Source organism: Hevea brasiliensis, chromosome 5 (assembly GCF_030052815.1).
Source record: "Hevea brasiliensis isolate MT/VB/25A 57/8 chromosome 5, ASM3005281v1, whole genome shotgun sequence".
Lineage (NCBI taxonomy): Eukaryota > Viridiplantae > Streptophyta > Magnoliopsida > Malpighiales > Euphorbiaceae > Hevea > Hevea brasiliensis.
Window position 1 is genome coordinate 27,488,372 of NC_079497.1, and position 288,358 is coordinate 27,776,729.

The following is a 288,358-nucleotide window of genomic DNA, read 5'->3' on the forward strand; positions in this document are numbered from 1 at the left end:
TATGTATGTGCGGAAGTTATGGTTACAATTTGGTGATTGTTCAACGGTTGGATTTGGAGAAATATATTGTTGAACACAGGCTGTCTGTAGGTTGAATTCTGAATTTTGACTACTGAAATTTGAGAAAAATAAATAGTTACGATGCTTATAAAATTATGAAATTTGGTACAAATGATATTTGGGGTGTTGAGGCTTCTGGGTTAAAATTTGGTGAATTTTAGACTTGTGGTTTATGAGATATAAATGGTTTTGCATGAGCTGTCTGAGTAAGACTGATTTCTGCAAAAATTCAGATTTTGAAGGGTTGAATGAATGTTTTGATATCTCATGATATAGAGATTATTTGATGCTAAAATTTTTACTGATACTGTATAGGGATGTCTTGAATATATGGTTAAAATTTGGGATTTATCTAACGGTTAGATCATTATATATAAATTTGAATGCACAAGCTGCCAGATTGGGTATTAATGGGTGGTTGTGGATTTAAGATTTATGATAGGAGTTTAGTCCAATTTAAGGGGAAATGCTGTTGAATTTTTATTGGATATTTAATTTAGGAAAGTGAAGTTATAATTGATTATGATTATTATGGTTCTAGGAGAAATCTTGAAGAATAACAAGCTCAAGGTTGGTTTCAAAAAGGTTAGTGCTAATTCATCCTTAAAACTTTGTATATATATATATATATTATGTGGAGTATGAAATGAGGGTGAAATTAAGAGAATTGAAACAAGTTTGCATGAATAAATTCCACCAATTTTGGCAGCCTTAGGATACATTAGGGTTTCATTGATTAGATTGAGTTATAGTTGTACATGGCTGCCATTGAACATAAATTAGATACTTTGATTCATTGATTGCGTGTATATAGAAAATTGAAATGGTAGAGCTAGGGTTTGGGAGTGAAATTTAGACTTGGCTTATGAAGTGGTAAGTGAACATTATAATGGTCAATTAGTGACCATTTGAGGTAAGTTGACCATAATTTGAAGAGATTTAGAGTAATACAAACTGAATTGGTGGGCTGCCTAATGAGTGCAGCAGGGAGGCTGTGAGTCCAGCCTGTTTGGACTGCCATATCTTTGGCTGTGTAGGTTCAATTGGTGTTTGGCCAATTGGACATGAAACTAGGCTTATAATGGCACATTTTTTCTGAAGAAACCATGCCCAAAAGACCAATGCAAGAGGACCAAAAGTTGGCCCCAATCCGGATACCCTGCAACAGCACCTGCAGAAATGACCAAATGAATAGTAACTGTTCATTTGGCCATAACTCACTGTAGATATGGTCAATTGACCTGAAATTTTTACAGCAACAAGATAGGATATAGACAAACAACTTTCATGAAGAACATCACCCCAAATTATGCCACTAAACCATTCAAATTATTGAGCAAAGTTAAGTTATCAAACCTGCAACTCTGCAGATTTTTATTTGAGTAGTAATGTTTGGATGACTATAACTCCCTCTAGAAATCTCAGATTTAGGCGATTCTCGAACCGATAGAAACCTAAGGCATGGTAGAACATTTCATATGAAGAAATTTAGACCAAATTATGAACTTAACTTGGTCAAATTACTGACCAAAGTTGGACCAAAATCTGCCAAAACTCAAAATTTCAGTATGAGCGATTACGTGAGCAGTAAACTTATTTTGGCCATAACTTGAGCTAAAAACTCCAAATGGAGTGATTCAAAAAGAAATTCAACTAGACAAAATAAGGAACAACTTTCATGTTTACCATTTCCTCAAATTCCCAACATGTGATGCTTAATAGAACAGTAAAGTTAAGCTTTAAAAACTGAAAATTTTGTTTCCCTTGGTTTAAGCCTAGAAATGGTAATGGTGATCACTTCCAATAAGTTTTAAATGAAAAATGTGGTATGTTTGAAGTGCCAAAGTCAAGGTACCTACTTTCTATGCAAAAGTCAACTTTCTTGTTGACCAATGAAATGAATAGTGACACCAAAAGTTAAAATTCAAAGATTGAAGAATTTTAAAGTATCAAATGCCCTAGTGTACCTAACAAGATTGGTTTGGATAGTTTGGCATGCCAATAGGGTATTGTTTTAGCAGTATTGCGAAAGGCTTTATGCCTGTATTCATGGCTTTATGCCCGTATTCATGGCTTTTATGCCCGTATTCATGGCTTTTATGCCCGATTATGTGATATCGTGGCTTTTTAGCCATACTGATTGCATACGTGGTAGACGTTCTGTGTCCCATGGTATGACTGCCCGAGGCACCGCGGTGTCCAGTGCCAATGACCCGTTATCCAGTCCAGTCGTCCAGTATAGGTTACTTGGGCATGGAAAAGTATAACTGTGGTTGCACTGATTATTAAAGAAAATACGAAAATTAAGTATCAGGAATGATTACAAAAATACAAAGAAGCTCAAGATCATGAAGAAAATAATTAACGAAATGCATGAAGAAGTTAATATCATAAAATAGGATTAGCCCTCGACTAAACAATAAGTTAGTAATTAGTCAATTCTTATGAACACAATAGCAAGGAAATTATTATTTTTATTTGCATATATTATATTTTCTTGTATTATTGGCACCACTAAGCTTTATGCTTAGCGCGTCGCTTTTGCAACGCGTGAGTCGAAAGATTTGGACAGAGGGCCCAGAGACCACAGTTGAGTAAGGCCATTCATAGTTACGCATAGTGTCATGTCACCTCACCGTCTGCAGTGCATTGGTAGGACACTAGGTGTCATTTTGGTATTTTGTAATTGATTTTATTTTCTCATGTGTAAATGAACTTATGAAATGTAATTTGATGTTCATGTAAATAATGAGAATTGTGTTTGTAAATGGAAAAGTGAATGTTTATCTGTAATTTATATATGATTATCACATGTGATGAATGATTGAGAAATGAATGGTTGAAAAATGTTGAGATTTGATAAATGGAATTGAGATGATTGAATATGAATATAGGAAGTGTTTTTCTTAGGTTCCGAAGAACGGTTTTCTCCATTTTTAGCCGGTATTCTGCCAGATTTTCTTTAAAATTTTCGGAACCTCAAATGAATAAAAATTTCGATAAATGGCTTAAAATGAATTATATTTCACAAGTTATATTCAAAATTATGATAAAAATTAATTAAGATAAAATAGAGTGCTCCGGCACACTGAGTGGCATTGCTTGCTTGGCTACACTGTAGTCGGGTAAGGGGTGTCACAGTTAGACTATATGGAATTCCACTTTCCATCATATCTGATCGAGACCCAAGGTTTACATCGAGATTTTGGAAGAAGTTGCATGAGTCCTTGGGTACACAACTCCACTTCAGCACAGCTTTCCATCCTCAGACGGATGGGTAATCAGAAAGAGTAATCCAGGTAAACAATTGAAACCAATGAAATTGATACAAATATTGAATTAAAATGATAATAATAACATGAAATATATGTCAGGTCCTTGAGGATATGCTGAGGAGTTGTGTCATTGAATTTGAGGGAAGTTGGGATAGATACCTCCCACTGGCAGAATTTGCATACAACAATAGCTACCAAGCTAGTATCCAAATGGCCCCATATGAAGCACTGTATGGGAGAAAATGTAGAACTCAGGTGTCTTTGGACTGAATTGGCGAAGACAAGCGGTAGGGCTGGACACAGTGAAACAGTCGAGGAGAAAGTGAAACTAATCAAAGCCAATCTGAAGGTTGCCTCGCATGCAGTAAATCTTATCTTGACCAAGAGAAAAGAAATAGAATATGTGGTTGGTGACAAAGTGTTCCTCAAGGTGTCACCATGGAAGAAGGTATTGAGGTTTGGAAGAAAAGGTAAGTTGAGCCCTAGGTTTATTGGCCCATATGAAGTCATTGAATGTGTGGGTCCAGTGGCCTATAGGCTAGCTTTACCACCAGAGCTGGACAAGATCCACAATGTGTTCCACGTGTCCATGCTTAGAAGATACCGCTCAGATCCTTCACATGTCATCTCCAGGGAAGAAATTGAAATACAACCGGATTTGACATATGAAGAAGAACCTCTACGGATCCTGGCTCGGGAAGTGAAAGAGTTAAGAAATAAGCAGATTCCACTGGTGAAAGTGCTTTAGAGGCACCACAACACCGAGGAGGCAACTTGGGAGAGTGAAGAGACGATGAGGCAACAGTTCCCTCAACTGTTTGCATCAGGTAAATTTCGAGGATGAAATTTAAATTAGAGGGGAAGAGTTGTAACACCCTCCCGGTAGCAACTCCGTACATTCTACTGTTCCGGTGACCAGTGTCGGTCCGGACAGCTAGAATGTCCGGAAAAATATTTAAACTAAAGTGAGGAACCAAAATTAACTCAAATATTAATAAGAAAAATTTAGTAAAAATTTTAGAAATAAATACAACCAAGTTAAACGAGCCGGTGCCCTAGCAAGGGGTAACCCAGAGGGAAGTTGCGGTTCTCGCAACTAGGAGCCCTAGACCCAGGGGAAAAATTATAAAATAATTTTTGGGACTCCAGAGAAGGGTTACTGAGGTTCCTATGGCATTAGAATGCCAAGAAAATACCTAGAAAAATTTTTCAATCGGTACAGACAATTTTGACCCGTTAAGCCAAACAGAGGGCATTTTGGTCATTTCGCCTTCAGAGGTGATTTTTGGCCGACTTTTCCAGTTGAGTAAATAATTAATATAACATAAAATATGAATAAACATTACTAGAAAATTAAATTGAAAATGAGTAGTGATGAAAAGAAAAGAAAAATGAAATAAAAAGCAAATTATGACATAATGTGATGTCATTTAAAAGCTATAACCAATCACAATTAAACAACCAATTAACTAACAAATAAAAGAGATAAATGAAGACCAAAACAATTAAAAAAACCATCTGCCATCTTCATCCTCCCAATCCAGCCAAAATTTTGCCCTAGCCAAACCTCCATTGATTTTGCAACCAAAGCTCCCTTTCTCCCTTTTTTACACCACTAAACCCTAAACCCCTTTCATTAAAACTTGACCATATCTCTTGGGGAAGTGTTTGGCAGCCTAGAAAAGGAAGGAAAGTGAAGTTAAGCTTGGGGAAAATTCTGCCTACAAGAGGTTAGTGCACCTATTTACTTAGAACTCTTTAATTTCATGATTAGGGACTTGAATTTAGTAAGGAATTGTAATTTAAATGGACAAAAACTCATGTGTATGTGTACATGAAATTCGGCAGCCCTATTGAAGGAACAATAATAGAGTGTTTTGATGGACTTAAAGAGGATTAGAGATCATGTTTAAACCATGTATGCATGTGGTTAGTGAATGAGTTAGTAATTAAGGTGTGTTGTGAAAACTTATAATGGGAACTAGGGTTTTAAGAGTGAAAATTGGACTTGGCATTTGAATTGATTAATGTACATTCTAATGGTCAATTAGTGACCATTTAAGGCAAGTTAATCATAATTTGAAGTGAGTTAATGCATGGCAAAACTGAAATGGAAGGCTGCCTAAAGACAGCAGAAATGAGGCTGAGATTTCAGTCCACTTGGACTGCCATACCTTTGGCTGTGTTGGTCCAATTGATGTTTGGCCAATTGGACATGAAACTAGGCTTATAATGACACATTTTTGCTGAAGAAACCATGCCCAAAAGACCAAAGCAAGAGGACCAAAAGTTGGCCCCAATCCGGATACCCTGCAACAGCACCTGCAGAAATGACCAAATGAACAGTAACTGTTCATTTGGCCATAACTCACTGTAGATATGGTCAATTGACATGAAATTTTTACGGCAACAAGTTAAGACATAGGAAAAAAACTTTCATGAAGAAACCTACCCCAAATTATGGCCAGAACCTATTCAAAAATGCAATCACAGTCACTGTTCATGGTACTGTAGATTTGGTAATTCTGCAGTTTTGGCAATCCGGCCAGCTTTGGTTTTTGGACCATATCTGGAGCTACAAAACTCCAAATGGAGTGATTCAAAAACGGAAATTCAACTAGACAAAATAAGGAACAACTTTCATGTTTACCATTTCCTCAAATTCCCACTGCAAGAGGGCCCAATGGAACAGTAAAATTGGGTTACAAAAACTGAAAATTCTGCTCTCTAGGTTTTAGGTTTGGAAATGGATTTAGGGGTTAATTCCAACAAGTTTTAAAGGAAAAATGTGGTATGTTGGGAGTGTAAAAACCAATATACCTATTTTCTATCCAAAAGTCAACATTTTTGTTGACCCATGGGGTGAATAGTGACACCAAAACTTGAAATTCACAAATTGAAGAATTTAAAAGTTTCAAATGCCCTAGTATACCTAGCAAGATTGGTTTGGATAGTTTGGCATGCCAATAGGGTTCAGTTAGCAGTACTGCACATGGCATTATGCCATTCTGTGATTTTATGGCTTTTAGCCATACTGACTTTGTATTGAGATTTGGCCTTGTGCTCGCGTTATTACTAATAAGGTACATTACATTGCCTGCCGGAGATGCATATGTGACCGATGGTGTGACGGCCCGAGGTACTAGATACCCAGTGCCAGTTTACCTGTTTATCCAGTCCAATCGTCTAGTATAGGTTACTTGGGCAACCAAATGAATGAAAATGGACAAAGTTAAAGAAATAAATGAATATAACAGATATCAAACAAATAAGACATATACATATTTATTTTCTGCTATTTTCTTTTATTTTATTATTGCACCACTAAGCATTATTGCTTAGCGCGTTGCTTTTGCCACGCATAGGTTCTGGAGATACAGATCGTGAGCCCAGTAGACTGCAGACCGGGTGAGTCCATCCTGCAGTTCTGCACAGTGTCCGTGTCACCTCAACTTCTGCAGTGCATTGGTAGGACACTAGGTGTCATTTTGGTATTTTGTAATTGATTTTATTTTCTCATGTGTAAATGAACTTATGAAATGTAATTTGTTGTTCATGTAAATAATGAGAATTGTGTTTGTAAATGGAAAAGTGAATGTTTATTTGTGAATTATACTTGATTATCACATGTGATGGATGATTGAGAACTGAAATTGAGAAATGTTGATGAGATTTTGATATTGGAGTTTGAGATGATGAGACATGAATATAGGAAGTGTTTTTCATAGGTTCCGAAGAACTGTTTTCTCCATTTTTAGCCGGTACTCTGCCGGATTTTCTATAAAATTTTCAGAACCTCAAATAAATAATAATTTCGATAAATGGCTTAAATGAATTATATTTCACAAATTGTATTCAAAACCATGATAAAAATTAATTAAGGTAAAATAGAGTGTACCGGTACACCGTGTGACATTGCTTACTCGGATATACTGTACACGGATAAGGGGTGTCATATGCTCACTTTTTGCCAGTTCGGATGGATTATAGCCTGGAAAGATTGGCCAGATTGTACGTATATGAGATTGTAAAATTGCATGGAGTGCCAGTATCAATTGTGTCTGACAGAGATCCTAGGTTCACTTCTAGATTCTGGGGTAGTCTTTAGAGAGCCCTAGGAACTAGATTGAACTTCAGCACAGCATTCCACCCACAGACAGATGGCCAGTCTGAGAGGGTTATTCAGACATTGGAGGATATGCTATGGGCTTGTGTGATTGAATTTGAAGGTAGTTGGGATACACACTTGCCTTTGATTGAGTTTGCTTATAACAACAGCTACCAATCAAGCATTGGGATGCCTCCATATGAAGCTTTGTATGGCAGAAAGTGCAGAACTCCTTTATGTTGGGATGAAGTAGGTGAAAGGAAGATGATTGGGCCAGAAATTGTCCAGCAGACAGAGGAAAAGATTAAATTGATTAGAGATAGACTCAAGGCTGCATCAGACCGTCAGAAGTCCTATGTTGATCTGAAAAGAAGAGATATTGAGTATGTAGTGGGTGATAAGATATTTCTCAAAGTTTCTCCTTGGAAGAGGATTATGAGATTTGGCAGAAAGGGGAAACTGAGTCCTCGTTTCATCGGACCATATGAGATTCTGGAAAGAGTGGGTCCTTTGGCATAGGTTGGCATTACCTCGAGCTAGCAAGGATACACAGTGTCTTCCATGTGTCCATGTTAAGGAGGTACAGATCTGACCCATCTCATGTACTATCAGTTGAAGAGATTGAGGTAAATCCAGACCTCTCATATGAGAAAGAACCCATAAAAATTCTGGCTTATGAGGTGAAGCAGCTGAGGAACAAACAGATACACCTGGTTAAAGTGCTGTGGAACCATCATTCAGGCCAGGAAGCTACTTGGGAACGTGAAGAGGATATGAGGAGACAGCACCCACACTGTTCGAGAGACTAATGCGAGTAAAATTTGAGACTAAATTTAGTTAAGGGGGAGAATTGTAACACCCTAAGTTCGATGAGTGCGTTCTCTTTATTAGGTGACAGATGTTGTCCGGACAGCTAGGATGCCTAGAACCACACTTCAATATGAGTGAGGAGACATAAAATAATGGAATACAAGAAAATAAAATACAAGAAAAACAAAGAAAAAATCATAGCAAAGAAATGTAACCAAGTTAAGCGAGTCGAGAACCCTAGCGATGAGTGACCGCACTTGGAAGTCACGGCGTGGACCGTCGACTAGCCCTGGACTGTGGGGAACCCTGGAAAACATTTTTAGGACTTAAATAGACCCTTATTGAAGAATAAATATCATTAGAAAGATTAAAGAAAAATTAAATAATTAGTACAAAGAAAAGTGAGAAATCGAGAAACAGACAAAACCCGGTATTACCGAAAAATCAGGAATGCAACCCGAACAGGGGCATTATGGTCATTTGACATCCCAAATTGTCTTTTGACCTAAATGTCCATTAAAAATAAATAATATTACACTTAGAAAATAAAATGAAAAATTAATTTGGTGGTACCTAAAGTAAATAGCAAAAATTAAGGGTTTAATGTGGAATAAGTGAGAATTAAGCTTATTATATGAATTATTTGTGTGAGTGGGCCACTAATGATTAAACTAAACATAAAATGGACTGATGTAAGTCCACTATAGCAGCTGAAATGGTCATCTTCTTCACTCCCTTAACCTAGCCGAATTGAAGAACCAAGAAAACCTCCATTGTCGTTTTCATGCAAGCTTCATCTAACCCCTCATTTCAACTCCAATCACTTAGATAGCTTCATCAAAAATTGTCTACACATCATAAGGAAGAGGTTAATACCAAAATCAAGAAGTTTAATCAAGGTTTGGCAAGTTCCAACCATAAGGTAAGTTTGTATTTTTGAAGATTGCTTTGTTAAACTTTGTGTTCATGTTATGGGTGTTGGTTTTGTGAAGAAAAATTTCAAGTTTGAGAAGCTATTGATATGTTCATTTTGGACAGCCATGGAGTTATGTATTTGATGAAATATTTGTACATATATTTGATGAGAAATGATGTTGGTTAGGGTGATTTAATATCCTAGTAAATTATTCCATATGTATATGGTGATTTTGCACTTGGAATGGAAAATTGATGAATTGTAGGACACTTTGGTGTTGAGGAAGCTTTTCGGCAGCCTTGGGGTTCTTGGATAAATGTATGTGTTCATGAAGGTGTTGGCAGAAATATTGACATTAAGGTTGATGGATATGTATATAGATTGATTGTGTAAAGTGTATGTAAGAACTAGTAAGGTTTAGGTGTATATGTGATTGTACTTAGACCTTGTAAATGTGAGTTTTAATTGGTGTATTAAGGATGTTTGTAATCTGCCCAAAGTGATGTTAATGTAAAGTGGAATATGGTTTTGGTAATGAACCAAAACAGAAATGGTAAGGGAAGTGGACATATAGTAATGTAAGTGTGTAATTGATGTATGTTTAAGTAAGGTAGTTAAGGGCAGTATGCATTTTAGTCAATAACTTTAAATGTGTAATCTCAATTGGTATGAGACCAATTGGAGGTGGGACTAGGCACAAAATGTGCCAACTTTCATTGAGAAAGCATACCAAAATTTTGCTTGCAAGGTGACATAAGAAAATGACCAATTCGGATTAGGTACAATTGAGACCTGAAAATTGACCAATTGGGCAGCAGTGAGTGTTTAGACCATAACTCACTCAAAACAGGTCCAATTGACTTGAAATTTTAACCATGAATAGTTAAGACCCATACTTGCAAGTCTTATGAAGACACCAAAGCCCAGAAATGACGAGAAGCAAGTCAAAAAGCTTGCACAAGTTCGGGTCCAAAAACTGGCCGAACCAAAGTTGACCAAATTGACCTAAAATTGACCTAATTTGATGCCATTTGACCAGCAATAGTATAATGACCATAACTTGGTCTACTTAACTCGGAATGACCTAAAATTTTGCCCCGCGTTCCATAAGACATAGATCTACAAGTTTGTAGTTTTGACCGAAACCCGAAAATCGAAGAAACTAGGTCGTCCGGCTAGGTCAAACTAGTATCCCGGAATCCAGCAAGTTGCATTAAAATGCACTAAACAAGGAAATGAGTTTGGTAAAACGTACCAACCCTAAAATACTATCGAATATGACATATTAATAACGTTAAGACCTAATTTACCTAGAAAACATCGAGGGTCGATATATGGGTTGATTAAGCAAATAAAGGTATTCAGTGAATTGTTTATTGAACATTATCAATAGAGACAGTTTAATTTAGCACTGAAACACTTCAAATTGTGTTTCTCAGTTAGTAAAGACTCAGGAAAAGGGAAGGAAACACTGAGTCCAAACCAGGAGACAGTCATCAGAGGTTTGTGCACAACAACTATTTCTTTTGAATTTTTCAATTGAAATGAATTATGACTATTTGTACATTATTGTTTTAAATTGTAGAAATGTGTTTGAATGGATATTTATTGCTTGAAAAGCATTGTAAATGATTTGAAACTGTGAGAAATTGTTTGAATGATATTGATGGATACTTATTGATTGAAAAGCATTAGAAATGGTTTGAAACCACAGCTATCATGTGTATTGATTGTATTCCTCGCTAGCTTGTCTAGTGGGATGAATTGAATTCCCTCTCTGGCTGAAGTGTTGAGGTGTGTGCCTGTTGAGGACGAATAGAATGAGTACTCATATTATTGCTAGCTAGCTGTGTTATTCCTCATTAGTCATTGACTTTTGGGATGAATTGAATACCTCATTAGCCATCGGCTGTTGGGATGAATTGAACTTGAGAACATGATTAAAGCTGTGTGTGATTTATTGATGCATATTGTAAGATTGTGAAATGAGTTTAAATTCTTATTGACATTCACTGTCTTTTGAATTTAACTATGTTTTGATTACTGAGATTTATTGTAATATTGTGTTAAATTCCTTATGACATTATTGTCTTGAATTTAACTATGATTTTAAGTATCCACTATTTACATGATTTATGAATTGTGATTTAAATTTGTATTTGGTTAATGTTGTACACCACTGAGACATTGTCTCAGCGATAGCTTTTTATTGCTGTCGCAGGTAGACAGACAGACAGGGCAGCAGACTAGCTACTAATACCTCCAGCGAGAGACTGCCGGGTATATTGAGTATACCAACATTTTGCATTTTGTACTGTAATGTATGACGACTGTATGTACGTATTGTTTTTGGTTTGAGCAGTTGTAAATTCAAATTGTACACTGAAGTTGTAAAATAATTATGAGTTGTTTTGGCTTGTAAAAATTATAATATATTTCTTATATCTCGGTCTTTGAAAAATCACTGCAGATTTGAGTTGAGAAATGTGTTGTGTTGAGAAAAATGTTGGAGTTGAGATTTGGAAATATATTGAAGTGCTTTTTACAGGTTTTCTGAAGAACTGTTTTATCCAAAATACAGATGGCACTCTGCCAAAATTTTTACAGAAATTCCAAATAATACAAATGAGTTAGTTCTATCACTTCAGTTCACAGAAGTTTTTAACACCTGTAAATAGTGCTCACCACTGTAAAAGATGTAAGAAAAGTTTTTAAAATCCCTTGTAGTGTATTTAATGGGTTATCAGTAGACGGAGTTAGTAATTCATTAGATATACTACGGGATCATGTTATGCCTTACAGAGGGGTAGGGTGTGACAATATTTGCCATTTAGATTGTTGATTATATGATTTAATTGTGTGTTTTGATCATGATATGATTTATCCATTACTGGTTGCAATGGATGTGTGGCAGCATGCAAGAGAACACCTAATGGTGCGCAAGGTTTGTGGCTTCATGGGCAGCTCAAAGTTTGGCTTTTTAATTTGCAATTGTTGTATGATCTAAAAGCTCATCCTATGTCTAATTAAATTGTTTAATTAGAATTTCAATCACACAATTAAATTTTGACTCAAATCAGAATTTTAAAAATTGTTTGAATTTGATTCAAATCTGAATTTTTAAAGTTGTTTGAATCATATTTAAGTCTGATTTTTTAAAGTTGTTTGAATAATATTCAGATCTGAATTTTTAAAATTGTTTGAATGTGATTCAAATCTGATTTTTTAAAAATTGTTTGAATGTGATTCAAATCTGAATTTTTAAATTTGTTTGAATGAGATTCAAATCTGAATTTTTAAATTTATTTGAATCATATTCAAATCTGGATTTTTAAGTTGAATATGAGATATTCAATTTAATTTAAGTATGTATGTTTTATTTAATTGTTAAATAGTGGTATGCATGATGGATGATCATGGACTATAAAAGACCAATGTGATTGGATTTATTTTTTTTTATGTTTCTTTGGGATTGTAAATTAATTAATTTATTTTAATTTATTTTGGGCATGTATTATTAAGTTTGTAATAATTTTTGGTTTGTAATTTCATTTATTTAAGTTCTTGTAAATTCGCCTTGGCATGCCAAGGATTACTATGTAATATTGGATTGTAAGAAGTTCAAGGAGGTCAAGAGCATTGGTGGGACCAGTGGGAGGAATTCAAGATCAAGTGTTGATTATGTACTCCTTGTTAGTAGTATACCCTAGAGCATATCATTTAGTACGTATCTTGTACATATTTTTATTAATAAAAGGCAGTTCCACTTTTCGGTTTACATAATATTTTATGTGTAATAGAAAAGGTCCATTGATATTTTGTTAGAAATATTATTCTTAAGTTGTTAAGAATACGAGTGACAATATTTCTAGCACAAAGTATCATAAATAGGTTCGCAATCGAGGATATTTCATAATAAGGACATGACTTATCCATAAAGATTGTATTCATGTTTGTTACCAAGTTATTTATATGAGATATAAATAAGATGGAATGGTGAGTCTCATGCCATATGACAAACATGATAGGCACTTATAAATGAAAAGTAGGCCGAACCAGTGACACTTATGACAAGCACATGGAGTTTACTCTTATCAATGTTTTTTCATAAATCATATCAGTGCATATAATCTTTAGACCTGAGATAGCACAGTTATCTTGTATATAGGTAGTTTGAGTTTGATACTGCTTTCATACTTGTACTGTGTATGGGTATACGGGCATGTGTTGACTCCTACTAGTTATATATGGAGGTAGGTGTTGATCAAGATAGAATCTGTTCCTCTAAGTAAATAGAGATAAAATCCTATGTTCATTTAATTGTTCTTGATGTTTCAAGTTCCTGGCCAGGACAGATAGATTTATTCAAAAAAGAGTTTCTGATGAGAAAATCTTTTTAATCAAGAACTGGAATTAAAAGAACATAATATTTAGAGCAAATGGAGTTTGACATAAAACATGACTCCAGCTTGAGTTGGGATTTTGTAACAGAGAGATTCTAGTGCATGGTAACATATGATTATAGGTTCATTTAACGTAAACCTTATTACTAATTGGGTGGCCATGGCATGCTATGATAGGTGTTAACCATGGTCTATGAGGTTCATAAAATGATTTAGAGAAATCATTTATGGTAAGAAAGAGTTCTGATGATATTAAGAGTTGATATCATGTCTCATTGCTAATTAGTGATGAGCCTAGTAAGTCACACACATACACAAGTTATCACCTATTTAAATATGATTTAATTAATTAATTAAAGAGTTTAATTGATTAATTAAATAGGTTTGGTTTGCAATTAATTTACAAAGTCCCTAGCATGACTTGAAACCAAATCTAGATTATTGGATGTATAGTATAAGTTAAATTTATATTTAAAGTGTTTAAATATGAATTTAATTAATGAGAAATTAATTAATAGAGATTAATTAATTAATTTATATTTGATATAAATTAGAAGAAGAAAAATAATTATTGTGGGTTAAGAACTCAAAATTAAGACACAAGGGCATTTTGGTCATTTCACAGTGTGACACGTAGCACCATGAGATGGTGACACATGGGATTACACATAAGTTTGCCAAATGTTTTTTAATTATGTAAGATGATTAAAATTAAGATTAAATATAGGTTTGACACTTGGCACAATGTGATTGGGTCACTTAAACTTAGAGCTAATCAAAGGATGACATGTGGCAAGGGTTTAAAGTGTTAACCTAGCTATATAAGTATTGTTATGAAAAAGAAAAACAACCAGCAGCCACTCCTCTCCTTTGTCACGCCATTTTGAGGCTCTTCATCTATTCTTCTTCATCTCTCATCAATTCAAAGAGATTAGCCATCAATCTCTTGAATTAAGAACACTAGAAATTGTTTCTAGTGTCCTGTTTACATCTCTAATCTCTTAAAAGGCAGAACTTGAATTTCTAATTAATAGAAAAAGATTTAGAGGCTGTTCAAGGGCTGCCATAGGTGTTCTTAGTGTGGACAAGCTAGAGGGACAATATTTGGTGTCCTGAAGACAAATCTCAAAGGCGCAGACACGCTGCAGTGCATCAAGAGGTTAGTGTAATCGTTCTTGATTTAATCTAGGGTTCTAAAATTAATCTGATTAATTTTAGAACCCTAGATGGCAAATACAGATCCAAAAACATATTAAAAGAGTTTTAATATGTTGTTTATCATTGAAATCAAATAGATAAAAATAAATCTTGCATGACGCATGTGACCCTATGTGAAAATTTTTGAATTCAATGGTATAAACTTGTGCTTTTCACGCTTCCGTTCCTTCAATTGGTATCAGAGCTACTATATTTGCCATTTAGATTGATGTTTATATGATTTAATTGTGTGTTTGATCATGAGATGAAAAGTTCATTGCTGGTTGCAAAGCAAAAGTGGCGGCACAAATGATGAACACCATGGTGCGCATGGTTGATGCACCACAATGGTGTGCAAAGGTAAATGGATGGTGAATGTGCAATTGTTGTATGATCTAAGATCCATTTTATGTCTAATTAAATTGTTTAATTAGAATTTTTATTGTAACATCCCCACTATACGTATTCTGTACGTTCTATTGCTCTAGTGGCCAAATAACAGTCCAGGCAAGTTAGGATGTTTGGAACTATACTTCGGTGATAGTGAACAGACATATAATGATGAAATAAATAAAAAGAAAATACAAGAAAAATCAAAGAAAAATAAAAGAGAGAAAATGAAGCTAAGTTAAACGAGCCGGCACCACAGCGATGGGTGACCGCACTGGGAAGGCCGTTGCCAACCCCAGGACTGTGGGGAACCTTCGGAATTTAATTTTGAGGCATAAATAAAGGTTTATTGAAATGTAATTGATACTAGAAATATCAAAGAAAAATTAATAAATTAGTACAAAGAAAAACGAAAAATCGAGAAACAGACAAAAAATCGATGTTACCGAAAAATCGAGAATATAACCCGAAGTGGGGTATTTTGGTCATTTGACACCAAGAGTTGCCTTTTGACCTCAATTTCCATTAAAAATAAATGATATTATACTTAGAAAATGTCATGAAAAATTAAATTGTAATACATTATAAGAATAGTGAAAGAAATGGGGGATAAAATCCAATTTATGAAACTTTGAATAATTAACATTAAAATCCAAGTTAGTGCTCCACTAACTCTTAATTGGGGATACTTAAATATTCCTTTGGGATAGCAGAACCATCATCTTCCACCTTGAGAAATAACCAGCCAAGAGAAATGAAGTTCACCATGGAAATCACCATGGACGCCCCACATGCAACCTCCATGGGTGCATGATCAAGCCACCATTTCTACTTAGTTCCTTCATTAAAGCTTGCCTATTCACCTTGGGGAAGATATTGGCAACAAGAAAAACAAGATTTGGTGAAGTTTTGATAAGCTCCAAAAGTGGTAAGTGTCCAAAACCTCTCCCTTGCTTTAGTAAACCTTGTGTTTAGGTTGAGGTGAGTATTTTGGTTAAGAGAAATGAAGAAAATCTTGGGAAATGAAATGGTCCGTTTTTGGTAGCCATGAATATATGTTATAGTTGAATTTTTCTTACCTCTAATGGATGGAAACTAAGGTTGAATAACTTAAATAGAGGAAGTAGTAAGTTAAAATTTAAGTATGTGCATGTAGTGCTTGAATTAAGGGTGTGTAATGGAACCTTAATGCTTTGGGCAAACTGCCATGTTTGGCAGCCTATTAAACCATTAATTTGTGTGTGAACATGTAGTTATTAATGAAATATGCTAATGTTAAATTGTGGGTAGCAAGTGTAAGTGATATTGAAGTATGATTATGTTGAAGTGTATGTGTAATATTGACATTGAGATATGTTGAATTTTGGTGGAAGTGAATGTTGAACATAATAGTGAATTGTGTGCATTGAGCACTTGAATATTCTGCCCAAAATTGTTGCTGGAATTGTTTACAAAATATATATGGAAGTGTTATTGATTGAATATTGAAGTAATGACGAGGAAAAGGAATATCAAATTGGAAGTGTATGTGCTTTGTGCAGGTTGTGTATTGAAGGCAGTACCTAAATTAGGCCATAAGTGCCAAACTATGAACCCAATTGGTATAAGGCCAGTGGAGGGTGAAACTAGACACCAAATAAGCCAACTTTCATGTAGAAATGTTGCCAAAATTTTGCCTAGAAACTGACCTTAAAAATGACCAAATCCAGATTAGCAACCTTGCAACCTAGATTTTTGACCATATGAACAGTAGTCATTGGGATGACCATAACTCACTCAAAAAAGGTCCAATTGACCTGAAATTTTTACCATGGTTAGTTTAGACATAGATCTACAATTCTTATGAAGACACCTAAGCCCAGAAATGGCCAGAACCAAGTCAAATTGCTTGCACAAGTTTAGGAACAAAAATTGCTGAACCAAAAGTGACCTAAAATGGACCAAATTTTGCACAAAAGGTGCAATCTGTCCAGCTTTAGTAAATTGACCATAACTTGGTCTATACAACTCGGAATGACCTGAAATTTTGCCCCACGTGCAATAAGACATAGAGCTACAATTTTTCTTCTTTGACCAGAAGCTAAAAACCAAGAGAAATAAGACTTTAAGTTAGACCAATCTAGCACACAAAAATTAAGAATTTGACATTTTACATTCAACGATACTTGAAGCATTTTGGCAATGAATGCCAACTTGTAAAAATGGTAAATTGCACTATATTGGCAGCATATTGAGATATAAATTGTGACATATTGATGCTAGAAACAACTTATCCATATTACCTAAAAAGGTCAACATATGCATTGACTTGTGAATTGTATAATAGTTAGTAAACTCCAAAAAATGAAGAATTAAACAGTTAATTTATAATGTGCCCTGGTTTGCCTAGTTGACTAGTATGGATAGGTTGGCATGCCAATAGGATTCTGATAGCTGTTCTGTAAATGGCTTGATGCCATACTGTGTTTTTACGGCTTATTATGCCGCACTGTGACTTTAATAGCTTACGGCTATACATATTATTTATTTATTCATGGCTTATCGCCAGATTGACTATATGGCTTTTTAGCCACGCTATTTGCACACCGGGAGACACTTTGTGACCAATGGTGTGACGGCCCGAGATACTAAGTACCCAGTGCCATTATATCCGTTTATCCAGTCTGGTCAGTATATAGGCTACACGGGCAGTAATTTAAGTACTATTAAATTCAAATACCTAAATCCAGTCTACTAATATACAGCACCACCAAAAATTCGTAAATACTTTATTTACTATATTTTAGTGTATATTTCTTTATATTTGGCACCACTAAGCAAAATTGCTTAACGCGTTGCTTTTGTAATGCGTAGGTATTGGAAACACAGTTGCGGAGCCAGCAGACCTATGACCGGGTGAGACATCAGATCTGCACAGGAGTTCAGAGTCATCTGCACTGCATTGCATACATGGTAGGACTTAGGATATCTTGTATTTTGTACTTTTGTTGTATCTTTGAAATTTGGCCTTGTATTTTGTAATATTATGAAAGCTTTAAAGTTTGTAATATCTTGTACATATTAAATAACATGGAAATTTTCTGGATATATTTGAATTATTATGGACTGTATTATGGAACTGTTTAATGACTGTAAAAGTCTATTGACTTTACTAAGAAATAGAGACTCTGAAATATTTGAGATTTTGATATTATCATATTAAACTGTTTTCAACAGGTTTGGAAGGACAGTTTGTCCGAAATACAGATGGCACCTTGCCAAATTTTTATTACCATTTTTAAAACACTGATTTTATTAAAGTGTGAAAATAGAACCAGTATGCTATGAATAGCACATAAAGACTTCTTAAAATCAAATTGAGTTTAGAAAATGTGATAATCACAGACTAAGTGCTCCGGCACGCCGTGTAGCACGCCTTGCTCGCCTACTCTATAGACGGGTGAGGGGTGTTACATTTAGTGGTATCAGAGCACGGTTTAGGCGTTTCTGGACCTAGATAAATTGTATATCATGCATTGCATTGTAAGTGTTAAGATGACTCTAATGCAGATCTTTTGATTTATTTTGTTATTTTGATCAGAATATGGACTCCACATCGCAGAGAGCGGTAGATGAGGAAGTGGAAAGCCATGCTCCATCTATGACTGAATCAGGAGATAGGAGGGAACCTGCTCCACCAGTACCAGGCGCACCAACCACATTTCAGCAAATGGCTGAGTTCTTTAGACAGATGGCAGGAGTTATGCCACCACCACCACCACCTCCACATCAAAAATCTCATATGGAGAGACTCAGGAAGTTTGGAGCAGTGGACTTTCTGGGCAAAAGGGAAGATGATTCTGTCACAACTGAAAACTTGTTGGACAGAACTGAAAGAGTCTTGAAACAACTTCATTGTACTCCAGAGCAGAATTTGGAAGCTACTGTATCACTACTGCAAGATGATGCATACCAGTGGTGGGATACAGTAACTAGTGAGGTGCAACCAGAACAGATAACTTGGGATTTCTTTCTCACTGAGTTCAGAAAGAAGTATGTGGGCAGTGTATACCTAAAAGAGAAGAGAAGGGAGTTTATTACCCTATGCCAGAGACAGCTGACAGTGGCTGAATATGAAAGAGAATTTGTCAGACTGAGCCGCTATAGGCGGGAAATAGTCCCTAATGAGGCAGAGAGATGCAAGAGATTTGAGGAAGGACTCAATGATAACATTAAAGTAATGATTACAGCCTTGGGGATTATAGAGTTTTCCAAATTAGTGGAAGCTGCACTGAAGGTTGAAAAAGTTAGAATGAATGAGCAGAACAGAAGGGACAGACAGTAGAAAAGAGGTCAGGGTCAGACCGGTACATCTTCTGCCCCTAGTAAGAAATTCAGAGGTTCGCCTACTCAGAGTTTCAGTAGAGCACCAAGTCAGGGTCAGTCACAGAGGCCCAAATCTCAGTTTGCACCAAGGAGAGGCCAGTCCACCCCTTCAATGGCTAGCTCTCCAGCGACAGGGTACAGGGGACCAGCCCCAACAATATCTGTTGCTTGCCCACATTGCCAAAAATGGCATAAGGGTGAATGTTGGAGGATGATAGGTGCTTATTTACGGTGTGGATCTACAGACCACCTAGTCCGAGATTGTCCTCGCAGAACTGCTACATCCACTCCAGTATCAATTGATAGGCCTGCCCCTCCAGCTCCAACGGGTAGAAGGCCAGGTAAGGCTGAGGCAGCTGGTGCTTCACATAAACCTATATCAGAATCTGTGGAGAGAGCAGAAGGCAGAAAACCAGCCAGAGCCTATGCTATACGGGCACAGGAGGAATAAGATGCTCCAGATGTCATCAAGGGTACGTTCCTCCTTTATAATACTTCTGTACAAGCATTGGTAGATCCTGGATCCATTCATATATTTGTATCAAGCTGCCCATAGAAAAGGGAATACCAGTAGAGGAAAGTGACCAAGATATCTTGGTCACAAATCCGCTAGGCCACAGTGTGGTAGTAAACAAAGTGTATAAGGGCTGTCCATTGAAGATTCAAGGGAAAGAGTTCTCAGTAGACTTAATTGAACTACCTTTCCATGAGTTTGCTCCTACTAGTTATATATGGAGGTAGGTGTTGATCAAGATGGAATCTGTTCCTCTAAGTAAATAGAGATAAAATCCTATGTTCACTTAATTGTTCTTAATGTTTCAAGTTCCTGGCCAGGACAGATAGATTTATTCAGAAAAGAGTTTCTGATGAGAAAATCTTTTTAATCAAGAACTGGAATTAAAAGAGAACATAATATTTATAGTAAATGGAGTTTGACATAAACCATGACTCTAGCTTAAGTTGGGATTTTGTAACAGAGAGATTCTAGTGCATGGTAACATATGATTATAGGTTCATTTAAGGTAAACCTTATTACTAATTGGGTGGCCATGGCATGCTATGATAGGTGTTAACCATGGTCTATGAGGTTCATAAAATGATTTAGAGAAATCATTTATGGTAAGAAAGAGTTCTGATGATATTAAGAGTTGATATCATGTCTCATTGCCAATTAGTGATGAGCCTAGTAAGTCACACACATACACAAGTTATCACCTATTTAAATATGATTTAATTAATTAATTAAAGAGTTTAATTGATTAATTAAATAGGTTTGGTTTGCAATTAATTTATAAAGTCCCTAGCATGACTTGAAACCAAATCTAGATTATTGGATGTATAGTATAAGTTAAATTTATATTTAAAGTGTTTAAATATGAATTTAATTAATGAGAAATTAATTAATAGAGATTAATTAATTAATTTATATTTGATATAAATTAGAAGAAGAAAAATAATTATTTTGGGTTAAGAACTCAAAATTAAGACACAGGGGTATTTTGGTCATTTCACAGTGTGACACGTGGCACCATGAGATGGTGACACATGGGATTACACATAAGCTTGCCAAATGTTTTTTTAATAATGTAAGATGATTAAAATCAAGATTAAATATAGGTTTGACACTTGGCACAATGTGATTGGGTCACCTAAACCTAGAGCTAATCAAAGGGTGACATGTGGCAAGGGTTTAATGTGTTAACCTAGCCATATAAGTATTGTTATGAAAAAGAAAAACAACCAGCAGCCACTCCTCTCCTTTGTCACACCATTTTGAGGCTTTCAATCTATTCTTCTTCATATCTCATCAATTTAAAGAGATTAGCCATCAATCTCTTGAATTAAGAACACTATAAATTGTTTCTAGTGTCCTGTTTACATCTCTAATCTCTTAAAAGGCAAAACTTGAATTTCTAATTAATAGAAAAAGCTTTAGAAGCTGTTCAAGGGCTGCCATAGGTGTTCTTGGTGTGGACAAGCTAGAGGGACAACATTTGGTGTCCTGAAGACAAATCTCAAAGGCGCAGACACGCTGTAGTGCATCAAGAGGTTAGTGTAATCGTTCTTGATTTAATCTAGGGTTCTAAAATTAATTTGATTAATTTTAGAACCCTAGATTAAATCAAGAACGATTACACTTTTAAAATCTTAAATGGCAAATACAGATTCAAAAACATATTAAAAGAGTTTTAATATGTTGTTTATCATTGAAATCAAATAGATAAAAATAAATCTTGCATGATGCATGTGACCCTAGGTGAAAATTTTTGAATTCAATGGTATAAACTTGTGTTTTTCACCCTTCCGTTCCTTCACTCCTTCAGCAACTCTTGTAAAATGAATGAATGAAATGCACCTAGGAATGCCCTGATTCAATTCTTGGTGGCTCAGAATTGAATCCCTTAGAAAGTCCATAATCATACCATATTTACTACTTATCCATGAATGCATTAGATATATGGGAATGTATGCAATTATATGATATATGCATGCTAAATGGATAATGTACAAAGTGAGACCTTAATAGTAATTACGATGACCATAAAATCTTCCAAACAAATGATTAAGTTGAAAATGCTATAATTAAAGTAATTGTAACATGGGCCCTCCATTGGGGCAATTATTTTAAGAAATTTTAAATAGTTGCATAAGATGCAATTAATTTAAGAGATTTTCTTATGAATAATTGTTAAGCATGAGATGTTGTAAATATGTAAATGGTTTGGTGGCCAATATTGGATGTACCTGAGGACATTAAAATTATTTGCCTAATTACTGGCTCAATAGGATCAATTTAACTAATGCAAGATAAGTCATAATGGATGTACCTGAGATTTTGAGCATTAGGGGCTAGGTAAAGGATTGAACCTCACATGATATGTGATGGGCAAGGAGTTGCTCACTTATAGTTTATTGTAATTCCAATAACGGATGTATTTGAGGATGATCAATAGAATTATAAGAATTCAATCACCCACTAGAAATCTATCTAACTAGATTTCCGTTTTCTACTTTGGAAGTGTAGGATTCGTTAAGTTAGTGGGAGGACCAAATTGATTAAAAGACCATAATCATTTTGGTTAATTACTTGATACATTTACTAATTAATCTGGTTATTTTCTGTAGTTAATTTTCTGATAATAATGAGCACAGAACAACCACCGCCATCTAATATCCTTGCAAGCATACTTGATCGTAATAGGTTGACAGGACCTAATCTCTCTGATTGGCTAAGAAATTTATAACTTGTCCTGAACCTTGAACATATAGGATATGTTATAGATTCAAACGTTATTGGTCCCTTACCTCCTGAGGCCACTCAAGAGGAACATGAAACTTTGGACAAGTGGAAAGAGCATGATATGAGAGCTAAGTGTTACATGCTTGCTTCCATGTGTAATGAGTTACAGAAGCAGCATGAGAACATGCAGAGTGCGAGTGAGATCCTCCTTCACTACAAGAGTTGTATGGTGAGCACAGTAGGAATGCTAGGTATGAGATATCTAGGCAGCTGTTCCGCATAAGGATGTCTGAGGGACAGAATGTTGGAGATCATGTCCACAAGATGATTCGGCTGGTTGAGCAATTAGAACATCTTGACTTCAACATGGATTTCCAACTACAGACAGATTTGATCCTTCAGTCCCTTCTTGAGGCTTTTGGGAATTTTGTGACAAATTTCCATATGACTAAACAGGAATGCACCTTAGCTGGTTTACTCAACATGCTGGTTATTGCCCAAAAGAATATACCGGACAATAAAGGAAAAGAGGTAGCTTTGATTGCATATTCTTCTGCTGGAAAGCCCAACAAGAAGAAGGGCAATAAGAAAAAGAAACCTCAGATTCCTGGTCCTTCCAAGAAAATAGCTAAACAGAAAGGGAATACTAAAGCTGATGGAGGCAAAGGAAAGTGTTTCCACTACTAGAAGGAAGGGCACTGGAAAAGGAACTGCCCAGAGTATCTTGCTTCTCTGAAGGACAAGAATGATAAACCTTCGGAAGGTATGTCCATATCTTGTTATTTAGATTCTGATGATACTTATAGTTCATCTACAGCTTGGATTTTAGATACTGGTGCCAGTTCTCACATTTCTAATGATATGCAGGAACTAGCAAATAGTAGCAGCTTGAGTTCTCAAGATGTTAGAGTCCGGATTGGCAATGGTTCAACTATTGAAGCTTTTGCCATAGGATCTAAATCTTTTTACATGTTTGGACATGTTTTGTGTTTGGATAATATTTTATATGTACCTGATGCTTTTAAGAAAATCATTTCTATATCTAGTTTAACAAGAAATGGCTATGAATTTCAATTCACAGATGATGTTTGCAATATTTATTTTGGAAATAAATATGTTGGTTCAAGTTATATGAATAAAGGTCTTTATTATTTAGATAATAATGACAAACACAAAATGAATGCAAGTGATCTAAATGAATGCAATGCCATGGTGAAAACCAACTCAAGTTCAAAACATATTTGGCACTTAAGGTTATGTCATGCTGCAAAAGATAGGATTGCAAAACTGGAAAAAATGGGGATTCTATCCTTATTGGGCTCTGAGCCTACTCCAACTTGTGAATCTTGCCTTTAAGGCAAAATGACTAGATCACCCTTTGTTGGACAAGGGCTAAGGGTTAAAAATATTTTAGAGCTAATATATAGTGATGTATGTGGTCCATTTAAGCAAATGGCTAAAGGCGGTTTTCATTACTTTATTACCTTTACTAATGATAAATCAAGGTTTGGGTATTTGTATTTGATGAAATACAAACATGAATCTTTTGAAAAGTTCAAAGAATTTAAATCTGAAGTAGAAAATAAAACAAGAAAGAGTATTAAAGCTCTTTGATCAGATCGTGGAGGTGAATATTTGAGTACTGAATTTGATGAATACTTGAGAGAGCATGGCATTATTTCTCAGCTGACTCCTCCAAGAACGCCACAGCTGAATGGTGTAACACCACTATTTGTATAACCTGGTATATTTCACTATTCAGGTGACCAGTGTCAGTCCGAAAAATTAAGGGGATTAGAACCACACTTAAGACAACTAAATAAGTTATAAACACAAATAATTAGTAATTGCCAATTAGTTAAGTATAAATAAGAAAAACAGAACATAAGAAGTTAAACGAGCCGAGAGTCACAGCGATGGGTGACCTCCTTGGGAAGGATTGCGAAGTCGATTTAAACTCAAAATTTGAACCGTAAAATGTGACACCGCGATCCTTAAGACCATTACGAACACAGTGGAAAAGAGAAAATCACGAAAAAGAATTGTTAAGTCAGTCAAATAATTAGGTCAGGGAGCCGAAAGAAATATTGAATTATTTATAAACCGGGTTGAACCGACAATGGGCAATTTGGTCAATTGACCCCGAGAGCTGACTCCTGACCTAACTGTCAAATAAAATCAGAGAAAAGAAAATTTTGGAGTAGAGAATTAAATTAAAGAACTACTAGCAAAAAAAAAGGAGAAAATGAAAAAGTGAAGGAAGATGAAATCATGCATGACATCATGCATGATGCCATAAATAGTATAATTAATAAATTCAATTAATTAGATATTTTGGTCTTCCTAAGACATAAAAAAAAAAAGAAAGGAAAGGAAAAAAAAAATTCATTGTCTTCTTCCCTTCCAAGCCGGCCTCTCCCTCTCCCCAAAGCTCTCTCTCTCAAAACTCCATTGGAGCTCCAAATTTAAGCTTCATACACCCCAAATTAACCATAAATTCCCCTAAAGTCCTTAAGTAAATCTTAACCTAGACCTTTGATTTAGCTATTGTCTACAAAAAAAAGAAGAAAGGAGGAGAAATAAGAAGAGGAAAAAGACACCTACAAAGGTTAGTATGCAAACTTGACAATTTTAGTTTGATTCTTACCTTTCTAACTTATTGAACTTATAAATAAACTTTAAATAAAAGAAAAATTTGTTGAGGGACCATGAGTGATTTTGGGCCAGTAGGTGTATGGGGGTGTTAATGCATGGTTTGATTAATTTGGACGGGAATATGAACCTTAAGTAGTTGAGTTATTATGGTTTAAGGCTTTGAAAGTAGCTAAATGCAAGAATTTGTGAATTAGGGTTTTGGACATTAGGGTTTAGAGACAAAAATATGAGAAACTTGTAAATGATGTCTTGGGCCTAGTTTAAGGAGAGAAATGGTCAACTGTGACCTAATGAGGTGTGTTAGGAGTGTTTGAATCAAAAGCAAATTTGGATTGAGTATGGTCTTGCTACTGCCAGCATGACCAAGTTAAACTTAAGGGACCAAAAATGAAATTTTACAAGTCCAATTGGTATGAAACTAATTGGGAATGAAAATAGACACTAAATGACACAATTTTCATTTAGGAAGCATGCCCAAAAAGTGACCAAAACCTAGTGAACAAATTGACCAAACTTGGAAAATCTCAGTCTGCCGTGTACAAACTGACCAAATGAACAGTGGCCATAACTTGAGCTAGGTAGGTCTAAATGACCTAAAATTTTACCAGTGGACAGTTTAGATATAGACCTAAAACTTTCATGAAGAAAACAAACCCAAATTATGCCATTAACCAAGTCATTTGGCCACCCAAAGTTGGTGACCTAAAACTGCCAGAACCAAAAATTGCCCAGAAACCTGGGTTGAATCCAATCCGATAGCCATGGTTCAAATGGCTATAACTTGAGCTACAAAACTCCAATTAGAGTGATTCAAAAAGGAGAATAAAAGTAGGACAATAGGGAACATTTTCTATGAAGAAAGTTTTGCCAAATTCCAACAGTAAGATGACCAATGGAATAGTGCAATCTTAGACTCCAAAACTGAAAATTATCAAATTTACCTAAAAGACTTAGAATTTGAATAAACTACCAAAACCAACAAATTTAGTGACCAAAATGTAGTATGTGGGTGAAGTTGGAATTTCCATACCTATTAAGCCTTAGAAAGTCAACAATTTGACTTGAATAGTGTAGTAAATAGTAACCCGAAACACAAAAATTTAAAGAACGCCAAGTTTAGCACATTAGAGCTAGGTAAAAGTGAAGTTAAATTTATTTTTGGATTTATGCTAAGTTATGGTACTGAAACACTGTGAAATTGTGTGTTTCAGTTAAAAAGAACACCAGGAAAGAACCCAAAGAATCGATTCAAGGCCAAGAGGCGACTCGCTTGAGGTTTGTGCACAACATCACTATGCTTTAAAATTCATTGATAAAGTGAATGAAATATGTATTTTACTTTTGCTTTGAATTGTTGAAAGTTTATTTGTGACATTATTTATGATGTTTTGATTTAAACTGTGAAAGTTATTGTGTATATTTGAAATAGCAATATTTAGCAAATTGTTAGGATAAATTTTGAAACAACAGTGTCATGACTATATATTTGAACACCTCACTAGTATGACTAGTGGGGCTAATTAGTTTTGAATTTTGATTCCTTCTCTGGAGAAGTGTTGAGGTGTGCCAGTAGAAGAGGATTTGAATGGATATCCATATATTTGAGCTAGCTAGCCTTGTGATGTGACTTCTCCTTAGCCTCTGGCTATTGAGATTATATTTGTTTCGAATGGCATGATCTAACTGTGGGTTTTGTGAAATGTGTTTTGATTCTTGAAATGAAATTGTTTATATCAAAATCTCATAGTTCATGTTTTATACTTAATTCTCATATTCAGTCCAATTTTTGAATAAATGTGATTTAAATTCTGCATAAATATTATTTTTGTATGTTGTGCACCACTGAGTCCTAGTACTCAGCGATAGCTGTTATTGCTGTCGTAGATATAGAGACTAGAGGAGCAGCAGACTGAGCTGCTGAGGATTGAGGATCTATCAGCTTGAAGTTATATCGGGTATAATTTATACCGTTAATGTAAATATTTATTTTGCTGTATGTATTACACATAATTGTATGGACATATAATTGGTCTTGAGCAGTCTGTACAAAGTTTATATTAAGTTGTAATAAAATTTAGTTTGAATTTCCTAATGTAGATTTTAGTATGATGTATATATAGATTGTTGTCTTTAATGAATGGAAATGTTTTATTTTAATTTGAATGAGATTGATAGATATTATTTTAATGATTATTGAATTTTGGAAATTGAGAAATGTTGACTGTTGAATTTTGAGACTTGAGAAATTAGTTGAAATTGATTGTGAAATTGAAGTAGTGGTAGAGAAAATTTATTAGAAATGCTTTTTACAGGTATTTGAAGAACTGTTTGTCACACCCTACCCCTTTGTAAGGCATAACATGATCCCGTAGTATACCTAATGAATTACCAACTCCGTCTACTGATAACCCATTAAATACACTATAAGGGATTTTAAAAACTTTTCTTACTTCTTTTACAGTGGTGAGCACTATTTACAGGTGTTAAAAACCTTTTTGAACTGAAGTGATAGAACTAACACATTTAAATTATTTGGAATTTCTGTAAAAATTTTGGCAGAGTGCCATCTGTATTTTGGATAAAATAGTTCTTCAGAAAACATGTAAAAAGTACTTCAATATGTATTTGCAAATCTCAACTCCAACATATTTCTCAACACGACATATTTCTCAACTCAAATCCGCAGTGATTTTTCAAAGACTGAGATACAAGAAATATAATACAGAACTATTCAAGTAAATGAAATCTCAAATTTACATTTACAATAATTTACATTTAATTACATACCAAAATATTTTACAAGAGTTTCTATATAACTGCTCAAATAATTTACATACATATTATTACATGCATACATCAAAACCTATGTACATGGGTATACCTATGATATACCTGGAGCTGATCTGAATATATCTTCAAGGAAATTTACTTACTGCTCTATGCTCTTCTTACTGCGACGACATACAAAGCTATCGCTGAGTGGTGAACTCAGTGGTGCACAACTATAATTTAAAACATAATACAATATACATTGACAAAATTTACAGTAAATAATTTGGAAATCTGAATACTCATCAAATTCCACAACTCAAACTATTCATTGCCAATAATGTAAATCATTTGTCTAAATGACTTTGATCACAAAATTCAATTTATCAAATCATGACTATCCATTTAAGTAATTCTAACAAAATCAATTATACATAAACCATAATTGAAATCACAGTTCCTTACCATTCAAAAGCCATTCTGTATCTCAAAAATCATTATGTATCTCAAAAATCAATCTTTATCTCACTAACTATGCAAGACTAATCCGAAAGGGCCATATTCGATGTGATTCTAACTCCCTATGGTCGGGGAAGTCGAATCAGATTCTAACTCCCTATGGTCGGGGAGGTCGAATCATCGTGCACAGTACCATCACAATAATGAATCTTCCGCAAGGGCCATAATGATAAAATAAACTTAGATCTAACATTATATCAGAGGAAAATCTAAGCATGTGCACGTACCATGGTAATCAAAACACAACTAATTCCATTGTCTTCTCAACAAATGAGAGAGACGGGTAATAACCTAGTCAAGCATCTATAGTGAGATATAAAAAAATATCACAATCCTTTTAGTGAGCATAAATCATAATATAATTCGATTCAAATTCAATTCCAATATCCAATAATTTTTATGCTCATCACAATTTAAATCATAAATTTACATTTTCCATGAAAATTACTATCACAATTTTCCAAAACATAATTTACTCAATCCATAACAATGCTTAATACTTATGGAAATACCATTTCACAAAGCTAAATTCATACATACTATAACAATTTTAATAATCATTGAATTAAATCCAATGCTTGCTGAACATAATACATAAGAAAATATGTCATTTAATCATATGAAATATTAAAAAAAAAATCAGTTAAAAACTAGTTGTGCACAAACCTCAGATAACTGTCTCTTGGTCTTGACTCAGTGTTTCCTTCCCTTTCCCTGAGTCTTTGCTAACTGAGAAACACAATTTGAAGTGTTTCAGTACCAAATTAAATTGTCTCTAATGATAATATTTGATAATTAATTTACTGAATACCTTTATTTGCTTAATCAACCAATATATCGACCCTCGATGCGTTTGAGGTAAATTAGGTCTTAACGTTATTAATATGTCATATTCGATAGTATTTTAGGGTTGGTACGTTTTACCAAACTCATTTCTATGTATACTGCGTTTTCTTCCATTTTACTGGATTTCGGAATACTAGTTTGACCTAGCCGGACGACCTAGTTCCCTCGATTTTTGGGTTTCGGTCAAAACTACAAACTTGTAGATCTATGTCTTATGGAACGTGGGGCAAAATTTTAGGTCATTCTGAGTTAAGTAGACCAAGTTATGGTCATTTTACTATTGCTGGTCAAATGGCATCAAATTAGGTCATTTTAGGTCAATTTGGTCAACTTTGGTTGGGCCAGTTTTTGGACCCGAACTTGTGCACGCTGTTTGACTTGCTTATGGTCATTTCTGGGCTTTGGTGTCTTCATAAGACTTGTAGACATGGGTCTTAACTATTCATGGTTAAAATTTCAGGTCAATTGGACCTGGTTTGAGTGAGTTATGGCCTAAACACTAACTGCTGCCTAATTGGTCAATTTTCAGGCCTCAATTGCACCTAATCCGAATTGGTCATTTTTCATGTCACCTTGCAAGCAGAATTTTGGTATGCTTTCTTAATGAAAGTTGGCACATTTTGTGCCTAGTTTCACCTCCAATTGATCTCATACCAATTGAAGTTACAAATTTAAAGTTATAGGCTAAAATGCACACTGCCCTTAGCTACATTGCTTATACATCTATCCATTACACATTTACTTACTATATGTCCACTTCCCTTACCAATTCTGTTTTGGTACATTACCAAAACCACATGCCACTTCATTTTAAAGTCACTTTGGGCAGATTACAAACATCCTTAACACACCAAATAAAACTCTAATTCATAAAGTCCAAATACAACCATAAATACACATAAACACTTCTAGTTTTTACATACACTTTACACAACTAATTTATATACATATCCATCAATTCCTCAATGTCATAATTCTACCAATATCTTCATGAACTCATATATTTATCAAAGAGTTCCAAGGCTGCCGAATTGTTCCACAATGCCAAAGTGTCCTACAATTCATCAATTTCCATTCCAAGTGCACAATTACCATATACATGTGGAATTAATTTACTTGGACATTAAATCACCCTAATCAATATAATTTCTCATCAAATATATGTATAAACATTTCATTAAACATATAACTCCATGGCTGTCCAAAATGGACATATCAATAACTCCTCAAACTTGAAAATTTTCTTCACAATTCAAACACCCATAACAAGTATACAAAGTTTAACAAAGAAATGTTAAAAAATACAAACTTACCTTTGGTTGGGACTTGTTAAACCTTCACTAAACTTCTTGATTTTGGTATCAAGCTCTTCCTTGTGATGTGAGGACAATTTTTAATGAAGCTACCTAGGTGATTGGAGGTAAATTGAAGGAGTGCATGAAGCTTAAAGAAAAATGGCCATGGAGGTTTTGGGAGCTTTTCATTTATGGCATGGATGATTCTCAAGCTTGAAGATGAAGTTTTTAGTGGAGAAATCTGTCCACTAACACATATTATAATCCTTAGTTTATTCCTTAGTGGTCCACTCACTTTAGTTTAATCATTTTATATGTTAAATGTGTTATTTACACAATTTTCACTCCACTTTTGGCTATTTACATTAGGTACCACCAAATTAATTTTTCATTTTATTTTCTAAGTGTAATATTATTTATTTTTAATGGACATTTAGGTCAAAAGACAATTCGGGGTGTCAAATGACCACAATGCCCCTGTTCGGGTTGCATTCCCGATTTTTCGGTAACACCGGGTTTTGTCTATTTTTCGATTTCTCACTTTTCTTTGTACTAATTATTTAATTTTTCTTTGATATTTCTAATGATATTTATACTTCAATTATTGTCTCTTTAAGTCCTAAAAATATTTTCCAGGGTTCCCCGCAGTCCAGGGTTAGTCAACGGTCCACGCCGTGACTTCCCTGTGCGGTCACCCATCGCTAGGGTTCTCGGCTCGCTTAACTTGGTTACATTTCTTTGCTATTATTGTTCCTTTGTTTTTCTTGTATTTTCTTTTCTTGTATTTCATTATTTTATGTCTCCTCACTCATTTTGAAGTATAGATCTAGGCATCCTAGCTGTCTGGACAACACTGGTCACTGGAACAGTAGAACGCACTACTGAACATAGGGGTGTTACAATTCTCCCCCCCCCCCCCCCCTTAGATAAATTTTGTCTCGAAATTTTACCTGGTATTAGTCTCTGAATAGTTGTGGTTGTTGTCTCCTCATATCCTCTTCACGTTCCCAAGTAGCTTCCTGGCCTGAATGATGGTTCCACAGCACTTTAACCAGGTGTATCTGTTTGTTTCTTAGCTGCTTCACCTCATATGCCAGAATTTTTATGGGTTCTTCCTCATATGAGAGGTCTGGATTTACCTCAATCTCTTCAACTGATAGTACATGAGATGGGTCAGATCTGTACCTCCTTAACATGGACACATGGAAGACACTGTGTATCCTTGCTAGCTCTGGAGGTAATGCCAATCGATATGTCAAAGGACCCACTCTTTCCAGAACCTCATATGGTCCGATGAAATGAGGACTCAGTTTCCCCTTTCTGCCAAATCTCATAATCCTCTTCCAAGGAGAACCTTTGAGGAATACCTTATCACCCACTGCATATTCAATATCTCTTCTTTTCAGATCAACATAGGACTTCTGACGATCTGATGCAGCCTTGAGTCTATCTCTAATCAATCTAATCTTTTCCTTTGTCTGCTGAACAATTTCTGGCCCAATCATTTTCCTTTCACCTACTTCATCCCAATATAGGGGAGTTCTGGACTTTCTGCCATACAAAGCTTCATATGGAGGCATCCCAATGCTTGATTGGTAGCTGTTGTTATAAGCAAACTCAATCAAAGGCAAGTGTGTATCCCAACTACCTTCAAACTCAATCACACAAGCCTGTAGTATATCCTCCAATATTAGAATAACTCTTTCAGGTTGGCCATCTATCTGTGGGTGGAATGCTGTGCTGAAGTTCAATATAGTTCCTAGGGCTCTCTGAAGACTACCCCAGAATCTAGAAGTGAACCTAGGATCTCTGTCAAACACAATTGATACTGGCACTCCATGCAATTTTACAATTTCATATATGTACAATCTGGCCAATCTTTCCAGGCTATAGTCCATCCGAACTGGCAAAAAGTGAGCAGACTTGGTTAGTCTGATAACTATGACCTATACTACATCATGACTATTCTGTGTCCTCGAAAATCTCATCACAAAATCCATAGTTATCCGTTCTCTTACTCTGTTTCATAGGGTGCTATTTGTATGCTAGCTCGACACTTATTATTATATACAAATTCTGTTAGTGGGATGTATCTGTCCCATCTCCCCTCAGATTCAAGGACAGAAGTTCTCAGTATATTCTCGAGGGTTTATTACATTTTACAGGTTATTATTATCATTTCATTTCATTATTTATAGAAACTCAACGAGTTTTAAAATTTACCTGCATCACTTGTTTCGACTGTCCATCCGTCTGAGATGATAAGTCGTACTGATATCTCTAAGCTTATAGCAATTACTGTGGTACAGGTAATTCACATTAATATAACTGAGTCACTGACTCTAGCTACCTTACAAGTGTAGTCGTTTGATAGGCTAGTTCTGAAGTTTTAAATTTCTTACTAAAATTTTCACATTTATTTCCAGTAATAGTACTCTATTCGTGTGCAACTGTATCAATTTATAGATTACTTACAATTATTCTTAATTTATTACACCACAAGGAAGCACGTAGCTCTACACAATAATCCATGCCTGCATCAGAATCGCACTTACAATACAAACATTGAGAACATTATATAGTCACTACGTTATAACCTCATGGGCTAGGTTTTCTAACATCTTATCTTTCTCGAATCCACTAATATCCTAAATCGATTCTGATTACAATATCCATTAATAATTACTAACAGTAACATCTTTGCCCTCATCTAGAGCAATTCTATTACTGTAACTTACTTTTAGGTCCTCTTGCCTTACATTAAGTAGGCTTGCCAATTAGCTTTATAATTTATGGTATGTTAGAAAATACTTTTAGCTAACAATTCTTCCAAAATTAATGTCAATCATACTTGTTATTATAATTATTATCCTAAAGGACCAGTCACTAATACATCAAAATTCATTCCCATGTAAAGGAATAACAACAGAACATATAGTTCTGACACTAACACACAACTAAGTAGTGCTGGGATCAAATAATAACTAATTGTTTCTTTCAAAAATTAAGAACTTACCAGCAGCTACATCTGAAGTTTCTGCTCTTTCTCCTTGGCGCATAGTGGACACTCTGACTGGTGCGCTAATATATTCGGGTTGATTCACTGTGTTATAGTGGTGAGGAATACCAACTCTATTTCTATCTTGACTCTGACTGACGGTCTGTGAAATCCGGAGAGTAGATCGAGGTGGTTTAGTACAATCTTTAGCAAAGTGTCCAAGTTTTCCACAATTGTAGCAGGCTCCAGAGGCCTTATAGCATATCCCACCATGATATCTTCCACAAGTTTCACATTGGCGGGAAGGGTAGGAACTTCTAGTTGTTCGACGACTGGACCTTGGTGGTCTCTGTCTTAATGATCCACCTCTATCGTATCCCTGAGCTCGGGGTTCCTCAAATTCTTTTCTCTTTCTCAAATTCTCGCTCGAGCTCGACCCATAGGTTTCTCCTCTTTTCCATTTCACACCGCTTGGGGGTTGGAGTGCAGATTGGGCTTGACCGATGATTATCACCATTTGTTGGAAGAATGTGGCCATTTGTCGGGCCATTTGTGCAGTAATTTGTACTTGGTAAAATCGTACATGCCTTCGACACTTTGTGGAGTTGGGGCCTCAACTTGTACTTCTGCTATCACGGACTGTTCTATTGTCTCATTCTTCTCTTCCATATCTTTTCACAAGATTTTCTATTCCTGTACAACCAACATAAGGAGATTCCTCTCCATTAGTTCATATTTATGATGTAAATGTACTATATGTATCAAACATTTGAGCAGTTGTAGTTACCGACAAAAAGATTTCAAATTCATAGTTCGAAATTTACTTTAAAACCATTGCTCTGATACCACTAAAACATGTCACACCCTACCCCTCTGTAAGGCATAACATGATCCCGTAGTATACCTAATGAATTACCAACTCCGTCTACTGATAACCCATTAAATACACTACAAGGGATTTTAAAAACTTTTCTTACTTCTCTTACAGTGGTGAGCACTATTTACAGGTGTTAAAAACCTTTTTGAACTGAAGTGATAGAACTAACACATTTAAATTATTTGGAATTTCTGTAAAAATTTTGGCAGAGTGCCATCTGTATTTTGGATAAAACAGTTCTTCAGAAAACCTGTAAAAAGCACTTCAATATGTATTTGCAAATCTCAACTCCAACATATTTCTCAACACGACATATTTCTCAACTCAAATCCGCAGTGATTTTTCAAAGACTGAGATACAAGAAATATAATACAGAACTATTCAAGTAAATGAAATCTCAAATTTACATTTACAATAATTTACATTTAATTACATACCAAAATATTTTACAAGAGTTTCTATACAACTGCTCAAATAATTTACATACATATTATTACATGCATACATCAAAACCTATGTATATGGGTATACCTATGATATACCTGGAGCTGATCTGAATATATCTTCAAGGAAATTTACTTACTGCTCTATGCTCTTCTTACTCATGACAAAGATACAAAGCTATCGCTGAGTGGTGAACTCAGTGGTGCACAACTATAATTTAAAACATAATACAATATACATTGACAAAATTTACAGTAAATAATTTGGAAATCTGAATACTCATCAAATTCCACAACTCAAAATATTCATTGCCAATAATGTAAATCATTTGTCTAAATGACTTTGATCACAAAATTCAATTTATCAAATCATGACTATCCATTTAAGTAATTCCAACAAAATCAATTATACATAAACCATAATTGAAATCACAGTTCCTTACCATTCAAAAGCCATTCTGTATCTCAAAAATCATTATGTATCTCAAAAATCAATCTTTATCTCACTAACTATGCAAGACTAATCCGAAAGGGCCATATTCGATGTGATTCTAACTCCCTATGGTCAGGGAAGTCGAATCAGATTCTAACTCCCTATGGTCGGGGAGGTCGAAGCATCGTGCACAGTACCATCACAATAATGAATCTTCCGCAAGGGCCATAACGATAAAATAAACTTAGATCTAACCTCAAATCAGAGGAAAATCTAAGCCTGTGCACGTACCATGGTAATCAAAACACAACTAACTCCATTGTCTTCTCAACAAATGAGAGAGACGGGTAAAAACCTAGTCAAGCATCTATAGTGAGATATAAAACAATATCACAATCCTTTTAGTGAGCATAAATCATAATATAATTCGATTCAAATTCAATTCCAATATCCAATAATTTTTATTCTCATCACAATTTAAATCATAAATTTGCATTTTCCATCAAAATTACCATCACAATTCAAAACATATTCTATCACAATTTTCCAAAACATAATTTACTCAATCCATAACAATGCTTAATACTTATGGAAATACCATTTCACAAAGCTAAATTCATACATACTATAACAATTTTAATAATCATTGAATTAAATCCAATGCTTGCTGAACATAATACATAAGAAAATATGTCATTTAATCATATGAAATATTCAAAACAAAATCAGTTAAAAACTAGTTGTGCACAAACCTCAGATAACTGTCTCTTGGTCTTGACTCAGTGTTTCCTTCCCTTTCCCTGAGTCTTTGCTAACTGAGAAACACAATTTGAAGTGTTTCAGTACTAAATTAAATTGTCTCTAGTGATAATGTTCGATAATTAATTTACTGAATACCTTTATTTGCTTAATCAACCCATATATCGACCCTCGATGCGTTTGAGGTAAATTAGGTCTTAACGTTATTAATATGTCATATTCGATAGTATTTTAGGGTTGGTACGTTTTACTAAACTCATTTCTATGTATACTGCGTTTTCTTCCATTTTACTGGATTTCAGAATACTAGTTTGACCTAGCCGGACGACCTAGTTCCCTTAATTTTCGGGTTTCGGTCAAAACTACAAACTTGTAGATCTATGTCTTATGGAACGTGGGGCAAAAGTTTAGGTCATTCTGAGTTAAGTAGACCAAGTTATGGTCATTTTACTATTGCTGGTCAAATGGCATCAAATTAGGTCATTTTAGGTCAATTTGGTCAACTTTGGTTGGGCCAGTTTTTGGACCCGAATTGTGCAAGCTGTTTGACTTGCTTATGGTCATTTATAGGCTTTGGTGTCTTCATAAGACTTGTAGATATGTGTCTTATTCATGGTTAAAATTTCAGGTCAATTAGACCTGGTTTGAGTGAGTTATGGCCTAAACACTAACTGCTGCCCAATTGGTCAATTTTCAGGCCTCAATTGCACCTAATCCGAATTGGTCATTTTTCATGTCACCTTGCAAGCAGAATTTTGGTATGCTTTCTTAATGAAAGTTGGCACATTTTGTGCCTAGTTTCACCTCCAATTGATCTCATACCAATTGAAGTTACACATTTAAAGTTATAGGCTAAAATGCACACTGCCCTTAGCTACATTGCTTATACATCTATCCATTACACATTTACTTGCTATATGTCCACTTCCCTTACCAATTCTGTTTTGGTACATTACCAAAACCACATGCCACTTCATTTTAAAGTCACTTTGGGCAGATTACAAACATCCTTAACTCACCAAATAAAACTCTAATTCATAAAGTCCAAATACAACCATAAATACACATAAACACTTCTAGTTTTTACATACACTTTACACAACTAATTTATATACATATCCATCAATTCCTCAATGTCATAATTCTGCCAATATCTTCATGAACTCATACATTTATCAAAGAGTTCCAAGGCTGCCGAATTGTTCCACAATGCCAAAGTGTCCTACAATTCATCAATTTCCACTCCAAGTGCACAATTACCATATACATGTGGAATTAATTTACTTGGACATTAAATCACCCTAATCAATATAATTTCTCATCAAATATATGTATAAACATTTCATTAAACATATAACTCCATGGCTGTCCAACATGGACATATCAATAACTCCTCAAACTTGAAAATTTTCTTCACAATTCAAACACCCATAACAAGTATACAAAGTTTAACAAAGAAATGTTAAAAAATACAAACTTACCTTTGGTTGGGACTTGTTAAACCTTCAATAAACTTCTTGATTTTGGTATCAAGCTCTTCCTTGTGATGTGAGGACAATTTTTAATGAAGCTACCTAGGTGATTGGAGGTAAATTGAAGGAGTGCATGAAGCTTAAAGAAAAATGGCCATAGAGGTTTTGGGAGCTTTTCATTTACGGCATGGATGATTCTCAAGCTTGAAGATGAAGTGTTTAGTGGAGAAATCTGCCCGCTAACACATATTATAATCCTTAGTTTATTCCTTAGTGGTCCACTCACTTTAGTTTAATCATTTTATATGTTAAATGTGTTATTTACACAATTTTCACTCCACTTTTGGCTATTTACATTAGGTACCACCAAATTAATTTTTCATTTTATTTTCTAAGTGTAATATTATTTATTTTTAATGGACATTTAGGTCAAAAGACAATTCAGGGTGTCAAATGACCACAATGCCCCTGTTCGGGTTGCATTCCCAATTTTTCGGTAACACCGGGTTTTGTCTGTTTTTCGATTTCTCACTTTTCTTTGTACTAATTATTTAATTTTTCTTTGATATTTCTAATGATATTTATACTTCAATTATTGTCTCTTTAAGTCCTAAAAATATTTTCCAGGGTTCCCCGCAGTCCAGGGTTAGTCAACGGTCCACGCCGTGACTTCCCGGTGCGGTCACCCATCGCTAGGGTTCTCGGCTCGCTTAACTTGGTTACATTTCTTTGCTATTATTTTTCCTTTGTTTTTCTTGTATTTTCTTTTCTTGTATTTCATTATTTTATGTCTCCTCACTCTTTTTGAAGTATAGATCTAGGCATCCTAGCTGTCCGGATAACACTGGTCATCGGAACAGTAGAACGCAGTACCGAACATAGGGGTGTTACACTGTTTTCTCAAAATATAAACAGAACTCTACCAAAATTTTTATAAAATTTGAAGAAAAATAAAATGTGCCAAAAATTTTAACTAGTTTTTAATTTTAATTAAATGTTTTAAATACCTATTAGAAAATGGTCACCACTTATCAAAAATAAGAAAATTGTTTTAAAATCCCTTGTAGGGTACTTAATGAGTTATCGGTAGGTGAAGTTCAGTAGTTCATTAGGTATTCTACGGGATCATGTTATGCCTTATAGAGGGGTAAGGTGTGACATGTTTTAGCGGTATCAGAGCAAAATTTTTGAAGTATGTTTTAACTTGTGAATTTGTGCTTTTCCTTGTTAAGTACAACTGCTCAATGTCCATATTTGTTACATACAGTGCATTACATCATAAATATAAACTAATGGAGGGAAATCTCCATGTGTTACTTGTATAGGAGATACCTTAATTTCAGACTGAAATGGAAGAAGGGGATCGCTCAGTCGAGCAATCTGTTGTAGCTGAGGCACAAGGGGAAGCCCCAGCTCTATAGAATGTTAGTTGTCACACCCTACCCCTCTGTAAGGCATAACATGATCCCGTAGTATACCTAATGAATTACCAACTCCGTCTACTGATAATCCATTAAATACACTACAAGGGATTTTAAAAACTTTTCTTACTTCTTTTACAGTGGTGAGCACTATTTATATGTTTTAAATAATTTTTTGAAATGAATTGAAACAACTAAATCATTTGATTTATTTGGAATATCAGAAAATTTTGGCAATGTGCCATTTGTATTTTGGACAAAGCAGTTCTTGTAAAACTGTAAAAGCACTTCAATATATTTTCAAATCTCAACTCCAACATTTTTATCAACACAACACATTTCTCAAGTCAAATCCACAGTGATTTTCAAAGACTAAGATACAAAGATATAACACAATTTTTACAAGCCAAATAACTCATAATTATTTTACAACTTTATCAGATAACTTAAATTTACAACTGCTCAAAACCAAGAACAAAATATACAAACAGTGAATATACAATAAAGTACAAAATTCCACAAGATGAATACTCACTATAACCAAAAAACTCTCACATGCGATACTAGCGACCTTAGCCTCACGCCTGTCTCTCTACTGCGACAGCAATAAAGCTATCACGAGACAATGTCTCGCAGTGCACAACATTTACCAAATGCAAATTTTAAATCCGATATCTTAAATCATATCATTAGTTGATACTTAATACCCTTGTTAAATTCAAGTTTTTAAATGTGATTAAGAATTTTAACTCCATTTTTTAATATCACAATTATTTTCAATAAGTCGATCATGGTTGAATTCAATAGACAGATATGTCAATAAGAGTTTAAATCAATTTCACAATCTCACAATACATAATAACACAATTCGATCAAATAATCAAGAATACAGTGTTGCCAATCTATAACACAATTTAGGCCATGACACAATTTTTTCCATATATGCCGTGTTGTACACCACGACAAGACATGCTCACCCCAATAATCGAAATCAATGAGGAGGAAGCTAGCTATATAATGAGAACTCATCCATACTCACCTCACTGGGAAGTCAAAGAGGAGGAACATAATCATACTCACCTCACTAATAAGTCAAAGAGGAGGAATAATCACACTCACCCCATTAATGGAGGAGGAACATATTATCGTGTCATGCCAATTGTGAGTCAAAACAATTCCAAACATTTTATTCAAATGATCTGTAAGAATCCAATAAATTTCCAAAGTTATAATTTCATTCACAAAATGGCAACACAAGTAATTCACTTCAATTTCCACAAAACCATTTATGTGCTTTTCAATCAATAAGTATCCATCAAATACCATTCAAACAATTTTTCTGCTTTCAAACCATTCACAATGTTTTTCAATCAATAAGTGTCCACCAAACACATTTCCACAATTTAAAACAATGATATGCAAATAGTCAATATTTATTTCCATTGAAAATAATTCAAAAGAAACAGTTGTTGTGCACAAACACAACTTAAAACAATAACATACAGTTAATCATATGAAATATTATTCAGAGCAAAATCAGTTGAAAACTAGTTGTGCACAAACCTCTGATATTTGTCACTTGGTCCTGACTCAGTATTTCTTTCCCATTTTGCTGAGTCCTTGTTAACTGAGAAACACAATTCGAAGTGTTTCAGCACCAATTTAAATTGTCTCTATCGATGGTGTTTGGTAAATAATGCAATCGAACTCAATTACTCGCTTAATCACCTAATATACCACCCTCATTGCGCTTTTAGGTAAATTAGGTTTTAGTGTCGTTAATATGTCACATTCGATAGGGTTTTAGGTTTGGTATGTTTTACCAAAGTCATTTCCTTGCTTAGTGCATTTTAATGCAAATTCTTTGGATTCCGACACCGGTTTGACCTAACCGACGATCTAGTTCCTCGGTTTTCGGGTCTCGGTCGAAACTACAAACTTGTAGATCTAGGTCTTATGGACTGCGGTGCAAAATTTCAGGTCAATCCGAGTTAAGTAGACCGAGTTATGGTCATTACACTCTTGTTGGTCAAATGGTACCATTTTAGGTCAATTTTAGGTCAAATTGGTCAATTCTGGTTCGGCCAGTTTTTGGACCCGAACTTGTGCAAGTTATTTGACTTGCTTATGGTCATTTCTGGGCTTTGGTGTCTTCATAAGACTTGTAGGTATGGGTCTTAACTATTCTTGGTCAAAATTTCAGGTCAATTGGACCTGGTTTGAGTGAGTTATGGCCTAAACACTCACTGCTGCCCAATTGGTCATTTTTCAGGTCCTAATTGCACCTAATCCGAATTGGTCATTTTTTTAGGTCACCTTGCAAGCAGAATTTTGGCATGGTTTCTCAATGAAAGTTGGCACATTTTGTGCCTAGTTTCACCTCAAATTGGTCTCATACCAATTGAGGTTACACATTTAAGGTTATAGGCTAAAATGTGTACTGCCCTCAATATGCTTTTCACACCCCATTCAAAACACATATTTACCTTGCAAAGTTTACTTCCATACCCTACCAAATCAGTTTTGGTACATTACCAAAAGCACTTTCTAATTTACATTAACATTATTTTGGGCAGATTCCAATCAGCCTCAACACACCAATATCATTCACAATTACAATTTCTAAGTACTATTACAAACACACCTAACCATTACAAATTTTACACACACTTTACAAGATCAATCTACATACATATCATCAATCCTTCTAGGTTAATATTCTGCATACATTTCCTTCAATATATACCATTACTCAAGTGTCCCCAAGCTGCCACAAACCATTCTTCAACATCAAAGTGCCGTCCATTTTACAATTTCCCATCCAAGTGCATAAATCACCACATAAACATGAAATAATTCACTAGGTTACTAATTCATCATGATCAACACCATTTCTCATCAATTATATGCACAAATATCTCATCAAAAACGTGACTCATGGCTGTCCAAAATGAAAACAACAATAACCCTTCAAACTCAAAATTTTCTTTCACCAAACTAACACCCATAACATGAACATAAACTTTAACAAAGAAATTCTCAAAAATGCAAACTTACCTTTAATTGTAACTTGCTAAACCTTCATCAAACTTCTCAAAATTAGTATCAATATCTTCCTTGTGATGTGTAGACAAAGTTTAATGAAGAACACTAAGAGGTTGGAGTTGAAAATGGAGAGTTAAGAAAGCTTGCATGAAAAATGGCTATGGAGTTTCCTTCACTCTTCAATTCGGCAATTTGAATGCAAATGAGGAAGATGACTTATTCAGCTGCATTTTAAGTGTACACATGTCCCACTATGTATTTAATTAATCCCTTAGTGGTCCACTTAGTCACTTAATCATATAATAAAGTAATTATTCATTTATTCCACATTTAACCCATAATTTCCACTATTTATTTTAGGTACCACCAATTTAATTTTTCATTTTATTTTCTAAGTGTAATACTATTTATTTTTAATGGACATTTAGGTCAAAAGACACTTCGGGATGTCAAATGACCATAATGCCCATGTTCGGGTGGCATTCCTGATTTTTCGGTATTACCGGGTTTTGTCTGTTTTTCGATTTCTCACTTTTCTTTGTACTAATTATTTAATTTTTCTTTGATATTTCTAATGATATTTATTCTTCAACAAGGGTCTATTTATGTCCCAAAAATGTTTTCCGGGGTTCCCGCAGTCCAGTACTACCAACGGTCCACGCCGTGACTTCCCAAAGGCATCACCCATCGTTAGGTTTCCTACTGCTTAACTTGATCACATTTCTTTGCAATCATTTTTTCTTTGTTTTTCTTGTACTTTCTTTTCTTTTATTTCATTATTTTATGTCTCCTCACTCTCATTGAAGTGTGGTTCTAGGCATCCTAGCTGTCCGGACAACACTGGTCACTGGAGCAGCAGAACGCACTACCGAACTTAGGGGTGTTACAATTCTCCCCCCCTTAAATAAATTTCGTCCACGAAATTTTACCCAGTAATCATCTTACAATAGTCATACGTTTATTTTCTCCTTTCTATATGATCGTAAGACTTTTAACAATCTAATACAATGTTTACTTTGTTTGGATAACACCAATATCCTCTTACTATTATGTTGTCTAATATTTCACTCACGTTCCTTCTTGAATGACCCTTGAGGTCATATTAGAATCATTCATCGTGCATTGGTCCTCGACCATTCTAGTCCATAGTCTTCCTCACATTCGAATATTTCTTTGTTACATATGAATCAACTGCTCAAGTCTCTACTTCCATAACTCTTTTATCTCACAATGTTCTATAACTTACTTCCTTTTATCTTGAACTATAACCTTCGATATTTTAACTTTTGAGTTTTAGATCCTAAGTAGGATTTTCAAACTTATTTCTAACAATTAAATTACGTCTGGCATAACTATGCCAAAACAGATGCCGTTGGCAACTATTCTCATCTAGGTGTACTATCGGTTAGTACGTAGCTCTACACAATAATCTCAAGTTAGTAATCAGAATCTGCACTACAAAGATAAACATCAAGAACATTGCATAGTTACTACGATACATCCCAATAGATCAAACTTTGTTATTTTTATTCTTTTTGAATTCACCGATATTCGAATCTTATTCGATTACAATATCCATTAGCAATTTCTAACAAGAACCTCCTTGCCCTTATCAAGAGCAATTCCATTATCGCATCTTACTTTACGCCCTCTTGCCTTACATTAAGTAGGCTCACTAATTAGCTTTATAATTTATGGTGTGTTAGAAAATACTTTTCACGATAAACTCTTTCAAAACTAATTTCACTTATTATCACAATCCTTATCTTAAGGGCTAATCACTAATGCGTCAAAATTTATTCCTCTCAGAACGAATAACAACAGAACATATAGTTCTAACACTAATGTAAAAATATGAAAATTCCAGTGTCAAACAATACATATATATATCTCGGTTGCTAATTGAGAAAGTACCAAAGAATGATGTCAAAAGTCTCATCTCTTTTCTCGTCAGATAGCGTATACTCGTTGAAGCATCACCTGCTTTGGTGATTCACGATGAGTCGACTTCTAGGTGTACTACCCTACCTCTACCTTTGCCTCTACTAAGCGATGGTGAACTCTTTGGGGTAGAAACTTGGGTTGATCCCTTTGGTGTAGTAAATGATCCGAACGACTGGATTTACACAATCCTTAGCAAAATGACCGTCTCTCCACAATTAAAGCATGCTCCTACGGCTCTATAACATACCCCACTATGTGGTTTACCACAAGTTTCACAAAGTCGATCCGACAGCGCATTTACGGGTTTCTGTTGAGTTGGTGATCGGATCGAGGTGGTTTCATTCCAAAAGATCTATCTCTACCGGACTTCTTACTATCTCTGTCAGATCCCCAAAGTTTTTCCTCTTCCAAGAGGGACCACTAGAACTCGCTCACTGACTTTCCTCTTTTTCTCTCGCTTCTCTCGATTTCTTTTCTCAAGAGCCGCTTGATTCAATTCTTTCTAATTCTAGTGCTTGAGAAATAAGTTCGAGAAGTTGTTATGTTTGAATCCGACCACTTGTAACTGATACTAGGCTTCAAGCCGGTTTCAAACCTCTTACATCTCTCCTATTTGGTAGAAAGTAGACTTCTTGCATAATGGCTTAGGCGGAGAATTCCCTTTCATACTACCACCGACCGCCCTGTTTCAGACTTAGGAATTCTTGCAGTTTCGGGTCTACAGAAGCATCAGGGACATATTTTTGCCCGAATTCTCGAGAAGTCATTCCATGTTAGCATCGCAGTTCTATCGATCGTGGGGAATGGTTTTCCACCACCATAAGCATCCCCAGAGCAACGAGCATCGAGTATTCAAATCTAAGCTCCTCTGTGCAATGCAGTTTCTTGAATACCCTATCCATCCTCTCTAACCATTGTTCTGCCTCTAGAGGATCTACTGTCCACTTGAACTCTGTAGCCCCGTATTTCATCAATTTGTCATATTGTCTAGCGTAAGACGTGGTTGTACCACCGAGTCTCAGATTGGGGCTTGAGTAGGCACATTACCATCCATTTGTTGGAACATTGCAGCCGTCACGAGCGAATCGAGCAGAGAATCGATGCAGGGCCGGTGTCTTTGAACCACTAACATTATGTAGGGTCAGCATCCCCTTGCACCTCACTCTATAGATTGATCGATCAACGATCACCCTCTTCCATAGTCAATGCGAGGATTTTAGATCTCTGAACAATTAATACAAGGAGATTTCCTCGTTAGTGCATATTTATAATGTAATGTCGTATGTATCAAACAATGATGTTGAGCTTTGTACTATGAAGAAAGAATATTCAAGTAACAAGTGAAAACAGAATTTAAAAACTTTGCTCTGATACCACTAAAACATGTCACACCCTACCCCTCTGTAAGGCATAACATGATCCCGTAGTATACCTAATGAATTACCAACTCCGCTTCATCGATAATCCATTAAATACACTACAAGGGATTTTAAAACTTTTCTTACTTCTTTTACAAAGGGTGAGCACTATTTACAGTGTGAAAGACTTTGGTGAATCAAGTGAAACAACTAACTCATTTGATTTATTTGGAATATCTCAGAAAATTTTGGCAATGTGCCATTTGTATTTTGGACAAAACAGTTCTTGTAAAACTCAGAAAAGCACTTCAATATATTTTCAAATCTCAACTCCAACATTTTTATCAACACAACACATTTCTCAAGTCAAATCCAGTGATTTTCAAAGACTAAGATACAAAGATATAACACAATTTTTACAAGCCAAATAACTCATAATTATTTTACAACTTTCTTGTACAACTTAAATTTACAAATCGCCAAAACCAAGAACAAAATATACATACAGTGAATATACATTACAAGACAAAATGCCACATGTGGTATACTCACTATACCCAAAATCTCTCATTGATACTAGCGAATTCTAGCTCGCCTGCTCTGTCTCTCTACTGCGATAAAGAATAAAGCTATCACGAGACAATGTCTCGATGGTGCACAACATTTACCAAATACAAATTTTAAATCACAATTCATAAATCATATCAATAGTGGATACTTAAAACCATAGTTAAATTCAAGACAATAAATGTCAACAAGAATTTAAACTCCATTTGTTAATATCACAATAATTTTCAATAAGTCAGATCATGGTTGAATTCAATAGATGTATATGTCAATAAGAGTTTAAATCAATTTCACAATCTCACAATACATAATAACACAATTCGATCAAATAATCAAGAATACAAAGGTTGCCAATCTATAACACAATTTAGGCCATGACACAATTTTTCCATATATGCCGTGTTGTACACCACGACAAGACATGCTCACCCCAATAATCGAAATCAATGAGGGAGGAAGCTAGCTATATAATGAGAACTCATCCATACTCACCTCAGACTGGGAAGTCAAAGAGGGAGGAACATAATCATACTCACCCTAGACTAATAAGTCAAAGAGGGAGGAATAATCACACTCACCCCATTAATGGAGGAGGAACATATTATCAGTGTCATGCCAATTGTGAGTCAAAACAATTCCAAACATTTTATTCAAATGATCTGTAAGAATCCAATAAATTTCCAAAGTTATAATTTCATTCACAAAATGGCAACACAATTCGTAATTCACTTCAATTTCCACAAAAACCATTTACAGTGCTTTTCAATCAATAAGTATCCATCAAATACCATTCAAACAATTTTTCACAGTTTCAAACCATTCACAATGTTTTTCAATCAATAAGTGTCCACCAAACACATTTCCACAATTTAAAACAATGATATGCAAATAGTCAATATTTATTTCCATTGAAAATAATTCAAAAGAAACAGTTGTTGTGCACAAACACAACTTAAAACAATAACATACAGTTAATCATATGAAATATTATTCAGAGCAAAATCAGTTGAAAACTAGTTGTGCACAAACCTCTGATATTTGTCTCCTGGTCCTGACTCAGTATTTCTTTCCCTTTTTGCTGAGTCCTTGTTAACTGAGAAACACAATTCGAAGTGTTTCAGTACCAATTTAAATTGTCTCTATCGATGGTGTTTGGTAAATAATGCACTGAACTCAATTACTCGCTTAATCACCTAATATACCGACCCTCATTGCGTTTTAGGTAAATTAGGTTTTAGTGTCGTTAATATGTCACATTCGATAGGGTTTTAGGTTTGGTATGTTTTACCAAAGTCATTTCCTTGCTTAGTGCATTTTAATGCAAATTGCTGGATTCCGGGACACTGGTTTGACCTAACCGGACGATCTAGTTCCCTCGGTTTTCGGGTCTCGGTCGAAACTACAAACTTGTAGATCTAGGTCTTATGGACCGCGGTGCAAAATTTCAGGTCAATCCGAGTTAAGTAGACCGAGTTATGGTCATTACACTCTTACTGGTCAAATGGTACCATTTTAGGTCAATTTTAGGTCAAATTGGTCAATTCTGGTTCGGCCAGTTTTTGGACCCGAACTTGTGCAAGTTGTTTGACTTGCTTATGGTCATTTCTGGGCTTTGGTGTCTTCATAAGACTTGTAGGTATGGGTCTTAACTATTCTTGGTCAAAATTTCAGGTCAATTGGACCTGGTTTGAGTGAGTTATGGCCTAAACACTCACTGCTGCCCAATTGGTCATTTTTCAGGTCCTAATTGCACCTAATCCGAATTGGTCATTTTTTTAGGTCACCTTGCAAGCAGAATTTTGGCATGGTTTCTCAATGAAAGTTGGCACATTTTGTGCCTAGTTTCACCTCAAATTGGTCTCATACCAATTGAGGTTACACATTTAAGGTTATAGGCTAAAATGTGTACTGCCCTCAATATGCTTTTCACACCCCATTCAAAACACATATTTACCTTGCAAAGTTTACTTCCATACCCTACCAAATCAGTTTTGGTACATTACCAAAAGCACTTTCTACTTTACATTAACATTATTTTGGGCAGATTCCAATCAGCCTCAACACACCAATATCATTCACAATTACAATTTCTAAGTACTATTACAAACACACCTAACCATTACAAATTTTACACACACTTTACAAGATCAATCTACATACATATCATCAATCCTTCTAGGTTAATATTCTGCATACATTTCCTTCAATATATACCATTACTCAAGTGTCCCCAAGCTGCCACAAACCATTCTTCAACATCAAAGTGCCGTCCATTTTACAATTTCCCATCCAAGTGCATAAATCACCACATAAACATGAAATAATTCACTAGGTTACTAATTCATCATGATCAACACCATTTCTCATCAATTATATGCACAAATATCTCATCAAAAACGTGACTCATGGCTGTCCAAAATGAAAACAACAATAACCCTTCAAACTCAAAATTTTCTTTCACCAAACTAACACCCATAACATGAACATAAACTTTAACAAAGAAATTCTCAAAAATGCAAACTTACCTTTAATTGTAACTTGCTAAACCTTCATCAAACTTCTCAAAATTAGTATCAATATCTTCCTTGTGATGTGTAGACAAAGTTTAATGAAGAACACTAAGAGGTTGGAGTTGAAAATGGAGAGTTAAGAAAGCTTGCATGAAAAATGGCTATGGAGTTTCCTTCACTCTTCAATTGGCAATTTGAATGCAAATGAGGAAGATGACTTATTCAGCTGCATTTTAAGTGTACACATGTCCCACTATGTATTTAATTAATCCCCTTAGTGGTCCACTTAGTCACTTAATCATATAATAAAGTAATTATTCATTTATTCCACATTTAACCCATAATTTCCACTATTTATTTTAGGTACCACCAATTTAATTTTTCATTTTATTTTCTAAGTGTAATACTATTTATTTTTAATGGACATTTAGGTCAAAAGACACTTCGGGATGTCAAATGACCATAATGCCCTGCTCGTGGCATTCCCGATTTTTCAGGTATTCTGGGTTTTGTCTGTTTTTCGATTTCTCACTTTTCTTTGTACTAATTATTTAATTTTTCTTTGATATTTCTAATGATATTTATTCTTCAACAAGGGTCTATTTATGTCCCAAAAATGTTTTCCAGTGTTCCCCGCAGTCCAGGGCCAGTCAACGGTCCACGCCGTGACTTCCCAGTGCGGTCACCCATCGTTAGGTTTCCATTGCTTAACTTGATCACATTTCTTTGCAATCATTTTTCCTTTGTTTTTCTTGTACTTTCTTTTCTTTTATTTCATTATTTTATGTCTCCTCACTCTCATTGAAGTGTGGTTCTAGGCATCCTAGCTGTCCGGACAACACTGGTCACTGGAGCAGCAGAACGCACTACCGAACTTAGGGGTGTTACATTAGTGCATCTATAGCACCAGCCCCACAAATGCCACAGTTTCCTGCACAGTTTGCACAGCAGATGGTTGTGATGTTTCAACAAATAGCTGGGGGTATGCCTACTTAAGCTCCACCCCAAACATCTGTGACACAACCACTGCCTCCAGCCAGACAGTATGATAAATTATTGAAGTATGGGGCTACAGAATTTAAGGGTATAATGGACCTTTTAGAGGCAGAATAATGGCTTGAAAGAATGAACAGAGTATTTAAGAAGCTGCACTGCCAAGATGAACTAAAGTTTGAATACTCCGTGTCTCTACTGCAAGGGGATGCATATAATTGGTGGAAGACCATCCCCCACAGCCTGGCTGAACCACCAGTACTGACCTGGGATGACTTCATCAGAGAGTTCAGACAGAAATACGTCCCAGACGCATATATGGATCAGAAGTTACAGGAGTTTCTGAGTCTAAAACAAGGCAACAGAATAATGGCAGAGTATGAGAGGAGTTCTCCCGCTTAAGTCACTATGCAGGGAGTCTCCTTACTACCAGTGAGGCAAGATGCAAGAGATTTGAGACTGGTTTGAAGCTTAGTTTGAGAATGGACGTAGTGGGATTCAGGCACAGCAATTTTTCAGAACTCATGTCTCAAGCGCTTGAGCTAGAAAGGATTGAATCAGAGGCGACCCCAATAAAAGAAAAATCAGAGAAAGCTGAGAAATCAGAGAAAGACAAGGGGGAAAAGTTAGTAGAGCCGAGTTCTGGTGGTACCTCTGGAAAAAAAGAAGAAATTTTGCAAACCCAGTAGGGGTCGAGGTGGAAGATTTGGCAGGGGCAGATTTTCTGGACAGAAACCCCCTAGGTCTTATCAGTAGTCGAGCAGGGGTTCACATTCTGCCCGCCCCTGTGAGACTTGTGGTAAGATTCATGGGGGGGAATGTTATTGGGCCATTGGAGCCTGCTTTAACTGTGGAGGCAAAGGCTATATAGCTAAAGACTGTACTAGTGCTCTGAGATATGGTCCAGCTCCTACTACTATCGAGGGATCTATTCAGAGTCCTGCTCCCAGAGGTTCACAATCAGTTGGTAGAGGAAGAGGCAGAGGTAGAGGCATTGCTTTAGGCAGTCAGGGTACGGTTGGTCAGTCAGCACAAGGAAGTGCTTCAGCCAGAGTCTATACGATGAGACAGCGAGAAGAGGCTGAGACTTCCGATGTGGTAGCTGGTACATTCTATATCTCTAATAAAAAAGTATTTGTATTATTTGATCCGGGTTCAACCCATTCATTTATTAGTGCTAGCATAGTCAGTTCACTTGCTGTTCCATGTGTGCAAATGAGTTTTAAAGTGCTAATAACTAGTCTGTTAGGACAAGAGGTCCGGGTCAACAGAATTTATAGGGACTATCCTTTGGTGATCCAATGACATGTTTTTCTATCAGATTTGATTGAAATGCCCTTCAGAGATTATGATATCATCTTGGGCATGGATTGGATAGCAAGGTATCACGCCATGATTGACTATAGATTGAAGACAGTCACTTTTGGTCTCCCTCTGTATGGTGATGTGGTAATACATGGGGAGAGGCATTTACTACCATCAAACATTATTTTGACTGCACTAGCCAGAAAAATGATCAGAAAGGGGTGTGAAGCATACTTGGCACATGTAATAGACAACCAAGTGGGGAGCCCAGCACTGAGGGACATCCCTACTGTATGTGATTTTCTGGATGTATTTCCTGATGAACTGCCAGGATTACCTCCAGAAAGAGAGGTGCAGTTTGAGATTGATGTTATGTCTGGTGTGGACCCAATCTCCATAACACCATATAGAATGGCACCTGCAGAGTTGAAAGAGTTGAAAGTGCAATTGCAAGAGCTGCTTGACAAGGGCTTTATCCGCTCTAGTGTGTCACCTTGGGGAGCACCAGTGTTATTTGTTAAAAAGAAGGATGGCACTCTCCGCTTGTGTATTGATTATCGGTAATTGAATAAGGTGACAATAAAGAATAGATATCCATTACCCTGCATTGATGACTTATTTGATCAGTTAAGGGGTGCAGCTGTGTTCTCCAAAATTGACCTGAGATTAGGTTATTATCAGCTGAAAGTACAATAGCAGAGTATTCCTAAAACTGCCTTCAGAACCCGCTATGGCCATTATGAGTTCTTGGTTATGCCATTCGGGTTAACTAATGCTTCGGCTACTTTTATGGATCTGGTGAACACTATCTTCAGACCATACCTCGACCAGTTTGTTGTGGTTTTCATAGATGATATATTGGTTTATTCGAGGAGTGCAGAAGAGCATGATAGACATTTGTGGATTGTACTGCAGACTTTGAGGGAGAAACAGCTATATGCCAAATTGTCGAAGTGTAAATTTTGGATGAAGGAAATATCTTTTCTTGGGGCATGTAGTATCAGAAGAGGGCATTAAGGTAGATCCAAGTAAGATAGAAGCTGTCCTTAATTGGAGGCCACCTAGAAATGTCATAGAGATCCACAGTTTTCTGGGTTTAGCTGGATACTACCATAGATTTGTGAGGGGATTCTCCATGTTGGCATCTCCATTAACTAAGTTGCTTAGAAAAAATGTGAAATTTCAGTGGACGGATAAATGCCAGCAGCGTTTTGATGAATTGAAAGAAATATGATTGGACCCGAAATTGTTTAGCAAACTGAGGAAAAGATCAGGGTGATCAGAGATCGACTTAAGACTGCATCAGAATGTCAAAAGTCCTACATTGATCTGAAGAGAAGAGATATTGCGTATGCAGTGGGTGAGAAAGTATTCCTCAAGGTTTCTCCTTGGAAGAGAATTATGAGATTCTGCAGAAAAGGGAAACTGAGTCCTCATTTTATTGGGCCATATGAGGTTCTAGAAAGAGTGGGTCCTTTGGCATATCATTTGGCACTACCTCCAGAGTTGGAGAAGATACATAATGTCTTCCATGTGTCTATGTTAAGGAGGTATCGATCAAACCCATCTCATGTACTACCAGTAGAGGAAATTGAAGTGAATCCAGACCTCACATATGAAGAAGAACCCATAGAGATTCTGGCTTATGAGGTGAAGCAGCTATGGACCAACCAGATACCGTTGGTAAAAGTGCTGTGGAACCATCATTTGGACTAGGAGGCTACTTGGGAACAAAAGGAGGACATGAGGAGACAGCACCCACAGCTGTTCAGAGATTGAAACTAGGTAAAAATTTCGAGATGAAATTTATTTAAGGGGGGGAGAATTGTAACACCCCTATTTGTATAGCCTGGTATATTTCACTGTTCCGGTGACCGGTGTCGGTCTGGACAATTAAGGGGATTAGAACCACACTTAAGACAACTAATGTCACACCCTATCCCTCTGTAAGGCATAACATGATCTCGTAGTATAGCTAATGAATTACCAACTCCGTCTACTGATAACCCATTAAATATACTACAAGGGATTTTAAAAAAACTTTTCTTACTTCTTTTACAGTGGTGAGCACTATTTACAGGTGTTAAAAACCTTTTTGATCTGAAGTGATAGAACTAACACATTTGAATTATTTGGAATTTCTGTAAAAATTTTGTGTAATGCCATCAGTATTTTGGATAAAACAGTTCTTCAGAAAACCTGTAAAAAGCACTTCAATTATTTTCTAAATCTCAACTCCAACATTTTTCTCAATACAACATATTTCTCAACTCAAATCCACAGTAATTTTTCAAAAGCTGAGATATAGGAAATATAATACAATTTTTACAAGTCAAAATAACTCATAATTATTTTACAACCTCAAGTTACAATTTGAATTTACAACTGCTCAAACCAAAACAATATGTACATACAGTGGTCATACATTACAGTACAAAATGCAAAAAGTGGTATACTCGTTATACCCGAAAAATCTCTCGCTGGAGGTACTAGCAGCCTAGTCTGCTGCCCTGTCTGTCTGTCTACCTGCGACAGCAATAAAAAGCTATCGCTGAGACAATGTCTCAGTGGTGCACAACATTAACCAAATACAACTTTAAATCACAATTCATAAACCATATAAATAGTGGATACATAAAACCATAGTTAAATTCAAGACAATGAATGTCATAAGGAATTTAAACTCCAATTCACAATTTATCAAAATTCATAATAACACAATTTAGTCAAATAATTTAAGAATACCGTATTGCCAATTCATACACAATTTGATCAAAATACTTAATAACACAGTGTTGCCGATCAATATCACAATTTAAGCCAGGACACAATTTTTCCACACATGCCGTGTTGTACACCACGACAAGACACACTCACCCCAATAATCGAAATCAATGAGGGAGGAAGCTAGCTGAATAATGAGTACTCATCCATACTCACCTCAGACTGGGAAGTCAAAGAGGGAGGAACATAATCATACTCACCCCAGACTGATAAGTCAAAGAGGGAGGAATAATCACACTCACCCCATTAATGTAGGAGGAACATAGTAACAGTGTCATGCCAATTGTGAATCAAAACAATTCCAAACATTTTATTCAAATGATCCGAAGAATCCAATAAATTTCCAATGTTATAATTTCATTCACAAAATGGCAACACAATTCGTAATTCACTTCAATTTCCACAAAAAACATTTACAGTGCTTTTCAATCAATAAGTATCCATCAAATACCATTCAAACAGTTTCTCACAGTTTCAAATCATTTATAATGCTTTTCAAGCAATAAATATCCATTCAAGTACATTTCCACAATTTAAAACAATAACATACAAGTAGTCATAATTTATTTCAATTGAAAATAATTCAAAAGAAATAAATATTGTGCACAAACATAATTTAAAACAATAACATACAATTTATCATATGAAATATTATTCAGAACAAAATCAGTTGAAAACTAGTTGTGCACAAACACAATTTAAAACAATAATGTACAATAGTCATAATTCATTTCAATTGAAAAATTCAAAAGAAATAGCCATTGTGCACAAACCTCTAATATTTGTCTCCTGGTCTGGACTCAGTGTTTCCTTCCCTTTTCCTGAGTCTTTGGTAACTGAGAAACACAATTTGAAGTGTTTTAGTGCTAAATTAATTTGTCTCTAACGATAATGTTCGATAAGTAATTCACTGAAAGCTATTATTTGCTTAATCACCTAATATACCGACCCTCGATGCGTTCTAGGTAAATTAGGTTTTAGTGTCATTAATATGTCACATTCGATAGGGTTTTAGGTTGGTACATTTTACTAAACTCATTTCCTCGTTTAGTGCATTTTAATGCAACTTGCTGGATTCCGGGATACTAGTTTGACCTAGCCGGACGACCTAGTTTCCTCGGTTTTCGGGTTTCGGTCAAAACTACAAACTTGTAGATCTATGTGTTATGGACCGCGGTGCAAAATTTCAGGTCATTCCGAGTTAAGTAGACCGAGTTATGGTCATTATACTATTGCTGGTCAAATGGTATCAAATTAGGTCAATTTTTGGTCAATTTGGTCAACTCTGGTTCGGCCAGTTTTTGGACCCGAACTTGTGCAAGTTGTTTGACTTGCTTATGGTCATTTCTGGGTTTTTGTGTCTTCATAAGACTTGTAGGTATGGGTCTTAACTATTCATGGTTAAAATTTCAGGTCAATTGGACCTGCGTTGAGTGAGTTATGGCCTAAACACTCACTGCTGCCCAATTGATCATTTTTCAGGTCCTAATTGTACCTAATCCGAATTGGTCATTTTCTTGGGTCACCTTGCAAGCAGAATTTTGGTATGCTTTCTCAATGAAAGTTGGCACATTTTGTGCCTAGTTCCACCTCCAATTGGTCTCATACCAATTGAGGTTACACATTTAAAGTTATAGGCTAAAATGTACACTGCCCTTAGTTACCTTGCTTAACACACATCAATTACACACTTACATTACTACATGTCCACTTCCCCTTACCATTTCTGTTTTGGTTCATTACCAAAACCATATTCCACTTCACTTAAATGTCACTTTGGGCAGATTGCAATTATCCTCAATACACCAATTAAAACTCACATTTACAAGTTCTAAGTACAATCACATATACACCTCAACATTACAAATTTTTACATATACTTACACAATCAATCTATACACATCTCCATCAATTCTCAAGGTCAATATTCTGCCAATACTTTCATGAACATATACATTTATTCAAGAATCTCAAGGCTGCCGCAAACTTCCTCAACACCAAAGTATTCCACAATTCATCAATTTCCATCCAAATGCAAAAATCACCATATATATATGGAATAATTTACTAGGATATTACATCACCATAACCAACATAATTCTCATCAAATATATGTACAAATACTTCATCAATACATGACTACATGGCTGCCCAAAAATGGATATCTCAATAACTCTTCAAACTTAAAAATTTCCTTCACAAAACCAACACCCATAACATGTACACAAAGTTTAACAAAGAAATCTTTAAAAATGTAAACTTACCTTATGGTTAGAACTTGCCAAACCTTGATTAAACTTCTTAAATTTGGTATCAAGCTCTTCCTTATGATGTGTAGACAAACTTTCATGAAGGAACCTAAGTGATTGAAGGTGAAATGGAAGGGTGGATCAAGCTTGAATGAAAAACGTTAATTGAGGTTTTCTTCTTCTTCAATTCGGCAATGTTGAGAGAATTGGAGAAGATGAAGAATTCAGCTGCATTATGGACTTACACCTGCCCCACTTCATGTTTAGTTTATTCATTAGTGGACCACTTACTTAAGAAAAATGATTTAATAAGATTTAAGTGCTAATTACACAATTTTCACTCCACTTTTGGCTATTTATATTAGGTACCCCCAAATTAATTTTTCATTTTATTTTCTAAGTGTAATATTATTTATTTTTAATGGACATTTAGGTCAAAAGACACTTCGGGATGTCAAATGACCATAATGTCCCTGTTCGGGTTGCATTCCCGATTTTTCGGTAACACCGGGTTTTGTCTGTTTTTCGATTTCTCACTTTTCTTTGTACTAATTATTTAATTTTTGTTTGATATTTCTAATGATATTTATACTTCAATAAATATTTATTAGAGTCCTAAAAATATTTTCCAAGGTTCCCCGCAGTCTAGGGCTAGTCAACGGTACACGCCGTGACTTCCCGGTGTGGTCACCCATCGCTAGGGTTTTCGGCTCGCTTAACTTGGTTATATTTCTTTGCTATTATTTTTTCTTTGTTTTTCTTATATTTTCTTTTCTTGTATTTCATTATTTTATGTCTCCTCACACATATCGAAGTGTAGTTCTAGGCATCCTAGATGTCCCGACAGCACTGGTAACCGGAACAGTAGAACGCACTACTGAACTTAGGGGTGTTACAACTAAATAAGTTATAAACACAAATAATTAGTAATTACCAATTAGTTAAGTATAAATAAGAAAAACTGTAACACCCCTAAGTTCGGTAGTGCGCTGCTTTGGTGACCGATCTTTGTCACTAGGATGCCTAGAACCACACCTTGATATGAGAGAGGAGACATAAATAATGAAATTTCAAAAAAAGAAAATACAAGAAAAACAAAGGAAAAATCATAGCAAAGAAATGTAACCGAATAAGTGAGCCGGGAAACCTAGCGATGGGTGACCGCACCGGGAAGTCACGGCGTGGACCGTTGATTGCCTGATCATGGGGAACCCTGAAAACATTTTTAGGACATAAATAGACCCTTATTGAAGTATAAATCTCATTAGAAAGATTAAAAAAATTAAATAATTAGTATAAAGAAAAGTGAGAAATCGAAAAAGCAGACAAAACCCTAATACTAAAAATCTGAAATGCCACCTGAACAGGGGCATTATGGTCATTTGACATCCCGAAGTGTCTTTTGACCTAAATGTCCATTAAAAATAAATAATATTACACTTAGAAAATGAAATGAAAAATTAATTTGGTGGTACATAAAGTAAATAGCCAAAAATGGAGTGAAAATGTGTAAATAACACATTTAAGCATTATTATATAATTAAATGAGTAAGTGGACCACTAAAGGATTAAATTAAACATAAAATGTGGCTGATGTAAGTCCACTAAACCCATCAGAATGTTCATCTTCCTCATTTCATAAACATTGCCGAATTGAAGAAAATGGGAACCACCATGGCCATTTTTCATGCAAGCTCATCTAACCACTCATTTCACTTCTAATCACTTGAGTTCCTTCATCAAAAATGGTCTACACATCACAAGGAAGATATTGATACCAAATTTGAGAAGTTTGGTGAAGGTTTAGCAAATTACAATCAAAGGTAAGTTTACATTTTTGAGAATTCCTTTGTTAAACTTTATGTTCATGTAATGGGTGTTAGTTTGGTGAAGGAAATTTTAAAGTTTAAATAGTTATTGAGATAGCCATTTTTGGACAACCATGGGGTCACGCATTTAATGATTTATTATGCATATAATTGATGAGAAATAATATTGATCTTGGTGATTTAATATCCTAGTGAATTATTTCACATATATATGGTGATTTATGCATTTGGATGGGAATTGGTAAATTGTAGGGCACTTTGATGTTGAAGGACAATTTTCGACAGCTTGAGAACACTTGAGTAAATGTATGTATTCATGGAAGTGTAGGCAGAATATTGACCTAGAAGGATTGATGGATATGTATGTAGATTGATATTGTAAAGTGTATGTAAGATTTGTAATGGTTAGGTGTGTATGTAATGGTACTTAGAATTTGTAAATGTGAATTATATTTGGTGTGTTGAGGGTAATTGTAATCTGCCCAAAGTAATGTTAATGTAAAGTAGAATATGCTTTTGGTAATGTACCAAAACAGATTGGTAGGGAAGTGAACAAATTGCAAGGTAAATGTGTGTGATTGATGTGTGTTAAGCAAAGTAACCAAGGGCAGTGTACATTTTAGCTAATAAGTTTAAATGTGTAACCTCAATTGGTATGAGACCAATTGGAGGTGGAACTAGGCACAAAATGTGCCAACTTTCATTGAGAAAACATACCAAAATTCTACTTGCAAGGTGACCTAAGAAAATGACCAATTCGGATTAGGTGCAATTAGGACCTAAAAAATGACCAATTGGGCAGCAGTGAGTGTTTAGGCCATAACTCACTCAAAACAGGTCCAATTGACCTGAAATTTTAACCATGAATAGTTAAGACCCATACCTACAAGTCTTATGAAGACACCAAAGCTCAGAAATGACCATAAGCAAGTCAAACAACTTGCACAAGTTCGGGTCCAAAAACTGGCCGAACCAGAGTTGACCAAATTGACCCAAAATTGACCTAATTTGATACCAATTGACCAGCAATAGTGTAATGACCATAACTTGGTCTACTTAACTCGGATTTATCTAAAATTTTGCACCGTTGTCCATAAGACCTAGATCTACAAGTTTGTAGTTTCGACCGAGACCCGAAAACCGAGAGAACTATATCGTCCAGCTAGGTCAAACCAGTGTCCTGGGATCCAGCAATTTGCATTAAAATGCACTAAACAAGAAAATGACATTGGTAAAACGTACCAAACCTAAAACCCTATCGAATGTGACATATTAACGACACTAAAACCTAATTTAACTAAAACGCAACGAGGGTCGGTATATTAGGTGATTAAGTGAATAATTGAGTTCAGTGCATTATTTACCAAACACCATCGATAGAGACAGTTTAATTTAGTACTGAAACACTTCAAATTGTGTTTCTCAGTTAACAAGGACTCAGCAAAAGGGAAGGAAACACTGAGTCCAGACCAGGGGGACAATCATCAGAGGTTTGTGCACAACGGCTATTTCTTTTGAATTTTTCAATTGAAATAAATTATGACTATTTGTATATTATTGTTTTAAATTGTGGAAATGTGTTTGGTGGACACTTATTGATTGAAAAACATTGTGAATGGTTTGAAATCAGAAAATTGTTTGAATGATATTGATTGATACTTTTTGATTGAAAAGCTCGGTAAATGGTTTTTGTGGAAATTGAAGTGAATTACGAATTGTGTTGCCATTTTGTGAATGAAATTATAACTTTGGAAATTTATTGGATTCTTACGGATCATTTGAATAAAATGTTTGGAATTGTTTTGACTCACAATTGGCATGACACGGATATTATGTTCCTCCTCCATTAATGGGGTGAGTGTGATTATTCCTCCTCTTTGACTTATCACCTGGGTGAGTATGATTATGTTCCTCCCTCTTTGACTTCCCAGTCTGAGGTGAGTATGGATGAGTACTCATTAGATAGCTAGCTTCCTCCCTCATTGATTTCAATTATTGGGGTGAGTATGTCTTGTCGTGGTGTACAACACGGCATATATGGAAAAATTTGTGTCATGACCTAAATTGTGTTATTGATTGGCAACATTGTATTGTTCAATTATTTGATCGAATGGTGTTATTGATTTGCAAAACGATATTATTCAGTTATTTGATCAATTGTGTTATTGATTTGCAAAACGATATTATTCAGTTATTTGATCAATTGTGTTATTGAATTGCAAAACGATATTATTCAGTTATTTGATCAATTGTGTTCTTGATTTGCAAAACGATATTATTCAGTTATTTGATCAATTGTGTTATTGATTTGCAAAACAATATTATTTAGTTATTTGATTGAATTGTGTTATTGATTTGCAAAACGATATTATTCAGTTATTTGATCGAATTGTGTTATTGATTTGCAAAAAGGTATTATTCAGTTATTTGATCAAATTGTGCATGAATTGGCAATACGGTATTCTTAAACTATTTGACTAAATTGTGTTATTATGAATTTTGATAATTTGTGAATTGGAGTTTAAATTCCTTATGACATTCATTGTCTTGAATTTAACTATGGTTTTAAGTATCCACTATTGATATGATTTATGAATTGTGAATTAAAATTGTATTTGGTTAATGTTGTACCATCGAGACATTGTCTCTGATAGCTTTTATTGCCGCCGCAGTAGAGAGAGCAGAGGCGCAGACTAGGCCGCTAATAAATCCAGTGAGGGATTAAATTGTATAAAGAGTATAACAATATTTTGCATTTTGTATCAGAATGTATGACACTGTATGTACATTTTTTTTTTGGTTTTGAGCAGTTGTAAATTCAAATTGTACCTTGAAGTTGTAAATTTATTATGAGTTATTTGACTTATAAAAATTGTATTATATTTCCTTATCTCAGACTTTGAAAAATTTCTATGGAATTGAGTTGAGAAATGTGTTGTATTGAGAAAAATGTTGGAGTTGAGATTTGGAAAATAATTGAAGTGCTTTTTACAGGTTTTCTGAAGAACTGTTTTATCCAAAATACAAATGGCACCTTGCCAAAATTTTTACAGATATTCCAAATAAATCAAATGAGTTAGTTGTTTCACTTCAGTTCACCAAAGTCTTTAACACCTGTAAATAGTGCTCACCACTGTAAAAGAAGTAAGAAAAGTTTTTAAAATCCCTTGTAGTGTATTTAATGGGTTATCAGTAGACGGAGTTGGTAATTCATCAGGTATACTACGGGATCATGTCATGCCTTACAGAGGGGTAGGGTGTGACAAAAACAGAACATAAGAAGTTAAACGAGCTGAGAGTCACAGTGATGTGTGACCTCCTCGGGAAGGGTTGCGAAGTCAATTTAAACTCAAATTTCGAACCGTAAAATGTGACACCACGGTCTTTAAGACCATTACGAACACAGTGGAAAAGAGAAAATCATGAAAAAGAATTGTTAAGTCAGTCAAATAATTAGGTCAAGGAGCCGGAAGAAATATTGAATTATTTGCAAATCGGGTTGAACCGGCGAGGGGCAATTTGGTCAATTGACCCCGAGAGCTAACTCCTGACCTAACTGTCAAATAAAATCAGAGAAAAGAAAATTTTGGAGTAGAGAATTAAATTAAAGAACTAATAGAAAAAAAAGGAGCAAATGAAAAAGTGAAGGAAGATGACATTATGCATGATGCCATAAATAGTATAATTAATAAATTCAATTAATTAGATATTTTGGTCTTCCTAAGACATAAAAAAAAAAATTCATTGTCTTCTTCCCTTCCAAGCCGGCCTCTCTCTCTCCCCAAAGCTCTCTCTCTCAAAACTCCATTGGAGCTCCAAATTTAAGCTTCATACACCCCAAATTAACCATAAATTCCCCTTAAGTCCTTAAGTAAATCTTAACCTAGACCTTTGATTTAGCTATTGTCTACAAAAAGAAGAAGAAAGGAGGAGAAATCAGAAGAGGAAAAAGACACCTAAAATGATTAGTAAGCAAACTTGACAATTTTAGTTTGATTCTTACATTTCTAACTTATTGAACTTACAAATAAACTTTAAATAAAAGAAAAATTTGTTGAGGGACCATGAGTGATTTTCAGCCAGCAGGTGTATGGGGGTGTTATTGCATGGTTTGATTAATTTGGATGGGAATATGAACCTTAAGTAGTTGAGTTATTATGGTTTTAGGCTTTGAAAGTAGCTAAATGCAAGAATTTGTGAATTAGGGTTTTGGACATTAGGGTTTAGAGACAAAAATGTGAGAAACTTGTAAATGATGTCTTGGACCTAGTTTAAGGAGAGAAATGGTCAATTGTGACCTAATGAGGTGTGTTAGGAGTGTTTGAATCAAAAGTAAATTGGGATTGAGTATGAAATTTTACAAGTCTATTGGTATGAGACCAATTGGGAATGAAAATAGACACTAAATGACACAGTTTTCATTTAGGAAGCATACCCAAAAAGTGACCAAAACCTAGTGAACAAATTGACCAAACTTGGAAAATCTCTGTCTGCCCTGTACAAACTGAGTAAATTAACAATGTTTGTTTATTTAGCCATAACTTGAGTTAGGCAGGTCTAAATGACCTGAAATTTTACTAGTGGACAGTTTAGATATAGATCTAAAACTTTCATGAAGAACACAAATCCAAATTATGCCACCAACCAAGTCATTTGGCCACCCAAATTTGGTGACCTAAAACTGCTAGAACCAAAAATTGCCCAGAAAACTCGGTTAAATCCAATCCGGCAGCCATGATTCAAATGGCTATAACTTGAGCTACAAAACTTCAATTGGAGTGATTCAAAAAGGAGAATAAACTTAAGACAATAGGGAACATTTTCTGTGAAGAAAGTTTTGCCAAATTTCAACAGTAAGATGACCAATGGAATAGTGCAATCTTAGACTCCAAAACTAAAAATTATCAAATTTACCTAAAAGACTTAGAATTTGAATAAACAACCAAAACCAACAAATTTACTGACCAAAATGTGGTATGTGAGTGAAGTTGGAATTCCCATATCTATTAAGCCTTAGAAAGTCAACAATTTGACTTGAATAGTGCAGTGAATAGTAACCCAAAACACAAAAATTTAAAGAACGCCAAGTTTAGCACATTAGAGCTAGGTAAAAGTGAAGGTAAATTTATTTTTGGATTTATGCTAAGTTATGGTACTGAAACACTGTGAAATTATGTGTTTTAGTTGAAAGAAAACCAGGAAAGAACCCGAAGAATCGAGTCAAGGCCAAGAGGCGACTCGCTTGAGGTTTGTGCACAACATCACTATGCTTTAAAATTCATTGATAAAGTGAATGAAATATATATTTTACTTTTGCTTTGAATTGTTGAAAGTTTATTTGTGATATTATTTATGATGTTTTGATTTAAACTGTGAAAGTTATTGTGTATATTTGAAATAGCAATGTTTAGCAAATTGTTAAGATAAATTTTGAAACCACAGTGTCATGACCATATATTTGAACACCTCACTAGCATGACTAGTGGGGGTAATTAGTTTCGAATTTTGATTCCTTCTCTGGAGAAGTGTTGAGGTGTGCCAATAGAAGAGGATTTGAATGGATATCCATATATTTGAGCTAGCTAGCCTTGTGATGTGACTTCTCCTTAGCCTCTGGCTATTGAGATTATATTTGTTTCGAATGGCATGATCTAACTGTGGGTTTTATGAAATGTGTTTTGATTCTTGAAATGAAATTGTTTAGATCAAAATCTCATAATTCATGTTTTATACTTAATTCTCATATTCAGTCCAATTTTTGAATAAATGTGATTTAAATTTTGCATAAAGATTATTTTTGTATGTTGTGCGCCACTGAGTCCTAGTACTCAGTGATAGTTGTTATTGTTGTCGCAGATATAGAGACTAGAGAAGCAGCAGACTGAGCTACTGAGGATTGAGGATCTATCAGGTTGAAGTTATATCGGGTATAATTTATACCCTTAATGTAAATATTTATTTTGCTGTATGTATTGCACATAATTGTATGGACATGTAATTGGTCTTGAGCAGTCTGTACAAAGTTTATATTAAGTTGTAATAAAATTTAGTTTGAATTTCCTAATGTGGATTTTAGTATGATGTATATATAGATTGTTGTCTTTAATGAATGAAAATGTTTTATTTTAATTTTAATGAGATTGATAGATATTATTTTAATGATTATTGAATTTTTGAAATTGAGAAATGTTGACTATTGAATTTTGAGACTTGAGAAATTAGTTGAAATTGATTGTGAAAAAGAAGTAGTGGTTGAGAAAATTTATTAAAAGTGCTTTTTACAGGTATTTGAAGAACTGTTTTCTCAAAATATAAACAGAACTCTGCCAAAATTTTTATAAAATTTGCAGAAAAATAAAATGGGCCAAAAATTTTAACTAGTTTTTAATTTTAATTAAATGTTTTAAATACCTATTAGAAAATGCTCACCACTTATCAAAAAGAAGAAAATTGTTTTAAAATCCCTTGTAGGGTACTTAATGAGTTATCGATAAGTGAAGTTTAATAGTTCATTAGGTATTCTACGGGATCATGTTATGCCTTACAGAGGGGTAAGGTGTGACAAATGGTGTATTTGGAATGAGAAGTCGTACCCTATTGGATATGGTTCGTAGTATGACGAGCTATACTGATATGCCAATCTCCTTTTAGGGATTTGTATTAGAATCAGCTTTGTATATTCTGAATAGGATTCCATCAAAATCAGTTTCTTCCACACCTTATGAGATATGGCATGGAAGAAAACCAAGTCTTAAGCATGTTAAGATTTGGGGTTGTCCAGCTATTATCAAAAAGCTGAACACTGATAAATTGGAAACCAGATCAGAAAAGGGTCGATTTGTTGGATATCCAAAAGATAGTTTTGAATATTATTTTTATTTGCCTACATCACAAAAGGTTATGGTGAGTAGAGATGCCACATTTCTTGAACAACAATTTGTTCAAGAAGGAGGCAAAGGAAGGCAAATAGAGTTGGAATTAGAGAATTCTGACCAACCAACAGATCAGATGGATATAGATCCATCTAGTCAACCTACACCCATTGATGAAACATCTACAGCTATTCTTCGTAGAACAACCAGGGTATCTCACCCACCAGTGAGATATGGTTTCCTTCATGAAGAAGAACAAGAGTTGTCTACTCATGAAGAAGTAGATCATGGAAATGATCCACTTACCTATGAAGAAGCTATATCAGATATAGATACTTCAAAATGGATTGATGCTATAAAATATGAAATTGATTCCATGTATAAGAATCAAGTTTAGGATCTTATTGACCCACCTGAAGGTATTATACCTATAGGGAACAAATGGGTTTTCAAGAAGAAAATTGGTTCTGATGGAAAGGTAGAGACTTATATGGCAAGGCTAGTAGCGAAAGGGTTTCGCCAAAGGCAAGAAATTGACTATGAGGAGACTTTCTTGCCTGTTGCCATGCTTAAATCAATTAGGATTATATTAGCAATAGCTGCATACTATGACTATGAGATTTGGCAAATGGATGTCAAAACAACTTTTCTCAATGGATACATTAAAGAAAACATTTTCATGGAACAACCTAGGGGTTTTAAATCCCAAGATGATTCCAAGGTATGCAAGCTAAAGCAATCCATTTATGGGTTGAAGCAAGCTTCGAGGAGTTGAAATATCCATTTTGATGAAGCCATTAAATCCTTTGGTTTTATCAAAAATGAGGATGAGCCATGTGTATATAAGAAGGTTAGTGACAGTGCTATCACTTTCCTTGTCTTATATGTGAATGACATACTGTTAATGGGTAATGACACAGGTATGTTAACAATTATAAAGGTATGGTTGTCAAATACATTCTCCATGAAAGACTTAGGGGAGGCAACCTATATTATTGGGATTCGCATCTATAGAGATAAAGCGAAAAGAATAATTGGTTTATCCCAAAGTCTATACTTGGAAAAGGTGTTAAAGAGGTTTAACTTGCTTGATTCCAAGAGAGGATTGTTACCAGTGAGACATGGTATCCACCTTTCTAAAGAGATGTCTCCAAAGAGACTTGAAGAAAGAGATAAGATGGCCAGGATTCCATATGCTTCAGTTATTGGAAGCTTAATGTATGCAATGTTGTGTACTAGGCCGGATATCGCATATGCTGTTAGTTTGACTAGCAAGAATCAATCCAATCTAGGTTTGGAACATTGGATAGCTGTCAAGAATATCCTTAAGTACTTGAGAAGAACTAAGGATTTATTCTTGATCTATGGAGGTGGAGACTTGCAATTGGATGGTTATACTGATTCTGATCTTCAATCAGATATCGATGATAGAAAGTCTACCTCTGGATATGTGTTCAGTTGTAATGGAGGTGCAGTCAGTTTGAAGAGTTCCAAACAGAGCACGACTGCAGATGTCACTACCGAGGCTGAGTATATTGCTGCATAAGATACTGCAAAGGAAGCTGTTTGGATAAAGAAGTTTGTGACAGAACTTACAATAGTTCCTTCCATTGAGTCAGCAGTTCCACTACACTGTGACAACAATGGAGCAGTCATACAGGCTAAGGAACCAAGGTCTCACCAGAAATCCAAACACATAGAAAGGCGCTACCACATTATCAGAGAAATAGTTGGACGAGGCGATGTAGCCATGCAGAAAATAGCTTGTGACACCCTTTACTCGTCTACAGTATATCCGAGTAAGCTATATCACATGGTGTACCGGAACACTCCATTTTATCTTAATTATTTTTATTCTTCCTTAATTAATTTTTATCATAGTTTTGAATATAACTTGTGAAATATAATTCATTTAAGTCATTTATTGAAATTATAATTTATTTGAGGTTCCGAAAATTTTATAGAAAATCCGGCAGAGTACCGGCTAAAAATGGAGAAAACAGTTCTTCGGAACCTGTGAAAAACACTTCCAATAATCATATTCAATCATTCTCAAACTCCAATATCAAAATCTCAATATAATTTTTATTTTCAACAACATCTCCATTTCTTAATCATTCATTTCTCATGGTACTCATATATAAGCAATAAGTAAATACTCAAATTTTTCCATTCATAATCACAATTTTCATTATTTACATGAACATCAAAATACATTACATAAGTTTCATTTACACAAAAGAAAATAAAAGTTAGTTACAAAATACCAAAATGAAACCTAGTGTCCTACCAATGCACTGAAGATGGTGAGGTGACACGGACACTATGAAGAGCTGCAGGAGGTCTCACCCAGTCTGTGGTCTACCGGGCTCTCGGTCAGGATCTCCAGAACCTACGCATGGCAAAAGCAATGCGCTAAGCAATAATGCTTAATGGTGCCAATAATATAATAAAAAGAAATAATAGAAAATAAATATGTAGTGAATGTATTAATGTCTCATTGTAAATAAATTTTCTTCGAGTATTTGTAGTCGTACTTATTTTGTACTGGTTATATTCGTTATTTCATTACATTTATCCACTTTCATTTTTTTTTGTTGCCCAAGTAACCTATATTGGACAACTGGACTGGATAAACAGGTAAACTGGCACTGTGTATCAAATACCTCGGGCCGTCACACCATCGGTCACATATGTATCTCCCGGTGTGCAGTAAGCGGCTAACAAGTCAGTAATAACATTAGGCACAAGGCCAAATCTCAACACAATGTCAGAATGGCTAAAAGCCATGAAATCACAGAATGGTATAATGCCATGTGCAGTACTGCTAACTGAACCCTATTGGCATGCCAAACTATCCAAACCAATCTTGTTAGGTATACTAGGGCATTTGATACTTTTGAATTTTACAATTTTGGAATTTCAAGTTTTGGTGTACTATTCCCTTCATTAGTCAACAAAAATGTTGACTTTTGCATAGAAAATAGGTACATGGGTTTTAACACTCCCAACATACCACATTTTGCATTCAAAATTTGTTGGTATTGGTTAACAATACCATTTCTAAGCTTAAAATTAATGGAGCAAAATTTTCAGTTTTCATACCCAATCTTTACTGTTCCATTAGTTGCTGTTGCAGTGGGAATTTGGGAAAATGATAAACATGAAAGTTGTTCCATATTTTGTCTAGTTGAATTTCGTTTTTTGAATCACTCCATTTGGAGTTTTGTAGCTCAAGTTATGGTCCAAAAACCACAACTGGCCGGATTGGAATTTTTCTAGACTGACCATATCTACAGTGTAGTGAACAGTGACTGCAACTGCCTTGTTGGATAGGTTCTGTTCATAATTTGGGGTGGGTTTCTTCATGAAAGTTGTTGGTCTATATCTTAGCTTGTTGCTGGTAAAATTTCAGGTCAATTGGGCCATTCTACACTGAGTTATGGCCAAATGATCACTGTTCATTTGGTCATTCTGCAGAAACTGGTTGCAGGACACCCGGATTGGGGCAAGTTTTTGGTACACTTGGTTTGGTCTTATGGGCATGATTTCTTCACCAAAGTTGTGCAATTATGTGTCTAGTTTCATGTCCAATTAGCCAAACACCAATTGAACCTACACAGCCCAAGTTATGGCTGTCCAAACAGGCTGGACTCGTATCCAAACCTGCTGGTTTCACTAGGCAGCATACCAAATCAATTTTCTAATGCTACAATTCACTCTAAGTTGTGGTCAATTTACCTCAAATGCTCACTAATTGACCATTAGAATGTTCATATACCATTTCATGAGCAAACCCTAATTTTGTTCAAGTCTCCAAGTTCTCAAAGTTCAATTTATACATTAAACTTGCAATTTCAACTTAAATCATGTCCTTAAACATGAATTGAGTGAGAGAGAGAATAAATTGGGCACTAACCTTGTTGTGTGCCAATCCAAGCTTGAAAAACTTCTTTATTTTCACTTCTTTTTGCTGCCTAAGTATTGCACAAATTGTGATGACCAATTTTTGTGAAGGGAAGATGGGGTTTTATGGTGGGATGAAGGGAGAAATCAAGCTTACAAAGAAGCTTTCATGGAGGTTGAAAGAGGTGAGGGAGAGGGCTGCCAAAATTTGAAGAAGAAGAGCAGAAAGTTTGTTAAATTTTTAACTCATTTCTTTCCTTTTTAATTGGTTTAAGAGTGCTTGTTAACATGTGATTGGCGGAGGCCTTTTTGATGACATCATTATGATGTCATAATTCAAGTTTTCATTCAATTTCTTTTCTTTTCTCTCCTACCCATTTTTAATTCAATTTTTAACAATATTTATTCATATTTTAGATCATAATAATTATTTACTTAACTGGACAAGTCGGCCAAAAATCATCTCTGAAGACGAAATGACCAAAATGCCCTCCGTTTGGCTTAACGGGTCAAAATTGTCTGTACCGATTGAAAAATTTTTCTAAATACTTTCTTGGAATTCTAATGCCATAGGAACCTCAATGACCCTTCTCTAGAGTCCCAATAATTATTTTATAATTTTTCTCCCGGGTCTAGGGCTCCTAGTTGCGAGAACCGCAACTTCTCACTAAGTTACCCATCGCTAGGGCACCGGCTCATTTAACTTGATTGTATTTTCTTTCTAAAATTTTTCCTAAATTTTTCTTATTAATATTTGAGTTAATTATGGTTTCTCACTTTAGTTTAAATATTTTTTCTGAACGTTCTAGCTGTCCAGTCCGACACTGGTCACCGGAACAGTAGAATGTACGGAGTTGCTACAGGGAGGGTGTTACAACTTTCCCCTCTAATTTAAATTTCATCCTCGAAATTTACCTGATGCAAACAGTTGAGGGAACTGTTGCCTCATCGTCTCTTCACTTTCCCAAGTTGCCTCTTCGGTGTTGTGGTGCCTCCAAAGCACTTTCACCAGTGGAATCTGCTTATTCCTCAACTCTTTCACTTCCCGAGCCAGGATCCGTATGGGTTCTTCTTCATATGTCAAATCCGGTTGTACTTCAATTTCTTCCATGGAGATGACATGTGAAGGATCTGAGCGATATCTTCTTAGCATAGATACGTGGAACACAGTGTGGATCTTGTCCAGCTCTGGTGGTAAAGCTAGCCTATAGGCCAGTGGACCCACACGTTTAATGATTTCATATGGGCCAATGAACCTAGGGCTTAACTTACCTTTTCTTCCAAACCTCAGTACCTTCTTACATGGTGACACCTTGAGGAACACTTTGTCACCAACCGCATATTCTATTTCTTTTCTCTTCAAGTCGGCATAGGATTTACATGCATGCGAGGCAACCTTCAGATTGGCTTTGATTAGTTTTACTTTCTCCTCAGTCTATTTCACCAGGTCTGGCCCTACCAGTTTGTCTTCGCCCAATTTAGTCCAGCACACTGGAGTTCTACATTTTCTCCCATACAGTGCTTCATACGGGGCCATTTGGATGCTAGCTTGGTAGCTATTGTTGTATGCAAATTCTGCCAGTGGGAGGTATCTATCCCAACTTCCCTCAAACTCAATGACACAACTTCTCAGCATATCCTCAAGGACCTGACATATATATCATGTTATTATTATCATTTTAGTTCAATATTTGTATTAATTCAATTGGTTCAATTGTTTACCTAGATTACTCTTTCTGATTGCCCATCCATTTGAGGATGAAAAGCTGTGCTGAAGTGGAGTTGTGTACCCAGGGACTCATGCAACTTCTTCCAAAATCTCGATGTAAACCTTGGGTCTCGATCAGATATGATGGAAAGTGGAATTCCATGCAGTCTAACTATCTCACTGATATATAATTTTGCTAACTTCTCCAGTAAGTAGTCAGTCCTAACTGGCAGAAAGTGTGCTGACTTTGTCAATCTATCTACTATCACCCATACTGCATCATGTTTCTTCTGGGTGAGAGGTAGACCACTTACAAAATCCATGGTGACCCGATCCCATTTCCATTCAGGTATACGTATAGGCTGTAGCAAACCTGATGGAACTTGATGTTCTGCCTTGACTTGCTGACATTTCAAGCATTTAGTCACATAGTCAGCTATGTCCTTCTTCATACCAGGCCACCAATACTGAAGTTTCAGATCATGATACATTTTTTTACTTCCTGGGTGCATAGCATAAACACTAGCATGTGCATGTTTCTTCTGGGTGAGAGGTAGACCACTTACAAAATCCATGGTGACCCGATCCCATTTCCATTCAGGTATACGTATAGGCTGTAGCAAACCTGATGGAACTTGATGTTCTGCCTTGACTTGCTGACATTTCAAGCATTTAGTCACATAGTCAGCTATGTCCTTCTTCATACCAGGCCACCAATACTGAAGTTTCAGATCATGATACATTTTTTTACTTCCTGGGTGCATAGCATAAACACTAGCATGTGCCTCTTTCAGAATATTGGCTTTTAATACCCCATTATCTGGTACACATACTCTTCCTTTATAGTATAGACACCCATCTGCTTTCACTTCATAGTCAGTTGCCTTCCCTTCTAGGATTTTGCTCATAATAGCCATTAACTTTTCATCTGCCTTTTGCCCATCTAAAATTTACTGTAGCAGGTTTGGCCTTACTTGCAACTCAGCTAAAATAGCTCCATCTCGAACCAAAGATAGACGGGCATTCAATGATCTCAAAGCTGTGATGGATTTTCTGCTCAAAGCATCAGCAACTACATTTGCCTTCCCAGGATGGTAGTCAATTACACAATCATAGTCCTTCAGGAACTCAATCCATCGTCTCTGTCTAAGGTTGAGCTCCTTCTGGGTTGGCAAGTATTTCAGGCTTTTGTGGTCCGTGTAAATGTAGCACTTTTCACCATATAAGTAATGCCTCCATATCTTCAGTGCGAAGATAATTGCTGCAAGCTCTAGATCATGGGTAGGGTAATTCTGTTCATGTGGCCTTAGCTGCCTGGAAGCATAAGCGATCACCTTCCCCTCTTGCATCAATACACACCCTAACCCATTATGAGAGGCATCACTGTAGACCACAAAGTCCTTTCCTGACATTGGCTGTGTTAACACTGGTGCCTCTGTCAACATAGCCTTCAACTTCTCAAAACTGGTCTGACACTTGTCATTCCAGTCAAATCTGACATTCTTGTGTAACAACTTGGTCATTGGAGCAGCTATTAAGGAAAATCCCTTCACAAATCTCCTGTAATACCCAGCTAGCCCCAAGAAGCTTCTGACCTCAGTTGTATTTCTGGGAGGCTTCCATTCCATCACTGCTTCTATTTTCTTGGGATCCACTCTAATCCCATCAGCTGACACTATGTGTCCAAGGAATGCAATTTCATTTAACCAGAAGTCACACTTGGACAACTTAGCATACAGCTTCTTTTCTCTCAGGGTTTGCAGAACAATCCTCAAATGCTCATCATGTTCTTCCCTGGTCTTGGAATACACCAAAATATCATCAATAAAGACCACTACGAACCGATCTAAGTATGGATGGAAGATACGGTTCATATGATCCATGAATGCTGCTGGTGCATTCGTTAGGCCAAAGGGCATCACCAGAAACTCATAATGCCCATACCGGGTCCTGAATGCAGTCTTTGGCACATCTACATCCTTCACCCTCAACTGATGATACCCTGATCTGAGATCAATCTTAGAAAATACTCCTGCTCCCTTCAACTGATCAAACAAATCATCAATTCTAGGCAACAGATATTTGTTCTTCACAGTCACTTTATTCAACTGCCGGTAATCGATGCATAACCTCAAAGTCCCATCCTTCTTTTTCACAAACAGCACTGGAGCTCCCCATGGTGACACACTGGGGCGTATGAACCCCTTATCAAGCAACTCTTGCAACTGAGTTTTCAACTCCCTCAATTCAGTGGGTGCCATCCTATAAGGAGTAATGGAAATGGGTGCTATACCCGACAATGTCTCAATAGCAAACTTGACTTCCCTTTCTGGTGGCAAACTAGGCAATTCTTCAGGGAATACATCTGGGAAGTCTTTTACTGTGGGTATGTCACACAGATCTGGCTTAGCCTGCCTAGTATCCACCACATGTGCTAGGTAGGCTTCACAGCCTTTTCTCATCATTCTTCTCGCAACTGTGGCTGAGATAACATTGGACAGGAAATCTGTCCTTTCACCCACAACAGTGATCTCATTACCCTCAGGAGTTTTCAAAGAAATCTTCTTCAGTTTACAATCAACTATTGCCTAATGACGTGACAACCAGTCCATTCCCAAAATCACGTCAAACTCGTGGAAGGGCAACTCAATTAGATCTGCTGAGAATTCATACCCCTGAATCCTTAACGGGCAACCCTTGTACACTTTGTTCACCACTACACTATGGCCCAACGGATTAGTGACCAGAATGTCTTGGTCACTCTCCCCTACTAGTATCCCCCTTTCTACAGGTAGGTTGATGCAGATGTATGAATGAGTGGATCCTGGATCCACCAATGCATGCACAGATGTGTTGTAGAGGGAGAACATACCCCTGATAACGTCTGGGGCATCTTGCTCCTCCTGAGCCCTCATAGCATATGCTCTAGCAGGTGGTCTGCCCTCAGGCCCCTTTGCTGGCTCAGATGCAGGCCTCTGTGATGGTCCCATTGCCTCAGATTTGCCAGATTTCCTTCCCCTTTGTGGTGCAGGAGCAGGTCTGTCTATTTTTGTTGGAGCAGCTGTAGTAGTTCTGTGTGAACAATTCCTTAGCTGATGCTCTGTCAACCCACACCTTAAGCAGGCACCAGTCACCAGTCACTCTCCAACACTCCCCCTTATGCCACTTCAGGCAATGTGGACATGCAGAAGATGCTGGCGCTAGTCCCCTGAACCCCATCCCTGGAGAGCTGCCCACTGATGGTGTGGACTGACCTCTCCTAGGGGTAAACTGTGGCCTGGGCCCCTGAGACTGACCCTGACCTTGTGATTGACCTGAACTCTATGCAGGTGGACCCTTGAACTTCTTCCCAGATGCAGGAGATGAACTAGACTGACCTGGGACCCTCTTTGTTAGTAGTATGCCCTAGAGCACATCAATTAGTATGTATCTTGTACATATTTTTATTAATAAAAGGCATTTCCACTTTTCCATTTACATAATATATTTATGTGTAATAGAAAAGGTCCATTGATATTTTGTTAGAAATATTATTCATAAGTTGTTAAGAATATGAGTGACAATATTTCTAGTACGAAGTATCATAAATAGGTTCACAATCGAGGATACTTCATAATAAGGACATGACTTATCCAGAAAGATTGTATTCATGTTTGTTCCCAAGTTATTTATATGAGATATAAATAAGATGGAATGGTGAGTCTCATGCCATATAACAAACATGATAGGCACTTATAAATGATAAGTAGGCCGAACCAGTGACACTTATGACAAGCACATGGAGTTTACTCTTGTCAATGTTTTGTCATAAATCATATCAGTGCATATAATCTTTAGACCTGAGATAGCACAGTTATCTTGTATATAGGTAGTTTGAGTTTGATACTGCTTTCATACTTGTACTGTGTATGGGTATATGGGCATGTGTTGGCTCCTACTAGTTATATATGGAGGTAGGTGTTGATCAAGATGGAATCTGTTCCTCTAAGTAAATAGAGATAAAATCCTATGTTCATTTAATTGTTCTTGATGTTTCAAGTTCCTAGCCAGGACAGATAGATTTATTCAGAAAAGAGTTTCTGATGAGAAAATCTTTTTAATCAAGAACTGGAATTAAAAGAGAACATAATATTCATAGCAAATGGAGTTTGACATAAACCACGACTCCAGCTTGAGTTGGGATTTTGTAACAGAGAGATTCTAGTGCATGGTAACATATGATTGTAGGTTCATTTAAGGTAAACCTTATTACTAATTGAGTGGCCATGGCATGCTATGCTAGGTGTTAACCATGGTCTATGGTCTATGAGGTTCATAAAATGATTTAGAGAAATCATTTATGGTAAGAAAGAGTTCTGATGATATTAAGAGTTGATATCATGTCTCATTACTAATTAGTAATGAGCCTAGTAAGTCACACACATACACAAGTTATCACCTAATTAAATATGATTTAATTAATTAATTAAAGAGTTTAATTGATTAATTAAATAGGTTTGGTTTTCAATTAGATTGCAAAGTCCCTAGCATGACTTAAAACCAAATCTAGATTATTGGATGTATAATATAAGTTAAATTTATATTTAAAGTGTTTAAATATGAATTTAATTAATGAGAAATTAATTAATAGAGATTAATTAATTAATTTATATTTGATATAAATTAATTAGAATAAGAAAAATAATTATTTTGGGTTGAGAACTCAAAATTAAGACACAGGGGCATTTTGGTCATTTAGCAGTGTGACACGTGGCACCATGAGATGGTGACACATGGCATAACACATAAGCTTGCCAAATGTTTTTTAATCATGTAAGATGATTAAAATCAAGATTAAATATAGGTTTGACACTTGGCACAATGTGATTGGGTCACTTAAACCTAGAGCTAATCAAAGGGTGACATGTGGCAAGGGTTTAATGTGTTAACCTAGCTATTTAAGTGTTGTTATGAGAAAATAAAATACAACCAGCAGCCACACTCCTTTGTCACGCCATTTTGCAGCCCTCCCTCTATTCTTCTTCATCTCTCATCAATTCAAAGAGATTAGCCATCAATCTCTTGAATTAAGAACGCTAGAAATTGTTTCTAGTGTCCTGTTTACATCTCTAATCTCTTAAAAGGCAGAACTTGAATTTCTAATTAATAGAAAAAGCTTTAGAAGCTGTTCAAGGGCTGCCATAGGTGTTCTTGGTGTGGACAAGCTAGAGGGACAACATCTGGTGTCCTGAAGACGAATCTCAAAGCGCAAAGACATCGGTACATCAATAGGTTAGTGTAATCGTTCTTGATTTAATCTAGGGTTTTAAAATTAATCTGATTAATTTTAAAATCTTAAATGGCAAATACAGATCCAAAAACATATTAAAAGAGTTTTAATATGTTGTTTATCATTGAAATCAAATAGATAAAAATAAATCTTGCATGATGCATGTGACCCTAGGTGAAAAATTTTGAATTTCAATGGTATAAACTTGTGTTTTCACGCTTCCGTTCCTTCAATTGGTATCAGAGCCACTATATTTGCCATTTAGATTGTTTATTATACGATTTAATTGTGTGATTTGATCATGAGATGATTGATCCATTGCTGGTTGGATCAAGAGGTGTGGCGGTATGCTTGATGAACTCCAATGTGGTGCGCATGGCTTTGGAAGATCATGGTGCGCATGGTTGTTATTAAATTCTGCAATTGTTGCATGATGAAAGGTTCATCATATGACTAATTAAAATGTTTAATTAGGATTTTTAATCACACAATTAAATTATGATTCAAATCAGAATTTTAAAAGTTGTTTGAATGTGATTCAAATCTGAATTTTAAAAGTTGTTTGAATGTGATTCAAATTTGAATTTTTAAAGTTATTTGAATCATATTTAAATCTGATTTTTTAAAATTGATTGAATAAAATTCAGATCTGATTTTTTAAAAAATGTTTGAATGTGATTCAAATCTGATTTTTTAAAAAATGTTTGAATGTGATTCAAATCTGAATTTTTGAAGTTGTTTGAATGTGATTCAAATCTGAATTTTTAAATTTGTTTGAATGAGATTCAAATCTGAATTTTTAAATTTATTTGAATCATATTCAAATCTGGATTTTTAAGTTGAATATGAGATATTCAATTTAATTTAAGTATGTATGTTTTATTTAATTGTTAAATAGTGATATGCATGATGGATGATCATGGACTATAAAAGACCAATGTGATTGGATTTATTTCTTTTATGTTTCTTTGGTATTGTAAATTAATTAATTTATTTTAATTTATTTTGGGCATGTATTATTAAGTTTGTAATAATTTTTGGGTTGTAATTTCATTTATTTAAGTTCTTGTAAATTCGCCTTGGTATGCCAAGGATTACTATGTAATATTGGATTGCAAGAAGTTCAAGGAGGTCAAGAGCATTGGTGGGACCAGTGGGAGGAATTCAAGATCAAGTATTGATTATGTACTCCTTCAGCAACTCTTGTAAAATGAATGAATGAAATGCACCTAGGAATGCCCTGATTCAATTCTTGGTGGCTCAGAATTGAATCCCTTAGAAAGTCCATGATCATATCATATTTACTGCTTATCCATGAATGCATGAGATGTATGGGAATGTATGCAATTATATGATATATGCATGCTAAATGGATAATGTGCAAAGTGAGACCTTAATAGTAATTAGAATGACCATAAAATCTTCCAAAGAAATGATTAAGTTGGAAATGCTATAATTAAAGTAATTGTAACATAGGCCCTCCATTGGGGCAATTATTTTAAGAAATTTTAAATAGTTGCATGAGATGCAATTAATTTAAGAGATTTTCTTAAGAATAATTGTTAAGCATGAGATGTTGTAAATATGTAAATGGTTTGGTGGCCAATATTGGATGTACCTGAGGACATTAAAATTATTTACATAATTACTGGCTCAATGGGATCAACTTAACTAATGCAAGATAAGTCAATAATGGATGTACCTGAGATTTTGAGCATTAGGGGCTAGGTAAAGGATTGAACCTCACATGAGATGTGATGGGCAAGGAGTTGCTCACTTATAGTTTATTGTAATTCCAATAATGGATGTACCTGAGGATGATCAATAGAATTATAAGAATTCAATCACCCACTAGAAATCCATCCAACTAGGATTTCCGTTTCCTACTTTGGAAGTGTAGGATTCGCTAAGTTAGTGGGAGGACCAATTTGATTGAAAGACCATAATCATTTTGGTTAATTACATGATACATTTACTAATTAATCTGGTTATTTTCTACAGTTAATTTTCTGATAAAAATGGGCACAAAACAACCACCACCATCCAATATCCTTGTAAGCATACTTAATCACAGTAGGTTGACAGGACCTAATTTGTCTGATTGGCTAAGAAATTTGAAACTTGTCCTGAACCTTAAACATATAGGATATGTTCTAGATTCAAATGTTCCTGGTCCCTTACCTCCAGAGGCCACACATGAGGAACATAATACTTTGGACAAGTGGAAGGAGCATGATATGAGAGCTAAGTGTTACATGCTTGCTTCCATGAGTAATGAGTTACAGAAGCAACATGAGAACATGCAGAGTGCGAGTGAGATCCTCCTTCACCTGCAAGAGTTGTATGGTGAGCACAGCAGGAATGCTAGGTATGAGATATCTAGACAGCTATTCCGTATGAGGATGTCTGAGGGACAGAATGTTGGGGATCATGTCCACAAGATGATTCGGCTAATTGAGCAGTTGGAACATCTTGACTTCAACATGGATTTCCAACTACAGACGGATTTGATCCTTCAGTCCCTTCCTGAGTCTTTTGGGAATTTTGTGACAAATTTCCATATGACTAAACAGCAATGCACCTTAGCTGGTTTACTCAACATGCTGGTTATTGCCCAAAAGAATATGCCAGGCAATAAAGGAAAAGAGGTAGCTTTGGTTGCATCTTCTTCTGCTGGAAAGTCCAACAAGAAGAAGGGCAATAGGAAAAAGAAACCTCAGATTCCTGGTCCTTTCAAGAAAAGAGCTAAACAGAAAAGGAAGACTAAAGCTGATGGAGGCAAAGGAAAGTGTTTCCACTGCCAAAAGGATGGGCACTGGAAAAGAAACTGCCCAGAGTATCTTGCTTCTCTAAAGGACAAGAAGGATACACCTTCGGAAGGTATGTCCATATCTTGTTATTTAGATTCTAATGATACTCATAGTTCATCTGACTTGGGTTTTAGATCTCGGTGCCGTTCTCACATTTCTAATGATATGCAGGAACTAGCAAGCGATGGCGACTTGTATTCTCAAGATATTAGAGTCGGATTGGCAATGGCTCAAGCTGTTGAAGCTTTAGCCATAGGATCTAAATCTTTTACATGTTTGGACATGTTTTGTGTTTGGATAATATTTTATATGTACTTGATGCTTTTAAGAACATCATTTCTATATCTAGTTTGACTAGAAATGGCTATGAATTTCATTCACGATGATGTTTGCAATATTTATTTTGGAAATAAATATGTTGGTTCGGTTATATGAATGATGGTCTTTATTATTTGGATAATAAAGACAAACACAAATTGAAAGCAAGTGAACAAAAAGAATGCAATCCCATGGTGAAAAACAACTCAAGAACAAAAAATAAATGGCACTAAAGGTTATGTCAAGTTGCGAAAGATAGGATTGCAAACTGGAGAAAATGGGGATTCTATCCTCATTGGGCTCTGAGCCTACTCCAACTTGTGAATCTTGCCTTGTGGTAAAATGACTAGATCACCCTTTATTGGACAAGGGCTAAGAGATGAATATATTTTGTAGCTAATACATAGTGTTGTTTGTGGTCCATTTAAAGAATTGAATAGAGGGTGTTTTCATTTTTTTATTAACTTTAAGGATGATAAATCAAGTTTTGGGTATTTGTATTTGATGAAATACAAACATGAATCTTTTGAAAAGTTCAAAGAATTTAAATCAAGTAGAAAATCAAACAGAAAGAATATTAAAGCTCTTGATTAGATCGTGGAGGTGAATATTTGAGTCTTGAATTTGATGAATACTTGAGAGAGCATGGCATTGTTTCTCACCGACTCCTCCAGAATGCCACAATGAATGGTGTATCTGAAGGAGAAATCGTACCCTATTGGATATGGTACGTAGTATGATGAGCTATACCGATATGCCAATCTTCTTTTGGGGATTTGTATTAGAATCACTTTGTATATTCGAATAGGATTCCATCAAAATCGCTTTCTTCCACAACTTATGAGATATGGCATGGAAGAAAACCAAGTCTTAAGCATGTTAAGATTTGGGGTTGTCCAAATTTATATCAAAAAGTGAACACGATAAATTGGAGACCAGATCAGAAAAAGGTCGATTTGTTGGATATCCAAAAGATAGTTTTGGATATTATTTTTATTTGCCTACTTCACAAAAGGTTGTGATAAGTAGAGATGCCACATTTCTTGAACAACAGTTTGTTCAAGAAGGAGGTAAAGGAAGGCAAATAGAGTTAGAATTGGAGAATTCTGACCAACCAACAGATCAGATGGATATAGATCCATATAGTCAACCAATACCTGTTGATGAAACATCTACAGCTGTTCCTCGTAGAACAACTAGGGTATCTCACCCACTAGTGAGATATGGTTTTCTTCATGAAGAAGAACAAGAGTTGTCTACTCATGAAGAAGTAGATCATGGAGATGATCCACTTACCTATGAAGAAGCTATATCAGATATAGACTCTTCAAAATGGATTGAAGCTATGAAATCCGAGATTGATTCCATGTATAAGAATCAAGTTTGGGATCTTGTTGACCCACCTGAAGGTATTATACCTATAGGGAATAAATGGGTTTCCAAGAAGAAAATTGGTTCTGATGGAAAGGTAGAGACCTATAAGGCAAGGCTAGTAGCGAAAGGGTTTCGCCAAAGGCAAGGAATCGACTATGAGGAGACTTTCTCGCCTGTTGCCATGCTTAAATCAATTAGGATTTTATTAGCAATAGCTGCATACTATGATTATGAGATTTGGCAGATGGATGTCAAAACAGCTTTTCTCAATGGATACATTAAAGAAAACATTTTCATGGAACAACCTAGGGGATTTGAATCCCAAGATGGTTCCAAAGTATGCAAGCTAAAGCGATCCATTTATGGGTTGAAACAAGCTTCGAGGAGTTGGAACATCCGTTTTGATGAAGCCATTAAATCCTTTGGTTTTATAAAAAATGAGGATGAGCCATGTGTATATAAGAAGGTTAGTGACAGTGCTATCACTTTCCTTGTCTTATATGTGGATGACATACTATTGATGGGTAATGACACAGTTATGTTGACGACTATAAAGGTATGGTTGTCAAATACATTCTCCATGAAAGACTTAGGGGAGGCAACCTATATTCTTGGGATTCGCATCTATAGAGATAGAGCAAAAAGAATAATTGGTTTATCCCAAAGTCTATACTTGGAAAAGATGTTAAAGAGGTTAAACATGCTTGATTCCAAGAGAGGATTGTCACAAGTGAGACATGGTATTCATCTTTCTAAAGAGATGTCTCCAAAGACACCTGAAGAAAGAGATAAGATGGCCAGGATTCCATATGCTTCGGCTATTGGAAGTTTAATGTATGCAATGTTGTGTACTAGGCCGGATATCGCATATGCTATTAGTTTGACTAGCAGGTATCAATCCAATCCAGGTTTGGAACACTGGATAGCTGTCAAGAATATTCTTAAGTACTTGAGAAGAACTAAGGATTTATTCTTGATTTATGGAGGTGAAGACTTGCAATTGGATGGTTATACTGATTCTGATTTCCAATCAGATATCGATGATAGAAAGTCTACCTCTAGATATGTGTTCATTTGTAATGGAGGTGCAGTCAGTTGGAAGAGTTCCAAACAGAGCACGACTACAGATTCCACTACAGAGGCTGAGTGTATTGCTGCATCAGATGCTGCAAAGGAAACTGTTTGGATAAAGAAGTTTGTGACAGAACTTGTAGTATGTCCAATTGGTACACTTGGTTTGGTCTTATGGGCATGATTTCTTCACCAAAGTTGTGCCATTATGTGTCTAGTTTCATGTCCAATTGGCCAAACACCAATTGAACCTACACAGCCCAAGTTATGGCTGTCCAAACAGGCTGGACTCACATCCAAACTTGCTGGTTTCACTAGGCAGCATACCAAATCAGTTTTCTAATGCTACAATTCACTCCAAGTTGTGGTCAATTTACCTCAAATGCTCACTAATTGACCATTAGAATGTTCATATACCATTTCATGAGCAAACCCTAATTTTGTTCAAGTCTCCAAGTTCTTAAAGTTCAATTTATACATTAAACTTGCAATTTCAACTTAAATCATGTCCTTAAACATGAATTGAGTGAGAGAGAGAATAAATTGGGCACTAACCTTGTTGTTTGCCAATCCAAGCTTGAAAAACTTCTTTATTTTCACTTCTTTTTGCTGCCCAAGTATTGCACAAATTGTGATGACCAATTTTTGTGAAGGGAAGATGGGGTTTTATGGTGGGATGAAGGGAGAAATCAAGCTTACAAGGAAGCTTTCATGGAGGTTGAAAGAGGTGAGGGAGAGGGCTGCCGAAATTTTAAGAAGAAGAGTAGAAAGTTTGTTAAATTTTTAACTCATTTATTTCCTTTTTAATTGGTTTAAGAGTGCTTGTTAACATGTGATTGGTGGAGGCCTTTTTGATGACATCATTATGATGTCATAATTCAAGTTTTCATTCAATTTCTTTTCCTTTCTCTCCTACCCATTTTTAATTCAATTTTTAACAATATTTATTCGTATTTTAGATCATAATAATTATTTACTTAACTGGACAAGTCGGCCAAAAATCATCTCTGAAGACGAAATGACCAAAATACCCTCCGTTTGGCTTAACGGGTCAAAATTGTCTATACCGATTGAAAAATTTTTCTAAATATTTTCTTGGCATTCTAATGCCGTAGGAACCTCAATGACCCTTCTCTGGAGTCCCAATAATTATTTTATAATTTTTCTCCCGGGTCTAAGGCTCCTAGTTGCGAGAACCGCAACTTCTCACTAGGGCACCGGCTCATTTAACTTGATTGTATTTTATTTCTAAAATTTTTCCTAAATTTTTCTTATTAATATTTGAGTTAATTATGTTCCTCACTTTAGTTTAAATATTTTTTCCGAACATTCTAGCTGTCCAGTCCGACACTGGTCACCGGAATAGTAGAATGTACGGAGTTGCTACAGGAAGGGTGTTACATAGCATCAGCTGAAAATCCAGCTGATCCATTCACTAAGCCTATATCACAGACTCAGCTAGACCGACATCTTGAGAAGATGGGTCTAAGATATTGTAATGAATGGCTCTAGTGCTAGTGGGAGATTATTAGTAGTATGCCCTAGAGCATATCATTTAGTATGTATCTTATATATGTTTTTATTAATAAAAGGCATTTCCACTTTTATGTTTACATAAGATATTTATGTGTAATAGAAAAGGTACATTGATAATTTGTTAGAAATTCTATTCTTAAGTTGTTAAGAATATGAGTGACAATATTTCTAGTACAAAGTATCATAAATAGGTTCACAATCGAGGATACTTCATAATAAGGACATGACTTATCCAGAATGATTGTATTCATATTTGTTCTCAAGTTATTTATATGAGATATAAATAAGATGGAATGGTGAGTCTCATGCCATATGACAAACATGATAGGAACTTATAAATGATAAGTAGGCCGAACCAGTGACACTTATGACAAGCACATGGAGTTTACTCTTGTCAATGTTTTGTCGTAAATCATATCAGTGCATATAATCTTTAGACCTGAGATAGCACAATTATCTTGTATATAGGTAGTTTGAGTTTGATACTTCTTTCATACTTGTACTGTGTATGGATATATGGGCATGTGTTAGCTCCTACTAGTTATATATGGAGGTAGGTGTTGATCAAGATGGAGTCTGTTCTCTAAGTAAATAGAGATAAAATCCTATGTTCATTTAATTGTTCTTGATGTTTCAAGTTCCTGGCCAGGACAGATAGATTTAATCAGAAAAGTGTTTATTATGAGAAAATCTTTTTAATCAAGAACTGGAATTAAAAGAGAACATAATATTCATAGCAAATGGAGTTTGACATAAACCATGTCTCCAGCTTGAGTTGGGATTTTGCAACAGAGAGATTCTAATGCATGGTAACATATGATTATAGGTTCATTTAAGGCAAACCTTATTACTAATTGGGTGGCCATGGCATGCTATGCTAGGTGTTAACCATGGTCTATGAGGTGGATAAAATGATTTAGAGAAATCATTTATGGTAAGAAAGAGTTCTAATGATATTGAGAGTTGATATCATATCTCATTGCTAATTAGTGATGAGCCTAGTAAGTCACACACATACACAAGTTATCACCTAATTAAATATGATTTAATTAATTAATTAAAGAGTTTAATTGATTAATTAAATAGGTTTGGTTTGCAATTAGATTACAAAGTCCCTAGCATGACTTGAAACCAAATCTAGATTATTGGATGTAAAGTATAAGTTAAATTTATATTTAAAGTATTTAAATATGAATTTAATTAATGAGAAATTAATTAATAAAGATTAATTAATTAATTTATATTTGATATAAATTGATTAGAAAAAGAGAAATAATCATTTTGGATTAAGAACTCAAAATTAAGACACAGGGGCATTTTGGTCATTTCACAGGGTGACATGTGGCACCATGAGATGGTGAAATATGGCATTACACATAAGCTTGCCAAATGTCTTTTAATCATGTAAGATGATTAAAATTAAGATTAAATATAGGTTTGACACTTGGCACAATGTGATTGGGTCAATTAAACCTAGAACCAATCAAAGGGTGACACGTGGCAAGGGTTTAAGTGGTGACCTAGCTATATAAGTGTTGTTATGAAAAAATAAAACACACAAGCTGCTGCTCCCAAAGGTGCCACCATCCCTTGGCTGCCTCTTCCTTCTTTTCTTCTTCATCTCTCATTCATTCCAAGATATTAGCAAACAATCTCTTGAATTAAAAATACTAGAAATTGTTTCTAGTGTCCTGTTTACATCTTTAATCTTTTAAAAGGTATAACTTGATTTTCTAAATAATAGAAAAAGCTTTAGAAGCTATTCAAGGGCTGTCATAGGTGTTCTTGGTGTGGACAAGCTAGAGGGACAACATCTGGTGTCCTGAAGACGAATCTCAGAAGCGCAAATACGCTGCAGTGCATTAAGAGGTTAGTGTGTTTATTCTTGATTTAATCTAGGGTTCTAAAATTTATCTGATTAATTTTAAAATCTTAAATGGCAAATACAGATCCAAAAACATATTAAAAGATTTTTAATACGTTGTTTATCATTGAAATCAAATAGATAAAAATAAATCTTAATGATGCATGTGACCCTAGGTAAAAATTTTTGAATTCAATGGTATAAACTTGTGTTTTTCACGCTTTTGCTCCTTCACTGCCACCATAAGCAACATAATTCAATAATATTTCATGAACTTAAACACTTTAATCTTCTTCATGAGGCTGCCACAAGTTTACACATACCCATCAACTTTCATTTTCACTTTTCAAGCTTACAAATCAAACTTTACACGTGGAATTCAACTTCATTACAATTAAACATTTAAATCAACATCCAAACAACCATTTACATGCAAGGACAAGCAGTTCATGGTGAGGTTTCATGGTTGCCAAAATGGCTCAACTCCAATAATTCATCAAACATTAAAAATTCTTCCATAAATCAACTCACCCAAACCTCAAAACAAGATCTAATGAAAGAAAATGGGGAGATTAAGCACTAACCCTTTTTGAGCTTGACTAAACCTCACCAAACTTCCTTATTTTTTGCTCCCAATATTCTGCCCAAGATGTGTACACCACTTTTGATGAAGACACTTATAGGAATCATGACTTAATCATGGAGGAGAGGAAGCTTGCATGTGGGATGGCCATGGAGGACAATGGGAGAGCTTGAATTCGGCAAGGTTTTAAAATGGGAAGAAGATGAAGCTTTAATGCAGATTTTATAGTCCTTATGTGGCTTATTGCACTAAGTGCTCCACTAACCTTATTGAATTAATTAAATAATTCAAATTCTCCATAATTGCACTAATGCCCTCTTTTTCTTTAAATTACATTTTATACTTAATTTCATTTTTCATTAAATTTTTACAATTTAATACTACTTATTTTTAATGAACATTTAGGTCAAAAGTCCACTCTAGGTGTCAAATGACCAAAATGCCCCTCTTCGGGTCAAATTCAGACTTTTTTGATGCTACCGATTTACTTCTTGTACCGCCGATTCCTTAAATTTTTATTTTTGTTTATATTGACTTACTAAATTTTCTTTGACATTTCCGATGTTACTTACACCTCAGTAGACCTTTAATTATTTCCTGAAAATATTTTCCTAGATTTCCCGCGGTCCAGGGCTAGTCACCGGTCATCGCTGTAACTTCCCAATGCAGTCACCCATCGCTATGGGTTCGACTCGTTTAACTTAGTCACATTTTATCTCTTTTATTTTTCTTTAATTTTTCTTATCACATTTTTCATTATTTTATACTTCCTCACTGTCATTACAGTGTAGTTCCAGATATTTCGACTTTCCAGGGTCTACATTAGCTATCGGAATAGTAGGACGTATGGACTACGAAATTTAGGATGTTACAACAAAGCTGCAGATGATCTCACCCAGTCTGTGGTCTACTGGGCTCTTTATCATTCTCTCCAGAACCTACGCATGGCAAAAAGCAACACACTAAGCAATAATGCTTAGTGGTGCCAATAATAGAATAAAAAGAAATAACAAAAAATAAATATACAGTGCATGTTCTGATGTCTTATGCAGACAATTTTTTGATCATTATTGGTAATCTTATTTATTTTGTACTTGTTATATTCATAATTTCATTAAATTTATCCACTTTCATTTTTGGTTGTCCAAGTAACCTATACTAGATGACTGGACTGGATACATGGGTAATCTGGCACTAGATATCAAGTACCTCAGGCCGTCACACCATCGGTCACATATATATCTCCTGGTGTGCAACAGAATAGCTAATGAGCTGTAATAAATATTAGGCACAAGGCCAAGTATCATCACAATGTCAGAATGGCTAAAAGCCATAAAATCACAGAATGGCATAATGCCATGTGCAGTACTACTAACTGAACCCTATTAGCATGCCAACCTATCCAAATCAATCTTGCTAGGTGTAATAGGGCATGTTACATTTTTAAATTGTACAATTCTTGAAATTTAAGTTTAGGTGTTACTATTCATTTTATTAGTCAACTAAAATATTGACTTTTACATAGACAATAGGTACATTGGTTCTAATACTCTCAACATACCACATTTTGCATTCTAAAATTGTTGGTATTGGTTGCCAATACCATTTCTAAGCTTAGTGTTAATTATTTACAATTTTCAAATTTCAAGCCTTATGTTTACTATTCCATTGGTCATTTGTACAGTAGGAATTTGGCAAAGTTGTCTTCATGAAAGTTGTTCCTTATTGTGTCTAGTTACATTTCTTTTTTTTTTTTTATCACTCCATTTGGAGTTTTGTAGCTCAAGTTATGGCCTAAACACCATAACTGGCCAGATTGGATAGAATCCGAAATTCTGGGCAAAACTGGTTTTGCTAGATTTAGTAACCTAAGTTTGGTTGGCAATTTGACTAGGTTATGGTCAGAATTTGGATTTATGTTCTCCATGAAAGTTGTAGGTCTATGTCTCAGCTTTCTGTTGGTAAAATTTTAGGTCAATTAGACCTTTATACACTGAGTTATGACCAAATGAATAGACACTATTTATTTGGTCATTTTGCCCAAGCGGAATGCAAGTCACTCAGATTAGGGCAATTTTTAGGTCAACTTGATTTGGTTTTCTGGGCAGGGTTTCTATACCAAAGTTATGCCATTATGTGTTTAGTTTCATGTCCAATTAGCCTTGCACCAATTGAACCTCTACAACTCCATTTATAACTGCCCAAACCTGCTGGACTCATGCTTAGTCCTGTAGGTCAGCCAAGGCAGCTCACCCATACACAAATGCCAAGCCTCAACTCACTTCATTTCCTCATCATACACATTCAAATGGTCACTAATTAACCATTACAAGGTTAATGAACCATCACATAAGCAAACCCTAATGTTGTTAAGTGTCCATATTTTTCCATGTTCATACATGCCTAATCTTTGCATTTCACCTACATAACTAAGTTCAATCATGCATTTAGCACTAAGGGCTGCTCATCAACACTTTTCTATCAAGCAAAATCACCAACCCTAACTAACCCTAGCTGCCTAAACTTGTAGGGTGCACACACACACTTGTTTGTTTCATTTTCTTACATTTCCTACACATATCATGCCATTAAACATGAATTAAACTAAAAATAGCAAGAGTTTGGTTACTTACAACTTGGAGTAGAATTTTCTCCCTTCACAAACTTCAATTTCTTGGCTTTTCTTGGTAGCCAATCACCTTGCCAAGTTGTACAGACAAATTTTGTTGAAGTGGAATTAGGGTTTCAATTGAGATTTGGTGAGTTAGAAAGCTTATATAAGCTTTAATGGTGGTTTTGGGCTAGGAGAGGAAACGGTTGGAAATGGGGAAGGAGAAGAACTGATTTTTTCTTTCTTTTCTTCTGCCTATTTAGTCATTTTAAATAAGTTAATGCCATGTGTCAAAGTTTGATTGAGTGGGAGGATGTTTATGATATCATAATGATGTCATAATTCCAATTTCTTTCATTTTCTTTCCTTTTCTTGTCTCCTTAATTTCAATTTAATTTTTAGCAATATTTATTCACATTTTGTGTCATAATAATTATTTAATTAACTGGACAAGTTGGCCAAAAATCACCTCTGAAGGCGAAAATGACCAAAATGCCCTCTGTTTGGCTTAACAGACCAAAATTCTTTGTACTGATTGAAAATTTTTTCTAAGTATTTTGTTGGCATTCTAATGCCATAGGAACCTCAATGACCCTTCTCTGGAGTCTCAAAAATTATTTTATGAATTTTCCCCCTGGTCTAGGGCTCCTAGTTGCGAGAACCGTAACTTCCTACTGGGTTACCCATCGCTAGGGCACCGACTCATTTAACTTGGTTGTATTTTATTTCTAAAATTTTTTCTAAATTTTTCTTATTAATATTTAAGTTAATTATGGTTCCTCACTTTAGTTTAAATATTTTTCCAGACGTTCTAGCTATCTAGACAGATACCGGTCATCGAAATAGTAGAATGTACAGAATTACTATAGTGAGGGTGTTACAACTCTTCCCCTCTAATTTAAATTTCGTCCTCGAAATTTACCTGATGCAAATAGTCGAGGGAACTGTTGCCTCATTTTCTCTTCACTTTCCCAAGCTACCTCTTCGGTGTTGTGGTGCCTCCAAAGTACTTTCACCAGTAGAATCTGCTTATTCCTTAACTCTTTCACTTCTCGAGCTAGGATCTGTATGGGTTCTTCTTCATATGTCAAATCTAGTTGTAATTCAATTTCTTCTATAGAGATGACATGTGAAGGATCTGAGCGGTATCTTCTTAGCATAGATATGTGAAACACATTATGGATTTTGTCCAGCTCTGGTGGTAAAGCTAGCCTGTAGGCGATTGGACCCACACGTTCAATGACTTCATATGGGCTAATGAACCTAGGGCTTGATTTACCTTTTCTTCCAAACCTCAATACCTGTGACACCCCTTACCCGTCTACAGTGTAGCAGAGCAAGTTATGCCACTCAGTGTGCCGGAGCACCAATTTATGTTTCTATTACAATTTATCCCTTTATAATTCATTTATTTTCAATTTTGATAAATCTGAATTTAACCGCAAATTTTATAGAAAATCCGGCAGGGTGCCGACTGTAAATTGGAAAAATAGTTCTTCTGAACCTATTTAAAAACACTTCCAAAATAATTTCCAAATCCAAACTCCATTATATATATTCAAGTCAATCTCAAAATCTCAATCTCAATCACACAATATTATTTTCAAAACTTTTCTGTTCACTTCATCACTTGAAGCATATTCACAAATAATTCTCAACATTTCATTTATCAACATATATAATGCAGAAAATCTCAATAATATGAAATTTTATATATTTACATTAATACATAATTACAGGAGTTTATAGTTACAATCCAAATTAATACAAAATGCCAAAATACAAAATACTCCCAAAATCCTATGTCCTACCATATGCACTGCAGGTGTGAGGTGACTCGGGACTCCGGATGCAAATCTGAAGGCTCACTCGGTCTGATGTCTGCTGGGCTCACTAGCTAGGTCTCCAGTACCTGCACGTGGCAAAAGCGACGCGCTAAGAAATTCTGCTTAGTGGTGACAATATAAAATAAAATAAAATAAAATAAAATAAAATAAAATAAAACAAAGATGCAGAATGTGTGTTTACAATTTTTGGTAGACTTAACTTCTGATACTATTTGCATTATTATTCAATTAAAATTTTGGTAAGGTTCTTTAACATTGCCCGAGTAACCCATACTAATTGACTGGACTGGATAAATGGGTAAAGTGGCACTGGGTACTAAGTACCTCGGACCATCACACCATCGGTCACATTGTGTCTCCCGGTTTGCAACAGAATAGCTAATAAGCTGTAATAATGATCAGAGTTAAAACCCAAGTATATCAACTCAAATAACATAGCCAAAGGCTATTATTTCACAGAATGGCATGGGAAAGCCATGAAACACAGAATGGCATAAAGCCATATGCGATCGCTAACAGAACCCTATTGGCATGCCAAGCTATCCAAACCAATCTTGTTAGGTATACTAGGGCATTTTACACTTTTGAGTTTTACAATTTTTGAATTTCAAGTTTTGGTGTTACTATTCACTTCATTAGTCAACCAAAATGTTGACTTTTGCATAGACAATAGGTACATTAGTTTTAATACTCCCAACATACCACATTTTGCATTCAAAATTTGTTGGTATTGGTTGCCCATACCATTTCTAAGCTTAATGCTAATTGAGCAGAAATTTCAGTTTTCTTGCTTCATTTTTACTGTTCTATTAGTCATTTTTTCAGTGGGAATTTGGCAAAATGATCAACATAAAAGTTGTTCCTTATTTTGTCTAGTTGAATTTCCTTTTTTGAATCACTCCATTTGGAGTTTTTTAGCTCAAGTTATGGTCCAAAAACCACAATTGACCGGATTGAAATTTTTCTGGGCTGACCATATCTATAGTGCAGTGAACAGTGACTGCAACTCACTTGTTGGATAGGTTCTGGTCATAATTTGGGGTAAGTTTCTTCATGAAAGTTGTTGGTTTATATCTTAGCTTGTTTCTAGTAAACTTTCAGGTCAATTGGACCTTTCTACATTGAGTTATGGCCAAATGAACAGTCACTGTTCATTTGGTCATTCTGTAGAATTAGACTGCAGGTCACTGACTGCAACTCACTTATTGGATAGGTTCTGTTCATAATTTGGGGTAGGTTTCTTCATGAAAGTTGTTGGTCGATATTGCATCTTGTTGCTGGTAAACTTTCAGGTCAATTGGACCTTTCTACATTGAGTTATGGCCAAATGAACAGTGGTCATTCTACAGAAATAGCCTGCAGGTCACCCGGATTTGAGCAAGCTTTTGGTCCACTTGGTTTGGTTTTATGGGCATGATTTCTTCATGAAAGTTGTGCCATTATGTGTCTAGTTTCATGTCCAATTGGCCTTGTACCAATTGAACCTCTACAATTCAAGTTATGGCTGCCCAAACCTGCTGGACTCAAGTCCAATTCTGGAGGTCACTCCATTCTGCAGGTCCCTTTAATGGCAGCCACACCAAACCCAATCCCATCACTCAACACACTTCATTTTTAATTTAAACAGAACTAAATGGTCACTAATTGACCATTAAAACTCACTTTCATCATTACATGCTCAAAGTCCCATTTTCCCACCCCAAACCCTAACCCTAACATCTCAAATCATGCATTTAACTTGCATTTCATCAATCCACTTAGTAAATACATGTTGTGGGCAACCATAATAGTCTTTTAATTTTATTAAACTCAACCCAATCAAACCCTAACCATGGCTGCCCAAAATCTAGGGTTTCCATCCAAATGGTATTCAATAATTTTTCTTTGCAATTCACACTTATTCGAGTCCCTAAACATGTATTCAAAGTAAAAATTTAGTGTTAGGTCACTAACCTTTGTTGGAGAGTTTCTCTAGCTTAGAAAACTTCTTGATTTTTCTTTCTTTTTGCTGCCCAAAGCGTCCTCAAGGTGCTAGGTTAATTTTTTTGTGAAGAAGGCTAGGGTTTTGGAGTGAGATTTGGTGATGTTGGGAGCTTGGGTGAGCTTTAATGGAGTTTTTTTCTTCCTCTCTCTCTCTCTCCACGTTTTTGGCTGCCCCAAAGGTTGAAGAAGTCTGATTTTTTTGTTCCATTTCCAGCCCATTTGTCTCTTTTAAGTGAGCTTATGCCATGTGTCAACATTGGGTTGGTTGGGAGAATTTTAAATGACCTCATGGTGATGTCATAAATCTATTTTCTTTCATTTTTACTCCATTTCTTATCTATTTAATTGCAATTAAATTTTTAACAACATTTAATCATATTTTATGTTATATAAATTATTTATTTAACTAAACAAATTGGCCCAAAAATCATCTCTGAAGATGAAATGATCAAAATGTCCTCCGTTTGGCTTAACGGGCCAAAATTGTCTTTACCGATTGAAAATTTTTTCTAAGTATTTTCTTGGCATTCTAATGCTATAAGAACCTCAATAACCCTTCTCTGGAGTCCCAAAAATTATTTTATAATTTTTTTCCTAGGTCTAGGGCTCCTGGTTGCGAGAACCGCAACTTCTCACTAGGTTACCCATTGCTAGGGCACCGGCTCATTTAACTTGGTTGTATTTTATTTCTAAAATTTTTATTAAATTTTTCTTATTAATATTTGAGTTAATTATGGTTCCTCACTTTAGTTTAAATATTTTTTTTTTTCCGAACGTTCTAGCTGTCCGGACCGACACTGGTCACCGGAACAGTAGACTGTACGGACTAGCTAAAATGAGGATGTTACAACTCTTCCCCTCTAAGAAAAATTTCGTCCTCGAAATTTACCTGATGCAAACAGTTGAGGGAACTGTTGCCTCATTATCTCTTCACTTTCCCAAGTTGCCTCTTCAGTGTTGTGGTGCCTCCAATGCACTTTCACCGGTGGAATTTGTTTATTTCTTAGTTCCTTCACTTCCTGAGCTAGGAACTGGATAGGTTCTTCTGTATATGTCAAGTCCGGTTGGATTTCAATCTCTTCCATGGAAATGACATGTGAAGGATCTGAGCGATATCTTCTCAGCATAGAAACATGGAATACATTGTGTATTTTATCCAGTTCTGGTGGTAAAGCTAGCCGATAGGCCACTGGTCCCACACGTTCAATGACTTCATATGGGCCAATGAACCTAGGGCTTAACTTACCCTTTCTCCCAAACCTCAGTACTTTCTTCCACGGTGAGACTTTGAGAAACACTTTATCGCCAACTGCATATTCTATCTCTTTTCTCTTCAAGTCGGCATAAGATTTCTGTCTATCTGAGGCAACCTTCAGGTTAGCTTTGATTATCTTTACTTTCTCCTCAGTTTGTTTCACCAGGTCTGGTCCTACCAGCTTATCTTCGCCCAATTCAGTCCAACATACTGGGGTTCTACATTTCCTCCCATACAGTGCTTCATACGGGGCCATTTGGATGCTAGCTTGGTAGCTATTGTTGTATGCAGTGCGATGGGAGGTATCTATCCCAACTCCCCTCAAACTCAATGACACAACTCCTTAGCATATCCTCCAGGATCTATCACATAATTCACATTGTTATTATCATTTCAATTTATTAATTACAAAAATTCAATTAGTTCTTAGGTTTACCTGAATTACTCGTTCTGACTGTCCATCCGTCTGAGGATGAAAAGCAGTGCTAAAACGGAGTTGTGTGCCCAAGGCTTCTTGCAACTTTTTTCAGAATCTCGATGTAAACCTTGGGTCTCGGTCAGATATGATGGAAAGTGGGATTCCATGCAGTCTAACTATCTCACTGATATACAATTCTGCTAGCTTCTCCAGTGAGTAGTCAGTCCTAACTGGCAGAAAATGTGTTGACTTTGTCAATCTATCCACTACCACCCACACTGCATCATGCTTCCTTTGGGTTAGAGGTAGAGCACTAACAAAATCCATAGTGACCTGGTCCCATTTCCATTCAGGTATGCTTATAGGCTGTAGCAATCCTGATGGAACTTGATGTTCTACTTTAACTTGCTGACATGTCAGACACTTAGTCACATAGTCAGCTATATCCCTCTTCATATCAAGCCACCAATAATGAGGCTTCAAATCATTATACATTTTTGTGCTTCCCGGGTGCATAGCATAAACACTAGTGTGTGCTTCTTTTAGAATACTAGTCTTCAGTTCCCCATCATCTGGTACACATACTCTTCCTCTATAGTACAGACACCCATCTGCTTTCACCTCATATTCAGTTTCCTTCTCCTCAGGAATTTTACCCATAATGGCCATTAGTTTTTCATCTGCCTTCTGCCCATCTTGTATCTGCTGTAGTAGGGTTGGCCTCACTTGCAACTCAGCCAAAATAGCTCCATCTTGAGCTAGGGACAGATAGGCATTGAGTGATCTTAAAGCTGTGATGGACTTCCTGCTTAAAGCATCAACAACTACATTTGCCCTTCCCAAGATGATAATCAATCACACAATCATAGTCCTTCAGGAACTCAATCCATCGCCTTTGCCTGAGGTTGAGCTCCTTCTGGGTTGGCAAGTATTTTAGGCTCTTGTGGTCCGTATAGATGCAGCATTTTTCACCATATAAATAATGCCTCCATATCTTCAGTGCAAAGATAATTACTGCTAACTCCAGGTCATAACTAGGGTAGTTTTGTTCATGTGGCCTCAACTGCCTGGAAGCATAGGCGAACACTTTCCCCTCTTGCATCAATACACACCCTAGCCCATTATGTGAGGCATCACTGTAGATCACAAAGTCTTTTCTCGACACTGGCTGTGTTAACACTGGTGCTTCTGTCAACATAGCCTTTAGCCTCTCAAAACTGGCTTGGCACTTGTCGTTCCAGCCAAATTTCACATTCTTGTGCAACAACTTAGTCATTGGAGCAGCTATAAGAGAGAACCCCTTCACAAATCTTTTGTAATACCCAGCTAGCCCCAAGAAACTTCTGAACTCAGTTGTATTTCTAGGAGGCTTCCATTCCATCACTGCTTCTATCTTTTTGGGATCCACTCTAATCCCCTTAGCTGATACTATGTGTCCAAGAAAAGAGATCTCACTCATCCAAAAGTCACACTTGGACAACTTAACATACAACTTCTTTTCTCGCAGGGTTTGCAGAACAATCCTCAAATGTTCATCATGTTCTTCCCTGGTCTTAGAATACACCAAGATATCATCTATAAAGACCACTACAAACCGATCTAAGTATGGATGGAAGATACGGTTCATAAGGTCCATAAATGCTACTGGTGCATTTGTCAAACCAAATGGCATCACTAGAAATTCATAGTGTCCATACCGAGTTCTGAATGCAGTTTTTGACACATCTGTATCCTTTACCCTCAACTGATGATACCCTGATCTGAGATCAATTTTTGAAAATACACCGGCTCCTTTCAACTGATCAAACAGATCGTCAATTCTGGGCAACGGATATTTATTCTTCACAGTTACTTTGTTCAACTGCCGGTAATCAATACATAATCTCATAGTTCCATCTTTCTTCTTCACAAACAGCACCGGAGCTCCCCATGGTGACACACTGGGGCATATGAACCCCTTATCCAGCAACTCTTGCAACTGAGTTTTTGTAACACCCCTATGTTCGGTAGTGCGTTTTACTGTTCCAGTGACCAGTGTTGTCCGGACAGCTAGGATGCCTAGAACTACACTTCATTATGAGTGAGGAGACATAAAATAATGAAATACAAGAAGAGAAAATACAAGAAAAACAAAGGAAAAATAATAGCAAAGAAATGTAACCGAGTTAAGTGAGCCGGGAACCCTAGCGATGGGTGACCGCACCGGGAAGTCACGGCGTGGACCGTTGACTAACCCAGGACTGCGGGAAACCCTGGAAAATATTTTTAGGACTTAAAGAGACATCAATTGAATTATAAATATCATTAGAAATATCAAAGAAAAATTAAATAATTAGTACAAAGAAAAGTGAGAAATCGAAAAATGGACAAAACCCGGTGTTACCGAAAAATCGGGAATGCAACCCGAACAGGGGCATTATGGTCATTTGACATCCCGAATTGTCTTTTGACCTAAATTTCCATTAAAAATAAATAATATTACACTTATAAAATAAAATGAAAAATTAGTTTAGTGGTATCTAATGCAAATAACCAAAAGTGGAGTGAAAATTGTGTAATTAGCACTTTAAGCTTATTATATGATTAATTTGAGTAAGTGGACCACTAAGAATTATAATATGGATTAAATATAATCATAAATGGGCAGATTACTCCCACTCAAACATCATCTTCCTCATTTATTCATCCATTGCCGTAAGGAAGAACTCCTAAAGCTCTTCCATGGCCACCCCATTTGCATGGCTTCATTTCACCCATTTTCAAGCTAGATTTTGATTACTTGTCTTCATTAAAATTTATCCCCACTTCACAAGGAAGAAGTAGATACCAATATCAAGAGGTTTAGTGAAGGTTTAACAAGTCCCAACCAAAGGTAAGTTTGTATTTTTGAATATTGCTTTGTTAAAGTTTGTATACATGTTATGTGTGTGTGCTTTGTGAAGAAAATTTTCAAGTTTGAGGAGTTCTTGATATATCAATTTTGGACAGCCATGGAGTTGTATGTTAATGAAATATTCATACATATATTTGATGAGAAATTATGTTGATTAGGGTGATTTAACATCCTAGTAAATTATTCCACATGTATATGGTGATTGTGCACTTAGAATGGAAATTGATGAATTGTAGGACACTTTGGCATTGTGGAACAATTCGGCAGCCTCGAGACTCTTTGATGAATGTATGAATTCATGAAGATATTGGCAGAATTATGGCATTGAGGATTGATGGATATGTATATAAATTAGTTGTGGGAATTGTATGAAATAATGAGTAGTGTTTATGTGTAATTATGGTTGTATTTGAACTTTATGAATTAGAGTTTTAATTGGTGTATTAAGGATGTTTGTAATCTGCCCAAAGTGACTTTAAAATGAAGTGGCATATGGTTTTGGTAATGTACCAAAACAGAATTGGTAAGGGAAGTGGACATATAGCAAGTAAATGTGTAATGGATAGATGTATAAGCAATGTAATTAAGGCAGTGTGCATTTTAGCCTATAACTTTAAATGTGTAACTCCAATTGGTATGAGACCAATTGAAGGTGAAACTAGGCACAAAATGTGCCAACTTTCATTAAGAAAGCATACCAAAATTGTGCTTGCAAGGTGACATGAAAAATGACCAATTCGGATCAAGTGCAAGTGAAACCTGAAAACTGACCAATTGGGCAGCAGTTAGTGTTTAGGCCATAACTCACTCAAAACAGGTCCAATTGACCTGAACTTTTAACCATGAACCGTTAAGACCCATACCTACAAGTCTTATGAAGACATCAAAGCCCAGAAATGACCATAAGCAAGTCAAAAAGCTTGCACAAATTCGGGTCCAAAAACTGGCCGAACCAAAATTGACCTAAAGTGGCCTAAAGTGACCTATTTTGGTGCAATTTGACCAGCAATAGTAAAATGACCATAACTTGGTCTACATAACTCATAATGACCTGAAATTTTGCCCTGCGTTCAATAAGACATAGATCTACAAGTTTGTAGTTTTGACCGAAACTTGAAAACCGAGGGAACTAGGTCGTCCGGCTAGGTCAAACTAGTATCTCGGAATCCAGCAAATTGCAAGAAAACGCAATATACATGGAAATGAGTTTGGTAACATATATCAACCTTAAAAGACTATCGAATGTGACATATTAGTAGCATTAAAACCTAAATTACCTAGAATGCACCGAGAGTCGACATATTAAGTTGACTAAGTAAATAATAGAATTTAGTGAATTACTTATCAAGCATTATCGTTAGAGACAATTTAAATGAGTACTGAAATACTTCAAATTGTGTTTTCAGTTAGCAACGACTCAGGGAAAGGGAAGGAAACACTGAGTCAGAGCCAAGAGGCATATATAAGAGGTTTGTGCACAATAAGTATTTCTTTTGAATTTTTCAATTGAAATAAATTACGATTATTTATATGTTATTGTTTTAAATTGTGTTTGTGCACAATAAGTATTTCTTTGAATTTTTCAATTGAAATAAATTACGATTATTTCTATGTTATTGTTTTAAATTGTGTTTGTGCACAATAAGTATTTCTTTTGAAATTTTCAATTGAAGTAAATTATAATTATTTGTATGTTATTATTTTAAATTGTGTTTGTGCACAATAGCTATTTCTTTTGAATTTTTCAATTGAAATAAATTATGATTATTTGTATGTCATTGTTTTAAATTATGTTTGTGCATAATAATTTTAACTTCTCATTTTCTACTTAAAAATTTAATTGAACATTATAGTTTTAAATTGTGTCCGTGCACAATACTTTTATATTCACTGCTTTTACTAGCAAATTTATTTGGAGAAATGAGTTATGAATAGTTTTTGATTATTTTGGCTTTGGGAATATTATTTGAAAATTTTTGTGTTGCCTACTTTGCAAATATAAATTTTGAGATAAAATGTTATTTGGGAATTGTATGAAATATTGTGATTTGGAATTGTTTTGATTCACAATTGGCATGACACTATTACTATGTTCCTCCTCCATTTATGGAGTGAGTGTGATATATTCCTCCCACTTTGACTTATCAGTCTGGGGTGAGTGTGAGTATGTTCCTCCCTCTTTGACTTCCCAGTCTGAGGTGAGTGTGGATGAGTACTCATTATATAGCTAGCTTCCTCCCTCATTGATTTCGATTATTGGGGTGAGTGTGTCTTGTCGTGGTGTACAACACGGCATGTGTGGAAAAATTGTGTCATGGCCTAAATTATGTTATCGATTGGCAACATTGTATTATTCAGTTATTTGATCGAATTGTGTTATTGATTTGCAAAACGGTATTATTCAATTACTTAATCAAATTTGTGTTAGATGGATTTTGTAAATTGTGAAATGGAATTGTGAATCATTTGATTTGTGAACTGCCAATAAAAGATTTATATATCGCATTTCAAATTGTTATTGTGCACCACTGAGTAAATTTTACTCAGCGATAGCTTTTCATTCTTTGTCGCAGTAGACAGATCGACAGACTAAGTCGCTAGTACTACATTGAGAGATCATCGAGTATATTGAGTATACCACATTTTGTATTTTGTACTGTAATGTATGTTCACTGTATGTATATATTGTTCTTGGTTTTGAGCAGTTGTAAAATAAAATTGTACATTAAAGTTGTAAAATAAATTATGAGTTATTTTGACTTGTAAAAATTGTATTATATTTCTTGTATCTCAGTATTTGAAAAACAATTACTATGAATTTGAGTTGAGAAATATGTTGTGTTGAGAAACATGTTGGAGTTGAGATTTGGAAATATATATTGAAGTGCTTTTTACAGGTTTTTCTGAAGAACTGTTTTATCCAAAATATAGATGTGACACCCCTTACCCGACTACAGTGTAGCTGAGCAAGTTATGCCACTCAGTGTGCCGGAGCACTCTATTTTATCTTAATTCATTTTTATCATAGTTTTTGAAAATAATTTGTGAAATATAATTCATTTATTGAAATTGTAATTTATTTGAGGTTCCGAAAATTTTATAGAAAATCCGGCGGAGTACCGGCCAAAAATGGAGAAAACAGTTCTTCGGAACCTGTGAAAAACACTTCCTATGATCATATTCAATCAATCCCAACTCCAATTATCAACAAAGTCTCAGAATAATTTCATCACTTTCATTTATTTCTCAATCATTCATCTCACGGTACTCATATACAATTCACATTTTGTATCACATCAAGTTACAGCAATTTCTTAACGATTCCTCTATTTGTCATTTCACCTCATCATTAGACTCAAATCATAAATAAATTCTCACATGTGATTTATAATCACAAGTTACAAGTACTTACATTAATACAAAATTATATTACATTTGTTTAAATACATATGATAAAATAAGAGTTTAATTACCAAATTTACAAAAATCTCAAAATACAAAATGGGACCTAGTGTCCTACCAATGCACTGTAGTCTGTGAGGTGACACGGACGCTATGCAAAACTGTGAACTGCCTTACCGAATCTGTGGTCTACTGGGCCCTCTGTCCAAATCTTCAGTACCTACGCGTTGCAAAAGCGACGCTCTAAGCATAAAGCTTAGTGGTGCCAATAATACAAGAAAATATAATATGCAAATAAAAATAATAATTTCCTTGCTATTGTGTTCATAAGAAATGAGTAATTACTAACTTATTGTTTAGTCGAGGGCTAATCATGTTTTATGATATTAACTTCTTCATGCATTTCGTTAATTATTTTTTTTTTCATGATCTTGAGCTTCTTTGTATTTTTGTAATCATTCCTGATACTTAATTTTCGTATTTTCTTTAATAATCAGTTCACAGTTATACTTTTCCATTCATTTGGTTGCCCAAGTAACCTATCTTTGGATGATTGGTGGATAACGGTCGTTGTACTTTGGGCAGTGGTGCCTTGGGCGTCATACCATGGGGCCTTGAGCGTCAACCACGTATGCAGTCAATATAGCTAAAAGCTATGATATCACATAATCGGGCATAAAAGACATGAATACGGGCATAAAAGCCATGGATACGGGCATAAAGCCATGAATACAGGCACAAAGCCTTTCCTTTCGCAGTACTGCTAAAACAATACCCTATTGGTATACCAAACTATCCAAACCAATCTTGTTAGGTATACTAGGGCACATAATATCATTAAATGTTCATAAGTTTTATTATTTCATTTTATGTTCCAATTATCGTTCATAGTATTTTAATTTTATTTATAGTAGAAGCATAAATCTTCAAATCTCATTTTTATATAATTTATGCATTCATCATACCATTCACGTTAATTGCAATTTACATCAATCGATTTTCATGTACCATTTGTACATCGAAATATTTCCATTTCTCTCATGATGAGAGCAATTAACCCATTTACACATCCATGTGATTCATCTAATCGTTACAATATTTATATGAATTAGTATTCACATTATTACCTCTCATGTACCAATTTTTGTACAAGGTATTATAATCCTATTTGAAACAAAGACGTAAATCCTAATGATAACTTTATCTCATTTATACTCTAAACAATCCATTTGTGTTAATTACATTTTATATTTCAAGTTGTATTACTTATGTAATATGTGTCATTTTGTTTACTATTCACCTTACTAGTCAACCAAAATGTTGACTTTTTCATACACAATAAATTTATTAAACCTAAGTTCTTAAAGATACCACATTTTGCATTTAAAATTTGTTGGAATAAGTCACAAATATTTCCAAACTTAAAACCAAGAGGGCAGAATTTTCAGTTTTTGTGACCCAACTTTACTCTTCCATTAAGCCCTGTTGCAGTGGGAATTTGAGGAAATGGTAAACAAGAAAGTTGTTCCTTATTTTGTCTAGTTGAATTTCCTTTTTTGAATCACTCCATTTGGAGTTTTGTAGCTCCAGATATGGTCCAAAAACCACAGCTGGCCGGATTTCCATTCTGCAGAAATTACTATATCTACAGTAACATGAACAGTGACTGCCACTGGCATTTGGGTTAGGTTCTGGTCATAATTTGGGATAGGTTTCTTCATGAAAGTTGTTTTTCTATGTCTTAACTTGTTTCTGTAAAAATTTCAGGTCAATTGACCTTATCTACAGTGAGTTATGGCCAAATGAACAGTTACTATTTATTTTGTCATTTCTACAGGTGCTGTTGCAGGGTATCCGGATTGGGGCCAACTTTTGGTCCACTTGCTTTGGTCTTTTGGGCATGGTTTCTTCAGCAAAAATGTGCCATTATAAGCCTAGTTTCATGTACAATTGGCCAAACACCAATTGGACCAACACAGCCAAAGATATGGCAGTCCAAGTGGACTGAAATTTCAGTCACTCTGCTGCTATCCTTAGGCAGCCTACACATTCACTTTGCCATGCTATATTTCAATCCAAATTATGGTCAACTTACCTAAAATGGTCACTAATTGACCATTAAAATTTTCTCTAACAATTTCCTAAGCCAAGTCAATTTTTCACTTCTCAAAACCCTAGTTTTCCCTTATAATTCACACATACACCTAATTAAGCACTTCCATTCATTATATATGTGTATATACACCTTAAACATAATCTCTAATTCATTCTAAGTCCATTAAAACCATCAAAAACACCCCACCTTTGTTCCTTCCTTAGGGCAGACGAAATTCATAGGGTCCATATACATAGATTCCATTCATTTAATTCACAAAACCTTACTCACTTTAAGTCTTTAAAATGAATTAAAAGAGATTTAAGTGTAAATAGGCACTAACCTTGAATAGGGCAGAATTTCCCAACTCAAAACTTCACTTTCTTTCCTCTTCTTGGCTGCCAAACACTTCCTCTAGGTCCAAGGATTCATTTTAGTGTTGGGGTCTTGAGGAAATATGGTGAGGAAGCATGAGAATGAAAGCTTGCAAAGAATGGCTATGGTGGAAACCCTATCTTCTCTCTCTCTACGTTTGGGCTGGTTTTGGGGAAGGAGATGGCTGCTGTATTTTTGGTTAATTTGGTCTTCATTTAGTCTCTTTTATTAGTTAGTTAATTAGTTGTTTAAAGGTAATTGGTTAGAGCTCTTAATGACATCACCATGATGTCATAAATAGGCCTTTTCCTCATTTCTTTTCTTTTCTTCACTACTCACTTCCAATTTAATATCTAGTAATGTTTATTCATATTTTAGATCATAATAATTATTTACTCAACTGGACAAGTCGGTCAAAAATCACCTCTGAAGGCGAAATGACCAAAATGCCCTCCGTTTGGTTTAACGGGTCAAAATTGTCTGTACCGATTGAAAAATTTTTCTAAATATTTTCTTGGCATTCTAATGCCATAGGAACCTCAATGACCCTTCTCTGGAGTCCCAAAAATTATTTTATGAATTTTTACCCGGGTCTAGGGTTCCTAGTTGCGAGAACCGCAACTTCCCTCCGGTTACCCATCACTTGGGCACCGGCTCATTTGACTTAGTTGTATTTTATTTCTAAAATTTTTACTAAATTTTTCTTATTAATATTTGAGTTAATTATGGTCCCTCACTTTAGTTTAAATATTTTTCCGGACGTTCTAGCTGTCCGGACCGACACCGGTCACCGGAACAGTAGAATGTACGGAGTTGCTACGGGGAGGGTGTTACAATAGATGGCACTCTGACAAAATTTTTACAGAAATTCCAAATAATTCAAATGTGTTAGTTCTATCACTTCAGTTCAAAAAGGTTTTTAACACCTGTAAATAGTGCTCACCACTATAAAAGAAGTAAGAAAAGTTTTTAAAATCCCTTGTAGTGTATTTAATGGGTTATCAGGAGACGGAGTTGGTAATTCATTAGGTATACTATGGGATCATGTTATGCTTTACAGAGGGGTAGGGTGTGACAGTTTTCAACTCCCTCAATTCAGTGGGTGCCATCCAATAAGGAGCAATAGAAATGGGTGCTGTACCCGACATTACCTCAATAGCGAACTCGACTTCCCTTTCTGGTGGTGAACCAGGCAACTCTTCAGGAAACACATCTGGGAAGTCTCTTACTATGGGTATGTCACCCAAGTTTGGCTTAGCCTGCCTAATATCAACCATGTGTGCTAGGTAAGCTTCACAGCCTTTTCTCATCAATCTTCTTGCAACCGTGGCTGAGATAACATTGGACAGGAAATCTGTCCTTTCACCCACAACAGTAATCTCATTACCCTCAGAAGTTTTTAGAGAAATCCTCTTCAATTTGCAATCAACTATTGCCTGATGACGTGACAACCAATCCATTCCCAAAATCACGTCAAACTCGTGGAAGGGCAACTCAATTAGGTCTGCCGAGAATTCATACCCCTAAATCCTCAATGGGCAACCTTCATACACCTTATTCACTACCACACTGTGGCCTAGTGGATTTGTGACCAAAATGTCTTGATCACACTCCTCTACTGGAACTCCCCTCTCTATGGGTAGTTTGATGCAAATGTAGGAATGAGTGGATCCTGGATCCACCAATGCATGTACAGAAGTGTTGTAGAGGGAAAACGTACCCCTAATGACATCCGGGGCATCTTGCTCCTCCTGAGCTCTAATGGCATAGGCCCTAGCTGGTATTCTAGTGTCTGGCCTCTCAGCTGACTCGGATGCAGGCCTCAGTGATGGACCAGATGCCTCAGGTTTACCAGGTTTCCTACCCCTTTGTGGTGCAGGAGCAGGTCTGTCAGTTTGTGTTGGAGCAACAGTAGTAGTCCTCTTTGGACAATTCTTGATTTGGTGTTCTGTCGATCCACACCGTAAGCATGCACCGGCCACTCGCCAACAATCCCCCTTATGCCACTTATGACAGTACTAACAAGCAGAAGATGCTGGGGCTGGTCCCCTAAACATCGTCCCTGGAGAGTTGCCCATTGATGGTGTGGACTAGCCTCTCCTAGGTGTGAACTACAGTCTGGGCCCCTGAGATTGGCCCTGACCATGTGGTGGTCCTGAACTCTGAGCAAGAGGACCCTTACTCTTCTTACTGGGAGCAGAAAATGCACCGGGTGACCTGCACCCTCTTCTTTGTCTTTCCTTCGCTTTGTTCATTGATTCTGACCCTTTCCACTTTTGATGCAGCATCCACTAGCTTAGCAAAATCTATGATCTCCAATACTGTGATCATGACTTTGTTGTTGTCATTGAGCCCTTCTTCAAACCGTCTGCACCTCTCTGCCTCTGTAGGGACTATCTCCCTCCCATATCTGCTCAGTCTGACAAATTCACGCTCATACTCAGCCACTGACAATCTCTGTCTCGCATCGATAAATTCCCTTCTTCGCTCTTCTAAATACACTTTGCTAATATATTTCTTCCTGAACTCTGTGAGGAAGAATTCCCAGGTGATTCGTTCAGGTTGCACCTCACTGGTTACTGTATCCCACCACTGATATGCATTATCCTGAAGTAGGGACACAGCACCCACCAGGTTTTGCTCGGGGGTGCAATTTAACTGTTTCAGCACTCTGATGGTTCTATCCAACCAATTTTCTGCAGCCATGGGATCATCTTCCCTCTTCCCAAAGAAGTCTACAGCCCCATGCTTTCTCAATTTCTCTAGATGAGATTTCTGTGGTGCTGGTGGAGGTTGTGGCTGTGGTTGTGGTGGTGGAATTGCCTCCATCATTTGCCAGTAGAATTCAGTCATTTGTTGAAATAGTGCAAACTGAGGTTGGGCATGTGCCTCAGCTGCTGGTGGAGCAGATTCTCCCCTGCCCCTAGACTCAGCCCTTGGTGGAGCATGACTCTCCACCTCTTCATCAACTGCTCTTTGCGAAGCAGGATCCATATCCTATTCAAAATAAGAAAACAAACAGATCTGCATCAGTGTCACCTCAACACTTACAAATGCAATGCAATGGTATGTACTCTATCTAGGCCCAGAAACGCCTAAACCGATGCTCTCATACCACTAAATGTGACACCCCTTACCCGTCTACAGTGTAGCCGAGCAAGTTATGCCACTTAGTGTGCCGGAGCACCAATTTATGTTTCTATTACAATTTATCCCTTTATAATTCTTTTATTTTCAATTTTGATAAATCTGAATTTAACCGAAAAATTTTATAGAAAATCTGGCAGGGTGCCGGCTGTAAATTGGGAAAATAGTTTTTCTGAACCTGTTTAAAAACACTTCCAAAATAATTTCCAAATCCAAACTCCATTATATATATTCAAGTCAATCTCAAAATCTCAATCTCAATCACACAATATTATTTTCAAAACTTTTCTGTTCACTTCATCACTTGAAGTATATTTACAAATAATTCTCAACATTTCATTTATCAACATATATAATGCAGAAAATCTCAATAATATGAAATTTCATATATTTACATTAATACATAATTACAGGAGTTTATAGTTACAATCCAAATTAATACAAAATGCCAAAATACAAAATAGTCCCAAAATCCTATGTCCTACCATATGCACTGCAGGTGTGAGGTGACTCGGGACTCCGGATGCAAATCTGAAGGCTCACCCAGTCTGATGTCTGCTGGGCTCACCAGCTAGGTCTCTAGTAGCTGCGCGTGGCAAAAGTGACGCGCTAAGCAATTCTGCTTAGTGGTGACAATATAAAATAAAATAAAATGAAATAAAATAAAATAAAACAAAGATGCAGAATGTGTGTTTACAATTTTTGGTAGACTTAACTTCTGATACTATTTGCATTATTATTCAATTAAAATTTTGGTAAGGTTCTTTAACATTGCCCGAGTAACCCATACTAATTGACTGGACAGGATAAACGGGTAATGGCACTGGATACTAAGTACCTCGGACCATCACACCATCGGTCACATTGTGTCTCTCGGTGTGCAACATAACAGCTAATAAGCTGTAATAATGATCAGAGTTAAAACCCAAGTATATGAACTCAAATAACATAGCCAAAGGCTATTATTTCACAGAATGGCATGGGAAAGCCATGAAACACAGAATGGCATAAAGCCATATGCAGTACTGCTAACAGAACCCTATTGGCATGCCAAGCTATCCAAACCAATCTTGTTAGGTATACTAGGGCATTTTACACTTTTGAGTTTTACAATTTTTGAATTTCAAGTTTTGGTGTTACTATTCACTTCATTAGTCAACCAAAATGTTGACTTTTGCATAGACAATAGGTACATTGGTTTTAATACTCCCAACATACCACATTTTGCATTCAAAATTTGTTGGTATTGGTTGCCCATACCATTTCTAAGCTTAATGCTAATTGAGCAGAAATTTCAGTTTTCTTGCTTCATTTTTAATGTTCTATTAGTCATTTTTGCAGTCAGAATTTGGCAAAATAATCAACATGAAAGTTGTTCCTTATTTTGTCTAGTTGAATTTCCTTTTTTGAATTACTCCATTTGGAGTTTTGTAGCTCAAGTTATGGTCCAAAAACCACAACTGGCCGGATTGAAATTTTTCTGGGCTGACCATATCTACAGTGCAATGAACAGTGACTGCAACTCACTTGTTGGATAGGTTCTGGTCATAATTTGGGGTATGTTTCTTCATGAAAGTTGTTGGTCTATATATTAGCTTGTTGCTGGTAAAATGTTAGGTCAATTGGACCTTTCTACATTAAGTTATGGCCAAATGAACAATCACTATTCATTTGATTATTCTGTAGAATCAGACTGCAGGTCACTGACTGCAACTCACTTATTGGATAGGTTCTATTCATAATTTGGGGTAGGTTTCTTCATGAAAGTTGTTGGTCTATATCTCATCTTGTTACTGGTAAACTGTCAGGTCAATTGGACCTCTCTACATTGAGTTATGGCCAAATGAACAGTTGATCATTCTGCAGAAACAGCCTGCAGGTCACCCAGATTTGAGCAAGCTTTTGGCCCACTTGGTTTGGTTTTATGGGCATGATTTCTTCATGAAAGTTGTGCCATTATGTATCTAGTGTCATGTACAATTAGCCTTGTACCAATTGAACCTCTACAATTCAAGTTATGGCTGCCCAAACCTGCTGGACTCAAGTCCAATTCTGCAGGTCCCTTTAATGGCAGCCACACCAAACCCAATCCCATCACTCAACACACTTCATTTTTAATTTAAACAGAACTAAATGGTCACTAATTGACCATTAAAACTCACTTTCATCATTACATGCTCAAAGTCCCATTTTTCCACCCCAAACCCTAACCCTAACATCTCAAATCATGCATTTAACTTGCATTTCATCAATCCACTTAGTAAATACATGTTGTGGGTAGCCATAATAGTCTTTTAATTTCATTAAACTCAACCCAATCAAACCCTAACCATGGCTGCCCAAAATCTAGGGTTTCCATCCAAATGGTATTCAATAATTTTTCTTTGCAATTCACACTTATTCAAGTCCCTAAACATGTATTCAAAGTAAAAATTTAGGGTTAGGTCACTAACCTTTGTTGGAGAGTTTCCCTAGCTTAGAAAACTTCTTGATTTTTCTTTCTTTTTGCTGCCCAAAGTGTCCTCAAGGTGCTAGGTTAATTTTTTTGTGAAGAAGGCTAGGGTTTTGGAGTGAGATTTGGTGAGGTTGGGAGCTTGGGTGAGCTTTAATGGAGTTTTTTTCTTCCTCTCTCTCTCTCTCTCCACGTTTTTGGCTACCCCAAAGGTTGAAGAAGTCTGATTTTTTTTGTTCCATTTCCAGCCCATTTGTCTCTTTTAAGTGAGCTTATGCCATGTGTCAACATTGGGTTGGTTGGGAGAATTTTAAATGACCTCATGTTGATGTCATAAATCTATTTTCTTTCATTTTTACTCCATTTCTTATCTATTTATTTGCAATTAAATTTTTAACAACATTTAATCATATTTTATGTTATATAAATTATTTATTTAACTGAACAAGTTGGCCCAAAAATCATCTCTGAAGACGAAATGACCAAAATGTCCTCCGTTTGGCTTAACAGGCCAAAATTGTCTTTACTGATTGAAAATTTTTGCAAAGTATTTTCTTGGCATTCTAATGCCATAAGAACCTCAATAACCCTTCTCTGGAGTCCCAAAAATTATTTTATAATTTTTTCCCTAGGTCTAGGGCTCCTGATTGCGAGAACCGCAACTTCTCACTAGGTTACCCATCGCTAGGGCACCGGCTCATTTAACTTAGTTGTATTTTATTTCTAAAATTTTTCCTAAATTTTTCTTATTAATATTTGAGTTAATTATGGTTCCTCACTTTAGTTTAAATATATATTTTTTTTCGAACGTTCTAGCTGTCCGGACCGACATTGGTCACCGGAACAGTAGACTGTACGGACTAGCTAAAATGAGGATGTTACAGTACCTTTTTCCACGGTGACACCTTGAGGAACACTTTGTCACTAACCGCATATTCTATTTCTTTCCTCTTCAGGTCGGCATAAGATTTCTTTCTGTCTGAGGCAACCTTCATATTGGCTTTGATTAGTTTTATTTTCTCCTCAGTCTGTTTCACCAGGTCTAGCCCTACTAGTTTATCTTCACCCAAATCAGTCCAGCATACTGGAGTTCTACATTTTCTCCATACAGTGCTTCATACAAGGCCATTTGGATGCTAGCTTGGTAGCTATTGTTATATGCAAATTCTGCCAGTGGGAGGTATCTATCCCAACTTCCCTTAAACTCAATAACACAACTCCTCAGCATATCCTCAAGGACCTGACATATATTTCATGTTAAAGGTCCCTTAGGCAAATCCCACATCGGTAAAGCATGGAGATGGTCTTGGGTTCAAAAAGTAATGATATAAAATGTGGAAACTAATCACTGGAGGCACTTTTTGGTGAAATGGCCTAGAGAGTTGGAAGAACTCTAGGGTTAAGCGTGCTCACTTGAGAGAAATCCTAGGATGGGTGACCTCCTGGGAAGTTCTCCATTCCACCTATGGGACAAAATCGTGAGGCTTATGGCCAAAGCAGACAATTCCTCTAGTGGTTGGAGCCCGATGATTACAATTGGTATTAGAGTTGCCCGCGTGTTCTCTTGGGTGATGGTGGGGCAAACCTCTGCGAGGACATTGAGTATCAAAAGGGGGGGAGAAAGGTCCCTTAGGCAAATCTCACATCGGCAAAGCACAGAAATGGTCTTGAGTTCAAAAAGTAATGATATATAAAATGCGAAAACTAATCACTAGAGGCACCTTTTGGTGGAATAGCCTGGAGAGTTGGAAGAACAACAGGGTTAAGCATGCTCGCTTGAGAGAAATCCTAGGATGGGTAATCTTCTGGGAAGTTCTCCATTACACCTATGGCACAAAACCGTGAGGCTTATGGCCAAAGCAGACAATTCCTCTAGTGGTTGGAGCCTGATCGTTACAGTAAGTGTCCAAATCCTCTCCCTTGCTTTAGTAAACTTTATGTTTAGGTTGAGGCGAGTAAATTGGTGAAGAGAATGGAAGAAATTATTGAGTTATGAAATTGTTCACTTTTGGCAGCCATGAAAGCGTGATGTGTTTGAGTTTTTCTTACCTCTAATGGATGGGAATTAAGGTTGATTAACTCAAATGGAAGTTATAGTAGGTTAATGCCGAAGTATGTGTATGTTAGTGCTTAAATTAAGGGTTTAAAAATGAGACTTTGATACTTTAGTAAACTGCCATGTTTGGCAGCCTTTAATCTCATGAAATTTTGTGTGAGTTTATGAAATTTATTGATGAAATATGATGGTGTTGAATTGTGGGCAGTTTGTGTAATTGCCATGGAAGTGTATGTATAATATAGGTGTTGATGTATATTGAATTTGGGTTGAAGTAAATGTTGAGCATTGATGGTGTATTGTGTGCATTGAGCACTTGAGTGTTCTGCCCAAAAATGCTTTGCTGGAATTGTGTTGAATATGTATAAAAGTGCCATAAATGAATATTGAAGTATTGGGAGGAGGAGGATTGTCAAATTAGAAGTGTGATTTTCATATGCGGGTTGTGTGTTGTTGGTAGTACCTAAATTAGGTTATAAGTGCAAAATTATGAACCCAATTGGTATGAGGCCAATGGGAGGTAAAACTAGACACAAAATAGGCCAACTTTCATGCAGAAATGTTGCCAAAATTCTGTCTAGAAACTAACATTAAAAATGACCAAATCCAGAATTGCAACCTTGCAAACCCAGATTTTTGATCATATGAACAGTAGTCACTAAGATGACCATAACTCATTCAAAACAGGTCTAAATGACCTGAAATGCTCGCCATGGAACGCTTAGACATAGAGATAGAATTCTTAGGAAGACATCAAACCCCAGAAATGTCCAGAACCAAGTCAAATTGCTTGCCCAATTTCGGGTACCAAAACTGTCAGAACTGAATTTGACCTAAAATTGACCAAATTTTGCACTAAAAATGAAATCTGTCCAGCTTTAGTAAATTGACCATATCTTGGTCTATACAACTCAGAATGACCTAAAATGTGTGCCAAAAGTTCAATAAGACATAGAGCTACAATTTTGCTTCTTTGACCAAAAGCTAAAAACCAAGAGAAATAAGACATTAAGCTAGACTAATCTAGCACACTAAAACTGAAATTTTGACATTTACCTACAATGAAGCTTGAAGAAAATTGGCAATGAATGCCAACTTGTGAAAAGGGTAAATTGCATTATATTGGCAGCATATTGAATTACAAAATATGACATGTTGATGTTAGAATCAACTTATCCATATTATCTAAAAGGGTCAACATTTACATTCATTTGTGAATTACATGATAACTAGTAAACTAAAAAAAAAATGAAGAATTAAACAATTAATTTTTAATGTGCCCTAGTTTGCCTAGTTGACTAGTTTGGATAGGTTGGCATGCCAATAGGATTTTGACAGCTGTTCTGTGAATGGCTTTATGCCATATGGTGTTTTTATGGCATATTATGCCCCACTATGACTTTAATAGCCTACGGCTATATGTATTTTGTTATTATACTTGGCTTATCGCTGGATTGATTATATGGCTTTTTAACCACACTGTTTGCACACCGGGAGACACTTTGTGACCGATGGTGTGACGGCCCGAGGTACTAAGTATCCAATGCCAGTATATCCATTTATCCAGTCTGGTCAGTGTATAGGCTACATGGGCAGTTGATTTAAGCACTATTAAATTCAAATAGCTAAATCTAGTCTTCTGACATACAGCACCACCAAAATTAGCAAAAATTGAAATATTAGCAAATAAAAATATAAATAGCAACTGCAAAGAATATCGTTGTCATAAATTCATAAATAATTCATTTATTTTATTTTAGTGTGTATTTCTTTATATTTAGCACCACTAAGCATAATTGCTTAGTGCGTTGCTTTTGCTACGCGTAGGTATTGGAGACACAGCTGGGGAGCCTAGCAGACCTACGACCGGGTGAGACATCAGATCTGCACAGGAGTCCAGAGTCATCTACACTACACTACATACATGGTAGGACTTAGGATCTTATGTAATGACTATCAGTTGTATTTTGACATTTTGTTGTGTAATTTTGTATATTCTAAAACTTTAAGGTTTATAATAATTTGTACATATTAAACTCTTATGGAGAGTGTTTGGATGAATGTGAATTATGATGGATTGTATTTTAACTATGAAATTTTGAGACTGAAAAAGAATTTGGAAGGTTGAGATTATCATATTGAATTGTTTTTAACAGGTTGAGAAGGACAGTTTGTTCGAAATACAGATGGCACCTTGCCGGATTTTTATTACCATTTTTGAAACACTGATTTTATTAAAGTATGAAAATAAAGCCAGTATGATATGAACTTTACATGAAAGACTTCTTAAATCAAAATTGAGTTCAAAAAATGAGATAATCACAAACTAGGTGTTTCGGCATGCCGTGTGGCACACCTTGCTCTGATACACTGTAGACGGTTGAGGGGTGTTACATTTAGAGGTATCAGAGCACGGTTTAGGTATTTCTGGACCTAGATAGATTGCATATCATGCATTGCATTGTAAGTGTTATGATGAATTTAATGCGGATATTTTGATTTGTTATTTTGATCAGAATATGGACTCCACATCGCAGAGAGCGGTCAATGAGGAAGTGGAGAGTCATGCTCCATCTATGACTGAACCAAGAGACAGGAGGGCACCTGCTCCACCAGTACCAGATGCGCCAACCACATTTTAGCAAATGGCTGAGTTCTTTAGATAGATGGTAGGAGTTATGCCACCACCACCACCTCCACATCAAAAATCTCATATGGAGAAACTCAGGAAGTTCGGAGCAGTGGATTTTCTAGGAAAAAGGGAAGATGATTCTGTCACAGCTAAAAAATGGTTGGACAGAACTGGAAGGGTTTTAAAACAATTTCATTATACTCTAGAGCAGAATTTGAAAGCTGTTGTATCACTACTGCAAGATGATGCATACCAATGGTGGGATATAGTAACTAGTGAGGTGCCACCAGAACAAATAACTTAGGATTTCTTTCTCACTGAGTTTAGAAAGAAGTATGTGGGCAGTGTATACCTAGAAGAGAAGAGAAGGGAATTTATTACCCTACGCCAAAGACAACTGACAGTGGCTAAATATGAAAGAGAATTTATCAGACTGAGCCGCTATGGGCAGGAAATAGTCCCTAATGAGGCCGAGAGATGCAAGAGATTTGAGGAAGGACTCAATGATAACATTAAAGTAATGATTACAGCCTTGGGGATTACAGAGTTTACCAAGTTAGTGGAAACTGCACTGAAGGTTGAAAAAGTTAGAATAAATGAGCAGAACAGAAGGGACAAACAGTAGAAAAGAGGTCAGGGTCAGACCAGTACATCTTCTGCCCCTAGTAAGAAATTCAGAGGTTTGCCTACTCAGAGTTTCAGTCGAGTACCAAGTCAAGGTCAGTCACAGAGGCCCAAATCTCAGTTTGCACCAAGGAGGGGCCAATCCACATCTTCAGTGGCTAGCTCTCCAGGGATAGGGTTCAGGGTACCAGCCCTAACAGTATCTGTTGCTTGCCCACATTGCCAAAAATGGCATAAGGGGGAATGTTGGAGGATGATAGGTGCTTGTTTATGGTGTTGGTCTATAGACCACCTAATCCGAGATTGTCCCTGCAAAACTACTACATCCACTCCGGTATCAACTGTTAAGCCTGCCCCTCCAACTCCAAGGGGTAGAAAGCCGGGTAAGGCTGAGGCAGCCGGTACTTCACAGAAACCTGTATCAGAGTCTGTGGAGAGAGCAGAAGGTAGAAAACTAGCCAGAGCCTATGCTATAAGGGCACAGGAGGAACAGATGCTCCAGATGTCATCAAGAGAACATTCCTCCTCTATAATACTTTTATGCATGCATTAATGGATCCTGGATCTACTCATTCATATATTTGTATCAAGTTGCCTATAGAAAAGGGAATACCAGTAGAGGAAAGTGACCAAGACATTCTGGTCACAAATCCGCTAGGCCACAGTGTGGTAGTAAACAAGGTATATAAGGGCTGTCCATTGAAGATTCAAGGGAAAGACTTCTCGGTAGACTTAAATCGAATTGCCTTTCCATGAGTTTGATGTGATTTTGGGAATGGACTGGTTATCCCATCATCAGGCAATAATAGATTGTAAATTGAAGAGAATCTCTTTGAAAACTGCTGAGAACGAAGAAATAACAGTTGTGGGTGAAAGGACAGATTTCTTGTCCAATGTCATCTTAGCTACAGTTGCAAGGAGATGGATGAGAAAAGGTTGTGAAGCATATCTGGCACACGTGGTTGACACTAGGCAGGGTAAACTTGACTTGTCTGACATACCCACAGTAAGGGATTTCTCTGAAGTATTTCCTGAGGAATTGCCTAGTTTGCCACCAGAAAGGGAAGTTAAATTTGCTATTGAGATTATGTCAGGTACAACTCCAATTTCAATTGCTCCATATAGGATGGCACCTACTGAATTGAAAGAGTTAAAAATCCAGCTGTAAGAATTACTAGACAAGGGGTTCATATGCCCTAGTGTATCACCGTGGGGAGCTCCGATATTATTTGTAAAGAAGAAAGATGGGACACTAAGGTTATGTGTTGACTATCGACAGTTAAACCAAGTAATAGTGAAGAACAAGTATTTATTGCCTAGAATTGATGATCTATTTGATCAGTTGAAGGGAGCTAGTGTGTTTTCTAAGATTAATCTTAGATCAGGGTATCATCAGCTAAGGGTTAGGGATGCAGATGTGCCTAAAACTGCATTTAGAACCCGATATGGGCATTATGAATTCCTGGTGATGCCATTTGGATTAACAAATGCTGCAGTAGCATTCATGGACCTTATGAACCGTATCTTCCATCCATACTTAGATCGATTCGTAGTGGTCTTCATTGATGACATCTTGGTGTCTTCCAAGGATAAAGCAGAACATGATGAGCATTTGAGAATTGTTCTGCAGACTCTAAAAGAGAGAAATTGTATGCTAAATTGTCCTAGTGTGAATTCTGGTTGAATGAGATTACATTCCTTGGACATGTAATATTAGCTGAAGGGATTAGAGTGAATCCTAAGAAGATTGAAGCAGTGATGGAATGGAAGCCTCCCAGAAATACAACTGAGATCAGAAGTTTCTTGGGGTTAGTTGGATATTATAGAAGATTTGTAAAGGGATTTTCCCTGATAGCTGCTCCAATGACCAAATTATTACACAAGAATATGAAATTTGACTGGAATGATAAGTGTCAAGCCAGTTTTGAGAGGCTAAAGGCTATGTTGAAAAAGGCACCAGTGTTAACACAGCCAGTGTTAGGAAAAGACTTCGTAGTCTATAGTGATGCCTCACATAATGGGTTAGGGTGTGTACTCATGCAAGAAGGGAAAGTGGTCGCATATACTTCCAAGCAGTTAAGGCCACATGAAAAAAATTACCCTACTCATGATTTGGAGTTATCAGCAATTATCTTTGCATTGAAGATATGGAGGCATTACTTGTATGGAGAAAAATGCTACATATACGCAGACCATAAGAGTTTGAAGTATCTGCCAACCTAGAAGGAACTTAATTTGAGACAGAGGTGATGGATTGAATTCCTAAAAGATTATGATTGTGTGATTGACTACCACCCTGGGATGGCAAACGTAGTCGCTGATGCCTTAAGCAGAAAATCTATTGTAGCATTAAGATCTCTGAATGCCCAATTGTCCTTAACTCATGATAGAGTTATTTTGGCTAAGTTGCAAGTGAAGCCAAATATGTTACAACAGATATAGGATGGGTAAAAGACAGATGAGAAATTAATAGCTATTATGGGCAAAGTCACTGAGGGAAAGAAAACTGAATATGAAGTGAAAGAAAATGGGTGCCTGTACTATAAAAAAAGAGTATGTGTACCAGATGATAAAGAGTTGAAAACCAGTATTCTGAGAGAAGCACATAATAGTGTGTATGCTATGCACCCAAGAAGCACAAAAATGTACCATGATCTGAAACTTCGATACTGGTGGCTAGGTATGAAGAAGGACATAGCTAACTATGTAACTAGATGCTTGATATATCAGCAAGTCAAAGCAAAACATCAAGTTCCATCAGGTTTGTTACAGTCCATAAACATACCTGAATGGAAATGGGACTGAGTCACTATGGACTTTGTCAGTGGTTTACCTCTCACTCAGAAGAAGCATGATGCAGTATGGGTGATTGTGGATAGGTTGACCAAATCAGCACATTTTCTGCCAGTCAAAACTGACTACTCACTAGAAAAGCTAGCAGAATTGTACATCAGAGAAATAGTTAGACTACATGGAATTTCACTTTCCATTATATCTGATAGAGACCCGAGGTTTACATCTAGATTTTGGAAGAAATTATAAGAATCCTTGGGCACACAACTCTATTTTAGTACGGCTTTTCATCCTCAGACGGATGGACAGTCAAAAAGAATAATCCAGGTAAATTCTGAAACTCATTGAGTTGTTGCAAATAATAAATTGAACTGATAATGATAATAATAACTGAACATATGTGATAGTTCCTCGAGGATATGCTGAGGAGTTGTGTTATTGAGTTTGAGGGAAGCTGGGACAGATACCTTCCACTAGCAGAATTTGCATACAATAATAGCTATCAAGCTAGCATACAAATGGCACCTTATGAAGCACTGTATGGGAGAAAATGCAGAACACCTATATGTTGGACTGAATTGGGTGAAGATAAGCTAGTGGGGCCAGACCTGGTAAAACAGACAGAGGAAAAGGTGAAACTGATAAAGGCCAATTTGAAAGTTGCCTCAGATCGACAAAAATCTTATGCTGACTTAAAAAGAAAGGACATTGAGTATGAAGTTGGCGAGAAGGTATTTCTCAAAGTATTACCGTGAAAGAAAGTGTTGAGATTTGGGAAAAAGGGAAAATTAAGCCCTAGGTTCATTGGCCATATGAAGTTATTGAACGTGTGGGACCAGTAGCCTACAGATTAGCCTTACCACCTGAGCTGGACAAAATACATAATGTGTTCCATGTCTCGATGCTCAAAAGATATAAATCAGATCCTTCACATGTCATCTCAGCGGAAGAAATTATGGTACAACCTAACATGACATATGAAGAAGAACCGATTAAAATCTTGGCACGAGAGATAAAAGAGCTCAGAAACAAGACAATTCCACTAGTGAAAATCCTATGGAGGCACCACAGCACGGAAGAGGCAACATGGGAGAGTGAGGTGGCAATGAGGCAACAGTTTCCTCAGCTCTTCACATCAGGTAAATTTCGAGGACGAAATTTTTATTTAGAAGGGAAGAATTGTAACATCCCCATACGTTCTGTTGCTCCGGTGACCTAATGTCAGTCCAGGCAAGTCAGGATGTCTGAAACTACACTTCAGTGATAATGAACAGACATATAATGATGAAATAAATAAAAATAAAATACAAGAAAAATACAAGAAAAATAAAAGAGAGAAAATGAAAATAAGTTAAATAAGCTGGCATCGTAGCGATGGGTGACCGCACTGGAAAGTTACGGTGAAGGCAATTATCGACCCCAGGACTGTGGGAAACCCTCAGAATTAAATTTTGGGACATAATTAAAGGTTTATTGAAATACAATTGACACTAGAAATGTCAAAGAAATATTAATAAATTAGTATAAGGAAAAATGAAAAATCGAGAAACAGACAAAAATCGGTGTTACCGAAAAATCGGGAATATAAGCCGAAGTGGGGCATTTTGGTCATTTGACACCTGGAGTTGTCTTTTGACCTCAATGTCCATTAAAAATAAATGGTATTACACCCTGAAAATGTCATGAAAAATTAAATTGTGATACATTATGTAAATAGTGAAAGAAATGAAATAAATGTGCAAATTAGGAAACTTTGAATAATTAAACATTAAATTAAAGTTAGTGCTCCACTAACTCAAGTCTTGAGACACCTATTTAAGTCATTTTTGGACAGAAATCATCATCTTCAACCTTGAGAAATAACCAGCGGAAATAGGTCCTTCATTGAACATCCATGGCCGAACTCCTTCCATCCCCATGCACCAATGATTTAGCCATCACCTCCACTTAGTTGCTTCAGTAAAGCTTGCACACTCACCTTAAGGAAGATATTGGGAACAAGAAAAAGAAGATTTGGTAAAGTTTTAGGGAAGCTCTCAAGAGGTAAGTGTCCAAATCCTCTCCCTTGCTTTACTAAACTTTAGGTTTAGGTTGAGGTGAGTAAATTGGTGAAGAGAATGGAAGAAATTATTGAGTTATGAAATTGTTCACTTTTGGTAGCCATGAAAGCTTGATGTGTTTGAGTTTTTCTTACCTCTACTGGATGGGAATTAAGGTTGATTAACCCAAATGGAAGTTATAGTAGGTTAATGCCCAAGTATGTATATGTTAGTGATTGAATTAAGGGTTTAAAAATGGGACTTTGATACATTAGTAAACTGCCATGTTTGGCAGCCTTTAATCTCATGAAATTGTGTGTGAGTTTATGAAATTTATTGATGAAATATGATGGTGTTGAATTGTGGGCAGTTTGTGTAATTGCCATGGAAGTGTATGTGTAATATAGGTGTTGATGTATATTGAATTTGGGTTGAAGTAAATGTTAAACATTAATGGTGAATTGTGTGCATTGAGCACTTGAGTGTTCTGTCAAAAATGCTTTGCCGTAATTGTGTTGAATATGTATAGAAGTACCATGAATGAATATTGAAGTATTGGGAGGAAGAGGTTGTCAAATTGGAAGTGTGATTTTCATGTGCAGGTTGTGTGTTGTTGGCAGTACCTAAATTAGGTTATAAGTGCAAAATTGTGAACCCAATTGGTATGAGGCCAATGGGAGGTGAAACTAGACATAAAATAGGCCAACTTTCATGTAGAAATGTTGCAAAAATTATGTCTAGAAACTGACCTTAAAAATGACCAAATCTGAAATTGCAACCTTGCAAACCTAGATTTTTTACCATATAAATAGTAGTCACTAAGTTGACTATAACTCACTCAAAATAGGTCCAAATGACCTGAAATTTTTATCATGGAAAGCTTAGACATAGAGCTACAATTCTTATGAGGGTACCGAAGCCTAGAAATGGCCAAAACCAAGTCAAATTGCTTGCCCAATTTCGGGTACCAAAACTGCTAGAACCAGAAATGGCCAGAACCAAGTCAAATTGCTTGCCCAATTTTGGGTACCAAAACTGCCATAACTAAATTTGACCTAAAATTGACCAAATTTTGTACTAAAGATGCAATCTGTCCAACTTTAGTAAATTGACCATATCTTAGTCTATACAACTCAGAATGACCTGAAATTTGTGCCAAAAGTTCAATAAGACATAGAGCTATAATTTTGCTTCTTTGACCAGAAGCTAAAAATCAAGAGAAATAGGACATTAAGCTAGACTAATCTAGCACACTAAAACTAAAAATTTGACGTTTACCTATAATAAAGCTTGAAGTAAATTGGCAATGAATGCCAACTTGTGAAAAGGGTAAATTGCATTATATTGGCAGCATATTGAATTATAAAATGTGACATGTTAATGTTAGAATCAACTTATCCATATTATCTAAAAGGGTCAACATTTACATTGACTTGTGAATTACATGATAACTAGTAAACTAAAAAAAAATGAAGAATTAAACAATTAATTTTTAATGTGCCCTAGTTTTCCTAGTTGACTAGTTTGGATAGGTTGGCATGCCAATAGGATTCTGACGACTGTTCTGTAAGTGGCTTTACACCATACTATGTTTTTATGGCATATTAAGCCGCACTGTGACTTTAATAGCCTACGGCTATACGTATTGTGTTATTATACTTGGCTTATCACCAGATTGATTATATGTCTTTTTAGCCACACTGTTTGCACACCAGGAGACACTTTGTAACTGATGGTGTGACGGCCTGAGGTATTAGGTACCCAGCGCCAGTATATCCGTTTATCTAGTCTAGTCAGTGTATAGGCTACACGGGCAGTTAATTTAAGCACTATTAAATTCAAATAGCTAAATCCAGTCTTCTAACATATAGCACCACCAAAATTAGCAAAAATTAAAATGTTAGCAAAAAAAAATATAAACAGTAACTGCATAGAATATCGATGTCATAAATTCATAAACAATTCATTTATTTTATTTTAGTGTATATTTCTTTATATTTGGCACCACTAAGCAGAATTGCTTAGCGCGTTGCTTTCGCTATGCGTAGGTATTGGAGACGCAGCTGGGGAGCCTAGCAAACCTATGACCGGGTGAGACATCAGATCTGCATAGGAGTCCAGAGTCATCTACACTACACTGCATACATGGTAGGACTTAGGATCTTGTGTAATGACTATCAGTTGTATTTTGACATTTTGTTATGTAATTTTGTATATTCTAAAACTTTAAGGTTTGTAATAATTTGTACATATTAAACTCTTATGGAGAGTGTTTGGATGAATGTAAATTATGATAGATTGTATTTTGAAACTATGAAATTTTGAGACTGAAAAAGAATTTGGAAGGTTGAGATTATCATATTGAATTGTTTTTAACAGATTTAGAAGGACAGTTTGTTCGAAATACAGATGACACCTTGCCGGATTTTTATTATCATTTTTGAAACACTGATTTTATTAAAGTATGAAAATAGAACCAGTATAATATGAACTTTACATGAAAGACTTCTTAAATCAAAATTGAGTTCAGAAAATGAGATAATCACAGACTAGGTATTCCGGCACACCGTGTAGCATGCCTTGCTCGGCTACACTGTAGACGAGTGAGGGCTGTTACATTCAAGGTCAGCAAGTATAGATTGAAGCATTACATTACAGGAGATCCAATTGAGGGAGCAAGCTTTTGCAAACTCTCTGATCCCACACATTTTTCTTAGTAAAAGTGAATAAGTGGTCAAGCTAATAACCATAAAATAACACTCTTGGGAGGCATTCAAGTTTCTTTGTTTTGTTTTTGTTGAGTTAATTTTGTTTGCATTGTTTTTGTTTTGTTTAAATCTCCCCAAATTCAATTTTGATATTGTTATATTTGTCTTTTGCAGATTCTTTTGCTGAGGAAAGGAGATGCTGTAGTGTTAGAAAGTGCCCTTTTCTTGATTTTTAAATCCTTACCTATTTTTAAAGATGATTTGTTTAATTTTTTAACTGTACATATTTTTACTGTTGTTGCATAGCCTATGCAATAGATCTTTTTAGCTTTTAAGCAACAAATTATGGAAAATTTACTGTCAACACATTCATTATTTGAAAAATAGTTGAGGTTTGGTATTCTAACTCATAAATTACTTTTATGAAGTGATTTTTATGGCGATTGTTAAATTTTGAGGTTTGGAGGTTGATTTAGTTTGAAAATTTTAAATTTCTTGTGTTTAGGTTTGTTTGAGAATTGATGACAGCAATTTAGTGTTCTTGGGTGTGTTTTGGTGCAATTTTGGGTTTTGGAATGTTTAATCTTAGGTAATGGTATAAGGACAAGTTTTATAGTTTTGGGATGCTGAAATGAAAAATTATACAAATTGATTAAAGGTTTTCTTGTTCACATGAGTTAATATACATGATTTGTTTTTAATTGAGTGAATCTATATTATAGTGCATTTTTACAACTTTTAGTGTTAATCTGGATATATATGGGTCTGTTCAATTCATATTTTTAATGAAAATTTTGGCTTTGAAGTCAAAATTATTTTTAGATTAAACTGCAGGTATTGCAACTCTATTTCTGTATGTTTCTTTGACTCGGCCGAAAAGTGCATAACTTATTGCATAAGCCATGCAAAATTTATGCTGTTTGATTAGTCTTTCATTCATTTTTGCTGAAACATGCATGGCATATTGCATAGCCTATGCACTTTCACACTATGAATTTTCAGTTTTCCATTCTTTGTGCTAAAACATGCATGGCCTGTAGCATAGCCTATGCATCTTCATGCTAGGTGTTCAAATGTTCTATTTTCTTTATCGAAATCTGCATAACTTCTTGCGTAAGCTATGCAACTTCCTGCTTTGCCTATGCAGCTTCATGCATGCCCTATGCACTTTTGTAAAACTGCCCTAACCCATTTCTTTTCCCCCTTTCACGATGACATCTCCCCTTTCTTTCATCTTTTCCTATTTTCTCGCCACTTTCTTTTCTTGCTTCTCTCTTTTAGCCAAAATAAAATTTTTAAAACTGTATTCTCTTCTCTTTTCTTCTCTCAACACCTCCTTCCTTCTATTCTCATGGCTTCTCCTCCTCCACCTTCATCACATGGGTCGCCATTACATATTGAACCTCTTGCCATTCAATTTCACGACCCACAATCACCCCCACCATAAACTTCACCTCCCTTAACCTATAAAAATAGGTATTCTAAAAACATTAAACTTGCTTCCTCTTCCCCACCACTTGCAAAAAACAAAGAGCAAGCCCAGAAAACCATAATTTCAAAGTCGTCACTTAAAAATCCAAAAAGGCCTCTACTACAAAATCCAAGTATTCAAGCACTCAAGGAGTAGTACCCATAGTCCAGTCTCCCACTTCGGGCAAGCTTAAAGCCTCTGCATGCCATCCTGTTCCTACATAGGTATCACCCAAATTACCTTGGTCCTTGGTTAGAAATAAACATAAGGTTGTTTTTAAGAGACTGTAGGATAGAGAGATTACAACCACTAAGTATATTGCAGAGGATGTTTTGCAATCTATTGGGCTTTTTAATGATGTATCTGCTTATCCTGAGGGGTTAGGTTGGGTAGACTTTATAAGGAAGCAAAAGATAGTTTATCTAGTTTTGGTTTTAGAGTTTATTTCATCATTCTTTACTGAGCGTAAATTACATGAAAGGACATTTAAATCGGTAATAAAATTTCGGTGCTTAAGACAAAACAGAGAGTTGATCCTTAATGAATTTCATGAAATATTTGGGTTTGATATGAATGGGTTGTTTAAAGTGCCTTACAGAACACCATTGTGCTGGATACCAGTATTTGGGATTAGAATCAATATTAGAAAAAAATTTCCAATGATTATCATAAGTTTTCTGCTAGTAGGTAATAGGATTGTCAACTCAAAGACCCAACACTCAGATATGTTCACAGATTGCTAGCCACCACTATTTTGAGGAGAGGGTCCAACACTGGCACTCTTGGTAACACAAACATTTACATTCTTTGGTGTTCTATGAAGAAATTTAAGGTTGCTCCAGGGTATTTCTTTTTTGAGCATATTCTGCATATAACTAGTAAACCATCTGGTGACATAGTTCTTGGTGGGCTAATTACTTCTATAGCAAAGCATTTTGGTTTTGACTCAACAGTGCATAACATCCGTTCCATCCAAGACACAATCTCTTTTGATACGATGTTTTTGTCCAAAATTGGCATTGGAGCACACATGTCTCCAGTATCTACACCTCCTTCATCTACCCCAGTAGCACAACAATCATTTGCCTAGCCAGCACAGATAGTAGTACCAAAACCTGCATAGCTAGATCTGCAGCTAGACCTTCTTCCTCTACTGGTCCTCCACCATTCAACACCACAGCTAAATTCACCTCCCTAGAAAGACTTAGTGATGATATTTATGCTATGGATAGGAAGTTAGATTCTAGAATTGATAATTTAAGGGATCATAATGACCACCTCTTTGATCTCATCTTGGAAACTAGGGAAAAGCAAGATAAATTAGAAAGGATGCTAAAGTAGCTTATGACTTTCTTGGGCACGCCCACCCCCTCCATCACAAGCAGCATAGTAGCCACCACAGCAGTAACCAGGATCCAGTTTAGTAGTTAACTTTTCTGACAAGGGCAAAACCATAGACTTAGATTGATATAAGTTTTAGTTTTGCATAATTCACAGTAGTTCTTTCTTTTTATATATTGTTTTATACTTTTGCAATTGTTGGAACAATTTCAGTTTAATTTGTTTGAATTTCTGCTTTTTTTAGATATATTTTCATGGAAATTGATTTTGGGTTTTTGAATGCTTGTAAATATGATTTCAGTTTCCATTTGTGCTTAGTTATATATATCTCTTCTTTATATAGTGATGCCCAATTGTTTCCACATTGCAAAGAATTGCTGCAATTTTTTTGGGTAACTGCATAGGCTACGCAGTTTCTTATGCAACTGCTTTAGAAGGATATAAAATTCTGCATAGCTTATACAGATTGCTTATGCAACATAAATTCTTTTATTATACTAAGCTGCTAAGTATATTTTGCCCTGTTCTTTCTCTCAATTTGTCTATCTCTCCTATTCTAGGTAAATTGTCACCACTTCATTTTCATTTTTAGCTCTTTTCAAATGTGCTTTATTGTCTATCCTAAAATTTTGAGATTTTTTGTGCACCACCTTAGACATTGAGGACAATATCCAATTTTGAGTTCGGGGGTGTGCATTAATTTTGATTTTTGCAAAAAGTTTTTCACATTAAATATAAGTGCATTACATTTCATTTCATTTACATACTTACATTGTAAATATATTACACATACATACATACATGGCACATCATATAGAAATTATACCATAGAGATACTACATATAGTTTCTTATATTTAATTAATGCATTTCTCATTTTTAGGAACCATATATTCATGAAATAAACCAAGTCCCTAAGTAATGAGAGCTACTTAGTAGAGTGATTTAGCCTACCTCTAGTAGGGTTTGAGTATTGAAAGTTTCTGAGAGGTGCAAAGTTTTGAAGTGTTTACTCTTGCCTATATCTTCTTAGCTAAAAAGTCACCCAACTAGTTATTTAGAGACTGGAGAGTTTAGAGAGAGCTATAGGATAAAGGTAATTAAGTGATGTCTTACCCATCCTAGAACAAACTTTTTAAACCTTTCAAGATAAAATACCAGCTTGTAATTAAAAAGGGAAATGATTAGGCATTCTTTGATTAAAAACTCCCTCATTTTAAACTTTTGACTCTCCTTTCATTAAAATTAACCTTCACAAACCCCTTTGAACTTACATCATTCCTAATTTTTCTTAGAACCCTTATTACTACCTAGCCAATGAGCCAAACATTCCTACCCTTTTCATGAGAATAATTATTTATGGAATTTGGTACGCTAAGAAAAAGAGATAAAAAATAAAATAAAATAAATAAATAAATAATATTTTTGAAAAGGAAAAGAAATGTTTATCATTTTGTAAAAGTGCTAGTATATGTGTGCCTTTCATTATTGTCATTCAAATTGAAAGAAATCCACCCAAGGGAATTAAAAAAAATGAGTTTGGGGGTGGTATTTTTAGGGATAATCATAAAAAAAAGATATAAGATACAAATTTAAAGTATTAAAGTGGTCCCTTTATTTTGTGCACTTTGCAAAATATGCTGGCACTTAAATATTTTTAGTGTGTGTTCTTTCTCCTTTCAAATAAAAAAAAAAAAAAAGGAAAAGCAATGATCCTTATGCCTTTAAGGTTAAATGTTATTCTCATGCTTTGAATTTCTTTTACCCTTTTTCTTGTTAACTTCATTTTGGACCCTACAGCCCCATTATATTCCTAAAAAGACCTTTGATCTCTTGATTGTACTTGCTACATTAGTGGAGATAGGGATAGGGTTTAGGGCTTGTGGGATTAATTTGTAATTTTGCTTTTATTTTATAGATAAAATGGTGTTCTTGAGGGACTAAAAAGTAATTGTGCAAGTAAAGAGTAAATTCCAGGTCCAAAAGTGCTAAAACTGAAGCAAAAAAAAAAAAAAAAGTTTTGAAGGCTGTCGAAAGTTGCATAAGGAGTTGCATAGCCTATGTAGTTTATGTCCAGAAAATGAAAGAAATTCTTAAGTTGCCGAAAATTGCATAGCCTAGTGCATAAGCTATACACCATCTTATGCACGAGACAAGAGAAATATTACAAAACTGCCGAAATGTGCATAGCTTCCTAGATAGCTTATGCACCTTCATGGAGGATGAACTTAAACCTGCTAAAACCTGCATAGTCTCATGCATAGGTTATGCAATAGGCCTATGCAACAAACCAAAAAATCTTTCAGGCTTGTCAAAATGTACATAACCTTCAGCTTAGCTTATGCACCATCTTATGCACCTTCACGAAAATTCTCTGAAGCTTTTTAAAACATGCGTAAAGGCTTGCATGGCCATGCAAAACCTATCTTCAGTTAATTTCTTCAGTTCTGACTCTGCATAAGACGCTGTATGAGCACAGTTTCTGCCATGCAATTCCTCATTAATTGGCTGAAGGAGCAAATCTTATCATACGTGTATGACCTCACCACACCATTTTCAGTCTATTCTAGGGTTTATGTTAGAGGATATTAAAGCATTATTACATCATTTTTGTTGTAAAAAGAAAGATTTGGAAAAGAAAAGAGAGAGGACTTGTCAACTTCATTATGTAACACCCCCATATTAAGTACTCTATACATTTTACTGTTTTGGTGACTAGTATCTATCCGGACAATCAGGATGTTTAGAACTATGTCTGTGTTATCTAGAAAAGTCATGAATAAAAATTATTAGAAATTATAAGAAGGTGAAATACAAATAAGAAAAACAAAGATTTATCAGTTAAATGTGCCGAGGTCTCGGCGATGGATGACGGTACCAGGAAGTGACTGCGAGCTTAGTTGCTACCCTAATTTCATGTGGGACCTGTGACACCCCAGGCCTAGGGAAAATTGCAAAGTTAATGGTAATGTGAAAACCACAGAAAAGAATACAGAACAAGTTTAAATAATTGAATCAGAGTTCAGGAAAGTAACTCAGTGTTACTAGAAAAATTGATCAGACTGATAAGCGGCAACATGGTCAATTCACCCTTAGAGGTGACTCTTAGCCTAAATGTCCATTAAAATGTAGAAAATTAAAATTATAAAAAATAGATTTAAATTGAAGAGGTGTATGAAAGGAATGAATGTGGAAAAAGAAAAATTCAATTTTAAAGTGAATTATGACATCACCTACATGTAAGCATGACATAATAAAAAAATTTATTATTTAAATTTTTGAAAATTTGGGATAATTGTCTACATAAAAAGACAAATTAAAAGGAAAAAAAAATTATTGTCTTTCTCATCAAAGATTGCCTCTCTCTCTCTCTCTCTAAAGTTCTTTCTCATTTCCACCATTTCCAAGCCAATTCAAGCTTTCAAAGCTTGATTTCTTCCCATAAACCCTAATAATAAACCAAAGAAAACTCTTAATTGGCCCTAGAAGAGAAGAATTAAATCAAGAAATTTGGGAGAAAAGTGAAAGAAGAGAAGATTTAGAAGAGCATCATTGAGGTGAGTTGTCTCTCTACATAACTAAGCGTATATGCATGAATTTAAGTTGAGATTGATAAATTTATGTGAAGAAACACGAAAATCATATATGATTGAGAAGCCATGAATTTCAGCTAGCTATGGGTTACTAGGGTTTTAAGGTGTTTTAGTTTAATTGGATGTGAATTAGCATTTAGATGAAGTGGTATATGTGTTTAGAGAAGTGAAAATTCATAAAATTGCATGGATTAGTAAGATGGAAAATTAGGGTTTATGGAAATTAGGAGAAATTGGGGATTTTTAGAATTATTGACCAATTCATGTTTTGATGCTTAATTTTGTCAATTAGTGTGTGTATAATTGTGATTTGAGGAATGGAATTGAAAGAATTAGTAATGGTTGAAGTGTTGAATTCTGGACTAATGAGTCCAGCTAGGTTAAAATGCCATAAGTTGAATTGTGTTACTCCAATTAGTGTAAGGCCAATTGAAGATGAAATTAGGGTCATAATGCTACTTTTTTAATGAAGAAACTTTGCTGACAAACTGACCATAAATTGGTCTAAAATTTGGTCAAATATGGAATTGGTGCCACAGAATTGACTAAATGAACAGTACATGTTCAAATGGTCATAACTTTGTGTAGAGAGGTCCAAATGACATTGTTTTTAAACCATTGGAAAGCTTAGACATAGTAGAACAACCTGCATGAGGAACATAAACCCAAATTCTGATCATAATCTAGTCAAATTGCTAACCAAAGTTAGGCCACCAAAACTTTCAGAACCAAAAACTTGCCAAGAAATTCTGGAAATGACCAATCCGGCTAGTTATGGTAAAAATGCTATAACTTGACCTACAAAACTCCAAATTGAGTGATTAAAAAATGGAATTAAACTAGACACATTAAGGAACGACTTTTATGAAGAAAGTTTAGCCAAATTTCCACTGTAGATTGGTCCAATAGAATAGTAAACCTAAGTGACTAAATCTGAAATTTTGGAATTTCTCCTAATAGGCCTTGAATTATAATTAGCAACCAATGCCAACAAAATTGTGACCCAAAATGTGGTATGACCATGTGTTTAGAAATGGTATACCTATTAATTATGAAAAAGTCAACATTTTGAATGAATAGTAATATAAATAGTAATCACGATATTATCAATCCAAAGGACTTAACCCTTAGGAGAAATTATAAGGAAAAAAATTAAGAATGCAAAATTTAATTGTTGGATTAATTAGTAGAAGTGATTTGAATGAGTATTGTAACACTTTAAATTATGTGTTTCAATTGAAACGGAGCCCTCCAAGGAAGGAGGAAGAGTAGATTAAAGCAAGACGAGTAAAAGAGGTTTATGCACAATAAACTTAAAATTTTTTATTTCTACTTGACAATTCTTAAAATAAATATTGTGAATAATTTTGATTGTTATGGCTTTGTAAATCTTATTTGAAAAATAGTGTGTTGCCTACTTTATAAATGAAAAACTTGGAATGAAATATGATTTGTGAATTGTATGAAATATTTGAATGATTTGGTTTTGAATTGGACTTTGAAATCACACTTGGCATGGCAATGTTATTGTGTTCCTCCTCCATCTATGGAGTTGAGATTGATTATATTCTTCCCTCTCTAGCTTGCCAGTTTGAGGTTGAGATCAGATGAGACTAGCTAGCCACCTCCCTTATTGATTTTGATTAGTGAGGTTGTAGATTGCTTTGTCGTGGTGTACAACACAGTGTTGATCGTAAAATTTTGTATCATGATCTAAGTTGTGTATTAACTGGCAACACCATTGTTTATAATTTATTTTGATAAATTGTTATTAAAAATCTTGACATCAACTTTGTGAACTGTGATTGTGAAAATTTTTAAAATTCTTATTATCAATGAATGATTATATTTTTTATGATTATAGAAATTATTATTGTGCACCGCTGAGTAAATTACTCAGCGATGGCTTTTCCTTGTTGTCGCAGATAGGGAGAAGGATAAAGCAGCAGAGTAAGCTACTATAGCTGCAGGGGAAAATCTATTCTTGTGTCTTGTACGGGTATAACACTTATACCCTTGTAAATTTCTTTTTGATGTAAATTGTTGTTCATATGTATCTATAGAACTAATAGAGCAATTGTATAATCAAAATTGTAATATTAATATTTTGTTCTCTTTTTTTGGAATTGCAAAGTTTTATATTTGAGTTGAATCGAATAAAATGCTAATAAAATTGCTTGAATTTGTGTTGATTGACTGGGATTGTGTTGACCATAAATAGAGTTGTGGGTATTATATACATATTGGAAGTGTTTTAAAAAGTTTTGAAGAACTGTTTTCTCAATTTATAGCCGGCATTCTGCCAAAATTTTTGTAAAATTTTTGAAATTCCAAATAAATCAAAATTTTATCCTATGACATAAACCTTAATTAAAGGCTTTTTATTAATTGTTCATCACTACCCCACACTTTAAAATGAACAGAAATTGATTTAAAATCTCTTATAGTATATTTAACGGATTATCGATAGGCGAAGTTCGGTAATTCATTCGGTATACTATGGGATCATGTTATGCCTTACAGAGGGGTAAGGTGTGACATGTTTTAGTGGTATCAGAGCAATGTTTTGAAACGAGTTTTGAACTATGAATTTGAAATATTTTCATGATTAGTATAACTACTCAAGTGTTCTTAATTTATACATATGATGCATTTACATCAGGAATATGAACTAATGGGGATAATTCTCCTTGTGTTGGTTGCCAAGGAGTAGAATTTCTATAAATTGAAATGGAAGAAGGGGATCGCTCAGTTGAGCAGTCTATTGAGGCTGAGGCATAAGGGGAAGCCCCAGCTCTTCAGAATGTGAGTGGGTAAGCTACCCCAGCTCAACCATGCCACAGTTTCCTACTCGGTTTGCTCAGTAGATGGCTGCCTTATTCCAACAAATGGCTAGAAATATGCCAACACAAGCCCCAATTCAAGCACCAGCAGTGCAACCATAGCCTCCAACCAGGCAATATGATAAATTAATGAAATATGGGGTTACTGAGTTTAAGGGTACTGTGGATCCACTAGAGGCAGAGCAGTGGATTGAAAGGATGGAATGGGTATTTAAAAAGCTGCACTGCATAGAAGAATTAAAGTTTGAATACTCGGTTTCTTTACTACAAGGGGATGTGCATAAGTGGTGGAAGACCATCCCCCATAGATTAGTGGAGCCCCCAGTTCTAACCTGGTCAGATTTTCTAAGGGAGTTCAGACAGAAATGGGTCCCTGATACTTATGTTGATATGAAATTGCAAGAATTTTTGAGTCAGAGGTAAGGGGATAGAACAATAGCAAAATATGAGAGGGATTTCTCCAGGCTTAATCATTATGCTGAAAGCCTACTTACCACTGTTAAAGACAGATGTAAATGCTTTGAGGCCAGGTTAAGGCCTAGTTTGAGAATGCAAGTTATGGGGTTCAGACATCAAAACTTTTCAGAGCTGATTTCACAAGCCATGGAGTTAGAGAGAATTGAAAAGGAAGGGGCACCTAAAAAGGGATCAGAGGAGAAAGAGAAGGGTGGAAAGACTACTGGTCAAGGTTCTGATAGTGGGTCAAGAAAGAGAAAACATTTTGGAGGATCCAGTTCTTGCAAGTCTGGTAGAGGTAGATCCTCAGGACAGAGGCCACCTAGGTTTACCCAATAGACATCTCGAGGAACATTAGCAGTCTGCAACTATGAGACATGTGGAAAGGTGCATGGTGGGATGTGCTACAAAGCCATAGAGGCATGTTATAACTGTGGTGGCACTGGTCATTTTACTAAGGATTGTATGAGTGCCTGCCGTTCTAGACCACCTGCTACTTCATAAGGATCAGCCCAAGCTTCTACCCCCAGAGGTTCACCATCAGTTAGCAGAGGCAGAGGCAGAGGCAGAGGTAGGGGTAGTACACCTTGCAGTCAAAGTACAGTAAATCAGTTAAATCAGTTAGAGCCAAGCGATGCACTATCCAGAGTGTACACGATACATCAGAGAGAAGAGGCTGAGACGTCGGATGTAGTAGCCAATACTTTCTTTATCCTTGACCAAGATGCTTATGTATTGTTTGATCCTGGCTTCACACATTCATATATTAGTCCTAGTATTGTCTATTCTGCTGCTATTCCGTGTGTGAAAATGGACTTTGATTTGCTAGTAACTAGTCCATTACGCCAGGAGGTCAAGGTAAATAGAGTATACAAGGATTGTCCTTTGGTGATCGAAGGACATACTTTCCTATCTGATTTGATTGAAATGCCCTTCAGAGATTATGACATTATCTTGGACATGGATTGGTTAGCCAGGCATCATGTAATGATTGACTGTAGGCTGAAGATAGTCACTTTTGGTCTCTCTCAGTATGGTGATGTGGTAATACATGGGGAGAGGCAGTTATTGCCAACAAATCTCATTTCAGCTATAGTTACTAGAAAAATGATCCGAAAAGGGTGCAAAGCTTATTTGGCTCATGTGAGAGACATCCAAGTAGGAAGTCCAGTATTGCGGGATATTCCTACTATATGTGATTTTCCAAACATGTTTCTTGAAGAATTGCCAAGGTTACCTTCGAAAAGATAAGTGTAGTTTGAAATAGAGGTTATGCCTGGTGTGGGCCCAATCTCCGTTACACCTTATAGAATGGCACCTGCGGAGTTAAAGGAGTTAAATGTGCAGTTGCAAGAATTGCTTGATAAGAGCTTCATCCACCCTAGTGTGTCACTTGGAGAGCACCAGTGTTATTTATTAAGAAGAAAGATGGTACTCTTCGTCTGTGTATCGACTACAGACAGTTGAATAAGGTGACTATAAAGAATAGATATCTGTTGCCTCACATAGATGACTTATTTGATTAGTTGAAGGGTGCAGCTGTGTTCTCTAAAATTGACTTAAGATCGGGTTATTATCAGTTGAAGGTGCAAGAGCAAAGCATTCCAAAAACTGCTTTTAGAACTCGATATGGCCACTATGAGTTTTTAGTAATGTCATTCGGGTTGACTAATGCTCTAACTACTTTTATGGACCTGATGAACACTATCTTTAGGCCATATTTAGATCAATTTGTTGTGGTATTCATCGATGACATTTTGGTGTACTCAAAGAATGCAAAGGAGCAAAGGAGAATGATAGGCACCTAAGGATTGTACTACATACCCTAAGGAAGAAACAGTTGTATGCCAAGTTGTTGAAGTGTGAATTTTGGTTGAAGGCAATTTCTTTCTTGGGGCACATTGTATCAGCTAAAGGCATTAAGGTAGATCCAGCACGGTATAAGCTATCCTTAATTGGAAGCCGCCTAGAAATATTACAAAAGTTCACAATTTTCTGGGCTTAACTGGTTACTACTACCATTTTGTAAATGGGTTTTCTATGTTAGCATCTCCGCTGACCAAGCTACTTCAAAAAGTTGTAAAATTTCAGTGGACTGATAAATGCCAACAAAATTTTGATGAATTGAAGAGATGTTTAACTGAAGCTCTAGTCCTAACTTTACCTACACAGGGTAAAGAATATATTGTCTACAGTGATGCTTATCACAATGGGCTAGGCTATGTACTAATGCAAGACCAAAATGTCATTGCTTATGCATCTCGTCAGCTAAAAACCCATGAGAGAAACTATCCTACACATGACTTGGAGCTTGCTGCCATTGTATTTGCTCTGAAGATCTGGAGACACTATTTGTATGAGGAGAAATGTTATATCTACACAGATCACAAGAGCTTGAAGTATTTGGGCACACAGAAAGAATTGAATTTGAGACAGAGGAGATGGCCGGAATTGATACTGCTTAATAGATTATCAGCTAGGAAAAACAAATGTGGTAGCAGATGCCTTAAGTCGCAAGACTATGTCTAGCTTAAGGGTTTTTCCTTTGTCTATGGTGCATGAGTTGATGGCACTGTATGCTAATTTAGAGATAGATGACGAGGGACAAATGATAGCTACTTGGCAAGTGAAGCCATTGTTGATTGATCAGATTAAAACGGCAGCACAAAATAATGAAAAGTATTAGAAATGGATGGAGGAAGCTCGGGATGGCAAGAAACTTGGATTTTCAGTGAATGATAATGGTTTACTATTACACTAGGGCAGAATGTGCATTCCAAATGATGTGGAATTGAGGCAAATCATTATGAAGGAAGCACATGACTCTCTTTTTGCTATACACCCTGGTGGAACTAAAATGTATAGAACTGTCAAAAAGCACTATTAGTGGATGGGTATGAAGAAGGACATAGTTGAGTATGTATTGAAATGCTCGACTAGTTAGCAAGTGAAGGTTGAACACCAAGTGCTAGCTAGTTTGCTATAGCCATTACTAGTTCCCAAGTGGAAATGGGAAAGGATCACGATAGATTTTGTGATGGGACTTCCTAGAACACATAAGAACCATGATGCAGTGTGGGTCATTATGGATAGATTGACCAAGTCTGCTCACTTTCTACCAGTGAGAATAGATTATAGCCTGGACAGATTGGCTAAATTGTACATTAATGAGATAGTGAGACTTCATGGAGTGCCAGTATCATTTGTGTCGGACAGAAATCCAAGGTTCACTTCTAGATTCTGGGATAGTTTGCAAAAAGCCCTAGGAACTAGATTAAACTTCAGTACTGTATTCCATCCATAGATAGATGGCTAGTCTGAAAGGGTAATTCAGATATTGGAGGATATGCTACGAGCTTGTGTGATTGAGTTTGAAGGTAGTTGGGACACACACTTGCCTTTGATTGAATTTTCTTACAATAATAGCTATCAATCAAGCATTGGGATGCCTCCATATGAAGTTTTGTATAGCAGGAAGTGCAGAACTTCTTTATGTTGGGATGAAGTGGGTGAAAGGAAACTTATTAGGCCAGAAATTGTTCAACAGACAGAGGAGAAGGTTAAACTTATTAGAGATAGACTCAAGGCCGCATCAGATCATCAGAAGTCCTACGTTGATCTAAAAAGAAGAGATATTGAGTATGAAATGGGTGACAAGGTATTCCTCAAGGTTTTTCCTTAGAAGAAAATTATGAGATTTGACAGAAAGGGAAAATTGAGTCCTCGTTTTATTAGGTCGTATGAGGTTCTGGAAAGAGTAGGTCCTTTAGCATATAGATTGGCACTACCTCCAGAGCTAGAAAGGATACACAATGTCTTCCATGTATCTATATTGAGGAGGTACAGATCATACCCCTCTCATGTTCTACCAATAGAAGAAATTGAAGTGAATCCATACCTCACATATGAGGAAGAGCCTATAGAGATTTTGGCACATGAGGTGAAGTAGCTGACGAACAAGCAGATACCACTAGTTAAGGTGCTGTGGAACCATCATGCAGGCCAGAAGGCCACTTGGGAGCGCGAGGAGAATATGAGGAGACAGCACCCACAACTGTTCAGAGACTAAAATCAGGTAAAATTTCAGAATGAAATTTATTTAAAGGGGGGAGAATTGGAATATCCTCATATTAAGTAGTCTATACATTTTACTATTCTAGTGACTAGTGTCTGTCCGGATAGTTAGGATGTCTAGAACAATGTCTGTGTTATCTAGAAAATTCATGAATAAAAATTAATAGAAATTATAAGAAGGTGAAATACAAATAAGAAAAACAAAGCATTATCGGTTAAATGGGCCGTGAAGTGACTGCAAGCTTAGTTGCTACCCTAATTTCGTGTGGGACCCTGTGACACTCCAGGCCTAGGGAAAATTGCAAAGCTAATGGTAATGTGAAAACCACAGAAAAGAATAGAGAATAATCTCAAATAATTGAATTAGAGTTTAGGAAGTAACTCAGTGTTACTAAAAAAATTGATCAGACCGTTAAGGGGCAATATGGTCAATTCACCCTTAGAGGTGACTCTTGGCCTAAATGTCCATTAAAATATAGGAAATTAAAATTATGAAAAATAGATTTAAATTGAAGAGGTGTATGGAAGGAAAGAATGAGGAAAAAGAAAAATTCAATTTTAAAGTGAATTATGACATCACCTACATGTAAGCATGACATAATAAAAAAAATTGTTATTTAAATTTTTGAAAATTTGGGATAATTGTCTACATAAAGAGATAAATTAAAAAGAAAAAAAAATTATTGTCTTCCTCATCAAAGATTGCCGCCCTCTCTCTCTCTCTAAAGTTCTCTCTCATTTCCACCATTTTCAAGCTAGTTCAAGCTTTCAATGCTTGATTTCTTCCCATAAAACCCTAATAACAAACCATAGAAAACTCTTAATTAGCCTTAGAAGAGAAGAATTAAATTAAGAAATTTGGGAGAAAAGTGAAAGAAGAGAAGATTTAGAAGAGCATCATTGAGGTGAGTTGTCTCTCTACCTAACTAAGTGTATATGCATGAATTTAAGTTGAGATTGATAAATTTATGCGAAGAAATATGAAAATCATACATGAATGAGAAGCCATGAATTTCGGCCAGCCATGGGTTACTAGGGTTTTAAGGTGTTTTAGTTTAATTGGATGTGAATTCGGATTTAGATGAAGTGGTATATGTGTTTAGTGAAGTGAAATTTCATGAAATTGCATGGATTAGTAAGATGGAAAATTAGGGATTCTGAGAATTATTTACCAATTGATGTTTTAATGCTTAATTTTGGTCAATTAGTTTGTGCATAATTGTGATTTGAGGAATGGAATTGAAAGAATTGGTAATGGTTGAAGTGTTGAATTTTGAACTAATGAGTCTAGCTAGGTTAAAATGCCATAAGTTGAATTGTGTTGCTCTAATTGGTGTAAGGCTAATTTGAGATGAAATTAGGGTTATAATCCTACATTTTTTATGAAGAAACTTTGCTCACAAACTGACCATAAATTGGTCTAAAATTTGGTTGATCCGGAATTGGTGCCTTGGTTCTGGGCAGAATTGACTAAATAAATAGTACATATTCAAATGGTCATAACTTTGCGTATAGAGGTCCAAATAACATGATTTTTGAACCATTGGAAAGCTTAGATATAGTAGAACAACTTTCATAGAGAACAGAAATGCAAATTCTAATCATAACCTAGTCAAATTGCTAACCAAATTTAGGCCACCAAAATTATCAAAACCAAAAACTTGCCTAGAAAATATGGTAATGACTAATCTAGCCAATTATGGTAAAAATGCTATAACTTGAGCTACAAAACTTCAAATGGAGTTATTCAAAAAGAGAATTAAGCTAGACACATTAAGGAACGACTTTGATGAAGAAAGTTTAACCAAATTTTCCACACCTTATCCCTACATGAGGCATAATATGATCCCGTAGTATACCTAATGAATTACCAAACTTCGTCAACTGATAACCCATTAAATACACTACAAGGGATTTTAAACCTTTTCTTTTTTTTTTTTTTACAGTGGTGAGCACTTTTGACAGGTGTTAAAAATTTTTTTAATTGAAATGAAACCAATTAACAAATCTGAAGTATCAGTAATTTCTATAAAAATTTCAACAGAGTGCAGTCTATATTTTGAATAAAACAGTTCTTCGAAAACCTGTAAAAAAAAAAAACACTTGCAATATATTTGTTCAATCCCAAACTCCAATATGGCTCAACACAAATCAATTTCCTCAATCAGTTAAATAAAAATTTTCAGTAGTTCCAAAAGCTGAGATAAGAAAAATATATTACAATTTTTTTTTTTTACAGGCCAAAATAATTTATAACTTTAGTTTACAAGTGCTCAGGACCAAGTACAATATATATATACAGTTCACATACATTACAAATATATTTACAAGGAAGTGGTATACTCAATATACCCGATAAAATCCCAAAAGTTTGGCACAAGCAGCCTACTCTGCTGCTCTGTCTATCTGCGACAGCAATGAAAAAGCTGTCGCTAAGTAAAATTTACTCAGTGGTACACAATAACAATTTAAAATGCGTTATATAAAACATTTATCGACAATTCACAATTCAAATGATTCACAATTTCATGTCACAATTTTCAAAGCTCATATAACACAAATTTGATCAAACAATTTAATAAACACAGTGTTGCCAATCAATAACTCAACTTAGGTCATGACACAAACTTTTCCAAACATGTCGTGTTGTACACCACGACGAGGCACACTCACCCCACTAATCGAAATCAATGAGGGAGGCAGCTAGCTAGCTAATGAGAACTCATCCATACTCACCTCAGACTGACAAGTTAAAGAGGGAGGAATATAGTCATACTTACCCCATAAATGAAGGAGGAACATAGTAATATTGCCATGCCAAGTGTGAATCAAAACAATTGCAAATCACAATATTTAAATATTTCATACAAACCACAAATCACATTTTAACACAAAATTTCCATGTAACACCCTCACTGTAGTAATTCCGCACATTCTACTGTTCCGGTGACCGGTGTCGGTCTGGGCAACTAGAACGTCTGGAAAAATATTTAAACTAAAGTGAGGAACCATAATTAACTCAAATATTAATAAGAAAAATTTAGGAAAAATTTTAGAAATAAAATACAACCAAGTTAGATGAGCCGGTGCCCCAGCGATGGGTAACCCAGTGGGAAGTTGTGGTTCTCGCAACTAGGAGCCCTAGACCCGGGAGAAAATTCATAAAATAATTTTTGGAACTCCAGAGAAGGGTCATTGAGGTTCCTATGGCATTAGAATGCCAAGAAAATACTTAGAAAAAATTTTCAATTAGTACAGACAATTTTAGTCTGTTAAGCCAAATGGAGGGCATTTTGGTCATTTCGCCTTCAGAGGTGATTTTTGGCCGACTTGTCCAGTTAAGTAAATAATTATTATGATATAAAATGTGAATAAATATTGCTAAAAATTAAATTAAAAATGAGTAGAGAAGAAAAGAAAAGAAAATAAAGGAAAATACCTAATTATGACATCACATGATGTCATTAAAGCACTCCCACCCAATCACAATTTAACAAATTAACTAAAGAGATAAAAAGGAAATAAAGATGAGATAAAAACAAAAGAAATCAGCAGCCTCTTCTTCCATAGCAGCCGCACCAAAAGAAAGAGAGAGAGAAAGAAAGAGAGACCTCCATTGATGCACTCACCCAAGCTCCAAAACCTAGCCAATTACACCATAAAACCCCTATATGCCTTCATAAAACTTGGTCCTTACACCTAGAGCAAGCTTTGGACAGCAAAAAGAAAGGAAGAAAGTGAAGTTTTGAAGTCTTAGAAGTGACTCCATTCAAGGTTAGTGCTAAATCTCTTACTTCTCCCTTTATATTTTTTATTTGAACCTTGAGTTAAGTTAGAAAATGGAGAAAATTTGAAGAAAATATGCATGTTATGAACATTCTAATTTTTGGCAGCCATGGGGGAAGGTTGAGAATTTTTGAATTGATTGAACTAAATTGCTTGGGAATGATGTTTGATAATTATATTAGAGTTAGAAGTTGATTTGTGTATATTAGATAAAGTGATGGATTGTTAGGGTTAGGGTTTTGAGATTTAATTGAGGGTTTAATGCTTAGATGTTTAAATTAAATTCTAATGGTCAATTAGTGACCATTTGATGAATTTTGACCTTAAATTGGAGACCATTGTGGTATTGAAATTGAAAGTGGTACGCTGCCCCCATTGTGCCAGAATACTAGACTTGAGTCCAGTGTATTCCTAGGGTCATAACTTGAGCTATGTTACTCCAATTGGTTCAAGGCCAATTGGACATGAAACTAGACACATAATGGCACAACTTTGGTGAAGAAACCATGTCCAGAAAACCAAATCAAGTGGACCAAAAGTTTGTCCTAATCCGGGTGACCTGCAATCTGCCTGGGCAAAATGACCAAATGAATAGTGTTTGGTCATTTGGCCATAACTCAATGTAGCAAGGTCCAATTGACCCGAAATTTTACCAGCAACAATTTGAGATATAGACCAACAACTTTCATGAAGAAACCTGACCCAAATTATGACCATAACCTAGTCAAATTGCCAACCAAACTTGAGTTACCAAATCTGGCAGAAACAATTTTACCCAGAATTTTGGGTTCTGCCCAATCCGGCCAGTCATGATTTTTAGGCCATAACTTGAGATACAAAACTCCAAATGGAGTAATTCAAAAAATGAAATTCAACTAGACAAAATAAGGAACAACTTTCATGTTGAACATTTTTCCAAATTCCCACTGCAAAATTAACCAATGGAACAGTAAAGCCAAGGCATGAAAACTGAAAATTCTGTCCAATTAACATTAAGTTTGGAAATGGTATTGGCAACCAATACCAACAAATTTTGAATGCAAAATGTGGTATCTTGGTGAACTTAGGTTCAATAAATTTATTATGTATTAAAAAGTCAACAATTTGAGTGAATAATAATGTGAATAGTAATACAAAGACACAAAGTATAATAACTAAATTGGTAGAGGAAATTAAGGTATGAAATTTGGAATCCATGAAACATTCATGGATTACTTGGAATAGGAATAGTAATTCACCTAAATGACTTAATGAACATTTAATTTATGTGAGTATATAGTTAAGATTTATTCCCATTATTAGTAGGTCTAATAAAACATAAGTAATACCACTTGAATATGAAATGACATTAACCTAGATAGATTGTTGAGTATAAATGGGATGAGGTTTACATTAGGATTTATGTTTCCATTACAAATAAGATAATAACACCTTGTATGAGTTATGCATCCATATAAATATTGTAATGAATAAATGAATCACATAAAAATATGAATGGAACATTAGTTTTCTTTATAAGAGAAAGGAAGAACGTTTTGAGTACAATGGTATATGAACACCATTGTTATGAATTGTGATCAATATGAATGATGTAAGGAATGTATGAATATTATGATGAATGTATAAATTATGAAATTTATCATGAAATAATAAACTCATAAAACACAATATATTAATATTTAATGATATTATGTGCCCTTGTATTGCCTAGACATGTATGTCAGATTGGATAGTTTGGCATGCCAATAGGGTATTGTTTTAGCAGTACTGCGAAAGGCTTTATGCCTGTATTCATGGCTTTACACCCGTATTCATGGCTTTATGCTCACATTCATGGCTTTATGCCTGTATTCATGGCTTTTATGCCCGATTATGTGTTATCATGGCTTTTTAGCCATACTGACTGCATACGTGATTGACGTTCTGCGTCCCATGGTATGACAGCCCGAGGCACCGCGGTGTCCAGTGCCAATGACCCGTTATCCAGTTTAGCCAGCCTGTCATAGGTTACTTGGGCAGTGAAATTTATGGAAATAAGTTAAGAATACTAGTAATTAAAAATATTAGAAATCAAATAAATGAGTTAATAAGACTTCAAAAGAATTAGTTAGAATTATGAAATGATCCAAACCACATAAAAAAAAATATTATTAAGCAAAATGCTAAAAGAGTTGCAAAAATAGGTATAACTTAACTAAATATTTTAAATGTGCCTTATATTGCCATATGAATATAAACTGAGTATTTTTATTAATTATGTATATTGTACATTATCACTGTGAATTTAGGAATTAAACGCTTCCAAAGCGGAATAAATTAGAATAAAAGATTATTAATATTAGACACATTATACTAAATTAAATTAATTCTTAAATATTCAAATTATGCTTCATTCTTTCTTTATTTGTATATTTTATTTTCTTGTTATATTATTGCACCACTAAGCAGCAATGCTTAGCGCGATGGATTTGTTTTCTCGCGCAGGTACTGAAGTTAAAGCCTAGCGAATACTAAACAGAAATTTTGGAGTTTTGATCTGCAGAGTGTCAAAGTTTGTCACCTTCTCAGCAACGCATGTAGATAGGGCCCATATAGATCATATTTTATATTTTGTATAAAATGCTTAGATATTGTATTATAATGTAGATTATGAACATGTAATTAATAGGAATGCGATGTAAATTAATTAATTAGCTTTTTCATATGTAATTAATTTATATATTATGTAAATTATGAAATTTTGTAATTATTTTGTAAATTATGTAAATTAAGGAAATTTGAAAATTTTGCTTATGTAATATGAGAATGTTTACATATGAATTGAGTATGAATGGAAATGTATGGAAATGATTATGAAATTGAAATATATGGATCAGATTTGAAATATGAGAAAATTATGAGAATGATTGATGAGATAATTATGATTAGCATGGATAAGATTTTATTTTAGAAATATTGTTGAATTGAATTTCAAACAGGTGAATATTGAAATACGCCAGACAATAATAAAATAGGGGAAACTCCGCTGGTTTCTCCGTTGAAAAATAATTGATATTAAATTAAATGAATTCAAAATTATTTAGAAAAAAATAAAGTAAGATAAGTTAGGGTACTCCGGCACCGATTGCAGCATGCCTTGCTCGGCTACACTGTAGTCGGGTGAGGGGTGTTACATTCCATTTGCAAAGTAGGCAATACAATAATTTCTGAATAAAATTCCCAAAGCCAAAACAATAAAAAATTATTTATAACTCATTTCTCTAAATAAATTTTCTGGTAAAAGCAGTGAATATAAAAAGTATTGTGCACAGACCTCGGATGAGTCGCCTCTTGGCCTTGACTCAATGTTCCCTATGCTCTTCAATATCCTTTTCAACTGAAACACATAATTTAAAGTGTTTCAGTATTCAGTTAAATTGTTTCTAATCATAAGGTTTCATAATTAAATTTTATTGATACTACTCCTTTCATTAGTCAACCTATAAAGTTGACCTTTAATGCACACTAGGTGAATCAATTTTAATGTTACCAATATGTCACATTTTATAGTCCTTAAGTGTTGGTGTATGTTACCAAATTCATTTTAAATCTTATTGCATTTTATTGCAATATATCAGATTTTAGTATGCTGTTTTGACCTAGCCGGATGATCTCGTTCCCTCGGTTTTTGGGTTATGGTTCGAATACAAACTTGTAGGTCTATGTCTTAGTGAACTTTTGCCATAAATTTTAGGTCATTTGGAGTTTACTAGACCAAGTTATGGTTATTTTACTATTGCTGGACAGATTGCACTAAAATGGCAATCTTAGGTCATTTTTAGGTCATTTCCGATTCTGACTGTTTTTATACCCAAACTTGTGCAAGCATTTTGACTTGCTTATGGTCATTTCTGGGATTTTGTGTCTTCATAAGAGTTGTATCTCTATGTCTAAGCTATCCATGGTATAAATTTTAGGTCATTTGGACCTATTTTGAGTGAGTTATGGCCAAAATACTGACTACTATTCAAATGGTCAATTTTCAGGTTTGCAAAGTCACTAATTCAGATTTGGTCAATTTTCATGTCACTTTCTGGATAGAATTTAGGTAGGCTTCCAACATTAAAGTTGGCACATTTTGTGCCTATTTTCACCTCCAATTGGCCTCATACCAATTGGAGTCACACAAATCAGATTATAAGCTCAATTGTATACTGCCCTTATACACTTCATCAAATATACAACCATTACACATCCTACTTGCTTCACCTTAACTTTCTTTACCAAATTTTTGGATTTATAAGACACTAACATCATTCATCACATATCAACATGGTCATTTTGGATAGAATACACAAGTGCTCAATGCACACATTACACCCTTAATTCTCAAAGTTTAATTCAACACAATATCAATACACATAATCACTTGATTTGTACATACACTTCCACTATCATTCATACACACTGCCCTCAAACCATTACTACCAGAATTCGTTAATAAATTTCATAAATTCACACATTAATTCATGAACTCCAAGGCTGCCAACAGTGGCAGTTTGCTAAGGTATCAAATTTTCCTTCCAAACCCCTAAATTCAAGTGCTCAATATACATACATGGAGATTAATTTACTAACAATTCAAATTGACTTATTCAACACTAATTTCCATCAATTACATGTAGGAAAAACTCAAGCAACTCACCTTCCATGGCTGCCAAAAATGGACAGTCCCATAACTCAACCATTTCTTAAAATTTCTTTACCCAAAATACTACCCACAACCTCAACACAAGTTTTAATTAAGCAAGGGAAGAAAATGGACACTTATCTCTTGTTGGAGCTTGCTAAAACTTCACCAAAATCTCTTAAATTTAGTATCAATTTCTTCCTTGCAAAGTGAGGATTAACTTTAACGAAGACCATTGGTGGAAATCATGGCTTGATCATAGAGTTTGGAGCTTGTAAAATTGAGCAGCCATGGATGAACTTTGGGAGCTTTTGGTTTGGCTATGGTGAATTTTGAGGAAGAAGAAAGTGAATGCAAAAGATAGTGGAGAATTCTGTTGATTTGTGCCTTTATATAGTCATTAGTGGTCCACTAATGTTAAGGAAATATTTGTTTTATTAAACTTTTAATTATTCAAATTCTTACCCCTTAATTTTCCTTATTAATACATTTCATTTGCAATTTCATTTTTCATGGGGTTTTCAAACTTCAATGTCACTTATTTTTAATAGAAATTTTGGTCAAAAGCCAACTCTATGTGTCAAATGACCCAAATGCCCCTATTCGGTTTATATTCCCGATTTTTCGGTAACACCGATTTTTATCGATTTTTTGTTTTTCTTTGTACTAATTAATTAATTTTTCTTTGACATTTCTAATGTCATTTATACTTCAATAGATGTTTATTTAAGTCTTAAAAATAATTTTCTGGGTTCTCCGCGGTCCAGGGCTAGTCAACGGTCTACGCTGCTACTTCCCGATGAGATCACCCATCACTACGGTTTTTGGCTTGTTTAACTTAGTTACATTTTCTCTCTTTTATTTTTCTTTTATTTTTCTTTTATTTTTCTCTATTTTATTTCATTATTTCATGTCTCCTCACTAACATTTAAGTGTAGTTCTAGGCATTCTAGCTGTCCGGACAAACACTGGTCACTAGAACAGTAGAATGCACTACCGAACATAGGGGTGTTACAATTCTCCCCCCCTTAAAATAAATTTCGTCTGCGAAATTTTACCCAATAGCCGTCTTACAATAGTTGTTCATTTATTTTCTCCTTTCTATATGATTATATAATCTTCTTTCCTTTGAATTTGTATAAGACTTTTAACAATCTAATACAACATTTAATTTGATTGTATAAGACCAATCTTCTCTTATTGTTGTTCTGTCTAATATTTCGGTTCATGTTTCCTTATTGAATGACCCTTGAGGTCATGTTAGAATTATTTAACTAGTCATTGGTCCTTTAACCATTCTAGTCAACAATCTTACTCACATTCATAACATTTCTTTGTTATATCTGAACCAACTGTTCGAATTTTTACTTCCACAACTCTTTTTATCTATTAATATTCTATAACTTACTTCCTTTTATACTAAACTATAACCTTTTGATATTCTAACTTTTGAGTTTTAAATCCCTAAGTAGGATTTTCAAACTTATTTCCAACAATAAAATTTTGTCCTGGCATAACTATACCAAAACAGATGCCGTTGGCAACTATTCTCATCTTGGTGCACTATCGAGTAGTACTTTGCTCTACACAATAATCTCAAGTCAGTACTGTAATCTGCAGCTTACAGTACAAACATCAAGAATATTGCATAGTTACTACGATACATTCCTAGAGATCAAACTTTCCTATATTTTATCATTCTCGAATTCACTAATATCCGAAACTTATTCTAATTACAATATTTGTAACACCACTCACTCGTCTACAGTGTAGTTGAGCAAGGCGTGCTACATGGTGTGCTGGAGCACCTAATCGTATCTGATTTCATTATAGTTCTTGATTTACTTCTTTAAAAACTTTATCTGAGGTTTAGGCTATTTTTACTATTTATCAAAATCTGACTAATTTAGAAAATTCAAAAATTTTAATGATAATCCGGCAGAGTGCTGACTGTAATTTGGACTAACAGTTCTTCTGAACCTGCCAAAAACAATTTCAATATATGCTCAAATTCATAACTCAGATTATCTCAAGGCATTCTCATCAGTTTCTCAAACTCAGATTCAGTCTCCAAAATTTCTCAAATTCAATCTCATTCAGAATCATTATGATTAGATAATCAATTCAAATATCAGAATTCTTATATTTCATTAACTTATATAATTTGCCAATTAAGTACATAAATTTATCAAGTACTGGATATACAAATGAAATTATAGTTACTAATTCACATTACAATATAAGAAGTAATTATAATGTACAGATTAGAAAACATGCTTAAAATGAGCCCTATCTACATGCATTGCTGAGGAGGTGATAATCTTGAACTCTTCAGACACTTCTGTAGATCTGGACTTCAAAAATCTTAGTCGATAGTCTACTGGTTTTAGCTTCAGTACCTGTGCGAGGAAGTAATTCTATCGCGCTAAGCATTTCTGCTTAGTGGCACAATAGTATAACAAGAAATAATATATACAAATAAAGAAATGATAGAGCATAATTTAAATATTGAATAATCAATTTGATTTATTGGAATGTTTCTAATATTAACAATCTTATATACAAGTTTCTTCCTCTTTGGAAGTGCTAAATTTATAACCTTTCAGTAATACTACCCAGTATACAACTTATTTTAACTGTGTTATCTTTTAAGTCTCTACGGTTCTGCAAATTATATTTTTGTTGTGTTTCTATTGCTAATCTCTTTTACTCATTTCATTCAATACTAAATTTTATTGGACAGAAACTTCATTATACTTAACTTAACTTAACTTAACTGCCTGAATTGAATAATGTTTTAATTGACTGCCCATGTAGCCTATACACTGACCAGACTAGATAAATGGATATACTAGCACTGGGTACCTAGTACATCGGGCCATCACACCATCAGTCACAAAGTAACTCCCAGTATGCAAACAGTGTGGCTAAAAAGCCATATAATCAATCAGGCATTAAGTCGAGTATAATAACACAATCTGTATAGCCATAGGCTATTAAAATCATAGTATGGCATAATAAGCCATAAAACACAATATGATGTAAAGCAATTTGCAGAACAACTGTCAGAATCCTATTGGCATGCCAACCTACCCAAACTAGCCAACTAGGCAAACTAGGGCATATTACAAAATTAAATATTTATTTCTTTATTTTTAAGGTTTACTGGTCATTATACAATTCACTAGTCAATGAAAATATAGACCTTTTTAGATATCATGGATAAGTTGATTCTAGTATCAACATGTCACAATTTACAATTCAATATGCTGTCAATATGATGAAATTTACCCTTTTCACAAGTTAGCATTCATTGCCAAATTACTTCAAGCATCATTTTATGTAATTGTTAAATTCTCAATTCTTGTGTGCTAGATTGGTCTAGCTTAAAGTCCTATTTCTCTTGGTTTTTAGCTTCTGGTCAAAGAAGCAAAATTGTAGCTCTATGTCTTATTGCACTCTGGGCAAAATTTCAGGTCATTCTGAGTTGTATATACCAAGATATGATCAATTTACTAAAGCTAGACAGATTGCACCTTTAGTGCAAAATTTGGTCAATTTTAGGTCACTTTTAATGCTGGCAGTTTTGGTACCCGAACTTCTGCAAGCTAATTGACTTGGTTCTGGCCATTTCTAGGCTTTTGTGTCTTCATAAGAATTGTAGCTCTATGTCTTATTGCACTCTGGGCAAAATTTTAGGTCATTCTGAGTTGTATAGACCAGGATATGGTCAATTTACTAAAGCTGGATAGATTGCACCTTTAGTGCAAAATTTGGTCAATTTTAGGTCACTTTTAGTTCTGGTAGTTTTGGTACCCGAAATTTTGCAAGCTAATTGACTTGGTTCTAGCCATTTTCGGGCTTTGGTGTCTTCATAAATATTGTAGCTCTATGTCTTATTGCACTCTAGGAAAAATTTCAGGTCATTCTGAGTTGTATAGACCAAGATATGGTCAATTTACTAAAGCTGGACATATTACACCTTTAGTGCAAAATTTGGTCAATTTTAGGTCACTTTTAGTTCTGGCAGTTTTGGTACTCGAACTTGTGCAAGCTAATTGACTTGGTTCTGGCCATTTCTGGGCATTGATGACTTCATAAGAATTGTAGCTCTATGTCTTATCGCACTCTGGGCAAAATTTCAGGTCATTCTGAGTTGTAGAGAGCAAGATATGGTCAATTTAGTAAAGCTGGACAAATTGCACCTTTAGTGCAAAATTTAGTCAATTTTAGGTCACTTTTAGTTCTGGCAGTTTTGGTACTCGAACATTTGCAAGCTAATTGACTTGGTTCTGGCCATTTCAGGCCTTTGGTGTCTTCATAAGAATTGTAGCTCTATGTCTAAGCTATTAATGGTAAAAATTTCAGGTCAATTGGACTTGTTTTGACTGAGTTATGGTCATCGCAATGACTGCTGTTCATATGGTCAAAAATCTGGGTTTGCAAGGTTGCCATTCTGGATTTGGTCATTTTTTAGGTCAGTTTCTAGGCAGAATTTTTGCAACATTTCTACAAGAAAGTTGGCCTATTTGGTGTCTAGTTTCACCCCCCATTGGCCTCATACCAATTAGGTTCTCAGTTTTGCACTTATGACCTAATTTATGTGTTGCCAACATACACAAGTTGCATTTGAATATCACACTTTCAATTTTGACAATCCTCCTCCTCCCAATACTTCAACATTTAATCATGGCACTTCTATATATATTGTACACAATTCTTGCAAGCATTTTGGGTAGAACACTCAAGTGCTCAATGCACACAATACACCATTAATGTTTAACATTTACTTCAACCCAAATTCAATGTACAACAACACATATATCACACATACACTTCCATGGCAATTACACAAACTGCCCACCATTCAACACTATCATATTTCATTGATAAATTTCATAAACTCACACACAAATTCATGATATTTAAGGCTGCCCAACATGGCAGTTTACTAAAGCATCAAAGTCCCACTATTAAACCCTTAATTCAAGCACTAACATACACATAGTTGGATATTAACTTACCACAACTTCCATTTGAGTTAATCAACCTTAATTCCCATCCATTAAATATAATAATAAGTCACTAACCATGCATTTTCATGGCTTCCAAAACTAAGGTTCACCATTACTCAATCATTTTCTCAATTTTTCTTAGCAATTCAACTTACCCAAAGCTCAACACAAGGATTAGTGAAGGAAAATGGAAAGATTAAGCACTAACCCTTTTTGTGCTTGTTCAAACTTCATTAAATCATCTCCTTCTTGCTGCCTATAGCTTCCCCAAGTTGAATATGCAAAGATTAATGAAGGAATTTGTGTGGAAAGGTGGCTAGAAATGGAGTGCATGAAGGTTGATGAAGCTTCAACCATGGAGGAACAATGGTGGATTCACTTCGACTGGATGAAGAGAGGATGAAGATGAGATGTAATTCTGTCCAAAAGGCTTTATATAGGTCCCATAAATCATGCTTAGTGGAGCACTAAGTTTGATTAATGGTTTAAATAATACAAAGTTCCTTAATTTGTAATTATGCCACTAATCTTCCACTATTCATATAATGTACCACATTTTTATTTTTCATGATATTTTCAAAGTATAATACCACTTATTTTTAATGGACATTGAGGTCAAAAGTCAACTCTAAGTGTTAATTGACCAAAATGCCCCTCTTCGAGTCAAATTCGGACTTTTTCGGTAACGCCGATTTACTCCTTGTATTGCCGATTTCTTTAATTTTTGTTTTTCGTTTATACTAACTTATTAATTTTTTTTTTGACATTTCCAATGTCAATTACACCTCACTAGACCTTTAATTATGTCCCGAAAATATTTTCCCGGGTTCCCCGCTGTCCAGGGCTAGTCAACGGTCATCGCCGTAACTTCCCGGTGCGGTCACCCATCTCTACGGGTTTGGCTCTTTTAACTTGGTCACATTTTATCTCTTTTATTTTTCCTTAATTTTTCTCATCACATATTTCATTATTTTATACTTCCTCACTGTCATTACAGTGTAGTTCCAGACATTCTAACTTTTCGGGGTAGACTTAGCTGTCGGAATAGTAGGATGTACGGGCTACGAAAATGAGGATGTTACAACTCATCCCCTCTAAAAAGGAATTTCGTCCTCGAAATTCATCGGATTCAAACAACTGAGCTTATCGTTATCTCAAAATTTTATTCACTTTCCCATTATTATTTTCTTTTGCCTTTATTATTTATACTCATGAAAGTCTATTATTCATTAGTTCTTTGATTTCTCATACCGGAATCCTTACTGGTCCTTCAGTCTCTTTACCAATTCCAACTCTGTTAAATTACCCTTTATCTAAGTATTCTGCATTTATCTCATACAAGACCTTATACTTTGGTATCTTCAAGCTTATTTATTAAATATCACTATACACAAACTCCATCAATGAAAGGTATCTATTCTTGCTTCCAGAGGGAATAGCACTGCAACTTCTAAATATATTTTTAAATACCTAAATCATTCTTTTCTGACAAAAATATCAAAATAATTATAAGACTCTATATCAATGTCTAGATATCTTTTCCCAACTCAGTTCAACGTACTGGTGTTCTGCACTTTTTCCCTTACAGTGTTTCATAGGGTACCATTTGTACACTAGCTTGACACTTATTATTGTATACAAATTCAGTTAATGGGAGGTATCTGTCCCATCTCCCCTCAGATTCAATGACACAAGTTCTCAATATATTCTCAAGGGCTTATCACATATTACAGGTTATTATTATCATTTCATTTCATTGTTTACAGGAACTTAATGAGTTTCAGAATTTACCTGAATTACTCGTTTCGATTGTCCATTCATCTGAGGATGATAAGCCGTACAGATATCTCTAAGCTTATAGCAATTACTGTGGTACAGGTAGTTCATATTAATGTAACCGAGTCACTGACTCTAGCTACCTTACAAGTGTAATCATTCGATAAGCTAGTTCTGAAGTTTTAAATTTCTGACTAGAATTTTCACATTTATTTCCCGTAATAGTACTCTATTCGGGTGTAACTGTATCAAATTATAGATTACTTATAAATATTCTTAATTTATTGTACCACTTGGAAGCACGTAGCTCTACACAATAATCCCATGTCGGTACTGTAATCTGCAGCTTACAATACAAATATCGAGAACATTACATAGTCACTACGTTATAACCTCATGAACTAGGTTTTCTACATCTTTTTCTAATGCCCTCTGCGACTCTGAGTCCATATCTTAACTTTGAATAATCAAAAGTAAACAGATCTGCATAGTGTCACCTAGACTCTTATGAATGCAATGCATGTATGCACACTAGTTCTTTCTACTTATCTTTGCCTTGGAATGCCTAAACCGTGCTCTGATACCACTAAATGTAACACCCCTCACCCGTCTATAGTGTAGTCGAGCAAGGCGTGCTACAAGGCGTGCCGGAGCATCTAATCGTATCTGATTTCATTATAGTTCTTGATTTACTTGTTCAAAAACTTTATCTGAGGTTTAGGCTATTTTTACTATTTATCAAAATCTGACTAATTTAGAAAATTCAAAAATTTTAATGATAATCCGGCAGAGTGCCGGTTGTAATTTGGACTAACAGTTCTTCTAAACCTGCCAAAAACAATTTCAATATATGCTCAAATTCATAACTCAGATTATCTCAAGGTATTCTCATCAGTTTCTCAAACTCAGATTCAGTCTCCAAAATTTCTCAAATTCAATCTCATTCAGAATCATTATGATTAGATAATCAATTCAAATATCAGAATTCTTATATTTCATTAACTTATATAATTTTCCAATTAAGTACATAAATTTATCAAGTACTAGATATACAAATGAAATTATAGTTACTAATTCACATTACAATAGAAGCAGTAATTATAATGTACAGATTAGAAAACATGCTTAAAATGAGCCCTAATTGCATGCATTGCTGAGGAGGTGACAATCTTGAACTCTTCTGACACTTCTGCAGATCTGGACTTCAAAAATCTCAGTCGACAGTCTACTAGTTTTACCTTTAATACCTGCACGAGGAAGCAATTCCATCGCGCTAAGCATTTCTGCTAAGTGGTGCAATAGTATAACAAGAAATCATATATACAATTAAAGAAAGGATAGATCATAATTTAAATATTGAATAATCAATTTGATTTACTGGAATGTTTCTAATATTAACCATCTTATATACAAGTTTCTTCCTCTTTGGAAGCGCTAAATTTATAACCTTTCAGTAATACTACCCAGTATATAACTTATTTTAACTATTTTGTCTTTTAAGTCTCCACGGTTCTGTAAATTATATTTTTGTTATGTTTCTATTGCTAATCTCTTTTACTCATTTCATTCAATACTAAATTTTATTATACAGAAACTTCATTATACTTAACTTAACTTAACTTAACTGCCTGAATTGAATAATGTTTAAATTGACTGCCCGTGTGGCCTATACACTGACCAGACTGGATAAATGGATATACTAGCACTGGGTACCTAGTACCTCTGGCCATCACACCATCGGTCACAAAGTATCTTCTGGCGTGCAAACAATATGGCTAAAAAGCCATATAATCAATTAGGCATTAAGCCGAGTATAATAACACAATCTGTATAGCCATAGGCTATTAAAATCACATTATGGCATAATAAGCCATAAAACACAATATAATGTAAAGCCATTTACAAAACAGCTGTCAGAATCCTATTGGCATGCCAACCTATCCAAACTAGTCAACTGGGCAAACTAGGTCATATTACAAGATTAAATATTTATTTCTTTATTTTTAGGATTTACTGGTCATTTATATAATTCACTAGTCAATGAAAATGTTAACCTTTTTAGATATCATGGATAAGTTGATTCTAGTATCAACATGTCACAATTTACAATTCAATATGCTGTCAATATAATGCAATTTATGTCACACCCTACCCCTCTGTAAGATCCAACATGATCCCGTAGTATAACTAATGAATTATCAACTCCGTCTACTGATAACCCATTAAATACACTACAAGGGATTTTAAAAACTTTTTTTATTTCTTTCACAGTGGTGAGCACTATTTACAGGTGTTAAAAACTTTTGTGAACTGAAGTGATAGAACTAACACATTTGACTTATCTGGAATTTCTGTAAAAATTTTGGCAGAGTGCCATCTGTATTTTGGATAAAACAGTTCTTCAGAAAACCTGTAAAAAGCACTTCAATATTTTTCCAAATCTCAACTCCATCAAAATTCAACACAATATTTTTCTCAACTCAATCCACAACAATTTTTCAGTATTTTCAAAGGATGGGATAAAAGAAATATAATACAAATTTTACAAGTCAAATAACTCATAATTAATTTACAACTTCAAGGTACAATTTGAATTTACAGCTGCTCAAAACCAAAACAAAATATACATACAGTGAATATACATTACAGTACAAAATGCCAACTGTGATATACTCACTATACCCAAAAATCTCTCGCTGGCGGTACTAGTAGCCTAGTTCTGCTCTACTGCGACAAAGATAAAAGCTATCACGAGACAATGTCTCAGTGGTGCACAACATTAACCAAATACAACTTTAAATCACAATTCATAAACCATATAAATAGTGGATACGTAAAATCATAGTTAAATTCAAGACAATGAATGTCATAAGGAATTTAAACTCCAATTCACAAATTATCAAAATTCATAATAACACAATTTAGTCAAATAGTTTAAGAATACCGTATTGCTAATTCATACACAATTTGATCAAATTACTGAATAACACAGTGTTGCCGATCAATATCACAATTTGGTCAAATAACTGAATAATATCGTTTTGCAAATCAATAACACAATTCGATTAAATAACTGAATAATATCGTTTTGCAAATCAATAACACAATTCGATCAAATAACTAAATAACATCGTTTTGCAAATCAATAACACAATTCGATCAAATAACTGAATAATATCGTTTTGCAAATCAATAACACAATTCGATCAAATAACTGAAGAATACAGTGTTGCCAATCAATATCACAATTTAAGTCATGACACAATTTTTTCGTACATGCCGTGTTGTACACCACGACAAGACACACTCACCCCAATAATCGAAATCAATGAGGGAGGAAGCTAGCTGAATAATGAGAACTCATCCACACTCACCTCAGACTGACAAGTCAAAGAGGGAGGAACATAATCATACTCACCCCAGACTGATAAGTTAAAGAGGGAGGAATAATCACACTCACCCCATTAATGGAGGAGGAACATAGTATCAGTGTCATGCCAATTGTGAGTCAAAACAATTCCAACATTTTATTTAAATGATCCGTAAGAATTCAATAACTTTCCAAAGTTATAATTTTATTCACAAAATGGCAACACAATTCGTAATTCACTTCAATTTCCACAAAAACCATTTACAGTGCTTTTCAATCAATAAGTATCCATCAATATCATTCAAACAATTTTTCACAGTTTCAAACCATTCACAATGTTTTTCAATCAATAAGTGTCCATCAAACACATTTCCACAATTTAAAACAATAATATACAAATAGTCAATATTTATTTCAATTGAAAAATTCAAGAGAAATAGTTGTTGTGCACAAACCTCTGATGACTGTCTTCCTGGTCTGGACTCAGTGTTTCCTTCCCTTTCCCTGAGTCTTTAGTAACTGAGAAACACAATTTGAAGTGTCTCAGTGCTAATTTAATTTGCCTCTAACAATAATGTTCGATAAACAATTCACTGAATACCTTTGTTTGCTTAATCAACCCATATATCGACCCTCAATGTGTTCTAGGTAAATTAGGTCTTAACGTTATCAATATGTCATATTCGATAGTATTTTAGGGTTGGTATGTTTTACCAAACTCGTTTCCTTGTTTAGTGCATTTTAATGCAACATGCTGGATTCCGGAATACTAGTTTGACCTAGCTGGACGACCTAGTTCCCTCAGTTTTCGGGTTTCGGTCAAAACTACAAACTTGTAGATCTATGTCTTATGGACTGCAGTGCAAAATTTCAGGTCATTCCGAGTTAAGTAGACCAAGTTATGGTCATTATACTATTGCTGGTCAAATGGTATCAAATTAGGTCAATTTTAGGTCAATTTGGTCAACTCTGGTTCGGCCAGTTTTTGGACCCGAACTTGTGCAAGCTTTTTGACTTGTTTCTGGTCATTTTTGGGCTTTGGTGTCTTCATAAGACTTGTAGGTATGGGTATTAACTATTCATGGTTAAAATTTCAGGTCAATTGGACCTGTTTTGAGTGAGTTATGGCCTAAAAACTCACTGCTGCCCAATTGGTCATTTTTCAGGTCCTAATTGCACCTAATCCGAATTGGTCATTTTCTTAGGTCACCTTGCAAGCAGAATTTTGGTATGCTTTCTCAATGAAAGTTGGCACATTTTGTGCCTAGTTCCACCTCCAATTGGTCTCATACCAATTGAGGTTACACATTTAAACTTATTGGCTAAAATGTACACTGCCCTTGGTTACTTTGCTTAACACACATCAATTACACACATTTACCTTGCAATATGTTTACTTCCCTACCAAATCTGTTTTGGTACATTACCAAAAACACATTCCCCTTTACATTAACATCATTTTGGGCAGATTATAATTATCCTCAATACACCAATTAACACTCAATTTACAAGTTCTAAGTACAATCACATACACACCTAACCATTACAAATTTTTGCATATACTTTACACAACAAGTTCATATACATATCCATCAATCCTTCTATGTCAATATTCTGCCAACACTTCCATGAATACATACATTTATTCAAGTGTCCCCAAGCTGCCGAAAATCTTCTTCAACACCAAATTGTCCTACAATTCATCAATTCCCATCCAAGTGCCAAAAATCACCATATAAATATGAAGTAATTCACTAGGTTTATTAAATCATCATAACTAACATAATTCTCACCAAATATATGTACAATTACTTCATCAATACATGATTACATGGCTGCCCAAAAATGGATATCTCAATACTCTTCAAACTTAAAAATTTCCTTCACAAAACCAACACCCATAACATGTATACAAAGTTTATCAAAGAAATCTTCAAAAATGCTAACTTACCTTATGGTTGGAGCTTGTTAAACCTTGCTTAAACTTCTTAAATTTGGTATCAAACTCTTCCTTGTGATGTGTAGACAAACTTTAATGAAGAACCCTAGGTGATTGGAGTTGAAATGGAGGAGTGCATGGAGCTTGATTGAAAAATGGCCATGGAGGATTTTGGGGAGTTTTTCATTCACGGCAAATGGAGGTTTCAATGTTGAAGATGATCTTTTAGCGGAGCAATCTGCCCACTTATGCTTATTTTTAATTCATTTTATGATTCTTAGTGGTCCACTTACTTACTTTAAATCATATAATATGTTGAATTTCCACTTATTCCACATTAAACCCTTCATTTTTACTATTTACTCTAGGTACCACTAAACTAATTTTTCATTTTATTTTCTAAGTGTAATATTATTTATTTTTAATGGACATTTAGGTCAAAAGACACTTCGGGATGTCAAATGACCATAATGCCCCTGTTCGAGTTGCATTCTTGATTTTTTGGTAACACCGGGTTTTGTCTGTTTTTTCGATTTCTCACTTTTCTTTGTACTAATTATTTAATTTTTCTTTGATCTTTATAATGATAATTATTCTTCAATAAGGGTCTATATAAGTCCTAAAAATGTTTTCCAGGGTTCCCCGCAGTCCAGGGCTAGTCAACGGTCCACGCCGTGGCTTCCCGGTGCGGTCACCCATCGCTAGGTTTCTCGGCTCACTTAACTTGGTTACATTCATTTTCTATTATTTTTCCTTTGTTTTTCTTGTATTTTCTTTTCTTGTATTTCATTATTTTATGTCTCCTCACTCATATTAAAGTGTGGTTCTAGGCATCCTAGCTGTCCGGACAGCACTGGTCACCGAAACAGCAGAACGCACTACCGAACTTAGGGGTGTTACAATTTATCCTTTTCACAAGTTGGCATTCATTGCCAAATTACTTCAAGCATCATTTTATGTGATTGTTAAATTATCAATTTTTGTGTACTAGATTAGTCTAGCTTAAAGTCCTAATTCTCTTGGTTTTTAGCTTTTGGTCAAAGAAGAAAAATTGTAGCTCTATGTCTTATTGCACTTTGGGAAAAATTTTAGGTTATTCTAAGTTGTATAGACCAAGATATGGTCAATTTACTATAGCTGGACAAATTGCACCTTTAGTGCAAAATTTGATCAATTTTAGGTCACTTTTAGTTATGGCAGTTTTGGTACCCGAACTTGTTCAAGCTAATTGACTTGGTTCTGGCCATTTCTGGGCTTTGGTGTCTTCATAAGAATTGTAGCTCTATGTCTTATTGCACTCTGGGCAAAATTTTAGGTCATTCTGAGTTGTAAAGACCAAGATATGGTCAATTTATTAAAGCTAGATAGATTACACCTTTAGAGCAAAAGTTGATCAATTTTAGGTCACTTTTAGTTTTGGTACCCGAACTTGTGCAAGCTAATTGACTTGGTTCTGGCCATTTCTGGGCTTCGGCGTCTTCATAAGAATTGTAGCTCTATGTCTTATTGCACTCTGGGCAAAATTTCAGGTCATTCTGAGTTGTATAGACCATGATATGGTCAATTTACAAAAGCTAGACAGATTGCACCTTTAGTGCCAAATTTGATCAATTTTAGGTCACTTTTAGTTCTGGCAGTTTTAGTAGCCGAAATTGTGCAAGCTAATTGACTTGGTTCTGGCCATTTTTGAGCTTTGATATCTTCATAAGAATTGTAGCTCTATGTCTTATTGCACTCTGGGCAAAATTTCAAGTCATTCTGAGTTGTATAGACCAAGATATGGTCAATTTACTAAAGCTGGACATATTGCATCTTTAGTGCAAAATTTGGTCAATTTTAGGTCACTTTTAGTTCTGGCAGTTTTGGTACCTGAACTTGTGCAAGTTATTTGACTTTGTTCTGGCCATTTCTGGGCTTTGATGTCCTCATAAGAATTGTAGCTCTATGTCTAAGCTATCCATGGTAAAAATTTCAGGTCAATTGGACCTATTTTGACTGAGTTATGGTCATCCCAATGACTATTGTTCATATGGTCAAAAATCTTGGTTTGCAAGGTTGCCATTCTGGATTTGGTCATTTTTAAGGTTAGTTTCTAGGCAGAATTTTGGCAACATTTCTTCATCAAATTTGGCCTATTTGGTGTCTAGCTTCACCCCCCATTGGCCTCATACCAATTGGGTTCACAGTTTTGCACTTATGACATAATTTAGGTGCTGCTAACATACACAACCTGCATTTGAACATCACACTTCCAATTTTGACAATCCTCCTCCTCCCAATACTTTAACATTTAATCATGGCACTTCTATATATATTGTACACAATTCTTGCAAGCATTTTGGGCAGAACACTAAAGTGCTCAATGCACACAATACACCATTAATGTTTAACATTTACTTCAACCCAAATTCAATGTACAATAACACATATATCACACATACACTTTCTTGGCAATTACACAAATTGCCCACCATTCAATGCCATCATATTTCATTGATAAATTTCATAAACTCACACACAAATTCATGATATTTAAGGCTGCCCAACATGGCAGTTTACTAAAGCATCAAAGTCCCACTATTAAACCCTTAATTCAAGCACTAACATACACATAGTTGGATATTAACTTACCACAACTTCCATTTGAGTTAATCAACCTTAATTCCCATCCATTAAATATAAGAATAAGTCACTAACCATGCATTTTCATGGCTGCCAAAACTAAGGTTCACCAATACTCAATCATTTCCTCAATTTTTCTTAGCAATTCAACTTACCCAAAGCTCAACACAAGGATTAGTGAAGGAAAATGGAAAGATTAAGCACTAACCCTTTTTGTGCTTGATCAAACTTCATCAAATCCTCTCCTTCTTGCTGCCTATAGCTTCCCCAAGTTGAGTAGGCAAAGATTAATGAAGGAATTTGTGTGGAAAGGTGGCTAGAAATAGAGTGCATGAAGGTTGATGAAGCTTCGGCCATGGAGGAACAATGGTGGATTCACTTCGGCTGGATGAAGAGAGGATGAAGGTGAGATGTAATTCTATCCAAAAGGCTTTATATAGGTCCCATAAATCATGCTTAGTGGAGCACTAAGTTTGATTAATGGTTTAAATAATCCAAAGTTCCTTAATTTGTAATTATGCCACCAATCTTCTACTGTTTATATAATGTACCACATTTTTATTTTTCATGATATTTTCAAAGTATAATACCACTTATTTTTAATGGACATTGAGGTCAAAAGTCAACTCTAAGTGTCAATTGACCAAAATGCCCCTCTTCGGGTCAAATTCAGACTTTTTCGGTAACACCAATTTACTCTTTGTACCGCCGATTTCTTTAATTTTCGTTTTTTATTTATACTAACTTATTAATTTTTCTTTGACATTTTCAATGTGAATTACACCTCAGTAGACCTTTAATTTGTTAGTAGTATGCCCTAGAGCATATTATTTAGTATGTATCTTATACATATTTTTAGTAATAAAAGGCATTTCCACTTTTCCGTTTACATAATATATTTATGTGTAATAGAAAAGGTCCATTGATATTTTGTTAGAAATATTATTCTTAAGTTGTTAAGAATATGAGTGACAATATTTCTAGCATGAAGTATCATAAATAGGTTCACAATCGAGGATACTTCATAATAAGGACATGACTTATCTAGAAAGATTGTATTCATGTTTGTTCCCAAGTTATTTATATAAGATATAAATAAGATGGAATGGTGAGTCTCATGCCATATAACAAACATGATAGGCACTTATAAATGATAAGTAGGCCGAACCAGTGACACTTATGACAAGCACATAGAGTTTATTCTTGTCAATGTTTTGTCATAAATCATATCAGTGCATATAATCTTTAGACACGAGATAGCACAGCTTATCTTGTATATAGGTAGTTTGAGTTTGATACTGCTTTCATACTTGTACTGTGTATGGGTATATGGGCATGTGTTGGCTCCTACTAGTTATATATGGAGGTAGGTGTTGATCAAGATGGAATCTGTTCCTCTAAGTAAATAGAGATAAAATCGTATGTTCATTTAATTGTTCTTGATGTTTCAAGTTCCTGGCCAGGACAGATAGATTTATTCGAAAAGAGTTTACGATGAGAAAATCTTTTAATCAAGAACTGGAATTAAAAGAGAACATAATATTCATAGCAAATGGAGTTTGACATAAACCATGACTCCAGCTTGAGTTGGGATTTTGTAACAGAGAGATTCTAGTGCATGGTAACATATGATTATAAGTTCATTTAAGGTAAACCTTATTACTAATTGGGTGGCTATGGCATGCTATGCTAGGTGCTAACCATGGTCTATGAGGTTCATAAAATGATTTAGAGAAATCATTTATGGTAAGAAAGAGTTCTGATGATATTAAGAGTTGATATCATGTCTCATTGCCAATTAGTGATGAGCCTAGTAAGTCACACACATACACAAGTTATCACCTAATTAAATATGATTTAATTAATTAATTAAAGAGTTTAAATTGATTAATTAAATAGGTTTGGTTTGCAATTAGATTGCAAAGTCCCTAGCATGACTTGAAACCAAATCTAGATTATTGGATGTATAATATAAGTTAAATTTATATTTAAAGTGTTTAAATATGAATTTAATTAATGAGAAATTAATTAATAGAGATTAATTAATTAATTTATATTTGATATAAATTAATTAGAAGAAGAAAATAATTATTTTGGGTTAAGAACTCAAAATTAAGACACAGGGGCATTTTGATCATTTTGCAGTGTGACACGTGGCACCATGAGATGGTGACACATGGCATAACACATAAGCTTGCCAAATGTTTTTTAATCATATAAGATGATTAAAATCAAGATTAAATATAGGTTTGACACTTGGCACAATGTGATTGGGTCACTTAAACCTAGAGCTAATCAAAGGGTGACATGTGGCAAGGGTTTAATGTGTTAACCTAGCTATTTAAGTGTTGTTATGAGAAAATAAAATATAACCAGCAGCCACACTCCTTTGTCACGCCATTTTTGCAGCCCTCCCTCTATTCTTCTTCATCTCTCATCAATTCAAAGAGATTAGCCATCAATCTCTTGAATTAAGAACACTAGAAATTGTTTCTAGTGTCCTGTTTACATCTTTAATCTCTTAAAAGGCAGAACTTGATTTTCTAATTAATAGAAAAAGCTTTAGAAGCTCTTCAAGGGCTGCCATAGGTGTTCTTGGTGTGGACAAGCTAGAGGGACAACATCTGGTGTCCTGAAGACGAATCTCAAAGGCGCAGACACGCTGCAGTGCATCAAGAGGTTAGTGTAATCGTTCTTGATTTAATCTAGGGTTCTAAAATTAATTTGATTAATTTTAAAATCTTAAATGGCAAATACAGATTCAAAAACATATTAAAAGAGTTTTAATATGTTGTTTATCATTGAAATCAAATAGATAAAAATAAATCTTGCATGATGCATGTGACCCTAGGTGAAAATTTTTGAATTCAATGGTATAAACTTGTGTTTTTCACGCTTCCGTTCCTTCAATTGGTATCAGAGCCACTATATTTGCCATTTAGATTGTTGATTATATGATTTAATTGTGTGTTTGATCATGAGATCAAAAGTTCATTGCTGGTTGCAAAGCAAGTTGGCGGCATACTTGAAAAAACACCATCAATGATGGGCATGGTTTGGCTTCCATGGGTGGTTTAAGGTTTGGCTTTTAATTCTGCAATTGTTGTATGATCTAAGGCCTATTCTTTGACTAATTAAAGTGTTTAATTAGTAGTTTTTATCAAACAATTAAATTATGATTCAAAAAAATTGTTTGAATGTGATTCAAATCTGAATTTTAAAAGTTGTTTGAATGTGATTCAAATCTGAATTTTTAAAGTTGTTTGAATCATATTTAAATCTGATTTTTTAAAATTGATTGAATAAAATTCAGATCTGATTTTTTAAAAAATGTTTGAATGTGATTCAAATCTGATTTTTTAAAAAATGTTTGAATGTGATTCAAATCGGAATTTTTGAAGTTGTTTGAATGTGATTCAAATCTGAATTTTTAAATTTGTTTGAATGAGATTCAAATCTGAATTTTTAAATTTATTTGAATCATATTCAAATCTGGATTTTTAAGTTGAATATGAGATATTCAATTTAATTTAAGTATGTATGTTTTATTTAATTGTTAAATAGTGATATGCATGATGGATGATCATGGACTATAAAAGACCAATGTGATTGGATTTATTTCTTTTATGTTTCTTTGGGATTGTAAATTAATTAATTTATTTTAATTTATTTTGGGCATGTATTATTAAGTTTGTAATAATTTTTGGGTTGTAATTTCATTTATTTAAGTTCTTGTAAATTCGCCTTGGTATGCCAAGGATTACTATGTAATATTGGATTGCAAGAAGTTCAAGGAGGTCAAGAGCATTGGTGGGACTAGTGGAAGGAATTCAAGATCAAGTGTTGATTATGTACTCCTTCAGCAACTCTTGTAAAATGAATGAATGAAATGCACCTAGGAATGCCCTGATTCAATTCTTGGTGGCTCAGAATTGAATCCCTTAGAAAGTCCATGATCATACCATATTTACTGCTTATCCATGAATGCATGAGATGTATGGGAATGTATGCAATTATATGATATATGCATGCTAAATGGATAATGTGCAAAGTGAGACCTTAATAGTAAATAGAATGACCATAAAATCTTCCAAACAAATGATTAAGTTGGAAATGCTATAATTAAAGTAATTATAACATAGGCCCTCCATTGGGGCAATTATTTTAAGAAATTTTAAATAGTTGCATAAGATGCAATTTATTTAAGAGATTTTCTTAAGAATAATTATTAAGCATGAGATGTTGTAAATATGTAAATGGTTTAGTGGCCAATATTGGATGTACCTGAGGACATTAAAATTATTTGCATAATTACTGGCTCAATGGGATCAACTTAACTAATGCAAGATAAGTCAATAATGGATGTACCTGAGATTTTGAGCATTAGGGGCTAGGTAAAGGATTGAACCTCACATGAGATGTGATGGGCAAAGAGTTGCTCACTTATAGTTTATTGTATTTCCAATAATGGATGTACCTGAGGATGATCAATAGAATTATAAGAATTCAATCATCCACTAGAAATCCATCCAACTAGGATTTTCATTTTCTACTTTGGAAGTGTAGGATTCACTAAGTTAGTGGGAGTACCAATTTGATTAAAAGACCATAATCATTTTGGTTAATTACATGATACATTTACTAATTAATATGGTTATTTTCTGCAGTTAATTTTCTGATAAAAATGAGCACAAAACAACCACCACCATCCAATATTCTTGCAAGCATACTTGATCACAATAGGTTGACAGGACCTAATCTGTCTGATTGGCTAAGAAATTTGAAACTTGTTCTGAACCTTGAACATATAGGATATGTTCTAGATTCAAATGTTCCTGGTCCCTTATCTCCAGAGGCCACACAAGAGGAACATGAATCTTTGGACAAGTGGAAGGAGCATGATATGAGAGCTAAGTGTTACATGCTTGCTTCCATGAGTAATGAGTTACAAAAGTAACATTAGAACATGCAGAGTGCGAGTGAGATCCTCCTTCACCTACAAGAGTTGTATGGTGAGCACAGCAGGAATGCTAGGTATGAGATATCTAGACAGCTATTCCGTATGAGGATGTCTGAGGGACAGAATGTTGGGGATCATGTCCACAAGATGATTCGGATGATTGAGCAGTTGGAACATCTTGACTTTAACATGGATTTCCAACTACAGACGGATTTGATCCTTGATCCCTTCATGAGTCTTTTGGGAATTTTGTGACAAATTTCCATATGACTAAACAGGAATGCACCTTAGCTGGTTTACTCAACATGCTGGTTATTGCCCAAAAGAATATGCCAGGCAATAAAGGAAAAGAGGTAGCTTTGGTTGCATCTTCTTCTACTGGAAAGTCCAACAAGAAGAAGGGTAATAAGAAAAAGAAACCTCAGATTCCTGGTCCTTCCAAGAAAATAGCTAAACAGAAAAGGAAGACTAAAGCTGATGGTGGCAAAGGAAAGTGTTTCCACTGCCAAAAGGATGGGCACTGGAAAAGGAACTGCCCAGAGTATCTTGCTTCTCTAAAGGACAAGAAGGATACACCTTCGGAAGGTATGTCCATATCTTGTTATTTAGATTCTGATGATACTCATAGTTCATCTACAGCTTGGGTTTTAGATACTGGTGCCAGTTCTCACATTTCTAATGATATGCAGGAACTAGCAAATAGTAGCAGCTTGTGTTCTCAAGATGTTAGAGTCCGAATTGGCAATGGCTCAACTGTTGAAGCTTTAGCCATAGGATCTAAATCTTTTTACATGTTTGGACATGTTTTGTGTTTGGATAATATTTTATATGTACCTGATGCTTTTAAGAACATCATTTCTATATCTAGTTTGACTAGAAATGGCTATGAATTTCAGTTCACTGATGATGTTTGCAATATTTATTTTGGAAATAAATATATTGGTTCGGGTTATATGAATGATGGTCTTTATTATTTGGATAATAATGACAAACACAAATTGAATGCAAATGATCTAAAAGAATGCAATGCCATGGTGAAAACCAACTCAAGTTCAAAATATATTTGACACTTAAGGTTATGTCATGTTGCAGAAGATAGGATTGCAAAACTAGAGAAAATGGGGATTCTATCCTCATTAGGCTCTGAGCCTACTCCAACTTGTGAATCTTGCCTTCAGGGCAAAATGACTAGATCACCCTTTGTTGGACAGGGGCTAAGAGCTGAAAATATTTTGGAGCTAATACATAGTGATGTATGTGGTCCATCTAAAGAAATGGCTAGAGGGGGTTTTCATTATTTTATTACCTTTACTGATGATAAATCAAGGTTTGGGTATTTGTATTTGATGAAATACAAACATGAATCTTTTGAAAAGTTCAAAGAATTTAAATCTGAAGTAGAAAATCAAACAGGAAAGAATATTAAAGCTCTTGATCGGATCGTGGAGGTGAATATTTGAGTCTTGAATTTGATGAATACTTGAGAGAGCATGGCATTGTTTCTCGGTGACTCCTCCGAGCGCCACGGTGAATGGTGTATCTGAAAAGAGAAATCGTACCCGATTGGATAGGGTACATAGTATGATGAGCTATACTGATATGCCAATCTCCTTTTGGGGATTTGCATTAGAATCAGCTTTGTATATTCTGAATAGGATTCCATCAAAATCAGTTTCTTCCACCTTATGAGATATGGCATGGAAGAAAACCAAGTCTTAAGCATGTTAAGATTTGGGGTTGTCCAAATTATATCAAAAGTCGAACACGATAAATTGGAGACCAGATCAGAAAAAGGTCGATTTGTTGGATATCCAAAAGATAGTTTTGGATATTATTTTTATTTGCCTACTTCACAAAAGGTTGTGATAAGTAGAGATGCCACATTTCTTGAACAACAGTTTGTTCAAGAAGGAGGCAGAGGAAGGCAAATAGAGTTAGAATTGGAGAATTCTGACCAACCAACAGATCATATGGATATAGATCCATCTAGTCAACCAATACCCGTTGATGAAACATCTACAGCTGTTCCTCATAGAACAACCAGGGTATCTCACCCACTAGTGAGATATGGTTTTCTTCATGAAGAAGAACAAGAGTTGTCTACTCATGAAGAAGTAGATCATGGAGATGATCCACTTACCTATGAAGAAGCTATATCAGATATAGACTCTTCAAAATGGATTGATGCTATGAAATCCGATATTGATTCCATGTATAAGAATCAAGTTTGGGATCTTGTTGACCCACCTGAAGGTATTATACCTATAGGGAACAAATGGGTTTTCAAGAAGAAAATTGGTTCTGATGGAAAGGTAGAGACCTATAAGGCAAGGCTAGTAGCGAAAGGGTTTCGCTAAAGGCAAGGAATCGACTATGAGGAGACTTTCTCGCCTGTTGCCATGCTTAAATCAATTAGGATTTTATTAGCAATAGCTGCGTACTATGATTATGAGATTTGGCAGATGGATGTCAAAACAGCTTTTCTCAATGGATACATTGAAGAAAACATTTTCATGGAACAACCTAAGGGATTTGAATCCCAAGATGGTTCCAAGGTATGCAAGCTAAAGCGATCCATTTATGGGTTGAAACAAGCTTCGAGGAGTTGGAACATTTGTTTTGATGAAGCCATTAAATCCTTTGGTTTTATCAAAAATGAGGATGAGCCATGTGTATATAAGAAGGTTAGTGACAGTGCTATCACTTTCCTTGTCTTATATGTGGATGACATACTGTTGATGGGTAATGACACAGGTATGTTGACGACTATAAAGGTATGGTTGTCAAATACATTCTCCATGAAAAACTTAGGGGAGGCAACCTATATTCTTGGGATTCGCATCTATAGAGATAGAGCGAAAAGAATAATTGGTTTATCCCAAAGTCTATACTTGGAAAAGGTGTTAAAGAGGTTTAACATGCTTGATTCCAAGAGAGGATTGTTACCAGTGAGACATGGTATCCATCTTTCTAAAGAGATGTCTCCAAAGACACCTGAAGAAAGAGATAAGATGGCCAGGATTCCATATGCTTCGGCTATTGGAAGTTTAATGTATGCAATGTTGTGTACTAGGCCGGATATCGCATATGCTGTTAGTTTGACTAGCGGTATCAATCCAATCGAGTTTAGAACATCTGGATAGTCATCAAGAATATCCTTAAGTACTTGAGAAGAACTAAGGATTTATTCTTGATTTATGGAGGTGGAGACTTGCAATTGGATGGTTATACTGATTCTGATTTCCAATCAGATATTGATGATAGAAAGTCTACCTCTGGATATGTGTTCATTTGTAATGGAGGTGCAGTCAGTTGGAAGAGTTCCAAACAGAGCACGACTGCAGATTCCACTACAGAAGCTGAGTATATTGCTGCATCAGATGCTGTAAAGGAAGCTGTTTGGATAAAGAAGTTCGTGACAGAACTTACAGTAGTTCCTTCCATTGAGTCGCCAGCCCACTACACTGTGACAATAATGGAGCAGTCATACAGGCTAAGGAACCAAGGTCTCACCAGAAATCCAAACACATAGAAAGGCGCTACCACATTATCAGAGAAATAGTTGGGCGAGGCGATGTAGCCATGCAGAAAATAGCATCAGCTGAAAATCCAGCTGATCCATTCACTAAGCCTATGTCACAGACTCAGTTAGACCGACATCTTAAGAAGATAGGTCTAAGATATTGTAATGAATGGCTCTAGTGCTAGTGGGAGATTGTTAGTAGTATGCCCCAGAGCATACCATTTAGTATGTATCTTGTACATATTTTTATTAATAAAAGGCATTTCCACTTTTCCGTTTACATAATATATTTATGTGCAATAGAAAAGGTCCATTGATATTTTGTTAGAAATATTATTCTTAAGTTGTTAAGAATATGAGTGACAATATTTCTAGCACGAAGTATCATAAATAGGTTCATAATCGAGGATACTTCATAATAAGGACATGACTTATCCAGAAAGATTGTATTCATGTTTGTTCCAAGTTATTTATATGAGATATAAATAAGATGGAATGGTGAGTCTCATGCCATATAACAAACATGATAGGCACTTATAAATGATAAGTAGGCCGAACCAGTGACACTTATGACAAGCACATGGAGTTTATTCTTGTCAATGTTTTGTCATAAATCATATCAGTGCATATAATCTTTAAACCTGAGATAGCACAGTTATATTGTATATAGGTAGTTTGAGTTTGATACTGCTTTCATACTTGTACTGTGTATGGGTATATGGGCATGTGTTGGCTCCTACTAGTTATATATGGAGGTAGGTGTTGATCAAGATGGAATCTGTTCCTCTAAGTAAATAGAGATAAAATCGTATGTTCATTTAATTGTTCTTGATGTTTCAAGTTCCTGGCCAGGACAGATAGATTTATTCAGAAAAGAGTTTCTGATAAGAAAATCTTTTTAATCAAGAACTGGAATTAAAAGAGAACATAATATTCATAGCAAATGGAATTTGACATAAACCATGACTCCAGCTTGAGTTGGGATTTTGTAACAGAGAGATTCTAGTGCATGGTAACATATGATTATAGATTCATTTAAGGTAAACCTTATTACTAATTGGGTGGCTATGGCATGCTATGCTAGGTGTTAACCATGGTCTATGAGGTTCATAAAATGATTTAGAGAAATCATTTATGGTAAGAAAGAGTTCTGATGATATTAAGAGTTGATATCATGTATCATTGCCAATTAGTGATGAGCCTAGTAAGTCACACACATACACAAGTTATCACCTAATTAAATATGATTTAATTAATTAATTAAAGAGTTTAAATTGATTAATTAAATAGGTTTGGTTTGCAATTAGATTGCAAAGTCCCTAGCATGACTTGAAACCAAATCTAGATTATTGGATGTATAATATAAGTTAAATTTATATTTAAAGTGTTTAAATATGAATTTAATTAATGAGAAATTAATTAATAGAGATTAATTAATTAATTTATATTTGATATAAATTAATTAGAAGAAGAAAATAATTATTTTGGGTTAAGAACTCAAAATTAAGACACAGGGGCATTTTGGTCATTTTGCAGTGTGACACGTGGCACCATGAGATGGTGACACATGGCATAACACATAAACTTGCCAAATGTTTTTTAATCATATAAGATGATTAAAATCAAGATTAAATATAGGTTTGACACTTGGCACAATGTGATTTGGTCACTTAAACCTAGAGCTAATCAAAGGGTGACATGTGGCAAGGGTTTAATGTGTTAACCTAGCTATTTAAGTGTTGTTATGAGAAAATAAAATATAACCAGTAGCGACACTCCTTTGTCACGCCATTTTTGCAGCCCTCCCTCTATTCTTCTTCATCTCTCATCAATTCAAAGAGATTAGCCATCAATCTCTTGAATTAAGAACACTAGAAATTGTTTCTAGTGTCCTGTTTACATCTTTAATTTCTTAAAAGGCAGAACTTGATTTTCTAATTAATAGAAAAAGCTTTAGAAGCTCTTCAAGGGCTGCCATAGGTGTTCTTGGTGTGGACAAGCTAGAGGGACAACATCTGGTGTCCTGATGACGAATCTCAAAGGCGCAGACACGCTGCAGTGCATCAAGAAGTTAGTGTAATCGTTCTTGATTTAATCTAGGGTTCTAAAATTAATCTGATTAATTTTAAAATCTTAAATGGCAAATACAGATCCAAAAACATATTAAAAGAGTTTTAATATGTTGTTTATCATTGAAATCAAATAGATAAAAAATAAATCTTGCATGATGCATGTGACCCTAGGTGAAAATTTTTGAATTCAATGGTATAAACTTGTGTTTTTCACGCTTCCGTTCCTTCTTAATAATGTCCCGAAAATATTTTCCCAGGTTCCTCGTGGTCCAAGGCTAGTCAACGGTCATCGCCGTAACTTCCCGATGCGGTGATCCATCGCTACGGGTTCGGCTCGTTTAACTTAGTCACATTTTATCTCTTTTATTTTTCCTTAATTTTTCTCAACACATATTTCATTATTTTATACTTCCTCACTGTCATTACAGTGTAGTTCCAGACATTCTAACTTTTCGGGGCAGACATTAGCTGTCGAAACAGTAGGATGTACGGGCTATGAAAATGAGGATGTTACAATATCCATTGACACTTACTAATTGTAACATCTTTGCCCTTATCTAGAGCAATTCCATTACTATAACTTACTTTTAGGTAACTGACAATTTTTTTTTTTTTAAATTAATGTCAATCATACTTATTATCGTAGTTTTGATCCTAAAGGACTAGTCACTAACATATCAAAATTTATTTATTTATTTATTTATATTTATACGAGGGACAGTAGGAACGCAAACAATGCTGGCACTAACGTAAAAGTATGTAGACCCCGGGTCAAACAATACATATATATATCTTAGTTAAAAATTGAAAAAGTACCAGCAAAAATGTCAGAAGTTTCAGCCTCTTCCCTCTATTGTATAATGTATATTCTAGCAGAAGCATCACCCTGTTCTGGCTGATTTACAGTACTCTGACTTCTAAGTGTACTACCCCTACCTCTACCTCTGCCTCTACTAACTGATAGTGAACTCTTTGGTGTAGAAACTTGGGCTGATCCCTCTGGAATAGTAAATGATCTAGAACGACATGGATTTATACAATCCTTAGCAAAATGACTAGTCTCTCCACAATTAAAACATGCTCCTATGGCTCTATAACATACCCCACTGTGTGGTTTACCACAAGTTTCACAAAGTTGATCTGACAACGCATTTTTGGGTTTCTGCTGAGTTTGCTGATTCGATCGGGGTGGTTTCTGTCCAGAAAATCTATCTCTACCTGATTCGCGTGAGCTAGACCCTCCAAAATGCTTCCTTTTTCCTAACCCACTATCAGGAACTTGATCAGTAGTCTTTCTAATTTTCTCTTTTTCTTCTGTACCTTTTTTAACTATTTCTTCATTCTCAATTCTTTCCAATTCCAAGGCTTGCGATATTAGCTCTGAGAAATTCTGGTGTCGGAACCCTATAACTTGCATTCTTAGACTAGGCCTTAACCTAGTCTCAAAACATTTACATCTATCTCTAGGAGTGGTAAGCAGGCTTCTTGCATAATGACTTAATTGAGAGAAATTTCTCTCATATTCTGCCATTGTTCTGTTCCTTTGCTTCAGGTTTAAGAACTCCTGTAGCTTCTGGTCAACATAGGCATCTGAGATATATTTTTGTCTGAACTCTCTGAGAAACTCATCCCATGTTAGCATTGGGGGTTCCACCAAACTGTGGGGAATGGTTTTCCACTAGTCATATGCATCCCCCTATAAAAGTGAGACTGAGTATTCAAACTCCAGCTCATCGGTGCAGTGCAGCTTCCTAAAAACTCTGTCCATCCTTTCCAATCATTGTTCTGTCTCTAACGGATCCACTATCCCCTTGAACTCAGTAGCCCTATACTCAATTAGCTTATCGTACTGCCTAACTGAAGGCTGTGGTTGTATTACTAGTGTTTACAGTGGGGCTTGAGTGGGCATGTTACTAGCCATCTGTTAGAACATCGCACCCATCTACTGAGCAAATTGAGCAGGGAACTGTGGTATTGAGGGGGCTCATGCAGCTGATCCACTCAAATTGTGAAGGGCTGGGGCTTCCTTTTGTACCTCAGGCTCTATTGATTGATCGACTGAACGGTCCCCTTCTTCCATAGTCAATTAGAGGATATTACACCTCCTGAACAAATAACACAAGAAGATTTCCTCCTGTTAGTGCATATTTATAATGTAATGTCCTGTATGTATCAAACAATGACATTGAGCAGTTATACCATGAAGAAAGAATATTCAAATTATAGGTCAAAACATAATTTAAAAATTTTGCTTTGATACCACTAAAATATGTCACACCTTATCCCTACGTAAGGCATAACATGATCCCGTAGTATACTTAATGAATTACCAAACTTCGTCTACTGATAACCCATTAAATACACTACAAGGGATTTTAAACATTTTCTTATTTCTTTTTACAGTGGTGAGCACTTTTGACAGGTATTAAAAATTTTTTTAATTGAAATAAAACCAATTAACAAATCTGAAGATCAATAATTTCTGTAAAAATTTCGGTAGAGTGCCGTCTGTATTTTGAATAAAACAGTTCTTCAAAAACCTGTAAAAAAAAAAAAAACACTTTTAATACATTTGTTCAATCCCAAACTCCAATATGGCTCAACACAAATCAATTTCCTCAACATTTGTCAAACTCAGTTAAATATAAAGTTTCAGTAGTTCCAAAAGTTGAGATAAGAAAAATATATTACAATAATTTTTTTTACAAGCCAAAATAATTTATAACTTTAGTTTACAACTGCTCAAGACCAAGTACAATATATACATACAGTTCACATATATTACAATAATATTTACAAGAAAGTGGTATACTCAATATACCAGGCAAAATCCCAAAACTGTGGCACAAGCAGCCTACTCTGCTGCTTTTTCTGTCTCACTGCGTGACAATGAAAAAGCTATCTGTGTGACACCCTTACACTGTACAAGATACCCGAGTAAGTAATGCCACACGGTGTACTGGCACTCTCTAATATACCTTACTTAATTTGTGTCATGCTTTTGAAGTTAATTTATGAAATATGATTTGTTTTAACCATTTATCAAAAGTATTATTCATTTGAGGTTCCGAAGATTTTAAGGCAAATCCGGCGGAGTACCGGCTAAAAATGGAGAAAACAGTTCTTCGGAACCTGTTAAAAACACTTCCAATATACAATTTCATTCATACTCAACTCCAATATTATCAACAAAACTCAATATCAATATCTCAATAATTTGTCAATTTGTGTCTCAACATCCTTTTGATTTCTCAAAACATTCCTTTCTCAGGGTTCTGATATAGATACATCCATTAAATAGTCAAATTAATACCATACATGACCATAAATCTTTATTATTTACATAAACCTCAAAATACATTACATAAATCCCAAATACATATGAGAAAATAAAAAGTTAGTTACAAAATGACAAAATGACATCTAGTGTCCTACCAATGCACTGCAGGTGACGAGGTGACACGGACACTGAGCAGAACTGCCGGATGGACTCACCCACCGTGGTCTCATCGGGCTCGCGATCGGAATCTCCAGTACCTACGCGTGGCAAAAGCAACGCGCTAAGCAATAATGCTTAGTGGTGCAATAATATAATAAAAGAAAATAGCAAGAAAATAAATGTGTATAGAATGTGTATGCTTTCTTTGTTTGGTATTGATATATTCATTGTTTCATTTATGTTGTTCACTTTTATTCATTTGGTTGCCCCAAGTAACCTACACTAGATGACTGGATCGATAACGGTAACCGCACTGGTACCTAGTACCTCGGTCATTACACCATCGGTCACATACGTATCTCCGTATGCAAGCAATGCTAACAAGTCAGTAAATAATATCCGGCACAAAGCCAAGTCTCAATACAAAGTCAGAATGGCTAAAAGCCATGAAATCACAGAATGGCATTTTTGCCATGTGCAGTACTGCTAACTGAACCCTATTGGCATGCCAAACTATCCAAACCAATCTTGTTAGGTATACTAGGGCATTTGAAACTCTTAAATTTGTCAATTTGTGAATTTCAATTTTTTTGGTGTTACTATTCATCATTGGTAAACAAAAATGTTGACTTTTAGAATAAAAATGTGTACATCAACTTTGGCACTCCCAACATACCACATTTGGTGTTTAAAACTTGTTGGCATTAAGTGTTTTTGCCATTTCAAAGTGTAACTCAACACAAACAGATTTTTCAATTTTGGTGATTCAACTTCACTGTTCCATTGGACACTGTTACTGTTGGAATTTGAGGAAATGTAAAACATGAAAGTTGTTCCTTATTTTGTCTAGTTGAATTTCCTTTTTTGAATCACTCCATTTGGAGTTTTGTAGCTCCAGATATGGCTCAAAAACCCAAGCTGTCCGGATATGCATTCTGCAGAAATTTACCATATCTATAGTGCATGAACAGTAACTTGAGTCACTTGGTTGAATGGGTTATGGCCATAATTTGGGGTAGGTTCCTTCATGAAAGTTGTTTGTGTATGTCTTAACTTATTGCTGTAAAAATTTCAGGCCAATTGACCAAATTTACTGTGAGTTACTGTTCATTTGGCCATAACTCACAGTAAATTTGGTCAATTGGCTTGAAATTTTTACAGCAATAAGTTAAGACATATACAAACAACTTTCATGAAGGAACCTACCCCAAATTATGGCCATAACCCATTCAACCAAGTGACTCAAGTTACTGTTCATGCACTGTAGATATGGTAAATTTCTGCAGAATGCATATCCGGACAGCTTGGGTTTTTGAGCCATATCTGGAGCTACAAAACTCCAAATGGAGTTACTGTTCATTTGGCAAATTCTGCAGAATTCAGTGCAGGGCATCCGGATTGTGGCTGAGTTTTGACCCTTTTGCTTTGGTCTTTTGGGCATGGTTTCTTCAGCAAAAATGTGCCATTATAAGCCTAGTTTCATGTCCAATTGGCCAAACACCAATTGGACTACCACTGCCCAAGTTATGGCAGTGCAAAGGGACTGAATTTTCAGTCCCTATCTTTCTTGCCCTAGGAAGCCTGCAATCCTCACTTTGCAATCTCATTTTTCTGTCCCATTTATGGTCAACACATCTAAAATGGTCACTAATTGACCATTACAATGTGCCCTAACAATTTCCTAAGCCAAGTCACACTTTCACCTTTCCAAACCCTAATTTCCATATGAATTTTTACAACATGCTTTAATTAACTATCTCATTCCATAATCACATGCATACATGGTTTAATCTTGATCTCTAGTCCACTTTAAGTCCATCAAAACACTCATTCCTTTTTATTCAATAGGGCCAAACCTAGGGCATGGATAGACATAGATTTCATTCATTTTAGTCACAAATTCCTACTTATTCCAAGTCTCTAACATAGAATTTAAAAAGCTTTAGATGTATATATGCACTAACCTTGTTTGGGCAGATTTTTCCAAGCCTCTAAACTCCAATTTCTTTCTCCTTCTTGGCTGCCAAAGGCTTTAGCAAGGTGCTAGGGCAAATTTTAGTGAAGAGTTTCTAGGGTTTTAGGGTGAGGAAGTATGGAATTTGAAGCTTGAATTGAACATCAATGGAGGAAGGGTTGAGGAAGTTTCGGCTGGTCTTTCTTGAAAGGGAGAATGGCTGCTGAAATTTGTTAATTTAGTCTTCTCTTATCACTTTTAATAGTTAGTCAAATAATGGCTTAAATTTGATTGGTTGAAAAATTTTAAATGATGTCATTTTTGCATTATTTTGCATTTTATTTTCTTTTCTTTCACTACTCATTTCAAATTTCATTTCTAGTAATATTTCTTCATATTTTATGTCATATTAATTATTTACTCAACTGGACAATTCGGCCAAAAATCACCTCGGAAGGCGAAATGACCAAAATGCCCTCCGTTTGGCTTAACGGGTCAAAATTGTCTGTACCGATTGAAAAATTTTTCTAGCTATTTTCTTGGCATTCTAATGCCATAGGAACCTCAATTACCCTTCTCTGGAGTCCCAAAAATTATTTTATAATTTTTCCCCCGGGTCTAGGGCTCCTCGTTGCGAGAACCGCAACTTCCCTCCGGTTACCCATCGCTAGGGCACCGGCTCATTTAACTCAGTTGTATTTTATTTCTAAATTTTTTACTAAATTTGTCTTATTAATATTTGAGTTAATTATGGTTCCTGACTTTTGTTTAAATATTTTTCCGGACATTCTAGCTGTCCGGACCGACACTGGTCACCGGAACAGTAGGATGTACGGAGTGGTTACCAGGAGGGTGTTACACGCTGAGTAAAATTTACTCAGTGGTGCACAATAACAATTTAAGATGTGGTATATAAAACATTTATCGATAATTCACAATTCAAATGATTCACAATTTCATGTCACAATTTTCAAAGCTCATATAACACAAATTTGATCAAACAATTTAATAAACACAATGTTGCTAATCAATAACTCAACTTAGGTTATGGCACAAAGTTTTCCAAACATGCCGTGTTGTACACCACGACGAGGCATACTCACCCCACTAATCGAAATCAATGAGGGAGGTGGCTAGCTAGCTAATGAGAACTCATCCATACTCACCTCAGACTGACAAGTCAAAGAAGGAGGAATATAGTCATACTCACCCCATAAATGGAGGAGGAACATAGTAATATTGCCATGCCAAGTGTGAATCAAAACAATTCCAAATCACAATATTTAAATATTTCATACAAACCACAAATCACATTTTAACTCAAAATTTCCATTTGCAAAGTAGGCAACACAATAATTTCCGAATAAAATTCCCAAAGCCAAAATAATAAAAAATTATTCATAACTCATTTCTCCAAATAATTTTTTTAGTAAAAGCAGTAAATATAAAAAGTATTGTGCACAGACCTCATATGAGTCGCCTCTTGGCCTTGACTCAATGTTCCTTATGCTCTTCAATATCCTTTTCAACTGAAACACACAATTTAAAGTGTTTCAGTACTCAGTTAAATTGTTTCCAATCATAAGGTTCCATAATTAAATTTTATTGATACTACTCCTTTCATTAGTCAACCTATAATGTTAACCTTTAATGCGCACTAGGTGAATTAATTTTAATGTTACCAATATGTCACATTTTATAGTCCTCAAGTGTTGGTATCTGTTACCAAATTCATTTTAAAGCTTATTGCATTTTATTGCAATTTATCAGATTTTAGTATGTTGTTTTAACCTAGCCGGATGACCTAGTTCCCTCGGTTTTCGGGTTCTGGTCCGAATTACAAACTTGTAGGTCTATGTCTTAGTGAAATTTTGCCACAAATTTTAGGTCATTTGGAGTTTATTAGACCAAATTATGGTCATTTTACTATTGCTAGATATATTACACTAAAATGGCCATATTAGGTCATTTTTAGGTCATTTCCGATTCTGGCAGTTTTTATACCTAAAATGGCAATATGTGTAACACCCTGAACCTCCGAGTTATGAATAGTACCATTTTTGTTCCGTGACTAATACTATTCGAAGACACATTGAGGACTAAAAATAAATAGAAAGTAATTGAGATAGACACAATAAAAATTCTAGTGAACAAAAAAAAAAAAAAACTAAGGACTCATCAGGTATTATAAAAAGAAGGATTATGACCCGATGAGGGGCATTTTGGTCAATTCACCTCAACAGTTGACTTTTGACTAAAATGTCAATTAAATTAAATAAAATTAATGAATTGAATTATGGGGTAAAAATTGAAGAAAAATTCAAGTAAAAATATGTAAGGAAAAATTTAAGAAATGAAAACTTAAACTTTCATTTCCATTATGACAAAATTAAAATGAAAGACTTATGGGCTTTTGATAGTTAAATTTAATTATTTAATTAAAAGGAAAAATTAAGTAAAAAAAAAAAGGGGAATAAAAATTTAAGTTTAATTATCCTTATGGCACAATTAAAATTTATAATTTTAATAAGCTAATTTTGGAGATAAATATATATATATATATATATATATATATATATATATATATATATATATATATATATATATATAAGAAGACAAATGTCTTCTGCATTTTTTTTTCATAAGATGCCACCACTCTCTCCTCTCTCTCTCTCTCTCGCTCTTTGTCTCTGCGTCGTCCACGTCGTCCCCTCAGTGATGGCCCCTCCCAAGTTTTAATTCCCTTAAATATATATATATATATATATATATATATATATATATATAATAAGACAAATGTGTTGTTGATGTGTTTTTTTGATAAGAGGCCACCACTCTCTCCTCTCTCTTTCTCTCTCTCTCTTTTTCTCTTCTTCTTCCACTTCTTCCCCTCATTGATTTCCCCTCCCAAGTTTTAATTCCCTTAAATTCCCTTCATAAATTCCATAGCCCACTAAAAGAAAACATCAAAGAGATCTTTGATTGAGAGATTAAAAGCAAGGAGAACAAGAATTGAAAGAAAAGCGAAGTTGGAAAGAAATCAACAAGAGGTAATTTTCTTTTCATTTTAAATTAGTTGTATAAGCTTTGAATGAAGTTAATTTATGATGAGATTTCATAAGAAAGTGAAAGAAAACATATATGGAACCTAAACTAGGGTTTTGGCCAAATGGGAGAAAAATTAGAGTTTTGAACATTAGGGTTTAGAGACCAAAAATGTGAAGAAGTGCTAAATGATGTCTTTGACATAGTTTAAGGAAAGAAATGGCCATTTGTGACCTAATTAAGTGTGTGAGAAGTGTTTAAATCAAAGCCAAATTCGGATTGGGTATGAAGAATGACCAAAAGTCAACTTTGAGGTATCAAAAATGAAATTTTACAAGTGCAATTGGTATGGGACCAATTAGGACTGAAAATAGGCACTAAATGACACAATTTTCATTTAGGAAGCATGCCCAAAAAGTGACCAAAACCTAGTGAACAAACTGACCAAACTTGAAAAATTGCAGTATGAACAGTACACATGAACAGTAATCGTATTTGGGTCATAACTCGAGCTAGGCAGGTAAAAATGATCTGAAATTTTACCAGTAGTTAGATGAGATATAGACCTAAAACTTTCATGAAGAACACAAACCCAAATTATGCCGTTAACCCAATCAAATTATTGAGCAAAGTTGAGTTACTGAATCTGCAAAACTGCAGAATTGCCAAATAAACAGTAAACTTTGCAAGGCTATAACTCTCTCTAGAAAACTCTGATTTAGGCGATTCTTAAACCGATGGAAACCTAAGACATACTAGAATATTTCATATGAAGAATGTTAGGCCAAATTATGAACTTAACTCAATCAAATTATGAAAAGAAGTCGGGTCACCGAATCTGCCAGAATCTGGGCACTTAAAATTGACCAAATGAACAGTAAACTTTGCAAGGCTATAACTCTCTCTAGAAAACTCCGATTTAGGCGATTCTTAAACCAATGGAAACCTAAGACATAGTAGAACATTTCATATGAAGAACATTAGACCAAATTATGGACTTAACTTGGCCAAATTGCTGAATAAAGATGGATCGATAAATCTGCTAGAACAAAATCTGCAGCATGAACAGTGACGTGAACAGTAATGGTGTTTTTGGCATAACTTGAGCTACACAGCTCCAAATTAGGCGATTCAAAAAGGAAAATAAAGTTAAGACCTAAATGAACAATTTTCATGAAGAACATCTCACCAAATTATGATCGAAACTAGGTAAAAATTCGGGTTCAAAGATTGGGGCACCAAGCTGTCCCAAAACCAAAATATTCTAAAATTTTCAAAGCTAACTTGGGATGCATTAGACATGCATATAATGAGTTCTTGGCAGCAATTGAGATTGGTATTGAGGTATTCTATTTGTGTATTTTCAGTAGAAAAAGAAGTTGAAACGGACAAGGAGAAGTAGGTAACAATAAAGGAGAGCATTGAAGGTTTGTGCACAACTAACATTTTTCTTTGTTTTAGCTTCGTAAATTGATTTGAATAAGTTTATTTGAATGAGTTTGATTTGAAATGAGTTTATTTTGAATGAGGTATGTTTTTCTCTTGTATTTGAGGAATTTGTGTGTTGCCACCCCTTTTATGGATTTTATGATGATTTGAATATGCTATTGTTTTGCAAATGTGATTATTGATTTAGAAACACTTGAAAGTTGTTTTGAAACCACAGTTAGCATGACAGTCCCTTCGGAACTCCCCAGTAGTAACGGCTACTTGGGGTTTTATAATTTATATTGATTATGTCTCCTATTAATAATGGTTAGTGGGGTAAGACTACATTATTACTCATTAGCTAGCTAGCCCTTCCCTCATTAATAACGGTTAGTGAGGTTGAGATTGCTTTGTCGTGGTGTACAACACGGCACTGATCGTGAAATTTTGTGTCATGGCCTGAGCTGTGTGTTGATGTTGGCAACACTAATGCTTTGTGAATTGTGATTTATGAAGTGTGATTTCTCATTTGAAATGTTATTCCAGTAAATGGTTCTCATGAACTTAGAACTATTGTGAAGTTTTCATGCTTAAGAAAAATGTGATTTATTATGCTTTGACAAATTATGTTTTACTTTAAGTTTTAAAGTTATTAGTTATGCACCACTGAGTGATATACTCAGCGATAGCTTCTTTATCTCGTCGCAGTAAGGGAAAGGAGAAGGTCGCGAGTGAGAGACTTGGAAGCAGCATTTTGGTATTGTTTGTGGGTATATATTGTAGTCATACCCCTGTAATTTCCTTTTGATGTATTTTGTACCTATATGCATGGATGTACGGACATTGAGCAGTTTGTATTTAAAAACATTGCATTGCTATCACATTTTGGGTTTGTAATTATTTTGTATTTTACTTTGAGACTTATAAAAATGTAACTTTTGCAATATTTAGTCTATCATTATTTCCAATGAATGTTTGCATGGAATTTTAACTATTCTCATACAGTTTTCCGCAAAAGAATTGATAAGATAAAAAGCTATGGTTTGTTTTAAAATCCTTTGTAGCATAACTAATGGGTTATTGGTAGGTGGAGTTTGGTGATTCATTAGGCATGCTACGGGAACATGTCATGCCTTATAAGGGATAAGGTGTGACATGTTTTAGTGGTATCAGAGCTTTGGTTTTTATACAAGTTTTGAAATTGCATGTTTGAAAATTTTTGATAAGTACAACTGCTCAATTGTCATTATTGATACATATAGTGCATTACATCATAAATATGGACTAATGGAAGGAAATCTCCTTGTGTTGGTTGCTCAGGGAGTAGAATTCCTTGTGATTCAATATGGAAGAGGGTGATCACACAGTAGAGCAATCAGTAGCAGCTGAGGTACAAGGGGAAGCCCCAGCTCCTCAGAATGCCAATGGATCAGCTGCACCCATCCCACCCATGCGCTTTCTCGCTTCGGCCAAAGAGATGGTCAGTACTATTTCAAAGAAATGGTCGGCAATATACGATCCAAGCTGTGCAAGCACCTCCAGTGCAACCACCATCCCCAGCCAGACAATATGACAAGTTAATGAAGTATGGGGCAACAGAGTTCAAGGGTACAGTGGACCCATTGGAAGCTGAGCAATGGTTAGAACGGATGGAGAGGGTCTTCAAGAAATTACACTGGACAGATGAGTTAAAGTTTGAATATTCAATTTCCTTGCTGCATGGAGATGCATATGAGTGGTGGAAGACCATTCCCCACAGTTTGGCTGAGCCTTGATCTTGACATGGGATGACTTTCTAAGGGAGTTTAGACAGAAGTATGTTCTTGATAACTATGTGGATATGAAGCTATAGGAGTTTCTCAGTTTGAAGCAAGGGAACAATACTGTAGCCGAGTATGAGAGAGACTTTTCTCGCCTCAGCCACTATGCTGGAAGCCTACTCACTACTAGTAGAGATAGATGCTGTAACACCCCTAAGTTCTAGAGTGCGTTCTCATCGCTCGTGACTGTGTTGTCCTGGACCTAGGATGCCTAGAACCTGCACCTCAATATGAGTGAGGAGACATAAAATAATGAAATACAAGAAAAGAAAAACAAAGGAAAAATCATAGTAAAGAAATGTAACCGAGTAAGTGAGCTGGGAAACCTAGTGATGGGTGACCGCACCGGGAAGTCACGGCGTGGACCGTTGACTAGCCCTGGACTGCGGGGAACCCTGGGAAACATTTTTAGGACTTAAATAGACCATTGTTGAAGAGTAAATATCATTAGAAAGATCAAAGAAAAATTAAATAATTAGTACAAAGAAAAGTGAGAAATCAAAAAACAGACAAAATACGGTGTTACCGAAAAATCGGGAAAGCCACCCGAACAGGGGCATGATGGTCATTTGACATCCCGAATTGTCTTTTGACCTAAATGTCCATTAAAAATAAATAGTATTACACTTAGAAAATGAAATGAAAAATTAATTTCGTGGTACCTAAAATAAATAGTGGAAATAATGGGTTAAATGTGGATTAGTTGAAAGTTAACTTATAATATGTTTTAATTTTAGTTAGTGGACCACTATAGGATTAATTAAACATGAAATGTGGCTGAAGTGGTCCACTAACCATCTGAAATCCCATCTTCCTCAAATCCTCTCAAATGGCCGAATTGAAGAACCCTTGAAAACCTCCATTGACGTTTTCTTTGAGCTTGATTTCCTCTCTCCATTTCAACTCCATTCACTTAGGTTCTTTCATGAAAAATGGTCTACACACCACAAGGAAGATATTAATACCAATTTTGGGAAGTTTGGTGAAGGTTTAGCAAGTTACAAATAAAGGTAAGTTTGCATTTTTGAGAAATCCTTTATTAAAGTTTTTGTGCATGTTATGGGTATTAGTTTGGTGAAGGAAAATTTTGAGTTTGAAAGGTTATTGTTATTTTCATTTTGGACAGCCATGGGTCACGTTTATGATGAGGTATTTGTGCATATAATTGATGGGAAAGAATGTTAATAATGGTGATTTAGTAACTTAGTGAGTTATTGCATGTTTATATGGTGAATTATGCACTTTGATGGGAATTGGCATATGGTACGGCAATGTGATGTTGATGAATGATTTGTGGCAGCTTGTGGACACTTGAGAAATGGTGTATATTGAAGGAAGAGTGGGCAGAATATTGACCTAGAAGGATTGATGATATGTATGTGAATGAATGTTGTAAAGTGTATGTAAAGTTTGTAATGTTTAGGTGTGGTTGTAATGGTATTTAGAAATTGTAATTGTGAATGATATTTGGTGTGTTGAGGGTGATTGGAATCTGCCCAAAATAATGCTAATGTAATGTAGAAAATGTTTTTGGTAATGTGCCAAAACAGTTTGGTAGGGTATGGAAGTAAACCTTGCAAGGTGAGTATGTGTTTGAAGTTGGGGTGTGAAATGCATATTGAGGGCAGTGTATATTTTAGCCTATAACCTTGAATGTGTAACCTCAATTGGTATGAGACCAATTTGGGGTGAAACTAGGCACAAAATGTGCCAACTTTCATTGAGAAACCATGCCAAAATTCTGCTTGCAAGGTGACCTAAAAATTTGACCAATTCGGATTAGGTGCAATTAGGACCTGAAAAATGACCAATTGGGCAGCAGTGAGTATTTAGGCCATAACTCACTCAAACCAGGTCCAATTGACCTGCACTTTTAACCATGAATAGTTAAGACCCATACCTACAAGTCTTATGAAGACACCAAAACCCAGAAATGACCATAAGCAAGTCAAACAACTTGCACAAGTTCGGGTCCAAAAACTGGCCGAACCAGAATTGACCAATTTGACCTAAAATTGACCTAAAATGGTACCACTTGACCAGCAATAGTGTAATGACCATAACTTGGTCTACTTAACTCGGATTGACCTGAAATTTTGCACCGCGTGCAATAAGACCTAGATCTACAAGTTTGTAGTTTCGACCGAGACCCGAATTCCGAGGGAACTAGATCGTCCGGTTAGGTCAAACCAGTGTTCCGAAATCCAGCAATTTGCATTAAAATGCACTAAGCGAGGAAATGACTTTGGTAAAACATACCAAACCTAAAACCCTATCGAGTGTGACATATTAACGACACTAAAACCTAATTTACCTAAAACGCATCGAGGGTCGGTATATTAGGTGATTAAGCGAATAATTGAGTTCAGTGCATTATTTACCAAACCCCATCGATAGAGACAGTTTAATTTGGTACTGAAACACTTCAAATTGTGTTTCTCAGTTAACAAGGACTCAGCAAAAGGGAAAGAAATACTGAGTCAAGACCAGGAGGCAAATATCAGAGGTTTGTGCACAACAACTGTTTCTTTTGAATTATTTTCAATGGAAATAAATATTGATTATTTGTATATCATTATTTTAAATTGTGGAAATGTGTTTGAGGAATATTTATTGATTGAAAAATATTGTGAATAGTTTGAAACTGTGAAAAATGGTTTGAATGACATTGATGGATACTTATTGATTAAAAAGCATTAGAAATGGTTTAAAACCACAGCTATCATGTATATTGATAGTATTCCTCTCTAGCTTGTCTAGTGGGATGAATTGAATTCCTCTCTGTCAAGTGTTGAGGTGTGTGCTGTTGAGGACGAATAGAATGAGTACTCATATTTTTGCTAGCTAGCCATGTTATTCCTCATTAGTCATCGACTTTTAGGATGAATTGAATACCTCATTAGCCATCGGCTTTTGGGATGAATTGAATTATGGATCATGATTAAGCTGTGTGTGATTTCTTGATGTGTATTGTGAGATTGTGAAATGGATTTTAAACTCTCATTGACATATCATCTTTTGAATTCAAACTGATCGACTTATGGAAAATTATTGTGATATTGAGAAATGGAGTTTAAATTCTTATTGACCTTTATTGTCTTAAATTTGACTATGGTTTTAAGTATCCACTATTTACATGATTTATGAATTGTGATTTAAATTGTATTTGGTTAATGTTGTGCACCATCGAGACATTGTCTCAATGATAGCTTTTATTGTCGCAGTAGAGAGAGAGACAGGCAGCAGACTAGGTGCACATACCTCCAAATGAGAGATTTTTCTGTATAACGAGTATACCGCTTTTTGCATTTTGTCTCAGAATGTATGACCTTTGTATGTATATTTTCTTTTTGGTTTTGAGCAGTTGTAAATTAAATTGTACCTTGAAGTTGTAAATTAATTATGAGTGTTTTGGATTGTAAAAGTTGTATTATATTTCCTTATCTCGGACTTTGAGAAATTCCTATGGAATTGTGTTGATAAATTGTTGTGTTGAGCAATGTATTGGAGTTGAGATTTGGAAAATTATTGAAGTGCTTTTTTTACAGGTTTTCTGAAGAACTGTTTTATCCAAAATACAGATGGCACCTTGCCAAAATTTTTACAGAAATTCCAAATAAATCAAATGAGTTAGTTGTTTCACCTCAGTTCACCAAAGTTTTTAACACCTGTAAATAGTGCTCACCACTGTAAAAGAAGTAAGAAAAGTTTTTAAAATCCCTTATAGTGTATTTAATGGGTTATCAGTAGACGGAGTTGGTAATTCATTAGGTATACTACGGGATCATGTTATGCCTTACAGAGGGGTAAGGTGTGACAGATGCAAACGGTTTGAGGCCTAGTTTGAGATTGCAAGTGGTTGGGTTTCGACATGACAACTTCTCTGGGTTGATATCATAGGCCCTTGAATTGGAAAGGATAGAACTGGAAGGGGCATCTGAGAAGGTAACCACTGAAAAAGAGAAGAGCAGTAAGCCTACAAGTCAGAGTCCAAGTAACAATTCAGGTAAGAGGAAGAGCTTTGGGGGACCAAGTAACAGAGGATCTAGTAGGGTAAGATTCTCAGGGCAAAGGCCACCTAGATCTGGACAGCAGACATCTAGGGGTTCCTTTCCTACCCGTGCTTGTGAAACTTGTGGCAGGACTCATGGAGGAGTATGTTATAAGGCCATAGGAGCCTGTTACAACTGTGGTGGAAGTGGGCATTTTGCTAGAGATTGCACTAGTGCCCACAGATCTGGACCGCCTACTACCACTCAGGGATCTGTTCAAGGTTCTGCTTCTAGAGGACAACAAACAACTAGTAGAGGCAGAGGCAGGGTAGAGGTAACACTTCTGGTAGTCAGGGCACAGTGAGCCAACCAGAGCAGAGTGGTGCACTAGTCAGGGTGTACACCATGTGCCAGAGGGATGAAGCTAAGATGTTAGATGTTGTGGCTGGTACTTTCTCCATTTTTTGATAGAGATGTATATGTGCTGTTTGACCCTGGTTCTACACATTCTTATGCTAACGCCAGTATTGCATGCTCTATTGCTATTCCTTGTGTGAAATTGGATTATGATGTGCTAGTGACTAGTCCTTTAGGACAAGAGGTTAGGGTGAACAAATTGTATAAGGATTGTTCTTTGGTGATCCAAGGACATACATTCCTATTAGACTTAATTGACATGCCCTTCCGAGATTATGATATCATCTTAGGCATGGATTGGTTAGCCAGGCATCACGCCATGATTGACTGTAGACTGAAGACAGTCACTTTTGGTCTTCCCGAGTATGCAGATGTAGTGATACACGGGGAGAGGCAGTTATTGCCATCCAACATCATTTCAGCTGCACTTGCTAGAAAGATGATTAGAAAGGGATGTGAAGCTTATCTAGCTCATGTGATAGACACCCAGGTGGGGAGTCCAGATCTTAAAGATATTCCTACAGTATGGGATTTTTTGGATGTTTTTCTTGAAGAATTACCGGGATTGCCTCCGGAAAGAGAGGTGCAGTTTGAAATTGAGACTATTCCTGGTGTGGAGCCAATCTCCATCACTCCTTATAGGATGGCACCTGCTGAGTTGAAAGAGCTGAAGGTACAATTACAGGAATTGTTAGATAAGGGTTTCATCCACCGTAGCGTGTCACCTTGGGGAGCACCAGTATTATTTGTGAAGAAAAAGGATGGTACTCTCCGCCTATGCATAGACTACAGACAGTTGAATAAGGTGACCATAAAGAATAGATATCCTCTGCCACGGATTGATGATTTGTTTGACCAGTTGAAGGATGCAACTGTATTCTCCAAAATTGACTTGAGATCGGGCTACTACCAGTTGAGGGTGCAGGAGCAAAGTATTCCTAAACTGCCTTTAGGACTTGGTATGGCCACTATGAGTTCTTGGTAATGCCATTCGGGTTGACTAATGCTCCAGCTGCTTTTATCGGCCTAATGAACACTATCTTCAGGCCATATTTGGACCAGTTTGTTGTGGTGTTCATTGATGATATTTTGGTGTACTCAAAGAATACAGAGGAACATGACAAGCACTTAAGGATAGTATTGTAGACTTTGAGGGAGAAGTAGTTGTATGCCAAACTGTCGAAATGTGAGTTTTGGCTAAAGGAGATTTCATTTTTGGGGCATGTTGTATCTGCAGAGGGTATCCAAGTGGATCCTAGCAAAGTAGAAGCCATTCTTAATTGGAAGCCACCTAGAAATGTCACGAAAGTTCAGAGTTTCCTTGGTTTAGCTGGGTATTATCGAAGGTTTGTGAAGGGATTCTCCATACTAGCATCTCCACTGACCAAGCTACTTAGGAAGGATGTAAAATTTTAGTGGACTAATCGATGCCAGGAAAGTTTTGATGAGTTAAAGAGGCATTTAACTAAAGCTCCAGTCTTAACCTTGCCCACTTTGGGTAAGGAGTATACCATATACAGGGATGCTTCTCATAACGGATTAGGCTGTGTGTTGATGCAAGATAGAAATGTGATTGCCTATGCTTCACGCCAGCTTAAACCGCATGAGAGGAATTATCCTACACATGACTTGGAGCTAGCAGCCATTGTCTTTGCCTTGAAGATCTGGAGACATTACTTGTATGGGGAGAGATGTTATATATACATAGATTATAAAAGTTTGAAGTACTTGGGCACACAAAAGGAGTTAAATTTGAGGCAAAGGAGATGGTTAGAGCTGATAAAAGATTATGATTGTTTGATAGACTATCAGCCTGGAAAAGCTAATGTTGTAGCTGATGCTTTAAGTCGCAAGACTATGGCTGGTTTGAGGGTTTCTCCTTTGTCCATGGTGCATGAATTAAGGGCATTGCATGCTAATTTGGAGATTAATGAAGATGGGCAGATGGTAGCTACTTGGCAAGTGAAGCCAATGCTGGCAAAACAAATTAAAGCAGTTGCACAGAAGGATGATAAGTATGTGAAGTTAATGGAAGAGGCTCGGGATGGCAAGAAACCAGAATTATCAGTAAATGATGAGAGCTTGTTGTTATATAAGGGCAGAATGTGCATTCCTGAGAATGTTGAACTGAGGCAGACTATTTTAAAGGAAGCACATGATTCATCTTTTGCAATGCACCCTAGTGGAACCAAAATGTATAGAAGTGTGAAAGAGCACTATTGGTGGAGAGGAATGAAGAAAGACATTGCAGAATATGTTGCCAAATGCCTAACTTGTCAGCAAGTAAAGGCAAAATACCAAGTGCCTGCAGGGTTGCTACAGCCATTGCCAATTCCCGAATGGAAATGGGAAAGAATCACTATGGATTTCGTGACAGGACTTCCATGTACACAAAAGAATCATGATGCAGTTTGGGTTATTGTTGATAGATTGACCAAGTCTGCACACTTTTTGCTAGTGAGAATGGATTACAGCCTGGAAAGATTGGCCAAACTATACATTGACGAAGTGGTGAGGTTGCATGGAGTGCCAATGTCTATTGTGTCTGATAGAGATCCTAGGTTCACTTCTAGATTCTGGGGTAGTCTCCAAAAAGCCCTAGGGACTAGATTGAACTTTAGTACAGCATTCCATCCACAGACAGACGGCCAGTCTGAAAGGATCATTCAGATTTTGGAGGATATGCTTCGGGCTTGTGTGATTGAGTTTGAAGGGAGTTGGGACACACACTTGCCTTTAATTGAATTTGCCTACAACAATAGTTATCAGTCAAGCATCGGAATGCCTCCATACGAAGCCCTTTATGGCAGGAAGTGTAGAACTCCTTTGTGTTGGGATGAAGTGGGCGAGAGGAAGTTAATTGGTCCAGAATTAGTGCAGCAGACAGAAGAAAAGGTTAAGCTCATTAGAGACAGACTCAAAGTTGCAATGGATAGATAGAAGTCCTACATTGACCTAAAGAGAAGAGATATTCGGTATAGTGTGGGTGACAAGGTGTTCCTGAAAGTTTCCCCATAGAAGAGGATCATGAGGTTTGGTAGAAAGGGGAAACTAAGTCCTCGATTCATTGGGCTGTATGAGGTTCTGGAAAGAGTGGGTCCATTAGCATATAGACTTGCATTGCCTCCGGAGTTAGAAAAGATTCACAATGCCTTCCATGTCTCCATGTTAAGGAGGTACAGATCAGACCCCTCTCACATTTTGCCAATAGAGGAGATTGAGGTGAATCCAGACCTGACATATGATGAAGAGCCCATAAAGATCTTGGCACATGAGGTGAAGCGGCTGAGGAACAAACATATACCTCTAGTCAAAGTGCTGTGGAACCATCATTCAGGCCAAGAGGCTACATGGGAGCATGAGGAGGACATGAGGAGACAAAGACTCACACTATTCAGAGATCGAGACTGTAAATTTCGAGGATGAAATTTATTTTCAAGGAGGGAAGAATTGTAACACCCCGAACCTCCGAGTTATGAATAGTACCATTTTTGGTCCGTGACTAATACTATTCGAAGACACCTTGAGGACCAAAAATAAATAGAAAGTAATTGAGATAGACAAAATAAAAATTCTAGTGAACAAAAAAAAAATAAGGACTCATCGGGTATTATAAAAAGAAGGATTATGACCCGATGAGGGGCATTTTGGTCAATTCACTTCAAGAGTTGACTTTTGACCACAATGTCAATTAAATTAAATAAAATTAATGAATTGAAATATGGGGTAAAAATTGAAGAAAAATTCAAGTAAAAATATGTAAGGAAAAATTTAAGAAATGAAAACTTAAACTTTCATTTCCATTATGACAAAATTAAAATGAAAGACTTGTGGGCTTTTGATAGTTAAATTTAATTATTTAATTAAAAGGAAAAATTAAGTAAAAAAAAAAGGGGGAATAAAAATTTAAGTTTAATTATCCTTATGGCACAATTAAAATTTATAATTTTAATAAGCTAATTTTGGAGATATATATATATATATATATATATATATATATATATATATATATATCTATATATATATAAAAATAAGAAGACAAATGTCTTCTTCATTTCTTTTTTTCATAAGAGGCCACCACTCTCTCCTCTCTCTTTCTCTCTCTCTCTTTTTCTCTTCTTCTTCCACTTCTTCCCCTCATTGATTTCCCCTCCCAAGTTTTAATTCCCTTAAATTCCCTTCATAAATTCCATAGCCCACTAAAAGAAAACATCAAAGAGATCTTTGATTGAGAGATTAAAAGCAAGGAGAACAAAAATTGAAAGAAAAGTGAAGTTGGAAAGAAATCAACAAGAGATAATTTTCTTTTCATTTTAGATTAGTTGTATAAGCTTTGAATGAAGTTAATTTATGATGAAATTTCATAAGTAAATGAAAGAAAATATATATGGAACCTAAACTAGGGTTTTGGCTAAATGGGAGAAAAATTAGGGTTTTGAACATTAGGGTTTAGAGACCAAAAATGTGAAGAAGTGCTAAATGATGTCTTTGACATAGTTTATGGAAAGAAATGGCCATTTGTGACCTAATTAAGTGTGTGAGAAGTGTTTAAATCAAAGCCAAATTCGGATTGGGTATGAAGCATGACCAAAAGTCAACTTTGAGGGATCAAAAATGAAATTTTACAAGTGCAATTGGTATGGGACCAATTAGGACTGAAAATAGGCACTAAATGACACAATTTTCATTTAGGAAGCATGCCCAAAAAGTGACCAAAACCTAGTGAACAAACTGACCAAACTTGAAAAATTGCAGTATGAACAGTACACATGAACAGTAATCGTGTTTGGGACATAACTCGAGCTAGGCAGGTCAAAATGACCTGAAATTTTACCAGTAGTTAGATGAGATATAGACCTAAAACTTTCATATAGAGCACAAACCCAAATTATGCCATTAACCCAATCAAATTATTGAGCAAAGTTGAGTTACTGAATCTGCAAAACTGCAGAATTGCCAAATGAACAGTAAACTTTGCAAGGCTATAACTCTCTCTAGAAAACTCCGATTTAGGCGATTCTTAAACCGATGGAAACCTAAGATATACTAGAATATTTCATATGAAGAATGTTAGGCCAAATTATGAGCTTAACTCAATCAAATTATGAAAAGAAGTCGGGTCACCGAATCTGCCAGAATCTGGGCACCTAAAATTGACCAAATGAACAGTAAACTTTGCAAGGCTATAACTCTCTATAGAAAACTCCGATTTAGGCGATTCTTAAACCGATGGAAACCTAAGACATAGTAGAACATTTCATATGAAGAACATTAGACCAAATTATAGACTTAACTTGGTCAAATTGCTGAATAAATTTGGATCAATAAATCTGCCAGAACAAAATCTGTAGCATGAATAGTGACGTGAACAGTAATGGTGTTTTTGGCATAACTTGAGCTACACAGCTCCAAATTAGGCGATTCAAAAAGGAAAATAAAGTTAACACCTAAATGAACAATTTTCATGAAGAACATCTCACCAAATTATGATCGAAACTAGGTAAAAATTCGGGTTCAAAGATTGGGGCACCAAACTGTCCCAAAACCAAAATATTCTAAAATTTTCAAAGTTAACTTGGGATGCATTAGACATGCATATAATGAGTTCTTGGCAGCAATTGAGATTGTATTGATGTATTCTATTTGTGTATTTTCAGTAGAAAAAGAAGTTGGAACGGATAAGGAGAAGTAGGTAACAATATAGGAGAGCATTGAAGGTTTGTGCACAACTAACATTTTTCTTTGTTTTAGCTTCGTAAATTAATTTGAATAAGTTTATTTGAATGAGTTTGATTTGAAATGATTTTATTTTGAACGAGGTATGTTTTTCTCTTGTATTTGAGGAATTTGTGTGTTACCACCCCTTTTATTGTAATACCCCTATGTTCGGTAGTGCGTTCTACTGTTCCGGTGACCAGTGTTGTCCGGACAGCTAGGATGCCTAGAACTACACTTCGATATGAGTGAGGAGACAAAAAATAATGAAATACAAGAAAAGAAAATACAAGAAAAACAAAGGAAAAATAATAGGAAAGAAATGCAACCAAGTTAAGCGAGCCGGGAACCCTAGCGATGGGTGACCGCACCGGAAAGTCACGGCGTGGACCGTTGGCTAGCCCTGGACTGCGAGGAACCCTAGAAAATATTTTTAGGACTTAAAGAGACATCAATTGAAGTATAAATATCATTAGAAATATCAAAGAAAAATTAAATGATTAGTACAAAGAAAAGTGAGAAATCGAAAAAAACGGACAAAACCCGGTGTTACCGAAAAATCGGGAATGCAACCCGAACAGGGGCATATGGTCATTTGACATCCCGAATTGTCTTTTGACCTAAATGTCCATTAAAAATAAATAATATTACACTTGGAAAATATAATGAAAAATTAATTTGGTGGTACCTAAAGTAAATAGCAAAAATTATAGGTTAATGTGGGATAAATGAAAGTTAAACTTATTATATGATTTAATTGGTGTAAGTGGACCACTATAAGAATAAACTAAGAACTAAATGGCAGGTGTAAGTCCATTATGCAAGCTGAAATCTTCATCTTCTCCATTTCCCTCAACCTTGCCGAAATGAAGAAAGACAAAACCTCCATTACCGTTTGCATGAAGCTCCATTAATCTCCTCATTTCACTCCCAATCATCTAGGTTTCTTCATTAAGTTTTATCTCCACATCATAAGGAAGAAGTTGATACCAAAATCAAGAAGTTTAGTGAAGGTTTAGCAAGTCCCAACTATAGGTAAGTTTATGTTTTTGAATATTTCTTTGATAAAGTTTGTATACATGTTATGGGTGTTTGCTTTGTGAAGGAATTTTTAAGTTTTGAGGAGTTATTGATATACCCAATTTTGGATAGCCATGGAGTTGTATGTTAATGAAATATTCATAAATATATTTGATGAGAATTTATGTTGAGTAGGGTGATTTAATGTCCTAGTAGTTAAATCCCATGTATATGTGGTGATTGTGCATTTGAAATTGAAGTGGAGGAAGTTATGTGAAACTTTGGCAAGGTGGAGCAATTCGGCAACCTTGGGACTCTTTAATGAGTGTTTGAATTCATGAAGATGTTAGATGAATTGTGATAGTGAGGGTTGATGAACATGTATGTAAATTGGTTGTGTAAAGTGTATGTAAGAATTAGAAATGTTTATGTGTAAATGTGGTTGTATTTGGACTTTGTAAATTAGAGTTTCATTTGGTGTGTTGAGGATGTTTGTATTCTGCCCAAAATGACTTTAAGGTAAGGTGGTAAATGGTTTTGGTAATGTACCAAAACAGAATGGGGTTGAGAGGTGAATTTGTAGCAAGGTAAATGTGTAATGAAATGATGTTTAAGCAATGTAATTAAGGGCAGTGTGCATTTTAACCTATAAAACTAAATGTGTAACTCCAATTGGTATGAGACCAATTGGAGGTGAAACTAGGCACAAAATGTGCCAACTTTCATTCAGAAAGCATACCAAAATTCTGCTTGCAAGGTAGCATGAAAAATGACCAATTCGGATTGAGTACAAATGAGGCCTGAAAATTGACCAATTTGGCAGCAGTTAGTATTTAGGCCATAACTCACTCAAAACAGGTCCAATTGACCTGAAATTTTAACCATGAATAGTTAAGACCCATAACTACAAGTCTTATGAAGACACCAAAGCCCAGAAATGACCATAAGCAAGTCAAACAGCTTGCACAAGTTCGGGTCCAAAAATTGGCCGAACCAAAGTTGACCAAATTGACCTAAAATGACCTAATTTGATGCCATTTGACCAGCAATAGTAAAATGACCATAACTTGGTCTACATAACTCAGAATGACCTAAAATTTTGCCCCGCGTTCCACAAGACATAGATCTACAAGTTTGTAGTTTTGACCGAAACTCGAAAATGGAGGGAACTAGGTTGTCCGACTAGGTCAAACTAGTATCCCGGAATCCAGCAAGTTGCATTAAAATGCACTAAACAAGGAAATGAAATTGGTAACGTGTACCAACCTTAAAACCCTATCGAATGTGACATATTAATGACACTAAAACCTAATTTATCTAGAACGCATCGAGGGTTGGTATATTAGGTGATTAAGCAAATAATAGCTTTCAGTGAATTTGTAACATCCTCACTTTAGCTAGTCCGTATAATCTACTGTTCCGGTGACCAATGTCGGTCCGGGCTGCTAGAATGTTTGAAATTTTAAATAGACTAGAGTGAGGAGTTATTAAGTAACTAAATAATGCTCATAAAAATCAAAGAAAAATTTTAGAAACCAAATACACTAAGGTTAAACGAGCCGAAACACCAAGGATGGGTAACCCGAAAGGGAAGTGACGGTGAAGGCCGTTAGCAGCCCTAGACCAGGGGGAAAAACTATAAAATAATTTTTGAGACTCCAGAGAAGGGTTATTGAGGTTCTTATGGCATTAGAATGCCAAGAAAATACTTAGAAAAATTTTTCTATCGGTACACACAATTTTGGCTCGGTAAGCCAAACGGAGGGCATTTTGGTCATTTCGTCTTCAGAGATGATTTTTGACCAACTTGTCCATTTATGTAAATGAATTATATGACATAAAATGTGAACAAATATTAATCAAAATTGATTTAAAAATGAATGAGAAATGAAAGAAAAATAAATGAGATAATGGGATTTATTACCTCATGCTTATGTAAGCATGAGGTAATTAAAAGTGTATGGGCCAATCAAATTTAAGCAAGACCATTAAAATGAAATAAAATGAGTAAAGAAGGCAGAATTCTAGAAATCAAAAATCAGCTCCCTATCTTCTTCTTCATGCCGCCACTCACCCTTACCCATTCCACCATTAACAACTTTCCATTACTCATTTTTCTTAGTTTTCTTCCACTAAAAACCCTAATTACCAATACAAAAATTCATTCTATCATCTTGGTGATTATTGTGGGAGCAAAAAGGAAAGGAAACTAAGACTTTGAGCAAGGAGGAAAATCACTCCATTAGAGGTTAGTGACCTAACCTTGTGTATTTCACTTTAAATTCATGTTTAAAAGCTTTAAATTAGTGCAAATGACAAAGGAAATTGGTTAAATACCACTTGTATGCCATTTCTTATTTTTGGCAGCCATGGTTAGGGTTTGATGGTGTTGAGTTTAATGAAGTTAAAAGGGTATTAGGGCTGCCCACAATATATATTGGTTAAGTAGATTGATGAAATAAAGTAAAAGTGCATGTTTGATAATGTTGAGTTAGGGTTTGGAGTGGGAAATGAGGCCTTGATCTTGTGATGAGGGAAGTAGGTTTTAATGGTCAATTAGTGACCATTTGGTTTGGTTTGAATCAAAAATGAAGTGAATTGGGTTGTGGGATTTGAGGTTGGAGTGGCTGCCTTGGGTGACCTGCAGGTGTGGCTGTGAGTCCAGCCTGTTTGGACAGCCATAACTTGAATTATAGAGGTTCAATTGGTGTTTGGCCAATTGGAAATAAAACTAGACACATAATGGCACAACTTTGATGAAGAAACCATGCCCAGAAAACCAAACCAACTTGGCCAAAAGTTTGCCCTAATCCGGGTAACCTGCAATCTGCCTGGGCAAAATGACCAAATGAACAATGTTTGGTCATTTGGCCATAACTCAATGTAGAAAGGTCCAATTGACCTAAAATTTTACCAACAATAAGGTGACATATAGACCAACAACTTTCATGAAGAAACCTGACCCAAATTATGACCATAACCTAGTCAAATTGCCAACCAAACTTGAGCTACCAAATCTGGCAGAACCAGTTTTGCCCAGAAATTTAGAATCTGTCCAATCCGGCCAATTATGGTGTTTAAGCCATAACTTGAGCTACAAAACTCCAAATGGAGTGATTCAAAAAGAAACTCATCTAGACAAAATAAGGAACAACTTTCATGTTGATCACTTTTCCAAATTTCCACTGCAAAGATGACTAATGGAACAATAAAGTCTAAGCATGAAAACTGAAAATTTTGTCTAATTATCATTAAGCTTAGAAATGGTATTGGCAACCAATACCAACAAGTTTTAAATGCAAAATGTGGTTTATTGATGATATTTAAACTAATTTACCTATTATCAATGCAAAAGTCAACATTTTGGTTGACTAGTGAAATGAATAGTAGTCATAGAAATTTCAATTTCAAAGAATTTCACAAATTAAAAGTGCTAAATGCCCTAGTAGGCCTAATGTGATTGGGTTGGATAGGTTGGCATGCCAATAGGGTTCGGTTAGCAGTACTGCATATGGCTTCATGCCATTCTGTACTTCATGGCTTCCCATGCCATTCTGTAACATAATAACCTTTGGCTATGATATTGAGTTATTATACTTGGGTTTAATCCACGATAATTATTACAGCTTATTAGCTGTTCTGTTGCACACCAGGAGACACAATGTGACCAATGGTGTGATGGTCCGAGGTACTTAGTACCCAGTGCCAGTTTACCCGTTTGTCTAGTCCAGTTGACTAAATTAGGTTACTCGGGCAATGTTAATAAATCTTACCAAACTTAAATCGAATAACACTGCAATAAATATTAGAAACTAAGTCTGCTCAGAAATGTAAATATACATTCTGCATATTTTATTTTAATTTATTTTATTTTATTTTATATTGTCACCACTAAGCAGAATTGCTTAGCGCGTCGCTTTTGCCACGCGCAGGTACTGGAGACTTAGCTGGGGAGTCCAGCAGACCGCATACTGGGTGAGCCATCATATCTGCACTCAGAGTTCAGAGTCACCTCACATTGCAGTGCATTTGGTAGGACATTAGGCCATCCGGGATATTTTGATATTTTATTATTTTGTATTTTGTAATCTTTTGTTATGTACATTATAAACTCATGTAATCATATTTTTGCTGTAATTATCTATGAACTGTGTTCAGAAATAAATATGAGTATTTCACATTGAATTTGGTGTGATATGAGATGAATGTAAATTTTGAGATATTGAATTGATTTGAGAAATGGCTGAAAAATATTGGTGGTTGATTGAGACTGAGATTACAATTATATTGGGAGTGTTTTTAACAGGTTCAGAAGAACTGTTTTTCCAATTTATAGCCGGCACTCTGCCGGATTTTCTATAAAATTTGTGGAAAAATTTAGTTTTATCAGAAATTATAAATAATTGAATTAAAAGGGATTAATTGAAATTGAAACATGAATTGGTGTTCCGACACACTGAGTAGCATAACTTGCTCGGCTACACTGTAGACGGGTAAGGGGTGTCACAGAATTACTTATCGAACATTATCGTTAGAAACAATTTAATTTAGTACTGAAACACTTCAAATTGTGTTTCTCAGTTACCAAAGACTCAGGAAAAGGGAAGGAAACACTGAGTCCAGACCAAGAGACAGTTATCAGAGGTTTGTGCACAACAGCTATTTCTTTTGAATTTTTCAATTGAAATGAATTATGACTATTTGTATATTATTGTTTTAAATTGTGGAAATGTGTTTGAATGGATATTTATCGCTTGAAAATCATTGTAAATGGTTTGAAATTGTGAGAAATTGTTTGAATGATATTGATGGATACTTATTGATTGAAAAGCACTGTAAATGGTTTGAAACCACAGCTATCATGCATATTGATTGTATTCCTCGCTAGCTTGTCTAGTGGGACGAATTGAATTCTCTCTCTGGCTGAAGTGTTGAGGTGTGTGCCTGTTGAGGACGAATTGGATGAGTACTCATATTTTTGCTAGCTAGCTATGTTATTCCTCATTAGTCATCGACTTTTGGGATGAACTGAATACCTCATTAGCCATCGGCTTTTGGGACGAATTGAACTTTGGAACATGATTAAGCTGTGTGTGATTTATTGATATGTATTGTGAGATTGTGAAATGAATTTAAACTCTTATTGACATATACTGTCTTTTGAATTCAACCATGATCTGACTTATTGAAATTTATTGTGATATTGAGAAATGGAGTTTAAATTCTTGTTGACAATTACTGTCTTGAATTTAACTATGATTTTACATATCCATCATTTAAATGATTTATGAATTGTGATTTAAGTTGTATTTGGTTAATGTTGTGAAATCGAGACATTGTCTCGATGATAGCTTTATTATTTGCCGCAGTAGACAGACAGTGGCAGACTAGGCTGCTAGTACCTCAAGCGAAAGATTACTGGGTATAATGAGTATACCAACATTTTGCATTTTGTACTGTAATGTATGACCACTGTATGTACATATTGTTTTTGGTTTTGAGCAGTTGTAAAATCAAATTGTACCTTGAAGTTGTAAAATAATTATGAGTTATTTTGACTTGTAAAAATTGTATTATATTTCCTTTATCTCAGTCTTTGAAAAATCACTGTGGATTTGAGTTGAGAAAAATGTTGTGTTGAGATTATGTTGGAGTTGAGATTTGGAAATATATTGAAGTGCTTTTACAGGTTTTCTGAAGAACTGTTTTATCCAAAATACAGATGGCACCTTGCCAAAATTTTTACAGAAATTCCAAATAATTCAAATATGTTAGTTCTATCACTTCAGTTCAAAAAGGTTTTTAACACCTGTAAATAGTGCTCACCACTGTAAAAGAAGTAAGAAAAGTTTTTAAAATCGCTTGTAGTGTATTTAATGGGTTATCAGTAGACGAAGTTGGTAATTCATTAGGTATACTATGGGATCATGTTATGCCTTACAGAGGGGTAAGGTGTGACATGTTTTGGTGGTATCAGAGCAAAGTTTTTAAATTCTGTTTTCACCTGTTATTTGAATATCCTTTCTTCATAGTACAACTGCTCAATATCATTGTTTGATACATACAGTACATTACATTATAAATATGCACTAATGGGAGGAAATCTCCTTGTGTTATTGGTTCAAGAGATCTGGAATCCTCGCATTGACTATGGAAGAGGGTGATCGTTCAGTCGATCAATCTATTGAGGCTGAGGTGCAAGGGGATGCCCCAGGCCTACATAATGTCAGTGGTTCAAAGAAGACCCTCTACGACTGCAGCTTCTGCTCGCTTAGCAGATGGCTGCAATGTTCCAACAAATGGCTGGTAGTGTGCCTACTCAAGTCCCAATACAGACACCAGTGGTACAACCACAGTCTCCTGCTAGGCAGTATAACAAATTGATGAAGTATGGGGCTACAGAGTTTAAGGGGACAGTAGATCCTCTAGATGCTGAACAATGGTTAGAGAGGATGGATAGGGTATTCAAGAAATTGCATTGTACAGAGGAGCTCAGATTTGAATACTCAGTATCTTTGCTACAGGGGGATGCAAATGACTGGTGGAAAACCATTCCCCACAGTCTGGTAGAACCAGCAGTGCTAACATGGAATGACTTTCTCAAGGAATTCAGACAGAAATATGTCCCTGATGCTTATGTGGACCAGAAGCTACAAGAATTCCTAAGTCTGAAACAGGGGGGTAGATCAGTGGCTGAGTATGAAAGAGAATTTTCCCGCCTAAGCCATTATGCAGTGAGTTTACTTGCTACCATCAGGGAGAGATGCAAGAGGTTTGAAACTGGCTTGAAGCCCAGTATCAGATTACAAGTAGTCGGCTTCAAACACACTAACTTCTCTGAACTTATTTCTCAAGCTCTAGAGTTGGAAAGAATTGAGTCTGAAGCTGCTCCTGAGAAAAAGAGATCAAAGAAGACAGAGAAAGAGGGAAAATCGGTAGAACAGAGTTTCAGTGGTCCTACTGGAAAGAGGAAGAACTATGGGGGACATGGCAGAGGTGGCAAGAAATCTAGTAGGGGAAGATATTCAGGACAGAAGCCTCCCCTATCTGGACAGCAGAGTACCAGAGGTTCCTACCCTCCCCGCCAATGTGAAACATGTGGAAGAAATCATGGTGGGATCTGCTACAAGGCTATTGGAGCCTGTTATAACTGTGGAGGCACAGGACACTTTGCCAAGGACTGCACCAGTAGTCGCAGAGTTGGACCATCTCCTACTACTACAGAAGGGTCAGTTCAGAGCCCTGTCACTAGAAGTTCACAACCACCCAGCAGAGGTAGAGGCAGGGGTAGAGGTAGCCCAGCAGGCAGCCAAGGCACAATGAAACATTCAGAGCAAGACAGTGCTCCGGTCAGAGTCTATGCAATGAGATAGAGGGAAGAGGCTGAGACATCTGACGTTGTGGCTGGTACCTTCTCAACTTTTAATCAAGATGTGTTTGTGTTATTTGATCCGGGTTCTACCCATTCTTATGTGAGTGCTAGCATCATTGATTGCATTGCTGTTCCATGTACAAAAATGGACTTTGAGGTGCTAGTAACAAGTCCACTAGGACAGGAAGTCAGGGTTAATAGAATATATAGAGATTTTCCTTTGGTGATCCAAGAACACACTTTCCAGTCTGATTTCATTGAAATGCCCTTTAGAGATTATGGTATCATCTTGGGCATGGATTGGTTAGCTAGGCATCATGCCATGATTGACTGTAGGCTGAAGACAGTCACTTTTGGCCTTCCTTAGTACAGTGATGTCGTAATACATGGGGAAAGGCAGTTATTGCCATCAAACATCATTTCGGCTGCACTAGCCAGAAAAATGATCAGAAAGGGGTGTGAAGCATACTTGGCACATGTGGTAGACACCCAAGTGGGGAGTCCAGCATTGAAGGACATCCCTACAGTATATGACTTTCGGATGTGTTTCTGATGAATTGCCGGGATTACCTCGGAAGAGAAGTGCGATTTGAAATTAATGTTATGCTCGTGTGGATCCAATCTCCATATTGCCATTCAGAATGGCACCTGCTGAGTTGAAGGAGTTGAAGATACAACTGCTAGAATTACTTGATAAGGGCTTCTTCCGCCCTAGTGTGTCACCTTGGGGAGCACGGTGTTGTTTGTTAAGAAGAAGGATGGTACTCTCGCTTATGCCTTGACTACAGCGGTTGAATAAGGTGACAATAAAGAACAGATATCCATTGCCTCGCATTGATGATCTGTTTGATTAGTTGAAGGGTGCGGCTGTATTCTCCAAAATTGATTTGCGATCTGGTTATTATCAGTTGAAGGTGCAAGAGCAGAGTATTCCAAAAGCGCTGAGAACTCGCTATGGCCACAATGACTTTCTAGAAATCCCAATTGGGTTAACAAATGCACCACCTGCTATTATGGATCAGATGAACACTATCTACAGACCATATCTTGAACAATTTGTGGTGGTGATTATTGATGACATTTTGATATATTCAAGGAATGCAGAGGAGCATGGCAGACATCTGTGGATTATCTTGCAGACTTTAAGGAGAAACAACTATACGCCAAATTTTGAAATGTGAATTTTGGTGAAAGAAATCTCCTTTTGGGACATGTTGTGTCATTGAAGGGATCAAGGTAGATTCGGCAAGGTAGAAGCTATCCTTAATTGGAAGCCGCCAGAATATCACGAAGTTCGCGATTTTAGGTTTAGTGGATATTACCGCCGGTTTGTGAAGGGGTTTTCTATGTTATCTTCTCCATCGCCAAGCCGCCGGAAAGATGTAAAATTTCAAAGGGCGGATAAATGTCGTGAGTTTAGATGAGTTGAAGAGGTGTTTGGTGAAGCTCAGTTCTCACTTTACCTACTCCGGGTAAAGAATACACAGTTTATAGTGATGCTTCTCACAATGGGTTAGGCTGTGTACTGATGCAAGATCGGAATGTCATTGCTTATACATCACGCCAGCTAAAACCGCATGAGAGGAACTACCCAACACATGATCTGGAGTTAGCAGCTATTGTTTTTGCTCTGAAGATCTAGAGACACTATTTGTATGGGGAGAAATGCTACATTTACACGGATCACAAGAGTTTGAAGTATTTGGGCACCTAGAAGGAATTGAATTTGAGGCAGAGGAGATGGTTAGAACTCATCAAAGATTATGATTGCTTAATAGACTATCAACCAGGGAAAGCAAATATAGTGGCTGACGCCTTAAGTCGCAAGACTATGGCAAGTCTCAGAGTTTCTCCTTTGTCCATGGTATATTAATTGAAAGCCTGACATGCGGTTTAGAGATTGATGATGAGGGATGACGGTAGTTGCATGGCATGTACGGCCGGTGTTGATTGATCCTATCGAATGGTCGCTCGAGTGATGAAAAGTATCGAAGCTACCGAAAGAAGTCGGCGGGCAAGAAACTTGAATTTTACGTGAAGATAATGGTTTATTGCTACATCGAGCGAGAATGTGCGTTCCTAGTGATGTGGAATTGAGACAAATCATTATGAAGGAAGCACATGAGTCTCCTTTGCTATGCACCACTGGTGGAACTAAAATGTACAGAGAAATTTGAAAGAGCATTCTTGGTGGATGGGCATGAAGAGAGATATAGTGAGTTTGTTTCCAAATGCCTAACTTGTCAGCAAGTAAAGGCAGAACATCAAGTTCCAGCAGGTTTGTTACATCCTTTGTCAGTACCAGAGTGGAACTGGGACCGGATAACTATGGATTTTGTTACAGGACTTCCAAGGACACAGAGTAGTCATGATGCGGTATGGGTTATAGTTGTGATTGACCAAGTCCGCTCACTTTTTGCCGATTCGGATGGACTATAGCACGGAAAGATTGGCGGATTGTACATATATGAGATTGTAAACCGCATGGAGTGCCGTATCAATTGTATCCGACAGAGATCCTAGGTTCACTTCTAGATTAGGGTAGTCTTGAGAGAGCCCTAGGAACTAGATTGAACTTGACCTGACATTCCACCCGCAGACGGATGGCGATGCGAGAGGGTTATTCAGATATTGGAGGATATGCTACGGGCTTGTGTGATTGAATTTGAAGGTAGTTGGGATACAGACTTGCCTTTGATTGAGTTTGCTTATAACAACAGCTACCAATCAAGCATTGGGATGCCTCTATATGAAGCTCTGTATGGCAGAAAGTGCAGAACTCCCTTATGTTGGGATGAAGTAGGTGAAAGGAAGATTAGATTGATCAGAGATAGACTCAAGGCTGTATCAGATCGTCAGAAGTCCTATGTTGATCTAAAAAGAAGAGATATTGAATATGCAGTGGGTGATAAAGTATTCCTCAAAGTTTCTCCTTGGAAGAGGATTATGAGATTTGGCAGAAAAGGGGAAACTGAGTCCTCATCTCATCGGACCATATGAGGTTCTGGAAAGAGTGGGCCCTTTGGCATATCGGTTGGCATTACCTCCAGAGCTAGCAAGGATACACAGTGTCTTCCATGTGTCCATGTTAAGGAGGTACAGATCTGACCCATCTCATGTACTATCAGTTGAAGAGATTGAGGTAAACCCAGACCTCTCATATGAGGAAGAAAACATAAAAATTCTAGCTTATGAGGTGAAGCAGCTGAGAAACAAACAGATACACCTGGTTAAAGTGCTGTGGAACCATCATTCAGGCCAGGAAGCTAATTGGCAACGTGAAGAGGATATGAGGAGACAGCACCCACAGCTGTTCAGAGACTAATACCAGGTAAAATTTCGAGACAAAATTTATTTAAGGGGGGGAGAATTGTAACACCCCTATGTTCGGTAGTGCGTTCTACTGTTCCGGTGACCAGTGTTGTCCGGACAGCTATGATGCCTAGAACTACACTTCGATATGAGTGAGGAGACATAAAATAATGAAATACAAGAAAAGAAAATACAAGAAAAACAAAGAAAAAATAATAGCAAAGAAATGTAACCAAGTTAAGCGAGCCGGGAACCCTAGCGATGGGTGACCGCACCGGAAAGTCACGGCGTGGACCGTTGGCTAGCCTTGGACTACGGGGAACCCTAGAAAATATTTTTAGGACTTAAAGAGACATCAATTGAAGTATAAATATCATTAGAAATATCAAAGAAAAATTAAATGATTAGTACAAAGAAAAGTGAGAAATCGAAAAAAACGGACAAAACCCGGTGTTACCGAAAAATCGGGAATGCAACCCGAACAGGGGCATTATGGCCATTTGACATCCCGAATTGTCTTTTGACCTAAATGTCCATTAAAAATAAATAATATTACACTTGGAAAATATAATGAAAAATTAATTTGGTGGTACCTAAAGTAAATAGCAAAAATTATGGGTTAATGTGGGATAAATGAAAGTTAAACTTATTATATGATTTAATTGGTGTAAGTGGACCACTATAGGAATAAACTAAGAACTAAATGGCAGGTGTAAGTCCATTATGCAAGCTGAAATCTTCATCTTCTCCATTTCCCTCAACCTTGCCGAAATGAAGAAAGACAAAACCTCCATTGCCATTTGCATAAAGCTCCATTAATCTCCTCATTTCACTCCCAATCATCTAGGTTTCTTCATTAAGTTTTATCTCCACATCATAAGGAAGAAGTTGATACCAAAATCAAGAAGTTTAGTGAAGGTTTAGCAAGTCCCAACTATAGGTAAGTTTGTGTTTTTGAATATTTCTTTGATAAAGTTTGTATACATGTTATGGGTGTTTGCTTTATGAAGGAATTTTTAAGTTTTGAGGAGTTATTGATATACCCAATTTTGGACAGCTATGGAGTTGTATGTTAATGAACTATTCATACATATATTTGATGAGAATTTATGTTGCGTAGGGTGATTTAATGTCCTAGTAGTTAAATCCCATGTATATGTGGTGATTGTGCATTTGAAATTGAAGTGGAGGAAGTTATGTGAAACTTTGGCAAGGTGGAGCAATTCAACAGCCTTGATGAGTGTTTCAATTCATGAAGATGTTAGATGAATTGTGATAGTGAGGGTTAATGAACATGTATGTAAATTGGTTGTGTAAAGTGTATGTAAGAATTAGAAATGTTTATGTGTAAATGTGGTTATATTTGGACTTTGTAAATTAGAGTTTCATTTGGTGTGTTGAGGATGTTTGTATTCTGCCCAAAATGACTTTAAGGTAAGGTGGTAAATGGTTTTGGTAATGTACCAAAACAGAATGGGGTTGAGAGGTGAATTTGTAGCAAGGTAAATGTGTAATGAAATGATGTTTAAGCAATGTAATTAAGGGTAGTGTGCATTTTAACCTATAAAACTAAATGTGTAACTCCAATTGGTATGAGACCAATTGGAGGTGAAACTAGGCACAAAATGTGCCAACTTTCATTCAGAAAGCATACCAAAATTCTGCTTGCAAGGTAGCATGAAAAATGGCCAATTCGGATTGAGTATAAATGAGGCCTGAAAATTGACCAATTGGGCAGCAGTTAGTGTTTAGGCCATAACTCACTCAAAACAGGTCCCATTGACCTGAAATTTTAACCATGAATAGTTAAGACCCATAACTACAAGTCTTATGAAGACACCAAAGCCCAGAAATGACCATAAGCAAGTCAAACAGCTTGCACAAGTTCGGGTCCAAAAACTGGCCGAACCAAAGTTGACCAAATTGACCTAAAATGACCTAATTTAATGCCATTTGACCAGCAATAGTAAAATGACCATAACTTGGTCTACATAACTCAGAATAACCTAAAATTTTTCCCCGCGTTCCATAAGACATAGATCTACAAGTTTGTAGTTTTGACCGAAACCCGAAAATGGAGGGAACTAGGTTGTCCGACTAGGTCAAACTAGTATCCCGGAATCCAGCAAGTTGCATTAAAATGCACTAAACAAGAAAATGAAATTGGTAACGTGTACCAACCCTAAAACCCTATCGAATGTGACATATTAATGACACTAAAACCTAATTTACCTAGAACGCATTGAGGGTCGGTATATTAGGTGATTAAGAAAATAATAGCTTTCAGTAAATTACTTATCGAACATTATCGTTAGAGACAATCTAATTTAGTACTGAAACACTTCAAATTAGATTTCTCAGTTACCAAAGACTCGGGAAAAGGGAAGGAAACACTGAGTCCAGACCAAGAGACAGTTATCAGAGGTTTGTGCACAACAGCTATTTCTTTTGAATTTTTCAATTGAAATGAATTATGACTATTTGTATATTATTGTTTTAAATTGTGGAAATTTGTTTGAATGGATATTTATCGCTTGAAAATCATTGTAAATGGTTTGAAATTGTGAGAAATTGTTTGAATGATATTGATGGATACTTATTGATTGAAAAGCACTGTAAATGGTTTGAAACCACAGCTATCATGTATATTGATTGTATTCCTCGCTAGCTTGTCTAGTGGGATTGAATTCCCTCTCTGGCTGAAGTGTTGAGGTGTGTGCCTGTTGAGGACGAATTGGATGAGTACTCATATTTTTGCTAGCTAGCTATGTTATTCCTCATTAGTCATCGACTTTTGGGATGAATTGAATACCTCATTAGCCATCGGCTTTTGGGACGAATTGAACTTTGGAACATGATTAAGCTGTGTGTGATTTATTGATATGTATTGTGAGATTGTGAAATGAATTTAAACTCTTATTGACATATACTGTCTTTTGAATTCAACCATGATCTGACTTATTGAAATTTATTGTGATATTGAGAAATGGAGTTTAAATTCTTGTTGACAATTACTGTCTTGAATTTAACTATGATTTTACATATCCATCATTTAAATGATTTATGAATTGTGATTTAAGTTGTATTTGATTATTGTTGTGTACCACTGAGACATTGTCTCAGCGATAGCTTTTTATTGCTGTCACAGGTAGACAGACAGACAGGGCAGCAGACTAGGCTGTTAGTGCCTCCAGTGAGAGATTACTGGGTATAATGAGTATACCAACATTTTGCATTTTGTACTGTAATGTATGACCACTGTATGTACATATTGTTTTTGGTTTTGAGCAGTTGTAAAATCAAATTGTACCTTGAAGTTGTAAAATAATTATGAGTTATTTTGACTTGTAAAAATTGTATTATATTTCCTTTATCTCAGTCTTTGAAAAATCACTGTGGATTTGAGTTGAGAAAAATGTTGTGTTGAGATTATGTTGGAGTTGAGATTTGGAAATATATTGAAGTGCTTTTACAGGTTTTCTGAAGAACTGTTTTATCCAAAATACAGATGGCACCTTGCCAAAATTTTTACAGAAATTCCAAATAATTCAAATATGTTAGTTCTATCACTTCAGTTCAAAAAGGTTTTTAACACCTGTAAATAGTGCTCACCACTGTAAAAGAAGTAAGAAAAGTTTTTAAAATCCCTTGTAGTGTATTTAATGGGTTATCAGTAGACGGAGTTGGTAATTCATTAGGTATACTACGGGATCATGTTATGCCTTACAGAGGGGTAAGGTGTGACATTTATGGATTTTATGATGATTTGAATATGCTATTGTTTTGCAAACGTGATTATTGATTTAGAAACTCTTGAAAGTTGTTTTGAAACCACAGTTAGCATGACAGTCCCTTCGGAACTCCCCAGTAGTAACGGCTACTTGGGGTTTTATAATTGATATTGATTATGTCTCCCATTAATAATGGTTAGTGGGGTAAGACTACATGAGTACTCATTAGCTAGCTAGCCCTTCCCTCATTAATAACGGTTAGTGAGGTTGAGATTGCTTTGTCATGGTGTACAACACGGCACTGATCGTGAAATTTTGTGTCATGGCCTGAATTGTGTGTTGATGTTGGCAACACTAATGCTTTGTGAATTGTGATTTATGAAGTGTGATTTCTCATTTGAAATGTTATTCCAATAAATGGCTCTTATGAACTTAGAACTATTGTGAAGTTTTCATGCTTAAGAAAAATGTGATTTATTATGCTTTGACAAATTATGTTTTACTTTAAGTTTTAAAGTTATTAGTTGTGCACCACTGAGTGATATACTCAGTGATAGCTTCTTTATCTTTATCACGGTAAGGGAAGGGAAAGGAGAAGGCTGCCGAGTGAGAGACTTGGAAGTAGCATTTTTGTATTGTTTGTGAGTATATATTGTAGTCATACCCCTGTAATTTCCTTTTGATGTATTTTGTACCTATATGCATGGATGTACGGACATTGAGCAGTTTGTATTTAAAAACATTGCATTGCTATCACATTTTGAGTTTGTAATTATTTTGTATTTTACTTTGAGACTTATGAAAATGTAACTTTTGCAATATTTAGTCTATCATTATTTCCAATGAATGTTTGCATGGAATTTTAACTATTCTCATACAGTTTTCCGCAAAAGAATTGATAAGATAAAAAGCTATGGTTTGTTTTAAAATCCTTTGTAGCATAACTAATGGGTTATCGGTAGGTGGAGTTCGGTGATTCATTAGGCATGCTACGAGAACATGTCATGCCTTACAAGGGATAAGGTGTGACAATATGGGTTTTGGTGTCTTCATAAGAGTTGTAGCTCTATGTCTAAGCTATCCATGGTATAAATTTTAGGTCATTTGAACCTATTTTGAGTGATTTATGGCCAAAATATTGACTACTGTTCAAATGGTCAATTTTTAGGTTTGCAAAATCACTAATCCGGATTTGGTCAATTTTCATGTCACTTTCTGGACAGAATTTAGGTAGGTTTCCAACATGAAAGTTGGCACATTTTGTGCCTAGTTTCACCTCCAATTGGCCTCATACCAATTGGAGTCACACAAATCAGATTATAAGCTTAATTGCATACTGCCCTTATACACTTCATCAAATATACAACCATTACGCATCCTACTTGCTTCACCTCAACTTTCCTTACCAAATTCCTAGATTTATAAGACACTAAAATCTTTCATCACATCTCAACATGGTCATTTTGGATAGAATACACAAGTGCTCAATGCAGACATTACACCCTTAATTCTCAAAGTTTAATTCAACACAATATCAATGCACATAATCACTTGATTTGTACATACACTTTCGCTATCATTCATACACACTGCCCTCAAACTATTACTACCAGAATTCATCAAATAAATTTCATAAAGTCACACATTTATTCATGAGCTCCAAGGCTACCAACAGTGGCAGTTTGTTAAGGTATCAAATTTTCCTTCCAAACCCCTAAATTCAAGTGCTCAACATACATACATGGAGATTAATTTACTAACAATTCAAATTGACTTATTCAGCACTAATTTCCATCAATTACATGTAGGAAAAACTCAAGCAACTCACCTTCCATGGCTGCCAAAAATGGACAGTTCCATAACTCAACCATTTCTTCAAATTTCTTCACCCAAAATACTACCCACAACCTCAACACAAGTTTTAATTAAGAAATGGAAGAAAATGGACACTTACCTCTTGTTGGAGCTTGCTAAAACTTCACCAAAATCTCTTAAATTTAGTATCAACTTCTTCCTTGCAAAGTGAGGATTAACTTTAATGAAGACCATTGGTGGAAATCATGGCTTGATCATGGAGTTTGGAGCTTGTAAAAGTGGGCGGCCATGCATGAACTTTGGGAGCTTTTGGTTGGGCTATGGTGAATTTTGAAGAAGAAGAAAGTGAATGCAAAAGATAGTGGAGAATTCTGTTGATTTGTGCCTTTATATAGTCATTAGTGGTCCACTAATGTTAAGGAAATATTTGTTTTATTAAACTTTTAATTATTCAAATTCTTACCCCCTAATTTTCCTTATTTATACATTTCATTTGCAATTTCATTTTTTATGGGGTTTTCAAACTTTAATGTCACTTATTTTTAATGGAAATTTAGGTCAAAAGCCAACTCTATGTGCCAAATGACCTAAATGCCCCTATTCGATTTATATTCTCGATTTTTCGATTACACCGATTTTTGTCGATTTCTCGATTTTTCATTTTTCTTTGTACTAATTAATTAATTTTTCTTTGACATTTATAATATCATTTATACTTCAATAGATGTTTATTTAAGTCTTAAAAAAATTTCTCAAGGTTCCCTGCGGTCTAGGGCTAGTCAACGGTCTACACCGCCACTTCTCGGTGCGGTCACCCATCGCTACGGTTTTTTGCTCGTTTAACTTAGTTATATTTTCTCTCTTTTATTTTTCCTTTATTTTTCTTGTATTTTCCTCTATTGTATTTCATTATTTCATGACTCCTCACTAACATTTAAGTGTAGTTCCAGGCATTCTAGCTGTCCAGACAGACACTGATCACCGAAACAATAGAATGCACTACCGAACATAGGGGTGTTACAAAATTTCCATTGTAGATTGGTCCAATGGAACAGTAAAAGTAAGTGACCAAATCTAGAATTTTAGAATTTCTCCTAGTAGGCCTTGAATTGTAATTGGCAACCAATGCCAATAAAATTATGACCCAAAATGTGATATGACCATGTATTTAAAAATGGTATACCTAATAATTATGTAAAAGTCAACATTTTAAATAAATAGTAACCACGATATTATCAATGCAAAGAACTCAACTCTTAGGAGAAATTATACGGAAAAAAAAAAATTAAGTATGTAAAATTTAATTGTTGGATTAATTAGTAAAAGTGATTTGAATGAGTATTAAAACATTAAATTATGTGTTTCAGTTAAAAAGGAGCCCTCCAAGGAAGGAGAAAGAGTAAATTAAAGCAAGACGAGTAAAAGAGGTTTGTACACAACAAACTTAAAATTTTTTATTTCTACTTGACAATTCTTGAAATAAATGTTGTGAATAATTTTAATTGTTATGGCTTTGAAAATCTTATTTGAAAAATAGTGTGTCGCCTACTTTGTAAATGAAAAATTTGGAATGAAATATGATTTGTGAATTGTATGAAATATTTGAATGATTTGATTTTGAATTGGACTTTGAAATCACACTTGGCATGGCAATGTTATTGTGTTCCTTCTCCATCTATGGAGTTGAGAATGATTATATTCTTCCCTCTCTGGCTTGCCAGTTTGAGGTTGCAATTGGATGAGTACTCATATAGCTTGCTAGCCACCTCCCTCATTGATTTTGATTAGTGAGATTGTAGATTGCTTTGTTGTGGTGTACAACACGACAATGATCGTGAAATTTTGTGTTATGACCTAAGTTGTGTATTAACTGGCAACACTATTGTTTACAATTTATTTTGATAAATTGTTGTTAAAAATCTTGACATCGACTTTGTGAACTATGATTGTGAAAATTTTTAAATTCCTATTATCAATGAATGATTATATTTTTTATGATTTTAGAAATTATTACTGTGTACCACTGAGTAAATTACTCAGCGATGGCTTTTTCTTGCTGTCGCAGATAGGGAGAAGGATAAAGCAGCAGAGTGAGCTGCTATAACTGCAGGGGAAAATCTATTTTTATGTTTTGTATGGGTATAATGCTTATACCCTTGTAAATTTCTTTTTGATGTAAATTGTTGTTCATATATAGAATTAGTTGAGCAGTTGTACAATCAAAATTGTAATATTAATATTTTGTTCTCTTTTCTGGAATTGCAAAGTTTTATATTTGAGTTGAATCAAATGAAATGCTATTAAAATTGCTTAAATTTATGTTGATTGACTTGGATTGTGTTGACCATAAATGGAGTTGTGGGTATTATATACATATTAGAAGTGTTTTAACTGGTTTTGAAGAACTAGTTTTGAAGAACTGTTTTCTCAATTTATAGCTGGTATTCTGTCGAAATTTCTATAAAATTTTTGAAATCTCAAATAAATTAAAATTTTATCCTATGACATAAACCTTAATTAAAGGTTTTTTACTAATTGTTCATCATTACAATACAATTTAAAATGAATCGAAATTAGTTTAAAATCCCTTATAGTATATTTAATGGATTATCGGTAGGCGAAGTTTGGCAATTTATTAGGTATACTACAGAATCATGTTATGCCTTACAGAGGGGTAAGGTGCGACATGTCATGGAGGATGAACTTAAACCTGCTAAAACCTGCATAGTCTCATGCATAGGTTATGCAATAGGCCTATGTAACAAACCAAAAAATCTTTCAGGCTTGTAAAAATGTGTATAACCTTCAGCATAGCTTACGCACCTGCTTATGCACCTTCATGAAAATTCTCTAAAGCTTTCCAAAACATGCGTAAAGGCTTGCATGGCCATGAAAAACCTATCTTCACTTAATTTCTCCATTTTTCATTCTGCATAAGATGCTGCATCAGCACAGTTTCAGCCATGTAATTCCTCATTAATTGGCTGAAGGAGCAAACCATGCCACACGTGTATGACCTCACCACAACATTTTTAGTCTATTCTAGGGTTTATGTCTGAGGATATTAAAGCATTATTACATCATTTTTGTTGTAAGAAGAAAGATTTGGAAAAGAAAAGAGGGAGGACCTGTCAACTTCATTCACATTTCATTTGGAGCTTCCTCTTCTCCACCATTTTTTGCACTTCCTTCATCGAGTTTCTTCAGTTTTAGTTTTCTTTTCATCTTTTACTTCTTCTTTTGCTGGAATATTTGCATTAAACATGAGTAGTGAGTAGTTCTTTTAAGATTCTAGAGTTGGATGTGTAATATTTAAGATATTTTGTGGAATTGAATTGGTTATTCTAGATTTTACGGTTATTATAAAATTTTATTCATTTCTTGTGTGCCTAATGACATGTTTAGTGTAGGATCCCTTTAAGTTATATCTTTAATCCTTGGTTGAAGCACCGAAAGGAGAAAAACCATTGACAGATAATCTAGAAATTGAACTTGATTAATTTAGATTTAAAAATAAACTAAAGATTAAGAGGGTTAATAGATTTATTAAAGAACCTAATGGGTCCTGGTTAATTTTAAAGTCCACGAAAGTAGGGTTTAATTAATCAATGCACTCTTTGTTTCATTCGAAAGAGTTTTCAAATGATTCGAGAATTAATCTCCTTGAAAAACATAATTATCACATGTTTGGTTAACCATGCAAAATCCTAAAATAGCTTAAACATGAACCCCTCAACTCCAAAATCACCTTTAACCATTGTTGATTGTTAATTATTTTTAAGTGCTTAATACATTTACTCTTGCCATATTTCATTTAGCCAATTTATTTCTATTAATTTTAGTGAAATTCCCTACTCAAGTAGTCTTTTTATTAAATTTGCATATATAGATTTTAATCCTCAATCTTTTCATTTAATTAATTGTTAATCTAAATTTAGTTTAGATTAGTATATTTTTATATTAAAAATTCAATTTATAACACAACTTTTCGAGAGAATGATATCTTTTCTACACTACTTGAACACCCCGTGCACTTATTGTTGAGCCACATTACCGTAATTTGAATTTTGAAATTTTTAAATATTAATTTTAAAAGATTTCGGCTGCCAAAACTTGAAGTTTTGGCTAGCACTTTGCTTATTGCCCAAAAATGTAAAATGCAAGAATTACTTCGGCTGTTGAAAGGAATAAGTTTTGTTGCCGAAAGTGTTATTGCTTGAAAATTTAAAAACATATTTACAATGCTAAAACAACTTAAAAAAATTTTCTTTTTGAATGATTAAAACGCCTTACACATAACAATTTTAAAAACTTTGAGACAAAACTTAAAATAACAAAAATACAACAATTAAACAAGAAATTTCAAAAAAACATATACATGAGGAGTACATATATCATCACAAATTCAAGCATCATGACTATCAAGCATCCCTAATTCCCCTTAATGAAATTAAATCTATTTTCACACAAGTGTTTTGTGAAGATATTAGCTAATTGGTTATTTGTATCAACAAACTCAAGAACAACATCACCATTCAATACATGATCATGAATGAAATAATGTCTAATGTCTATGCTTGGTTTTAGAATGTTGCATGGGGTTCTTGGTCAAATTGATTGCACTTTTATTATCACATTTGAAGTCTATTAATTGTTATTTAATCCAAAGAACTTAGTTACAATGAAAACCAACAGCCACATATTCGACTTCGATGATAGAAAGTGCAATCGAGTTTTGTTTCTTACTACACCAAGAAACTAAGGAATGTCCTAAGAGTTGCAAGGATCTGAGGCACTCTTCCTATCAAGGAATGCTTCTGGCAAAGTTTGCATCTAAGTAGGAAGATAAATCAAAAGATGTATTTCCAGGATACCATAAAGCTAAATGCAATATGCCACCCAAGTATTTAAGAATGCATTTAACAACATGCAAATGAGACTCTTTAGGATACGTTTGAAAATGTACACAGAAACAAACAAAAAACATAATATCTAGTCTACTAGCTATGAGGTATAAGAAACTACCGATCATACCTCTATAAAGCTTTTCATCAATCAACTTTTCTTTTCAACCTTATCAAGCTTGGCATCTATGCTCATTGGAGTTCCTCTTCTTGTTATTCTCTATCACACCTTATCCTTCCATAAGATATGATATGATCTCGTACTATGGCTAATGAATTATCAAACTCTGTCTACCGAGAATTCATTTTCAAGTAAACTTATTGATGAAAGGTTGAAAGAAATACAGTGAAAATCATTAAGAATTAAAATAAGCATTTTAAACTTAAAGAAAAATTTTGCGGAAAACCGACGTGTTAACGGCTGAATTTTCAACAATCCAAAATTTAAAAACCTATTTAAACCTGTGCAGTATAAATAATTCACAACCTATAAAAATCCACATCTTATCAATTCATAATTCAATAAAAGTATTCTCCATTCACATTTAAAAGAATCCATATTTACAAAATTACATTCACTGGATAACAAAATAAAAATTTACATTATTTTTATACAACTGCTCAAATATTTTTATATACATATAGTCATTAATTATGTCAAAATTACAATATACAATGGCATAACTAAGATATACGCACTTAACAGACCACTTCTACCTTCTAGTAAGCTCAATCAGTTGCCTTCTCTTTTTCTTTACCTGCGACAGCATTAAACAGCTATCGCTAAATATTTCACTTAGTGGTGCACAACTTAATAATTTATAAAATCATCATAAACCATGAATTCATTTCACAACAAAATATTTCCTTATTCATAATTTCATGAAACACAAAAATAATATCAAAATCTTTAATAACACATTTCTCAAATCATGTAGAAATAGTTCATATCACAAATCACATTTAGAAACATTTAGTGTTGCCAATAATCACACAGTTTAAGTCATGACACAAAATTTCATGATCATGCTGTGTTGTACACCACGACAAAGCTATCTCAACCTCACTAACCATAATTAATGAGGGAGGGCTAGCTAGCAAATATGAGTACTCATCCGATCTCAATCTTAACTGGCACGCCAGAGAGGGAGGTAATATAAACAATCTCAACATCACTAACCGTTACTAATGAGGGAAGCAACAATCTGTCATGCTAACTGTGGTTTAAAAATAATTTAAACAATTTCCATTCAAATACCCAAGCATTTCAAATCACCATAATTCAACACATAGGTTGGCAACACAACAAGTTCTCGAACACTTCTAAAATACATTCATACCGGCCACCCCCTTGCTATAATAATATCACTGGCCAACATTCACCCTTTTCAACACAATTATACATTCAAAATATTTTCAACATTCAAAATTTTCTTAAAACTATGTAAATATTTCTCAAAGATAAGGCAAATTCAAATTTGCAAAGTGAAAATACAAAAGAAACTCAAGTTGTGCACAAACCTTAACTTAAACTTCTTGTTTGTGCTTAATTCTTCCTTTGTTCCAAAGTTCTCTTCTCCACTGAAAATACATAATTTCAAAGCTTTAATACTCATTCTAACTTCCTCTCATAGCTAATCAATTAAATTCTTAAGATTGTTACACATTCTAACCCTACTCAATTGTAAGGCAGCATCAGACATGACCTTTGAACCCAATTTCAACCTAGTTCCAATCATAATTTGTTAAAGTAATCTTCATGAAAGTTGTTCCTTTATATCTTAGCTTTAATTACCAATTTGAATCACTTACTTTGGTGGTCTAGGTCATTAGTTATGGTAAAAATACTAGACACTATTCTGGGTGCCTTATCCTACAGTTTCAGGTTTTTCATATTTTCATCTTAAACTTTCATTCCATATTGGGGCATCTTATGCTCAGAATTGATGTCAGGTTTCTGAAATAAAGTTTTAAGGCTTTGTCTTAAGTTTCCAAATCATTTTGTAGCACCTCAATTGGAGATGTTCAAAGAAAGCTATGCTCTATTTACTCCCCAAAAGTCATAGGGCAAAATTGTTGAGTTGCAGGAAATTCTAGTTTTGGAGTTTTGATTTATTCTAACATTTCCACCAATTTGCCCTTATATCTGGGTCTAGGTCAAAACATGAAAGTTGTAATTCTATGTATTATGGTTAATTTGGCTTTGGAATCACCAAAGTTTCATTTATGTAACTTCAGTTATGGCCATTTTTCCAAAACTGTTCAGTTGGCAAATTTATCAGGCTTCCAGTTTAGTTCCAGAATCCAGTCAGATTTCTAGTCCTACATTATTTACCTAATTTGGGTGCGTTACAACCATAATTTGACATTATGATCTTCATATGAATTGTTCCCCAATGTCTCAAGATTACACAGGTTCAAGATTCTCTCAATTTGGAGTTTTGTATAGTGAGTTATGCTTAATTAAGTACTATTCATTTGATCAGTTTTTCAGGTTCTAGATTTTCATTACCAGATTCTAACTCTAATTAAGGTACCTTTTGGCCATTTTTTGGTCAGGTATCCTAAATGAAAGTTTTAGCATTTTTTCTTAAGTTTCTTTTCTCGTTGGTTTCATCTCATTTGGAGTTATGTAGCTCAAGTTATGAGCTAATAACTCCACTGGACTCAAGTTGTCCTGATTCAGCATTTATGGCACATTGAACACAACTTCAATTCCATTAGTTTGTTGACCAAAACATATTTGTTTCTCAACTAATACACTTCAATTGGTCATAATACACATATAATAGCATCAATTAGGTTTCATACCATGAAAACCCTAATTTCATTCAAATCCTAATTTTCATCTTCTCATTTCAATCCAATTCAAGTGCCTAATCATGCTTATAACTTCAATTCAAGTATAGGAATCAAATTAATCACATCAAAACTCATAAACCCTAACTCTTACCCTCTTGGCCAAATTTCTCCACTTTAATATCATACATGATTTTTCATTAATTTTTATCAAAACTTCAAGAATCAAGCTTAAAATCTATAAATTCATAACGAAGTAATCTTAAAGCTTCACTTACCTCAAATGGTCACGTTCCAAATCTCCCAAATCTTCAATTTCCTTGAATTTCTTGGCTCTCTTTCTTTAATTCAAGGGTTGATTCAAGGTTTTCTAAGGATTTTGTATGGAAATTGTGAGAGAAATCAAGGTTCTAGAGCTTGGTTTGGTGTAACCATGGTGGGCAAGGAGAGAGAGATGGGACAGCATGAAGGGGAGGAAGAAGATGAAAATTTGATTAATTTTTAATGTATTTTGTCTTATATATATAAATAACCCAATTTAATTTTAAATTATAATTATAATTATTATTTTTAAAATCTTATTAATTCCTTTTATGTCCCTTCTAATTTTTCATACATCAATTACTTAATTAATTCCTATTTCAATATATTAGTCTCACTAATTTTAATTGACATTTAGGTCAAAAGTCAACTCTTCAAGTGAATTGATCAAAATAACCTTCATCGGGTTATAGTCCATCGTTTTCAACAATACCCAATGAGTCCTTAGTATTTGTTTTTCACCTTAGGTTTTGATTTACTTATTTGTGCTTATTTCCTTTTCATTTCTTTCATTATTAATTCCCAATAATTCCTCAATTAGTCCTTAATTAAGGATTTTATAGGATTCCACACGAATTTGGAGTAGCAACTGAACTCACAGTCACTTTCCATATAGGTCACCCATCGCTAAGAACTTAAGCTCATTTAAGCGATTTGTATTCCATTTCTCTTATTTTCCTCCAACCTCATTCGATGTTTTTTAATTTAAAACATGACTCCTCACTTTAGTTTAAGTGTGGTTCAAGGCATTTTAACTATCCGAATAGACATTAGTCGCTGGATCAGTAGAATGTACGAAACTATCTAATGTGAGGGTGTTACAATTCTCCCATCCTTAAAAAAATTTTCGTCCTGAAATTTACCTGGTATCAATCTCTAAAGAGTTGTGGATGTAACACCCCTAAGTTCGGTAGTGCGTTCTACTGCTCCGGTGACCAGTGCTGTCCGGACGGCTAGGAAGCCTAGAACTACACTTCAATATGAATGAGGAAACATAAATAATGAAATACAAGAAAAGAAAATACAAGAAAAACAAAGGAAAAATCATAGCAAAGAAATGTAACCGAATAAGTGAGCCGGGAAACCTAGCAATGGGTGACCGCACTGGGAAGTCACGGCGTGGACCGTTGACTGGCCCTGGACTGCGGGGAACCCTGGAAAACATTTTTGGGACATAAATAGACCCTTATTGAAGTATAAATCTCATTAGAAAGATTAAATAAAAATTAAATAATTAGTACAAAGAAAAGTGAGAAATCGAAAAACAAACAAAATACGGTGTTACCAAAAAATCGAGAATGCCGCCCGAACAGGGGCATTATGGTCATTTGACATCCCCAAGTGTCTTTTGACCTAAATGTCCATTAAAAATAAATAATATTACACTTAGAAAATGAAATGAAAAATTAATTTGGTGGTACCTAAAGTAAATAACTAAAATCATGGGTTAATGTGCGATTAAGTGAACAATTAGATTATTATATGATTAAGTGACTAAGTGGACCACTAAGGGAATTAATTAAACACATAGTGGGACATGTGTACACTTAATAGGCACCTGAATACTTCATCTTCTCCATTTCCATAAAACCAGCCGAAATGAAGAGGTGAAGAATTCCACCATTGACGTTTTCTTCAAGCTCCATGCACCTCCCCATTTTCAACTCCAATCCCTTAAGTGGCTTCATGAAAGTTTGTCTACACATCACAAGGAAGATATTGATACCAAATTTGAGAAGTTTGGTGAAGGTTTAGCAAGTTACAATCAAAGGTAAGTTTACACTTTTGAGAATTCCTTTGTTAAACTTTATGTTCATGTTATGGGTGTTAGTTTTGTGAAGGAAATTTTAAAGTTTAAATAGTTATTGAGATAGTCATTTTTGGACAGCCATGGGGTCACGCATTTAATGATTTATTATGCATATAATTGATGAGAAATAATGTTGATCATGGTGATTTAATATCCTAGTGAATTATTTCACATATATATGGTGATTTATGCACTTGGATGGGAATTGGTAAATTGTAGGGCACTTTGATGTTGAAGGACAATTTTCGGCAGCTTGGGAACACTTGAGTAAATGTATGTATTCATGGAAGGGTAGGCAGAATATTGACCTAGAAGGATTGATGGATATGTATGTAGATTGATATTGTAAAGTGTATGTAAGATTTGTAATGGTTAGGTGTGTATGTAATGGTACTTAGAACTTGTAAATGTGAATTATATTTGGTGTGTTGAGGGTAATTGTAATCTGCCCAAAGTAATGTTAATGTAAAGTAGAATATGCTTTTGGTAATGTACCAAAACAGATTGGTAGGGAAGTAAACAAATTACAAGGTAAATGTGTGTAATTGATGTGTGTTAAGCAAAGTAACCAAGGGCAGTGTACATTTTAGCCAATAAGTTCAAATGTGTAACCTCAATTGGTATGAGACCAATTGGAGGTGGAACTAGGCACAAAATGTGCCAACTTTCATTGAGAAAACATACCAAAATTCTGCTTGCAAGGTGACCTAAGAAAATGACCAATTCGGATTAGGTGCAATTAGGACCTGAAAAATGACCAATTGGGCAGCAGTAAGTGTTTAGGCCATAACTCACTCCAAACAGGTCCAATTGACCTGAAATTTTAATCATGAATAGTTAAGACCCATACCTACAAGTCTTATGAAGACACCAAAGCCCAGAAATGACCATAAGCAAGTCAAACAACTTGCACAAGTTCGGGTCCAAAAACTGGCCGAACCAGAGTTGACCAAATTGACCTAAAATTGACCTAAATTGGTACCATTTGACTAGCAATAGTATAATGACCATAACTTGGTCTACTTAACTCGGATTGACCTGAAATTTTGCCCCGCATGCAATAATACCTAGATCTACAAGTTTGTAGTTTTGACCAAAACCCGAAAACCGAAGGAACTAGTCCGTCCGGCTAGGTCAAACCAGTATCCCGGAATCCAGCAAGTTGCATTAAAATGCACTAAACAAGGAAACGAGTTTAGCAAAACGTACCAAACCTAAAACCCTATCGAATGTGACATATTAACGACACTAAAACCTAATTTACCTAAAACGCAACGAGGGTCGGTATATTAGGTGATTAAGTGAATAATTGAGTTCAGTGCATTATTTACCAAACACCATCGATAGAGACAATTTAATTTGGTACTGAAACACTTCGAATTGTGTTTCTCAGTTAACAAGGACTCAACAAAAGGGAAAGAAATACTGAGTCAGGACCAATAGACAAATATCAGAGGTTTGTGCACAACAACTATTTCTTTTGAATTATTTTCAATTGAAATAAATATTAACTATTGTATATTATTGTTTTAAATTGTGGAAATGTGTTTGGTGGACACTTATTGATTGAAAAACATTGTGAATGGTTTGAAACTGTGAAAAATTGTTTGAATGATATTGATGGATACTTATTGATTGAAAAGCACTGTAAATGGTTTTTGTGGAAATTGAAGTGAATTACGAATTGTGTTGCCATTTTGTGAATGAAATTATAACTTTGGAAATTTATTGGATTCTTACGGATCATTTGAATAAAATGTTTGGAATTGTTTTGACTCACAATTGGCATGACACTGATACTATGTTCCTCCTCCATTAATGGGGTGAGTGTGATTATTCCTCCCTCTTTGACTTATCAGTCTGGGGTGAGTATGATTATGTTCCTCCCTCTTTGACTTGCCAGTCTGAGGTGAGTGTGGATGAGTACTCATTAGATAGCTAGCTTCCTCCCTCATTGATTTCGATTATTGGGGTGAGTATGTCTTGTCGTGGTGTACAACATGGCATATATGGAAAAATGTGTGTCATGACCTAAATTATGTTATTGATTGGCAACATTGTATTGTTCAATTATTTGATCGAATTGTGTTATTGATTTGCAAAACGATATTATTCAATTATTTGATCGAATTGTGTTATTGATTTGCAAAACGATATTATTCAATTATTTGATTGAATTGTGTTATTGATTTGCAAAACGATATTATTCAATTATTTGATCGAATTGTGTTATTGATTTGCAAAATGATATTATTTAGTTATTTGATCAATTGTGTTATTGATTTGCAAAAAGGTATTATTCAGTTATTTGATCAAATTGTGCATGAATTGGCAATACGGTATTCTTAAACTATTTGACTAAATTGTGTTATTATGAATTTTGATAATTTGTGAATTGGAGTTTAAATTCCTTATGACATTCATTGTATTGAATTTAACTATGGTTTTAAGTATCCACTATTGATATGATTTATGAATTGTGATTTAAAATTTGTATTTGGTTAATGTTGTGCACCACTGATACATTGTCTCAGCGATAGCTTTTTATTGCTGTCGCAGGTAGAGAGACAGACAGGGCAGCAGACTAGGCTGCTAGTACCACCAGCGAGAGATTTTTGGGTATAGTGAGTATACCATATGTGGCATTTTGTACTGTAATGTATATTCACTGTATGTATATTTTGTTCTTGGTTTTTAGCAGTTGTAAGTTTAAGTTGTACAGTAAAGTTGTAAAATAATTATGAGTTATTTGGCTTGTAAAAATTGTGTTATATTTTTGTATCTTAGTCTTTGAAAATCACTGTGGATTTGACTTGAGAAATGTGTTGTGTTGATAAAAATGTTGGAGTTGAGATTTGAAAATATATTGAAGTGCTTTTTACAGGTTTTCTGAAGAACTGTTTTGTCCAAAATACAAATGGCACCTTGCCAAAATTTTTACAGATACTCCAAAAAAATCAAATGAGTTAGTTGTTTCACTTCAGTTCACCAAAGTTTTTCACACCTGTAAATAGTGCTCACCACTGTAAAAGAAGTAAGAAAAGTTTTTAAAATCCCTTGTAGTGTATTTAATGGATTATCGATGAGACGAGTTGGTAATTCATTAGGTATACTACTGGGATCATGTTATGCCTTACAGAGGGTAGGGTGTGACATGTTTTAGTGGTATCGAGCAAAGTATTTAAATTCTGTTTTCACTTGTTACTTGAATATTCTTTCTTCACAGTATAACTGCTCAATATCATTGTTTGATACATACAGTACATTACATTATAAAAATGCACTAACGGGAGGAAATCTCCTTGTATCATTGTACAGGAGGTCTAAAAGCCTCGAATTGATTATGGAAGAGGGTGATCGTTCAGTCGATCAATCGATAGAGGCTGAGGTGCAAGGGGATGCCCCATGCCTACATAATGTCAGTGGTTCAGTAGCACCAGCCCCTGCAGCGATTCTGCTCCGCTCGCCGCCAGACAATGCAATGATCCAACAAATGGATGGTAATGTGCCTACTCAAGCCCCAATACGCACTCGGTGGTACAACCACGCCTTACGCTAGACAATATGACAAATTGATGAAGTATGGGGCTACAGAGTTTGAGGGGACAGTAGATCCTCTAGAAGTTGAACAATGGTTAGAGAGGATGGATAGGGTATTCAAGAAACTGCATTGCACAGAGGAGCTCAGATTTGAGTACTAAGTATCTTTGCTACAGGGGGATGCTTATGATTGGTGGAAAACTATTCCCCACAGTCTGGTAGAACCTACAGTGCTAACATGGAATGACTTCCTCAGGGAATTCAGGCAAAAATATGTCCCTGATGCTTATGTAGACCGTGGTCGCAAGAATTCCTAAGTCTGAAACAGGGGGGCAGATCGGTGGCTGAGTATGAAAGGGAATTTTCCCGCCTAAGCCATTATGCAGTAAGTCTACTTTCTACCAGTAGGGAGAGATGTAAGAGGTTTGAAACCGGCTTGAAGCCTAGTATCAGATTACAAGTGGTCGGATTCAAACATAACAACTTCTCTGAACTTATTTCTCAAGCACTAGAATTAGAAAGAATTGAATCTGAAGTGGCCCCTGAGAAAAAGAAATCAGAGAAGACAGAAAAAGAGGGAAAGTCAGTAGAACAGAGTTCTAGTGGTCCTACTGGAAAGAGGAAAAACTTTGGGGGATACGACAGAGATAGTAAGAAGTCCGGTAGAAATAGATTTTTTGGACAGAAACCACCTCGATCCGATCAGCAAACTCAACAGAAACCCAGAAATGCGCTGTCAGATCGACTTTGTGAAACTTGTGGTAAACCACATAGTGGGCTATGTTATAAAGCCGTAGGAGCATGCTTTAACTGTGGAGAGACTGGTCATTTTGCTAGGGATTGTGTAAATCCAGGTCGTTCTGGATCATTTACTACACCAAAGGGATCAACCCAAGTTTCTACCCCAAATAGTTCACCATCAGTTAGTAGAGGCAAAGGTAGAGGTAGGGGTAGTACACCTAGAAGTCGACTCATCGTGAATCAGCCAAAACAGGGTGATGCTTCAACTAGAGTATACGCTATACGACAGAAAAGAGACTGAGACTTTTGACATCATTACTGGTACTTTCTCAATTAGCAACTAAGATATATATATATGTATTGTTTGACCTGGAATTTGCATATTTTTACGTTAGTGTTAGAACTATATGTTCTGTTGTTATTCCTTTACAGGGGAATAAATTTTAACGCATTAGTGATTAGCCCTTAAGATAAGGATTGTGATAATAAGTGAAATTAGTTTTGAAAGAGTTTATCGGCGAAAAGTATTTTCTAACACACCATAAATTATAAAGCTAATTGGCGAGCCTACTTAATGTAAGGCAAGAGGACATAAAAGTAAGATGCAGTAATGGAATTGCTCTAGATGAGGGTAAGGAGGTTACTGTTAGAAATTGCTAATGGATATTGTAATCAGAATAAGATTTGAATATCAGTGAATTCAAAAAGAATAAAAGATAACAAAGTTTGATCTATTGGGATGTATCGTAGTAACTACGCAATGTTCTTGATGTTTATACTGTAGTCGCAGATTCTGATCGACTTGAGATTATTGTGTAGAGCTACGTACTACCCGATAGTACACCTAGATAAGAATAGTTGCCAACGGCATCTGTTTTGGTATAGTTATGCCATGACAGAATTTAATTGTTAAAAATAAGTTTGAAAATCCTACTTAGGGATCTAAAACTCAAAAGTTAAAATATCGAAAGGTTATAGTTCAGAACAAAAGGAAGTAAGTTATAGAATATTGACAGATAAAAAGAGTTATGAAAGTAGAGAATTGAACAGTTGATTCATGTGTAACAAAGAAATATTGCAAATGTGAGGAAGACTATGGACTAGAATGGTCAGAGGACCAATAACTGATGAATGATTCTAACATGACCTCAAGGGTCATTCAAGAAGGAACGTGAACCGAAATATTAGACAACACAATAGTAAGAGGAGATTGGTGTTATCCAAACAAAGTAAACATTGTATTAGATTGTTAAAAGTCTTATACAAATTTGAGAAAAAGAAGATTATACTATTATATAGAAAGGAGAAATAAACGTATGACTATTGTAAGATGGCTACTGGGTAAAAATTTCGTGGACGAAATTTATTTAAGGGGGGGAGAATTGTAACACCCCTAAGTTCGGTAGTGCGTTCTACTGCTCCGGTGACCAGTGCTGTCCGGAAGGCTAGGAAGCCTAGAACTACACTTCAATATGAATGAGGAAACATAAATAATGAAATACAAGAAAAGAAAATACAAGAAAAACAAAGGAAAAATCATAGCAAAGAAATGTAACCGAATAAGTGAGCCAGGAAACCTAGCGATGGGTGACCGCACCGGGAAGTCACGGCGTGGACCGTTGACTGGCCCTGGACTGCGAGAAACCCTGGAAAATATTTTTGGGACATAAATAGACCCTTATTGAAGTATAAATCTCATTAGAAAGATTAAAGAAAAATTAAATAATTAGTACAAAGAAAAGTGAGAAATCGAAAAACAGACAAAATACGGTGCTACCAAAAAATTGGGAATGCCGCCCGAACAGGGGCATTATGGTCATTTGACATCCCGAAGTGTCTTTTGACCTAAATTTCCATTAAAAATAAATAATATTACACTTAGAAAATGAAATGAAAAATTAATTTGGTGGTACCTAAAGTAAATAACTAAAATCATGGGTTAATGTGGGATTAAGTGAACAATTAGATTATTATATGATTAAGTGACTAAGTGGACCACTAAGGGAATTAATTAAACACATAGTGGGACATGTGTACACTTAATAGGCAGCTGAATACTTCATCTTCTCCATTTCCATAAAACCAGCCGAAATGAAGAGGTGAAGAATTCCACCATTGACGTTTTCTTCAAGCTCCATGCACCTCCCCATTTTCAACTCCAATCCCTTAAGTGGCTTCATGAAAGTTTGTCTACACATCACAAGGAAGATATTGATACCAAATTTGAGAAGTTTGGTGAAGGTTTAGCAAGTTACAATCAAAGGTAAGTTTACACTTTTGAGAATTCCTTTGTTAAACTTTATGTTCATGTTATGGGTGTTAGTTTTGTGAAGGAAATTTTAAAGTTTAAATAGTTATTGAGATAGTCATTTTTGGACAGCCATGGGGTCACGCATTTAATGATTTATTATGCATATAATTGATGAGAAATAATGTTGATCATGGTGATTTAATATCCTAGTGAATTATTTCACATATATATGGTAATTTATGCACTTGGATGGGAATTGGTAAATTGTAGGGCACTTTGATGTTGAAGGACAATTTTCGGCAGCTTGGGAACACTTGAGTAAATGTATGTATTCATGGAAGGGTAGGCAGAATATTGACCTAGAAGGATTGATGGATATGTATGTAGATTGATATTGTAAAGTGTATGTAAGATTTGTAATGGTTAGGTGTGTATGTAATGGTACTTAGAACTTGTAAATGTGAATTATATTTGGTGTGTTGAGGGTAATTGTAATCTGCCCAAAGTAATGTTAATGTAAAGTAGAATATGCTTTTGGTAATGTACCAAAACAGATTGGTAGGGAAGTAAACAAATTGCAAGGTAAATGTGTGTAATTGATGTGTGTTAAGCAAAGTAACCAAGGGCAGTGTACATTTTAGCCAATAAGTTCAAATGTGTAACCTCAATTGGTATGAGACCAATTGGAGGTGGAACTAGGCACAAAATGTGCCAACTTTCATTGAGAAAACATACCAAAATTCTGCTTGCAAGGTGACCTAAGAAAATGACCAATTACGATTAGGTGCAATTAGGACCTGAAAAATGACCAATTGGGCAGCAGTGAGTGTTTAGGCCATAACTCACTCAAAACAGGTCCAATTGACCTGAAATTTTAACCATGAATAGTTAAGACCCATACCTACAAGTCTTATGAAGACACCAAAGCCCAGAAATGACCATAAACAAGTCAAACAACTTGCACAAGTTCGGGTCCAAAAACTGGCCGAACCAGAGTTGACCAAATTGACCTAAAATTGACCTAAATTGGTACCATTTGACTAGCAATAGTATAATGACCATAACTTTGTCTACTTAACTCGGATTGACCTGAAATTTTGCCCTGCATGCAATAAGACCTAGATCTACAAGTTTGTAGTTTTGACCAAAACCCGAAAACTGAGGGAACTAGGCCGTCCGGCTAGGTCAAACCAGTATCCCGGAATCCAGCAAGTTGCATTAAAATGCACTAAACAAGGAAACGAGTTTAGCAAAACGTACCAAACCTAAAACCCTATCGAATGTGACATATTAACGACACTAAAACCTAATTTACCTAAAACGCAACGAGGGTCGGTATATTAGGTGATTAAGTGAATAATTGAGTTCAGTGCATTATTTACCAAACACCATCGATAGAGACAATTTAATTTGGTACTGAAACACTTCGAATTGTGTTTCTCAGTTAACAAGGACTCAGCAAAAGGGAAAGAAATACTGAGTCAGGACCAGGAGACAAATATCAGAGGTTTGTGCACAACAACTGTTTCTTTTGAATTATTTTCAATTGAAATAAATATTGACTATTGTATATTATTGTTTTAAATTGTGGAAATGTGTTTGGTGGACACTTATTGATTGAAAAACATTGTGAATGGTTTGAAACTGTGAAAATTTGTTTGAATGATATTGATGGATACTTATTGATTGAAAAGCATCAGAAATGGTTTTTGTGGAAATTGAAGTGAATTACGAATTGTGTTGCCATTTTGTGAATGAAATTATAACTTTAGAAATTTATTGGATTCTTACGGATCATTTGAATAAAATGTTTGGAATTGTTTTGACTCACAATTGGCATGACACTGATAATATGTTCCTCCTCCATTAATGGGGTGAGTGTGATTATTCCTCCCTCTTTGACTTATCGATGCAGGGTGAGTATGATTATGTTCCTCACTCTTTGACTTGCCAGTCTGAGGTGAGTGTGGATGAGTACTCATTAGATAGCTAGCTTCCTCCCTCATTGATTTCGATTATTGGGGTGAGTATGTCTTGTCGTGGTGTACAACACGGCGTATATGAAAAAATGTGTGTCATGACCTAAATTATGTTATTGATTGGCAACATTGTATTGTTCAATTATTTGATCGAATTGTGTTATTGATTTGCAAAACGATATTATTCAATTATTTGATCGAATTGTGTTATTGATTTGCAAAATGATATTATTCAATTATTTGATCGAATTGTGTTATTGATTTGCAAAATGATATTATTCAATTATTTGATCGAATTGTGTTATTGATTTGCAAAACGATATTATTCAGTTATTTGATCAATTGTGTTATTGATTTGCAAAAAGGTATTATTCAGTTATTTGATCAAATTGTGCATGAATTGGCAATACGGTATTCTTAAACTATTTGACTAAATTGTGTTATTATGAATTTTGATAATTTGTGAATTGGAGTTTAAATTCCTTATGACATTCATTGTATTGAATTTAACTATGGTTTTAAGTATCCACTATTGATATGATTTATGAATTGTGATTTAAAATTTGTATTTGGTTAATGTTGTACACCACTGAGACATTGTCTCAGCGATAGCTTTTTATTGCTGTCGCAGGTAGAGAGACGCAGTGGCAAGAGACTAGGCCGCTAGTACCACCAATGAGAGATTTTGGGTATAGTGAGTATACCATCCGTGGCATTTTGTAATCAGAATGTATATTCACTGTATGTATATTTTGTTCTTGGTTTTGAGCAGTTGTAAATTTAAGTTGTACAGTAAAGTTGTAAAATAATTATGAGTTATTTGGCTTGTGAAAATTGTGTTATATTTTTGTATCTTAGTCTTTGAAAATCACTGTGGATTTGACTTGAGAAATGTGTTGTGTTGATAAAAATGTTGGAGTTGAGATTTGAAAATATATTGAAGTGCTTTTTACAGGTTTTCTGAAGAACTGTTTTGTCCAAAATACAAATGGCACCTTGCCAAAATTTTTAAAGATACTCCAAATAAATCAAATGAGTTAGTTGTTTCACTTCAGTTCACCAAAGTTTTTCACACCTGTAAATAGTGCTCACCACTGTAAAAGAAGTAAGAAAAGTTTTTAAAATCCCTTGTAGTGTATTTAATGGATTATCAGTAGACGGAGTTGGTAATTCATTAGGTATACTACGGGATCATGTTATGCCTTACAGAGGGGTAGGGTGTGACAGTGGATGCTGTCTCCTCATATCCTCTTCACGTTTCTTTGTGGCTTCTTCTCTGGAGTGATTCCTCCATAGCACGTTCACTAGAGGGAATTGTTTATTTCTCAACTGCTTTGTCTCTCTTGTAAGAATAACCATGAGTTCTTCATCATATGTAAGGTTTGTATTAACTTCAATGGACTCCAAAGGCAATACATGTGAAGGATCTAGCCTATACCTTCGAAGCATGGACACATGAAACGCAGTATGAATTTTATCCAATTCTGGAGGCAAGGCTAGTCTATATGCCAATGGACCCATTCTTTCCAGAATCTCATGTGGACCTATGAAGCGAGGACTTAATTTTCCCTTTCTTCCAAACCTCATAATCTTCTTCTAAGGAGAAACTTTCAAAAATACCTTGTCACCCACATTATATTCAATGTCTCACCTTTTCAAATCCACATAGGACTTTTGCTGGTTAGATGCAGCTTTAAGTCTGTCTCGAATGATTCTGAGTTTTTCCTTAGTCTGATGTACAATCTTTGGGCCAATCAACTTTCTCTCACTCACTTCATCCTCACATAAGGGAGTTCTGTATTTTTTGCCATACAATGCTTCATAAGGAGGCATCCCAATGCTTGATTGGTAATTATTATTGTAAGCAAACTCAATCAAAGGCACGTGTATATCCCAACTTCCTTCAAATTCAATAACATAAGCCCGAAGCATATCCTCCAAGATCTGAATTATTCTCTCAGATTGGCAATCTATCTATAGATGGAATGCTGTGCTCAAATTCAAAATAATTTCTAGGGCTTTTTGATGGTTACCCTAAAATCTAGAAGTGAATCTCAGATCTCTATCAGATACAATTGATTCTGGCACTCCATGCAGTCTCACTACTTCATCAATATATAGCTTAGCTAATCTGTCCAGACTATAATCCATCCTTACTAGTAGAAAATTCACAGATTTGATCAATCTATCCATAATTACCCAAACTGCATCATGACTCTTCTGAGTACGAGGATATCCCATCACAAAATCCATGGTAATTCTCTCCCATTTCCACTCGAGAATGGACAATGGCTGTAACAGCCTTGCTGGCACTTGGTGTTCTGCCTTTACTTGCTGACAAGTTAGGCATTTGGCTACAAATTCAGCTATGTCCTTCTTCATTCCTCTCCACCAGTAGTGTTCTTTTACCGTTCTGTACATCTTAGTCCCACCATGATGCATAGCAAAGGGTGAATCATGTGCTTCCTATAAGATGATCTTCTTCAATTCAATATCATTAGGAATACACATTCTACTGTAGTATAATAACATGCCTTCCCCATCTACTGAAAATTCTAGTTTCTTGCCATTCTGAGCCTTTTCCACTAACCTCAAGTAGCCATCATCATTCTGAGCTATGGCTTTAATCTATTCGATTAATAGTGGTTTCACTTGCAGAGTAGCTAAAATTCTCCTATCTGTATCAATCACCAACTCAGCATGTAATGCTCTTAAGTCATGTACCATAAATAAGGGTGAGACTTTCAAGCTAGCTATGGTGTTTCGACTTAAAGCATCTACCACCACATTAGCCTTCCATAGCTGATAATCAATTAAATACTCGTAATCTTTTATCAGCTTTAGTAATCTCCGTTACCTAAAATTCAACTCCTTTTGGGCGCCCAAATACTTCAACTCTTGTAATCTGTGTAGATATAATATCTTTCCCTATACAAGTAATGCCTCCAGATCTTTAGAGCAAAAACAATTGTTGCTAGCTCCAAATCATGAGTGGGATAATTTCTCTCATGTGGCTTAAGTTGGCGTGAAGCGTAAGCAATGACATTTCTATCTTGTATCAACACACAGTTTAGCCCATTAAGAGAAGCATCACTGTAGATAGTATACTCTTATCCAATGTAAGTAAAGTCAAGACTGGAGCTTCAATCAAACATCTTTTCAACTCATTAAAGCTCTCTTGGCATTGGCTAGTCCCTTGAAATTTCACATCTTTCGCAACAATTTGGTCTATGGAGATGCCAACATAGAAAAACCCTTTCACAAATCTGCGATAATAACCAGCCAAACCAAGGAAACTGTGAACTTTTGTAACATTCTTCGGTGATTTCCAATAGAGAATGGCTTCCACTTTACTGGGATCCACCTTGATTCCCTCTACTGACACTATATGTCCTAAAAAGGTAATCTCCTTCAGCTAAAACTCACATTTGGATAATTTGGCATATAGTTATTTCTCTCTCAAAATTTGCAACACAATTCTCAAATGCTTATCATGCTCCTCTGCATTCTTCAAATATACCAGAATATCATCAATAAATGCTACTACAAATTGATCAAGATAGGGCCTAAAGATTGTGCTCATCAGGTTCATAAATGCAGCTGGAGTATTAGTCTACCCGAATGGCATCACCAAAAATTCATAGTGGCCATATCGAGTCCTAAAAGTAGTTTTGGGAATACTTTGCTCTTGCACCCTTAGCTGGTAATATCTCGATCTCAAATCTATCTTGGAGAACACAATTGCATCTTTTAACTAATCAAACAGGTCATCAATTATTGGCAGAGGATATCTGTTCTTTACTATCACCTTATTTAGTTATTTGTAGTTTATGCACAGATGGAGAGTACCATCTTTCTTCTTAACAAACAACACTAGTGAGCCCCATGGTGACACAATAGGGCGTATGAACACTTTATCAAGCAATTCCTGCAGTTACACCTTTAGTTCTTTTAATTTTATAGGTGCCATCCGATATGGAGTGAAAGATATTGGCTCCACTCCAGGCATAATCTCAATCTCAAGCTGCACCTTTCTTATTAGGGGGCAATCCTGGCAATTCACTAGGAAAGAAATTCGAAAAGTCACACACTGTAGGGATATCCTTAAGATCTGGACTCCCCATACATGTGTCTACCACATGTGCCAGATATGCCTCACACCCTTTTCGAATCATCTTCTTAGCTAGTGTAACTATGATGAGATTAAAAGGCAATAAGTGTCTCTCCCTTTATATCACCACATCTGCATACTCAGGGAGACCAAAAGTGACTGTCTTCAATCTACAGTTAATCATTTGATGGTGCCTGTATAGCCAATCCATGCCTAAAATAACATCATAATCCTTAAAGGGCATCTCAATCAAATCAAACAAAAATGTTTGCCCTTGGATCACTAATGGACAATCCCTATATAACTTATTTACCTTCACCTCTTGCCCTAAAGGACTAGTCACTAATACATCATAGTCCATTTTCACACAAGGAATAACAATATCACAAGCAATTCTAGCACTAACATATGAATGGGCAGAGCCAGGATCAAACAATACAAACACATCTTGTTCAAAGAACGAGAATATACCAACTACCACATCTGAAGTCTCTACTTCTTCCCTCTATCGCATAGTGTATACTCTGGCCAATGCACCACCTTACTCAGGCTAGTTTATTGTACCCTGGCTAACTGTACCACTACCCTAGCCTCTACCTTTACCTCTGCTAACTGACTGTGATCCCATTGGAGCAGAACCCTGAACTGACCCTTCTATTATGGTAAATGGCATAGGTCTACATACACTGGTGCAATCCTTAGCAAAATTTGCAGTTACACCACAATTATAATAGGCTCCAGTTGCCTTAAAACACACTCCTCCATACACCTTATCACAAGTCTTAAAGTGCGAATAGATAAGGATCCGCTGGGCATTTGCTGACTAGATTTGGGTGGCCTCTGTCCCAAGTATCTACCTCTACCAAATCTTTAGGTACTAGATCCCCAAAACTCTTTCTCTTTACCAAACCACTGCCTGAACTCTGACCAACAGTCTTCACACTCTTCTCTTTTTCTCCCATATTATTCTCAGTTGTTGCCTTGAGTTCTACCCTTCCTATCTCAAGAACTTGTGAAATTAGTTCTGAGAAATTTGTATACCTGAAGCCCACCACCTGTAGTCTAATACTCGGCCTTAACCTAGCCTTAAACCTCTTGCATCTATCTCTAATGGTAGTAAGCAGACCTCTAGCATAGTGGCTTAGTCGAGAAAACTCCCTTTCATATTCTGCCACTGTTCTGTCCCCCTTTCTCAAGCTTAGAAATTCTTGAAGTTTCATATCTACATATGTGTTAGGGACATACTTGTGCCTGAACTCCCTCAGAAAGTCACCGCAGGTCAGAATAAGGGGCTCCACCAAGCTATTCAGGATAGTCTTCCACCATTCATACGCATCCCTTTGAAGTAGTGACACAACATATTCAAATCTTAAAGCCTCTGTGCACTGTAGCTTTTTTAAGACCATATCCATTCTCTCTATCCATTGTTCTACTTCAAGTGGATCTACCGTGCCCTTGAATTCCATGGCCCCATACTTCCTCAATTTTTCATATTGCCTCTGTGGGGGTTGGGGTTGTAGTTGCACATTACTAGCCATTTACTAGAAGAATGCAATCATCTGCTGAGCCAGTTGAGCAGGAAACTGCATAGGTGGGGCTTGGGCAGCTAGCCCTTCTACACTCTGAGGGGCTGGGGCCTCCCCATGGACTTCAACAGCCATAGATTATTCTACGAAATTATCCCTCTCTTTCATTTTAGTTCACAAAGATTTCTACTTCCTGAATAATCAACACAAGAAAATTCTACTCGTGAGTTATTTTTCATGATGTAAATATGCTATACGTATCAGTTCATAACATTTAAGCAGTTATACTTATCAAGAAAATATTTCTAAATTGCAATTCAAAACCTTTATTAAAACTTTGCTCTGATACCACCAAAACATGTCACACCTTATCCTTCCACAAGATATGACATGATCCCGTAATATGCCTAATGAATTATCAAACTCTGTCTACCGATAATCTATTAAACATACTATATGGGATTTTAAACAATTCAATTTCATTTTTAAGTAAACTTATTAATGAAAGGTTGAAAGAAATACTGTGAAAATCGTTAAGAATTAAAATAAGCATTTTAAACTTAAAGAAAAATTTTGTGAAAAACTGGCGTGGTAACGACTGAATTTTCAACAATCCAAAATTTTAAAACCTGTTTAAACCTGTGCAATATAAATAATTTACAACCTATAAAAATCCACATCTTATCAATTCATAATTCAATAAAAGTATTCTCCATTCACATTTAAAAGAATCCATATTTACAAAATTACATTCATTTGATAACAAAATAAAAATTCACATTGTTTTTATACAACTGCTAAAATATTTTTATATACATATAGTCATTAATTACGTCAAAATTATAGTATACAAGGGTATACCTAAGACATACTCATTGAACAGACCACTTCTACCTTCTAGTAAGCTCACTCAGCTGCCTTCTCTTTTCCTTTACATGCGACAGCAAGAAACAGCTATCGCTGAGTATTTCACTCAGTGGTGCACAACTTAATAATTTATAAAATCATCATAAACCATGAATTCATTTCACAACAAAATATTTCCTTTTTCATAATTCCATGAAACACAAAAATAATATCAAAATCTCCAATAACACATTTCTCAAATCGTGTAGAAATAGTTTATATCACACATGACATTTAGAAACATTTAGTGTTGTCAATAATCACACAATTTAAGTTATGATATAAAATTTCACGATTAATGCCATGTTGTACACCACAACAAAGCTATCTCAACCTTACTAATCATAATTAATGAGGGAGGGCTAGCTAGCAAATATGAGTACTCATCCAATCTCAACCTTAACTGGCATGCTAGAGATGGAGGTAATATAAACAATCTCAACCTCACTAGCCGTTACTAATGAGGCAAGCAAACAAGTCTGTCATGCTAACTATGATTTAAAAACAATTTAAACAATTTCCATTCAAATACCCAAGCATTTCAAATCACCATAATTCAATACATAGGTTGGCAACACAACAAGTTCTCAAACACTTCTAAAATACATTCATACCGGCCACTCCCTTGTTACAATAATATCATTGGCCAACATCCGCTCTTTTCAAAACAATTATACATTCAAAATATTTTCAACATTCAAAATTTTCTCAAAATTATGTATATATTTCTCAAAGATAAGGCAAATTAACACTTGCAAAGTTAAAATATAAAAGAAACTCAAGTTGTGCACAAACCTTAACTTAAACTTCTTTCTTGGGCTTGATTCTCCCTTTGTTCTAAAGTTCTCTTCTCCACTGAAAATGCACAATTTCAAAGCTTTAATACGCATTCTAACTTCCTCGCATAGCTAATCAATTAAATTCCTAAGATTGTTACACATTCTAACCATGCTCAACTGTAGGGCAGCATCAAACATGACCTTTGAACCCAATTTCAACCAAGTTCTAATCATAATTTGTCAAAGTAATCTTTATGAAAGTTATTTCTCTATGTCCTAGCTTTAATTAACAATTTGAATCACTAATTTGGTGGCCTAGGTCATTAGTTATGGTCAAAATACTAAACACTATTCCGAGTGCCTTATCCTGCAGTTTCAGGTTTTCTAGATTTTCACCTTAAATTTGCATTCCATATCTGGGCATTTTATGCTTAGAATTGGTATCATGTCTCTAAAACAAAGTTTTAAGCCTTTGTCTTAAGTTTCTAAATCATTTTGCAGCACCTCAATTGGAGATGTACAATGAAAGTTATGCTCCATTAACTACCCAGAGGTTATAGGGCAAAATTGTTGAGTTACAGGAAATTCCAGTTTTGGAGTTCTAAATTATTCTAACATTTCCACCACCTAGCCCTTATATCTGGATCTAGGTCAATCCATCAAAGTTGTAGTTATATGTCTTATGGTTATTTTGGCTTTGGAATCACCTAAGTTGCATTTATGCAACTTCAGTTATGGCCATTTTACTAAAACTATTAAGGTGGTAAATTTCTCAGATTTCTAGGTTAGTTCCAGAATTCAGTCAGGTTTCTAGTCCTACTTTATTTATCTAATTTGGGTGAGTTACAACTATAATTTGGCATTATGGTCTTCATATGAATTGTTCCCCCGTGTCTCAAGATTACATAGGTTTAATATTCACTCAATTTGGAGTTTTATAGAGTGAGTTATGCTTAATTAAGTATTGTTCATTTGGCCAGTTTTCCAGGTTCCAAATTTTCATTGCCGAATTCTAGCTCTAATTGAGATACCTTCTAACCATTTTGTTGGTCAGGTGTCCTACATGAAAGTTTTATCATTTTGTCTTAGGTTTCTTATCCCATTGGTTTCACCTCATTTGGAGTTATGTAGCTCAAGTAATGAGCTAATAATCCCACTGAACTTAAGCTGTCTAGATTCAACATTTATGACACATTGAAAACAACTTCAATTCCATTAGTTTCTTGAACAAAACAAATTTGTTTCTCAAAAAATACACTTAAATTGGTCATAATACACATCTAATAGCATTAATTAGGTTTCATACCATCAAAACCCTAATTTCATATGAACACTAATTGTCATCTTCCCATTTCAATCCAATTCAAGTGCCTAATCATGCTTATAACTTCAATTTAAGTATAGGAATCAAATTAATCACATCAAAACTTATAAACCCTAACTCCTACCCTCTTGACCAAATTTATCCACTTCAATATCATACATGATTTTTCATCAATTTCTATCAAAACTTCAAGAATCAAGCTTAAAATCTATAAATTCATAAATAAGTAATCTTAAAGCTTCACTTACCTCAAATGGTCACTTTCCAAATCTCCCAAATTTTCAATTTCCTTGATTTTTTTTACTCCCTTTCTTTAATTCAAGGGTTAATTCAAGGTTTTCTAAGGATTTTGTATGGAAATTGTGAGAGAAATCAAGGTTCTAGAGCTTGGTTTGGTGCAACCATGGAGAGTAAAGGGAGAGAGAAGGAACGGCATGAAGGGGAGGAAGAAGATGAAAATTTTATTAATTTTTAATGTATTTTGTCTTATATATATAAATATCCCAATTTAATTTTAAATTATAATTATAATTATTATTATTTTTACAATCTTATTAATTCCTTCTATATCCCTTCTAATTTTTCATACACCAATTGCTTAATTAATTCCTATTTCAATATATTAGTCTCACTCATTTTAATTGACATTTAGGTCCAAAGTCAACTCTTCAAGTGAATTGTCCAAAATACCCTTCATCGGCTTATAATCCATCTTTTTCAATAATACCCAATGAGTCCTTAGTATTTGTTTTTCACCTTAGGTTTTCATTTACTTATTTGTGCTTATTTTCTTTTCATTTCTTTGGTTATTAATTTGCAATAATTCCTCTATTAATCCTTAATTAAGGATTCTATAGGGTTCCACATGAATTTGAAGTAGCAACTGAACTCACTGTCGCTTCTCAGATAGGTCACCCATCACCGAGAACTTAAGCTCATTTAACCGATTTGTATTCCATTTTTCTTATTTTCCTCTAACCTCATTTGATATTTATTAATTTAAAACATGACTTCTCACTCTAGTTTAAGTGTTTTTCTAGGCATTCTAACTGTCTGTATAGACATTAGTCACCGGATCAGTAAAATGTAAGGAACTACCTAATATGAGAGTGTTACATTCTCCATCCCAAACCTCTTGATCAATTCCTTATTGTACTTGGCTTGGTTGATGAATATGCCATCCTTAGCTTGCTTGATTTGAAACCCAAGGAAGAACTTGATTTCTCCCATCATGCTCATCTCAAACTCCCTCTTAATAGTATTAGCAAACTCTTCACACAAATACTCATTAGTAGCACCAAATATAATATGATCAATATATATTTGCACTATAAAGATGTCATTTTTATGAATTTTAACAAAAAGTATTATATCAACTTTTCCTTTTGAAAAATCATTTTACAAAAGAAAGTTACTAAGCCTTTCATACCAAGCTCTAGGAGTTTGTTTCAAATGATACAAGGCTTTAGTAATTTAAAAATATGATTTTGAAACTCATGATCTTCAAAACTAAGAGGTTGCTCAACATACACCTCCTCATAAATAAAACCATTTAGAAAAGCACTTTTAACATCTATTTGAAAAAGTTTAAAATTCATGTGTGATGCATATGCAAGCAAGATTATAATGGTTTCTAATCTAGCTATGGGACAAAGGTCTCATCATAGTTAATGCCCTCCTCTTGGTTATAGCCTTTAGCTACTAACATAGCCTTATTCCTAGTTATGTTGCTACTTCATCTAACTTGTTTTTAAACACCCATTTGGTACCTATGGATGGGTGGTTCTTAAGCTTAGGAACTAAGGTCCAAACCTTATTCCTTTCAAATTGGTTGAGTTCCATTTACATGGCAAGTACCCAACCTTCATCATTAATGGCCTCACCTATGGTCGTAGGCTCTATTTGAGATATGAATGTAAGATTATTACAAATATTTCTAAAAGAGGATCTAGTTGTTACCCCTTTTGATGTATCACCAATGATTTAGTCCTTGGGATGATCCTTCTTGAAAGTCCAATCTTTGGGTTGGTCTTGTTGAACTCCTTGATATGGAACTAATTGACCTTGTTGCTCTTAAAGCTCAACCTCATCATCTCCCAAAGCCTTTAAGCAATCTTCCTTGAGTTGATATTAATTTCTACTAGGTTAAGGATCTTCAAGGCTCAACTCATTAAGGTTACCAACAATATCATCATTACAAGAAACATTCTTTCTAGGACCAAAGGGATTAGCTTTATCAAATACAACATGCATTAACTGCACAATAACTAAGGTTCTCTTATTGAAGACTCTATATGTTTTACTAGATGTAGACTACCCCAAGAAAATACCTTTATTGATTTTGGAGCAAACTTATCTAAATTATTCTTGATATTCAAAAGGAAGCACTTACAACCAAAAACTCTGAAATAACCTACTTTAAGTTTCTTGCCATTCCATAGCTCATAAGGGTTTTTCTTCAAAATAGGTCTAATCAAAACTCTATTTGAAATATAACAAATTGTATTAATGGCTTTTGCTCAATAATAAGTAGGCAAGCTATATTCATTTAACATAGTCCTCCCCATGTCTAAAAGAGTTGTATTTTTTCTTTCAACAACACCATTTTATTAGGGAGTCTTAGGAGAAGAAAAATTATGAGTGATCCCTAGTAAGTCAAAAAATTTTTCAAATCTTTCATTTTCAAATTCTCTACTATGATCACTCCTAATAGAAGAAACTTGAAAACCTTTTTTATTTTGTCCCTTTTTTGAAAATCTTTCAAAAACATCAAAACATTCCTCCTTATGAGTAAGGATTGCAACCCAAGTATATAGAGTAGTCATCAATAATCATAAGAGTATAATATGCACCACCTAAGCTACCTACTCTAATAGGACCAAACAAATCCATATGTAACAATTGATGTGGTCTAGAAGTAGATACCTTATAAATTGATTTAAAAGAACTCTTAACTTGCTTACCCATTTGGCATGCATCACACACCTTGTCCTTTTGAAACTTGATCTTTGGAAGCCCATCAACTAGTTCATCCTTATTCAAGTTTGCAAGAAGATCTATGCTAGCATGTGTAAGCCTTCTATGTCAAGTCTAAGAATCATCACTAATAGACACAAAACACTTGACATCCTTGTTAGACGAAGCATGAAAATCAATAACATAAATATATTCAACCCTTTCACCAACAAAGAATATTTTATTATCGCACATCCTAGAAACAAAGCAAGATTTTGACTCAACTATAACTTTATAACCTTTATCACATAATTGACTAACACTAAGTAAATTATACTTTAAACCATCAACTAAAAGAGCTTTTTTAAGGATAGGAGAGTTTTTCTTACCAATCTTACCTATCCCTACAATTTTACCTTTAACATTGTCACCAAAGGTCACTTACTGTGACACTCCTTACCCGTCTATAGTGTAGCCGAGCAGGATATGCCACTCAGTGTGCCGGAGCACCAATTCATGTTTTAATTACAATTTATCCCTTTTAATTCATTTAGTTACAATTTTTGATAAATCTGAATTTTTCTGAAATTTTTATAGAAAATCCGGCAGAGTGCCAACTGTAAACTGGAAAAATAGTTTTTCTGAATCTATTTAAAAACACTTCCAATATAATTTCCAAATCCAAACTCCATTATACACATTTCTCAACTCAATCTCAAATCACAACACTATTTTCAGAAATTTTTCTTTTTACTTCATCACTTGAAACACAATTATAAATATTCCTCAACATTTTATTTATCAACATACATTATACAGAAAATTTCAATACAATGAAATTTCATATATTTACATCATCAAATAATTTCTAGAGTTTATAGTTACATTCAAAAATTAATACAAAATACAAAATACAAAATGCTACCCCAAAGTCCTAATGTCCTACCATGTGCACTGCAGATGTGAGGTGACTTCGAACTCCGGATGCAGGTCTGAAAGTTTACGCGGTCTGATGTCTGCTGGGCTCCCCAGCTAGGTCTCCAGTACCTGCGCGTGGCAAAAGTGATGTGCTAAGCAATTCTGCTTAGTAGTGACAATATAAAATAAAATAAAATAAAATAAAATAAAAATAAGTATGCAGAATGTATATTTACATTTTTGGGTAGACTTAATTTCTGATATTATTTGCAGTATTATTCGATTAAAATTTGGTAAAATTTATTATCATTGCCCAAGTAACCCATACTAGTCGACTGGACTGGATAAACGGGTAAACTGGCACTGGGTACTAAGTACCTCGGACCATCACACCATCGGTCACATTGTGTCTCCCGGTGTGCATGAGCGACTAATAAGTTTGTAATAATCATCAGGGATAAAACCTGAGTGTAACAACTCAAATAACATAGCCAAAGGCTATTATGTCACAGAATGGCATGGGAAGCCATGAAACACAGAATGGCATGAAGCCATATGCAGTACTGCCAATAGAACTCTATTGGCATGCCAAACTATCCAAACCAATCACATTAGGCCTACTAAGACATTTAACTCTTTTAATTTATGTAATTCTTTGAAATTGAAATTTTATGGCTACTATTCATTTCATTAGTCAACTAAAATGTTGACTTTTGCATTGAAATTAGGTATATTGGTTTAAATATCATCAACATACCATATTTTGCATTTTAAAATTGTATTGGTTGCCAATACCATTTCTAAGCTTAATGTTAATTGGACAGAATTTTCAGTTTTCAAGCTTTGGGTTTACTGTTCCATTAGACATTTTGCAATGGGAATTTGGCAAAATGATCAACATGAAAGTTGTTCCTTATTTTATCTAGTTACATTTCCTTTGTTGAATCACTCCATTTGGAGTTTTATAACTCAAGTTATGGCCCAAAAGCCACAACTGGCCGGATTGAAATTTTTTCAGAATTTCTGGACTGACCAAATCTACAGTATTAGGAACAGTGACTTCAGGTCACTTTTTGAATATGTTATGATCATAATTTGAATTAGGTTTCTTCATAAAAGTTGTTGGTCTATATCTCTGCTTGTTGCTGGTAAAATTTCAGGTCAATTGGACCTTTCTACACTGAGTTATGGCCAAATGACAAAACACTGTTCATTTGGTCATTTTGCCAAGGCAGAATGCAGGTCACTCAGATTAGGGAAATCTTTTGGTCAACTTGGTTTGGTTTTTTGGGCATGGTTTCTTCACCAAAGTTGTGCCATTATGTGTCTAGTTTCATATCCAATTAGCCTTGCACCAATTAAACCTCTACAATTCCAGTTATTGCTGCCCAAACCTGCTAGACTCATGCACAGTCCTCCAGGTCACCAAGGGCAGCCACACCAAACTCTAATCCCACTACACAATTCACTTCATTTTTTATTTAAACAGAACCAAATGGTCACTAATTGACCATTAAAACCTACTTTCATTATCACATGATCAAAGTCTCATTTTTCCACCCCAAACCCTTACTCAAACATTACAAACCATGCATTATCATTGCATTTCATCAATCCACTTAAGAGATACATATTGAGGGCAGCTATACTAGCATGTTAGCTCCATAAAACTCATCACAATCATACCCTAACCAAGGCTGCTGAAATTTAGGGATGGCATACAAATGATATTCAATAAATTTCTTTATGAATTGCACTCATTCTTAGTCCTTAAACATGAATTTAAAGTGAAAACTAAGGTTAGGTCACAAACCTCTAATGGAGTGAAGTTTCCCACTTGCTAGGGTTCTTCTTTTCCTTTTCTTTTTGCTCCCAAAAGACTCTCCTAGATGTAAGAACACTTTTTTGTGTTGGGAATATAAGATTTAGTTGGGTAAAAGTTAGGGAAATCAAGCTTTGAAAAGCTTGCTAAGGTTGGCCATGGTGGGTATGGGTGACGGCAAGAAGAAGAAGAAAGAGAGAGTTCTGATTTTTTTTTCATTTTTCAGCCCATTTGGTCTCTTTTAAATAAGTTTATTCCATGTGTCAATATTATATTGATTGGGAGAATTTTAATGACATCATTATTATGTCATTATTCCATTTTCTTTCATTTTCTCTCCTTTTTTTGTCTATTTAATTTCAATTAAATTTTTAACAATATTTATTCATATTTTATGTTATATAAATTATTTATTTAACTGGACAAGTTGGCCAAAAATTATCTCTGAAGACGAAATGACTAAAATGCCCTCCGTTTGGCTTAACGAGCTAAAATTGTGTATACCGATAGAAAAATTTTTCTAAGCATTTTCTTGGCATTCTAATGCCATAAGAACCTCAATGACCCTTCTTTGGAGTTTCAATAATTATTTTATAATTTTTTTCCTGGGTCTAGGGTTGCTAACGGCCTTCACCGTCACTTCCCCTTCGAGTTACTCATCCCTACTGTTTCAGCTCATTTAACTTTAGTGTATTTGGTTTCTAGAAATTTTCCTTGATTTTTGTGAGCATTATTTAGTTTCTTTATAACTCCTCACTCTAGTCTATTTATAATTTCAAACATTCTAGCTGCCCAGACCGACATTGGTCACTACAATAGTAGACTGTACGGACTAGCTAAAGTGAGGATGTTATAACTCTTCCCCTCTAATAAAAATTTCATCCTCGAAATTTACCTGATGCAAACAGTTAAGGGAACTATTGCCTCATCGTCTCTTCACTTTCCCAAGTTGCCTCTTTAGTGTTGTGGTGCCTCCAAAGCACTTTCACCTATGGAATTTGTTTATTTCTCAGTTCCTTCACTTCCCGAGCTAGGATCTGTATAGGTTCTTCTGTATATGTCAAGTCCCGTTGGATTTCAATCTCTTCCATGGAAATGACATGTGAAGGGTCTGAGCGATATCTTCTCAACATAGAAACATGGAATACATTATGAATTTTATCCAGTTCTGGTGGTAAAGCTAGCCGATAGGCCACTGGTCTCACACGTTCAATGACTTCATATGGACGAATGAACCTAGGGCTTAACTTTCCCTTCCTTCCAAACCTCAGTACTTTCTTCCACAGTGAGACTTTGAGATACACTTTATCAACAACTGTATACTCTATCTCTTTTTTCTTCAAGTCGGCATAAGATTTCTGTCTATCTGAGGCAACCTTCAGGTTAGCTTTGATTATCTTCACTTTCTCCTCAGTCTGTTTCACCAGGTCTGGTCCTACCAACTTATCTTCGCCCAATTCAGTCCAACACACTAGGATTCTACATTTCCTCCCATATAGTGCTTCATACGGAGCCATTTGAATGCTAGCTTAGTAGCTATTGTTATATGCGAATTCTGGCAGTGGGAGGTATCTATCCCAACTCCCCTCAAACTCAATGACACAACTCCTTAGCATATCCTCCAGGATCTATCACATAATTCACATTGTTACGATCATTTCAATTTATTAATTGCGAAAATTCAGTTAGTTCTTAGGTTTACCTGGATTACTCGTTCTGACTGTCCATTCGTTTGGGGATGAAAAGCCGTGCTAAAGTGGAGTTGTGTGCCCAAGGCTTCTTGCAACTTTTTCCAGAATCTCGATGTAAACCTTGGGTCTCGGTCAGATATAATGGAAAGTGAGATTCCATGCAGTCTAACTATCTCACTGATATACAATTCTGCTAACTTCTCCAGTGAGTAGTTAGTCCTAACTGGCAGAAAATGTGTTGACTTCGTCAATCTATCCACTATCACCCATACTGCATCATGCTTCTTCTGGGTGAGAGGTAAACCACTAACAAAATCCATAGTGACCCGGTCCCATTTCCATTCAGGTATGCTTATAGGCTGTAGCAATCCTGGTGGAACTTGATGTTCTGCTTTAACTTGCTGACATGTCAAACACTTAGTCACATAGTCAGCTATATCCCTCTTCATACCAGGCCACCAATAATGAGGCTTCAAATCATTATACATTTTCGTGCTTCTCGGGTGCATAGCATAAACACTAGTGTGTGCTTCTTTCAGAATACTAGTCTTCAGTTCCCCATCATCTGGTACACACACTCTTCCTCTGTAGTACAGACACCCATCTGCTTTCACCTCATATTCAATTTCCTTTCCCTCTAGAATTTTACCCACAATGGCCATTAATTTTTCATCTGCCCTCTGCCCATCTTGTATCTGCTGTAGCAGGTTTGGCCTCACTTACAACTCAGCCAAAATAGCTCCATCTTGAGCTAAGGACAGACAGGCATTTAGTGATCTTAAAGCTATGATGGACTTCCTGCTCAAAGCACCAGCAACTACATTTGCCTTCCTAGGATGATAATCTATCACACAATCATAGTCCTTTAGGAACTCAATCCATCGCTTCTGTCTAAGATTGAGCTCCTTCTGGGTTGGAAAATATTTTAAACTCTTGTGGTCTGTATAGATGTAAAATTTTTCACCATATAAATAATGCCTCCATATCTTCAGTGTGAAGATAATTGCTGCTAACTCCAGGTCATGAGTAGGGTAGTTCTGTTCATATGGCCTTAACTGCCTCGAAGCATAGGCAACCACTTTCCCCTCTTGCATTAATACACACCCTAGCCCATTATGCGATGCATCACTGTAGACCACAAAGTCTTTTCCCAACACTGGCTATGTTAACACTGGTGCTTCTGTCAACATAGCCTCCATCCTCTCAAAACTGGCTTGGCACTTATCGTTCTAGCCAAATTTCACATTCTTGTGCAACAACTTGGTCATTTGAGCAACTATAAGAGAGAACCCCTTCACAAATCTTCTGTAATACCTAGCTAGCCCTAAGAAACTTCTGACCTCGGTTGTATTTCTAGGAGGCTTCCATTCCATCATTGCTTCTATCTTTTTGGGATCCACTCTAATCCCCTCAGCTGATACTATGTGTCCAAGAAAGGAGATTTCACTCATCCAGAAGTCACACTTGGACAGCTTAGCATACAGCTTCTTTTCTCGCAAGGTTTGTAGAACAATCCGCAAATGTTCATCATGTTCTTCCCTAGTCTTGGAATACACCAGAATATCATCAATAAAGACCACTACAAACCGATCAAAATATGGATGAAAGATACGGTTCATAAGGTCCATAAATGCTGCTGGTGCATTTGTTAACCCAAACGGTATCACTAAAAATTCATAATGCCCATACCGGGTTCTGAATGCAGTTTTTGACACATCTGAATCCTTTACCCTCAACTAATGATACCCTGATCTGAGATCAGTTTTTGAAAATACACCAACTCCCTTCAACTGATCAAACAGATCATTAATTCTAGGTAATGGACATTTATTCTTCATAGTTACTTTGTTCAACTGCTGGTAATCAATACACAATCTCAAAGTTCCATCCTTCTTCTTCACAAACAACACCGGGGTCCCCACGGTAACACACTGGGGCGTTTGAACCCCTTATCGAGTAATTCCTGCAACTGAATTTTCAAATCCTTCAATTCAGTGGGTGCCATCCTATAAGGAGCAATAGAAATTGGTGTTGTACCCAGCATTACCTCAATAGCAAACTCGACTTCCCTTTCTGGTGGTAAACCAGGTAACTCTTCAGGAAATATATCTGAGAAGTCTCTTACTGTGGGTATATCACACATGTTTGGCTTAGCCTGCCTAGTATCAACCACGTGTGCTAGGTAAGCTTTACAACCTTTTCTCATCAATCTTCTTACAACTGTGGCTGAGATAACATTGGATAGGAAATTTGTCCTTTCACCCACAACAGTAATCTCATTACCCTTAGAAGTTTTCAGAGAAATCCTTTTCAATTTGCAATCAACTATTGCCTGATGACGTGACAACCAGTCCATTCCCAAAATCAGGTCAAACTCTTGGAACGGCAATTCAATTAGGTGTACCGAGAATTCATATCCCTAAATCCTCAACGGACAACCTTTATACACCTTATTCACTACCACACTATGGCCTAGTGGATTTGTGACCAGAATGTCTTGATCACTCTCCTCTACTGGAACTCCCTCTCTACAAGTAGTTTGATGCAAATGTAGGAATGAGTGGATCCTGGATCCACCAATGCATGCACAAAAGTGTTGTAGAGGGAAAACGTACCCCTGATGACATATGGGGCATCTTGCTCATCCTGAGCTCTGATGGTATAGGCCCTGGCTGGTACTCTAGTCTCTGGCCTCTCAGCTGACTCGGATGCAGGCCTCAATGATGGACCAGCTGCTTCAGATTTACCGGGCTTCCTACCCCTTTGTGGTGCAGAAGCAGGTCTGTTAGTTTGTGTTGGAGCAACTGTAGTAGTCCTCTTTGGAGAATTCTTGATCTGATGTTCTATAGATCCACATCGTAAGCATGCACCGGTCACTCGTTAATAATCCCCCTTATAACACTTACGGCCAGATCTTGTGACAGCAAAAGATGCTAGGGCTGGTCCCTAAACATCGCCCTGGAGAGCGCCGCGATGGTGTGGGTGGCCTCTCCTAGGTGTGAGCGTAGTGCAGGCCCTTGAGGCGACCACGACCTGTGGTGGTCCTGAACTCTGAGCAGGAGGACCCTTACTCTTCTTACTAGGAGTAGAAAATGCACTGGACTGACCCAGACCCCTCTTCTGCTGTCTTTCCCTTCTATTTTGTTCATTTATTCTGACCCTTTCCACTTTTGATGCAGCATCTACTAGCTTAGCAAAATCTGTAATCTCCAATGCTGTGATCATAACTTTAATATTGTCATTGAGCCTTTCTTCAAACCTTCTACACCTCTCTGCCTCAGTAGGGACTATCTCCCTCCCATATTGACTCAGTCTGACAAACTCACGGTCATACTCTACCACTGATAATTGCCTCTGTCTCAGACTGATAATGTAACACCCCTTACCCGTCTATAGTGTAGCCGAGCAAGTTATGCCACTCAGTGTGCCGGAGCACCAATTTATGTTTCTATTTACAATTTATCCCTTTATAATTCATTTATTTATAATTTTGATAAATATGAATTTTTTCGTAAATTTTATAGAAAATCCGGCAGAGTGCCGGCTGTAAATTGGAAAAATAGCTATTCTGAACCTATTTAAAAACACTTCCAATATAATTTCCAAATCCAAACTCCATTATACACATTTTAAGTCAATCTCAAAATCTCAATCTCAAATCACAATACTATTTTTAAAACTTTTCTGTTCACTTCATCACTTGAAACATATTCATAAATATTTCTCAACATTTCATTTATCAACATACATTATGCAGAAAATTTCAATAATATGATATTTCATATATTTACATTAATACATAATTACAAGAGTTTATAATTACAATCCAAACTAATACAAAATGCCAAAATACAGAATGCTCCCAAAATCCTATGTCCTACCATATGCACTGCAGGTGTGAGGTGACTCGGGACTCCGGATGCAAATTTGAAGGCTCACCCGGGCTGATGTCTGTTGGGCTCACCAGCTAGGTCTCCAGTACCTGCGCATGGCAAAAGCGACGCGTTAAGCAATTCTGCTTAGTGGTGACAATATAAAATAAAATAAAATAAAATGAATATGCAGAATGTGTGTTTACATTTTTGGTAGACTTAATTTCTGATATTATTTGCAGTATTATTCAATTAAAATTTAGTAAGATTTATTATCATTACCCGAGTAACCCATACTAGTTGACTGGACTGGATAAAGGGGTAAACTGGCACTAGGTACTAAGTACCTTGGACCATCACACCATCGGTCACATTGTGTCTCCCGGTGTGCAACAGAATAGCTAATAAGCTGTAATAATCGTCAGGGTTAAAACCCAAGTATATCAACTCAAATAACATAGCCAAAGGCTATTATATCACAGAATGGCATGGGAAGTCATGAAACACAGAATGGCATGAAGCCATATGCAGTACTGCTAACAGAACCCTATTGGCATGCCAAGCTATCCAAACCAATCTTGTTAGGTATACTAGGGCATTTTACACTTTTAAGTTTCACAATTTTTGAAATTTAAGTTTTAGTGTTACTATTCCATTCATTGGTCAACAAAAATGTTGACTTTTGCATAGGCAATAGGTACATTGGTTCTAATATCATCAACATACCACATTTTGCATTCAATATTTGTTGGTATTGGTTTCTAATACCATTTCTAAGCTTAATGTTAGTTGGGCAGAATTTTTAATTTTTATGCTTTGTTTTTACTGTTTCATTAGTCAATTTTGCAGTGGGAATTTAGCAAACTGATCAACATGAAAGTTTTTCCTTATTTTGTCTAATTGCATTTCCTTTTTTGAATCACTCCATTTGGAGTTTTATAGCTCAAGTTATGGTCCAAAAACCACAATTGGTCGGATTGAAATTTTGTCCAGAATTTATGGACTGACCATATCTACAGTGTAATGAATAGTGACTAAAACTCACCTTTTGAATATGTTCTGGTCATAATTTGGGTTAGATTTCTCCATAAAAGTTGTTGGTCTATATCTCATCTTGTTGTTGGTAAAATTTCAGGTCAATTGGACCTTTCTACACTGATTTATGGCAAAATGACCAAACACTGTTCATTTGGATATTTTGCCCAGGCAGACTGCAGGTCACCCGGATTAGAGCAAGCTTTTGGTTCACTTGGTTTGGTTTTATGAGCATAGTTTCTTCACCAAAGTTGTGCCATTATGTGTCTAGTTTCATGTCCAATTGCCTTGCACCAATTGAAACTCTACAATTCAAGTTATGGCTGCCCAAACTTGCTGGACTCATGTCCAATTCTGCAGGTCACCTAGGGCAGCCACACCAAACCCAAATCCCATCACTCAACACACTTCATTTTTGGTTTAATCAGAACTAAATGGTCACTAATTGACCATTAATACCTATTTTCATCATCACATGGTCAAAGTCCCATTTCTCGACCCCAAACCCTAACTCACACATTACCATTCATGCATTTTCATTGCATTTCTTCAATCCACTGACAAGATGCACATTAAGGGCAGCCATAATAATCTTTTAACTTCATTAAACTCATCACAAACAAACCCTAACCATGGCTTCCAAAAATTTAGGGTTTACATACAAATGGTACTCCATCAGTTTCCTTATCATTTGCACTCATTTATAAGTATTAAACATGAATTTAAAGTGAAATTTAAGTTTAAGTCACTAACCTCTTAGGGAGCTAATCCAAAGCTTGTAAGAACTCTTTCTTTTTAATTCTTTTTGTTCCCAAAAGCTTCACCAAGATGAAAGAGCAAGTTTTTGTGTTGAAAATTAGAGTTTTTGGTGGACGAAAGCTAGGGAAAATCAAGCTTGAAAAAGCTTATTCATGGTGGCCATGGAGGAATGGTTGATGTCAAGGTGAAAGGAGAAGGAAGCGGTTCTGATTTTTTTTCATTTTCAGCTCATTTGGTCTCTTTTATATAAAGTTATGCCATGTGTCAAGATTGGATTGGTTGGAAGATTTTTTAATGACATCACTATGATGTCATAAGTCCATTTTCCTTCATTTACTCTTCATTTCTTGTCTATTTAATTGCAATTAAATTTTTAACAATAGTTATTCATATTTTATGTTATATAAATTATTTATTTAACTGGAAAAGTTAGCCAAAAATCATCTCTGAAGACGAAATGACCAAAATGCCCTTCGTTTGGCTTAACGGGCAAAAATTATCTGTACCGATTGAAAAATTTTTCTAAGTATTTTCTTGGCATTCTATTGCCATAAGAACCTCTATGACCCTTCTTTGGAGTCCCAAAAATTATTTTATAGTTTTTTCCCTGGGTCTAGGGCTCTTAGTTGCGAGAATCGCAACTTCTCACTAGGTTACCATCGCTAGGGCACCGACTCATTTAACTTGGTTGTATTTTATTTCTAAAATTTTTCCTAAATTTTTCTTATTAATATTTGAGTTAATTTTGGTTCCTCACTTTAGTTTAAATATTTTTCCGCGGGTTCTAGCTGTCTGGACTGACATTGGTCACCAGAACAGTAGACTGTACGGACTAGCTAAAGTGAGGATGTTACAACTCTTTCCCTCTAACAAAAAATTTCGTCCTCGAAATTTACCTGATGCAAACAGTTAAGGGAACTGTTGCCTCATTGTCTCTTCACTTTCCCAAGTTGCCTCTTCAGTGTTGTGGTGCCTCCAAAGCACTTTCACCAGTGGAATTTGTTTATTTCTCAGTTCCTTCACTTCCCGAGCTAGGATCTGCATAGGTTCTTCTGTATATGACAAATCCGGTTGGATTTCAATCTCTTCCATGGAAATGACATGTGAAGGGTCTGAGCGATATCTTCTCAACATAGAAACATGGAATACATTATGAATTTTATCCAATTCTGGTGGTAAAGCTAACCGATAAGCCACTGGTCCCACACGTTCAGTGACTTCATATGGGCCAATGAACCTAGGGCTTAACTTACCCTTCCTTCCAAACCTCAATACTTTCTTCCACGGTGAGACTTCGAGAAATACTTTATCACCAACTGCATACTCTATCTCTTTTCTCTTCAAGTCGGCATATGATTTTTGTCTAGTTGAGGCAACCTTCAGGTTAGCTTTGATTATCTTCACTTTCTCCTCAGTCTGTTTCACCAGGTCTGGTTCTACCAGCTTATCTTCACTCAATTCGGTCCAATACACTGGGGTTTTACATTTCCTCCCATACAGTGCTTCATACGGAGCCATTTGAATGCTAGCTTGGTAGCTATTGTTATATGCGAATTCTGCCAGTGGGAGGTATCTATCCCAGCTCCCCTCAAAGTCAATGAGACAACTCCTTACCATATCCTCCAGGATCAATCGCATAATTCTCATTGTTACTATCATTTCAATTTATTAATTGTGAAAATTCAATTAGTTCTTGGGTTTACCTGGATTACTCTTTCTGACTGTCCATCCGTCTGGGGATGAAAAGCCGTGCTAAAGAGGAGTTGTGTGCCCAAGGCTTCTTGCAACTATTTCCAGAATCTCGATATAAACCTTTGGTCTCGGTCAGATATGATGGAAAGTGGGATTCCATACAATCTAACTATCTCATTGATATACAATTCTACTAGCTTCTCCAGTGAGTAGCCAGTCCTAACTGGCAGAAAATGTGCTGACTTCGTCAATCTATTCACTATCACCCATACTGCATCATGCTTTTTCTGGGTGAGAGGTAGACCACCGACAAAATCCATAGTGACCCGGTCCCATTTCCATTCAGGTATGCTTATAAGCTGTAGCAATCCTGATGGAACTTGATGTTTTGCTTTAACTTGCTGACATGTCAAACACTTAGTCACATAGTCAGCTATATCCCTCTTCATACCAGGCCACCAATAATGAGGCTTCAAATCATTATACATTTTTATGCTTCTCGGTTGCATAGCATAAACACTAGTGTGTGCTTCTTTCAGAATACTAGTCTTCAATTCCCCATCATCTGGTACACACACTCTTCCTCTGTAGTACAGACACTCACCTGCTTTCACCTCATATTCAGTTTCCTTTCCCTCTAGAATTTTACCCACAATGGCCATTAGTTTTTCATCTGCCTTCTGCCCATCTTGTATCTACTGTAGCAGGGTTGGCCTCACTTGCAACTCAGCCAAAATAGCTCCATCTTGAGCTAAGGACAGACAGGCATTGAGTGATCTTAAAGCTGTGATGGACTTTCTGCTCAAGGCATCAGTAACTACATTTGCCTTCCCATGATGATAATCTATCACATAATCATAGTCCTTTAGGAACTCAATCCATCGCCTCTGTCTAAGATTGAGCTCCTTCTGGGTTGGCAAATATTTTAGGCTCTTATGGTCTGTATAGATGTAGCATTTTTCACCATATAAATAATGCCTCCATATCTTCAGTGCGAAGATAATTGCTACTAACTCCAGGTCATGAGTAGGGTAGTTCTGTTCATGTGGCCTTAACTGCCTGGAAGTATAGGCGACTACTTTCCCCTCTTACATCAATACACACCCTAGCCCATTATGTGAGGCATCACTGTAGACCACAAAGTCTTTCCCTAACACTGGCTGTGTTAACACTGGTGCTTCTGTCAACGTAGCCTTCAGCCTCTCAAAACTAGCTTGGCACTTGTCGTTCCAGCGAAATTTCACATTCTTGTGCAACAACTTGGTCATTGGAGCAGCTATAAGAGAAAACCCCTTCACAAATCTTCTGTAATACCTAGCTAGCCCTAAGAAACTTCTGACCTCAGTTGTATTTCTGGGAGGCTTCCATTTCATCATTGCTTTTATCTTTTTGGGATCTACTCTAATCCCCTCTGCTGATACTATGTGTGCAAGGAAAGAGATCTCTCTCATCCAGAAGTCACACTTGGACAGCTTAGCATACAGCTTCTTTTCTCGCAGGGTTTACAGAACAATCCTCAAATGTTCATCATGTTCTTCCCTAGTTTTGGAATACACCAGAATATCATCAATAAAGACCACTACAAACCGATCTAAGTATGGATGGAAGATACAGTTTATAAGGTCCATAAATGCTGCTGGTGCATTTGTTAACCCAAACGGCATCACTAGAAATTCATAGTGCCCATATCTGGTTATGAATGCAGTTTTTGGCACATCTGCATCCTTTACCCTTAACTGATGATACCCTGATCTGAGATCAATTTTTGAAAATACACTGGCTCCCTTCAACTGATCAAACAGATCGTCAATTTTGGGCAATGGATATTTATTCTTCACAGTTACTTTGTTCAACTGCCAGAAATCAATACACAATCTCAAGGTTCCATCCTTCTTTTTCACAAATAGCACCGGAGCTCCCCATGGTGACACATGGGCGTATGAACCCCTTATCAAGCAACTCTTGCAACTGAGTTTTCAACTCCCTCAATTCAGTGGGTGCCATCCTATAAGGAGCAATAGAAATGGGTGCTGTACTCGGCATTACCTCAATAGCAAACTTGACTTCCCTTTTTGGTGGTAAACTAGGCAACTCTTCAGAAAACACATTTGGGAAATCTTTCACTATAGGTATATCACACAGGTTCGACTTAGCCTACCTAGTATCAACCACATGTGCTAGGTAAGCTTCATAGCCTTTTCTTATCAATCTTCTTACAACTGTGACTGAGATAACATTGGATAAGAAATCTGTCCTTTCACCCACAACAGTGATCTCATTACCCTCGCATGTTTTCAAAGAAATCCTCTTCAATTTGCAATCAACTATTGCCTAATGACGTGATAACCAGTCCATTCCCAAAATCACTTCAAACTCGTGGAAGGGCAATTCAATTAGGTCTGCCAAGAATTCATACCCCTGAATCCCCAACGGGCAACCTTTATACACCTTATTCACTACCGCGCAGTGGCCTAGTGGATTTGTGACCATAATTTCTTAATCATTCTCCTCTACTGGAACTCCCCCCTCTATGGTGAGTTTGATGCAAATGTAGGAATGAGTGGATCCTTAATCCACCAATGCATGCACAGAAGTATTGTAGAGGGAAAGCGTACCCCTAATAACATCCAGGGCATCTTGCTCCTCTTGAGCTCTAATGGCATAGGCCCTGGCAGGTACTCTAGTATCTGGCCTCTCAGCTGACTCGGATGCAGGCCTCAGTGATGGACCAGCTGCCTCAGGTTTACCAGGTTTCCTACCCCTTTGTGGTGCAGAAGCAGGTCTGTTAGTTTGTGTTGGAGCAACTGTAGTAGTCCTCTTTGGACAATTCTTGATTTGATATTCTGTAGAACCACACCATAAGCATGCACCGATCACTCGCCAACAGTCTCCCTTATGCCATTTCTGGTAGTATTGACAAGCAAAAGATGCAGGGGTTGGTCCCTTAAACACCATCCTTGGAGAGCTGCCCACTGATGGTGTGGACTGGCCTCTCCTAGGTGTGAACTGTGGTCTGGGCCCCTAAGACTGACCCTGACCCTGTGGTGGTCCTGAACTCTGAGCAGGATGACCCTTACTCTTCTTACTTGGAGCAGAAAAAGTATTGGACTGACCTGGACCCTTCTTCTGCTGTCTTTCCCTTCTATTTTGTTCATTGATTCTGACCCTTTCCACTTTTGATGCAGCATCAACTAATTTAGCAAAATCAGTAATCTCCAGTGCTATGATCATGACTTTGATGTTATCATTGAGCCCTTCTTCAAACCGTCTACACCTCTCTGCCTCTGTAGGGACTATCTCCCTCCCATATCGGCTCAGTCTAACAAACTCACGCTCATACTCAACCATTGACAATTGTCTTTGTCTCAGACTGATAAATTCTCTTTTGCACTCTTCTAGATACACTTTGCTCACATATTTCTTCCTAAACTTTGTGAGGAAGAATTTCCAGGCGATTCGTTTAGGTTGCACCTCATTGGTTACTATGTCCCTCCACTGATATGCATCATCCTGAAGTAGGGACACAGCACCCTCCAGGTTCTGCTCGGGGGTGCAGTTTAGCTATTTCAGCACTCTAATGGTTCCATCCAACCAGTTTTCTGCGGCCATGGGATCATCCTCCCTCTTCCCAAAGAAGTCCACATCCCCATGCTTCCACAGTTTCTCTAAATGAGATTTCTGTGGTGCTGGTGGAGGTTGTGGTTATGGTTGTGGTGGTGGTATTGCCCCCATCATTTGCCGATAGAATTCGGTCATTTGCTGGAATAGAGCAAACTGAGGTTGGGCAGGTGCCTCAGCTACTGGTGGAGCAGATTCTCCCCTGCCCCCAGATTCAGCTCTTGGTGGAGCACGACTCTCCACCTCTTTATCAACTGCTCTTTGCGAAGCAGGATCCATATCCTATTCAAAATAAGAAAACAAACAAATCTGCATCAGTGTCACCTCAATACTTACAAATGCAATGCAATGGTATGCACTCTATCTAAGCCCAGAAACGCATAAACCAATGCTCTGATACCACAAAATGTGACACCCCTTACCCGTCTACAGTGTAACCGAGCAAGTTATGCCACTCAGTGTGCCGGAGCACCAATTTATGTTTCTATTTACAATTTATCCCATTTTAATTCATTTATTTATAATTTTGATAAATTTGAATTTTTTCGCAAATTTTATAGAAAATCCGATAGAGTGCCGGCTGTAAATTGGAAAAACAGTTCTTTTGAACCTGTTTAAAAACACTTCCAATATAATTTCCAAATCCAAACTCCATTATACACATTTCAAGTCAATCTCAAAATCTCAATCTCAAATCACAATACTATTTTTAAAACTTTTCTATTCACTTCATCACTTGAAGCATATTCATAAATATTTCTCAACATTTCATTTATCAACATACATTATGCAGAAAATTTCAATAATAAGAAATTTCATATATTTACATTAATACATAATTACAAGAGTTTATAATTACAATCCAAACTAATACAAAATGCCAAAATACAGAATGCTCCCAAAATCCTATGTCCTACCATATGCACTACAGGTGTGGGGTGACTCGAGACTCCGGATGCAAATCTGAAGGCTCACTCGGTTTGATATCTGCTGGGCTCACCAGCTAGGTCTTTAGTACTTGCGCGTGGCAAAAGCGACGCGCTAAGCAATTCTACCTAGTGGTGACAATATAAAACAAAATAAAATAAAATAAATATGCAGAATGTGTGTTTACATTTTTGGTAGACTTAATTTCTGATATTATTTGCAGTATTATTCAATTAAAATTTAGTAAGATTTATTATCATTGCTCGAGTAACCCATACTAGTCGACTGGACTAGATAAATGGGTAAACTGGCGCTAGGAACTAAGTACCTCAAACCATCACACCATCGGTCACGTTGTGTCTCCCGGTGTGCAACAGAACAGCTAATAAGCTATAATAATCGTTAGAGTTAAAACCCAAGTATATCAACTCAAATAACATAGCTAAAGGCTATTATGTCACAGAATGGCATGGGAAGCCATGAAACATAGAATGGCATGAAGCCATATGCAGTACTGCTAATAGAACCCTATTAGCATGCCAAGCTATCCAAACCAATCTTGTTAGGTATACTAGGGCATTTTACACTTTTAAGTTTCACAATTTTTGGAATTTAAGTTTTAGTGTTACTATTCCATTCATTAGTCAATAAAAATATTGACTTTTGCATAGGCAATAGGTACATTGGTTCTAATATCATCAACATACCACATTTTGCATTCAAAATTTGTTGGTATTGGTTGCCAATACCATTTCTAAGCTTTAGTTGGGCAGAATTTTCAGTTTTTATACTTTGTATTTACTGTTCCATTGGTTAATTTTGCAGTGGGAATTTGGCAAACTGATCAACATGAAAGTTGTTCCTTATTTTGTCTAGTTACATTTCCTTTTTGGAATCACTCCATTTGGAGTTTTGTAGCTCAAGTTCTGGTCCAAAAATGACAACTAGCCGGATTGAAATTTTGTTTAGAATTTCTGGACTGACCATATCTGCAGTGTGATGAACAGTGACTGCAACTCACCTTTTGAATATGTTCTGGTCATAATTTGGGTTAGGTAAAGTTGTTGGTCTATATCTCAGCTTGTTGCTGGTAAAATTTCAGGTTAATTGGACCTTTCTACATTGATTTATGGCCAAATGACCAAAAACTATTCATTTGGTCATTTTGCCCAGGCAGACTGCAGGCCACCCGGATTAGGGCAAGCTTTTGGTCTACTTGGTTTGGTTTTATGGGCATAGTTTCTTCACCAAAGTTGTGCCATTATGTGTCTAGTTTTATGTCCAATTGGCCTTGCACCAATTGAACCTCTACAATTCAAGTTATGGTTGCCCAAACCTGCTGGACTCATGTCCAATTCTGCAGTTCACCTAGGGCAGCCACACAAAACCCAAATCCCATCACTTAACACACTTCATTTTTGGTTTAAACAGAACTAAATGGTCACTAACTGACCATTAATACCTATTTTCATCATCACATGGTCAAACTCCCATTTCTCCATCCCAAACCCTAGCTCACACATTACCATTCATGCATTTTCATTGCATTTCTTCAATCCACTTAAAAGATGCACATTAAGGGCAGCCATAATAACCTTTTAACTTCATTAAACTCATCACAAACAAACCTAACCATGGCTTCCAAAAATTTGGGGTTTACATACAAATGGTACTCCATCAGTTTCCTTATCATTTGCACTCATTCATAAGTATTAAACATGAATTTAAAGTGAAATTTAACTTTAAGTCACGAACCTCTTAGGGAGCTAATCCAAAGCTTGTAAGAACTCATTCTTTTTAATTCTTTTTGCTCCAAAAAGCTTCACCAAGATGAAAGAGCAAGTTTTTGTGTTGACAATTAGGGTTTTTGGTGGAAGAAAGCTAGGGAAAATCAAGCTTGAAAAAGCTTGTTCATGGTGGCCATCGAGGAATGGTTGACATCAAGGAGAAAGGAGAAGGAAGAGGTTCTGATTTTTTTTTTCATTTTCAGCTCATTTAGTCTCTTTCATATAAAGTTATGCCATCTGTCAAGATTGGATTGGTTGGAAGATTTTTTAATGACATCATTATGATGTCATAAGTCCATTTTCCTTCATTTACTCTTCATTTCTTGTCTATTTAATTGCAATTAAATTTTTAACAATATTTATTCATATTTTATGTTATATAAATTATTTATTTAACTGGACAAGTCGGCCAAAAATCATCTCTGAAGATGAAATTGCCCTCCATTGGTTTAACGGGCCAAAATTGTCTGTACCAATTAAAAAATTTTCCTAAGTATTTTCTTGGCATTCTAATGCCTTAAAAAACTCTATGACCCTTCTCTGGAGTACCAAAAATTATTTTATAATTTTTTCCTCGGGTCTAGGGCTCCTAGTTGCGAGAACCGCAACTTCTCACTAGGTTACCCATCGCTAGGGCACCGGGTCATTTAACTTGGTTGTATTTTATTTCTAAAATTTTTCCTAAATTTTTCTTATTAATGTTTGAGTTAATTTTGATTCCTCACTTTAGTTTAAATATTTTTTCGGGCGTTCTAGTTGTCCGGATAGACATTGGTCACCGGAACAGTAGACTGTACGGACTAGCTAAAGTGAGGATGTTGCAGATAAATTCTCTTCTTCGCTCTTTTAAATACACTTTGCTAACATATTTCTTCTTGAACTCTGTGAGGAAGAATTCCCAGGTGATCCGTTGTGGTTGCACCTCATTGGTTACTGTGTCCCACCACTGATATGCATCATCCTGAAGTAAGGACACAGCACCCTCCGGGTTCTTCTCAGGGGTGCAGTTAAGCTGTTTTAGCACTTTGATGGTTCTATCCAACCAGTTTTCTGCTGTCATGGGATCATTCTCCTTCTTCCCAAAGAAATCCACAGCCCCATGTTTTCGGTTTCTCGGATGGGACTTACGTGGTCTTTGGTGGAGGTTGTGGCTGTGGTTGTGGTGGTGGAATTACCCCCATCATTTGCCGATAGAATTCGGTCATTTGCTGAAATAGCGCAAACTGAGGTTGGGCAGGTGCCTCAGCTGCTGGTGGAGCAAATTCTCCCCTGCCCCCAGATTCAGCCCTTGGTGGAGCACGACTCTCTACTTCTTCATCAACTGCTCTTTGAGAAGCAGGATCCATATCCTATTCAAAATAAGAAAACAAACAGATCTGCGTCAGTGTCACCTCAATACTTACAAATGCAATGCAATAGTATGCACTCTATCTAGGCCCAGAAACACCTAAACCGATGCTCTGATACCACTAAATGTGACACTCCTTACCCGTCTACAGTGTAGCTGAGCAGGATATGCCACTAAGTGTGCCGGAGTACCAATTCCTGTTTTAATTACAATTTATCCCTTTTAATTTATTTATTTACAATTTTTGATAAATCTGAATTTTTTTGGAATTTTTATAGAAAATCTGGCAGAGTGCCAGCTATAAACTGGAAAAACAGTTCTTCTGAACCTGTTTAAAAACACTTCCAATATAATTTCCAAATCCAAACTCCATTATACACATTTCTCAACTCAATCTCAAATCACAACACTATTTTTAGAAATTTTTCTTTTTTACTTCATCACTTGAAGCACATTTATAAATATTTCTCAACATTTCATTTATCAACATACATTATACAAAAAATTTCAATAATATACAATTTCATATATTTACATCATTAAATAATTTCAAGAGTTTATAGTCACAATCCAAAACTAATACAAAATATAAAATACAAAATGCTACCCCAAAGTCCTAATGTCCTACCATGTTCACTGCAGATGTGAGGTGACTCTGGACTCCGGATGCAGATCTAAAAGTTCACCCGGTCTGATGTCTGCTGGGCTCGCCAGCTAGGTCTCTAGTACCTGTGCGGGGCAAAAGTGACACGCTATGCAATTCTGCTTAGTGGTGACAATATAAAATAAAATAAAAATAAGTATGCAGAATGTATGTTTACATTTTTGGGTAGACTTAATTTCTGATATTATTTGCAGTATTATTCGATTAAAATTTGGTAAAATTTATTATCATTGCCTGAGTAACCCATACTAGTCGACTGAACTGGATAAATGGGTAAACTGGCACTGGGTACTATATACCTCAGACCATCACACCATCGGTCACATAGTGTCTCCCGGTGTGCAACAGAATAGCTAATAAGCTGTAATAATAATCAAGGATAAAACCCGAGTGTAACAACTCAAATAATATAGCCAAAGGCTATTATGTTACAAAATGGCATGGGAAGCCATGAAACACAGAATGGCATGAAGCCATATGCAGTGCTGCCAATAGAACCCTATTGGCATGCCAACTTATCCAAACCAATCACATTAGGCCTACTAGGGTATTTAACACTTTTAATTTATGTAATTCTTTGAAATTGAAATTTTATGCCTACTATTCATTTCATTAGTCAACTAAAATGTTGACTTTTGCATTGACATTAGGTATATTGGTTTAAATATCATCAACATACCACATTTTTCATTTTAAAATTGTTGGTATTGGTTACCAATACCATTTCTAAGCTTAATGTTAATTGGATAGAATTTTTAGTTTTCAAGCTTTGGGTTTACTGTTCTATTAGTCATTTTTGCAGTGGGAATTTGGCAAAATGATCAACATGAAAGTTGTTCCTTATTTTTTCTAGTTGCATTTCCTTTTTTGAATCACTCCATTTAGAGTTTTGTAGCTCAAGTTATGGCCCAAAAACCACAACTGGCTGGATTGAAATTTTTCCAGAATTTCTGGACTAACCAAATCTATAGTATTAGGACCAGTAACTTCAGGTCACTTTTTGAATATGTTATGATCGTAATTTGGGTTAGGTTTCTTCATAAAATTTGTTGGTCTATATCTCAGTTTATTGCTGGTAAAATTTCAGGTCAATTGGACCTTTCTACACTGAGTTATGGCTAAACATTATTTATTTGGTCATTTTGCCCAGGCAGAATGTAGGTCACCCAGATTAGGGCAATCTTTTGGTCAACTTGGTTTGGTTTTTTGGGCATGGTTTCCTCACCAAAGTTGTGCCATTATGTGTCTAGTTTCATGTCCAATTGGCTTTGCACCAATTGAACCTCTACAATTCCAGTTATTGCTGCCAAAACCTGCTGGTCTCATGCCCAGTCCTACAAGTCACCAAGGGCAGCCACACCAAACTCCAATCCCACTACACAATTCACTTCATTTTTAATTTAAACAAAACCAAATGGTCACTAATTGACCATTAAAACCTATTTTCATCATCACATGATCAAAGTCTCATTTTTCCACCCCAAACCCTAACTCAAACATTATAAACCATGCATTATCATTGCATTTCATCAATCCACTTAAGAGATACATATTGAGGGCAGCTATACTAGCATGTTAGCTCTATAAAACTCATCACAATCATACCCCAACCAAGGCTGCCGAAATTTAGGGATGGCATACAAATGATATTCGATAAATTTCTTTATGATTTGCACTCATTCTTAGTCCTTAAACATGAATTTTAAGTGAAAACTAAGGTTAGGTCACAAACCTCTAATGGAGTGAAGTTTCTCACTTGCTAAGGTTCTTCTTATCCTTTTCTTTTTGCTCTCAAAAGACTCTCCTAGATGTAAGAACACTTTTTTGTGTTGGGAATATAGGATTTAGTTGGGCAAAAGTTAGGGAAATCATGCTTTGAAAAGCTTGCTAAGGTTGGCTATGGTGGGTATGGGTGACGGCAAGAAGAAGAAGAAAGAGAGAGTTTTGATTTTTTTTTTTCATTTTTCAGCCCATTTGGTCTCTTCTAAATAAGTTTATGCCATGTGTCAACATTAGATTGGTTGGGAGAATTTTAATGACATCATTATGATGTCATTATTCCATTTTCTTTCATTTTCTCTCCCTTTCTTGTCTATTTAATTTCAATTAAATTTTTAACAACATTTATTCATATTTTATGTTATATAAATTATTTATTTAACTGGAAAAGTTGGACAAAAATCATCTCTGAAGATGAAAAGACCAAAATGCCCTCCGTTTGGCTTAACGAGCCAAAATTGTGTTTACCGATAGAAAAATTTTTCTAAGCATTTTCTTGGCATTCTAATGCCATAAGAACCTCAATGACCCTTCTTTGGAGTCCCAATAATTATTTTATAATTTTTCTCCCGAGTCTAGGGTTGCTAACGGCCTTCACCGTCACTTCCCCTTCGGGTTACTCATCCCTAGTGTTTCGGCTCGTTTAACCTTAGTGTATTTGGTTTCTAAAATTTTTCCTTAATTTTTATGAGCAATATTTAGTTTCTTTATAACTCCTCACTCTAGTCTATTTATAATTTCAAACATTATAGCTGTCCGGACCGACATTGATCACTGGAATAGTAGACTGTACGGACTAACTAAAGTGAGGATGTTACACTTACCCACCTCCATCCTTCTTTTCAAGAGAAAGGAAAAGGTTGGCCTTTCCAGTGATCTACCTTGAACATCCACTTTCTAAGTACCACTTGCTCTCAAGCTTTGAGAATTTCAAGCATAACTACACAAAAATAATTGAAACAACTTTAAGTACCCAAATGTACTTGGGTCCTTGGGGGTTAGTAATTCCATCATCATTAAAATCAAATAATCTACCATATCCATGATGGACTTTCCTAATAGCACACCTATAGTTTGTGTGCCCAAACTTGCCATAATAGTGACAATGGCCATTGAACCTTCTTGTTCTTGGTCTATAAGCATAAGAGTGTGCATATGGTCTCATATGGCCACTCTTTTCATGTCCATTATGTTCATGTGAGCATGAGGAATGGTGAGTGTGATGATGGTTGTGAGACCTAGTAGCATGTCCCTTATAGGAGTTTGGCCTAGATGAAAACTCCTAGATGTAAATGCCCTATTAAAGTTTTGTCTGGGGACATGTTGATGATATGAGATCTTTCTAGGTTCATTGCCACTAGGTGTCTTTGGCTATTGTGTTTTAAGATTAATCACCTTTGGGCTAGACTCTTGGGAACTAGGCTCACTAGAACTAGTTCTTTTAACAAATATAGTCTTAGAATAAGGTGCTTGGGTAATTTTTCTATAGTCAAGTCCATACTTGACGCTAAGAGACCTTTAAGAGTCCAAAATTGCATCAAGTTTATCCTTCCCTTTAGCAAATTTAGAAAGAGAAGTTTTTAATTCAACAATTTCATTTCTCAACTTCTCATTTTCTAAAGAAAGCTCATTTAAGGATTTTTGTATATCATTTTCTAAAGGTCTAGTATCCTTAGATGAGGTCTCATTCTCCTTTCTTAAACTAACTAGCTCATGTTTTAAAGTTTGTTTTTCTTATAACTTAACTAAAATTCATCATTCATGACTTTAAGAGCATTAATAAGTTCAACATAAGAAAATTCAACAATATCATCACTTAGAGTTAACTCATTGGAGCTTTCCTCCATTGCTATAAAGCACATTTTGGCAATTTCATTACCAATCTCCTCATCTTTGGAGTTAGTTGATTCATCACATGTTACTTTGAGTGCCTTCTTCTTGAGCTTATTCGGGGGCTTCTTCAACTTTGGACTGTGACACCCCTTATGTAACATCCTCCCTGTACGTGTTCTGTATGTTTTGTTGCTCTGGTGAACTAATGTCAGTCCGGGCAATTCAGGATGTCTGGAACTACACTTCGGTGATAGTGAACAGACATATAATGATGAAATAAATAAAAAGAAAATACAAGAAAAATCAAAGAAAAATGAAAGAGAGAAAATGAAACTAAGTTAAACGAGCCAACACCGTAGCGATGGGTAACTGCACCGGGAAGTTACGGAGAAGCAATTGCCGACCCCAGGACTGTGGGGAACCCTCGAAATTATATTTCAGGACATAATTAAAGGTTTATTGAAATGTAATTGACAATAGAAATATAAAAAAATAATTAATAAATTAGTACAAAGAAAAACGAAAAATCGAGAAACAAACAAAAATTGGTGTTATCGAAAAATTGGGAATACAACCTAGAATTGCCTTTTGACCTCAATGTCCATTAAAAATAAATGATATTACACTTTGGAAATGTCATGAAAAATTAAAATGAGATACATTATGTAAATAGTGAGAGAATTGAGATAGATGTGCAAATTTGGAAACTTGGAATGATTAAACATTAAAAATAAGATTAGTGCTCCACTAACTCCTAACTTGGGAGACATATTGGACCTTGGGACAGCAGATTCCATTCATTGTCATCTTCTTCTTCAACCTCCCTCTCACTTGCCAAAATTAATCCTCCATGAAAGCTCCATTGTCGCCCCACATGCAAAGCTCCATTCTTCCATTTTCATGCCATAATCCTTATAATTTCTTTTATTAAACTTGGTCCACACCTCTTGGGCAGATTATAGGGAATGAAAAGGAAGAGATTTGGTGAAGTTTTAATAAGCTCCAAAAGTGGTAAGTGTCCAAAACCTCTCCCTTGCTTTAGTAAACCTTGTGTTTAGGTTGAGGTGAGTAATTTGGTGAAAAGAAATGAAAAAAATATTGAGATATGAACTTGTCCATTTTCAGTAGCCATGGAAGTTTGTTATGTTTGAGTTTTGCTTACCTCTAATGGATGGGAATTAAAGTTGATTAACTCAAATGAAAGTTGTAGTAGGTTAATGTCCAGGTATGTGCATGTTAGTGCTTAAATTAAGGGTTTGAAAATGGATTTTGATACTTTGGTAAACTGCCATGTTTGGTAGCCTATAATGTTATGAAATTGTATGTGAGTTTATGTAATTTATTGATGAGATGTGATGGTATTAAATTGTGGGCAGCATGTGTAGTTTCCATGGAAGTGTATGTGCAATATTGGTGTTGAGGTATGTTGAATTTCGGTGGATGTAAATGTTGAATTTTAATGGTGTATTGTGTGCATTAAACACTTGAGTGTTCTACCCAAAATGCTTGCTAGAATTGTTCACAATATATATAGAAGTGCCATGATTGAATATTGAAGTATTGGGAGGAGGAGGAATGTTAAAATTGGAAATGAAATGTTCAAATGCAGGTTGTGTGTGTTGGCAGTACTTAAATTAGGTTATAAGTGTAAAACTGTAAACCCAATTAGTATGAGGCCAATGGGGGGGTGAAACTAGACACCAAATAGGCCAACTTTCATATAGAAATGTTGCCAAAATTCTACCTAGAAACTGACCTTAAAAATAACCAAATCCAGAATTGGTAAGTGCAGGCCCAGATTTTTGATCATATGAATAGTAGTTATTAGGATGACCATAACTCACACAAAACAAATCCAAATGACCTGAAATTTTTACCATGGATAGCTTGTACATAGAGCTACAATTCTTATGAAGACACCAAAGCCCAAAAATGGCCAGAACCAAGTCAAATAGCTTGAAAAAAATTTGGTTACCAAAACTGCCAGAACTAAATGTGACCTAAAATTGACCAAATTTTACACTAAAAGTGCAATCTGTCCAGCTTTAGTAAATTGACCATATCTTGGTCTATACAACTCAGAATGACCTGAAATTTTGCCAAAAGTTCAATAAGACATAGAGCTACAATTTTGCTTCTTTGACCAGAAGCTAAAAACCAAGAGAAATAGGACATTAAGCTAGATTAATCTATCACACTAAAACTGAAAATTTGACATTTACATACAATGATGCTTGAAATAATTTGGCAATGAATGCCAAATTGTACAAATGGTAAATTGCACTATATTGGCAGCATATTGAATTACAAATTGTGATATGTTGATGCTAGAATCAACTTATCCATAGTACCTAAAAAGGTCAATATTTACATTGACTTGTGAATTACATGATAATTAGTAAACTCAAAAAAATGAAGAATTAAACAATTAATTTGTAATGTGCCCTAGTTTGCCTAGTTAACTAGTTTGGATAGGTTGGCATGCCAATAGGATTCTGACAGCTGTTTTGTAAATGGCTTTATGCCATACTATGTTTTTACGGCATATTATGCCGTACTGTGACTTTAATAGCCTACGGCTATATATATTGTGTTATTATACTTGGCTTATCGCCAGATTGATTATATGGCTTTTTAGCCACACTGTTTGCACACCGGGAGACACTTTGTGATCGATGGTGTGATGGCCCAACGTACTAGGTACCCAGTGCCAGTATATCCATTTATCCAGTCTGGTTAGCGTATAGGCTACACGGGCAGTTAATTTAAGCACTATCAAATTTAAATAGCTAAATCCAGTCTTCTGACGTACAACACCACCAAAATCAGCAAAAATTGAAATGTTAGCAAATAAAAATATAAACAGCAACTGCAAAGAATATCGATGTCATAAATTTATAAACAACTCATTTACTTTATTTTACTGTATATTTCTTTATATTTGGCACCACTAAACAAAATTGCTTAGCGCGTTGCTTTTGTAACGCGTAGGTATTGGAGACACAGCTGGGGAGCCCAGTAGACCTACAACCGGATGAGACATCAGATCTGCACAGGAGTCTAGAGTCATCTGCACTACATTATATACATGGTAGGACTTAGGATCTTGTGTAATGACTATCATTTGTATTTTGACATTTTGTTATGTAATTTTGTATATTTTAAAACTTTAAGGTTTGTAATAATTTGTACATATTAAACTCCTATGGATAATGTTTTGATAAGTGTAAAATATGATGGACTGTATTTTGAAATTATGAAATTGTGAGACTGAAAAATTAGTTGGATGGTTGAGATTATCATATTGAATTGTTTTTAATAGGTTTAGAAGTACATTTCGTTCGAAATACAGACGGTACCATGCCAGATTTTTATTACCATTTTTGAAACACTGATTTTATTAAAGTATGAAAATAGTATCAGCATGATATGAATATTACATAAAAGACTTTTTAAAATAAAATTGAGTTCAGGAAATGAGTTGATTACAGACTAGGTGCTCTGACATGCTGTGTAGCACGCCTTGCTCAACTATACTGTAGACAGGCGAGGGGTGTTACACCTTACCCATCTACAGTGTAGCCGAGCAAAACATGTCACACTCGGTGCCAGAGCATCTTAATTAATCTTATTTCATTCCAATTAATCACATTTTATTTTATTAAACTAGGTCTAATTATTTTGTCAGAGAAACTGACAGAGTTTCCCCTAATTTATTAGTAATATTAATGATTTCCCGCCTATTAAAATTTTCAACAATATAATCTAAAAAGCATAAATTTTTCGTAATTCCAATATTTCATATCATTTGTCTCAATTTCACAATTTTCATTCATACAAAACAAATAAAATTGGTACTATTCATAAATGAAATACTAAATGTCATTAATGTACATAATTACAAATAATTACCTGGTTCTATAATTTACATAACAAAATACATATCTAATATAAAATTCAAAATTCAAAATACATGATGTAGCCTAGTGTCCTACCCAAAATGCACTGTAGTGGAGGTGACACTAGACTCAATGCAGAATCTAGACTCTCACCCAGTCTGAGGTCTGCTGGGCTCTCTATCGGTATCTCCAGTACCTACACATGGCAAAAAGCAATGCACTAAGCAATACAGCTTAGTGGTGTCAATATAAAATAAAAATAAACTAAAATAATTAAATGCAATAAATTAAGCTGATATTTCATGCAGACTGAAATTTTTGATAAATATTTATAAAATTATTAATTTAGTACTTTTTATGTTCATTACGTGATTATAAATTATTAAGTCTTATTTTCGTTGCCTAAGTAACATATACCAGTGACTGGACTAGATAAATGGGTAAACTGGCATTGGGTACCAAGTACCTCGGGCCGTCACACCATCGATCACAAAGTGTTTGCCAGGTGTGCAATAGAATGGCTAACAAACCATAATAGTCATCAGGCACAAGGCCAAGCATATTAAAGGTATCAAAATGGCCAAAAGCCATAATATCACAAAATGGCATTATATACCATAAATCACGGAATGGCATGAAGCCATATGCCGTACTGCTATCAGAACTCTATTGGCATTCCAATCTATCCAAACCAGTCATACTAGGCATACTAGGGCATGTTACAAAGTTAATTATTTAATTTTTTGAATTTAAGGTTTGGTGATTACTATTCACCTTACTATTCATGCAAAAATGTTGACTTTTTATAATTAATAGGTATACAAGTTCTAATTGCACTAGTATACCACATTTTGGGTTTTACATTTGTTGGCATTGGTTGCCAATTTCAATTCAAAGCTCATTGGAAGTTATTTCAAATTTTCAAATTTGGTCTCGTAGGTTTACTGTTCTATTGGACCAATCTACAGTGAGAATTTGGCAAAAATTTCTTCATCAAAGTTGTTCCTTAATGTGTCTTATTTAATTCTCTTTTTGAATCACTCCATTTGGAGTTTTGTAGCTCAAGTTATGGCACTTTTACCATAACTGGCTGGATTGGTCCATTCTCAAATTTTCTGGTCAGAATTTGGTTCTGGCAGTTTTGGTGTCCTAATTTTAGCTAACAATTTGAATTGGTTATGGTTAGAATTTGGGGGGTTTAAAAATCAGGTCATTTGGACCTCTCTATACAAATTTATGGCCAATTGAACAAACACTGTTCATTTGGTCATTTTCCAGGTCTAGAATTTTGGTTACCCAGATTTAGGCAAATTTTAGGTCAACTTAAGTTGGTTTTCTAAGCAGGGTTCCTTCATAAAAAAATGTGGCATTATGTCCCTAGTTTCACCTCTAATTGGCCTTGCACCAATTGAAGTTACACAAGTCAAGTTATTGCTACCCAAACACACTGGACTCAAGTCTAGGATTTCTGGCACAAAGGGGCAGCATACTAATTCATAATCCAATGCCATAATAAACTTCATTTTATGGTCAAACTTTATCAAATGGTCACTAATTGACCATTAGAACATAAATCCATCATCAATTCCACAAAACCCTAATTTTTGGGTTCAAAACTCTAACCACAAATTACTAATTGCACATAACACATGCAATTCACTTCATGCTTCATATTTATGATCATAATTAAACTAGAACTCAAGTTTAAATTGAATTAAACACCCTAATTCTTCCCCCCACCATAGCTACTGAAAATCAAGGGGTGCTCTAACATGCATATTTTTCTTCATTTTCCACAATTCCTAGCTTAATTTAATTTCCTAATATGAATATAATGAGAGAGAGAGAAAAAGGTGGCACTAATCTCTTAAAGCAAATTCTAGGGTTCCAATTCTTCACTTTCTCTTTGTTTCTTGGCAGCCAAACACTTTAACAAGGTGAGACGACAATTTTTGATGAAGGGATTTATGAGTTTTATGGTAGAAGGTCAAGGAAATTTCAAGCTTTCATGAACAACAATGGGGGAAAGCTCACAAGAGAGTTTCGGCCAAGTGAGGGAGGTAAAAGAAGATGAGGGAAATTTTTGGTTATTTATCTCTAGTTTATCTCTTATAATAGATTTGTTTAATTGTAATTAGTGGGAGAGGTTTTAATGACATCATGCATTATGTTATTAATTTCAAGCTTTCTTTTCTCTTTTACTTATTTTTAATTAATTTTTTATTAATATTTATTCACACTTTATGTCATATACCTCACTTGAATGGACAAGTTGGTCAAAAATCATCTCTGAAGGTGAAATGACCAAAATACCCTTCATTTTGTTATTGAGCTAAAATTATCTGTACCAATTTAGAAAATTTTCTTAACATTTTCTTGGCATTCTATTGCCATCTAAGTCTCAATAACTCTTCACTGGAGTCTCAAAAATTATTTCACAAAGTTTCCCTCAGGTCTAGGGTCACTAACTGTCTTCACAGTCACTTCCCGTTACGGTTACCCATCGCTAGAGCTACGGCTCATTTAACCTTAGTACATTTCATTGCTTAAACTTTTCCCTAATTTTTTTTTATCATTATTTGAGTTATTTATGACTCCTCACTCTAGTTTAAATATAGTTTCAGACATTCTGGCTGTCCGGATAGACATTAGTCACCGGAATAGTAGAATATACTCTACCACGAAAAAGAATCTTCCGGTTGGATAGGTAGTAGAGATAGGAGTTCGGGCGGGCTTTCAAGACAGAGATGCACTACTCCATCTAGAAAGGGCTTTCGCTCAAAGGCCAGAAGGGAGTCAAGAAAAGAATAGAAAAAATCCCTTCCCGGCCGACGGGACTCTACGTCTGGGTCTTATTCCATCTCAAACTCGAATTAGGAAGAGTGCCCTTTTTTTACAGATCAATCATAATAAGCAATACAAGAAAAGAAATGGATTCTCCTACCGGCGAGAAAGGAAAGGAAAAAAGGGGGAGATAGGGAAGAGGAGACTAAGGATAGATAATCACTCCATTCCATAGATAGTGAACACAAATTTTTGTTTCATTTTCAATTCCTTTCAGATAAAAAATGAGGACTGCTAGTGGGGCTGTGCCCATTCTCCCTCTTCTTCCGCTTTACAACTGGAATAAGGAATCACCCTACCTATCGATGAAAAAATGGGATTTCAAAGGCGACCAACGGAAGCTCGACTGAAAGGATAGGAGCGAAAGGCTAGCGGATCAGAAATATTTTGTTAGAATGTCCTACTCCTGCCTGAGCTTTTCGATCAACCAATCCCCTATTTTAGGGACATCTCTGTTTAGGTAGGGCTAGGGATCTCTGATTAGTCGAATGAGCCCATCCTTCTAGCCTATCATTTATTGGTTGATCCAGCTGGCGACTCCTGCATCTCCTGCATCTCCATGGGGGCCCTTCATACAAGTTTGCTACTAGGAGCCCCTCTAGTCAAATCAATAATCAATAGAAGTCCTAATAGAAGTTTACTGACCTGGCTCATCAATCGACGATCTACTGCTCCCTTTTAGTTGTAGATGCCCATGCTTTGATTCGAAAGCCCTAGCCAGTGATGAATCCCCAATAAGATCGGAGTATTGAATTCCTCCTCCCTTCACCAGTTTGAACCTGTCCCAGCAATGAACACCTTCCTACTGAAAGGTGAGGCTCTACCCTTCCCCTAAAATCCATTTCGGGTCAGAGGAGCAACTAGTCCAACTTCTTGAGCAGCTGAGATATTGAACAATGAACATTTGATTGAATTCCTTGCCAAACCCTGGGATGAGAGGGAAGGTCAATTTGACTCGAATCCTGGACCTGATCTTTAATCCTACATCGGTTAATGACGGGATGGAATAAGTTTTGATTGTTTCATTTTTCACCAATGATGGCCTAGGAGAGGTTTGAAGATACTCGACTGTAAAGGAGAGGCTCGTCCATGCCCAATCCCAATGGACAAACCTTCGATCCGCCCTTAGCTCTATAATCTACCCATCTTCCCTAGTCCCTAAAAGCCCTCCTCCCCTAGGCCTAGCCCTCTTTCTCAAAAAGAGTCTTAAGTTCAACGGCTTTCATTGTTGACAAACACCTATGCTAATAAGACAAAGAAGTGGGGAGTCTGCCTTAAATGAATCAGTAACAACGGATTAGTGGAATGAGGGATAAAGAGATGGATAGGGGGGGAATAGCCTATTAATCATTTTTGGACCTTCCCTTAAATGATCACGGAGCTCTCAACTGAGTTGTTTAGGTTCTGGAATTCCATCTCTAATTGGGGGTTTTGGTTCAAAGGTTAAAAAATGTGGTGCAGGTTCATCTCTCTCGACCAGTTCAGGCTTTCCTTTGGAAAGGGTGATCGAGGGGACCCAGACTTTAGATCTTTTCTCTATGGTGGGAGGTTTTTTTTGTATCAAGAGTGTGTTGGGGAGGCCAGGGAAGATGGATTGGATCGAGGGGCGATGCCTATGCCTCTTTTTTATCGATAGAATTCCCATCATTTGCAGTCTACGGTGAAGGAGACAAGGGCAAGGCACCGAACATGTTCTATCCTCAACCTCCATCCATCATTAGTAACTCAATCCGTTGTTCCTATTCACTAGTACACTACGTGCTACAACTAGCAGCCCCTTTACTAGTAAGGGAAAACGCTAGCGCACAATGGCTAAACAGCCAGTAACTTGTTAGGAGTAGGTTTTGGCTTTCCTTTTTTTTATTATTAGTAAGAAAGGTTTGGAACCCTATACAAGACAAGACAAGGGGCTGCTTGCTACTCGCCTCTATCTTTAAAGGGGCTTATGCACTCTACTCACTACTTACTCCACTCGTTATCACTAAACGATGAAGCCAAGAGCAGAAGGAGGGACTTGAACCCTCAACCTCAGCCTTGGCAAGGCTATGCTCTACCATTAAGCTATTTCTGCCAGCTACAATAGTGGCGAAGCACTACTGAGCAATTCACATATCACTTGATACGGACAACTTCTATTTTTCCACTGGACCACACTCTTGACCCCCGATCGAGCTACGAGCACGAGTAGGTAGGCAGCTAGGGGGGGAGAGGCAGCTGGGCTGGGAAGGAAGGGTTCCCCTTTCTTTTTGCTTCGCGTCAGATGAGATGATGATTAGTGGGTCAGGTCCAGTGTATGCTCTTGATCACAATCACTAAAGGGGCGGGCTGGCTGGGCTGCTTTTTCAATCAATCTCTAGCCATTCAGTACCGCTATTGGTGCGAGTTATAAGGAATCTTGGTCTCGAGTCTAGCTAGGGCTTTTTTCATTCTCGTAACAGGAGTGAGTGCACCGCAAAACTAGACAAGTTACTCTTTTGCCTCGCAGCGGCGGCATCTGTCTTTTAAGTGAAGTAATTACTTAAGACGGTTCCTCTTATTCTACGATAATCCAAGCAGCAGCTCCACAAGTCTGCTCGGAACTAGTTGATTCCTGAGCCATTTGTTCTCCCCTCTCGGTTGGCCTTTACCAGCCACTAGAGTAAGTAAGAGAACAAGAGACTCTTTACGAACTTTAAAAATCGTAGATTTTGACCAGATTGTACACCTTTGTGTCTGGCTATGTATATGGATGTGCATAAAGATGGGACGGGACATCTCTCTCCTTTGGGGGGGAAGAGAGAGGGAATAAGCTACAGCGGCACCTCATGAACTTCTTACTGGGGTAACACCATCCTATAGCATTTGCGAGTTTTTGAATGCACATGTTTTGTTTTCAAAGAAATCACTTGTGTCTTTCTTGGAAATGCTCAGTCTGGGTATAGATGCTATGACGTGAAATCCAAGAGACTCAATGTATCCTTGAATGTTCTCTTTAATGGGGTCGCCTCATATTTTCCTTAACCTAATGTTTCAGCTTTGGGGGAGAATGGTGATGGAGATGTATTATGGCCTTCTCTTATTCATCAACTAGAACCTTATTCTTCTACAGTTGATGTTATGGATCAGCCTCACTTTTCAGGCCAGCATCTTCTGCTAATTGTCAGCCTATTTAGTTGACCTCAGAGGATTCCAATCACCTGACACAGCATGTTTATTCTCGGCGGTGATTACTGATCATTTCCTGTGGTAAGACTACTCGTAAGATCGTGATCTAACCTGATTGCTTCCCTGCCAGTCGCTTCCTTAGATTTTGGATCCCTCTCTCAGGTTTGTCGATCCTTTCAAGTTTCTTATTGAAGTATTTTTGTCTTATCTTACATCCCCAAAACATCAAGCTTACCTCATGTTAGTTCAATCTTCTCATGAACCTGAATTATATGTTGAAGACTTTAATCATTCTTGCTGGAGAAATGCTACGCAGGAAGAATTCAATGCCCAGGAAAAAAAACGAATAAGACTTAGTCTCATTGCCTGCAGGGAAACAAGCCATTGGCTGCAAGTGGATTTACCAAGATCAAGCATAAAGTAGATGGCTCGATAGAGAGATATAAAGCTAGATTAGTAGCTAAAGGCTTCCGTTAGGAAGTTGAGTCGAACCCCGATAGGGAAAACATTTGCCCTAGGTTGCTAAGCTAAAATGACCACCATTCGTGGCATTCTTGCTTTGGCTGCAATCAAGAAGTGGCCCTTATTTCAACTTGACATGAAGAATGCCTTTCAACAACATAAGGGAAGGGGGGATTCGCAAGAATAAGTTTCTATTCAGCCTCCTCCAACTCTAGGCTTCTCTTCTCCTAGGAATCCTAACTTGGTATGCAAGCTCAAGAAAGCGATTTACGTTATGGCCTCTAACAACTAAAGTAGGCCCCCTTCAATGCTCTTGGTGCCTGCTTTCAAATATTTAGGTCATTTCTCACTACTTTATTTTTGAAAAAGGGTTCCTCGTGCGGATTCTTCCATGTTTATTTGTCGACATCATGGTCATTGCCTCATTCTTCTTTTATATATTGACGATAACATTCTCACCAAGAATGATTCTTCTCTTTTATTCGATTTCATTAAGGAGCTTGGCAACCAATTTATCTCTTTCATCCGCTGCATTACTTTCTCGGCATGGAGGTATCTCGCTCCACCTCTGGACTTCGTCTAACCCAAACAAAGTATACTCTTGAATTCTTATCTTATCCATCCTGTGCTGCGCTATGTATATATCTCTGGGTGCTAAGCTATCTGCCCCTACTCAACTAAAATAAAGGAAGGCAGGCTGCCCTGACGATCGATGCTCTACCTTGGGCTTTTGTTCTTGGTCGAAATCTCATTTCCTGGAGCGCTAAGAAGCAACCCCTTACTCACCTCTTAATCTATAAGAAAAGCCCTATTAGTAAAGCTTTGAAGCAAGCTGTTAGAAGTAACACGCTAGCATTTTACTAATATAATAGAAAGTCAAGGCTCTTCTCATCGAGAGTAGGTTCTTTTCAGCGTTGTTTGTTATGAGTTGTATGGGACCAAAATTTTAGTGAAGGGGCTATCACATTATGGGCAAACTGACTCCAGTTAGGCATGACACCAATTGAGTATTGATGGGGATCTTAGCAAAAACCAATCATGTTGTCTTTTAGACAGTCACCCCTCACACCCACCCCCAGATACTGGTTTTGCTTTGTGAAGCTAATTGCTTTTCCTTTTGTAATTTTTCATTGTTGTATAGTCTTGTTGCATTGCCTTTTAAGATTCAAAATGGAATTCTAATGTTGTACCTAGCTCAATGTCCGCTAAGTTATTTGACTCTCTTCCCTTAGCCAAAGGTTATTTCCTAAATTGGCATTTTTATTGCAGTATTGAGATATACAAGCATAACAAAGAAGAAAGAATAGCTAGAACGTGGGGTATAACTGCACCAGGATTGCCATATGTCGAGGTTTTTCAAAGCCAGTTGGAAATTGGCTCATAGATAGAGATCTGGAAGTGCTAAAGCCTATCAAATAGAATGATGGGCTTGATCACTACAGGCTCTTTCGCCAACAACTCTGGAAGGAATTTGATAGGCATCAAGCTGATGCAGTTTTTGCATTTCAATGTTGGAACCCTGTGCATAATGGGCATGCCTTATTGATGAATGATACATGCAGGCGACTTTTGGAAATGGGTTACAAGAATCCAATTCTACTGCTTCATCCTTTAGGAGGTTTCAGAAAGGCAGATGATGTGCCTTTGGATGTTCAGATGGAATAACACAGCAAGGTTATTTTTATCAATTTCCTCCATCTTCTATTCCGATTATAGTGCATTAATTACTCTACAAGATATTCTAGACTTGCACAAACACTAATAAACACAACGGTCTTATTTAAATTTGAATACTCGATGGTTACTCAAGCAGTTCTAGAATTTTGAAAATCACCATTCTAGAAATGGTCTACATTCGTTTTTAAATTCTAGCGACCTTGGCTGTGGACTAGGTAAATGATGTTTTCACATAAGTTCCTTTAATAATGAAATAGCTCGTGATAGATGGCCAGTCATTACATAGTACAACACTATCAGTGATCTCTCTTGAAATTAATGAGAGTGGGAATTTTTTTAAGTGATCATGTTTTAGTATGTTTTAAAATTGGAAGAATAAATGAAATGTTACATAACATGGTAAGCTACGAAATATCTGAAGCTAATTCTAAGCTTGATGTTGAAACTTGCTGCAGTTGCTGCTAATTTGGACTAGGCAAAAGAGGGTAAGAAACTAAACATTTTGAGGACAGCACATAAAACAATTGGTTCCCAAACAATGCAGAGCAAGTAGAAGCTCTTACATAACTGGGCTAGGTCTAGTACATGAGATGCCATTGTTTACTGTTTTTCTTCCACTTTAATATGTCTGTTCATATCTAACCTGTGACACCCCTTACTCGTCTACAGTATATCCGAGTAAGATATGTCACACGGTGTACCGGAACACTCTACTTTATCTCAATCATTTTTATTCTTCCTTAATTTACTTTTATTATAGTTTTGAATATAATTTATGAAATATAATTCATTTAAGTCATTTATTGAAATTATAATTTATTTGAGGTTCCAAAAATTTTATAGAAAATCCCAGTGATCTGGCTAAAAATGGAGAAAACAGTTCTTCGGAACCTGTGAAAAACACTTCCAATAATCATATTCAATCATTCTCAACTCCATTTCATCAACAAAGTCTCAATATGATTTTCAACAACCTTTCCATTACTCAAAAATTCATTTCTCATGGTACTCATATATAAACAATAAATAAATACTTAAATTTTCCATTCATAACTACAATTTTCATTATTTACATGAACATCAAAATACATTACATAAGTTTCAATTATACAAAAGGAAATAAAAGTTAATTACAAAATACCAAAATGAAACCTAGTGTCCTACCAATGCACTGTGGATGGTGAGGTGACACGGACACTATGCAGAGCTGCAGGAGGTCTCACCCAGTCTGCGATCTAGTGGGCTCTCGGTCAGTATCTCCAGAACTTACGCGTGGCAAAAGCAACGCGCTAAGCAATAATGCTTAGTGGTGCACTAATATAATAAAAGAAAATAGCAAGAAATTAAATGTGTAGTGAATGTATATGTTTTATTTGTTTGGTATTTGTATATCATTTACTTTGTCCACTTTTATTCATTTGGTTGCCCCAAGTAACCTACACTAGACGACTGGACTGGATAAACGGGTAAACTGGCACTGGGTATCAAGTACCTCGGGCCGTCACACCATCGGTCACATATGTATCTCCCGGTGTGCAACAGAACAGCTAACAAGCTGTAAATATATCAGGCACAAGGCCAAAGCTCAATACAAGGTCAGAATGGCTAAAAGCCATGAAATCACGGAATGGCATATTGCCATGTGCAGTACTGCTAACTGAACCCTATTGGCATGCCAAACTATCCAAACCAATCTTGTTAGGTATACTAGGGCATTTAAAACTTTTAAATTCTTCAATTTGTAAATTTCAAGTTTTGGTGTTACTATTCACCTCATTGGTCAACAAAAATGTTGACTTTTGGATAGAAAATAGGTGTATTAGTTTTAACACCCCAAACATACCACATTTTGTATTTAAAACTTGTTGGAATTGATTGCCATTTTCATTTCTCAACTTAAATCTAAGAGGGCAGAAATTTCAGTTTTGGAGACCCAACTTTACTATTCCATTGGGCCTTGTTGCAGTGGGAATTTGAAGAAATGACAAACATGAAAGTTGTTCCTTATTTTGTCTAGTTGAATTTATTTTTTTGAATCACTCCATTTGGAGTTTTGTAGCTCCAGATATGGTCCAAAAACCACAGCTGGCCGGATTTACATTCTGCAGAAATTACCATATCTACAGTAACATAAACAGTGACTGCCACTGCCATTTGGGTTAGGTTCTGGCCATAATTTGGGGTAGGTTCCTTCATGAAAGTTGTTTGTCTATGTCTTAACTTGTTTCTGTAAAAATTTCAGGTCAATTGACCAAATCTACAGTGAGTTATGGCCAAATGAACAGTTACTGTTCATTTGGTCAATTCTGCAGGGGCTGTTGCAGGGTGTCCGGATTGGGGCCAAGTTTTGGTCCTCTTGCTTTGGTCTTTTGGGCATGGTTTCTTCAGCAAAAATGTGCCATTATAAGCCTAGTTTCATGTCTAATTGGCCAAACACCAATTGGACCAACACAGCCAAAGTTATAGCTGTGCAATTGGACTGAAATTTCAGTCACTCTGCTGCACTAACAAGGCAGCCTACACATTCACTTGGCTATACTATTTTTCAGTCCAATTCATGGTCAACATACCTAAAATGGTTACTAATTGACCCTTATAATGTTCTTTCACAATTTCATAAGCTAAATCCAAGTTTCACTTCTCAAAACCCTAATGTCCAATTTAAATTACCCATAAACCTCAATTAGCACACTAGTTCAACATCCATGCATATTCATACCTTAAACATCATTTCTATCCACTCTATATTCATTAAAACAATCAAACTCATCCTTCCTTAGGGCTGCCAAAAATTGAAGATGCCCTAACACATATAATTTACTTCAAGTTCTTACAATTTCTTAACTTAAAATGATGGTCTAACAAGGATTAAAGGAGTGAGAGTGAAAGGATAGCACTAACCTCACTTTAACCTCTTGTAGGGCAGATTTCTTCAAGCTAAAACTTCACTTTCCTTCTTCTTCTTGGCTGCCAAAAGCTTCTCCAAGTGATATGGTCAAGGTTTAATGAAAGGGGTTAAGGCTTAGTGGTGTAACAAGGTAGGAAATTAAGCTTGCTTGATTGAACATCAATGGAGGGAGGAAGAAGAGAAACTCACGTTTTTGGCTGAAGAGAAGGCAGCTGGTTTTTGGTCTTCCTTGGTCTTTATTTAGCTCTTTTATTAGTTAGTCAAATGGTTACTTAATGGTGATTGGTTGGCAATTTTAAATGACATCATCAAGATGTCATAAATGAGCTTTTCTTTGATTTTTCTTTTCTTTTCATCACTACTCAATTTCAATTTAATTTCTAGTAATGTTTATTCATATTTTATGTCATATTAATTATTTGCTCAACTGGACAAGTTGGCCAAAAATCACCTCTGAAGGCGAAATGACCAAAATGCCCTCCGTTTGGCTTAACGGGTCAAAATTGTCTGTACCGATTGAAAAATTTTCCTAGGTATTTTCTTGGCATTCTAATGCCATGGGAACCTCAATAACCCTTTTTTGGAGTCCCAAAAATTATTTTATAATTTTTCCCCCGGGTCTAGGGCTCCTCGTTGCGAAGCATAACTTCCCTCCGGTTACCCATCGCTTGGGCACCGGCTCATTTGACTTGGTTGTATTTTATTTTTAAAATTTTTACTAAGTGTTTCTTATTAATATTTGAGTTAATTATGGTCCCTCACTTAAGTTTAATTATTTTTCCGGACGTTCTAGCTGTCCGGACCGACACCGGTCACCGGAACAGTAGAATGTACGGAGTTGTTATCGGGAGGGTGTTACATAACCTCAATGTGGTGGTTATTACGTCTTTACTTTTGAGAGTTTGTAATGTATTTGCTAGGTTTAAGTTCTGTGGCATAAGAGGTGATGGAATTCTGATGTTTTAAATACAAGGTTCATGCATTCTTCCTTTTAATGTTTTCCCCACAATAAAGCCATTAAATAATCTTTTGTCATTATATTGTGCAGGTGGCAGCATATGACACTGTGGCAAAGAAGATGTCATTTTTTGTTCCATCTCGTGCTATTTCATAACCTCTTCGTTTCTGGAACCAAAGTAGGAACAATATCTGATTCCCTGGTTATCTCAGTAGGCTCTATGGATTTGAAAGGAGTCATTAACTATAAGATACCCTCAAATAGTTCAAAATTCTTGCATAGATCCTAGTCTATAATTTTTCTCCATAAGTGGGTTATATTGGGCTGTTTGGGTCAGAAAGTCCCAAGTTATACTTTTGGCTAAGAACTACCTGCAACTCTAGTGTGGTAAATCTACATATTTATTCTCATGTGCCGTGATTGGTGTTATAGTTCAGTAAGGCATACCTAGGATGTAGTATTGAAGAAACCAATGGGATGTGATGATTTAAGCATTTCAAGTTCAATTAACATTGACAAAGAATATAACAGTGAATAAGAAAATCTGTTTTATGTCATAGTAAGACCTTTTTTTAAGAAAACAAAGGAAAAGGCTAGAGCTGCCAATTATGTGTGTCCTTTAGTCTAAGGTAATGTGGCATTGGGTACACTTTCCTGCATGTTCTTTTTGCTTCTCATTGTATAATTATCATATCCATGGTTTCATAAAGTTGGTGTTCAAGGTGTTGAAGTTTCCTTTTATGAACCTTCTCCTTCTCCCTAGAATTGTTACGAGGAGCAAAAGAGTACTTGGCTATTTTTCTGAGGAATGAGCTTGTGAATGTTGAAGATTTTATATCTAAATGGTGTTGGAAACAATCATGTCATATAAACAACCTATATGGTTTAGGGTATGCTCATTGTTTTGTTGCAGATGCGGACTTATGCAAGAAAGGGTTACGAACCCTCCAGATGGTTTTATGCCTATGTGTTTGAAATCCTTGTCAAATATTTTGAGAGCTTGCAGGCAGAAGAGGCAACACAGAAGCTAGCTATTTTATCTGCTTAAATCTATGATTTATTACCAAAATTTCATGCAAGTTAGTTCAAGCAAAAGAGTTTGACTTTGACCCTTGGTGGTTGGGTTTCAATTTTGAACTAGGTTGTGTTTGGTATGAATGTAAAATATTGAATTATTTGTTATTCATTTTTAAGACAATTATTTATACGCAAGAAAAACTTTTTAGGGGTGCCAAATATATAACAAAGAAAGTGGTTTTCTCACATCCAGTATTGACCTCGTGTTCTATTTTTGCACGGGTTTCAAAAATTACCTTGAAGGCGTGGTTTGTATCATCCTCTTAGCTTGAGTTATTGCTCGATCGCTAATGTGTGTGCTTGTGTGGGTTTTGTGTGTCTTTTCTTAATTTGAGTGGATTCTATTGAGAAACACCACTGTACAAGTACAAAACAAACATGCAGCCAAGTTTGTTACGGATCCCCCATGGGGCTTGTCTAACTACCTCATAGATAGCATCCACAAGACACTGAATTATCCTAGAAATGGATGCATCTTATTGCTATCTCTCATTATCTTTTAGTCTCCGATTTCATTAGAAAATTGGGAGGTCACAAACCGCCCTCTACAGTTGCAAATATGAAAGGGTGCTAAAGCAGGATCCGTGACTATGAAATATGACTGCTCAATCGAAACTTGAGTCATCTTGGAGTAAGTTAAGCCACATACTCAACAACGTCTCTGTCTGAACTGTGAAATCCCTAAATCGAAACACATTAGAATAACTTCAAACACTGGATCTGCAGATCTACGTGTATTCAAAAATTATGGTCTTCTTCAATCAGGTTCTCAACCCAATCAGGGAACTTCCAAAGACCAAATGATTTAATCCTAAACTATTTCTGGCGGAACCTTCCGAGTTTGTTTTAGAGAAAAATCATGCTGAATTTTTTCGATATTTTGAAACTTCTTGTTTCAAAGCGGCAAAACCTCGAGATACTTTTCACTTGTCTTCTGCGAGTTAGAGACCTTACTTTTGTGACTACTCGACACTTGCAAAAGTCAACCTTATCTTGATAAAATCTCCTTAAAGTCTTATCTATCTCAGAGTCTATTCTAAAAAAGAATCCACCAATAGCCCTAGAATAGATTGAGTTACATAGTGCCACCCAGATTTGGAACCCACTTTTTAGAAGTTCATATGCACACATGCATGTGTCATCACCTCATTGGTCAGAGGTCCAAGGGGTCCATAGAAAAAAATCTTATTCTTTTTGTTTTTATATTTCTATTATTTTTCTTAGAAGAGAGAAAGAGTAGAAACAAAGGGTACGCTCTCTAGAAGATTTACTCGGGGCTATTCACTTTCACTTGGTCGCCTAGTATCTTGAAACCTCTTTGCTTACAGGGGCAGAAGTGGAAACGTCTGAGAGAGTGCTTAGCGAAAGAATCGTGTGGCGTGGTGAAAGGTTTCCCGTTGGGGTTTCCGGACCCCTTGGTCTTTACCTAATTTATAAAGAAGGGAGGTGAGTTGATGCTCAACTCTCTCTCCCGCGCCTTTATTCAGCTTATTCCTATTCGTCTATTCGGGACGGGGTAGGCAGCCCACATACATGAGGAGAAGAAGAGAGGGGGGGGGGGGAGGTTCCTTGATATTAAGGTGTCAAGGCGATCGAAGAAGGCCACAAGTGGAAGCAATTGATGCTTTGGTCATTCTCTTACAGAGCCTTGCTGCCAGTCCGTGCTTGCTATCATACAGGCAAAAGCAGGTGTTTTCAGTCTGTTTTACCTACTTTGGATTTGAACTAATGACTCTCACCGTATGAAAGTGATACTCTAACCGCTGAGTTAAGTAGGTTAAGCTGAGTCAAGTCAGAGAAAATAGACCCCTACAAGATAAGAGAAAGCCGCGTAACCAGAGTTCCCCAACCTTGTATAGGTTAGGGGCGGAGCGCTAAGAAAGATAAAGCGTTATCACTATACGAAATGATAGTGATGAATGGGATTGGTTTGACCTCTCGCAAAGATAAAGTGTTAGCACGCTAAGATCAACCACTTGGAGAACGTGGAGCCTTTCTTTCTTGATCGTCTGTCTTAATAGTTGTGGATTCCGATTCATGCAGTCGTTCTCTACTGCATTGGTCTTTTCACTCCCCACTCCCAACCATAACAAAATGTTTCCACTATATCTCTCAGGAGTAGTCAAAGGAAGTACGGCGGGTCCGAGTAAGAAAAAATTCACTAAGAACTAGGGCATACAACAATGGATCAATTCATTCAATAAGATTCGTTCGAATCGGACTAAGATGAATGGGATTGGTTTGACCTCTCGCTCAGATGGTTAACTCCCGCCGCCGACAAATGTCCCATGCCACGTTTCGTGAACAGCTATGCCCGAGAATGAATGAAATGTGATATAGTGCCGAATAAGCCACTACTCTATTCCCGACTCGAAATTTATAAAGGAGTTTAAGGGAGAGAAAAGAAGGGGCCCTACACCATACATCCTGCTGCCTCGGGACGACTGCACGTTACATCATAGCAGCACGACCAAATAAAGGTGGAAACCCCTTGTATAGGTTGGGCATTCCTGCAAGAAAAGGCCCCTTATTATAGAACAAGCAACGGATTGAGCTGTGCGAAATCCGTTGCTCGTTAGCGCATCCATTTTCAATAAGGACGTTTAGGCTTTGCTAATAAGATAGAAAGGGCTTTTTCAGCTTACTCTGCTATAGCGGACCGTTAACAGGGTGCCGTGGTTTGTGGGCTTAAAGGACTTAGCGTCGTGACAAGTGGTATCAGAGCCAAAGGTTAAACCAAGCCATTGCTAGTGGGAAGAAACTGTAGGCTAGTGCCATCGAAGAGGCTCGACGGAGATGGTTCGAATCAAGCGAAATCAAAGGCATTCATTGGCACCCGAGATGCTAAGGATCGAAGACTTTTTTCATATGGAGCGGCTTGTCAGACTACGTCCGAGGAGACGTCGATGAATACGGCTGCCATGTATCTTGATGGTTCAGCCATGTTCTAGGTAGCGGACCAAAAGACGTAAAGAAGGTGGAGCGTGAAGTGCAATTAGATCCATTTTGAATTTGAAGATGAGCTTTAGGCAGAATGGAGGGTTCCTGCCTGGTTGTGGTCCACATGTTGATGAGCCTGAAGCAAATAGGTCCCATGCCAACCTTCGCTTGGGCTGACTCCGAGGCTCTACCCTAGCTTTTCATTGGTTCCCCCCCAGGGCCCTTTATCATATCGTGCGTGAATCTTCAAGCAATTGTGGGAGGCATCGAGTACATAGATGAGGCAGTCCCGGGAATGAAAGCCCATTCCCTCGTGCTCTAGAACTTGGTTTCACAAAAAAGGTTCAATCTTGTGAAACCGTAGCGTAGGAGAAACCTGGCGGCCTGCCCAGAGTTTGACCTTATCCAGTCCTGGTTTGAATCTTTCCTTCCTTCCCCCAGTAGCAGGCAATGAAATTGGGGAGAAGACAATTAAGATCTCACGTGTGGTAGCTGTTGGAACAAAGTCCTACATCCAAGAGGTACCTACCCAGAGGAGAGAAAGGAAACTCACCACTCATTGGTAAAAAAGGAGAGAGAAAGGACCAATTGAAGGCCCTGGGGCCGGAATGCGGTAGGGTCTTCAAGCCCCACCCTCGATTCTCGAGATTCATGGGCTTAAAACTTCGATCTGAACGTTCGCATCTATTTTATCTTAGAGGATGAACCACGCCTTCATTATCGCCCCTCGCTACTGCTCAACCTCGCTATCATATTGATTCCTGTCGACCCTTTCAGATTCCAATTCCTTATTGAGATCAAAATCTTGTTCCATTAGACCTAGTTCGGTCAGATCAGTTCCATAATCTAGCTAGGCTGGGCTTGAAGTCTTTGGTCGGGCCGACCGTAATGAATGATCGTTGTTCGAGAATAAAACAATAAGACTTAAGGGTTTCGCTATCGCTCTTCGCCTAAAGCTATAACTTCATTTTTAAACCTTCGCTATCACAAGAATATAGCGATCAAAGACGCTCAACTGCTTCACGTATTACGAAAGCCATATTGTCTGAAGGGCATGCTGCAAGAGTGTGGGTGAGTGGTAAGCAAAGGAGGCACACCCGAAGGGGACCGACAACAGTGTGGTTCTAGGTGCCGTCACGTCATTGAGATCTGTGGTTGGTGGGGACTTCGACTGCCTTGTATCGGGTGAAGAGAAGGGGTGGTAGGCTTATTAGGGCTCGAACCTACAATATCATCATTATGAGCGGTACGTTTCAACCAATTAAACTATAAGCCCCTACGGATCTCTACATACAATTCGCTCACTTCAGGAAGAGCAGATGGAAAGAGGGGGCCTTTGCTCTATCTACTTCTTCCTCTTCCCAGGAATGGAATGAAGAATTAGATAAAAAAAATGATTATCTTATTCTTTATAGATAGATATAGAAAATTATATATCTATTTTTAATTTTAATAATGCGACTCAAACGAGCAGAGGCTCTCTATTTGCTTGCAATGTCGGCTGTTCGCCTTTCGAAAAGGTTTTGCCTATTTGATTCAAAAGGCGCTACTAATGTAGTACATCTAGTGTTTATTAGTAGTCAACAGAATGTCGTTCGCCCCACAAGCCCTTCGTATGCAAGCTCTACTGAAGCACCAAAGGCGCGCTCAATGACTTTTGTAACCCAACTCTTTAATAGTGAGTTTGAGAGTGGTAGGGCGACCTTCAGTATTTCAATAGTAGTTGAACAAACAAGCCCACTAATATCTTTTTTTAGTTTTGTTTTCTCTTTGGTGTAGTTGACCCTAATGACTCAAGGTTAGACCAAAAATAGACTCATGTTCATAGGAACAGGGAACCTTACCGTAGTGGGATGTAGGCTTCAGTTGTTTTGGTACTTTTTCACCACTAGTTATTATTTCATTTAGTAGTAACCGGCTGTTCACCTAGTGTAGGCTTGCTCCGCCCAACATGTAGCTTAACAACTAAACTCGTTGGCTACACAAGCCAGCTGATCACTTGATAGTGTTAGCCTTTGTCAGCTGAAGTATCGTAGTGCCAACTGATAGCTGATAGAGCAGATAGATAGAGCGCGGTGTGGGGCCTCATTTGAGTCAAGTCATCGTGAGTAGAGCCGTTTGTTTCTACTGTCAAACTACGACAGTACCAAAAGCGAACGGCATTAGTACAACTGTTAAGAATACTCTCCGATGTTGACTTTGTAAGCTAATAGGCCTTGGTAACCTACCGGTTACTTTTGAATCAAAGTAGTGACGAAGGGAGGAAAAAGCTCAATCGGTTAGAGTGCTGGTCTTGTAGGAACGGAAGAGTAAAAAACACAAGTTTATATCATTAAATTCAAAAATTTTCACCTTGGGTCACATGCATCATGCAAGATTTATTTTTATCTATTTGATTTCAATGATAAACAATATATTAAAACTCTTTTAATATGTTTTTGGATCTGTATTTGCCATTTAAGATTTTAAAATTAATCAGATTAATTTTAGAACCCTAGATTAAATCAAGAACAAACACACTAATCTCTTGATGCACTGCAGTGTATTTGCGCCTTTGAGATGCATCTTCAGGACACCATATATTGTCCCTCTAGCTTGTCCACACTAAGAACACCTATGGCAGCCCTTGAACAGCTTCTAAAGTTTTTTTTATTATTTAGAAAATCAAGTTCTGCCTTTTAAGAGATTAAAGATGTAAACAGGACACTAGAAACAATTTCTAGTATTTTTAATTCAAGATATTGTTTGTTAATCTCTTGGAAAGATGAGAGAAGAAGATGAAGAAGAGAAAAACCTTCTTAGGTGGTGGCACCAAAGAAAGAGGCTGCTGGGTATATTATTTTCTTTTCATAACAACACTTATATAACTAGGTTAACACATTAAACCATTGCCACATGTCACCCTCTGATTGGTTCTAGGTTTAATTGACCCAATCACATTGTGCCAAGTGTCAAACCTATATTTAATCTTATTTTTAATCATCTTACATGATTAAAAAACATTTGGCAAGCTTTTGTGTAATGCCATGTGTCACCATCTCATGGTGCCACAAGTCACCCTGTGAAATGACCAAAATGCCCCTGTGTCTTAATTTTGAGTTCTTAACCCAAAATAATTATTTCTCTTCTTCTAATCAATTTATATCAAATATAAATTAATTAATTAATCTCTATTAATTAATTTCTCATTAATTAAATTCATATTTAAACACTTTAAATATAAATTTAACTTATACTATACATCCAATAATCTAGATTTGGTTTCAAGTCATGCTAGGGACTTTGCAATTTAATTGCAAACCAAACCTATTTAATTAATCAATTAAACTCTTTAATTAATTAATTAAATCATATTTAATTAGGTGATAACTTGTGTATGTGTGTGACTTACTAGGCTCATCACTAATTGGCAATGAGATATGATATCAACTCTTAATATCATCAAAACTCTTTCTTACCATAAATGATTTCTCTAAATCATTTTATGCACCTCATAGACCATGGTTAACACCTAGCATAGCATTCCATGGCCACCCAATTAGTAATAAGGTTTACCTTAAATGAACCTATAATCATATGTTACCATGCACTAGAATCTCTCTGTTACAAAATCCCAACTCAAGCTGGAGTCATGGTTTATGTCAAACTCCATTTGCTATGAATATTATGTTCTCTTTTAATTCCAGTTCTTGATTAAAAACATTTTCTCATCAGAAACTCTTTTCTGATTAAATCTATATGTCCTAGCCAGGAACTTGAAACATCAAGAACAATTAAATGAACATAGGATTTTATCTCTATTTACTTAGAGGAACAGATTCCATCTTGATCAACACCTACCTCCATATATAACTAGTAGGAGCCAACACATGCCCATATACCCATACACAGTACAAGTATAAAAGCAGTATCAAACTCAAACTACCTATATACAAGATAACTGTGCTATCTTAGGTTTAAAGATTATATGCACTGATATGATTTATGACAAAACATTGACAAGAGTAAACTCCATGTGCATGTCATAAGTGTCACTGGTTCGGCCTACTTAACATTTATAAGTGTCTATCATGTTTGTCATATGGCATGAGACTCACCATTCCATCTTATTTATATCTCATATAAATAACTTGGGAACAAACATGAATACAATCTTTCTGGATAAGTCATGTCCTTATTAGGAAGTATCCTCGATTGTGAACCTATTTATGATACTTTGTACTAGAAATACTGTCACTCATATTCTTAACAACTTAAGAATAAAATTTCTAATAAAATATCAATGGACCTTTTCTATTACACATAAATATCTTATATAAACGAAAAAATGGAAATGCCATTTATTAATAAAAACATGCACAAGATACATACTAAATGATATGCTCTATGGCATACTACTAACAATCTCCCACTAGCACTAGAGCCATTCATTACAATATTTTAGACCCATCTTCTCAAGATGTCGGTCTAGCTGAGTCTGTGACATAGGCTTAGTGAATGGATCAGCTGGATTTTCAGCTGATGCTATTTTCTACATGGCTACATCGCCTCGTCCAACTATTTCTCTGATAATGTGGTAGCGCCTTTCTATGTTTTTGGATTTCTGGTGAGACCTTAGTTCCTTAGCCTGTATGACTACTCCATTGTTGTCACAGTGTAGTGGAATTGCTGACTCAATGGAAGGAACTACTGTAAGTTCTGTCACGAACTTCTTTATACAAATAGCTTCCTTTGCAGCATCTGATGCAGCAATAAACTTAGCCTCGGTAGTGGAATCTGCAGTCGTGCTCTATTTGGAACTCTTCCAACTGACTGCACCTAAGTTACATATGAACACATATCCAAAGGTAGACTTTCTATCATTGATATCTGATTGGAAATCAGAATCAGTATAACCATCCAATTGCAAGTCTCCACCTCCATAGATCAAGAATAAATCCTTAGTTCTTCTCAAGTACTTAAGTATATTCTTGACAGCTATCCAGTGTTCCAAACCTGGATTACATTGAGACCTGCTAGTCAAACTAGCAGCATATGCGATATTCGGCCTAGTACACAATATTGCATACATTAAACTTCCAATAGCCAAAGCATATGAAATCCTTGCCATCTTATCTCTTTCTTAAGGTGTCTTTGGAGACATCTCTTTAGAAAGGTGGATACCTTGTCTCACTGGTAACAATCCTCTCTTGGAATCAAGCGTGTTAAATCTCTTTAACACCTTTTCCAAGTATAGACTTTGGGATAAATCAATTATTCTTTTCGCTCTATCTCTATAGATGCGAATCCCAAGAATATAGGTTACCTCCCCTAATTCTTTCATGGAGAACGTATTTGACAACCATACCTTTACAGTTGTCAACATACCTGTGTCATTACCTGTCACATCCCGACTTAGCGGGCCCCAGCTCAAGCCCCTCTATGGGTGGCCATCTTGCCGGCGTACCCCCCTAGAGGCCGGCGGTGCGACTCACAGTCTTGTCGCTCGGTGGAGTTCAATCCCTTCGCCCTGCAGAGCTAGGATTCGAACCCTTATCACCTCAAGGGTTTGCTTCGCCTCTTACCAATTGAGCTGCAGCTCAATTGGTAAGAGGCGAAGCAGCTCAATTGGTAAGAGGCGAAGCAAACCCGTGAGGTGATAAGGGTTCGAATCCTAGCTCTGCAGGGCGAAGGGATTGAACTCCACCAGCGACAGACTTAGAGTCGCCGCCGCCTAGGGGTACGCAGAAGATGGCCACCCATAGAGGGGCTTGAGCTGGGGCCCGCTAAGTCGGGATGTGACAATAAAAAGGCGCCTTTTTATTCTAAAACATGTCACACCCTACCCCTCTGTAAGGCATAACATGATCCCGTAGTATACCTAATGAATTACCAACTCCGTCTACTGATAACCCATTAAATACACTACAAGGGATTCTAAAAACTTTTCTTACTTCTTTTACAGTGGTGAGCACTATTTACAGGTGTGAAAAACCTTTTTGAACTAAAGTGATAGAACTGACACATTTGAATTATTTGGAATTTCTGTAAAAATTTTAGTAGAGTGCCCTCTGTATTTTGGATAAAACAGTTCTTAAGAAAACCTGTAAAAAAAAAGCACTTCAATATGTATTTGCAAATCTCAACTCCAACATATTTCTCAACACAACATTTTTCTCAAACTCAAATCCACAGTAATTTTTCAAAGACTGAGATACAAGAAATATAATACAAAACTATTCAAGTAAATGAAATCTCAAATTTACATTTACAATAATTTACATTTAATTACATACCAAAATATTTTACAAGAGTTTTTATACAAATGCTCAAATAATTTACATACATATTATTACATGCATACATCAAAACCTGTGTACATGGGTATACCTATGATATACCTGGAGCTGATCTGAATATATCTTCAAGGAAATTTACTTACTGCTCTATGCTCTTCTTACTGTGACGACATACAAAGCTATCTGAGTGGTTAACTCTGTGGTGAACTACTATAATTTAAAACATAGTACAATATACATTGACAAAATTTACAGTAAATAATTTGGAAATCTGAATACTCATCAAATTCCACAACTCAAAATATTCATTGTCAATAATGTAAATCATTTGTATAAATGACTTTGATCACAAAATTCAATTTATCAAATCATGACTATCCATTTAAATAATTCTAACGAAATCAATTATACATAAACCATAATTGAAATCAAAATTCCTTACCATTCAAAAGCCATTCTGTATCTCAAAAATCATTATGTATTTCAAAAGTCATACTGTATCTCAAAAATCATACTGTATCTCAAAACTCATTCTTTATTTCAAAAATCATTCTTTATCTCAAAAATCATTCTTTATCTCATAAATCATTCTTTATCTCACTAACCATGCAAGACTAATCCGAAAGGGCCATATTCGATGTGATTCTAACTCCCTATGGTCGGGGAGGTCGAATCAGATTCTAACTCCCTATGGTCGGGGAGGTCGAATCATCGTGCACAGTACCATCACAATAATGAATCTTCCGCAAGGGCCATAACGATAAAATAAACTTAGATCTAACCTCAAATCAGAGGAAAATCTAAGTATGTGCACGTACCATGGTAATCAAAACACAACTAACTCCATTGTCTTCTCAACAAATGAGAGAGACGGGTAATAACCTAGTCAAGCATCTATAGTGAGATATAAAACAATATTACAATCCATTTAGTGAGCATAAATCACAATATAATTCGATTCAAAGTAAATTCTAATATCCAATAATTTTTATGCTCATCACAAATCAAATCATAAATTTGCATTTTTCCATGAAAATTATTATCACAATTCAAAACATGTTCTATCACAATTTTCCAAAACATATTTTGTTCAATCCATAACAATGCTTAATACTTGTGGAAATTCCATTTCACAAATCTAAAATCATACATACTATAGCAATTTCAATAATAATTGAATTAAATCCGATGCCTGTTAAACATAGTTCATAAGAAAATATGTCATTTAATCATATAAAATATTCAGAACAAAATCAGTTAAAAACTAGTTGTGCACAAACACAATTTAAATCAATAACATACAATTAATCATATGAAATATTATTCAGAACAAAATCAGTTGAAAACTAGTTGTGCACAAACCTCTGATAATTGTCTCCTGGTCTGGACTCAGTGTTTCCTTCCCTTTTCCTGAGTCTTTGGTAACTGAGAAAC

General features: G+C 35.8%; 1 non-coding gene across 1 annotated transcript; it reads right to left on the reverse strand.

Moving 5' to 3' along the window:
• Positions 1 to 269,479: 269,479 nt before the first annotated feature.
• On the reverse strand, positions 269,480 to 269,551 carry TRNAG-GCC (transfer RNA glycine (anticodon GCC)). The gene has a single exon. It is a non-coding gene; the product is annotated as a tRNA-Gly (tRNA).
• Positions 269,552 to 288,358: the final 18,807 nt, after the last annotated feature.